We start from the raw sequence: 261684 nt of genomic DNA on the forward strand, positions 1-261684 counted from the left end.
TAGCTCAAGCGCCAGCGCGCTCGCTTGGCATGCGTGCGGCCCTGGTTCGATCCTCAGCACCACATACAAACAAAGATGTTGTGTCCGCCGAGAACTAAAAAATAAATATTAAAATTCTCTCTCTCTCTCTTAAAATAAAAATAAAGTATAAAGCAAAATGTATTTAGGTCTTAGTATTGATTTTTTTTTTTTAATTTATTTTTATTTTTTGTAGGGGGACTGGGGATTGAACTCAGGGACACTCAACACCAGTCCTATTTTGTATTTTATTGAGAGACGGGGTCTCGCTGAGTTGCTAAGTGCCTCACCCTTGCTGGGGCTGGCTTTGATCCTCCTGTCTCAAGCCTCCAGAGCCCCTGGGATTACAGGCATGCACTATCATGCCCAGCTTTAATATTGAAATATTTATGTTTCAAGTAAGTATATATATGATTGTGGTTTTTTTTTTTTTTTAATTCACTTTTTAGTGTAGTTGGATACAATACCTTTATTTTACTTATTTATTTTTATGTGATGCTGAGGATCGAACCCAGGGCCTCGCCCGTGCTAGGCGAGCCACAACCCCAGCCCATAAATGATTGTTTAAAATAAAAATTAGGGGCTGGGGTTGTAGCTCAGTGGTAAAGCGCTTGCCTTGCGTGTGTGAGGCACTGGGTTTGATCCTTAGCACCACAAAAAAAATAAAGATACTGTGTTTTCATCTATAACTAAATAAATATTTTTTTAAAAAAAATTAAAAATAAAATAAAAAATTAGGTATTGTGCACAAGTGAGAATACGTAACAATGAATCCCACCATTATGTACAACTATAATGTACCGATTTTTTTGAAATACTGGTAAAATATAAGTAAAAATTAGGGCTGGAGGGTGTAGCTCGGTGATAGAGCGCTTGCCTAGCTTGCACATGATCCTGCATCCCTTCCCAGAAAAAAAAAAAAAAATGAAAATAGGTTTTAAAATAAAAAATTAAATGCTATTTTAAATATGTAAGACCAAGTGTCACTTTAATAAATATCTGTTTAAATAAAGCTTAAAGCTATACTTGGAGACGTATAAAACATTCACACACACACACAGAAGGGTCGCCCTCTGGCCCTGCCCGGGCTCCAACACACCTCGCGCTCAGGCAGTGCCGTGGTCAGCCCGGCTGTTCGCGAGGACCCCACACAAGCAAGATGGCGGCGCCCTGGCGGCAGACGCGCAGCCTGTTTGGGATGTCGGTGACCCTGGGCCCGGGCTCCCGTAGCTACCGGGCGCCGCCGCCCCCGCGCCGCTCTTCGGGTCCCTGGTGGCCAGACCCAGAGCACCCGCTGACCCCGCGCTGGCAGCTGGGGCCGCGCTACGCAGCCAAACAATTCGCACGACATGGCGCTGCCTCTGGTGTAGCCCCCGGTTCACTGTGGCCGTCTCCAGAACAGCTGCGCGAGCTGGAGGCCGAGGAGCAAGAATGGTACCCAAGCTTGGCAACCATGCAGGAGTCGCTGCGGGTGAAGCAGTTGGCTGAGGAGCAGAAGCGTCAGGCCAGGTGCGTGTGTGCAGGAAGGCTCGGGGCTGCCCTCAGTGGCCCGCCGTTTGGTGGGTAAACTGGGCACGCTCGGTAGGGGGCGTGGACTTAAGCGCATGCTCAAGTAACAGCAAAACTCATCTGCAGATGTTTACTGAGCCTTACTATGTCAATGACCTGTCCTAGGCGCTAAGGACATAGCAGGGAACAAAACAGACAAGATAGTTTTAGATGGCAACAAAAGACCGTTAGGAAGATAAACAGGGTGGGTTGCATTCTAGAGGACGACTTCGGTTTTGGAAACCTGGGGTGCCTCTGAGAAGGTGATGTTTAAGCAGAGCCCTGGGTGATCAGGCAGTATGGAGCGATTTCAGGTAGAGAAGCAACTGGTGCAAAGGTCCTGAGATGGAATCGTGTTTTAAGGAATAGCCAGGAGCCCACTGTAGCTAGAAAAGAATGGGAAGTGAGGTTGTGACCTCAACTCCAGACCTGGAACCCAGAAGTCGGATTTGGAAGCCGATCTGAAGGATTAGATTTTAGGGAAGAATGGAGGTGCGATTGGGTGCATCTGGTTGATGCTACTTCCTGGGGGAGGGGCCTGGTCAAGTGTGTTCCTGGTGTTTAATCTTCTTGTCCTTCCAACAGCCTTAGAGGAGAACATCACTCATTTTAGAGATGAGGAAACAGGCTTGGGAAAGTTAGATGTCCAATCACATTGGCAGTCAATGGTGCAGCTAGGTCTCCAGTATCTCTGCCCCTCCCCCTAGATAACTCTGGCTCCGGAGTTAATTCTTCAGTTTCACTTTTCTAATTCTTGAAATGGGGCTATCATGGGTATCTACAAATTCACAGGACAGGATGGAAACGTCCAATGTTTCTTGCCTTCACTCCTGTGCCTTAGAATTGGACCTGGCATACAGTAGGTACTCAATGAAGTCTGGAATGGAGGAGTGAAGTTATCTATGGGAATGGCACTTGGATGGCTCAGTAGACAGCTCAATGAAATGTTGGGCTGACTTGGCATCAACCCCTGGGGATTTTTGGAGCTTGGCCCACCCTTGTGCTCAAGTTCACACGCAAGTTACACAGACCTTCATGTCTGTTTCTTCACTTGTCAAGTACTTTTCCCGACAGTTAATGGCAACGAATAGTCTTCTCATGTTTTTCATCACAGTGGAGTTGGGAGAGGCAGGTGGTGGGCAGAGGCCTGGTGTGTGGGGGGGTCTGCTCTGGCAGTGTCCCTGCCCTCATTGCCCTCCCTCCTTCCCCTGCAGGGAGCAGCACATTGCAGAATGCATGGCCAAGATGCCACAGATGATTGAGAACTGGCGACAGCAGCAGCGGGAACGCTGGGAGAAGGTGCAGGCAGACAAGGAGAGGAGGGCCCGACTGCAGGCTGAGGCCCAAGAGCGCCTGGGCTACCACGTGGACCCAAGAAGCACCCGCTTCCAGGAGCTGCTACAGGACCTAGAGAAGCAGCAGCGCAAGCGCCTCAAGGAAGAAAAACAAAGACAGAAGAAGGAGGCGAGAGCTGCTGCATTGGCTTCTGCTGCAGCAGCACAGGACACAGTAGCCTCTGGGGCCCCCAGCTCCTGAGCTGTCTTCCCAATAAAGCCTGCTGCCTGACAGATCCACCTCAAAAGGCTGTGTCCTCTCTCAAATTGCCTCCCTGGGTTCCCTGGTTTCTTCCCTGAAACCTGGGACTAGGGATTCCCACAACTGGCTCTGTTCATACTGGGATGATAGACCACTAACAGGGGGGCTTCAGAGGAAAAGAAAGGGAGACTTGATGGGCAAATAATGGAGGAGCAGATGGCAGCAGAGAAGAAGGCTTCTGTTTACCAACATTAATCTCCAGTAATTAGCCAATTACCAGGGGGGAAGTGCAGCCAAAACAGAGTGCCATGATGATGGTGGGGGGCAGGGAGAAGCAGCCATTCCAAGGCTGAGCTGGGGCCAGGGCCCAAGGCCTGGGAATGAGACAGCTTCAAGGGGGAGGAGACACTGGGGCCCCATCTGCAGGAGCTCACAGGCCCCTCTCCCCCTTGTTGGCATTTCTGCATCTCCTGTGCCCAGCTAGCTTCCAGACCCAGGCAAGCTGGCCTGGGAGGCCCCAGCAGGCAAGGACCATTGTTAGGGCTGGTTTTTAAAACTTTATTCACTTCAAAACCTTTATCAGAGACACGGTTCTGTTCTGAGGTTGGGGTGGCCTTGGCCTCCAGGGCTGTTAGCTCTTCTGCAGGCTGGAGGCCAAGGCCAGACTGGGAAGGGGGCCTCGGGCCTCTCGGGGCTCACCCCAGATGGAAAGATTTAGGCCACTCCAATGGAGGATCAAAGTTTGGGGCTCCAGCTTCCCCTCATCCTGGAAGAGGGAGGGGTGGGAGGGTCCTCAGGGGCGCTTCGGGGGATGGGGAAGCAAGCAGCCGCCTCTCCATCTGGCTGCAGGGAGCTGGGACAGAGGCCAAGAGGGGCCCATCTGTCGCCTCCTGGTCCTGCCAGCAACTTTTGAGCAGGCTGGGCAGAAAAGGAGGATGGGGGACAGCTGTCTGGCCTGGGTCTTCTTAGGATGGGAATGAGGGCCACTTTAGGAGGGTGGGAAGCTAGGCTTTGTTTTTTGGTTTTCTTTTTTTTTTTTTCAAGGTTTTTGATTTTTTTCCACTTCTTAAATAAACATGAATATATATATACTTTTTTCTTTTATAAAACTTTTGTGGAGGTGGGGTGGGGTGGCGACGGTGGGCGGCCTGGCCTCCCAGCATCACTCGTCATCAAAGTTCTGACTCAGGAGAAAGTTGGCAGCCAAGTTCTCGTTTTTTTCACATGCGAAGTAGGCCTGGATCACCAGACTCTCTGGGAAGCCCAGGGCCTTCAACTGTGGGAAGATGGGCAGGGGTGAGCAGGTATATGTGTGGGGGCTGCCCACCAGTGAGGTCACCCCCCAGCCAGGCCTCTTACCCTCTCTATAGCTTCCTTCTCCTGCGGCGTCACCTGGATATAGTTCATCTGTGGGGCCTCCTCGCCTATGGCACCCACCTCCCCCTCCACGTCTGAGATGTCTGCCAGCTCACCAGGGGGTTCATTCAACATCTGGATGAACTGCTCCTGGTGTCTGCTGATTTGCTGTAGAAGAGGGCGGAGGAGAGATGGTGATCCATGTCTCTTGTCCCTTCTCCCCAGGTTCCCAACACAGTTTTTGCTTTTCCACTCATTCAGCAAACACTCAGAGGTTGTCTATTTCTTCTAAACACAACATAATAGAAAGAAGCCCTCTCTGTCCTAGTGGGATGAGGTGCCCAGATGGAGAGAGGAGCTATAAGCAAGCAAATAAAAGACAAGACAACTGCAGACATGGGGCTAACTGAGCGAGCCAGGCAGGGTGGTACAAGCCCTTAATCCCAGCTACTTGGGAGACTAGGGCAGGAGGACTAAAGTATAAGGCCAGTGCCAGTGCAGTGGCACATACCTATAATCCCAGGAGGCTGAGGTAGGAGGATCACAAGTTCAAAGCCAGCCTTAGCAATTTAGCCAGGCCTAAGCAACTTATCGAGACCCTGTCTCTAATAAATAAAATACAAAAAGGGCTGGGGATGTGGCTCAGTGTTTGAGTATTCCCTGGGTTCATTCCTCAGTACCAAAAATAAGTAAATATTAAATAAAGTACAAGGCCAGTCTTCGCAACTTAGACCCTATCTCAAAATAAAAAAGGGCTGGGGATGTAGCTCAGTGGTTTTAAAAAAAAAAGTACCCTGAGTTCAATCCCGGTACTGACCAAAAAAAAAAAATAGCCACTGAGGGCCAGGTGGAAGGGGCCTGTGGTTTGTGGCATGGGAATAAGGGTCCCTCTAGATAGAAGAAGCAACAAGTACAAAAATCCTGAGGTATGAAAATTGGGCATGTCTCAGAAACATAATACCCACATGGCAAGAACAAGCAGACAAGAAAGGGAAGGGGGAAGAAGAAAAGGAAGGGGGAAGAAGCAAGACATGAGATCAGAGGAAGGCTGAGGCCAGGCACTTTATTTCAGTGCAATGGGAAGTCGTAGTGGTAACAGTTAAACAGGAAAAATGTGATCTAGGTAACTTTTTTTTTTTTTGCAGTGCTGAGAATCCAACCTAAGACCTAAAACATGCTAGGCAAGTGCTCTACCATTAAACTACAGCTCAGCCCCTATGTACATTTTAAATTTATCTCATCTGAGTATTAAGAATCTGGAGATTCTGATGCATCTCTACGTTTGTATATATCTAACAATTTCCGCATTTAGGAAAAAAGTGCTTTTTCAGGAATAGGGCTTTCAGTGAACAATGGATCAGAAGGACTATGTGGAAGTAAGAGGCTTTAAAGCTGGGAGTGGTGATCCTGATTCCCAGTGAATCAGGAGGCTGAGGCAGGAGGATCCCAAGCTTGAAGTCAGCCTCTGCAACTTAATAGCAAAACAGTATCTTAAAATGAAAAAATAAAAGGTGATGGGAATATAGCTTAGTGGTAGAGTACCTCTGATTCAATCTCTAGTACCTTAAAAAAAAAAGAAAAAGAAAAAGTAAAAGAGGCCTCAGAGGAGGCTGTCAAGGTGTCAGGTGGGCCAGACATGGTGGCACACGCCTGTAATCCCAGCGGCTCAGGAGGCTGAGGCAGGCGCATCACGAGTTCAAAGCCAGCCTCAGCAATGGCGAGGTACTAAGCAACTCAGTGAGACCCTTCTCTAAATAAAATACAAAATAGGGCTGGGGATGTGGCTCAGTGGTGGAGTGCAAGTTCAATTCCCAGTACACACACACACACACACACACACACACACACACACAAAGGGTTTCAGGGAGGAGATGAGGAAATGAGGCAGCCATAGAGGCAGGGGCTGGGCTAGATGGAGGAGTAGGGCTCATCCCCAGCAGATTCACAGAGCCAGGGACTTGGGCAACACAAGCACAGACAAGAAAGTCTGTTCTTGAATATCTGAAGTCTACAAAGCACTTTCATTGAGATGTGAAGTCAGTAATGGATGAAAGTAGTATTCAGGGAGATCTGGGTTTGTTATGTAGGCTGAAGGGTCACCACACAGTAAGACCCTAGGATGGTAACAGGAGGACTGAGCACAGATTAAGAACAGAGGGGAGAGGAAGAACCAGCATAAAGGACTAAGAAGTAGGGGGAGGAGCAATAGACTGTGTCCTGGGTCAGGAGAGGGAGATACTTCCCCAAGGACCCAAAAGAACTTGCTACATTCCTCCAGGCCAGAGACTGGGCCCAGGACCTGGACAAGCATCCTCCAGCTGCATGACCCCAAGCACACAAGCTGCTCTACACTTCTTCTGTCCTCTTTGGTAGGGTGAGGGGTGATATGGATGTACCCATACCTCAAAGAGTAGTCAGGAGAATTAAATGCAACTAGGTACCTCAACAGATCCCAGAGTAGGGGGTGGGGCCTATGCTTAGCTCTCTGCTTTCTACGGTAGAGAGCAACTCCTTCAAACGATAGGTTGTGGGACCCCCAGGAAAGGGGAAATGGTACCTGCTATAGCTCCCTCTGCCCCCGGGGGCCACACCTGCAAAAGTTGAGGGTTCTCCTGGCCCAGCTGCTGGAGCAGGGCAGGCAGCAATGCTGGGTTCTGCTGAATCACCTGCCTCATGTTCTGAAACTGGGGCTGGTCTCGCAGGAACTCCAGAGGGTTCTCTCCTGCTGACAGCAGAAAAGGGTGTAGTGAGATACCCACTCAGGGCTGGAAATGCGTGGATAGCCCACACCCCACATGCATACTTCCCAGTTCACTCACCTGCTTCTGTGGCTGGCTGCTCAGACACCTGGCTTTCCTGGACAGAACCATGTTCTGGCTCAGGGCTCCCCGGAATTCCCTGTCAGGGATCCAGTTTAGTTCTCATGCACAGACCCCTTTGCCTCCCTCCTGCATGCCCAGCCTAGCACCAAACAGGTGAGGCCTCAGCCCTGCCCTCCAGCAGCCCACCCACCACTCATGTCCAGCCTCCTGGGGGAAGTCTTCTGTGGTACAATCACTACCCAGAGGGGGCAGGATTGGGTTCCCCGACTACTGATAAAGGCAATGAGGCCCGTAGCTTCCCTTGAAGTGGGGGAGGGGGAGCACCTCACCGTGAGCAGATACTCCACAGCTCGGTGGGGGTTGTTGTAGCTGGCTCTCAAGGCAGCCACGACCCGTTCCCGCTCATAGCCCATGGACATGATCTCTGTCAACATCGTCTCATATTCAGAGCCGGTTACTGTGGAAGGAGCAGCAGGACCTGGGTCACCAAGGACAGGGAAAAGCATCTCCCAGGCCCTCCCAAGGCCCAGCAGATGGCTGGGGCACCCAGTTGCCTCTGCCCTGGGGACCACCCACCCACCTAGCGTGGACGCCGCGTCTTCCTCTCGCCCGCTGCTACCTGAAGAGGGAACAGAGCTGCAAATTCAAGAGAGAGAAATCGGACCCTGTCTTCTGGTGGCTCCCCCTCCCCCCAGGGGCACGGGATTCCGTGTGTGGCGCTGAAAAGTGCCTGGAGAATAGGGCCCAAGGCGGGGCTGCTGCCCCTGTCTTACCCTGACACAGACTCTGGGGACGTCGTGGGGGCTGACTCCTCCGATGGGCTCTTGTCCTCTCTGGTGGTAGGTGGGGGATGGGACATGCCTGAGGCGGGCGCTGGTGGGAAGGGTATGGAGGACTCTGGGACAGCAGTGGGTGAGACCTCTGGGGGTGCTGAGGTACCCTGACCAGCTTTGGCCTGCAGTAGCAAGAAAAGAAAAGGTGTCAGCAGCTGTATAAAGCCTTAACATCCCAGCCTATCTTTGCCCCGCCCTGTTCATGGCTAATCTCTCCTGGGCACACAGGCTCTTCACCAGCTCCCCAGCTAATCTACCCACCTTGGTCACCATGACAACCACAAAGTTCTTCTCATCAATGCGGTAGTCCCTGATGGGGACATCATCACTCAGGATTTTGCCAGCATAGATGAGTTTCTGTCCAGCCACTGGGAAAGCATCACGGCCCTTCTCAGCTTCTATCTTCTCCTTCAGCACCTTCACCTGCAAGGGAGAGGCGAACAGTCATTGCAAACCCTGAGATTCTCTCTTCCCTCTGGCTGAGGGAGAAGATGTAAGCCCTGACAGCAGAGAGGTTTCATACCCAAACATGCTAAGATTTGAATTCACTCAATCATCCATTTAACAGCACTTACTGAATACCTATTATGTGCCAGGTAGTATTTTAGACACTGAGGCTGTTTCAAACAAAACTCAACAGAAGTTCCTGCTTTCCCAGTGAGGACATTAAAGTAAGCAAAACATATTTCAGGTGACATAAAATATTCCACACTGCGAACATTCCGCAGTAACAGTGGTCAATACTCACTAAGGGGATTTTAAATTGTTAGAACTATTTGTAAATGTACATGTATTGTACTTTTTAAGCCTCATAAAGAATGTATGAAGTGGAAACCATGGGTCTCTTTACATTTGAGGAAACTGAGGCACAGAGAAATTAAGTAACTTTCCAAAAGTCAATATACTTGAGCTGATTAGGAAAAAAAAAAGTTTCTTTTACTACGAAAAATGGACAAGTGTTGAGGGTGTAGCAAAGCCTGGGTTCCATCCCAGCACCACCAAGAACAACTTCAATGTCTCTGTCTCTCTCACGTGGTAACGGTGCAAAATAGTGCCAAATACAGTCAGACACTCGTTTTTAAACAGAGTAAACGGCCAACAAACACGGACCACCGAACTGTTAAGAGACCATTTATTGTCATTATCATCAGTCGGCATCTTTTAGTCATTATTGACAGATCCTCTCGTCGATGACCCAAGGAGACACCTGCAAAGCTGGTAGCGCGGAGCGCCGGTCCCGGACAGCGCGGCGGGGCTGGGAACCCGAGCTCCTAGTTCCCGCCCCCCGCGAGGGCGCTGACACCGGAGCCAGGGCCTGGCAGGCACCGGGGGGTGGGGCCTAGCCCCAGACGGGCTCAGGGGCAGCGTCCGAGCCGCCGAGGGTCGGGACGAGGCACAGCTGGGGATCCGGGAAGTCCGACAGGCAGGGGCGGGGGTGGGCAAGAACGGCCCGCGCCGTCCTCTCCGCCCCTCCCGTTGGATCCCGGCCTCCCCGCCCCCACCCTATCCCCGGCACCCGTCGCTCCCGCCCCTGGGCTCCGGCCCGGCCCGCACCGTCTCGTCAGGCTCCATGCGGATCTTGAAGGTCTGCTGCTGCAGCGTTTTAAGAGTGATGGTGACGGCCATGGCGGGGCCCGAGCGACGCGGCGGCCCCGGAATCCTCACACAACATGCAACTCACGCCGCCGCCATCTTACTGCCCAGCCGCGCCAAGCGCCAAGCGCTTCCGGGGCAGGCGGTGCGCGCGCTGACCACCACTGCACGTGACCTGCGCGCGCCCCTCAGCCCTCTAGAGCATGCGCATCCGTTCTCATTTAGGCCAGGCATGCGCAGATTAAACTCTACCTTAAGGGATGGAAGTTTTTTTTTTTTGCTCAGTGCTCTCACCGGTCAAATGACTTCCTGAATGACGCCATGCCCGTTAACGGTGACGTCATGTGGCTGCAAAATGGCTCTCGTGCCCCCAGTTTCACCCCAAATGTTTCTTTGTTGATATTTAACTGTTTTAATGTACTTGTTATAACATTTCTTTTTTTTTTTTTTTTCGTTTTTTGGGGGATACTAGGGAATTCAACTCAGGGGTGATTTACCACGGAGCTGCATCTGCAGCCTTTTTAAAAAATTTTGAGACAGGGTCTTAAGTTGCTTAGGGCCTCACTAAGTTGCTGAGCCAGGCCTTGAACCTGTGATTCCCCCTGCCTCAGTCAGTTGAAATATTTGTATTTGTATTTCTTCCCTAAAAATCTTTGTTCACGCTGTCCACCCACAATAGCAGGAAGCTTCTAAAGCTCTAAAAATGAGGTACTCTATGTTGTAAGGTTCCCATAATCGCCAATAGAAAAAAAATTTATTTGTAAAGAGCCGCGTCAGACATTTTGTGCCCCAATTCACTAATTCTTTGAGGGATATCAGATTTTTTTTTTTTAAAGAGAATTTTTTAATATTTATTTTTCAGTTTTCGGCAGACACAACATCTTTGTTTGTATGTGGTGCTGAGGATGGAACCCAGGCAGCACGCATGCCAGGCGACCGCGCTACCGCTTGAGCCACATCCCCAGCCCCAAACATCAATCTTTTTTTTTTTTTTTTTGGTGGTACTGGGGTTCCCAGGGCCTTGTGCCATGTGAGGCAAGCACTCTACCAACTGAGCCCAGATATCAGATTTTTTGAATGACCTTGGTTTCCATTCCAGAGTCCAGTCTCTCCCACTCCTCCTCTGCCTACTACATTCATCCACCATCCTGTGACAGTGCTAAGTACTTGATGAAGGTGTCAGCTTTCAAGGCCTCCTCGTTGAAAACATAATGCTTCTCTTCATAAACTTTCCCTGGATACACCAATACTCTAGGATTCCCAAGAGGTTCTAGGAGGGACCAAAGGACCCCAAAGGGAATGGAAGCATGAGAGGCCAGTCCAAGAGCATGAAAAATGGCTGGGTCTTTAAGTGGTGGCCCACACCTGTAATCCCAGCAGCTTGGGAAGTTGAAGTAGGAGGATTGAGAATTAAAGCCAGCTCCCCAACTTAACAATACCCTTTCTCTAATAAAATACCAAAAGGGGCTGGGGAAGTGGCTCTATTATTAAGTACCTCTGGGGTTCAATTGCCAGTACCCCCCCCCAAAAAAAAGGCTGGGTTACTATTAGAGAATTAGGTGGAGGTGAGACTGGGGCTTGACCTCTCATTTAGTAGGTGGAGTATTAGGGGGTGGAGTTCAGCTGGAGACAGGGAGGCCAGAGGCTGTGGCAACATCCCAGTGTCATAATTGTCCCCTATTTCTGCCAGACCAAATATTCACCCAACCAAAGCACCAGGCAGCCACCACCTGGCACCTCACCCAAGTCTAACTCCTGCCACTTCCACTGGATTCTAAGTCTAGACTCCTCAACCAGTTGGTCAAGCTCAGATAAGGGCCAAGGAGACAACTACTTATGTACCATTCCTTCAGCAAGGAACCCAGATTCCTCCACCCACTGGAGTTGAAGCTAGGGCCTCATGGGTCCCAACAGAGGGTGGTGCAGACCCCCCCCCCCTTATCTCTTTTTTATCAACTCAATCTTGCTCCCTCCCATGGGGACATTCTTTCAGATCCCAACTTGGCCCTTAAGACTATGGGTCCTAGGGCAAGTTACATACCATGTCTGAACTGGTATGTAAATATGTTCAAAATTGCTCCATCACCCATCTTGTTGAGCAACAAATACATATAGCTCTGAAAATGTACCCTTTACAACATGAGGTCACATCCATGCTGTACCTGACTGACTTCTTGTCAACCCGGCACTAGAACCAACACTCACCGGTTTGGTGCAGGGTTAATGTGCAGTTTGAATAGTGGCAGTCCTTCTCCCATTGGTTTGGGAGATAGAGAGTACATGAGGGCTGGGGACATAGCTCAGTTGGTAGAGTGCTTACCTTTCATGCACAAGGCCCTGAGTTCAATCCCCAGCACCACAAAAAAAAAAAAAAAAAAAAAAAAAAAAAGAGAGTACATGAGTCCTGTCATCTTGTGGAACACTCAGTTCTTTGCAGCTGAAAAATGAGTCTTATTCAGAAGCTGCTCCCCCCCACCTTGAAAAAAAAGGCCAACCTAGGTTTCCTGAGTCCATCTCCATCCTCCCCCACAAGAAAAACACAGGGGGGAGACACAAAACTTAATTTAATAGAAATTTTGTTTGTAGTTCTTACATTCTCAGTGTGAGCCGAGCTGGAACCCACTGCCCCACCCAGAAGTGGCCCAGTCCTGGAGGCAGGGGAGAAAAAAGGGGGGGGGGGGGCAGGAAGAGCCCCAGTCTTCCTCAGTGCTGGGGAGCTGAAGATGCCACCCCTTTCTCCTGCCCCCCTCTGGTCTCCAGGAAGGAGAGCAGATGGAATCTCAAGCCTAGGGCTTCTCCACACCCTCACCCCCAGGGTTGGAGAGTAGTAGCTAAGGGACCAGGAACAAAGGGGACAGAAAAAGGGAAAGATGTTGATTGAGAAAATGAGAGGGGTGGTGAGGCCTGAAGGAGAATTGAAGACAAAAACACCAGTAAAAAAAAAAAAAAAAGGCGGGGGAAATAACCAAAATCCACCCCAAATCTGAACCCGCCTGGAAAAAAATGAAAGTTCTTGAGTCTCATAGAGACATTATTTGGCGTGGCCAGCTCTGCAGTGGGAGCGTCCAGGCCTCAGTCCAGCCCTGGAGGTGGCCGGTGTGGCCTCTACAGCTCATCCTTGGCCTGGCCAGTGGCATCTTCCTCCTCGTCTTCCTCTTTGTCCTCCTCATCCTCCTCGTCCTCATCTTTGTCCTCCTCATCCTCCTTGTCTTCTCCCTCCTCCTCTTCCTCCTTACGCTTCTTTTCCTCCTCTTCCTCTTGAAGCCTCTGCTCCTCATCCTGTTTGTCTTTCATCTGTTTTTCTGCATCCTGCATGGACAGATCATACCCCTCAGCACCTGATCCCTTGCCTGCTAGCCCTGCCTGCCCCCCAAATCAGAACAAGGACCCAGGCCCACCTTTGTGACACCCCATGTCTCATTGCCAAACTGTTCTGCATAGTCCTCATCGTTGGTGATGAGGAAGTTATCAAAGATGGTACCAGACTTGACCTGGAGAATGAATGGAAGAAGAGAGTCAGAAATGACACCCACAGTGTTCCACCTGTGTTTCTATAATCACTATACATTGTTACAATTTATACATTTATTGAAAAGGACTTGAAAATTGTTAATGGAGGAACACAAATTCAAAGCCAACCTCAGCAAAAGCAAGGCACTAAACAATTCAGTGAGACCCTGTTTCTAGATAAAATACAAAATAAGGCTGGAATCAGTGGTCAAATACTCTGATTTCATTCCATGGTACCCAGAAAATTTTAAAAACTTTGAAAAGATAAATAAATAAAAGACTGTGGGGGCCCACTGCCTGGATTCAAATCCCCATTCTGCCATTTTATGCATGTGACCTCAGGCTGCTGAATTCACTTTTCCGCACCTCAGTTTCTTCACTGGTTGAACTGGGGACTCACTCCCTTGTTCAGGAATTTTTTAGTGATCTAGTATGCCAGGAATTGTTCCAAGTAACTTTTTGTCAATTATTTTTTTCTTTTTGGCAGTGTTAGGGATGGAATCCATGCTTCATGCATGCTTGGCAACTGCTCTACCACTGAGCTGTGCCCGCCTCCCGGACCTCAGTGTTTTTTCTTTGCACTACTGGGGGATCAAACTCAAGGTCTAGCATGTCTTGCCCATGCTAGGCAAGCACTCTAACCACTCCAGCCCCTCCATTTTCCTCTCTGCAGTGCTACGAGGGAACCCAAGGCCCTGTGCACACTAGACAAGTGCTCTACCATCTGGCTACTCCTGCAGCTCCCCCAGCTAATTTTGTGTTGTCTATATTTTATAAAATGATTTACATTAGTACTTGATTAATACTTGGTACATAATAAACAGACCCTTAATGATGTTGTGAGGACTCCCTCAAGTCAGACCAGGAAATACTTCAGAAAATGTACCATTTCTAGGTCAGATTTGCCTGGCACTGAATCCTGTGCCTGTTGGTTTCCTTTAGGTCTCCATTTGAGGTCCTTTGTGTCTTACCTGCCAGAGATCTAGGCCCAGCACAGCAAAGTTATCATAAGCATAGATATTGGCATCAGGGGAGTATTCAGGGTTGTCAATTTCTGGGTGGATCCATATGCCCTTGTAATCTGGGTTGTCAATCTGGCGTGGCTTCCACTCACCCTGCAACAGAAGGGAATCAAAGTGAGCAGAGATGGGTGCATGACCCACTGTGACCTGTAGCTCTGCTCAGAGTCAGGTTGACCTTGCTTTTGTGTTTCTGTGGCACAGGGGATAGAACCCTGGCCTTGTACATGCTAGGCAAGAACTCTACCACTTAACTGTACCCGCAATCTCCAAACTCACCTTGTACTCAGGGTTCTGAATCACTGGTGGTTCCCACTCTCCATCCATTTCTTCATCCCAGTCCTCAGGCTTCTTAGCATCAGGGTCAGGGATGTGCTCAGGTTTGTCCCAGTCCTGGATGTACACAAGGAAGTCAGAGTGGACCCAAGTGTTCCCTACATGCTATGCAGTGGTGGTGGAAAGCCCCTGCCCAAACACCAACCTCAGGTTTGGAGTCTGTGGGGTCATCAATCTTGGCACGCTCATCCCAGTCTTCTGGCTTGGAAGCATCAGGATCCTTTATCTTCTTGGGAGGCAAGAAGTCCCAATCATCCTCCAAGGAGCCTGATTCCACGGGGCTGTTGTCAATTTTCACCTCGTAGGTGTTGTCGGGCCGTACAATCAGTGTGTAGAGGTGTGTGAATTCATCATCCTGAAGAGGATAGATGCTGAGTGGCCCCACCTACCAGGCTGGCCTCCTGCTTCCCAGACAAGTCACTAGCACCACCCCCAGGGACACACCCCCAGGCACACCTTGCACCGAATGTCCTTGTTGATCAGCATGTTCTTGCCCTTGTAATTGAAAATGACATGAACCTTCTTCGTGCCTGGGCCACAAATGTCTGGGCCTAGATGGGATTGAGTGAAAGTCACAGGCTGCCCCTTGCTGGACACACAAAAACAATTCTTAAACTCAAGACAAAAGATGTCAATGTAAGAGGCTGAAAAAATGAGGTTCAAATCCTGATTCTGCCATTAAGGGGCTATGGCAAGAGTCTTAAGTAAAACAAAAACAGAAGAGCAAAACTCTAAAATTCATTATCCTCATTTGTGAAATCAGGACATACCTAGATATGAGCATACAAATTTGTCTAGATCTGCAATCATAACACAGGAAGACACTACCTGTCACCTACCCCTTTAGCTATCCCAGACTCTCCCCACCCTGACCTCTAGCTACCCCTCCAAAGGAAAAAAAATTCCTGATTACTTAAGTGCTTTCTATGGTCTTATGAATTCTTCTGGGTTAGGAGGAATCCAAGAAGTTTCATTCATTCTCCACCTTCCAACTGAGAGGACAGTGGTCAGCACCGGGGTGGGGCCCCTCACCGAACATGATGTTGTATTCTGAATCTCCATGCATGTCTGTCTGGTCCAAATTATCAGGAAACAGCTTCACGTAGCCACCCCCACAATCAATGTTCTGCTCATGCTTCACAGTGAACTGCACCACCAGCGTCTGGCCCTTGTTGCTGAAAGGTTCGAATCTGGCCGACAGGGCATAAAAGCGGGCATCCTGGCTGGTCTGCAGCCCTGATATGGGATGGGAGTGTGATTACTGTTGAGCTCCAACCCGGGGAAACTAGACCTCCCATGACACAGACGACTCTCCCCAACCTTCCTTCCTCCACCTGCCCAACTCCTGGGGGATGCCCGGGTTGGGTGCGTACTGACTACAGCTTCCGCCAAAAAAAGTCCTCCTGGATCCCAGCACCCACTCCCTGGCTCTTACCTTTATCCTTCTCCTGGTCACCGTAGAACTTGCCGGAACTAAGGACGAATTTGCCAAAATCTGACTTGTGTTTGGATTCGATCCAGCGGTAGGTCCACTCGTCTAGGGGGTCAGAAGAGTAGATCAGTGCGGTAGTGCTGACCACCCCCACCAACACCTGCCTGAAGCCAAAAGCAGTTGGGGGGCAGGAAAGGAGATCCCTGCCTCTTCCCATCCCAACCTCCAGTTTGACAACTCTGGAGACTCAGAGATCCTGGGGCGAACCCTAACTCCCACCGCAGGAGGCCGCTGCATCTTCCACGTTCCCCAGGGACGCAGAAGAGGAATCGCCCGCGGCTATAGTCTCCAGGGACTTCTATGTTGGCCCTCTGAGCGGTAATTACAGGCGACAAGGCAGTTCTGGGCTGGGGGACAGGCCGCGTCGTCGAGGCGGCCTCGAGGACGGACCAGCCGTTACCTCCGTCCAGAAACTGCTCCTTGAAGTACACGGAGGGCGCGGCGGCGACCAGGCCGAGGAAGCCGAGCAGTATCGGCACAGGTAGCAGCATGGCGGGCCGAGGGGGCGGCGGCGCGCGGGCCCTTTAAAACGATCCTCCAGCAGCGGCTCTGCAGTACGGACGGACGCCGTCGCCGGCTGCGCGATTATATATCCGCCCGCCTCTCAAGTCAACCTGACTCTGCCTTTGGGCCCGCCCCCACACCTTGTCATTGGTCTACAACCACAACCGTCCCTTTTCATTTGACCCTTGTCGGGTCAGCATGTTAGGCTGTGCCTCGGAACGCAGGGATCCCAGATGGCCGATTTCTATTGGTTGCGCTACCGGCCAATGAGGGTTGACCACGCGTTGTGGGGGACGCCCACCGACGGGGTGGGGGCCGCTAGCCCCTGGAGCCGGGTCAGGTGACCAGGTCTCAGCCCAAACCCGGCCTCCCCCGCGCGCGTCGCTCCCATCTGGGCGTTTAAAGAACCCGCGCGAGCGTTGTTGCCGGGCGGGATGGGGATCCTGTCCCAGCTTCCTCCGTCCCCTCTCCTCTGCGTGGAGGGGTGGAAAGTGATTTCCTAGCCACTTTCTATCCTGTATTTGGGGAACCCCCCCGCCCGGACGCGATCTTTCCGCCCAGGTTGGTGCACGGGGCACCATAGTTCAAGGACTGGGGCTTCACTATATCCCGGTGTTACAGCCATGCGAGTAGCTGGGGAGGGTGCCAACTTTCTCCTACCCACTAGTGCTCTGGCAATCTGTCACACTGCTGCTGTGTGCCCTAGGGCAAGTCACTTAGCCTTTCTGAAATCATCAAAGCTCCTCAGAGACCAGGAGGGGCGACTCAGTTGCTCTCCCGCAGAAAAGCTTTCAGTGGTGTCCAGGTACAGAAAAGAGGAACCACAGAAGACTCAAATAAGTGACTCTGCAAACTGTGACTCCTGAGTTGGAGATAGGACTATTCTTCTAGTTGCTGGCTGTTTTACTTTCCTCTCAGTGGGTAAATGAAGGGGGTCTCTGGCTTGTGGTCTCCCACAAACGGCCAGGCTTTTGCAATTAAACGGCTATGGGCAGAGACAGGGGGTTCCGTTTAGGAAGAAGAAGGAAAGACACAGATGGTTATGGAGATAGAGCCCTAAGGAGATAAGCAGAACCCTTGGATCTAGAGTCTTCTTCTGAAGACGTGGCTGACACTAGTTCCTTCCCCACACACACACACTCTATGAGGAGGAAGGAGAGCTAGGGGTTTTCCAAACGTTGAGCAAATTGGTTCTGGACCTGGGTACGCTGGAGTGGACTGGGGGAAGGGTGACTCCTGGCAAAGGGTGGAGAGGGGTTGCTTCCTCACTAGTGCTGGGAAATCAGAAGGGGAGGAATAATGAGTTGAAGTTGGGGCTCTGCAGGTCCACACAGGCGTGGCCACTATTTAGAATTTTCCAACCTAGTCCCACGCCGGACGATGCCCAAGCCCACACTGACTGACCTTTTCACTTTCCCTCCTGTCCTGTGTCATGGATACATGAGCTTGGCGCTTTCTCCCTGAGCCCCCACCTGCAGCACCTGCAAAGCACACTTAAAAACTACTTGGTGTGTGATGGAAGAAAGGAAGGATTCTTGTAGAAATAAATAAACCAAACCTGGGAAAGTGCTTTGAAGCTGAGAAGAGAACTTTGAGGAAAGTGACCTGAATAGAGGAGCTCATCATAGGATCAGAATTGGGAACTATTAGTAATCACATATGATAGGTTCGACTAATTGTGATGTGAAATGAGTAAATGTGTTCAGTTTATAACAGTGCCTCAAAGGCCATGGTATTAGCTCAGTGGTGGAGTGCTTACCTAGCACTTGTGTGAGGCCCTGGATTCAATCCCCAGCACTGCCAAAAGAGAGGAAGAGTTCCGCAAGGCTGGAGATGTGTCTCAGTGGTACAGTGTCAGCTTAGCAAATGAGAGGCCCTGGGTTTGATTCCCAGCAGTGTCAATAAATAAATAAATTAATTAATTAAATAAAAGGTGCATGGTCTATACTTGATTTAGTATTAGCAAATATTATGTACATATGTGCATGATATATCATTTCTTATAGTAACCTGGGCTCACCAAGCATGGGGGCAGACGCCTGCAATTACAGTGGCTCAGGAGGCTGAGGCAGGAGGATCATGAGTTCAAAGCGAGGTGCTAAGCAACTCAGTGAGACCCTGTCTGTAAATAAAATATAAAATAAGGCTGGGGTTATGGCTCAGTGGTCAAGTGCCCCTGAGTTCACTCCCCAGTACAAAAAATAATAATAATTAAAAATTAAGGGCTGGGGTTGTGGCTTAGTGGTAGAGTGCTTGCCTAGCATGTGTGAGGCACTGGGTTTGATCCTCAGCACCACATAGAAATAAAGATATTGTGTCCACCAATATCTAAAAAATAAAATATTTTTAAAAATAATAATCTGGGCTCATAGAATCTCTGTCAAGAAAGAAAAAGTTGAAGCTCATAAAAATTAAACATGGGGCATGGGGTGAACCCAGGGGTACTTTACCAATGAGCTACACTCCCAGCTCTTTTAATTATTATTTAATTAAATTAATTGGTTAATCTGGCACTAAAGATTGAACCCAGGGGGTGCTTTACCACTAAACTACATCCCCAGTCCATTCTGTTTTTCATTTTGAGACAGGGTCTGGCTAATTGTCCAAACTGGCCTCAAACTTGCAATCCTCCTGCCTCAGCTTCTGGGGTAGCTGGGATTATAGGTGTGCATCACCATGCCTGGTTAAGATTAAAGTAGTTTGGGGGCTGGGGATGTGGCTCAAGTGGTAGCGTGCTCGCCTGGCATGTGTGCGGCCCGGGTTCGATCCTCAGCACCACATACAAACAAAGATGTTGTGTCTGACGAAAACTAAAAAGTAAATATAAAAAAAAAAAAAGATTAAGCATTTTGGTGATTAACTTAAGCGGCAGATGTTAGATTAGAAAATAACAGTGTTCCAGGGCTAGGAATGTAGCTCAGTGGTAAAGCATGCACTTAGGATATGCTTGTACCACAATAAAACAAAACTCCCCTCAAAAGTATTTCTTTTTCTTTATTCCTCTCTTTCTCCAACTTTTTTTAGATACGGGTCTTGCTATGTTGCCAAGGCTAGCTTCAGATTCATGAACTCAAGCAAGCCTCCTGCCTGAGCCTCCTGATTGCTGGGATCACAGGCTTGTGCTATCCCTGAGCTACCTGTATTTATGACATAGTTGTCACTGGTCACATATGACTATTGGTCATTTGAAATGTGGCTGATCCCAAATGAGATGTGCTGCATAAAATACACATCAGAGTTTGAAGAAAATATGAAAAAAAATTGTGCAAAATATTTCATTAGTAATCTGTATTGTAAGGGTTGAAAAAATAACCTGGACATAACAGGTCATGTAAATTCTCAAAGGGAATTCCACCAGTTTATTTCTTTCTAATATTTTCTTAGTTATCAACAGAACTTTATTTTATTTATTTATTTATATATGGTGCTGAGAATCAAACCCAGCGCCTTGCACATGCTAGGCAAGCACTCTACCACTGAGCTACAACCCCAGATGCCACTAGTTTCTTTTTTGAGGTTGCTCCTAGAAAATATTAAATTACATGTCTATTATTATTACTATTACTGTTAGTATTTTGCAGCACTAGGGATTGAGTCCAGGGCTTTGCACATGTTAAGCAAGCACTTTGCTACTAAGCTACATTACCAGCTCTTTTAAAAGTTTTTCTAACAGGTGTGGTGAGTGAACACCTCTAATCCAAGCAGTTTAGGAGACTGAGACAGGAGGATTGCAAGTTCAAAGCCAGCCTCAGCAATTTAATGAGGCCCTGAGCAATTTAGGCAAATCCCTGTCTCAAAATTAAAATAAATAAATAAAGGGCTGAGGATGTGGCTCAGTGGTTAAGCACCCCTGGGTGCAATCCCATTTTTTTTTTTTCACTGCCAGGAATGGAACCCAAAGCCTCATGCACACTACATTAGCTCTCTACCTCTAAGCTACCCCTCACCCCCAGCTCCTAAATTTCTTTTGAGACAAGGTAGCCCAGGCTTTGATAGAATTTGTGATTCTCTTGCTTTGGCCTCCACAGTAGCTGAAATTAGGACTATGCCACCACATCCAGCCACCATATTTTATTTCCATAGGAAGAAACTGATGTAGACGATGCTTCTCCTTTTTCTGCCTCTTCCTTTTTCCTTTTTTTCCTCCCCTGCTACTGGGGATTGAACCCAGGGACACTCTGTCCCTGAGATATATCCCCAGCCTTTTAAGTTTTTATTTTGAAACAGGGTCTTGCTAACTTGTCAAGGCTGACCTTGAACTTGCAATCCTTCTGCTTCGGCCTTCTGAGTACTAGGGTTAACATGGTGTACCACCATGCCCAGCATAAAACCATGCGTTATTGCCCTGACATTGATCTCCTGAGATCTGGAGGGTTCATTTCTGACCTCATTTCTAGCCATTCCCTATAGAAGCTTGGGCAAGTCATATCAGCCTCTGAGCCTCTGTATTCTCATCTGTGAAATGGAGAGAAAATTATATGGATATCTGCACCACAAAGTTTTTTTTGGAAAAAACGAAATAATACACCTGAAACACCCCTTATAGTTTAGCCTGCACCTTTATTGTCACTAGGTGGGTTCCTCTCCTCTCTACAAATAAGGATGGGCCACACCCAGCCTCCCTTTCAGAGGTTCAAAAGTAGCTGATACAAGCAATTTTACCATGTTGGGAGCCTGCTACCTTCTGCCCTCTGTAAGAGCAAGAGAGAATCCTAGAAGGGTAGAAGGGTTATGAGCCCATAGAGGGTGAAAAAAAGCTCAAGGTCATAGCCTACTGCTGGTGTGGTTGCATGAAATTCAAAACAAAACTGTTTCTAACCTTGAGGTCATCAGGTGCAGCTCACTGCTCGACCAATAGCCACTGGTCCAGCCACTATAGAGGTAGGAACCTAGTTCTTTCCACCCTTTGAGGCTCAGTTGCCACACTTTAAGATGGCGACGTCCAGAGTCTGTAATCTGGTTTTCCACACTCAAGATGGCGACACGCTCGGGGCGCCGGTTCCGGTTCCGGTTCCCCAGGCCGGGACTGAACACGCTGAGCGCTCTGGGAGCAGCCATGGCGGATGGTCCTGTGGCGGAGCTGCTGTTGCAGCGGCTGGAGGCGGCAGATGGCGGCCTGGACAGCGCGGAGGTCGCAACCCAGCTGGGCGTGGAGCACCAGGCGGTGGTGGGCGCGGTGAAGAGCCTGCAGGCTCTAGGCGAGGTGATTCAGTCCTGCGATGCGGGGCCTCCTTGCTTCTGCCCCTGTAGCGCCCTTGCCTGCAGAGTTCTCCTTCCAGGCCAGACTCCCTCAGCCTGGTTAGGAGTAATTAAAATGGGCCCATCCGGGTGTGCGCTGACCGGGAGTGTGGAACGAGTGAGCCTCGGGCACTGGTGAATGTGCCTCAAGCGATGAACGTCCTTTGGGGGAGGATCAGCATGCTGTCGGAGGTGGGGGCGTTGTACTACAGTGGACTAGGAAGACGAGGCAGCAGCGTTACAATCTACTAAGGAGGTGCCAAGTGACCGGAGTGATTGGGGAGGCACAGGGAACCCAGCGGTGAGGTCTTAGGAGAGCGGCCCGCCTGGTGGGTCCGTCACCGTGAATGAAAGCCGTGGCGTGTAAGGGACCCACTCTAGGGTATTGGGGAGGGCGTCGGGAGGCCGAGGCAGGTGTCAGAGGAGAATCAGCATGGCCAGAATTGCAACTCTTTACCTCACAGGGGTACTGGGGAGCCACAGAAGTAGTAGCTAGTCAGATGTGGGTGACGTCTACATTATCTTTGGGAAGGACTGACAGGGAAGGGCTAGAGGCGAAGGCAGAGGCTGGCATGATGTCTGGCTGTGGGGAGGCAGCTGGAAAGGGGGCCACAGAGGAAGATTCAGGCCAAAGAAGGGGGAGCATGGGCAAATTCCATCTTGGGCAAATGGAGGGCCCTGGAATCATGGGATGAGGATGCCAGGAGGCTCAGTGAGCCACCGAGGGGGCTGGATTCATTAGGCCAGGATCTAATGAATTTTATTTGTCAAAGCAGTTTCGTGCCCATCCTACTCTCAGCTTTACTTGTCTGATCCTCTCCGTAAACCGAGGATTATTTTCATTTTGCAGATAGGACAACTCATGCTCAGCATAGATAAGTAACTTGATGAGTGTCACTAGAAGGGTCTGGTGAACCTGGATTTGAAATGTAAGTGTTCAGACTGCAAAGCCTGAAGGCCTCAGTGCAGAGGAGAGTTCAAAGTCACAATGTGTGGGTGACAGTGCTTTGATCCATGTGAAATTGACAGTTTTGTAGGTTAAAGAGAGTTAAGTAATGACAGTTTAATGGGAACCAAATGACAATAATAATAATAATAGAGTTAACCTAACATGTTAGTCACCCAATATTCTTTCTGTGTACGAATTCACTTACTCCTCAAGACTCATCAAGGTCCCTTAAGGATGAGAAAAGTCACTCAGGGCTGCAGGTGTAGCTCAGTGGTAGAGTACTTGTCTAGCAAGCACTGAAGATGTGAGTTCCATTCCCTAGCACTGGGGGAAAAAAAAATTAGGGAGGTTAAGCAACTTGCCCAAGGTCACACAGCCACTGAAGAGCAGAACTGGGATTAAAAGAAAGGCAAACTAGAGCCTGTAGACCCTGTCCACTTGACCTTGTCTGTGTCTTTGTGACCTTGGACCTTTCCTCATCTTGGAGCCTCTGGTTTCTATTTGTAATGTGGACCTCCATTGCCCTTCTTTGGTACTCTAGGCACTGAAATACAAACACATAAATTAGAGTCAAATCTATTTACCTATGACCTTGAAGTATATCACAGTTTACAAAGTGATAGTAAACATATAGCCACACCCAGTGGTGTGTGCCTGTAGTCCCAGCTACTCAGGAGTTAAGGCTAGCATGGGGAGCCTAGTGACAATGTTCCTGTGTGGCATGTTGGGGGTACTGAGAGGGAGCTGTCCAGCCCACGCCCAGCCACGGGTGTGGTTCATGTAACACTGTCACTGTTACATGAGAGAAAAGGAGGCGGGGCAAAGGGAAATCCTCCCTGTGGGGTCTTTTGGCCAGAAAGTGGTACAGCTGGCGTGTCAAACAGCTTTAAAAGCTGTTCTTAAAATCTCAGGCCCAGTTCCTCTGAGAGGGCCACCTGGCTCTGAACCCATCCCTGCCTTCCTCTCTCCTGTCCCCATTTCTGTGCAGGTCATTGAGGCTGAGCTTCGCTCTACCAAGCGCTGGGAGCTTACTGATGAGGGTGAGGAAATTGCCCGGGAAGGCAGTCATGAGGCCCGGGTGTTTCACAGCATCCCCGCAGAGGGCCTGGCCCAGAGTGAGCTCATGGTAGGAGTCTGGGGAGCAGGACCTAGGGAGGTGAGGGGGTGACGGTCGCCTTTGTGCCATACTTACTGTAACCTAACTCCCCCAGCGCCTGCCCAGTGGCAAAGTGGGTTTCAGCAAGGCCATGTCCAACAAGTGGATCCGTGTGGACAAGAGTGCAGCGGAGGGGCCCCGTGTGTTCCGAGTGGTGAGTTCCTGCAGATGTGTGGGCAGGTGGCAGACAGTGGGCCCCTGGCCTTCACACCCCTTGCTGTGGCAGGTGGACAAGGTGGAGGACGAAGTGCAGCGACGACTCCAGTTGGTCCAGGGCGGGCAGGCTGAGGAGCTGGGTGAGAAGGAGAGGAGCGAGCTCAGGAAGAGGAAGCTGCTGACTGTAGTGTGAGTGGCGCCCCCCCCAGGCCAGGCCCCCACTTCCTGTGTGGCAGGTTGGGGGTACTGAGAGGGAGCTGTCCAGCCCACACCCAGCCATGGATGCTGCTGGGCTCACGCAACCCTCCTGCCAAGTGCTGTCTCCCAGTGGCCTTCCATGCAAGGTGTGCCACCACCTCCCTGCTTGTGTGTCATTAGCAATTGAACCCAGGGCGGTGTCCACCAGGCTACAGCCCCAGCTCTTTATTTTTTGAGATGGGGTTTCCCTAAATTGCCAGGCTGGCTTCACACTTGGAATCCTCCTGCTTCAGCCTCCTGAGTTGCTGGGATTAAAAGCATGTGTCACACATTCAGCTGCATGTGTCACCTTAAATAGGCAACCCTGACATCCTCCCTTCCCCACTGGAGTTTCACAAAAGCCCCTCACTGCTGGTATCCATGTCTCCTGCCCTGTCCCTCTCCTTCACAGTACTTAGCACTGCTTGAAGTGCAGGGGATGTGCCCCACAGCTCTGGGGGCCGGGGCAGGCTGGGAGTTCTGCTCTCAGTGGCCTAGAGAGCACACAGGAGCTGGGCTGAAGTCCAGGCTCTGCCACTCACCAGTAGTGTGACTCAGCCAAGGCATCCAGCCCTTACCAGCCTCAGTTCCCTTCTCACAGGATTGTGGGGTGGCATTAGTGGAGCAGAGCCTGCATGGGGAATAAACTCTTCCCAGCTGTATGCTTAGCACCTTGAATTGACCCTGACACACATTTGGGCTTTTTTTTTTTTTTTTTTGTATCAGGGATTGAACCTGGGGAGCACTTTACCACTTAGCTGTATCCCCAGCCCTTTTTATTTCTTATTTTGAGGCATGGTTTCACTAAGTTGCTTAGGGCCTTACTAAATTGCTGGGGCTGGCCTTGAATTTGCCATCCTCCTGTCTCAGCCTCCCAAATCACTGGGGTTCTAAGTGTGTACCACTGTGCCTGGTTCTTTATAAGTGTTTGTTGAATGAATATGTGAACAAACACAGGGATAGGTGGTAGCCACGTAAGAGTATTTCAGGTGGAAATAAATATCAGGAAGAACATGAAGCAGTCGTCCAGGTGGTATGGCACATATCTGTAATTTTAGCTACTCGGGAGGCTGAGGTAGATCTTTTTGAGTCTAGGGGTTCCAGACCAGCCTGGGCAACATAACAAGACCCTTTGTCGACATAGGTGTGGTGGTGCACATCTATAATTCCAGCTACTCAGGAGGCTGAAGCAGGAAGATTGCAAGTTCAAGAACAGCCTAGGCAGATTAGTGAGACCCTTTCTCAAAATAGAAAGGGCTGAGGGTGTAGCTCAGTGGTAGAGCCCCTTGTTCAAACACACACAAAACAAAGCCAAGTGACTTGGCAATGGTTTTAGAACTGGCTTCAGATGGAAGATCAAGGAGAACCTGTTGATGACAGTGGCCTCCCCTCCCCTTTGGCTGCAGGACCCTGAAGACTTACTGGGTGAGCAAGGGCAGTGCCTTCAGCACCAGAATCTCCAAGCAGGAGGCAGAACTGAGCCCGGAGATGATCTCCAGGTAGCAGTGGCTCCAGGGCTGGGGGCAGGTGGAAGCCAGGGAGAGGGGTGGGCCTCCCTCACCAGGCCTGTGCCCTCCGCATCCTCCACAGTGGTTCCTGGCGGGACCGGCCCTTCAAGTCCTACAACTTCGCTGCCCGTGGCGTGCTCCCTGACAGCGGTCACCTACATCCGCTGCTCAAGGTCCGCTCTCAGTTCCGACAGATCTTCCTGGAGATGGGGTGAGCACAGGGCTTGGGGCCGGGGGCGCAGCCACTAGGGGCAGGCAGGGCAGTCACCGCATTTCCCCGCAGGTTCACCGAGATGCCGACTGACAACTTCATTGAGAGCTCCTTTTGGAACTTCGACGCTCTCTTCCAGCCCCAGCAGCATCCAGCACGTGATCAGCATGACACCTTCTTCCTACGAGGTGCGTCAGCCCTGGGTGCCTGGCGGAAAGGACAGAGGAGGAGCCTGGCCTGGTTGGGATCTTTAGCCTGTGGCCGTCCCATTTTATAAAATGAGATTTGCCCTTCATGTGGCCAACAAAGCCCCTGGGAGCCTGTTCATCAATCTTTTGTGATGGCCTTGTTCCACTGACCCTAGTCTCTGCTCTTCCCTGATAGTGCCAGGCTGTGCCCACCTCAGGGCCTCTGCTCATACTGTAACATCCACTGAGACCTGTTTTGTCTGAGATCTTTAAGGCAACTCTCGGGTTGTGAGTATGGCTCAGTGGTACAGCACTTGCCTAGCCTGTGTAAGGACCTCAGTTCCATCCCCAGCACTGCATAAAAAATTAATAAACAAGGACATCCTGATATATCCCCCTTCCCTGCTCCACCCTATAGCCCTGAGTTTGTGTGTGTGTTGCTACGGGGACAACCCAGGGCTTTGCACACGCTAGGCAAGTGCTGTAGTCCTGGGCCACATCCCCAGCCACCAGCCCTAGTCTTCATTATAGTTTCCTTATTTCTTCTCTCCCCCTCCTCCCTCCCTTCCTTTTACACTGTCCTTGATGTCATCTAAAATTGAGTGACTTTCCACAATGGTGGATGTCTCCCCCACCAGATCAGACAAGGTCCTTGGGTACGCATTACCTGATCTGCAGCAGTGAAGTCACTGTCATCTTTGTTGTGGCACCCAAAACCTACTAAGCACTCATTATATACCAGTCACTGTTCTGATCTTCCACCAGCTACAGAAAAGTAGTACTGTTAGCCCTCTTTTATAATTGAAACTGAGGCACAGAGAGGGACCATCCTTGTCCTGGTCCACACAGCTTTTAAGAGCTGGAGTCAGTATTCATTGGGTCTCAGACTTTCCAAGAGCGAGCACCAAATTTGTGTCTCTGGAAGGGAATCTTAAGCATTTGCACAACTGGGGGCCGAGGTTGGCTCAGTGGTAGAAAACTTGCTTAGCATGTGCAAGGCCTTGGGTTCCGTCTTAAGCTGTGTGGTGAGGCAGGCGGTAAATGCCACAAGGAGTCGTGTGTGTTTGTGAGTGTGGCGGGCTGAGGAGGAAGGGGTGGTTGCCGTCAGGTTCAAGTCTGTTTAGCAAAGACTGGTGAGGGAGGGGCTGTGTTGGGAGTGAAAGCTCCAGGGAGAGGGAATGGCCCGTGCAAAGCTGGACTGTGCCTGGTGTGCCCACTGGGACGCCTGTGACTGGAGTTGGTGATCAAGCAGGAGTGTGAGCAGACAGGGCAGGGAGGCACTGGACAGGGCTGTGGGAAGACTTTCTCCAAGCAAGCGAGGAGCCACTGAGGGTCCTGGGAGAGAACTGTGGCAGGTCGAGCGTGCCAGGCACCCTCTGGCTGCTGCCACCACCACTGTGCACACCTGAAGCAGTGGCTCTGTGAGAATGTTCGTGGACCAACCAGATGGCACTCTGTCCTGCCAGATCCTGCCGAGGCCCTGCAGCTCCCAATGGACTACGTCCAGCGAGTCAAGCGGACCCACTCCCAGGGCGGCTACGGTTCACAGGGGTGAGGCAAGAGCAGGACCTCAGGGTTGCGGAGGGGAAGATGTTGGGGGCTTGACCACAGTGTGACTTTGCTCCTGAAGGTATAAGTACAACTGGAAGCTGGACGAGGCTCGGAAAAACCTGCTGCGCACACACACCACAGCGGCCAGTGCCCGGGCCCTGTACCGCCTCGCCCAGAAGGTGCGGCTCGGCAAGGGCCGGGGGCGGGCGGCTAGTGCCGCTGCTCTGTGGGCTTTCTGACCCCAGGCCCTATGGGCCTGGCTGTTGCCCCCAGAAACCCTTCACGCCGGCCAAGTACTTCTCCATTGACCGCGTGTTTCGCAACGAGACCCTGGATGCCACGCACCTGGCCGAGTTCCACCAGATCGAGGGCGTCGTTGCTGACCACGGCCTCACCCTGGGACACCTCATGGGTGTCCTGCGGGAGTTCTTCTCCAAGTTGGGTGAGCAGGCGACTGGCCCCGTGGTGCTGAGGGCACTGGGAGGGTGCTGGGGTCACCAGCCTGACTCCCACCCCCACAGGTCTCACCCAGCTGCGCTTTAAGCCCGCCTACAACCCTTACACTGAGCCCAGCATGGAGGTGTTCAGCTATCACCCAGGTACCCCTGGCTGAGCCAGGTCCCCCACACTGCCGAGCCCCCGGCCCACTTGCCCAACTCACTGCCAGGCCCAGCCAGCCACATGCTGCCCTGTCTTCTGTATCCCACACCCACAGGCCTGAAGAAGTGGGTGGAAGTGGGGAACTCTGGGATCTTCCGCCCTGAGATGCTGCTGCCCATGGGGCTCCCTGAGAATGTGTCGGTCATTGCCTGGGGCCTCTCCCTGGAGCGGTGAGTACTGTTTGGCTGCCTCAGGCAACTTCATGTGTTCTTTCCTGGGCAAGCTTGCGTGCCTGGCCCTGGGCTGTGAACGGAGAGCTCACAGCCCTGCCTCCTCTGAGCAGGGGAGTAAGGACGACTAGCAAGATAAATAAGTAAACTTAGTAAATGAAATGAGATCCATAAAACCAGAGTGTCCAAGGACAGCAAGTATTAGCAAGAACAAAGCAGAAGGGCTAAGGAGACTGTCGGGGACGGCTTTGTGGAGCACTTGGCCTGAGCAGGTTGGAGATAGAAGGGGTGAGCCAGGGGGATCTCTGGGAAGGTGTTCCACACAGGGGGTGGAGCCAGTGCAAAGGAGGAAGGGGGGAGAGGGGGAAGAGACGAAGGGAGGAGGCAATGTGCAGGACCTTGTGGGCCACAGAGAAGACGTTGGCTTTTACTTTGAAGAAGCTGAGAACCTTCAGAGAAGTTCTGAGCAGAGAGCATGACTTGACCTGGTTTTAAACTGTGACCCTTCCTCCCCAAGCCCAACGATGATCAAGTATGGCATCAACAATATCCGGGAGCTGGTGGGCCACAAGGTGAACCTGCAGATGGTATATGACAGTCCCCTGTGCCGCCTGGACACGGAACCAAAGACCCCACAGACCCAGGCTGCGTGACACAGGCTGCCCCAGGATCGCCCATCCTCCCTGGGTCCCTGCCGCCCAGCCTTTTTACATTCTTCATCAGTGACCCCCTTGTATTTATGAGGCCTCCGTGAGGCCAGTCCTCCTCCCACCTCTGCACCCATCCCAGAAGCAGGCCCCAAGGGGTGGGTGGCAGCTTCCTTCTGTTGGCCTTCTGTGGTCTGCTGATCTTATGAGGTGGGCCAGGGGAGCCCTGGAGCCCAGCTGCTGTTAATAAAGTGGGCACTTGCCCTCATCTGGTGCCTTTCTTTAGGGGCCCTGTGTGTTGCTCCATGGGGAGGACATGGGATAATGGGTCCCTGGATGTGGGTGGTGGAGATGAGTAGGGGGACCTGGGAGGCCCTGCCGGCTCCACCAAGCCTTCCTCTAGGTGAACGGAATAGAAACACCCTGTGCCGGGATGCCACTGGAGATCCAGAGGCCAAGCTCCCCGCCAGGCAAGGAGGCTGGTTCTCTGTGTGTGGTACAGGGGACTGAGCCCAGGGCCCACCACGTGCTAGGAAGCGCCCTACTGAGCTACAACCCAGCCTTTTTTAAAAAATTGAAATGGGGTCTTGCCGAGTTGCCCAGGCTGGCCTCAAACTTGTAATTCTCCTGTCTCAGGTTTTCAGGTAGCTGGGGTTATAGTATATGCCATGGCACTTAGCTGGAATTTTTTTTTTTTTTAAGGAAATAAAGTAGTTTTATGTTGAGCCAAATATGAGTGACCATGGCCTTTCTGGAAACGTGGATTAAAGTTACCCTGAAAGGCATGTTACTGCAGCAGAGGTTACAGCAGGCAGCTTTAATATTCACAAAACAAAAGAAAGTCATAAATTAACACGTTTACCAAATGCACTGGTGGGAGCCTCAGGAGCTGGGCTACTGCAAGGGGGAAATCTCTTCAGGTTTGAGGTGGGATCTAATAGCATCGGAGCTTTGGGGTTGGTGGAGGCTGGAGGTCTGCTCAACTCAGGGTGCCTTCCAAGAGGTTTACCTAATAGGACAACGTTGGGTCAGGTACAGAGGCTGGAGGTCAATGGCTACTGAAGGGATTAAGATGTGGACCCGCAAGTCCATCTGTCCAGTCAGCAGGGCCAGTGTGAAGCAGCTTCTCCACAGAACTTAGGTTCACAAAGAGGGGATTTCTTTGGCTTCTTTTACTTCATTTGCAAAATAAAGAACGCTGAATAAAATATCTGTGGTGGGATTTTAAGCTCTAAAGATCTAGAATTAATCAGTGGAGAGGTGGTAAGAAGAGCACAGTGGCCAAAATCAGACGGATAAAACGGCTCAAACACCTGCACCACCAATTACATTTTCCAACACCCAAACCAATCACGATTCTCTGTAAACCAACTGGTTGTTAAAGTATTCAACTCAGTTCTGAAACTAACTACCCATAATTAGCACAGGCCCCACAGGCCAAGGGCTCAATTGAGTAGGTCTGTCCCATCAGAGGCCAGTCTCAAGCCCGGGGGCTACTTGTACTTCTGACCTCGGGTTCCATCACCTCCTCGGGTTCAATAGTTTGATAGGATGCTCAGAGAACTCAGCATGCTTAGCTTACATTAATGACTCAGGGACAGACAAATGGAAGAGATGCATAGGGTGAGATGGGGCTGGGGGTGGTGACATGTAGCTTCCAAGTCTTCTCATGTACTCTTTGGTACCCTCCAGGTATCAAACTGGAAGTTCTCTGAACATAACTGTTCAGGAGTTTTGTTTGTTTTCAATACTGGGGACTAAATCCAGGGCCCCATAATACTAGGCAACCACTCTCACTAAGCTACCCCTCAGCTCTTTTTATTTCAAGACAGGGTCTTGCTAAATTGTGGAGGCTGGCCTTGAACTTGTGATCATCCTGCCTCAGCCTCTCAAGTTAAGAGAAGCTGGTTTTCAAGAGTTTTTAATAGAGCTTAATCTCCAGTCCTCTCCCATTCTGCCCCTTCAAGGAGGTCAGTGGGTGGGGCTGAAAGTTCCAGTCCTGGTTCACTAGGTCTTTCTGCCAACCAGCACAATCTAGACACCCCACCCTATGTCACCTTATTAGCATAACAGGATTATTTTAGGCAGGGAATGGGGAGATGCTAGGGATCAAACCCAGGGCTTTGCACATGCTTAACAGTAAGCCTTTGAGATTTTTCTGTGTCATCCTCAAATCTTCAAACCCCAGGCTGCAGGAAGTGCATTTTGTTCAACTTGTGGCTCTTTGCTGAATCTTTACTTTTTACCAGATGTTTTTCCCTGGAGCTTTTAAACAGCCTCATTTTAGCTTTGTATCACCCTGGTAATAGAATGAGGATAGATTCCGAGATTGAGTGGCACTTTTGTGATCACACTGCTGGTAAGAGTCCAGATTCAAACTCACCTCCAGAGTGTGGGCATCAAGATGTGTCCTAGTCAGGGTGTGGCTATGGACAGATGCTGAGGCAAAACAGGTGAACAATGTCATCAGATTCATGCTACATCCTCCCTGACATGGACATTGCAATATATCACTGGTGAGAAGCTCCATCTCTATTTTTATTTTGAGACAAGAATAAATTTCTGAGGCTGGCCTCAAACTTTCGATCCTTCTGCCTCAGCCTCCTGAGTAATTAGGATTATAAGTATGTACCACCTTGCTGGGCTCCTCAAACTCTATCCAACAAAACCTCAAAACCTCCCACAGATCTCTGGTTTCCTGTTGGAAGACCTCATGGCTGTTCCTTTACATCGACTGCTTTCATCTTACGACCTTTGCATACACCTGTTGGAACCTTTTGCTCATTTGTGTGTGTGCATGGGTGTGGTGCTGGGGATGAGTCCAGGGCTGTGCACATGTGAGGCAAGTGCTCTACCATTCAGCTACATCGCAACATATACCACCCCTTTTCTTGAGATGGGTTTTATTATGTCGTCCCACAGGCCCTCAATTTCTTAGCCTTAGCTTCCCCCAGTAGCTGGGACACAGGCATGTACCACCAAGCCCATTCCCATTTTTAAAACCATCTTACTGGGTTGCAAAAGTTCTTTGCAAATGCAGTTTACAAGTTCTTTCATAAACAAATATATCTGCAAATATTTTCTCCCCATCAGGCTTCCTGTACTAACTGTTGATTACTGCTGTTTCTGCTGTTATTAATAAGCGGCGCCACACTGTGGAGGCAAACCCCACATTGCTTTCAAGGAGCTTCTAGTTGAACTAATTTACAGTTGTAAATGTACAACTCAGTACTGGGATCTAAACCCAGGGGCGCTCTACTGCTGAGCTGCATCCCCATCCCTTTTTGAGACAGGGTCTCGTTAAGTTGCCCAAGCTGGCCTCGAACTTACCATCCTCCCGCCTGAGCCTCCGAGTAGCTGAGGTTACAGGTGTGCGCCACCAAACCCGGCTGCATAAACTTTCACACCGAGGATAATAGGGAGCCATGGTCATAACCAAGGGACGTCAAGGGCCGGAATTCTTTATTGGAAAGGTTTCTCCACATAGAATGGACGAAATGAGCCGTATAGAATGAACATCAAGCACACCGCTCCCCACAACCCGGGCTCCATGAGGCGCCCTGGAGCTTCCCGCATGCGCAGACCTAGGTGCTAAAAACAACCTTGCCCCGGGCGGCTCCAGCTGCGCGCGCAACTCCTGGACAGCTCAACCGCCACTTACCGCCACTTAACGGCCAGTCACACCGGCTGCGTGCGCAGGTTCCCGGTGGGGGCGGGGCCTGGAGGGTGAGCTTCAGCACGTGCGCTGGTGCCGGGGGCGAGGCCGGCGCGTGCGCAGAGAGCGGGAACCTAAAGGCGGGAAAAGGATGGAGCGACCAGAAGTAGGCAGAACTGTTTTCCTTCGCGCGGGCGGAGGGCGGACGGGCAAGGAACGGCCGCGATCCCGGGCTTCCCCAGCAGAACTGATCCCGGCCACTCCTTTCCTACCATCGGGGTCGCCTCTCGCCGGGCCCGGCGCCTATTCCCGACTGACCGGCCAGGCCCTGACTGACTGACGAAGGGACGGTGACTGACGTGCAGACAGCCTTGGCCAGGACAGACTTAGGCGCATGGCGCGCGGCAGCAGCAGGGTAGAAAGAGGCCCAGACACCCGTGCTCTGCCCCTGTTTCTTTTCTTCTGCTCCTTTTCCTACCTCTTCTCCTTCCTGGAAGGACTGGAGCCGACACACAAGCCATTTGGCAGCCCAGGCCCCACGGCACCCCTCCCAGAGCCTGTGCCCTCACCCCGGCCCCTCCAGGTCTCCCCGCCGGGTCCCCGGCCCCCCACGGCCCCCACCCCGCTGCTCCGTCCCCGCGGCACCCACCCGGCTCTGCCCGTCTCTTCCGCGGGTCCCCACCTCGCACACACGGAGGTGCCCAGGGTCGAGGCGGGGGACACGACGCCCAGACGCCCGCGGCCTCTCAGGCGCCGGCTGTGCCCGCAGGTGGACATGCCCCACGTAGAGTTCAAGGACCAGGAGCCGCAGGCGATGGGGGAGCACCAGCAAGGCCAGGAGCACGGCGAAGAGGAAGCTGGTGGAGGGTCAGCTAGGTGAGGAGACCCGCCCAGCGGTCCTTCGGGTCACCCGCTCCTTCCACAGGGTTCCTCCCGTGTTTGTCCTGGTGCTCTTGTTCCACCGGTGGAGGGGACATCCTCCATGTGCCAGGCACAGTTCTGGGAGCTGGGGACGCAGAATGAGCTGACCCCCTAGAGGAGGAGACAGAAAGTCCCCACTATGCATCCCTCTCCTGGGCATCCTCGGGTTTGTTCAGGATGCCCCCTCAGGTACCCAAAGCTGCATGTGCCCAAGTCCTTCGTGGAACGGTATGTTTGAGTAGAACCTACTCACACCTCCCTTGACTTTAGGTCATCTCTAGGGACTTATAATACCTAACGCAGGGACCCCCCTAGAGATAGTGCAGGTTTTGGTTCTAGACCACTGCAGTAACATGGATATTGCAATAGTCACACTAATTTTTTTATTTACAGTGCATATCAGTTAGATTTATATGACACTGTAGCCTAAAAAGTGTGCAATGACATCGTGGCAGAAAAAGATGACTTGTATACTTTAATTAAAAATACTTGGGGCTATAGCTCAGTGGTAGAGCCCTTGCCTCACTGTGAAGCACTGGATTCGACCCTCAGCACCACTTAAAAAAATAAATAGATATGGGCTGGGGATATAGCTCAGGTGGTAGAGTGCTTGACTCGCATGCAAAGAGTTCAATCCTCAGCACCACACACACACACACACACAAAAAAAAAAAAACTTAATCGTGCAAGGCACTGTGGCCCACGCCTGTAATCCCAGCGGCTTGAGAGGCTGAGGCAGGAGGATCACAAGTTAAAAGCCAGCCTAAGCAACTCATTGAAACCCTGTCTCTAAATAAAATTTGTTTATAAAGATGGGCTGGGGATGTGGCTCAGTGGTTGAGTGTCCCTGAGTTCAATCCCAGTACCTAAAAAAAAAAAACAGACACACAATTTCTTTGAGGCCCAATAAAGGGAAGTCCAATGAAATGATATTTGCCTATAGAATTTAAATGCTATGTAAATAGTTGTCATAGTGTATTGTTTAGGTAATAATAGCAAGGGAAAAGATCTACATATTCATCAGAGATGAATTTTAAATATTTTTACTTTTTTAAAAAAATTTTTTAAAGAGAGAGAGAGAAATTTTTAATATTTATTTTTCAGTTTTTCGGCGGACACAACATCTTTGTTTGTATGGGGTGCTGAGGATCGAACCCGGGTCATACACATGCCAGGCGAGCCCGCTACAGCTTGAGCCACATCCCCAGCCCTTTACTTTTTTTGATATTCAAAATATGTATAAAATTTTTTTGTGGTGCTAGGGATCAAACCCAGGGCTTTGTGCATGAGGCAAACACTCTACCAACTGAGCTTATTCCTGGCCCTCTTGTGCTATTTTGAATTTATTTCCTTTTTTGCCTGGTTTCTGTTCTTGTGACTAAAAGGCTCAGGGGTCACTCCAGTAAAACTGGGCTGACTGGGGCTGACAAAATAACCACAAAAGAGACACAAATATCTTTTTGTTTGGGGTCGCTGTGACGGCTCCTCTGACCTTAAGGGTCTGCAGGAAGAGAGACAGCAAGAGCAAGCGCTGACCCCTTTTATTGAGGAGAAATTATTTAAATGAGGCAAGGGGTCAAGTTTCAGGGGGCTGAGTCTATCTTCATGATGTCCACTGTCAGCAGGTTGACTGACACCTGGGTAGGCCACACCCAAGGGCACAGTAAGAGAAGGGGACACACACAAGGCACTTCCAAGGAAGATTCTATCCTAAACAGGGCAAGGGGTTATATTACAAAGGAACAGGTGAGCATAGCTTCATCCATGGGGCTGTAGCAAGACACACCCATGCACGAGACATGGACCCTCGCACCCAAGAAGGGTAGGGAAAGCTCTGTCACATTTCTGCGACTGAGTGCCTCAGCACCCAGCTGGGGAGTGTGACTCAGTCACATGTAAGGTTGGTCTCCCACACTTTTTCTTTTTATGGTACTGGGTATCAAAGCCAGGGCATTGTCACATATGCTAGGCAAGTGCTACATCCCCAGTCCCTATTCTGAATATTTTTAATCTGTGATTGTTTGAATCCATGGATGCAAACCTGTGGATATAGGAGGGCTTACTCTATCGCAGTCAGAGTATGAGGGGTAAATGGGGAGCCAGTGATGTGGCCAGTGTAGATCAGATGGTCAAGAAAGTTTTCATGGAGGAGGAGAAAAGTGAACCTTTGGGTAGGGAAGAAACTGCTCCAGGCAGAGAATAGTCACTGGAAAGGCACAGAAGGAGAACTGTGCTGGAGTAGCATGAATCAAGAGGGAAGTGGTCATATGCAGACTTCGGATGTTAACTGCCTATGTGATGGTTTAGAGTAGAGGAATGACACCCTGTGACTACAGCAGGAGTCAGTAGACTATTGATAGTAAAGTTTTTAAAAAATATATTTATTGTTTATTTTTTTGTGGTGCTAAGGATCCAACCCAGTGCCTCACACATGCTAGGCTCTGTCACTGAGCCCCAGCCCCAGCTCGATAGTAGAGTTTTACTGAAATATAACCATGCTTGTTCCTTTACTTGTTGTCTGTGGCTGCTTCCTGCAGAGTTGAGCTTTTCCAATAGAGACAGCATAGGCTATAAAGTTGAAATGATTTACTGTGTAGTCCTTTATAGCAGTTTGTCCTCTGTTGGACTAAAGTATTAAAAGGCTCCCTCTGGCTGCTGTGTAGAGAATAGATTGTGGAGGCAGGGGAACCCATGAGGAAGCAATTGGAATGATCTAGGTATAAGATGACTGTGACTTGGCCCTGAGTGGATCTATGGCAGTAGTATCAGATTCTGGATATATTTATAAGAAAACAGAACTGACAGAAATTGCTAATAGATGAGATGCGGGATGAGAGAAAGAGAAATGTCAGTGATGGCTAAAAAATGTTTTTTTCCTGCACTTTTATTAATTCATCACATATTTATTGAGGGCTGGGTTGTGGCTTATTGGTAGAGCACTTGCCTAGCATGTGTGAGGCACTGGGTTCGATTCTCAGCACCACAAATAAATAAATAAATAATAAAGGTCCATTGACAAGTAACATTTTTTAAAAAAAGTATTTATTGAAATACAATTTATCTGGCTTGGACAGACAGATACAGTTCTGTATGCTTGGAATATAAGAGTGAAAAAAATCAGAATTCCTACTCTCTTAGAAATTAGTTTCTTTCTCTTAGTAGTATGCATTTTTTTGTGTGTGTCTTGATAACTTATTTCTTTGTAGTGCTGAATAATATTCTCTTTCATGGATGTACCCTGGTTTGTCAATTCACCTATTGAAGGACAACTTGATTGCTTCCATATTTTAGCAATCATGAATAAAGCTTCTAAAAAGAACTAAACACTACCAGCTCAGCCCAGATTCGGCTCCCAGATCTTTTTTTTTTTTTTGGTGTGTGTGTGTGTGTGTGGTGCTGGGGATTGAACCCAGGGCCCCTGTGCATGTGAGGCAAGTACTCTACCAACTGAACTATATCCCCAGTCCCTAATTTTTTTATTTTTATTTATTTAATTTTTAGTTGTAGATAGACACAACACCTTTATTTTTATGTGGTTTTGAGGATTGAACCCAGCGCCTCACCTGTGCTAGGCAAGTGCTGTACCACTGAGGTACAACACCAGCCCCTGAAGTTTTCAATTTTAATGAAATACAATTTATCAGCTTTTTCTTTCATGGATTATGCTTTTGATGTTTTAGCTAAGAAGTCAACTTCAAACCCAAGGTCATCTAATCTGGAAATCCAAAACAGTCCAAATTCTGGAAAAAAAAATAATAAATAAATATTTATTTATTTAGCAGTGTTAGGAATGAAATTCAGGGCCTTGTATAGTCCTACTTGAAACTTTTTGAGTGTTATGTAGGCATTCCCAAAATTTTAGATTTTAGAGCATATGAAATTGGATTTTTAGATTAGGGATGCTCAATCTATAACAGCACTATTGAGATATAAGTCACATGCCATACAATTTACCTACTTGAAGTATACAATTTAATTGTTTTTAGTATATTCATAGAGCTATACAACCATAAGTTACCTTTAAAACATTTTTATTGTTCCAAAGAAATAAACCTCATATTCCTTAGCTTTAACCCTTAATCCCTGCACCTACCCCAGCCTGTAACTACTCATCTGCTTTCTGTGTCTGTAGAGTTGCCTGTTCTGGACATTTCATATAAACGGAATCATATATTTGTGGTCCTTTGTGACTGCCTTTTGGGGGCAGTGGTACTGGACACTGAATCCAGGACCTCAGTCATGTTAAGCAAGTGCTCTGCCACTCAGCTACATCCCCAGCTACATCTTCCAGCCCTGTATCTGTCTTGTTTGACTTAGCACACACCTGTAATCCCAGTAGCTTGGAAGGCTGAGATAGGAGGATGGAGAGTTCAAAGCCAGCCTCAGCAACGGTGAGGCACTAAGCAACTCAGTGAGACCCTGTCTCTAAATAAAATACAAAATAGGGCTGGGGATGTGGATCAGTGGTTGGGTGCCCCTGAGATCAATCCTGGTACCAAAAAAGAACCCAAAACTAAAGGACTTCATTTACCCCCCCCCCCCAAAGTATGAAGGATTGAACCCAGGGATTTCTACCACTGAGTACATCCCCAGTCCTTATTTTTACTTTATTTTAAAACAAAATATTTTGGGGGATGGATGTTTAAATTTCTTTTGAGTACACATATACAGCCAGCCTTCTGTATCCTCAAGTTCCATATTGGCAGTTCTGTGTCTTCAAATTCAATCACCAAGAATGGAGACTATTAGGGGAATAAATGTCATCTGTACTGAACAGGTACAGACATTTTTTCCTTATCATTTTTCTCTAAACAATACATCATAACAATTATTTTGCATTAGGTATTTCAGGTATTCTAGAGATTATTTCAAGCCTACTGGAGGATTTTGTAGGTTCTGTGCAAATACTATGCCATTTATAGAAAGGACTTGAGTGTACCCAGATTTGGTATCTGAGGGGTGTGGAACTAAGATACCGGATACCAAGGGATGAGGAGACCTGCTGGGTCAAAGAAGTGACATACTCAGGTTCCTGGTGTAAAAAAGCTGCTTTGTGGAGAGCTGGGAGCCGGTGTAAGTGGATGTGAGGAGATCGGGTTGGAGGCTCTGGCAGGGGTAGCATGTAACTGGGCAGAGGATAAGGCGAGAGGAAAGGGTTGAGTGAGGATGCCTCCGGCCACGTTGTGCTGCCACCAGCTCCAGCTGTCTTCCCAAGTTAGCATGTAGTGACTTCATGTTGGGAGCTTGAAATTGGCTATGGTGGCTGACAAACACTACAAATCAGATGGGCAAGGTGGTGCATGCCTGTAATCCCAGCAACTCAGGAGGCTGAGGCAGGAGGATGACAATTTTAAGGCCAGGCTGGGCAATCTAGTGAGACCCTGTCTCAAAAAATAAAAAGGGCTGGGGATGTGGCTCAATGGTAGAGTGGTAGCTGAGTCCAATCCTCAGTACCAGAAACAACAACAACAACTACAAATCAGGGTTCCCCTCCACCCACCCCCACAACCAGTCGCTCAGTGCATTACTTCTGCCTGCTTTCTGGCTTGTCATGGTTTCCCCGAAGGTACTGGCTTCTCTGAGGAGGCAAAAACAGAGTTCTGTGTTTCCCTTTGTTCATTGTTTGTTTTTGAGGTGTTTGAGGTGGCCAAGAACATCCACGTGAATGTATCCAGCCCAGGTAAGAAATGACGGTTGGATTATCTGGCCCAGAACTCAGGGTGGGGCAGGGGCTGGATGTGACGCTGTGGGAGTCATTGTTGCAGTGGCAGCTGTGGAATGAATGAGCTCACGGGAACAGGGTGAGAAGAGGCTCAGAACAGGGCCTGGAAGACTCCAAACAAAGCCAGCTTCCCCCATTCCTTGGTTGGAACGCAGACCACATGGTGGAATGCTTTCTAGGTGTGTGCTGTCAGAGACCAGAGAAAGGAAAGAAATGGTTGAAGTCATCTGTTTGTTAATCTTACCACAAATATGCATGTTAAGACCAAAATCTGTGTGGTGAAGAGATGCAGACAATTGCAAATCATTTAGAGACCTCAAGGAGCACACAAGAGCTTTGGGCCAGAAACCAGATGGATTAAAATCAATGCAGAGGCCAGTTAATAGATCCAGCAGCAGATACTCAGCAACATGATTAAAATGTTAACACATTTTGGGAGAGAAAAGAAGAGGGTGAGGAACTGGCTCATCAGCTTCGATTCAAACCTTCCCCCTTCCTGGCAAGTACCTCAGCAAAACATCGCTTTGCCCAAGCGCCAGAGATTCTGTTGTGTTCCTCCTTGAATGTTTGATTAGCTTGCCTCTCCTCCTGGGACTGCCGCCCGCGGTGGTCATAAGTGGCTGGCGGATTGTTTACTTGTATATCTGTTAGAGGCCACGGAGGGAGGGCCCCACCAGCGGGCGGCTCTGGCTCACACGCCTGCCAATCACAGCTTTACCTGGAGCGAACAGATGGTCTCTTCACTTAGACCCATTTCCTGGGCCCCCTGCCAGCCTGGGCCCTGCCTGGGAACTATGTCCTAATCCTCGAAGCCGAATTAGGGACTCCTTAGAAGGACAGACATAATAGATGAGCACAGCGATGTGTTTACAGCCCCTACCCCACCACCGACCCCTGAGCAGGCCATACACACCAGGCGTGCTGTGCTGGGCTCACTTCCATTCCCTGGCCTCTGTCCAGGGTTGGGCAGCAGAAGCAGGCCCAGGAACTGGGGAAGCCAGTGGAGAGGACACCGTGCATTTTGTTTATTAAAGCTAATTGGTGAATGCAGGCCCAGGGAAGCCTATGATTCATTAGCATCCTGATTAATATGCAGCTGCTGAGTATTAAGAAAAATGAAATAGAAAGGACTAAATCCCCAAAGGAGAGGTTGGAAAAATAAAGAAGCTCTCGGCAGACATCTGATGCAGGCCTTTGTCCCACACAAAATTTGAATTAGTTGAATTCAAGTGATTTTTCACCATTTGCAGAACTGCCATGAAAACCAGTTCCAGCTTCATCCCTTGAGCCTTAGAAAGGAGCATCTCGAAACTGTTAGCAGCTCAGGCAGGCGGTGAACAATTACAGAAAAAGAAACACCTGGCGGTATCATTGATTTTTAACCTGAGGTCCTTAAACTCTTGAGCAATCCAGGAGAGGTTGAGACAAGGCAAACTAGGGGTAAAAGGAGGCCTGCAAACAGGAATATCAGAACCACCTCTGTCAGTGGCTCATTCACTTAGGTATCCAGCAGACATTTAGGAAGGCTTTGGGGGACTGGAAAGCAGAGACGAGCAGGATGAAGGCTGTGCCCTCCAGCTGGTATGTGCACTAAGGGGGAACCAGTGTACCTAAGCTATGATAGCGTTGTGACCAAGAGCAGTGTAGTGCAGGAAGGGAAGTTCCAAATGTCACTTCTGTGTGAAGGAAGCAGAAAGGGAAAGTCATCCAGGAAAAGGGTGATGGATTTGGAGAAATTGTGGAAGGTTCCAGATTGCCAGAGATGTAGTGGGCAGCAGAAAACTGTAAGGCTGGAATGAGGGTGCAGGCCCAGATGCTGGAAAGCCTCATCCGCTGTGTGAAGGAATATAGACTTGACCTATGGCTGCTAGGAGACCACCTTAGGCTGTCAGGTAGGATTAGGAGATGGAATTGCAGTTGTGAAGGTCACTAGGGCTCAGATGAGAAATGATAGACATGGAACTGCAAAGGGTGATAAATTGGGGGGAGATTCGGGTGGTGGAAATGAGAGCATTTCAAGGATGTGGAGGAAGAGAGAAGCCAGACTCCAGGCAAAGTTGGAGTCTGAGATGCCTGGGGACAGCCCTGTGGAGAAGAAGCCTGTGGCAAGGTGTACATGTACATCATCAGGAGCTCAGGAGAGAGATATCAGCTGGGGATGGGCTGGGGGTGGTAAACTGGGTGGATCACCAAAGTGTGGCTGGTATTGAAAGCCATTCATTTATTCAACCCATTTATTATTCCTCCCATGAGATCCTGAAGACCTGAATGAGACATGGCCCAGCCCTCCAGGAGTCCAGCAAAGGCTGAGTGACACTATAGGCACTATGCACTTAAGTCAAGCCCAGGAGAACTTTATAGAGGAGCAAATCTTTGGTGGGAAAAGGGACTGCCCAGGCACACCAGGCTACAAGCCTACCTTTGGAGAATGACAGGCTGTTCACTGTGGAGGGGCGAGTGGGAGATGAGCTGGACAGGCTACAGGGAGGAGCCGTGCAGGCCTTATTACCCAGCAAGGGTTGGAACGGGGGTGTTCAAGAGGGCACAAAGGGAAGAGAGCAGAGGCCCAGGCAGGATCTGTTTCCACACAATGGGAATAGCAGGGAAATATTTCAGCTGCTGCCAAGAGGTTCAGGGTGTTGCCCAGGAAGGCAGCAGTACTGGAGGTCGCCGGGAAACCCAAGACCAGGTTCTCTTAAGTCCTCTGCTCCATTTTCATCCTGCAAAGCATGGCCATTCTTTTTTTTTTTTTGGCACTGAGAATTGAACCCAGGGGCACTTAACCACTGAGGTACATCCCCAGCCCTTTTTTGTATTTTATTTTTAGATAAATAATACAGGGGCTCGCTGAGTCGCTTAGGGCCTCACTAAGTTGCTGAGGCTGGCTTTGAACTCATGATCCTCCTATCTCAGCCTCCCAAGCCACTTGGATTACAGGTGTGTTCCACTGCCTGCCAGCTGTTCTCTTAAAAGCCATCCACTCTAATCTCCACTGAATCCAGATAACACAACATCAAAATGTTGAAATGCCTGTCCCGGCTCTGAATGAGTCTCTTTTGCTTACCCCTGGGAAAGAAAAGTAACTGTGGGCTCTAAGGTCAGGAACTCCTCAGTAAATTTTTGTCCCACTCCAAAATGTCTTTAAAAAATGCCTAGAAAGCAATGCTTTACTGTGTGTTTTTCTATAGCCAACTTTGCTATAGACTCTGTTGTCTTATTGGAAGCACTTTCCTAGCTCGGTGAATTCATTGGCAATTTTGTCTTGCCTTGAAGGAGGATGAGCTTGCGTTGTGTGAAGCCAGGGGAGGGAGAAATGGGGAGGGCCGGCTCCTTCATTCCTGCCAACAGACAATGGAGCACTGGGTGCTGGAAGCATGGATAGAAACAGGGCACAGTCCCCTGGGATTTACAGGCATGAGGAGTGACAAATAGAAGCAGCAATATAGATTTGCAGGGGGTCATGGATTTTTCTTTTTTTTTTTTTTGGTACTGGAGACTGAACCCAGGGGTACTTGACCAATGAGCTACATCCCCAGCCCTGTTTGTTTATTTATTTATTTATTGGGGATTAAACCCAGAGGTGCTTTAATTTGTTTATTTTGAGACAGGATCTCACTAAGTTGCTTAGGGCCTAATTTGCTGAGGCTGGCCTCAAATTTGTAATCCTCCTGCCTCAGCCTTCCAAGCTACATGCGCTACCACATGTAGCACATAGACAACTTTTAAGCAGGTCAAACATTGGGGTCTAGGTAGGTCTCAGAGGTCAAGTCAGGGAGCAAGTGCAAAGAAAAAGAGGCAAGATACAATCTGGCAAGGGACACATGAGGACAAAGTCACAGCCAAAGCCTGGGTCTAGGATTTGCATGCAAATAACCACCCAGGCTCTGGATCATCAAGGTTCCACAGTGTTGTATTCTGAGCTAAAATGTAGAATTTAGGCAGGCAGGAGACTGAAAGCCAAGAAAAAGTTTATGGAGAAAGCATCCAAAAATGAAGATATATTTTCCTAAGTGCAGATACTCTTCTATTTACAATGGGGTTATGTTGTAATAAGCCCATTGTAAATTGAAAATATTGTCAGTCCAAGGCCCTGGGTTCGATCCTCAGTACCACATAAAAAAAAAAAAAAAAAGTAAATAATAGCATTGTACCCAACTACACCTAAAAAATAAATATTTTTTTTAAAAAAGGATTGAGGGGGGGCTGGGGTTGTGGCTCAGTGGTAGAGCGCTCATCTAGCACGGCTGAGGCACTGGGTTCGATCCTCAGCACCACATAAAAATAAAGTAAAGGTTACTGTATCCACCTACAACTAAAAAATATATTTTTAAAAATGCATTGAGGGCTAGAGGCAGAGCTAGAGTTAATATTGGAGAGGCCCTGGGTTCCATCCCCAGCACCAAAAAAAAAAAAAAAGAAAAGAAAAGAAAGGAAAGGAAAAGAAGGAAATGCACAGAGTGCACCTAACCTGTGGAACATCCTAGCTTGGCAACATAGCGCATATAGAGTGCTGGTTGTTTCCCCTCGTGTTCTCTGCTGTCCTTGGCTGTAAGGTAACAATCATGAGTGGACCAACCCCAGAGTGGTGGTGAGGATGCAGAAAGACAAGGCATGTAGCTTAGTGTGGTGCCTGGCAGGTGGGAAGTGCTTAAGCTAAGGGCTTGGGATGTAGCTCAGTAGTAAAGCAGTCCTGGGGTTCAATCCCCAGTACCAAAAAAATAATAAGAAATTTGTACATACACACTTTGTGTGTGGGGGGTGGTGGGTGGCTCTGGGAATGGACTCCAGTGTCTCCCATCTGCTAGACAAGTGCTCTACCACTCAGCCACACCCCACCATAAATATAACTTCTATGTGTTGTGTGATACTGGAGATTGAACTCAGGAACATTCTACCACCTAACTACATCCCCAGCCCTTTCATTTATTTTATTTTGATTCAGGATCTCAATAAATTGCTGAAACAGGCCTCAAGCTTGTAATCCTCCTGCCTTGGACTTCTAAGCAGCTGGGATTACAGACATGCACCACAATGCCCAGACCTGCTACCAGGGATTGAATTCAGAGGTGCTTAACCACTGAATCACATCCCTAGCCCTTCTTATTTTTTTATTTTGAGTCAGGGTCTAGTGGAGTTGCTGAGGCTGGCTTTGAGTCACCAGGATTACAGGTGTGCACCACCAGGCCTGGCTTAATTATAACTTTTCTTGGTGGGGGGAGTTCTGGGGTTTGAACTTAGGGGCACTTGACCACAGAATCACATCCCCAAGTCTAATTTGTGTTTTATTTAGAGACAAGGTCTCCCTGAGTTGCTTAGCACCTCGCTTTTGCTGAGGCTGGCTTTGAACTTGAGATCCTCCTGTCTCAGCCTCCTGAGCTGCTGGGATCACAGGTGTGCATCACCTGCCCAGCTTAAAATGAAATTTTTTAAAAAGGGGCTGAGGACACAGCCAGTGATAGAACACTAGCTCTGCTTTCAATCCACACAGAACTGGGGGGCAGGGCAGTTGGTGTAATAAAACAACAGCAACAGATCCTGTCTTGGAACCTTGGACATACTTAGTTTGCACCTCTGGGTCTGTTTTCTCAATTATTAAATGGGATGCCAACTCCATTCTTCAGGGCATGAATGAAATAACTTAAGGAAATTGCCAGGAATGCCTTACAGGGTCAATAACTTTAGGGCTTTTCCCACTGTAGAGCTCATTCAGATAAGTCTGTCTTTTTTCCCTCCAGTTCTGAGGCTTCATGCATGCTAAGCTCACACTGTACCACTGAGCTACATCCCCAGACCAGATCAGCCACTCTTGGGAGAGAGTCTGGGTCTGATCTCAGTTTCCTGTACTACATGAAGTCAGGTTTCTGGCCCTTGTGTGTCTCTACCTCCAGTGCCAACCGCCAGCTGCCCGCGCTGGAAGGAAAGCCAGTACCCTACTTCTCCTCTCTGGAGTCAAGCATTGATATCCTGAAGAAAAGAGCCCAGGAACTGATCGAAAACATCAACGAGAGCAGGCAAAAGGATCATGCACTCATGACCAACTTCAGGGACAGCCTCAAGATCAAGGTGACAGACTTTCCATAATGGGACTGGGGGTGTTCCTCATATAAAAGGGGAGGGAAGGCACCTTAGCTGGGCTCTGTTACATTCTAGGTACTGTGCTAGGCAATTCACACACAGTATCTCATTCTACCATTACAACAATCAAGAGATGGGACCCATTTCAGACGAGAAAAGTAAAGTTTAAAAATAAATCATCTGAGCCGGGCGCAGTGGCGCACGCCTATAATCCCAGCATCTGGGAGGCTGAGACAGGAGGATCATGAGTTCAAAGCCAGCCTCAGCAATGGTGAGGTGCTAAGCAGCTCAGTAAGACGCTGTCTCTAAATGAAATGCAAAATAGGGCTGGGCATGTGACTCAGTGGTTGGTGCCCGAGTTCAATTCCTGATACCCTTAAAAAAAAAAAAAATACAAAATAGAGCTGGAGATGTGGCTCAGAGGCCAAATATGCCTGGGTTCAATCCCTGGTACCCCAATAAATAAGTGATTTGGGCTGGGGGTGTGGCTCAGTAGTAGAGCACCTACCTAGCATACATGAGGCCCTAGGCTTGATCCTCAGCACCATCAAATTAAAAAAAAAAATTTACTTTAAAAGAAAATAAAAGGCTTAGTTGGTAGAACTCTTACCTAGCATGCGCAAGACCCTGGGCTCAATCCCCAGCATCACCAAAAATAGAAAAGAAAAAGGAAAAATGATTTGCCCTAGTGAGGGAACCAGGTCCATCTGCCAAACCCAGCCTCTCATCTCACACAAATGTGAACAGCAGCAGGAGTAGGAACCGTTAATAGCTCATCATACCTGTGTGCTCTGGAAGTTGTCAGTGGTTTGTGACAGGACAGATGTTCCCCCAACACTCCTGGGGCTTATGTCTGACACAGCCTGATGTTATGCTCAGGTCTGACATTAATGGTTGTGCCTCTTAAGAATTACAGTAGGCAGAGTCCATGAACTTGCAGTGCTCCTGGGTCCCTTAGTCAGACCTTTTTATTTTCAAATTCCATCTAGTCATTCTTTGGTATCTACAGTAGGATTTATTCCAGGACCCCCAAAATATATCAAAATGTATGGATGTTCAAGTCTCTTATGTCAAATGGTGGAACAATTTTATAGAACCTGCACACATCCTCCTATTGACTTCACATCATCCCTAGATGACTGTTAATATTGAATACGATGTAAATGCCATGTAAAGAGTTGTTATACTCTAATGTTTAGGGAATAATGACAAGAAAAAGTCTGTACATGTTCAGTCAGATGTAATTGTTCAAATATTTTTAAATTTTTTTGTGGTTGTAGATGGAGAGAATGGCTTTATTTTATTTGTTTATTTTTATGCAATGCTGAGGATCGAACCCAGTGCCTCATGCATGCTAGGCAAGTGCTCTACCACTGAGCTATGGCCTCAGCCCCTTGTTCAAATATTTTTGATCCATGGGGTGAATCCCTGGATGTGGAACTAGCAGGTGTGAAGGGCTGACCGTACCTACTCTTGTTTGCAGTGGTAGAGATGGAACCCAAGGCTCCTGAGTGCTAGGCAAGTGCTCGACCACGAGCTGTTACCCCAGCTGTTACCTGTACTTTAGCATTTTGTTTTAAAAAATGAAAAATTTAATATGTAGGCAATTTTACTTCTATCACTGGAATTCTTTGTACCATTTTAATAAATTGCAGAATTCTAAAAGACCCACTTAGAACAGATGTATAGTATGCTGCTTGTTTGATTTTCCAAGAACACTTTTCTTTTAAAGGTCACCGATCTGACAGAGAAGTTAGAGGAGAGAATGTACCAGGTTTACAACCACCACAGCAGGATCATCCAGGAGAGGCTCCAAGAGTTCACCCAGAAAATGGCAAAGATCAGCAATCTGGAAACAGAGCTCAAAGAAGTCTGCCACACTGTAGAGTCCGTGTACAAAGACCTGTGCGTCCAGCCTGAGGTGGGAGTGACATCCTCACAGGGTGGGGCTGGGGGCTGTCCTGAGGAAGGGGACTTGTAATGGCTAAACTGGGAGTGAATGTGGACAGGAGTCCACTGCCCAGCCCTAACAACAGGGCCACACGCCCTACAGAACCCTGTGGCCCCCAAAACAGTGTGTCCAAGCTGAGAAACCAAACCACTGTCACTTCTCATCACTGTGTGGCTACAGAAAGGACAAAGTGTAATCCTGCCAGTCGGCAACTGTTCCCTCTACCCACAGCGCTGAGCCCTGCAGCATGGCATATGCCCTGGGGCCTAGGAAGTGCCTCATCCAAGTTTATTGATTACAGCAGATCCTAGACTCAGAAATGGGCCAGGCCACTCCAGTGCAAGGTCCCCGCCCTATTCCAACAATTCAAAGCCCCCAGCTTTGTTGCCCTCTCCCCTGAGAAACTCCCCAAACTTCTTTGCAGTGGTTACCAGTAGTTACCAGTAAACATGGCCGAACACTGTGGGGTCAGCTGTGCAGGCTCTTTATTCTCCTTTCCCTTGTTCTGCTCCAGTATCCAACATAAATAAGGCACTGCCCCGGGATGGGAGGGTAGGAAGGCACAGTGAGCCCCGAAGCACCCTCTTGGGGTCTGGGGTCTGCTCAGGGCAACTCGAGGTTGGTCTTGATGAAGTTGCTACAGAGTCATTCTCCTCCTCCTCCCTGCTCCACCCCATCAGGAGAAGCTTCTGTCTTAAGGTAAATGGAATCTGACCTCATCCACAGTTAAAAGTGAATCGAGAAACACTGAGAATCCCATCTTCTTTTTAAGAAACACTTCTGGATGATTTCCAAAGGGAAACTTTGATATTTAAAAATCAGTATGTCAGTAGTTCCCATCATACAAGTTGGGTCCATTTACCACCATCTACAGCACAGTGGTCCCAGGGTTCAGCCAAACATCTCTCCAGGAAGGGGCTTCAGAGCATCCAGGTCCTCCAATGAAGTGGGTTCACTTGCCAACTGTAAACGCCTGAATTCCTGTGATTGCTCTTCCAAGGATCAGAGCGTGAATGTCATGTGTACCTGGACGAGATTAGTAAAGAGTGGGCTTGGAGTCTTAGAACCTGTGACTTCCCTTTAAAGTTAGTCTTCATGTCCCCATAGGTCACAATTCCAGAAGAACAGACCTACAGAGATGATGAATGCTAACCACTGCTGGGAGATTCATTTACATCTTAGTGACAGCCACCAAGAGGCCATTGTTGGGCCATGCAGAGAAGATTGTTTTTCACAGTTCTGTAACATATTTTGGCCAAAACAATAAAAAGATAACCCAAGTTCCTTGTGCTAGATCCAGTAATGCAGCAAGTCTAGCCCTCGCTATGGGCCCAGCCTTAGTGCTCCCCACTCTTGGCAAATTCGCCCCACCCCACACGATGCCCCAGTTGATTAAACATTTGATTTTCAATCCAGCCATGCCTCCCATGACAGAGGCTGAGCCTTTTGGCTATGTGAAAATACGACGACTCTTTCCCATCCCCAGGAGGGACAGGAAAACAATATCAGAAAGCAGTCACTCGTCCAGGCTGATCCCCCAGCCTGAAGCTGTCCCTCCTAGAGTGGCCCACATGACCTTCCCCAGCTTTCAGCAGGCAGAGGCAGAGACTAGGCCTCCCTTTTTTTTTTTTTTTTCCTTCCTGTATTTTTTTTTAATTGGTTGTTCAAAACATTACAAAGCTCTTGATATATCATATTTCATACATTAGATTCAAGTGGGTTATGAACTCTCATTTTTACCCCGTATACAGATTGCAGAATCACATCGGTTACACATCCACGTTTTTACATATTGCCATACTAGTGACTGTTGTATTCTGCTATCTTTCCTATCCTCTACTATCCCCCCTCCTCTCCCCTCCCATCTTCTTTCTCTACCCCATCTACTGTAATTCATTTCTCTCCCTTGATTTTTTTTCCCTTTCCCCTCACATCCTCTTATATGTAATTTTGTATAATAATGAGGGTCTCCTTCCATTTCCATGCAATTTTCCTTCTCTCTCCCTTTCCCTCCCACCTCTCGTCCCTGTTTAATGTTAATCTTTTTCTCATGCTCTTCCTCCCTGCTGTTTTTAGTTGCTCTCCTTATATCAAAGAAGACATTTGGCATTTGTTTTTTAGGGATTGGCTAGCTTCACTTAGCATAATCTGCTCTAATGCCATCCATTTCCCTGCAAATTCCATGATTTTGTCATGTTTTAGTGCTGAGTAATACTCCATTGTGTATAAATGCCACATTTTTTAATCCATTCATCTATTGAAGGGCATCTAAGTTGGTTCCACAGTCTAGCAATTGTGAATTGTGCTGCTATGAACATCGATGTGGCAGTATCCCTATAGTACACTCTTTTAAGGTCTTCAGGGAATAGTCCAAGAAGGGCAATAGCTGGGTCTAGGCCTTCCTTTTACAGAGTCGAATCGCACTGTTGACTTCCCAAAGCCCACTTCTGACCCCTCCCTCTGCTGTGTAAGACCCTGTGCAGGTCCCTCTGCTTATCCTCAGGGTCATCCTCACACTGTGGGATCCCCCACCCTTGCTTGACAGAAACAATATGTGGGGCTGCAGGACCTCCCCTTGGTTCCTTAGTCTGGGGGTGCGTTGGGAAGACATTCATTCCCACACATGCCATCTCTTCTGTCTAAAAGCTTCTTGGCGTGGGGAACTCTATTTCTACATGGCTTGCAATGGACTGTGCTTTTTTTTCCATTTGTTTATTTATTGGTTCCGGGATTTAGTGTCTGCTGCAGTCCGGCTGCAGCAAAATAACCGGGGGGTGACGAACAACTTGTGTACGTTGATACAGCAGGAGTGGAAGCCGTTTATTGCAGGACAGGAGCAGTATTTATACATTCCACATAGCTTATCTAATTAGCATAAACTAGATACATCAGTCAACCAATCAGGAATCTCTACACTTAATGACTTGCTTTTGTTACTTCTCAACCACTCCCTCTGGCATTTTGCCAGGCACCATCCAGACTTGTTTACGAACTCTAACATTCCCCTGGCTAAATGCCAGGTGTTATTTTTGACTTGTTTACAGACTCTAACAAGTGTCCAGGGGCACTCAACTACTGAGCCACATCCCCAGCCCTTTTTGGTATTCTGTTTAGAGACAGGGCCTTGCTGAGTTGCTTAGCATCTCACTAAATTGCTAAGGCTGGCTTCGAACTTACGAGCCTCCTGCCTCAGCCTCTGGAGCTGCTGGGATTACAGGCATGCGCCGCCACACCCAGCCCCCCTTTTTTTTTCCTTTTCAATTATCTTTTCTTTACATCTGTCTTCCCACCGAGTCAGGAGTCCAGGACCCAGTGTGAGCAATATCCAATTGCAAGGTGCAAACATCACAGTCTACAAATGACTTTTCTTTATCTCTGAACATCAAGTAGGATGGTAATTCCTGTATGTTGCTTCACCCTCTCTCCCTTGCACCCCCAGCCCTCAGGGATTGCCCTCACTCTGGGGATGCCTGTGGAGGCTGTCCATCAGTCTGAGGAACACCCTTCTCCTTAGCACAATGGGAGAAAGGGCCAGAAGTCCACATAGGGCCTGCTGGGACCTCGATGCCATGCAGTGTGTGGCCACATGAGCAACTTTGGATGAGAGACAGAGGCCCGTGACTTGACCCCCGTCACACTGCCACTTGCTGATAGCTGGAGTAGGATGCAAACATTGTCCCAAGACACTGAGAAGGCCACTGTGACACCCCACCCCTGTCCCAGCCAAGGGTCCAGCCCCTACCTTCATAGGTGTTCACAGCCTCCAGGTTCATGGCATGCCGGATCACATGATACTCATCAGAAATCCCATTCCCCCCAAGCATGTCTCGGGCCTGGCGGGCAATGTCCAGGGCTTTCCCACAGTTATTCCTCTTCAGCAGGGAGACCATTTCCGGGGTGGCCCTGGAAGTGGCACATACATGTAACAAGCAACAGTTACAAAGAACTGATGCCCTGAGCAAACCCAGCCAGTGGGAGGGTGAACTCCCTAGTGTAGCCACCAAGCTCCCAATAAGGGACCAAGGCCATTCCTGGCCCAGTCCATGAAGGCCAAGAGAAAGAGAAGCATGGGTCCCTGGAACTATTAGGGAGGAAGGGCCTTCTTCCCAGGAGGGGCACAGAGTCCTCCCACCATAGCTGCCTCCCCCAATTTGAGGCCCCTACTTGTCCTGATCCTTTAAGCGGCCAAGCTGCAGGCAGGCATGGAGGCCCAGTGTGATCTCAGTGAGCATGTCTGCCAACTTCTTCTGAATTAGTTGATTCCTGGCCAATGGTACACCAAACTGGATCCTGAACAGGTAAGATCAGGTAAGGGCTGGAGGGATGCCCACTCCCTGGTCTCATCCCAAGGCCCCACTGTTCCAGGAAGCCCACCTGTCCCTGGAGCTCACCATGGCCCAGCTGTGGACTCAGCCCTTCACTGCGCAGAAGGAATTCACAGAGAAGGGCAGGAACTGGAGAATCACCACTGGGTACAAGATGGATCCCAAGACCCCTCACACCCCCAGGAATCTCACAGCATAAATGCCACACACACCTGTCTAGGGTGTACTGCCGGGCTGTGTGCAGACAGAACTCGGCGGCTCCCAGCACGCCCCACGTGATGCCATATCGGGCATTATTGAGGCAGCCGAAGGCACCCTGTAGGGTTGAGGGTGGTGGGGCTGAGGTGGTGGGTTAAGGGTGGTGGGTGCAGAACCAACTCTGAAGCAGGGGAAAACTCCCTCCCAGACACCCCAGACAGGGACCCAGCAGCCATTTAAATCACACAGGGCCCTGGCAGCAAAGCTCCGGTGCAGCAGGCCTGGCCCGGTGCCTGCCCACTCTGGATCTGCGCACTCCTACCCAGCCTGGGACCTGGATTCAGAGCTCAGACCTAGGAGGCTGGCATAGGGAGACTGAAAGATGACCATGACTACAAGGCTTAGGCTGGTGCAGGCCTGCAGGTGTCCTGGGCAGAACCAAGATAAGCAAGACGGTCAGCCAAAAAGGACATTATCACATTAGTGAGTCAGTTTGAGCCTCAGAATCACCACTCTATGCTCTATAAGCACAGGGACAGTGTGTGTGTTCAATCCTTGCCTGAGAAAGGTGAACCAGAAGGTGACCTGACACCAGTTTACCCAAGTGTCCACTACTCACCGCCAGGCCAGACACGTTGGGCAGCAGGTTCTCCTCTGGCACCTCCACACCATCCATGATGATCATGCCTGTGGCAGAAGCCCGCAGCGAGAACTTGCCTTCAATCTTGGGGGCTGAGAGGCCCCGCATCCCCTTCTCCAGAAGGAAGCCCCGAATGCGGTTGTCTTCACACCGAGCCCACACTACAAACAGGTCAGCCACAGGGGAGTTGGTAATCCTAGGGACAGGACAGTCAGTAAGAGGACTGGCTGCTGACCCCCTGCCCTATCCACCTGCCTGCCCAACACCCAGGCCTCTCACCAGGTCTTGGTCCCACTGAGAGTATAGCTCTTGTTAGATGGGTTATGGTGGGCCCTGGTCTCCATGCTGCCAGGGTCACTCCCATGGTTGGGCTCTGTGAGCCCAAAGCAGCCCAGAAGCTCCCCTTTGGCTGCAGGCACAAAACAGAGTCACAGGGCTGCTGAGACAACATTCACCCTCTCAAACAAAAATTACCAGTTTCCCCACTGAGCCAGGCTCCTTGACCAAGGTGGGTCAGGCCCTGCCTTGCCAGCACTCCCAGGCGGTAGAAGAAATGGTTCTCCCAGACCATCATCACAATGCCATGCTGGAGAATGGGCCCCAGGGAATCAGGAAGGAGCTGGTGAGTGTCCTGAAGGCACCGAGAAGTTACACAGGAGGAGAGTGTGAAGAAGATAGATCCTGGCAGAAGGAATGGGATGGGCAAAGGCCCAGGGGTACTTTTGAAGAATCCCAAGCAGCTGAGCCTGGCTGAGGAGGAGCAATTGAGAGAGTGGCCAGAAATTAGGTGGAAATGTGAGCAGAGGCCTGGTCATGCAGGGGGTCTCATGGACATGGTTAGAAAGTTAAGACTTTACACTGTGGTCTGGGATTTGGAACACAGAAAGCAAATCAGGAGACAAGACAGATCTAAGAGGAGATGGTCAAGACTGGTGAGTGATCTGGTATCCAAGTGATCCCAGAGCCTTTTCAGAGAGACTCAGGTGGTCAATGGTGCCATTTCTTTCTTTTGCTGTACTAGAAAATTAATCCAGGGCCTCCCACATGCTAGGCAAGCACTCTACCACTGAGCTATATCCCTAACCTTTTGATTTTTTACTTTTGAGACAGGGTCTCACTAAGTTGCCCATTGGCCTTGACCTTAGGCTCCTTCTGCCTCAGCCTCCCAGAATTATCAGGTGTGTGCCACCACAACCAGATGGTACAATCATTGAGATGGGAAAAGAGGTAGGCCACATTTCTGCATTCCAGATCACAGGGTCTGTCTTCCTTCCACCAGGCCCCACAGATAGCCGCCACTCACCCAACCGGGGCAGGTACTTCTGCCGCTGCTCCTCATTGCCATAGGCATAGATAGGTTGCATTACAAGGGAGGACTGGACGCTCATCATGGACCTGTAGCCGCTGTCTACCCGCTCCAACTCTCGGGCCAAGAGCCCATAGGCCACAGATGAGACCCCAGCACAGCCATACCCTGGAGGCATGAGGAAGATCAGGTAGGATAAGAAAGGCCAAATCCCAGTCCAGCCAGGACAAGGGACTTCTGGGACCCAAGAGAGAATGCTACATCTGGGCACCCAAGGAGGCAGGCAGGGAGCTGGCTGTAGTTGGGGGTTTACTCATCTCATCCCACAGCTGCTTTCGAAAGGAGGGATAACCAGTCCCATTTTAGATCAAGAAACTGTGGCTCATGGAAAGGAAGGACTATGGGACAAAGTGAGGTCTACAAAGTACAGAGAGAAATTTGTCCCTACCTTTGATGGTAGGTCCCAGAACACCCAGCTCCCCCATCTCATTGACGATCTCTCGATGAAAAACTGTGAAGGGACAGATGTCTGAGTTCAGACAGGTCCAGAGACAGAAGAGCCCAGATACTAGAGCAGGCAGAGCTGGTATAAATGGCAGAGGATAGAGTTTCAGTGAGGAAGGGATCACCACCGGACCACTAGGCACCTTCATTGCGATTGGCCAGCAGGATTCGAGGCATAAGACGCTCCTGGCAGTAGGTGCGGAAAGTGTCCCTGATGAGGATCTCATCTGCTGTCAGGTGCTCCTCCAGTAGCAGCGGGTCACGCCAGTCAAACTCAGGACGAGAGGCTGAGGTGGGTTGGGAGTTGATTCAGCCCAGCCCACCTCTTCACTGATCTTTAAGCAGCTCCCCTTCCCCTCTAACTCGCTCCTTGAGGATGTGGGCTGCAAACAGGACTAACAAAAGTGACCATTCTCCGATCCTGAAGGGACAGTGCACCCATAATCTTAGCGCCTTTGACCTTGAGCATGCCCCTGCCTCCCCTCCTGGGCAGCCCTCGGATTCAGGGGCAGAGTCCACCTGGGGCAGGCAGATAGCTGGACAGGGGCCGAAGAACAACTGTGTGACTAAAGATCCTTACATGTGGCCGGTTGACTCTGTGTCCTCCCTCCTTTCTCTGCAAACACACAACGTAAAAGTTACATAGGAAACGTTCCCGAATCCCCAATTCTTCCTTCCCCATCCCACCCGGACACTGACCAGTGTGCACAGCCGCCGAGCCCCAAGTGCGCAGGACGCGCAGGCGGGGCCAGCGGCTCAGCAACCGCAGGGAGACGCCCTTCAGGGCCATGAAATCAGCAAGGGGCGAGCGATGCAGAGATGGAAGAGCGGGGGCGAAAGGCTCCCACCAGCGAAGTTGGCCCCTAGCGCACCCAGTGCCGAAAAGCTCCCTGGAGGTCGCAAAGCAATTGACGAAAGCTTTTGACCTCAGCCGCAGGTGGGCGGAGCCGACACAGAACGGGTTTTCCCATTGGTTCCTCTTAGACACGGCTCCTCCGTGGCTCTGCCTTTTAAAGGGGCTACGGCCGCCCTCCGGGTGGAAGCAGGCGCGCCCAGGTCTAGGCAGGTTGGCCGTTTTAAGAAGCGGAACAGGGAAGGGGCGGAAGGCGAGTGCGCCAAGCCGATTGGCCAGTAGTATTCGTGTTCTTATTGGCCCCAGATGCAGGGGGCGTGTGAGGAGGGATCCTGGAGTTGAATAAATAAACTTAGGCACAAGGGGAGAAAGTCTTGGAACTCCCGTCGAGGGGAAGGTGGCCTGCGAGTGGGAGACCCTAGCCCAACTGTCTGCCAGTCTATCCCAGGAAACACGTGTAGCTACGTGTGGGAGATCTTGTGTGACTGTGCGTCTGCTGTGATTGTGCCTGAATGTGCCATCTGTATGAAGGTGGGACTGACTGTATGCATGTGGCGTTCTGAGGCTCGGGATGGTGCATTTGGATTCTGCCTTAGCGGCTGTGTGTATGGGATTGTGTTTCTCTGGAAATTTGTGTGATATTGTAACTGTGTGTTTCTGTGATTATTTCTGCATAGGTGTATATTCTGTGGAATTGATTGTGCTTTTCTCTTGTATGATTCTGCTTATGTTCTGTGGTTGTAATTGTGTGTAGGTATAATCCTATTAATAGTTGGCTTTACAAATACGTTTGTGTGCGCGCTCGTGCATATATATATATATATATATATATATATATATGCACATACTCAGCCCTTTATTTTTTAATTTTGAGAAAAGCTTTCATTAAGTTAATTAAGCATTGCTAAATTGCTGAAGCTGGCCTTCAACTTGTGATCCTCTAATCTCAGCCTCCTGAGTCACTGTGCCTGACCTGTGGACATGTGATTCTGAGATGACCAGAATCTGTATATGATTGTGTCAGAGTGATTGCGATAATGCTTGTGTCATGTCTTTATGTTTCTATGTCTCAGTTGACTGGGGGTTGTGTCCAGGTGTAAACTCTCTGTGACTGTGTCTGTCAGTGTAGTGTAGCTGAATGTCTTTGTGCTTTCTTGTCTGTGTACAAGCTTTTGCAGTGATATTCTGTGTGATTGTGTGTGTGAGACTCAGTGGTTTTCTTTTCAGGTGTGGCTGTTATCTTTGGGGTTTGTTTGTTTGGTGCTGGGGATTGAACCCACACCCTCATGAATGCTAAACACTTACTCTACCACTGAGCAACACCCCTGCCCTTATTTCTGTGATCATATGACTGCTATTTGTGTATTAGTCTGTGGTTGTGTATCTGTATGCATCTGTGTGATTTGATCTGCATGCCGTTTTGTGTGGTTATGTGCCCAAGTGTGATACATCTGTGCCTAAGTGAGCAGCTGCACTCATTAGATCTCTTTTGTTGTTGTTGTGCTATGGATTAAACCCAGGGCCGTGTGCATGCGAGTCAAGCACTCTACCAACTGAGCTATATCCACAGCCTACTAGGTCTCTTTAAGAAGCATTTGTGTGTCATGCATTTGAATCTGGGAATTGAGTGCCTGACCATGTCCTCTGTCTTACAGTTACAGAGGATCGAACCCAGTGCCTCACACGTGCTAGGCAAGCGCTCTACCACTGAGCCACAACCAAAGCCCTGGAAAAGTTTGATGGTTCCTCAAAAGTTAAAAATGACCCAGCCAGCCAAATTACATGCCTGTGCTAATGAATTTTACACTTTAAAATGGTTAATGTGATGTGTATTTCATCTCAGTGAAACAAACTGATTGTGACTTGCCTGTTTACCAACTGAAGAAAGCCCAGAAAGCAGGAGGGCCTTGCTCAGTGTCACAGTGGGCCTAACCAGGGCCCTTGCCAACCACATTGACACTCTAGAGAGTGATGTTATTTGGTGGGCCCTGCTTCTCACATCATCTCTGACTTAGTGTGGGATTGTGTCTGAATGTGATCATTGGCCTGCCTATCCCCAAGTGTCTGGGGCCTACGTCCCCCTGGACCCTCCCACCTTCTGGGCCCTGCTCACTCTTTTTTTTTTTTAGAATTTTTTATAATATTTATTTTTTAGTTTTTGGTGGACACAACACCTTTTTATTTTATTTTTATGTGGTTCTGAGGATCGAACCCAGCGCCCTGTGCATGCCAGGAGAGCGCATTACCGCTTGAGCCACATCCCCAGCCCCCTTCTCACTCTTAATATCCAAATAAAATGGTTCCAGTCCTTCTTCCCACACAGCAGGAAATCCATCACTACCCTGAAATGCCTGGGATTCCACACAGGTCTCCTGGTCACCTCCCTCCTCCTGTAGCTAGTGGCTTCTCTCCTCCTTTCCACCAAAGCCTCCTTCCCTGGTGCTGGTATGGGCGTTGGAGTTCTCTGATGCTTGTTAGGGGTTAAGGAGCGATGACAACATACATGCTGGAAAACCCAAGTTGAGATTCTAACCTGGCTGCTCTAGGAAATCTATCATTCCTCCTGGCCACACACTCCAAGGAACTTTGTTTCCCAACCAGATGTCACCTAACCCCTAGACCCCTGTCTTCTTGCCTCATCTTGAAGAGCCAAACATGTCTGTGTAGTGCCTTATCTTAAACAGAGATCTCTCCCCAAGAGAAACTTTGCCTTCCTCTCCAGGAAACCACTCCAGTTACAATCAGTTTGTTTCACTGAGATGAAATACACATCACATTAACCATTTTAAAGTGTAAAATTCATTAGCACAGGCATGTAATTTGGCTGGCTGGGTCATTTTTAACTTTTGAGGAACTATCAAACTTTTCCAGGGCTTCGGTTGTGGCTCAGTGGTAGAGCGCTTGCCTAGCACGTGTGAGGCACTGGGTTCGATCCTCAGCACCACAGAAAAATAAATGAAGTAACATAAATAAATAAATAAATAAACTTTTCCAGCTGGGTGAGGTGGCACATACTTGTAATCCTAGCTACCTGGGAGGCTGAGGCAGGAGCACTGCAAGTTCATGAAAGCCAGCCTCAAGAACTTAGCAAGACTGTCTCAAAAAATAAAAAGGGCTGGAGATGTAGTTCAGTGTGTGGGGCTTTGGGTTCAATCCCCCACCACAAAACAAAATAAGCAAAAAGCACCTGTTTTCCATAGTGGCTGTACCACCAACAGTGTGATTTCCCACGGTTCTGATTTCTCCACGTCCTCACCAACACTTCCATTTTGTTCTTATAATTCTCTTTATTATCTAGTTCACAGTGTTGGAGATTAAATCAGGGCCCTCTGCATGCTATGCATGCACTCTGGTCCTGAGCTGCACCTCCAGCTCTATTATATTTTGAGATGGCATCTGGCTGTGTTGCCGAGGTTGGTCTCCAAGCCCTGGGTTCAAGTGATCCTCCTGCTTCAGCCTCCAAGTACCTGGGACTACAGGTGTGCACCACTGTGCCTGGCTATTTTCCATTTTTTAAAAATTACAGCCATCCCAGTAGTTGTACCAACCCTCCTTTTTGCCTTTCCCTTCTACCCCAGGGTATGCAAAATTTAAAAATTTTTTTTTATTATTAGTGTATGTGTGTGTGTGTGTGTGTGTGTGTATATATATATATGTATAAATTTAGAGACAGGGTGTCACTAACTTGCTTAGCACCTTGCCATTGCTGAGTCTGGCTTTGAACTCACAATCCTCCTGTCTTAGCCTCCTGAGCCACTGGGCTTACAGGTGAATGCCACCGCGCCCAGCTCTTTTTTTTTGTCTTTTTTGTGTGATGTGTTTATGGCACACTATGACTGGTCTGTGGTGACACATCCGTGTCTGGGTGAAGCTGTGTTCTGTATTAGGATGTTTGATTCCATGTCCCTGTGATTGTCTGTGCTTGGCTGCTTGCGCCCCCTATGGTTGGGCAATGGTAACTCTAAATTTGTGGCTACATATTGTGTCTGGGGCAGGTAGTGTGCTATTTAAAGTGCAGGTTTTGGGGAGGATGTCTGTGATTTTATGATGTATGGTTGTGTGCATGACTCCATCGCTATGTTTGTGAACAGCTGTGTGCAGCCACGTTTTATTTTTTTGTGTCTGAGGCCACCTCTGTTTTAGGGGGTTGTTCGACGTCAATAGTTATAATAACAACATACCCAGGAATCTCCGTGTGTCTACTTGGTTGTGGCCAAACTGTATCAGTGGAATTGTGTAACTGGGATTTTTTTCAGCACCTGTCATTATGAATTCTGCATCTCAGGATTGTGTCTGTAAATATTGTGCAATGCTAAGCAATATAGTATCAACAATTGTTTGCATAGCATTTACAGTGCATTAAGTATTATAATTAATCTGGAGATGATTTAAAGTATTTAAAGGCTGTGAGAAGATTCTATACAAATAGTGCCATTTTGTATAAGGGACTTGAACATCTGTGAATTTTAAAATCTGGGAGGGGGGTCCTGAACCAATCCCCTGTGGATATGGAAAGATGACTGTATATGTACAGAAACCCTACTTTCTGTGTGGTTTCCTGGACTAAGAGATCAGGAACTTGTGTCACTATGTAATTGCATGGCTATGTGAGCTAGGAACTGTTTCTGGGGCGTGAGGTTGTGTGCCTGTCCAAGCTCCCCAGGCACCAGAGTGGAGGCCTCTCTTGCAGAACCTCAGTGTGGTTCATTCATCGAGCAGTGGCCAGGCCCAGAGCCAGGGTTTGGGTCTCCTGCTTGATCCAACATCCCATCCCTGCCCCCATCACCTTGAAACAACTGTAACTGCACCAGCCTCCCCTTCCCCATAGTTCCATGCAGTGCCCACTGAGAGTCAGTGGTAGGCAATGGTTGGCTGATTGGCAGGGGCTCCCTCCCACCACAGGGTTCAGACCCTGAGAGCTCACATCCCAGTCAGTATGAAACCAAGCTAGTTTGCAGACCCACCCTCCAGCCCTCCCCCTCACTGGGGACACAGCTCTGGGTGTTCTGGGCCCCCACCTGATAGCAACCTCCGACATCTGGTGTGTCTGATAATGCCTGGCAGGGAGTTCGTGCCAAGTCCCGCCATCAGCACGGTTGCTGCTGTTTATTGGGGAGGGGAAGGGCTGCAGAGTCCTACTTGGGGAACAAGGGGGTCCCAGAGCCCCTTCCCAGAATATGCATTCTGTCACTTGCCCTTTCTCCAGAAAGGTAAACTGAGAGCAGGCCTCCAAGCTTCTCCCTTTTTGAGAACTCAGTGCCTCTTTACCCAACACCTGCACCCTCAATCCCAGGACCCCCCCAACCACCGACATCTGACTTAGCTTTGAAAACAGAATCAGTCTTTCAGGCCCAGCCCCAAACAGTAGGAGGTGAGGTCCGTTCCCCTGAAACAGTGACCCCTGCCTTGTCTGTGCCTTATCAAGGGCTGCAGCCAATCAGCTGAGGGCTGAGAGGAGCCCTCCAAGGGGCCCAGAGAGCCTCAGAGCCCACGAGGCAGCCAAGGGAGAGGAGGCCTGAGGTGCAGGGTGAGCACCAGCCAGCCATGGCCACAGCTGAGACTGCCTTGCCCTCCATCAGCACGCTGACGACCCTGGGCCCCTTCCCGGACACCCAGGAGGACTTCCTTAAGGTGGGGTCAGGTGGGATCCAGGTGGGCTGTCCACAAGTCAGTGCTGTGGCCACAGGTTTTTTTTTTTTTTTGGGGGGGGGGCGCGGTTAGGCCTGCATTTTGCCTTGGTATTCTCCTCCATCCAGGTCTAGGGGGTTCTGAGGTTTGGGATGGGGCCTATTTCTGAAATGGAAAACTGAGGTGTGAGCTGAACCCCTTGCGTGTTTAGGCTCAGAAGGACAGACAATGTCCCCGATATCAATTGGAAAGAGTAAAGCTATCTGGGGTTTTTCCAGGCCTTGGGACTTAATCTTATTAGGAGATGGGGAAGGAGAGGGAGGATCTGGGGGGCAACTGAGTCAAGGCTGGGTTTCCCCAACTCAGCTTCCCATCCCCAGTTCTACCACCCTTCCCCCATCCTGAATATGGCTGCAGATAAAGGAAGTCTTATCTTCTCTCTCCAGACAGACCTATGGACCTCTGTCTTTGGAGCTGAAGGAGAGTTAGGGGGGTAGTTTGGGGTATGACAGTCAGACAAGTCCCCTTTCAGAAGCCTCTGGCCAGCCACTGTCCCTGGGTAAAGTACCCCGGTGTCTGCTCAAGTCTCAAGCTGTGTGCTCCCTCTCCAGTGGTGGCGTTCCGAGGAGGCACAGGACATGGGTCCGGGTCCCCCCGACCACACGGGGCCACCCCTTTACGTGGGCATGGAGTCGGAAGACCAGCCTAGGGAGAATGAGGACAATGAGAAGGACGCGGCCGCCGACTGGGACCTGAGTCTTTTGCTCACCAACTTTCCGGGCCCGGAGCCGGGCGGTGAGCCCCGGACCTGTGCTCTGACGTCCAGTGAGGGCCCCGGGGCGCAATTCCCACCGCCGCCTGAGACTCTGGGCCCGTATGCCGGCGGCTCGGAGTTTTCGGCTGGGCTCTTGGGCTCCGAGGAGCAGGCAGGCTGGATTCGCCCTGCCCAGGGGGCGACAGCTCCCAACCCCTTAGTGGCACCAGCCCTGGCCCCGGCCCCGGCCCCCGAGCCCAAGACACTGCAGCTGCAGCCAATGTACCCAGGGTCAGGTGCGGGCTCCTCGGGTAGCTACTTCCCGCGAACCGGGTTTTCAGTGCCCGCGGCTCCGGGCGCCCCCTACGGGCTGCTATCGGGGTATCCCGCGCTGTACCCAGCGCCGCAGTATCAAGGGCACTTCCAGTTCTTCCCCGGTCTCCCGGCGCCTTCGCCTGCCCCCGTCGCGACCCCATCCTATCTGAATTGCCTGGGACCCGGGACGGTGGGCACAGGACTCGGGGGCTCCGCAGGAGACTCAGGAGTAACTACAGACGTCGCTCCATCAAAGCGCGGTCGGCGCCCGTGGACGCACAAGAGGCAGGCTGCGCACACGTGCGCGCACCCGGGGTGCGGCAAGAGCTACACCAAGAGCTCCCACCTGAAGGCGCATTTGCGCACGCACACGGGTAAGGGGGCGGGGCCCGGGCGCGCGGCCGGGTTAGAACAGGATCCCAGAGCAGAGCCCCGCCGCAGAGCGAGAAATTAAGAAGGGCGCGGGGGCTAAAGGCGAAGTGCAGGCCGGAGGGCAGGTTCTGGACGGCAGAGGCAGGGCTAAAAGCCGAGTCACAGCAAGGGGCGGGGCCGAGTGAGCGGGGAGGAGATCTGGAACTTCCCGGGCAGAGCCAGAGAGCACAGCACCAACGCTGGAGGAGGACCGGGCAGAAAAAGGGCCTGGAAAATTGGGGGAGCGTTTCAGTACTGGGGGCCGACTCGTAAGAGCTGCGCCAGGGCTGGTCGGAGGGGCAGAAGTCCGGACGAGGGGTGCAGCTAGAGGAGGGGCTGTGGGGAGGGTTCAATCTGGAATGCCAGAGCCACTGAGGCCATGGCCAGTGTTTCGGGCACGTGTTTGCTTGGTGTTGAGGCTGAACCAGACGCGTAGGAGGCGTGGCTAGGACCCAGCAGGATAAGATGGGTATAATCAGTTTCAGGGTCGACTCACTGAGGAAAGGCCTCGACATCCAAGCAGGTCTAGAGCGTAAGAGGGGAGAGCTGGGAGACAAAAGGCATAAAAAGGGACTGGGAATGTGACTCAGTGGAATGCTTAAGGCCTTTGCTGCAATTCCCATCACCACCACCACCACCAACAAAAACAACAAAAAAAAAAAAAGAAGAAGAAGAAGAAGTTAGGTCCCAGGAGTGATAGACAAGGGTTAGGCCAAGTGTATACTGTCCCTCAAGCGCAGCGAGGAGATCATAACCACTGGACACAAGGCCTGGAACACGGAGGTGAATTTCAGGGTTCAGACACCAAGGTCAGGGGCGAGGTTACACAGCTGCTAAGGGCTCCCTGGTGCAAGAAAGGGCCTGGACTATTGGAGGCAGGACAGAAGGACAGGGTTGGGGCTGTCCTAGGACAGGGTACTAGGGCATAGGAAGTGAGGACAATGTTGTAGGGTGCAGGCTTGTTCCCAGGAAATGAGAGAGTGTGTGAGCCAATTGGAGGTATAGAGGAAGAAGAAGGGTGCATACACCGCAGGCCCCTGAAAATGAGTGTTCCTTTAGTATTATACCCTAGATACCTCACTTGCCCCACCCTAGTTCTGGCCCAGGCTGAGAAAAGGGATGTTACCTGATGCAGCAGACCCAGGGACACGGTGGGTCAGACAGTGGCACTCACAGCTTCCTTGCCCCTTAGGAGAGAAGCCATATGCCTGCTCGTGGGATGGCTGCGGCTGGAAGTTTGCACGCTCTGATGAGCTGACCCGCCACTTCCGGAAACACACAGGACTGCGTCCCTTCAGCTGCCAGTTCTGCCCGCGTGCTTTTTCACGCTCTGACCACCTAGCCTTGCACATGAAGCGCCACCTTTAAGCCCTGCCTGGTACTTGGATCTTGCCGGGAACTGGGGAATGTAAAAAGTGGATCCATGCAGGGTTGTTTTCCCAAGGACAGAGGACCCTTGTTTGGACTCCACAAATCCACGGAAAGATCAAGAACTGACACAGACAAACCTAAGGGAGTCTCCAACCAAAGGGAGCCACACAGAAATATCTAACAGTCACACAGACCCAGCGCAACAGACCATCAAATAAATGGGACTCAGACCAGCTTGCAGGAAGCCCTGGACAGCGGGAGGTGGGTGGTGTGAGGTTTCCCAGAGACCCAGGGCCTGCAAGGGAGCTTCATGCCAATACTCCTGAAGCTCCACATCAGTTGGGAATGGTTATGGGTCCTATAAAAATGCCCTTCCTATATAAAGCTTCCTCGTTGACCTGACTGGATTATGAGGGTTGGAAGTTGGAAGGAAGTTGTACCACCAGAGGTGATATGGGGTGGGGGGTACACGTCCTCATCTAAACTTCGATATCCCCTCACTAACGATGACCTGGGCCTTCCGGGCACTGCAGGGCTTTGTCATCCCCTTTCCACTTCTAAGACTAAGCGCCGTCCTGTATCCTGTCTTGAGCTCTGGGGACATTCACAACGACAGTGTCCCTCCATTTAAGAATCCTCAGACTGGCCCCAAAACTTCATCACGATCCAAGGTGACTCAGCTAGCTGGGGGAGGGAGGGGGAGCCTGAGAAAACATGCAGAATGAAAACAGAGAAGAAGGGGAGTATCAGTCCCCTTAAGAGAACATAGGTGACAAGAGCTGGGCCTAACTTACAAGGCAAGAAAGTGGGGGAAACCCAAACTTGTGCCTGATTCAGATGCGGAAGCTAGAGAGGGTTCCAAAAGAAGAGTGGTCTGAGATTAGCCTCCCAGAGAGAAACCGGGGCGAGACTCCCACAGACGCCCCATCAGAGGCCGGGCACCGGACCGCCCTGCCCTAAGGGGGCGTGGCGAGAGGCGGAGTCTGCGGCCGAGGCTGGCCCTGTGGAGGGCGGGCCTGCGGGGAGGCGCCGCCTGGAGGGGAGCCCCGCCCTTGCAGGGGATGGGAGGCTGCCTTTTCAAATCACTGCGTTGGTTCTCAGAGGCGGAGTCTCCACCCTGGAGATGTTTCCGCCCAGGTTTGGGGAAGTGAGGGCCTCTAGGAACTTGTGACCGGGTTCCCCCCTGTCTCAACCCAGATTCCTCAATTCCAGCCCCATGGCAGCGCTGAATAGGCTGCTGCTGGTCGCTCTGCTGTGGGTCCCTGCCGGGGCCCTGAGCTGCTATGGGGACTCGGGGCAGCCTGTGGACTGGTGAGCCAGCAGGCCACGGGGCTGGGCGGGGGCAAGATGCGGGAGAGCCACCGGGAGCCTCTGGCTTGCTGGGTGGTTCCATGAAGCGTGGAGCTTCTTCTCTTCCCCTTCTCCTTTTCTGTGCCTTCCCCAACCTCCAGGTTCGTTGTCTACAAGCTGCCAGCCCACAACCACCCTGGGGATGCGGTCTGGAGGGGAATGCGGTACAAATACTTGGACGAGAAATCAGGGGGCTGGCGCGACGGCGTGGGGTCCATTAACAGCTCCACAGGGGCCGTGGGCCGCAGCCTGCTGCCGCTGTATCGTGGCAACACTAGCCAGGTGAACGATGCTGTCCGAACTTGGGTGTGAGACTCTAGGAGAGGCCCCGCCTGGGGGGAACCTTTAGGTTACTCCTCTCTCCCCCATCCCAGCTGGCCTTCCTACTCTACAATGACCAGCCGCCTGACTCCAGCATAGTTCAGGACTCTTCCAGCCGCGGGCATACGAAAGGTGAGTCCTGGTCTGGGAGCTAAGGAGGGGCCCTGTTTCCTTATGCATTTTTCCCAAACTAACATTTGACCTCATGGAGGGTGGGTATCTGTTCCCTGCCTACACCCTCTCCAAGACCCCATGCAAAATGCAGATAATCTTGCCTGAGGGGGAATACTTTGAGCAGTCCCCTGATCCCTTTCTTCTGGTTTAGGCGTCCTGCTCCTGGACCAAGAAGGGGGCTTTTGGCTGGTTCACAGCGTGCCACGTTTCCCTCCACCCTCCTCCTCTGGTGCATACAGCTGGCCTCATAATGCTCAAACATATGGACAGACCCTCCTCTGTGTGTCTTTTCCCCTTTCCCAGTTCTCAGAGATTGGTGAGTAGAGTTAGCAAGGTAAGTCTAAATTCCCGGATCAAAAGTTGGAATGATCAGCCTCACATTCCCTTCTTCCTTGTCCTCCAGGCGGGCAACTGACCTACACTTACCCCCAGGTCTATGACCACAAGCTGGATAGTGTCATTGCCCGGAAACTCCCCATCCTGGAGAAAGTGGTCAATGGCTCCCATGTTACCCAAGAACCCTGGAACAGCAGTGTAACACTCGTGACACAGGCAGGGACTGCTTTCCAGAGCTTTGCCAAATCTGGAAAGTTTGGAGATGGTAAGCCTTGAGGCTGAGGGGTGGTGTGTTCTTTGTGGAAGGGCAATCTGGTGTAGCCACGGCTTAGAACAAGCCAAGATCAGGTTTCTTTGGCAGCCATAATCACATGAGAGGTAAACAACCATCAGGGTTCAGATTTTGATTTCTGGCTGTGTGATGTGTGATTTCATCTGAGCCTGTTTTCTTGTCTGGAAATGGGAACACCGATGCCTACCTTAAAGCATGGTTGTGAATGAAGTGATGCACATAAAGTCTTTGGTAAGGGCCATGAATGTTAATGTTGTCATTCTTACAGTTGATGAGAATTGACAATTGAGCCCAGAGACAGGGAGTGACCTAGGGAATCGCTAGCATTGGCCCTGCCCCTGGCCATGTCCTCTTTCTATTTTCTGCAGACTTGTATTCAGGCTGGTTGGCCGCAGCTCTTGGCAGCAACCTGCAGGTCCAGTTCTGGCCAAATTCTAGAGGCACCCTGCCCTCCAACTGTTCAGGGACCCAACACGTTCTGGATGTGACCCAGATAAGCTTCCCTGGACCAAGTGGACCAAGCTTCAGTGCCACAGAGGACCACTCCAAATGGTGTGTGGCCCCAGAAGGGCCCTGGGCCTGTGTGAGTGACATGAATAGGAACCTCCGAGAAAAATATCGGGGTGGAGGCACACTGTGTGCCCAGCTGCCTGCCCTCTGGAAGGCCTTCCAGCCCCTGGTGGAAAACTGTGATCCCTGTAGCTAATAGAGCAGGGTCAGCAGAACAAAGAACTAAGGCTTGGGCAGTTTGGACTTGAGTTTGAATCCCAGTTTAGCCCCCTCCTAATTGTGTGACCTCAATTATGTGCCTTAGTCTACAAACCTACAAAATGGAGATTGTAACACGTGCCACTCAGGATTGTTGAATAAAAGGAAATCCTTTGGATGATGCTATTGACTTTTTCTTCAGGTAGGCATTAGGACACAGATTAGACACCCCATCCTCTTCTCTTCCTAAGGGTCTGGATACAGCTGGTGCATAAGTGTGCTACTCAAAATTCACCTCCCCTTTCCATGGTAGCCAGGACTAGAGTTCCACCTCCAAATGGGCACAGGGGCATGGGGGCTGGCACGTGTGTCTCCCTTGCCAGGGGAGAAAGGGTGAGCCCCAGAGAGCTCACACAGCACAGACGCACTTTATTTATATGTGTACATATGTATAGGATGGCTGTACAGCACAGGACCAACGGCCTCCTTGGCTATGGACCCGGGGGTGCTGAGCTGGATGCCCCTTTTTTGGTCAGGCCTGCTGGAGGCACAGCTTCAACAGGGCACTGGGAAGTCAGCCCTACTTCAGGCTTGGTGCCTGGGACCAGGAGGGAAGTGGGTGGGGCTGGGGGCCCTGCACTGCTGGGCGCATTCTTCGTTGGAGCTAGCATGGGTGTCTGAGGGTCTGGGGAGAGCTTGGGGGAAGCCGGCTTGGAGCGAGTTCCGCTCAGCGTGGTCCGCTCCTCCACCACCTCCAGGACCCAGCGCTCCCGGCCCCTCGGGGCCTCCGGTGCAGAGGGCGCCTGGGAGGTGGGTTCCTGTAAGCCCTTGGAGTCCGTGCCTGGAGGCTGGGACGCCTCTGCTTTGACCCCCGGCCTCACTGGCTCTACCACAATGGGCACCAGGGGCGTGCCAGCCTCTCCTGAGCTACTTCGCCGGCCTGTCTCGTGTTCCTGCACAGGGCTCAGCGCCGCCTTGGCCACCGCCCTTGCCACCCCGCCCGCGCCGTCTTCCGTCTGAACACTCTGGTGCCGCGTGCAGCCCGGGTCCCGCTCCAGGGTCCGGCCCCCGGGGGTTGTAGCACGGGGAGGAGTGCAGGCTTCAGCCCCGCCAGGGGACTCCTTCTCCTTGCTGGATATCGGTGGCCTGGGAGCACCATCGGGAAGCAACGGGTCCGCGCCCAAGCTCAGGGGCGACTCCTGGCGGCCCAGGCGACGGACGGCGACTTGACGGGTCGCTCCAGGACCCTCGATGGGAGGCGTCTCACCATCGGACTCTGCTAGGCTATGCAGCGCCAGCTCGCCGTGGAAGTCCTTGCGGAAGTCTGGGTGGCCCACCTCAAGGCTGTGTTTGCGCAGTGCGCCCTTCTTGTCGGCGCCCAGCGAGGCCCCCAGCTTCTCGGCTGACTGCACGCGCTTGAGGAGCGGAGAGCGGGGAGGCTCGGCACTCTTGGGGCGCGGACGTACGACGGGCGGCGACGAGTGAAGTTTGGCTGGGAAGCTCTGTGTGGTATGCGAGCTGCCTACCGTGTGGCCAGGCAGCGGCGGCGGTGACGCCTGCGTGGGAGACGGCGTGTGCGCCAGTGGCGACAACGGGATGTTGCCGGCTGACTTGCATCGCGCAGAGCGGTACTGGCGATGGAGCTTCGGGGACAAGCCGTGCAATGTGCTGGGCCGGATGTGGTGTGAGGCCGACGACGCCGGCGAGTTGGGTGTGCTGGAGGCCGGCGAGCTGCTCTGGGATGAGGCGCCTGCGTGCCAGGGAGATGCAGCGCTCAGTGAGCAACGCCACCAGTGGCCACTGATAAGCCAGTGCCTCTCTCCCCCGACCCCACGCAGGTGCAAAACTTACCTAGGTAGGCGGAGTCAGGCGTGGAGCGGTAACTGTGTGTGGGAGAGCGCGCTGGCAGCCCATGTGTGGGCGAACCCGGAAGACTGTCGCTGGACGACAGTGAGCGGTTCAGCGACGACAGAGAGCGGCTAGTGTGCAGCAGGTTGGACTGCTTGGTGATCTTCCGAAAGAGGGAGCTGCGCTTCTTGCTGGGAGAAAGGGAGGGAAACACCCAACCTGGATCAAACTTCAGAGTCTTGGCCCCTCCCACTTCTGGGCTGCACAGCAGCCGCTGTAATCTCTCTGAGTTTCTAGTACTTCCTCTACAATCAAGGCAGAATTTCCCTGGTCTCAGTCCTGCCTGGCCACGCCCACTTTGGACCACGCCCGCTCTTTGTTGGCCACTCCCAGTCCAAGCTAGAAACACCAATCCAAACAAAACCAACCTCTTCTGGCTCCTCCCATATTCATAGCCCCACCCTCTCCTCCTACAACCCACCAATCAGGGTTAATTCACCTGATGCAGCCTAGTTTGGCTCCTCTCACTCAAATCCTCTCCTTAGTGTCCAGGCCAAATCCATTGATCAAAACAGCACTCTGGAGTCCTAAGGTGTAGTAGCTCAGTGGTAGAGCGCTTGCCTAGCATGTGAGGCCCTGGATTCGATCCCCAGTACCACAGAAAAACAAAAACACCACTTCTATCCCCACCCACCTCACCTAGTTCCTTCAATCTTTCTTTGTATTTATACGCTGGGACTGGAACCCAGGGCCTTGCAGAATGGGCAAGCGCTCTACCAACTGAGTCAAATTCCCAGCCCTTCGCTCCTTCAATCTATAAAGAAATCATGGTCATGCCCTCCATAAGATCAGGGAAGGACCACATATACCACCATAGTCCAGGAGATATATAGCCTAGTGTCACAGCTGTCTTGTTGTGTAAGTACATTCGTGGATGTTCACACAACAACGCAATCCCCTAAGGGAGCATTTATTAGAACGACTCCTGTCGTTTAGCCAACATAACTGTATTTCAGGTGGCTCAGTCTTGCCTGGTATGCTCGCTCCTGATAGAAATCTCTTAACCCAGCCTCTTTCTAAACACATCCAACAGAGCAGGACCATCTCCTGGACACACATGGCCACTTCTCCCTGCTCTCTCTGCTCCACATCTGAAGCACACCTGCCTACGACACATGCCTCTCACCCAACCTGGCACTGCCTCCCTTCCTGGGTTTCCCCACTTTCCCAGCCCCTCTTACATTGTTGGTCCCCTTGGCTCTAGTCACCTGCCCATGCACTTCCCTTTGCCTGTCCTCACCTGTGTCCCACCTCCTTAGCCCCTCCTATTGATCAAAGACTGGGCTATTTACAGCCCTGCCCACCTCTCCTGGCCCTCCTTGGCAGAGGGCCGCTTGTTCCTCCTGGCCATTTTGGCCTTGTAGCTGCTTCGCCTTGCGGGGCCAATTCGGATGGAGGTATTTTCAAAGGGTGTTGTGGTCACTGCCACCTTGTTGCCGCTCTAGGGGAGAAAGGGAAGGAATGATCTGCTGGAGAAGGCTCAGGTCTTCCTCACCCTCCACCCAGTGCAGGCCCTACCTTGCACTCACCTTAAGAATAAGCTCCACGACCTCAGGATGCACCATGCCATGCACAGGTTCCCCATTCACGTGGGTGATGAGGTCCCCGGCACAGAGGCCTGCCTCTTGGGCTGGGCCACCTTCCTCCACATGCTGGTGATAGGGAATCCCAAAAGGGCACGATTAACCGGAATAGTAATAAGAAAAGCTCCATAAGCTTATGTGCCAGACACCTGGCTCTACATGCACTATAGTCTTCATAACACTTTATGAAATAGTCATATTCTTCCCATTTTACAGATAAAGAAACTGAGGGTCAGAGAGGTAAGTTAAAGAGGGAGTCACGGGGGATTCTTATCCAGAGGCCTTCTCTCTCCCCTCTCCTCACCCTTGGAAGCAAATGTAACCCATAAGTGCTCACCCAAACAATATGGTGGACACTGTAGACATCTGAGTCACCCATGTAGACGCGGATGGCCCGCAGCGTGAAGCCATATTTTTTGCCTGATCGTTGAATGGTGATGGGGGAGCGGAGGCCACTGACAGCAGGTGAGTAGTCACGGCTGGGTGAGGAGTCCCGTGAGGATGGGTTGGAAGAGAGAGATCGTGGTGACATGGGACTAGCAAGGGGTGAGCTTCCATGTGGGTCCACTGCAAACATAGAACCAGGGTCACAGGTCATGGCCAATTACCTATAGCTCTCCCAGTATTTGCTCCTCCCTCCTCCCTGTCAAATCCCAGAGCTGACTGTCATTGGTCCATCATGGAGCCAATCACTGTGGACAAGGAAAATGCATTATTCTCATTGGCCTTTCCTGGCTCAAGTGGGAGTAGCTCCTCCCTGGATGGGTGGAACCCTCATCACCTGCAGGAATCATGACAGACAAGGCTGTGGCTGAAGCTGACTTGATGACTTTGCCGCCTGTTCGAGAAGGCCGCTTTTCTACCGCAGGGTCCCCTGATAGCTGTTGGTGCCGTGCCCGGCGTAGAACCAGGTCATTGGTGGCCCTAGGGCCTGATGGGTCCCCATCCTTCAAGGGTGTGCAGAGGTCACCTGGGCGTGCACGCTCAGCTGCAACATAGAACAGGGGGGTTAGAGATAGTCCAAGGCCAGGGACTTCTCACATGCTGTTCCCTGTGCCTGGAGTGCTCTTCCCACTTCTCTCCCCTGCTGGATCGTGGATTTAACCGAGGCGGATAACATATACAGTCAGCACAGCTCCTGATACAGAGAAGTCCTTGTTTCCGAGTCTGTCGCGTCAGTCCAAGCATAGTATCCGGTGTTCCTACTATTAATAAGCATTTCAGGATGGAGTATGAATAGTACTAGGCTCATTAAATGCTCAGTGTATCACCACTGGGGATTGGGGAAGGCAGCAGGAGAGGGGACTCACTGGCCTCAGGTTCCCCGGTGCTGGGAGTGCCTTCCCCTTGAGCCGCCTCTTTGGGGGCCCGCGCATCCAGCGAGCCTGGGAGGTCGGAGCCGGGCCGGGGAGGCCTGCGCAGCCGGGCCTCATCCTCATCCTCTTGGGGGGCGCTGAAGCGGCTGGGCTCCAGCAGTGCCGAGAATCGGCGACGCGCACCCAACGGAGGACTGGCCTCCCCCTCCAGGAAACTGGCCTCCGACGCAGAGAAGCGCTTGCTGCGCGGAGGGGTCGTGGTCAGCGGAGACACGCCCCTATGCCCCGCCCCCAAACCCATCCATACCCCTGCTCACATCTCCGGAGAGCCCCCTCTCCAGGTCTTCTCACGGAGGGTCAGGCCGCCCAGCCCCTCCCGCTTGCCGGCCACCTTCTCGTCCTTAGCTCCTGGCTCCCGCTTGCTGCCCCCTGCGGCTGCTACAGGGGTCTTGGGCTCATGCTGCGACAGCTGTTCCATACTGCTATACACCTGCAAGGTGGGTAAGTGGTGGCGGGTCTGCCATCGCTCACAAGCCAATCAGCTTCCTGACATAGATGCGCCCAAACCACACTTCTCTTCCCGAGGGTCCCTGCCCAATTCTCTCCATATCTGACAATTGGGGCTGGGGTTGTGGCTCAGTGGTAGAGCGCTTGCCTAGCATGTGTGAGGCCCTGGGGTTCGACTCTTAGCACCACATAAAAAAACCAAATAAATAAAATATATTGTATCTGTCTACAACTAAAAAAAAAAAAAAAAAAAAACTACTTAAAAAAAAATCCAACAATTCTTCAACTCAAGCCCCGCCCCACAAAGTTTAGGTCTGCCTAGTTCTAGGCCCCGCCAAAGACCTCAACCATCTGCTCTCTGTCCAGCCAATCTACCCAGGCCACTACCCATTTCGCGGCTATCCTCAACCAGGCGAGGGCACGGCATCCCTCCCCAAGTTTCTCCTCAAAGCTAGACCTTGCTCACCTTTGCCCCACCCTTCGGTCATCCTCATCCCAATCCTAACTGGACCAGTTCAATTTAACCCTGCCCCCACTGTGAACCTCATTCGCACCAACTGTCCTGGTTCTCTTCAGACTCCACTCAATGCCAACAAACCCCGGTACGCCCCGTCCTGACTACCCCAGGCCTCTCCAGTCGCTCACTCCCACCTGCTAAGTAACCTCCCAATACTCAGGCCTTGGGCGCCTGGGGCCCTGCTTCCCACGACCCCTCCGGGCCTCATCCACCTGTTTCCCCAACCCTAGTCCCGCAGCTGGTCTCGCCCTCACCCCCTCATCCAGCCCAGCCTTGACCCACCTTGCTGAAGCGCGGGGAGCAGGAGGAGAACTGGCGAATCTCTACGGGCTCCTCCTCCGTCGTGTCATCTTCGTCATAGGAGTTCACGTGGTGGTACCTATCGGAGCGGGCTGGGGACGGGGGTGACTGTGGATACCGGTCCATTCCTCAGAGTTCCACCCGGGTTCTTGCCGGGCCTCCAGGTGAGGCCACGCCCCTGCCACATTCTCGAAGGGGTTCAGGCTCCGCCCCCATCCTGGGTCCCTTCTCCTTTCTGAGAGGCACCACTCCACCCCAGAGAGGCCACACCCCCAGATCCCACTTAGAGCGCTCTGCCCCCTGGCACCCTTCAGAACAGCCCACGCCCCCTCCTTTTGATTCCTAGACCGACCCTCTGACCCCAGCCCAACCTCACAACTCACTCTCCCCGGACCGGACTCCACCCCTACCTGCAACCACAGTTCTCACTGGTTCTTGGGCTAGCCCCGCCCCACGACAGGCCACGCCCCTTCAGTGTTCCCATTGGCCACGCCGCCTCAACTTCAGATTTCTTATCGAGGTGTCTAGGTTTATCCCAGACCTTACTGAGGTCCTGTCTTGGGACCCATCCTCCACCCAGGCCCCATCTCCTGTTGCCACTCACTGTCGAAATAGCTGGTGTCATCTTCGGACTCCAGGTGGGGGATGAACTCAGCCTTCTGCCTCAGCAGCCCCGTCCAGTCCAGGTCTCGAAAGAAACTGTGTTGCTTCACCTCAAAGGCACCACCTGGGAGGCAAGGCGCTCCAGCAGCGGCTGCTGGCCAACCCAGCCCTTCACCCCATGTTCCACCCCAAGGCCACCCCAAGGCCACGATACAGCCGGGCCTGGCTTCCGGTGTCCTGTTCCTCAACAGGCCCTCAGGCCTCAGCTCTCCTGCACAGCAGACCCCTTACCTGCCCCAAGCCGGACCAAGGGGTTGGTCTGCAGGAGACTGGATATCAGGAGCTGGGCGTCTGTGGGCAGGGCCTCATCCCCCTCAGGCCACAGGATGTCATCTGCAAAGGTAATTGGAGCTGAGAGATCGCTTTGGGAGCCCACAGGCCCCCATCCTACCCATCTACTAGTGCCCCCACCTGCTCACTTAGGAGGCACATACCACTGATGACCTGTCCAAAGAGCTCTTCCGGTGTGTCCCCGAAGAAGGGCACGCAGCCCACCAGGAACTCGTAGAGAATGATCCCCATGGCCCACCAGTCCACTGGCTTGCCGTAGCCCTGACGCAGGATGACCTCGGGCGCGATGTACTCTGGGGTCCCACACACCTGGGGGCAGGCGGTCAGCCCGCTCCCTGGCCGCAGGAGTGGCCTCGAGGGAGAACTGTGCCTCCCACCAGGCCCTGGGCCCCTGAGGTCCTGCTGGGTCACTCCACCCTCGGTGACCCCCACGCCCGCCACACACCTGTTTGTCCAGGAATTCCCGGGCATCCTTCTCGATGTGGCCTTCATACAGGTTGGTGGTAAGGCTCATGAGCCCCATCTTGGAGAGTCCGAAATCCGTGAGCTTGATGTGACCCATGGAGGTGATGAGGAGACTGCAAACACACATGGGGGGCTCAGAGGTGGCTGTCCACTTCACCCCTAGCCTCCCAAGGGCCAGGGAGGAAGGGCTAGGTAAAGTCAAAGCTCACTTGTCCGGCTTGAGGTCGCGGTGCACGATGCCGTAGTTGTGCAAATACTCTAGCGCCAGCACGGTCTCCGCGAAGTACATGCGGGCCATCTCCACCGGAAGCGCCCCGATATTCTTCAGCAGGGTGGCACAGTCGCCACCTGTGGGGCAGAGAATGGATGTGGGTGAAAAGGCGGTACCCTGACCCAGATCCAAGGGCTAGACATGCACCACTGCATCCACGTTGTCCCACGATTCACTTTGCAGATAAGGAAACATGAACAACATTTCCAGCCCTTTTTATTTTAACTTTTGAGACAAGGTATCACTAAGTTGCCCAGGCAGACCTTGAACTTGTGATCCTCCAGCCTCAGCCTCCTGAGCAGCTGGGATTACAGGAGAGCGTGCCACTGTGCCCAGCTTCCCCCCCCCTTTTTTTTCCTTACAAGAGTTAGACTTCTCTCCAGGTGTATCACCTGGGTCAACTTGTAATGCGGGTTGTTCCAGGGAATAACCCTCAGAATTTTTGCTCTTTTTCTCACAAAGATTGCTAAACTCCTAAATGTAATCTGGGATCCTTGCTCCCCCAGGGCCTGCAAAGAGAGCAGAGCCAAGAAATGAAGAGATTCCTGTTGGAATGGTGAGAGAACCTACATATGGGCACTGAAGAAGGTGCTGTTGATTTTAGATCACATGAACTAGCTAGGAGTGGTGGCACATGCCTGTCATTCCAGCCACTTGGGAGGCTGAGACAGGATAATCACAAGTTTGAGACCAAAAAGAACGTCACCTGAGCCAAATATATTTTTTTCCTTCCTTCTTTTTTTTTTGCTTGAGTTAGATTTAGCTGGGCTTCAGACACTGACAAATGAGACTTTGAAGGCAGGGTCCAGGAATCTGTATTTGACCATTTGACCACAATCCCCCCCGCCCCCCCCCAAAAAAAAAAAAAAAAAAAAAAAAAAAATATATATATATATATATATATATATATATATATATATATATCTCCAAGGATCAAACCTGGGGCACTTAACCACTGAGTCACACCTCCAGATTTTTTAAAAAATATTTTAGAGATAGGGTCTCACTGAGTTACTTAGGGCCCTGCTAAGTTGCTAAAACTGGCTTTGAACTTGTGATCCTCCCGCCTCAGCCTCCTGAGCTGCTGAGATTACAGGAGTGCACCACTGTGCCCACCTCCAACTAATTCTAACACACAAATCTGCTGGGAATCACGGTGGGTTGATTTTAAATGATACTTTGGGCTGAGCCATGCTCAGAGGGCCCTGAGTACACACCCCTAGGTGTGCTCAAGCCACCAGAGATCCCCACTGCAACTGCTGCTCCACCTCCTCCTCCATGACCCGGGACTAGTGCAGCTGCCATTGCCCTGGTTTCCCTGCATCTGGCTGCCACTGAAGCCAAATAGGTGTTCTTAAAACATAAGTCAGACTAGGTGAACTCTGCTTAAAACCCTGCGGTGGCTTCCTTTGCATTTGGAACAAGATCCAATGCCGCTCCAGGTGCCAAGGCCCTGCATGCCCAGTGCACCCCGCTCCCCACCAGGCCCCGCTGGCTTCCTTGCTGCTCCTCCACACCCACACACTCTCTTTAGGAGACTTTGAGCCAAGAGATCACATTTCCTGGTGTAACCCAGACCTCAAGGAGACCCTGCCCACCCACATCTCCCTCACCTCCTTCAGCCTATGGTCCTCCTTCCATCCTCATCCAAAATTACCTTGTCTCCACAGACCAGAATGTGAGCTCCATGAGGGACAGGTGTGTTTGTCTGTTGTCCCTCTGTGCCACTAGTGTCTTTCTAGCACAGCATATGCCAGGAGGGGGACAATGAGGACACTTGTTGAGTAACTGGATGGTGGACTAAGGCTTGGAAGTGACAGAGCTCAGCCCTATGAGATGGAGTATTTGTCCTAATAAGCACACTGTGTATGTGATCCAGGGGTGGCGGGGTTCCTACTGGGGTGAATACATGTGAATGGATGAATACACAGATGAAAAAATAATATATATATTGATGATTGGATGAATGGATAAGTGGATTGATGGATGAACTGGTGGGTTAATGGAGGAAGCTGGCCAGCTAGACAGGATAGATAGATAAATAGTAGAGCTATGATAAGTGATTGGTATGGTAGACGATAAATAAGAGTATAATAAAGAAATTGATGACAGATGATAGTAGAGAGATAAATGATAGATATAATAGAGATATAGATATAATAGATATAGTATAGATAGATAAGATAATTGCCAGTGTAATGCAGAGATGGATGAAGAGATGGGCGCTGGAAGGGAAGTTTGGGTGAATAAATAAAAACATAAACAGTATATTGACAGATAGGTGATGAGTTAATAAATATATATACAGGTACAGATGGAATGATAGGCGGTGAGTGAGGCGGTGAATACACAGGTGGCTGAATGGAGGGCTGGATATATAAAAAGATGGATGGGTGAATAGTAAGCACAAAATCCAGAGCCTCATTACCCTATGGGCCTCAGTTAATAATGTATCCATATCGGTTCATCAATGGTAATAAATTTACCACATTCATACAAAAAGAAAGAATAGGCGGTCACAGGAGGAAGTAAAGGAGAAGTATGTGGGAATTCTGTACTTTCCAGTACATTTTCCTGTAAAACTAAAATTCTTCTCAAAAAGCAAAAAGTCTCAATTTAAATAAAGGTGGAATGAGTAAACAAAATTATGAGTGGTCAACAGATGGGTCGTAGAATAAGTGAATGCATGAAGGCCAGGTGGGGTGGCACACACCTGTGGTCCCAGCTACTCAGGAGCCTGAGGCAGGAGGATAATTTGAGCCCAGGTGTTCCTCCTGAGCAACACTGTGAGACCCCCATCTCAAATAAAATAAACCAATCAGTGAATAGGTGCATGGATGTAGGGGTAGAGAAATGGAATGTAAACGACTAAATGGAAGGATGGGCGGATGGGCAAAGGACACGGGGTGGCAGTATCTATATTGATGAAATAAAAAGCACATCGATAAACCAGTAGGTGATTGGACAAATAAATAAAGGTAATGAATGGACGGGTCATTGACAAGATGGATCAACAGGTGGACAGTGCGGTGACCGCGGGTCACACGCCCCCGGCAGCCCTCGCGAGCCCAGCAGCCCCGCAGGCAGCCACACCTTCCACGTATTCCATGACCATGCACAGGTGGCGCCGCGTCTCGAAGGAGCAGAACATGCCGACCACAAAGGGGTTCTCGGCGAAGGTGAGGATGTCGCGCTCCACAAAGGCCTGCTGGATCTGGTTGCGCAGGATCAAGTTCTGCTTATTGATCTTCTTCATGGCGAAGCGCTGCCGCGTGTCGCGGTGTCGCACCAGGTAGACAGCCCTGCAGGGGGAGAGAGCGAGGACCGGCCGTCACCTCCGAGACACCCGGCCTCCGCCACCCTTCCCCCGCCAGAGCCCCGGGTGGCTCACCCGTAGGCACCGTTGCTTATGAGCTTGATGGTATCGAAGTCACTCTCCCCGGGCGGTTTCTTGGCTTTGCTGCTGCTGCGGCCCTGCAGGGGAAAGCAGGAGGTCACCTTTGCCACCATCCTGACAGTGGGACTCCTTGTCATTACTGTTTTACAAATCGGGAAACTGGGGCACAGAGCGGGCAGGTGGGTCTGTCATACAAGTGCCACAGTGAAGAATTAACCCAAGACTGGCTCTGGAGATGTGTCTGCAACTTCTTCCCTTAGGAAGAGCAGAACACCTGCAGAATTGGTTTAATAAGCCTGTAAGGGCTGGGCATCAGACTAGCAGTCAGAGACAAGGGTTGTGCAGGATCAAGTTCTGCTTATTGATCCCAGAATCAAGATCAAGAAGCTTAGGGATGGAAGGGGAGAATAGGCAAGGGATGGGAGGTAGAGTTAGAGAGCTTATAAGCTTAGGAAGGTTGCTCAACCTCTCTAAAATGGCAGAAAGGCAAATTCCAACTACCCCAGCAATGATACCACCACTCCATAGCTAGCAGATGAGATTGGGGGGGGGGGGGGCGGGGGGAAACAAACAAACAAACAAAAAACAGAACCAAAGATTAACAAACTACAGATCAACATCCACAGATCAACAGAACTTTTATATCTCCATGTTGGGAGTGTAAATTAGCACAATGAGGCTGGGGGTGTTGCTCAGTGGTAGAGCACATGCTTAGCATGCCTGAGGCCCTGGGTTCCACCCCCAGCATTACCAAAAGTAAATAACTCTTGGCCAAGGTGGTGCCTGCCAATTTGAGAAGCTGAGGCAGAGGGATCAAAAGTTTAATTTAGTGAGATGCTGTCTCAAAATAAAAAAAATAAAAAGGGCTAGGGATATAGCTCAGGGGTAGAGTCCCACTGGGTTCAGGCCTCAGTAAACACCCCCAAAAAAGTACAGCTCCCCTGGAAGGTACTCTGGTGTATATGAGAATTACAAATACTTGGTCTCGGGCTGGGGTTGTAGCTCAGTGGTAGAGCGCTTGCCTAGCATGTGCAAGGCCCTGGGTTCAATCCTCAGCACCACATAAAGATAAATAAATAAAATGAAGATATTGTGTCTAATTACAACTAAAAAATAAATGTTTAAAAAAAAAAATACTTGGTCTCCGATGCAGCAACTTCACTTCGGAGTTTGTGCTACAGATGCTTATGCACATGTAAAAAACTGCTCATGGGGGCTGAGGATGTGGCTCAAGCGGTAGCGCGCTCGCCTGGCATGCGTGCGGCCCGGGTTCGATCCTCAGCACCACATACAAACAAAGATGTTGTGTCCGCCGAGAACTAAAAAATAAAAAAAAAAAAAAAAAAAACTGCTCATGGGTCATGTGTAGCTAAAAAAAAAAAAAAAAAACCTGCTCATGGCCAGGCGCCGTGGTGCATGCCTGTCATCCCAGCGGCTCGGAGGCTGAGGCAGGAGGATCACGGGTTCAAAGCTAGCCTCAGCAAAAGCGAGGCACTAAGCAACTCAATGAGACCCTGACTCTAAAAAAAATACAAACTAGGGCTGGGGATGTGGCTCAGAGGTTGCATGCCTGAGTTCAATCCCTGGCACACACACACCTGCCTCCCAAAAAAAGCACATGTACTATCATGCTCATTGCAAGGCTGGAAATAATGCCTATGTTCATCTATAGGAAACTGGTTTAATAAACCTGTAAGGGCTGGGCCTGGTGGTAGAGGCCCGAAATCTCAGGCTAAGGCATGAGGATTGCAAGTTTAAGGCCAGAGTGGTAAATTTAGAGCCTGTGTCAAAATAAAGGGCAAGGGTGTAGCCTCAGGGGTAGAGCTCTTGCCTAGCATGTGTGAGGTCCTGGGTTCAATCCCTGGTATCACCACCAAAAAATATATATGTATCTTGTATGATTCTAATGATGTAGTCTAAAAATATCTGACTCAAAACTGACAGAATTACATGGAGAAGTTGCTCAAAACAAGGATTTAGGGGCTGGGGATGTGGCTCAAGTGGTAGCGCACTTGCCTAGCATGCGGGAGGCACTGGGTTCGATTCTCAGCACCATATAGAAACAAAATAAAGATACTGTGTTCACCTAAAACTAAAAAATAAATATTAAAAAAAACAAGGATTTAACATATATTTCAGAAGCAGCAGGTGAATCAGGCAAAAAAAAAAAAAAAAGAAAGAAAAGAATAGGGAAGCCAGGTGCAGTGGCACATGCCTATAATCCAGGCACTCTGAAGGCCAAGGCAGGAGGATCCCAAGTTGAAGGCCAACTTGGGCAACTTAAAAAGACCTTTCCCAAAATAAAATAAAGGCGAGTTGGGCGTGTTGCTCAGTGGTAGAGTGCTTGTCTAGCACATGCGTGACCCTGGGTTCCATCCCCAGTATTGCAAAAGCCAACCAAACCGGAACTTCTGCCAATGCTGTGGTGGAACAGGTGGCGCTATGTGGAGGCTTGCCCCTCAGCCATTTATGCTCCTGATCTGCAGTATGGGCAGTTTTCACCACGCCAAGGTGCCACTCACACGAGGAGCTAGTCAATTTTGAATGAAGAGTTACCATAGGAGCGAGCAATTTCACCCTTAGGTATGTGTCCAAAAGAACTGAAATCAGTAGTTCAAATGAATACTTGTGTCTACATATTCATGGTAGCACTACCTACAACAGCCAAAGGTGAAAATCCAATGTCCTGTGAGATTGTAATGTGTGTGTGTGTGTGTGTGTGTGTGTGTTTTGTTCTTTTGTTTGTTGGTTTGTCCTGGGCTTGAACCCAGGGGTGCTTACCCACTGAGCCACATACCCAGTCCTTTTTACTAAGCAAAATAAACAAACAGACAAAAAAAAAAAAGACAGGGTCCTGAGAACCTTCAGATGGCTGAAATGTGAGGTTCTGGAGAGTAGTGCCCCTAAAAAGGACATGGAAACTCAACTCAAGTGACCCTTTCCACATACCTCCTCCTGTTATCTCTCCATTTGTATCCTTTATAATAAACTGGCAAACAGTGAGGATTTTCCTGAGGTCTCTGAGCCACTCAAGCAAATTAATCAAACCCAAGGAAGGTGTCTAGGAACCCTGATTGACGGCCTGTCAGTCAGAAGCACAGAGAAAACCACCTGGAACTGGCGGCAGGTGTCTAAAATGGGCCAGGGGACCATCAGCACCGAGCTTCCAACCCCTAGGATCTGATCTCTCTCCGCGCAGACAATGTCAGGACTGAGTTAGTGACAGGACACCCAGCTGGCGTCCCTTGCTGCAGAATGGTTGCTTGATGGTGAAGAGAAACCCCTGCACCTTTAGGTCACAGGAGTCACCCGTGTCAATTGTGGTGTAAGCGTAGGGAAATAAGCCAGGTGTGCTGGGGCACGCCTGTCATCCCAGCAGCTTGGGAGGCTGAGGCAGGAGGATCGAAAGTTCAAAGCCAGTCTCAGCAACTTAGCAAGTCCCTAAGCAACTTAGCAAGCCCTGGTCTCAAAAAAAAAAAAAAAAAAATTAAAAAGAAGGGCTGGGGATGTGGCTTAGTGGTTAAGCACCCCTAAATTTAATCCCTGAAACAAAAAATAAAATAAAATTTAAATCCTGAAACATTATGCTAAGTGAAATAAGTCAGACACAAAAGGCCACGGAATGAATTATTCCATTCCTATGAAATATCCAGAATGGGCAAATCCATAGATTTAGAAAGTGTATCAGCGGTTGCCAGAGCTGGAGGAAGACAAGAATGAAGGCTGACTGCTTAATGGGTGTGATGCTTCTTTCTGAGGTTATAAGAAAGTTCTGGAACTAGACAGATGTAATGGCTTACAAAATTATAAATGTACTAACTGCCACTGAATCCTCCATTCTAAAGTGGTTGGGGATGCAGTTCAGTAACATGCATGAGGCCCTGGGTTCCAACCCCAGCACCACCAAAAAATTAAAAAAATAAAAATAAACAAAATGGAAAAAATGGTGCATTTTGCTAGGCATAGGGGCGGCGGCCGAGTTCCCAGCCACACAGGAGGCTGGGGCGTGGGGGCAGGAAGATGGCTGCAGCCCAGGAATCAGGGTCAGCCTGGGCAGCACTGTGAAACCCTGTCTCAGAAAGAAAAAGGTAAATTTTATGCTAGGTGTATTTTACGTGATAAAAGGCCCATGGGGAGGGCGGTTGTGGCTCAGGGGTAGAGCGCTGGCCTAGCTGGCCTGTGCGAGGCCCTGGGTTGGGTCCTCAGCACCACATAAAAACAAATAAACAAATAAAGGCATTGTGTCCAGCTGCAACTAAAAAAAAAAAAAGAGGCCCATGGGGCAGGGGCGTGGTTCAGGGACAGAGCACTGGCCCAGCGCTCCCCTGGCCCTGGGTTCCATCCCCAGGACTTCCTCTGGCCAAAATAAAATAAAATAAAAATTATTTTTTAAAGAAAAGAAAAAGGGCAAAAAGCTCATGGAGGAAGAGCTATCTCAATGCCATCCTACAGGTGGGGAAACTGAGGCTCGCGGTGTGTGAGGGACGTGGTCCCACGAGACCCCAGAGGTCCAGCCAGTCGCAGGCAGAGAACGGGCAGGGAGCCCGGGGCAGGCGGGGGCCTACCTCGGAGAGCTCGTCCTGCTCTGGGGTGTTGGAGCCCCCGCTGTCCTGCTCCTCCAGGTGGACCACGTCTAGGGACAAGGGAGAGTGAGCCTGGGCGACCGGAGGCCAGGCCTGCTTAGCCACCGCGCCCCGGGCCTCCCGCCGGCACCTGGGAAGGGGTCGCGGGTGAGGCCCAGCTGGCGGATGATGTAGCGGGGGATGTCCGTCTTGACGAGGTGGCCCTCCTTGGCGTGTCCCTCGGCTGCCTCCAGCAGATGGTAGAACTCCTCTGGGTTGAATTCCTGGGGAAGAACAGGGTGGGCTCGCGGTGGCTTCCTAGAGTCCCCACCCCAGCAGCGCCCCCGTCCCCACCGGCCAGCCCCCTCACCAGGCACTCCAGCAGCCGGGCAGGGCGCGAGATGATAATGAGCAATTTCTTCACCAGCTGAGTGACAAAGGCCACCTCCAAGCTCTCGGAGCGTTCATAGGCCTGAGGTGGGGGACAGAAGGGATTGGGACTCACTCACAGGCACCCTGCTTCAGCCAGGTGCCTCTCCCAGCCCCACAGGGTGAGAAAACTGAGGCCCAGGCTACACAGTAAAAATGATGATAATAATTATGATAACAATAATATTAATGATTATAGAAAGCACTGCCCTAAAACCTTGACTCATTCATCTTCGGAACAGTCCTATAGCTGAGTGTGGTGGTACATGCCTGTACGGTTACTCAGGAGGCTGAGGAAGGAGAATCAAAAGTTTGAGGCCAACCTCAGCAATTTAAAGAGATCCTGTCTTAAAATAAAAAATAAAGAAGGGACTGGAGGTACAGTTCAGTGGTAGACCATGTACTTAGCATGCACCCCCAGTACCAGGGTGGGAAAGAATGTGTAAACTCCCTTTTTTATAGAAGCACTGAGGAACAGAGTCGTTAAGTAGTGGGGCAAAAACTGCACAGCAAGTTAGTGATGAGCTGAATGTGAACCTAGACGGTCCAGAATTTGTGCTCTCAAATCCTGTGGACATAGTGGCAGCAGATGGATTGAACCTCAGTTCTGACACCTAAGTGGGTAATGACATCAATGTGCTGCCCTTCAGGACTGAAATTTCCCAGACTGTCTTCCCACCTCGGACCTGTTCCCTCTGCTCAGCACACATTCCCTCTATCTCTTCTTACAGCTGCCACTTATTATTCTTGTCCCAATTTCAATCTCACATCCCCAGGGAGGCCTCCCTGACACTTCGTCCAGCTGTTCCCTTCTGTTCCATTCATAGCCCTATGCGTCAGGTGACATCATCACATTGCTTGATCTGTTTATTTCTTGTGCATCTCCAGCACCAGGATTTCGGCGGGGGAGGGGGTGGAATGTTTATCTACTGTGTTTCCAAAGCTCCAGCACACAGTATGGGTGTTCAGCAAATGCTATCCGTGATCATCGCCGGGGCATTATTTAACCGACACACTGATTAAGTATCTACTGTGTGCTGAGCATTTGAGTCAAGACCTGAAGGAGGTGAGGAAGGTTAAATTCCCGCATCCCGCATCAGACCTAGGGTGGGACCACGTCCTTTTCTTCTACTCCGGAATCCTCAGCTCCTCACCAGCGCCTGGCAGGTGGTAGGGGCTCCCTGAATGGGGCGGGGCATCGGGCCTGATCTGAGTTCAGAGCCTGAGATGGTGGGGCCGGCCTCCGCGCACACTCACGTCCTGCAGCAGCTTCTCCAGGTTCTCCTGCAATTCATAGAAGTAGACGGTAGTGATAAGACCATCGCGGGACTTGGTCAGGCAGTCCCGGGCCAACTCGATGATCTGGTGGTGGATGAAGCTGAGCACACCGTCGGCCAGCGGCAGCACGCTGTCAGGTTCGTAGGCGCGGGCAAAGTCGCGCAGCTTTTCTTCCATCTGCGCGGTGGCCTGCGGGAGGGACCAAGACAGGGCGGAGGTCCCAGTGCCAGGCAAAGCCCTGAGGCTGTCGCCGCTGAGACTGTGCTGTGCGCGCAGGCCACCAGGGGGCGCGCGGAGCCAAGGCGAGCGAGCAAGTGCCCCCGCGGGCCCGCCTCCCCTTGGCCTCCCAGTGCCCGGTCTCACCTTGGGGAACCGCTCCTTATAGACATGGTTCATCATCACGATTTCGTTATCGTAGGAGGAGGGGGAGCGGCCGGGGCTGTGGGGAGAGAAGCCCCATTCTGTTTATCCCCCTGCCTCCGAGCCAGTCCTAGATCCACTTTATTTTTACTGTATTTTAAATATTTTTTGGAACTGGGGATTGAACCCAGGGGCACTCTACACTAAGCCACATCCCCAGCCTTTTTAAAAAATATTTTACTTTGCGACAGGGTCTCGCTGAATTGCTGAGGCTGGCCTCGAACTTGCGATCCTTCTGTCTCAGCCTACCAACTCGCTGGGATGACAAACATGCACCACCGCGCCCAGCCCTAGGTCCACTTTATTTTCTGGGGACCTGGGTCCCTCAATGCACAAGTCCCCAGACCGCCAGCTTGGAAGGGGGGGGTGCCTTCCTACCTGAGGCTCCGCGATCGGGGTCGCACGGCCGGGGAGCGGCGGCCCCCATCCTCGTCGGTGATGCTCTCAGTGCTGCCGAAGTGTTTGGACAGGAAGTGGAGCTCGTCCACGGTGGGCTGGTAGGGGAGCTGGTGCAGGCGCTCCTGGGAGGAGCAGGAGGACTAGGGGGAAGGGTGGGGTCGGGATCAGCCACTGGAGCAACCACAGTGGGCTGAGATGAGACACTAGACAAGGCCAGGTTCACGCCATAGATCCTGACCCTGGCCTTATGGTTTATGATCCTTAGATCCCAGGGACCTGGTTGGGACTCCTGGCAACAGTCAGGTGAACAGAGACAGATGAGGCCACTGGCAGAGACATGGACATGGCTCCCACCTGAGTCCTCCCCTCTAGATCACAAGATCCTGCCCCATCTGGCCCTGTTTCCGGTCACTGCCCCCTCCCACTCTCCCCCTTGCTTGCTCTGCTCCTGCCATACTGACCATACTGACCTCCTTGATCCTTAAGCAAGCCAGGCAGGCTCTTGCTTCAGGGACTCTGCACTGGCTGTCGCAACGTCTGGAACATAGCTGCTCAACTCACACCTTCCCCTCCACATCTTTGCCTTAATGCCGTCCTATCCCGTTTTTACTGCTTTATCCCCTGACATCCCCTTATTATTTACTTGTTACTGCTGTCTATTCCTCAAGAACAGGGGTTTGGCCCTATTTGGTCCCTGGTGGACAAGGCCTGGCATCAACTGGGACAGACCCACAATCACCAGTGGGGACACACAAGGACATCCATATGATTTGGCCTGCATTCAGAATAGGCTTTTTTATTTTTTTATTTTATTTTTAGTTGTAGATAGACACAATATCTTTATGTATTTTTGAACCTGGTGCCTCATACATGTGAGGCAAGTGTTCTACCACTGAGCTTCAGCCCCAGCCCTCAGAATAGGCTTTTTAAATTTCACATCACCCACTGCCTGCTTAAAACTCCTCATATCTAGCAGGGTGTAGTGGTACCTGCCTGTAATTCCAGATACCTGGGAGGCTGAGGCAGGAGGATTGCAAGTTAAAGGCCAGCCTCAGCAATTTAGTGAGACCCTAAGCAATTTAGCAAGACCCTGTCTCAAAAAAAAAAAAAAAAAAAAATTTAAGGGTTAGGGAAATAGCTCAATTGTAGAGCAGGCCCTGTGTTCAATCCCTAGTGTCAGGGGGAAAAAAAAAAACTCATCCACATCTATTTTTAAAAAATAGGGGCTGGGTATGTCACTCAGTGGTAGAGAACATGCTTAGCACATTCCATGGAACCCATGTTCCTGGGTTCCGTCTCCAATTCCACACATATAACAAAGGCATACTATCTGTGAACTACTAAGTGACAATTTTAGGTTGTTCAAACTGAAATTTTACTACAACTTAATATGAAGCAATATAGTTGTTCTAGAGTTTCTCCATTGGATTTAGAATAAAATCCACCTCCGTGTTCTGGTCCCAGAAAGATTGAGGTCACTGCCTGCATCACCTCTTTCTCCCTCTCCAACCCAGCGCTCCACACAAGGCTACTTTCAACTTTCCAAATACAGCAAGTTTTCTGTGGCCTCTGGGGTCAGCACAAGCTGTCCCCCTTCCTGGAACAAACTTCTCCCTCTCTTCCACCTGCCAAACTCAAGCTGACACTTTGTCTTGGCTTCAATGCCACCTCTTCCAGGAAGTCTTCCATGAAGCTCCCCCAAGCTGAGTCACATGCCCCCCCCACCAAATGACAGTCACATGATCTTTGTCTGCTCAACAGCATACCAGAGACAGAAGTAGGAAAGGGGGCAGATGGAGAGGATTTTGAGGGATTGGGAGTGGGGACTAGCAAATGGGTTCAGGGCAAAACCTGTGGCCTGGCTGTGGCTGGCTGCAGGCACCTGGGCAAGTGGCTTAACACTGAGAGTTTGAGCCTCACCATCTACAAATGAGTTGGAGCTGAGTAGAACTCCCAGGAAGGTGCGCCGGGGCAGAGACCAGGGCTTTCATGGTGGGGACTGCAACTCTAATAGATGGACAAGTGGACACCCGTGACGAACAGAAAGTGCAGCCTGGGTGCTGGCCTGGGTGCTGGCCTGGGCAGCAGGCTACAGGTGGAAGGGCCCCTCACCCCGCAGCCACCGCACCACCACACTCACCGAGACGGTGGAGCTGGGCGTGTTGGTGCCATAGCCAGATGAAGGGAGCGAGGCCAGTGACCAGCGACGTCCATCCGCCCTGGAACCCAACCGAGGTGCTCAGAGGCCACCAGGCCCCATAGGTCCCCCATTCCTTGAGGAGTGGGAGAAGCCACTAGCTATGGCCAGGGCAGGGGTGTGGGACTCTAACTGGACTCTGTGACTACTGACAGCCCTCGGAGTTAAGGGAGCCGCGAGGTGGTCTTCTGGCCATGCAACTGCATCTTCTCAGAAGCTCCCGTCTCCTCTGTCCCTCCTCGTGATCCTCCCTTGCTCGGTTTTATCCCCACACCAAACAAGCCCGCCAGGGGGGACACCAGGCAGACTGGAAAAGCCCACCTAAGGAAGTCAAGCTCCAGGATCTCAGAAGTCCGCCTCTAGGGAAGCTCCTCCCTGAGAGGCAGAGCCTCTACCTTGTCAGAGGAGAAGGCCCTCCCCCCACACAGCCTCACTCCCAAGCCTCACACTCTCTGAACATGCACAGGGACTCCCACCACACCCTCAAGTGTTAGTGTGACTAGTGTGGTCAAGTTCATGGACTTACAGTCAGTCATTCTTACTTCACACACACACACACACACACACACACATATGCACACAAGTGCACACACACATGGTCCTCAGCACACTCCTCACTACATTCATCATCCTACATATGGACCCAAATACACATGCAAGCACAGACATTCACTCATATACACTTGCAGAGACCCAAGACACACTCACACATCAGCTCACACATACTGTACATTTGCACATTCATGCAGAAGCACATCTAAGACTGTCTTAGTGCAACACATTTAAACTCACACAGCCGCATGCTCACACACACACAGATGCACGTTTCCATAGATACATGCAGGCGGCGTGTGCTCCTCACATCTATGTGCTTGCTCACACACGCATTCACACTCCCAGTTCATATACTCTCCTGGAGACACTCGGGGGGTGCACCTCCACACAGTCACACACACAAGTTCACACACACAGATGCACATACCCAGGGAGGCATGTGTGGGCCCATGTGTCCTCACACACACACTTACACACAGCCACATAGACGGCACAGTCAATGGACACACACACTCCCATATTCCTTCCTCCCCACATGCCCTGGCTCAGCCCACCCACCATCCAGATGAGCATAGCAGGACAATCCTACAGCTTGGTCCTGGCTCCCTATTGCCTTCACTTAAGTTCCATCCCCCCCCGCCCCCCCCCCGTCCTCCAGGGAGTTGTCCTCTGTCCCCACCATTCCTGTGACACCTGCCCCAGACTTCATCAGTTTTTGCAATACTCCCCGTTCTCTGCCCACCCCACTCAATACTAAAAGCAGAAAGGTGTCATTCACCTCGAATGTGTAACTCCTAGCACATGCTGGTGTTCAGACACGGGTTTTTTAGAATGAATAAAATTCAAAGAAAATGAGACCCGCCCCGACTGCTGGTGACTCCCCAAAACTTTCTCCAAAAAAGATGACCTTCTCAACCTCCCCCAAAGGCCCCCAGAAAATTAATTTAAGGTTGCAACACAGGCCCTCAGAAAATCTCCCAGGGAAACCTGAGTCCTCGCGTTGGGACCTGGAGAAATGGCCGGCCATAGCCACCCTCCCCCACCTCAGAGACCAACTCCCTCCATGGGCATCACGCAGTCTGCGCTTGCGCACCTGGTCTCAGCTACCCTGTCCTGTTGCTATGGAAACAACCGGCCAGGAGCCGGGCTGGGGAGGAGACCCTGGGCCCAGAGCGCGCACGCGCTCTCATGCTGAAGCAAAGAAGGCCCGGCACCCTTTCCCATTCAGGATCAGCGATTGGCCCCGCCCTTTAATAGACCCCGCCCCTCAGTCTGGGCGCTCCTTTCCGCTGGGACCTTGGGGCACTCCACTGGTCCCCTCAAGCCTCAGATCGGGTAAATTAGGAGGAGAACAGATGGCGACGCAGACGGTGGGTGGAAAGGGCCCTGACAGGGTTCTGGGACCCTCAAGGGAGGGACTCACCTTCGGGAGGAGGCAAATGAGAAATGGGCGGGGGTATTGGGAGAGAAGTTGCGGGGACTGTCCAGGGGGCTGCTACCTGTTGTGGAAAGAGAGGATGTTTTTGGCTTGAGGTGTGGGGCAATTCCCATCCGGCCATCTAATAACCAAAGAGGGTTGCAAACAGCAGCCCATCTCCTTTAGTCTAGTCCCACCATGTATGGTAGGCCACGCCCCTTTGGTTGTGGCCCCGCCTCTCCAAACATTTTTAGGTGGAAGGTTTAGTTTTAGTTTTAACCTTCATCTGAGATGACCCCGCCCTTTAGCTATGGCTCCGCCTTTCATCTCTACCCGCTTTCCAATCCAGCTTCTCCTGAGCCTCTGCCCACCCATGCTTTTCACTCCACCGACTGACCACACCATTACAAGATAGCCCTGCCCCTTGTTCAATCCGAGTCCTCCTCTTTCCAGACAGCCCCTGCCTGCGGTATGGCCATGCCCCCAAAACTAGGTCTCCTATAATCTGGTCCACCACACCCATCAAAACTGCATCACTTGTCTCACCCAAGTGGCCCGGCAGTGGGGAGTGGGGTCGAGGCAGCGTAGGTGAAGTGCTGGTCAAGATGAGGCTTTTCCGGTTACTGGTGCGGCAGCTGTGGGGAAGGTGGGGGTGGGGGGCAGGACAGAATGCAACCCACTGAGTTCCTGCCCATCCAGACACCCTCCCATCTCAGATCCTCACTTCTCTCCCATCCAGGTGTGTTTGAAGATGCCCCTGGAGGACTTCTTGGAAGAGGAGGCAATGGAGGCCTCTGCAGTACCGTGTGTGGCAGGGGAAGCACGTGAAACCTACTTGAGACACTCCCAATGTAGATTATGTGTGGCCCTCTGGAACCCAGTGTCAATTACAATGTGACAGTCATGGTGATACCACTGATGATCCTGGGTGTGTGTCCTTGGCTCTGTGCTTGACATTCAAGTGTGTATCCATGTGTGGCATCCACTGTATGAGTTCAACATTGTGTGACATTGTGTGCATCCAAGAGTGACATCATGTGTAACCCAATTGTGCTTTGAAGGTCTATGTGAGACAGTATGAACTTGACTTGTCCAGGACTATGTGTTCTGTACAATGCATGATGAATGAGTTCATGTGTTTAAGATTTGGTGGAGCATTCTGAATCTTTGCAAGATACTGGCCTGTGTCTGTGTGTCACATTCACCATGTCTGGCATCTTCTGTGTGTCAGTTTAACATCTTGTGACACTGGGCATGTCCAAGCATGTCATCATGTATGACATTCCCTGATGAGTCTTGTGTGTGATAAAGCATGGTTTTGTGTGTTTCTCTGTCTCTGCAAGATTCCCTGTGTTTGTCCTGATATCAGTGTGACACAGCAAATGACATGACCGGGGATGATATCTTGTGTTTTGACATCGTTAGGTGCATGAATGTGTCATCACCACACATGTATCTGTGTGCATCTTGGATAGCAAGACTGTGTTTGTTAATGGCGATGCTTGTGACACACATTTTACTAGGGATACTTGATGTTGTATCTGTGGATTTACGAGTCTATGTGTGACACCACTGATGTCCCGTTTGTGCATGGCTTTGACCTGTGGCTGATGCATGCCTGGTTGTATGGCTGGGTATGTGTGGCACCTCCCGGCATATCTGGGCCACTAGGGCTGTTGTGTGTGTATGTGTGTGTGACATCATGTCCTGAGTGACGCTGTGTCACTATATTCAATGTGAGGCTATATTGGGGGGATCTGAGCTATGATACAAGACCCCCTTTTCTTCTGCCTTTCAAGACACCAGCTCCTGAAGAGGGAGCCCCCAGCCCCTCCACCCCCTCCACCCTCAGCCGCAGTGACTGAGCACATTAGCACGTCCAGGAGCACGCGGTATGGGAATGGGGGGAGGCCAGGCTGCGGCTATTGTTCTGAGGGTGCCAAGCCCCCCACCCTCCCCTTCTTTCCCAACACCCACCAGGCTGGCAAAGCCCGTAGCACCAGAAGACAAAGGCTCTGCAACCCCCACCCGGCCAACCCCTCCCCCTGCGGCCATCTATCCAGTTTGCAGTCCCCCTGCTCGGAACCCGCACCGCCCAAATTGAATCCCATCCCGGCGGGAAGGCGAAGCGCGGACACCTCTGGCGCAGCTGGACCGGGAGCAGCATACCGGGCCCCGCCCTGCTGCAGCAGCCTAAGGGGCGGCTTTACGCGGAGGGCCGGGACAAGGTCTGGGGGTTCGGGGGTCTACCTCTTGGTGCGGCGGAACATACTGCCGCCGGGGAAGGAGGGCATCGAGAAATTGGAAAGCGCGGTCCAGAGAGAGTCAGACATGACCCGGCGGCGGCGACATGGTGGCAGGTGCGGCAGCAGCAGCGACGGCGGCGCGGGGAGCGAGCGCGTGGGGCGGAGGCTGGAGCCGCAGCGGCCAGGGGAGGGCGGGGGAGGGGAGGGCCCTGCGGCTGCAGCCGGTCGGGAGGGGGCGCTGCTGTGTGTCCGCGCGCCCCGCCCCGCCTGCGCGCGCGCCTGGCGCCCCCACCCGGGCCGAAGAAAGGGCAGCCAGAACAGTGCGTCTCTTTCCAAGGCTCACCTGCTGCTTTTCCGGGGCAGGGGCAAATCCTTCTGGAAAGGAAAGGGGCAAAAAGATGGAGGTCAGCGTGGACCTGTAGCCACTACTCACAAAGCCACTGAGCAAGCCCAAGGAACAGAAGTAACGTGGAATGGTCTCGTCAGCATCTTCACCTTCATCCTTGGCCATGCATTGAGGAGAGTGTCCCAGGGTGACTTTTCTCCTGATCCCCAAGGACCAACACAGGGTCAAGTACACAGAAGGGCCCTATATAGGGCTGCTGGGTTGGCATCTCAGTGCATGTTTGTGCAAGTGAAGCAGAAGTCTTTATTCGAAAAATACTTTGCAAGCACTTACAGCACTAGCTAGGTGTGAGAGACAGCGGTGAATGGGAAAAAAAAATCTGTCCTTTAAGGGTAGCATTTAGAGGGACAAGCAGACACCAAATAAGATTAATGTTAAAGCAAAATAAATAACTTTAGACAACGTGTTATGAATAGAACTAGACAAAGTAATATAATGTAATATAATGGACATGACTTGAAGGGAGCACATGGCCAGAGGGGGTATCTCCGGAGAGATAACTTTTGGTCTGAAATATAAGAGCCAGCCATAGGGGGATCAGCAGAGAGAGAATAGTAGGTGGTGGGAGCTGCAAGGGCAAAGGCCTGAAGGCAGGAATGAGCTTAGCATGCTCCAGAGTGAGATGCTGAATGAATGAATGACGCCTCTGCAGTGAGAGTCACAGAAGTGGGGGTGGTAGATAGTTAGGGTGGCTCAAAACAGACTTGAAATGAGAATCTGGTGGTGGCCAAGGGATCCTTTTTGATGACAATGGTAGTCATTGCTGGCTATTAACTTTATGTATCCACATTCGAAGAAGTTCTTTTTTCTATTTTTCTAGCACTTAGGAAATCACTGCAGATATCGGAAGTTACAGAGTCCCTGAACTTTTTAAGGACAGCCATGGGGATAAGGAACTTCAGTTTCCGACCAGTTCTGTATCCAAAGGTTGAGATGGAGTGATTTGGGTTGGGTAGGGCTGCAGGTGGAAAGATTTGGGTGAGAGTTTCAAAGGGTCTTTTGAGCTGAAGATGTAGCTCAGTTGTAGAGCACATGCCCGTGAAGGAGGTCCTGGGTTCTATACCCAGCTCAGGGCTGGGGAGGAGGTGTTGAAAAAGTGTTTGAGTGGGCTGGGGATGTGGCTCAAGCCGTAGCGCTCGCCTGGCATGCCTGCGGCCCGGGTTCGATCCTCAGCACCACATACAAACAAAGATGTTGTGTCCGCCGAAACTGAAAAATATATATTAAAATTCTCAAAAAAAAATGTTTGAGGGGACTTCAGGGGGAGGGGGATGTATGTTCTAGACCCTTTTGAGGATTTCTGAAAAAAAGAAAACCTGAGTCCAAAAATACGTTTTGCCTTTTATGACCTTGGCATGTGGTCTACATTGTCCCCAAGAGTTTCTTCTGTCAGATGACACAGGTGCCTGTGCCTAGCATGGTGACTAGCACATATTATGTACTCAATAAAAATTCAATCAAAAAAACAGGAGTTATGGATAGACATGCTGCATGACAGAGAATTAGTCAGAGGGTCTTCCCACTCCCATGAACTAAGGACAGATTTTTGCATGGGGTCAAAGGTCAGCCTTGCTATCCCCAGCCATGAATGACTAGAAATCCAGACCCGGTTTTCCCTCTGCCTTTTCACGATCGGCTTGAATGACTCGCTGCCTAGACCTGGGGGACTAAAGCTGCTGGTCCTGCAATGGCCCAGGCAAAATCAAGACCTGGATTTTCTGGCCACGGAGCTCAGGGACAGACCTGGTTAACTTGATCTTGGGAGATAAGCCCCTGGGAGATCTTTACCACCCGAAAAAGTCCTCAAACCCAGCCTCATCTGCTAGCGCCCGCAAACATTCTAGAGCCAAAGAAAGGGCAAACTGGAGCTGCGGAATTCAGATCTTTGTCGTCAATGAAGACAGAGTTGCAAAGTCGCTCTGCGGAGCGGATGCTGCTTCTCCCTAAGATTAATGAATGGATGGCGCTATGGACGAGGGAGGCATTCGAACTCGCGAAGCTGTTCGTAAGTCTGATCCCAACGCACTCAGCAGACCCTTGGGCGCTCAGCGGTGGTGGGACATCCTAAGAAGGTGCACCCGTGAGTGTGAGTGTATCCAGGCACCGAAATAGTTAACTCTACCAGATAGAATAAGGAGGGGGCAGCCTTCCAGCTAGGGTCGCCAGACCAAGTGCACGTGTGGGTTGGGTGGGTGGGTGAGTGGAAGGATGCAGGGCTGGGGGAGGGGTCTTGCGCGGGAAACAGAAGTCCCGCGTGGCGCTGAGCCAATGGAAGTCAGAGCCGGCTCGGAGGGCGGGGACATATCACATGCAGGCCCCGCCCCTTCCCTCCCTTTTCCGAGGGACCCGACGGCGCCGACCCAGCTTCGCTGCTGCAGCACTTGATCTAACTTTGCCGCAGCTCCCTCCCTTTTCTCAGAACCTATTTTCCTAACCTAGCCCTGGAAGGAGGATGGAACCCGTGAGGAGGATTTTTGAGAGGCCTAGGCTCCAGATCTGGCCATATGAGCTCACTTTGAAAGCAAATCAACTTTCCAACCTGTCTGGCTTCACTATCACCCAGACACCTGGGAAGTTCTTTCTGCCTTCTAATCTTCACTTTTCCTGCCACATTGACCGATCAGCTCCCTTAGGTCTCCGACCTTGGGAATGATGGACAACTCCCAGGTGAAGACTTCAATCTTCCCCTTGTTTCCCTAAGGTCCAGGCTGAAGATGGAACTTGAGTCTGGGCCATACTTGGCTTTATCTAAATTCAAGAGTAGCAATCGTGAAGCTGATCTCCAAGAAGGCTCAGAAGGGCCAGACCCCAGGGTTTTGCCTTGGAGCAAATTTAAGGAACCACACTCACATCAAACCTCCCTATTAACTCCTCAGAAGCACAAGCCCAAGACAAGAGCAGAGGATCCTTCTCAGCTTCAGAATCCCTACCTACATTTGAAGTGGGAGCTCCTGACATCTGGATTTGCCCCCGCCATCCCTTCACTCCACAACCCTCAGTGTCCCACTCCGTGCAGTGGACCCACGCCTCCTGCGCCTGCGCAGCCTGGAGACCAGCATCCTCTAAGGCTGCAAGGAGCTAAAAATCGCTCCCGCCCACCTACAAGCTGGGCTGGACTTGAGGATCTCGGTCGTGGGGAGGGGTGTTGTAGTGGAGGGTGGTGGAATGAAGAGTGGGGATGCTGCCTAGGTGCCGGTCCAATTAGGGCAGTAGGAAGAATCCTGGTGGCCACATAGGTCCATTGAGGGTGTGGGTCCCACGCCTCCGAAAAGGCTCCTGAGGTGGTGAGGGGCGAGGCCACCTCACAAACATGTTTACGGCTGCTGCAGCGCCGGTGGCCCCGAGGGGCGCGAGCCCTGGGGCAATAACTTTGCAAGGAGCCCCCACACCCCCAGACTGGCTAGACTCCAGGAGGATGACTTCGACCCCATGCCCCTCCCCCGCCCGCGGTCCAGGTGCCCCTCCGGCCGGCCTCGAGGGGGAGCGCTAGGCTTCACCCCTTCCATCAGCTCCCAGGATCTCCGGGCGGCGCCTGAGGGGCGGGTCCCCAGGGCAGCGGGACGCGCGGCCACCGCGTTCCCTGCTGGTAGCTTCCCGAGGCGGTGGGAGGGGGTGCCCGATCAACCCAGGCGCAAGTTCTCCTACCTGACCCCGCCCCAGGGCGCCGACCCCTTCCCCTCGACCCCGGCCCGGGCTGCCGCGTACCTGCAGCCTCCGGCGGCGGATCAGGCCCGAATCGTCCATGGCGGCGGCGGCGGCTTCGGCCCCGGGGAGGGAGGAGGGAGGCGGCGGCGGCGGCGGGAGGAGGGAGGAGGGAGGGAGAAGCCGCGGGGACCGCGGCGGCGGCGGTGGCTGAGGGGGGGTGGCGGGGGCGGAGCGAAGTGGGGCGGGCCCGCGCCGTCACTGCGTCTGGGCGCCCGAGCCTGGCCTTGGCCACCGCTGCCCGCGTTGGGAGGAGGAAGGGGCGGAGGGGGAGGTGGAGCCTCCAGATGTCCCCAAGGGAGCCTTGCTACCGAAAGACCCCCATAGAGACACTCCAAGAGAGAGACATTCTCATGCAGGGAACACCCCAAGGGAGGCATTCTCTCTGAGATGTATTTCCTCTGCGGACATCCCCCGCCCCCCGAGATTCCCACGGGGAGTTAGTGTCTGCGGGGATGCCCTCTCCAATCAAGAACAGTCCCTCACCCTGAAAATCAATCCTAAGAGAGCTGTTGTCTGAAAGGTGATGCTTCATCTCAAAGCGCATCCCTTCCCAAAGAGGATCCCATGGGTGACATCATGTGGGAACTCTGGGGAGGATATCCCCAATGACAGCCCCCTGAAAGCCATATTCTCTATGGGAAATTGTCCCTATCCATGAGATACTCACATCCAAGAAATTCACATCCAAGAAATACATTCTTACAGAGTGACATTTTCACTAAGGAGACTCATCCTTGCGGGAGATGTCCCCCCAAAAAAGGGGCACATATACCCCTTTCCCCGCCTCTCCCAGGCAGACCTTCCTCATGGACCCTGCGGTGTCTCTAGCGTCCCTTCCCTCACGGTCAGGATTAAGGAGTCAGGCCAGGTCGGGCTATATTTATAAGAGCGATTATCTAGTACTTGGGGAGGGGGACTGTTGAGGAGATTTTCACTCCCGTCCCCCGGTGTCCACACAGCTGAGGCCAAAAAGGCCATGCTTACTGGGGCTGGAGAGGAGAGTGTCTAAATCCTCCCCACTCCAGATTTTGGCAGTGGACACAGACTGGAGAATGGCTTCCCGAGTGTCAACCTGTAACTGGTCCCAAGGTCCTGGAGGGTACGGCCGTCGGGCGAGAGCGACCCCTGCCGGACAACGGGGATGACAGCGAAGTCTGGGTCTGGGTGTTTCCCCGGAGCTTGTCTCCTCATCTCCGAGCTTTGACCTGCATTATCTGTCTCTACCTCTCGGTTAGTCGGCATGTTTGTGCAGCCATCTCTCCGAGTTCGAGTTCATTGCTTGCATCTGTCTTTGTCTGTGGCCTGGACTTTGCTCCCGTCCGCGTCCGCAGGAGCTCTCCGTGGTGCTGGTCTCACGCGCATTCCTGTCCGCGGTGCTGAAATCCGAGCTCAGAGTGGGGAACTGAGGTCAGGGAGGAGGAAGGGGTGTGGAGGGTCTGGCAGGAGGCACAGCCCGAAGAGTGGATAGATCTGGCCCACAAATAGCTCCGTCCACCTTGAAATTAGCCAGGGAAGGCTAGGTCCTGCAGGTCTTGGTTGATGAGGCCTCCATGACATCATCAAATGAGACTCGTGGTGTCTACTGAAACTCTACTCAACACTTGAGTGTTGAACACCTACTGTGTGTCAGACAGTATTTTTGAATCTGGGAATATAGATGAAAAAACTTTGCCTTACTCTGAGGTGAGAGGGAGACAGATTTGTAACTGTGGTCATTGCTCACAGAAATACACACATGCACCCTGCAAACACACAGGAGCACAAACATACAAACACACACCCAACAAACAGACCCACACACAACACACATAGACACACATGCACATACTACAAACACACTCAGCTAATACAGACACATGTGAATATACTCTGCAAACACATAACACACCTATAAATATTCTCAGCACACACACACACACACACACACACACACAAAAGTACCTATTCCCATGCACTCTGCACACATACACAGACCTATACATTCTGCACACACAGAAACACATACTCAGTTAACACAGACTCATATAAAAAATATGTACACATTTGCAAACATGCACTCAGCAGACACAGATGCACACAAACATACACACATAAACTCACACTCTGCAAACATACAAACATTCTTGGGAAACAGATATACACACACTCATCAAATGCAAGCAACACATTCAAGTTCACTCACACGATTCCAAAACTAAGGGATACCCAGTGCACAAACTTTCATCCAACAGACAGACACATTATTCTCCTAACATAACACACACATACATACACACACACGTGTGCATGCGCGTTACAGGGCTATATTCCCCGTCTGACTCTCCCATTAAGATATTAACTCTAGGAAGGCTGAGATTTTCATTTTGTGTTCACTGCTGCATCCCCAGGACATACCATACAGTAAGTGCTCAATAAAGGTTTGTCATTGGGTGCAATGGTGCAAACCTGCAGTCCCAGCTACTCAGGAGGCTGAGACATAAGAATCACATTTGAGGTCAGCCTCAGCAACTTAGCAAGACCCTGTCTCAAGATTTTATTGAGATTTAAGGGCTGGGAATGTAGCTCAGCAATAGAGCACTTGCCTAGCATGTGTGAGGGCATGAGTTGAATTCTCAGCACTGAAAAAAAAATTTTAAGTGTTGGGGATTTAGCTCAGGGGTAGGTCACCCTGGGTTCATCTCCAGCACCAGCAAAATAAATAAATGAATAAATGGGTGAATTGAGAGAATGTTCCCAAGGAATGCACATTTACAGAAACTGCAGGAGCATACACAAGCACACACACACACATTTTCAGATACAGACACACACTCTGTTCAGTATGACAACACTCCCTTGTTCATGTATGGCCAAAGTTCATGGTCGGCAACCTTTCTTCACTAATTTACCCACAACACTTTCCCAGGGACACCTCCCTCTACACCCTCTACATTCTTTCTCCTACATTTGCTATGACGCTTATCCTCAACGGCACATGCTTGACTTGAGACATACACAAACCTCCTTACCCAGATTCTGAACACACACACACTCAACCACAAGACACACAAATACACACCCACGCAATACACACAATTGAGGCTTACAGGTGCACTGAACATACACAGTCCGCACGAACGCACTCTCATCTCTCTCACACACAGACACTGTCCCAAACATATAGATACAGAGCTTATGTCACAAACTCAACATAAGGGCAGAGCATGGGTACATACATACATTCGTCGGGTCCAGGGCTTTCAGCGAGAGTGGGGGCGGGACTGTGGGAGGTCCTGCCCCTGTGCAAGCCACGCCCCTTTCAGCAGTCACTGGTTTCTGGACTTGATCCTGAGGTGTCTCAGCAACCCCTAGATCCCAGTCTTGCTGCTAACAGGTGAGGGGCAGGGTGGCAGGGAGACAGGAAGGGACTAGACTTGTGTCCACTTGGCCTAAGCTTTCCCTGCGTTGGAGTTTGGGGACTCTAGCGGCAGAACCCCAGCCTTGCCACAGATAAGCTTGGTGCCAAAGGCCCGGCCCTGGGCAGCAGCACCTAAGCTGATTGTGAGCCGAGGGAAGGTGACCGTGAGAAGGGCCAGCGGAAGGGCAGGAGGAGGCTGAACAGAAGAGAAGGAAGAATGACTGGGCAGGAGAGGGCTGGAAGGGCTGGGGGTGTCCTCTTGGCTCGGAGGAAAGTGGGGGTGGCTGAGGGTCAACAGGATGGCAGATATGCTGGATGCATTTTAAGCTGGTGGGGAGGTGGCACCTGGCCCTGAAGGGATGGAAGGGGTATGAGTCTGATGGAAGGGACTTCTGGGTCAGAAACAGGACCTGACCCCCCACCAGCCCCTCTCAGTATTTGAAGGTCCTTCCTGGATCATTACCCAGCCTCCTTTATAGCTGCCCATCCCCCATGTTGCCTGGCACTGCTTCCTGGGTGTGCATCTGAGGGTGCTAGGTCCTAGAAAGTGATGGCCAAACTCACCCCTTCACCTCAACTGATTCTTCTCTCAGGTGGACATGGCCTGCAGGAGCCACATCCAGCCCAGTGACCTGGCCTGCACCATGCAACTGGCCCTGGCATGGATCATATTGGGGGCTTGTGGAGGGAGCCACCAATTCCAAGCTAGGTCCCAGGGACACCTTGGGCTTGCATCGAATCTGGGCACAAACCAAGTGCAACTGGCAGGTGAGAACCTCAAACCATGCCTAATCCCCAACACCCAGGAGCCCCCTCTCCACCAGGGCAATGCCAGAATTTTCTTATGAGAAGAGCGTAGGGTGACTTTGAGGGTGCCAGCTGGTGTTAGTGATGAAGAATGGTGGTTAAGAGAACAGACTCTAGGTGTTAGACCGCCTGGGTTCAAATCCCAAATCTGCCAGTTCATGGCTGTGTGACCCTGGTCACTTCAGTTAACCTCTCTGGGCTTCACATGGACCACTAAAATGGGAGAGGGTGTCAGATCTACAGAACTACCTTATAGAAGTGATGTGAAGGTTAAGCATGTGAGCATTTGTATCACTTTAGGCATATGACAAATAATAAACTGATTATTGTAAGTGATATATGATCATTTCTACTTGAAGCTTCATTTACATCCCAAGAGAAGTTATCTTTTTTAAAAATTTATTTTTAGTATTTATTTTTTATTTGTAGTTGAACACAATACCTTTATTTTATTTATTTATTTTTATGTGGTGCTAAGGATCGAACCCAGTGCCTCACACGTGCAGGCGAGCGGTCTTAGAACTGCTGAGCCACAACCCCAGCCCCCGCCCCCAGAAGAGTTATCTTTACTTGAGTTCCTTCCTTCTTTCCTTCCTTCCCTCTCTTTCTTTCTTTACCAGGGATTGAACTCAGGGCACTCAACCACTGAGCCACATTCCCAGCCCTATTTTGTATTTTATATAGACAGGATTTCACCGAGTTGCATAGCGCTTCGCCATTGCTGAGGCTGGCTTTGAACTCGCGATCCTCCTGCCTCAGCCTTCTGAGCCGCTGGGATTACAGGCGTCCACCACGGTCTCCGCCTACTTAAATTTTGTGTTTAGGAGAAGTGATGCAATCGTGGTCTTCTGTGTTTAGGGGATCTTCAGGCCTCAGGTCCCCAACCTTACATGATGATCCAAGACCCTGACTCACAGGCGTTCCCGCTGCCGGAACCTTGTTGTCCTTCAGAGATGGACACCCCAGAGACATCAGGCCCTGGGATCTTCCCACCGCGCTGCGGGACGCCGAGCTCCGGGTGAGTGCCGCGCCCCCTAGCGTTTCCTCGTGAACTCTGCCTAGAAGCCCCTGCCTGGGGCCAGATCCCACCCCTCTTCCGCCGCGCGCATCCTGCCCCATCCCTTCCTGTCTCTCCCAATGTCCAGATGCGAATCCTTCCTGGGACACCTCCAACGCGCGCTCCGCGATCGCTTCCACCTGCTGCTGTTGGGGGTACGCCGGGCGCCGCCGCTCTGCGAGGAGCTCTGCCAGAACTGGTAGGAGAGGCGGGGCATTGGGGGCGTGGCCTATTGTTTGGGCGGGATGTAGGACCAGGTTGGTGTGTCTTGGGTTTGGAGAGGCATGACGCGCCCCTAACTGGACCAAAGTCTAAAGGATGAGGCCTAGTGCTTAGAGTCAGGCAGAAAGAGGCTAAGCCTGTGGCTTCTCTGGTTTTTAAGATGGCTATGGGTCATGGCCTCTGATGGACCTGGAGTTTTTTAGGGGCAGTACCTCCTGATTGAAAAGGATGGGAACTAGAGGGGCTGGCTGGAGCAGAGGGTCTGAGGTCTGCAGAGATGAAGGCAGTTACAACATGGCTCTGAGTATGTGCACAAAAAGTTGATAAACTATGGGACCAGGCGGTTGGGGATGTAGCTCAGGGGCAGAGCGCCTACTTAGCAATGGCAGGTTCCTGGGTTCAATCCCCAGTATAGCTAAATAAATAAAGGAGGTTCATTAGAAAAATAAATAATAAAGGAAGGAAGGCAGTCTGGGAAGGGGGGGGGGATGAGGCGTTAGGGGCGTGGTCCAAAGAGGCAGGGTCTGGATCTGAGCGAGGTGCTTGGATAGGCCGAGGCTTGGAGCGCGCAACATTACTAGCTGCGGCTGCGAAGCCTTGACCCACCTTCTCTGCACACATCGCCTCCAGGTTCGCCACCTGCGAAGCTGATATTACTTGTGGTCGGACTTGGCTGTGGCCCTCAGAAAGGAGAAGCTGCGAGGGTCGCTGCCGCACTTACGGGCAGGTGAGCGAGAGGCAGAGGGCCAGAGGGAGTCTGCGGTCCTACCTTAATATGCTTAGATCCTGGAGTCCGGACTGGCCTTTGCAAGGACCCTGCTCCCACCCTTCCCCCTTTTCAGCCTCCCCTCCATACTGGGATGTGCCCATGGCCTCCCAAGAGCCCAGACTCTGGGCTGGCCAGCAGTCCGCCCTGGAGGAGTCAGAGACCCACTTACCCACTCCAAGGTCCCCACGTACCCCAGCCTCAAGGAAACGTCCAGATCGTCCTTCCCCAAAGTCTCGCCTCTGACCACACCGCCCCCAGCAGATCTGGACTCTGCTCACTCAAGCGCCCACGCCACTTTCTTCCTAGACTTTTGCTGACGGAGTGGATCTTTGTCGCTCGGTTCTGGGTCACATCCTGCCGGTGGCAGCTCCTGGCTCCCGTCATTGCCTCAACATCTCCATCTCATTATTGCCGCGTCCTAGACCCGGACGTTGGGCCCGAGAAACTATCTCCCAGCGCTCCCGCCGCCGTCGCACCGGGATCCTGGACGCTGGGGGCAGCGGGAGTGGCAGTGGAAGCGGCAGCGGCCCCTAGCGGGCGCCCGGTCTTCAAAAAAAGAGGCGTCCCTTCCCTAGGCAAGGCCCCCTCCCTGCCTTCTAATACCCAGAGTCCTGTCCCTCCTTCCCTAGGGCTCCCAGAAGGGTCCCCCTTCAGGTTTTCCGAGAAACGAAACGACCCAACTCCAACTAATTTTACCCTCTCCTTCTGAAATAAAGCTTCCCGCTAGAGCACGTGGTACGGCTCCTTCTTGGGGAAACAGAGAATTGCCTCAAAGTGACAGGATTTTTGTTTTTTGTACTGGGGATTGAATTCAGGGACAATTAACCACTAAGCCACACCCCCAGCCCCCGCCTCTTTTTTGTGTTTTGTTTAGACAGCGTCTCTCTGAGTTGCTGAGGGCCTTGCTAACTTGCTGAGGCTGGCTTTGAACTAGGATCCTCCTGCCTCGGCCTTCTTAGCTGTTGGGATTACAGGCGTGTGCCACCGCTCCTGGCATGTGTCCAAATTCTAATCCTCAGGACCTACAGCTAGCAGCTGATTGACACTAGAGTGTAACTGACAACAGCCTCTATCCTGGATTGCTGTTACAACTCTGAATACCCAAGTGTCACGGATGGGCATAGGAGGGCACAAGGGGAGCTGACAAGGACAGAGGTGTGCCTTCCACTGTGTGCTGCCAGGCCTGCCAAGAAGCCCCCTGACATTTATGGACAAGAAGGATTCATGGTCTTCCCTTCTGAGCAAGCCGACAACACAGTGTCTGGCAATCCCCTCCTCCATATCCCAGCTCCTGCCTAGGGAAAGGAACTAGACACAGGTTGGGATTTCTGCAGTGAACATCACTCCTGCCCCAGGATTGAACCCAGGGGTGCTTAACCACAGAGCCCCAGCCCCACCCTTTTTAAATTTTCTTAGTTGTAGATGAACACAATACCTTTATTTTTATGTGTACTGAGGATCAAACCCAATACCTCATCTGTGCTAGTCGAGCACTACCACTGAGCCACATCCCCAGCCCTTTTATTTTTGAGAAAAGTTCTCATTAAGTTGCTGAGGGTATTGCTAAATTGCTGAGGCTGGCCTCCATCTTGTGATCCTCCTGCCTCCCAAATCCTTGGGATTATAGGCATGCACCACTGTGCCCAGTTGGTGCTGCATTTTTTTCTCCCTTGGCAGTGCCGTCCATCTGTTTCTACCAACATCACCACACAGTTGAGTGAGGTACTGGGCGCCAATGTCGGAGGTCACTAGGTGAGAGGAAGTTTTCAGCTGTACCTGCAGTCCCCTTCAAGAAACATCCTTATGCAGAAACACACTTACACAGCACAGGACTTTTGGTCCTGGTAATCAAAGAAAGGGTCCTGTGTGTGCTGGGCAGGCTCTCTACCACTGCTACCCCCCAGTCCCAGGGCAGGGCTATATTTTAAAAATCAAATCAGTCCAATACTATCCAAAAGGCAGCAGCTGCATCGGGCTGCTGAAGTCACTCCCATACCTCTGGCCCCAAGGACAACCCCTCCATTTGCTTATCCTTCAACAACTTTAATCCTCCTTGATGAGGGGAGGCAGGCCTGGGGAGGAAGGAGGCACCTCCTACAGGGCAGTGGCTGGTTCCAGGCCCCGCTCCTGGAAGTATCTGTGGGGGGCACGGGGGCGGGCTCGGGAGCCTTTGTTGAAGTAGGCGGTGATCCTCTCAGGTCCTTCCAGGTCCTGTGCTGGGGAGTCCTCCCTGTGGAGAGAGGAGTGACATGACCACTTCCGGGATGGGGCCTGGCCCTCCCATCCCCCTCCTATAGCATCCACAGCACCCACCACAACACATCTGCAGCCTCCTTTTCCAGGATGGTCTGGGCTGTGCTCCAACTGAACCGAACGAACTGGGGGAAGCCAAACACGGGTTCCACTTGTTTCTTCAACCATGCTTTTGTCTTGGGATCTGGGGGTGGGACAGGCAATGACAGCAGTCCCCAAGTCTCAAGGTAACACCCAAGCTCCAGGTCCACTCACCTTTGACTTCCTCCTGAGTGCTTGGGGCATTTTGTGCCTCAGGCCCTTTGCACAGGCAGGTCCTTCCCTCCCATTCTGTGCCTGGCTGAGCAGTGCTCAAGGTGCAACTTGAGACTGCCTCTGAGATAGCCTCTGACCCCCAAGGACAACAATGTAACACCCATTCTCTCCACAGGCAGGAGCTCAGTGAGGCCTTGAGATGTTTGACTTACTGCTGTATCCCCAGGGCTCAGTCCTGCACGGCAAGTACCAGGCACCCTGACTTCTAATCACCTGAGGGGGCTCTGCTCCCCACCCAGCTTCAAAAGGACTGGAGCTATCCTTGAACCCAACCACCAAACCTTCACTATATCTTTCTGTTTGCACTGCAGGGATAAAAGCCCTGCCCGTGGATGCCGGGCAAGTGCTCTACCTGAGCTACGACCAGCTCCGCCACTGAATCCTCACACCTGCCCTTGATGCCTGCATGAGGTTTGCAGGAAGGTGAGTATGAGACTGCCTTCATTGTATAATGAGGACATGGAGCCTCGTGGTGGAGAGACAGCACAGATTACAGATTTAAACTGAGGCCACAGGATGGAGCCAGGACCCCCATTCCTGCCTTCTTCCCCTTAACAAGCAGATACCTTTGGTCTCAGCCCCTGCCCTTTTTTTTTGGGGGGGGGGAGGTAGTGGCAGGTACTAGGGATTGAACCCGGGGGCACTTAACCACTGAACCACATCGCTAGCGCCCCCTTTTTTGAGACAGGGTCTTGCAAAGTTGCTTAGGGCCTCGCTAAGTTGTTGAGGTTGGCTTGAACTTTCGATCTTCCTGCCTCACTCTCCCAAGTCCCTGGGATCATAGGTGTGCGTCACCAACGCCCAGCTCAGTCTCTCACTCTCTGGGGCTCCAGACAGCAAAATGAGGGAGGGGAGGAGAGCGCCTATGAGCTGGAATCCAGCTGCCACTCACTGGCCATGAGGCCCTGATCAGACATACAGTGTCTGGGGTTCAGACTCTTCTGCTATGGAGCGGAGCGGCCAGAACGATTTAGAAACCTTCAGCAGTGTGCTCGATGTAGCTACGTCAGTGTTACCACCACAGTGGGGGTCTCAGGGCAGCTGCAGAGCAGGCCTGACTGCCATCTGCTCACCATTAGGGTAGCCGGAGCCATAATCAGCATCCAGGTCCTGCAGGTCCTCCACAAACTGCCAGTTCTTCACTGCCTGGTCTCGAGCCACCTGCAGGCAGGACAGAAACTTGGAATCTCCTTCCCCCAGGGGAGCCAAGGCTGGTCCCTCCCAGAGAGATGCCAGAAATCATCCACGGTCAGTGGGGGGCTGACCTTGGCACAGATGCTGGCAGCGCTGACCACAGGGTAGAGGGCATCTGCTTTGGCCTTGACTGTCACGTCAATTCCAGGAAAGCGCTGCTGCAACCGCTCCTGGTATGTCTCCGGCAGCCCCACTGTGTCCACAAACACCTATCATGGTGACAGAAATGTTCTCATTCAACAAACAGCTGGAAAAAGAACTGTGCAAAGGATCCAACCTCTCAGCCATTGTACTTGCTGTTTTCAATTCCCACAATCATTTTCTTTTTTTTTCCTCAGGGAGCTGGGAATGGAACCTCGGTCCTAACACATGCCAGGAAAGTGCTCTACCACTGAGCCCTTTTCCCAGACTGACATTGACTTTTATTAAATGTAAAAAGTATTTTGTTGGTGCTAGGGATGCAGTTCAGTGGAAGAGTGCTTGCCTGGAATGCACAAAGACCTGGGTTCCATCCTCAGCACCCCCTCCCCCCACACACACACACAAAAGGCTTTGCCTGATCATGCTGCAGACACTGCACACTTATTAAGCACCTAGTGCATGCCAGATGCTGTCGTACATAATAAGGACATGGCAGCAAACAAACTACAGAAAAATCTCAGCCTTTGTTGGGTGAAAATCTTGGTGAGGGCAAAGACAAAAACCAGGGTAAGTACAGAACAGGAAAAAGTTTAAAGCGGTTATAATTTTAAATACTGACAAGGAAGATCTAAAGTGGTGATATTTGAATAGAGACTTGAAGGAAGTAAGGAAATAAACCATGTGGAGATCTGGGAAAGAGTGTTCCAGGAGGAGGAAAGAGCCAGTGCAAAGGCCCTGAGGTTGAACCATGTGGATGTTGCTGAACAACTGATTGGAGGCTCCATGGTTGAAGCATAGAAGTGAGGTCAAGGAGCTGATGGTTCAAGTGGTGCCTCTATGGAAATTATCATTTTCAGAAATCATATTTACTTTTTGTGTACCAGCTGACCATCTGTTTCTCCAGATTAAGCCTTGAAACCCTAAGTATAGCATCACCCACCAGCTCTGCATTCAGGGTTGGGGCCTCAGCCACTTCCTCAGCAAAGTCTGCCTGCTACATTTCCTGTATCAGAGTTATTTCCCCTGGTAATTCTCACAAAGCCTACCGTCTTTGACTCAGAGCAATTGATGCAATGCTGACTTATGTTTTTCTCTGATAATTTAATCTCATTCTCCCCCACTTGACTCAATTTTCCTGATTTAATTTCCACTGTGATCATAAAATTAAATGTCATGATTTACATTTCACAAAGACAACAGTCTGCTGTGTGGGGAACAGATTGGAGAGGAAGGGGATGAAGGTGGGGGAATCAGGGAGGAAGCAGGGCAGATTTCCAGGTTGCAGAGGGTACACTGGGCTAGGACAGAGGCTGTGGGAAGATCGACAGACGTGGGACTTGTTCTAGACCTTTAGAATAGGGGTTCAGATTAGACAGCAATGGAGCACACATTTAGGTCAGGAACAGGAGTGGGGATTCAGTGGCAGCAATGAATATGCCTGAGGCACTCCTGATGATCTTTTTTTTTTTTTAAAGAGAGAGAGAGAGAATTTTTTTTAATATTTATTTTTTAGTTTTCGGCAGACACAACATCTTTGTATGTGGTGCTGAGGATCGAACCCGGGCAGCATGCATGCCAGGCGAGCATGCTACCGCTTGAGCCACATCCCCAGCCCAACTCCTGATGATCTGATGTTGAATCTGTCCACTGCACTTTCTTTTTTCTTAAAACAATTATAATCTTTTTATTTTCTTGATGTTGGGGATTGAACTCAAGGCCCTGCACATACTAAGGACATACTCTTACCACTGAGCTCCACCCCCAGGCCACACTGCACTTCATAACCTCCATTTCATCCAAAGATGATTAAATAGAGGCAACCCAACAATCAGCTCACCTGGGTGACTCTCACACCCTGGTCCAATGCATACTGTATTAGTCCAGCAGCTGTATCGTGGGACAGGGCGTTCAGGTTGTATTTGACCCTGCAGTGGTGGGTAGAGCTCAGTTAAACCCATTCCAGCCACAGGGCCCACCTAGGCCATGCTGGCCTACCCCTCCACCCCAGCCCCTCTGAAGCACCCCTCACCGCCCAAGCATGCTGGTAGAGATGAGGTTTGGAGATAGCACGTCCAGAGCCCAGCCCACAAAGTCCCCGTTCTCCTCCATTTTGGCAAAGAGCCTGTCCCGATCGCTCTCCGACATGGTCTTTGAGTCTGGGAGGAGAGTTGGAGAAAAGGGGGGCAGCTTGTTTTCCCAATTCCTGCTCTTCCCCTAGATTTCTCACCTGCTCCCCCCACCCGGCACATGCCCAGGAACCCCATCCTCAGAAGTGTATTTCAGGCTCACCTGCCACTTTCATAGCCTCCAGATCTGCCAGGCGGGTCAAGGGACAATAACAGATGGCGTAGACCATGGGCCCTGGGGAGGAGAAATGTCAAGATTTCTGGGAACAAGGGTCCAACTAGTGAGTCCGTGTCAGCCACCAACTCTCTTCCATCACCACTGCTTTGTTCAGTGCCACCACCGATGCCATGGTCATCCCACTATAACTCATGGTCATCACGCTTCCCCAGGTCGGATGCAATCCCGACTCAGGTTCCAGGGCGACTGTCTTTCCCTTACTACGCCCCTCCCCTTCCCTGGCCCTAGGGACGCACCAAGCACAGGGCCCCGACCCGCTTCATCGACGCCGAGAACGCATGACTCCTTGCGGCACACGGCGGGCACTGGCGAGCTCAGGCGACAGCGGCCTGTATTGTCTTTCTCCAACTCGCTGAAATCCATACCCCCTCAGCGGCCGCCGCCAGCTGCAAGAAGGAGCGCCGCAGGCGCTGGCCTTGGCGCGCGATTGCCTTGAGCTCCACAGCAGCGCTGGATCCTGACCAATCAGCGCGCGGGACACGCCCCCGACGCTCCCGCCGGCGCGGACGTTTACGCATGCAGCGCCGACGCCACTGCCGTGCGGCCTCCTGGGAATTGTAGTCCCCACGGGAGGCAACGGAGGGCGTGCTTTGCACAGGGTCACTTTCCGAGCTCCGCCCCGGGGTCTCTCGTGCCTTGCTCGTGGACGCTGCTGAAAAAAGAGGAAAATAAAGGGGAAACTGAGGCGCAGCTCAGTTTGACTCTGTTTTGGGGCAAAGAAGGCCAAATATCATGCCCAGTCCGTTGCTCTCCGCACCACTGGGCCCCGGTCCTTGGCGGCCCTTATTCTCGTGGTTCCTGCCCTCATATACGCATTCTGAAAACTGTGTTTTCTGCACTATGTATTCCCATTGTTTCTGGGTCAGGCCTTCCAAGTTGGAGTCCCTAAACTCCCACTTTCGGCCGTTAACTTGTATCCCCCCTGCTACCAGGATCTCTGCCTCCTACTCTAATTAGGGCCAAGCCTCCCCTACTCCTAATGGAGATCCACAACCCAGCAGATTCCTGCTTATAGAGTCTCAGGCCTCCTCAACCCATAACCCCCCTTTCTTCTGCTCTCCCCTCCCAGGCCCCTCTGCCACTCCTGCCGCACCTCTCCTTCTATCCCTTGGACTCTGTAGGGTTCATGTCCTCTGCCTGTGGGTTTCTGCTCATCGGAACCATGCGCCTCTATCAATTTCCTAGTTCCCCCATCTCCCCTATCCCTCCAGTGCATACCACCTTTTTGTTTTCTTCCTGGACATCAGGGAAGGCTCTTTTTTGTTTTTTGTTGTAGATGGACACAATTACCTTTATTTTATTATTTATCTTTATGTGGTGCTGAGGATTAGACCCAGGGCCTCACACATTGCTAGGCAAGAACTCAACCACTGAGCCACATCCCCAGCCCTATTCCTATTATGTATTTTCTTTAGAGGCAGGGTCTCACTGAGTTGTTTAGTGCCTCGCTTTGGCTGAGGTTGGCTTTGAACTCCCAATCCTCCTGCCTCAGCCTTCCAAGTTGCTGGGATTACTGGGTGCACCACCCCACCTGAAGGCTCTTGACTCAGAGGTCTTGACTCAGCTCGCCCCTCCCCTACTGGCCTCAAGACTCAGATTTAGGGCCCCAGTTATCTCCTTCCTCTTACTAGCCTCACACCCTCTACAAACACCTCCCTTCCTCTTTCCCTCCCCTCCTTTGGGACCCATGGCCTTGCCAGTTGCTTCTGCCCCTGCCTGCCTCCTCTATGCCAGTCTCTCACCTGGGTTCAGGGCCTCCAGTTGCAGTCGATTGGCTTGCAGGATGGACAATCCCTTTGCCTGCAGGGCCTCGTCTGGACCAGGTTCTCTCGATCCATGAACACCATGGGATCTGGAGCTGTGCCCAGCACCTCACGGCTGCGTTCTTGTTTGCCCAGGTTGCAGAAACAGTGCCACTTTCCCCAGGGGCCTAGGATCGAATCCTCCAAGACTAAAGATAGAGATGAAGACTCAGGTAGGGGTGCCTCCAGGAAGGCACAAAGATAATTATACTAACAAACAATGGCTCATATTTGCTAGGCAGTTTGCCAGGCTCTGCCTGTATGCCTTTTAGTCTTCCCATTAGTCCCAGGTGAGAAAACTGAGACCTAGAGATTCATTCTCCCAAGGTCACACATCTGGTGAGCCCAGAGGGTCTGCAAACTGACATCTCTAAACTGTGCCAGCTTGCCCAGTGGGAGTATAGACACCCTTGGTGCCTGCCATCCTAAGTTGAGAAGTTGACTCTTGTCCTCAGAGGCTTGATCATAGGCCTATCTAACAGGCACAATGCCACCTTACCAGCAGGGCTGACAGGTGGTAAATTAAATGACATAATTGACATAATGAAGGTACTTAAAGCCCCTGATGAAGAACCAAAATAATTATCATGATCACTTTGAAAGAAGCTATAAATAGTGGGGCAGTGGAACATGCCAGCAATCTCAGCCACTCAGAAGGCTGAGACAGGAAAATTGCAAGTTTGAGGCCAGCCTCAACAACTTAGCCAGGCCCTAAGCAATTTAGCAAAACCCTGTCTCAAAATAAAAAGGCTGTGGATGTATGGATGTAGCTCAGTGGTAAAGCATCCCTGGGTTCAATCCTGTCCTTCCCCACAACCAAAAAAAAAGGAAAAAGGAGATATGTAACTTTTTGTGTGGGGGCGGTGGAGTGCTGGGGATGGAACACAGGGTCTTAGGGTCTGAGATACCCTCTAAACCACAACTTATTAAGATGTCCTTTACAACATTGTTTTGGCATGCTAGGCAAGTCTTCCGTGCTGAACTAAGGCCCACACTCCTACAACAGTCTTTACTATTTTTTTTTCTGTGCCACTATGAAGCAGGCCTTACCCCAACTCCCAGCTCTCAGAGCTTGACACTCATGCCCTAGCTTGCCCCGTCTCTGCCACATCACATTCCCCCTTTCCTTTCCTCCAATAGGCTTTTTAGCCTTGGCACTGTCTGTTCCCTTTGCCTGAGACACTGTCTCCCCAAATCTGTGCTTTTCTTTATCATTCTGGCTGCGTTGGTTGCCAATTTTTTTTTTCTGTATTCCCAAATGTACCTGTCCCCTTCTTCCACCGTCTTTGCCCTTCCTAGCACCTATCCATGAGTTCATGGATGTGTCCGTCTTCATGTTTGTTGCCTATCTAGGCCTGATCTTCCTGTGAATTGCTTTCAGGCAGTGTTCACTTCACTTTACAGATAAGAAAACTGGGCCTTGGAGAAAAGTAACCAGCCCCAGGGGAGCTGGCAGTGCGGAGCTAGGCGAAGATTTGAAAGCCATGGAGGAGGAGAGTCTGTTTGCAGCCAACTGGAGAAGTAGGGTCATGGGGCATTGTCATACCCGCCGCCTGCGATTACCCTTTTGATGTTGCTGCCGCAGCAGCTCCCAGGTGTCACCTTCTCCCTTGTCGCCGAAGTATTGGTAGTCGGGGGAAAGCTGGACAGCTGTTGTCCGCGCCAGGAGCATCAGAGGCAACAGCACCAAGGCCGGCTGGCGCCGGGCCATGCTGGACGCCAACCGTCTCCAGCGCGTTCTGGGACCCAGCCACGCGACTAGTTCGCGGCTCACGCACTACCCCACAGGCTAGCGCAGTGGTGGCGGCGGGCTACCGAACTGTCCCCTTCACCGCGCAGGCGCAAGGCCCAGCCGCGCCGCTCCCCCTCCCTTGCCGGCGCAGCGGACCTGACCGCTCGGCTCGCCAGCCCCGCCCCAGCCCTGCGCGTCACGGTTCGGGCGGTGCATAAGAGACTCCGCGGCCCAGGGCACACTTGGCTTTGAGAACTCGAGTCGGTGCATCTGTTCTTCAGCGTGTCCGTCTCTTGCACACGCAGGTATGGACACTTGGTGTACATCTGAATGGGGGTGAGCCCCCTTCCTGAGTTCTGGCCCTATCAGGACCTCCCTGCTGGCCGCCTTTGTTTTCCATCCGCCATAGTGGCTGCCTTTGTCCTTGCGAGGGAAACTGAGGCCCCAGCCTTGGAGTACGGGCCCGATAGCCGGGCTCCCCACACCCTGCCCCAGAGGTTCTCGATATCTCCTCTGGACTGGGGCTTGCGCCACTGCGCTCAGGCTCACTCACTGGTGGGGCCTAGGGACAGTGGCCCTGCCACTTTTATTCTGCTTAAGGGGGCGGGTCTCCGGCAGCCTCCCGGCCTTGTAGAACCGGCAGCGGGGAGGGTGAGTATGAGCGCCGCGGCCTCCTCTGCTCTGTCTCCGTAACTGGGCCCAGCACGCAGCGTGACCTTGGAAAGGGAGGACAAAGGGTCTTCCCTTGTGCACTGATCAGCGCGGGTCTTGGCTTTCAGTCATGGCCTCTGGAAACGCGCACATTGGAAAGCCCGCCCCTGACTTCACAGCCACCGCGGTGGTGGATGGTGCCTTCAAGGAGGTCAAGCTCTCTGACTACAGAGGTGAGACGGCCTGGCGGGGGTCCAGGTGGGGGCGGGGCCCACGGATCAGAGAGGCTAGGTCCTAATTTCTCATCTGTTTCCCTCCACCCCAGGGAAGTACGTGGTCCTCTTTTTCTACCCACTGGACTTCACTTTTGTGTGCCCCACGGAGATCATCGCTTTCAGCGAACATGCTGAGGACTTCCGCAAGCTGGGCTGCGAGGTGCTGGGTGTCTCTGTCGACTCTCAGTTCACCCACTTGGCTTGGTAGGAGCAGGGACCAGGGAGGGAGGATGCAGCTAAGCTCACACAGTAGAGCCAAGCCTGTGGCCTCCCTTTCCTCATCTAGAAAAGAATGGAAATGATGACTCCTAAGTCCTTAAGGATGGATGATGACAGTAATTAACATTTGGCAGCTAGATGCATGGCCCGTGAAGTTGCAGATGCTTTATCTCTCTTAGTTCTCAGAAGACAGGCTGTATTGTCCTATTTCATGAAGGTGGAAACTCCAGTTCACCAAGTGAAGGGCTGGGCCCCAGGACACAGACCAAGAGGAGGATGGGGACTCTGACATTAGCTCTCTACTGCTACTGCTCCAGCCATATGAAGCCACTTGGCTGGACATGGCAGGATTCTTGTCCCAGCTATGGGGATACAGCCCCTACACCTCCAGGGTGGGGTGGGTGGGGCTTGCAGGACCTGCTCTAAGGCCCCTTATCTGTGGTTTCCAGCACTCCCACTCCAACCCTTATCACTCCCAGGCTCATAGGGTGAGGACCCTGCTTTGTCAGACATCCTGAGGTCCCAACCCGGTCTCCCCTATCTCCAGGATCAACACCCCGCGGAAGGAGGGAGGCTTGGGCCCCCTGAACATCCCCCTGCTTGCTGACGTGACCAGAAGCTTGTCCCATAATTATGGCGTGCTGAAAAGCGATGAGGGCATTGCCTACAGGTATGGAGGGGATGCACAATCCACTTCTGGGAGCCCTGTCCCCAGGATGACCAGACCACCAGCCCTGTCCCCAGGATAACCAGGCAGTGGGATGGTTTTCCCTTCCCTGGCCCTCAAAGTGGGAGCTCCCAGCTCCTTATCATGAACCATCATGTCCTCAGGGGCCTCTTCATCATTGATGGCAAGGGAGTCCTTCGCCAGATCACTGTTAATGATTTGCCTGTGGGTCGCTCTGTGGATGAGGCTTTGCGGCTGGTCCAGGCCTTCCAATACACAGATGAGCATGGGGAAGGTGAGTGGATACACACATTCATGTTCACGCATGAATATGACCTTAGCTCCACTGTCAATCACTCGGACACTCACTGCCTGCCCCTGCACCTGTGTGGAATGGATGTTAGGGCCCTAAAGAAAATTCAGCTCAGGGTCTTGTCTGCAGGAAGTTTCCATCCTGGAAGTGGGTAAGGTCAGGTGAAATGCTCCAATACAAGAGCAGGCAGCTAGGTGGAAGCCTGTAATCCCAGGGGTTCAGTAGGCTGAGGCAGGAGGATTGAAAGTTCAAGGCCAGCTTCAGCAACTTAGCAAGGTCCTAAAAAATTTAGTTAGACCCTGTCTCTAAATAAAATATAAAAAGGGTTGGGGATGTGGTTCAGTGGTTAAATTGAACCCCTGGATTCAATCCCTGTTACAAAAAAAAGAAGAAGAAGAAGAAGAAAGAAAGAAAAAAAGACCAGGCAGCTGGGAGGAGGTGATAGAGATCTATAAAAGTCATTTGAGCAGGCATGTTCCAAGTCAGGCTTGAATAATATTATTTGCATTAAAGATTAGAGTACCTTACCCTCACCCCCTTGTGGTGTTAGGGATGGAACCTAGGCCCTTGCACATGCTAGGCAAAGATGAGCCACACCCCAGCCTGATCAGAGTATCTTGTTTTGTTTTTTGGTGCTGGGGATCGAGCCCAGGGCCTTGTGCATGCAAGGCAAGCACTCTACCAACTGAGCTATATCCCCAGACCCAGAGTATCTTCTTATGTGGAAGAGAAACCCAACTCCAGGTTCCCCAAGTCCATTAGGGCCAAGGGAGAAAGTGGATTAAAGGGGCCAAAAAAAAAAAAAAAAAGTGAAGGCTAGAACAGGAAAATGTCAGCTAGAAGATACTGCAGCTGAGCTTGAGGGGGCTTCTCTTAATATGCACATTCTTGGGTCTGGACCACTTGGTTCTAGCTTTGTCTTCTGCAATCCAGGATTTGGCATGCCCTCTGTTCGTCCCCTGAGCTTGATTATGGGGCTTTAGTCTCATGTGTGCATCCCTGTATCTTTCCACAGTTTGCCCCGCTGGCTGGAAGCCTGGCAGTGACACAATCAAGCCCAACGTGGATGACAGCAAGGAATATTTTTCCAAGCACAACTAGGCTGACAAACAGGCAGTGAGCCTGTGTCCTTGGATTCCATCTGTGCCCCTACCTGGGTCTCTGTGCTGACCCAAGAAAGGCAGGACCTGCCCCTTCCAAACTCCATGGTAGGGGGAGGGCTGGTAAACTAGGCCAAGGCTTTCCACTTTCTCATCCCCTACATGGGATCTGGTTAATAGTGACCCCTTTCTATCCAACTGGGTACAGGTATATAGGTGACCAATAAAGCGTTAGGAACAGATATGACTCTGTGTTGGTGTGTTTTATCAGGCTGGGTACTTGCGCCCTGGAAAACCGACCCTGTGTTTACTAATTTTCACCACAAGGTGGCGGCCTTACTTCATGCACTGCTGACTCCTTGCCTGAGAAGTTTCCAAAGGGCAGCGGAGGATGCTTGGTGCCCCTAGGAGGGGGGATAGGTTTCAGAACACCCTACATCCTGACAAGTGGCCATGCATTTCAGCATCTATACCATACCATCGGCCAGTCTGGGTTCAATGTCATTTAACAGTTGTGCTCTTCCCTGGGAAGGAAGACTACCAGCCCAGATGACTGTGCAAGTCAAAAGTATGTGAAGTTCTAAGCACCAGGCTCTACTTAAGGCCCAGTTAACAGTTACTAGAACTGGAAGGATCCCTGTTAAATCCAGTCTTATGGGGGAAGAAGGTGGGAACCCAGTCCTGAAAGCAGAACCAGCAGTGGGAGCCTGAGTTCCATTCCCAGTCCCAAGGAAGGGCTGTTGGTATACCCCTGCTGTGGGAGGGTGAGCATTACTTTAGGAGGCAGACTAATTAGAAGTAAGGCAGTGTTCCCAGGGGGTGCAGTTTTGATGATGCATGTATTTAAGCTAGTGGCTTTGTCACTCTGAGCCCCCATTTCTTTCCAAAGAACAAGGCTAATATGCTCATTTAATCTATATACCCCTATTAATACTGCTACTCAGGCAGTATTAAGGGTCACTCATCTTCCTTGGAGTTTTTTCTACTTTTTTTTTCTTGTGTGTGTGTGTGTGTGTGTGTGTGTGTGTGTGGTGTTGTTTTTTAGTGGTGATGGGACTGGAACCCTGGGCTTCTCTCATTCCTGTGCAAGTGCTCTACCACTGAGCCACACACCCCCTCCTGTATTTATTTATACATGGATTAACGAAAGTGTCTGTTCTGCCAGCCCCACCGCAATGACCTGGTTTCTTCTCTGCTCTTGAGGGTTCCAACTTCCAGGCCAGCCAGACCCTACCGGGGCACTCCAGCAGTTCCCGCCTCCTCCCTGGTCCCAGCTGTAGAACAGGGGGCATGGCATAAGGGTGGTGGTGGCGCCCAGAGGCCCAAGTAGCCGCCCTGGCAGGACCGGACCTGGCAGTCGCCTCGCTCTGGCACCCGGGAGGGGAAACTGGCAGGCGGGCGCCGCCCTTCCTGGCGGGAGTTGTGGGGGGACGGCGTCGGCAACCGCGCAGAGGCAGCGGCAATCCTTCGCCCGGGTCAGATCAGACAGGGGGCGTGGGCGCGGCGGGGCCCAGGCGCCAGCCCGTTGAGGGAGGCTCGGAGGTGGCTCCTAGAGTCCAGGAGAGAGCAGCCCGCCCACCGCGGGCGCTCTGGACCCAGGCCTGGGGTTTTCCGGGCCCAGGCAGCCGCCCGCCCGGGAAAATCCCGGCCCCCTTCCCGGCGCCGCGGCCCTGCCGGGCAGAGCGGGGGAGGGGATTCCCGGAATCTGCCCAGAGACCGCGGTAGCGTCACTGGGCAGAATCGGCCCATATATGGGCAGCGCTTCCGCTGCGTCAGCGGGGAAAGCCCCGGTGCGAGCGGCTGGGCGGGGCCACGCCTGCGCACCTCGCATCCCGCCCCGAGCGACTTGCCCGTGTGCTGTGCTTCTTGGCGGTCCCTCACCCGTACCTTCCAACTCCGGAGAAAGGGGACCTGGAGAGGGTTGGACGCCCAAGCTGGGAACTTAAAATGCCTGGACAAAAAAGGGGGATACACACAAAAGCGAGCCACAATCAGCAGTGGGGTGGGATAGCCCAGTACTCTCCTCCCTCCACCCGCCCGGCTTGGGAGAAATAAAGACAACAGAAATTAATAAAGAACCGTTTTTTTTTTTTTTTACTTAAATAGATTCAATAAAAAGAACAAAACACACACACACACACCTTAAAATAAATTCTTTAAAGATCAAGTGCGTGTTTCTTTTCCACAGTACGGTGCAGAGGGGGGAGTGCAGGGGGCGAAGGTCCCCTCCCTAGTGTCCCCGCGGGCTTGAGTACCGGGCGGCGGGGCCAGCTCCGCCGCAATCGCCCCCTCTCTCCCCTCCCTGTTAAATACACAAATATATTATATTCAATATGAATCGAGTCTGTTTCCAACAGAAAAAAAAATACAAAAAAAAAAAAAAAAAAAAAAAAACGTGGAAGGGGTCCTGTAAACGATGAGGTGGAAGGACTGGGCGCAAAGCCGGCGGGCCGGAGTCCAGTGTGGTTTGCGGCATCCCCGGCCTCGGGGCGGGTGCCCACCGCCTGCCCCCTCTCTCCCAGTGGGAGGCGTGCACCCAGCCGTCCAGGCTGGGGGGTGTCCGTACGGGGGTGGGTGATGCGCTCAGAAGGCGTGTCCCTTGACCCCGAGCAGCAGCTGGCAGCCGTTGCTGACGTGGGTCATGACCTTCTGTTTGAGCTGCGCTACTTGCTCCCGGAGAAGGCCGGCTGTACTCGACAGGCCCGCATTCTCGGCCTTGAGTGTCTTCACCTTGTCCTCTAGGCGCGCGATGCGCTCCAGCTTCCGCTTCCGGCACTTGGTGGCCGCCAGCCGGTTCCGCAGCCGCTTGCGCTCCACTTTGATGCGCTCCTGGTCTTCCATGTTGATGGGGGACACTGGCGGTGTGGCGTCGCGGCTGCGCGCCTCCGGCACGGTCTGCGGTTCCTCCTTGAAGGTGGAGGCGCCGCGACCCAAGCCCAGCTGCGCGGGGTGGCCACCAGCAAAGGGCGGTGCGTGTGGGAGGTAGCTGATGGTGGCCGTCGGGTATGAGCTCCCGGTCCCGACTGTGGCCCCGGCGCCTCCGGAGGATGCAGAGGCTGGGGAGTAGCTGCTGAGGTTGGTGTAGACAGGAGGTGGCTCCTGGCCAGCATAGACGCCCCCGGGCCCGGCCGGGGGGCCACCGCTGGCGCCCAGAGACACGTTGGGAGGTGTCACGTGGTTCATCTTGTGCAGGTCGTCCAGGGCTTTGACAAAGCCGTCGGCGAAACCCTCTTGCTCTTCGGTGACGCCGCCCCCTGTGCCCCCTGCACCTCCGCCGCTGCCACCCCCGCGGGGGTAAAAGTATTGTCCCGGGGGTGTGGGCGTCGTCGTGATCACGCCGTTGCTGTTGGGGACGATCAGGCGCTCCAGCTCTGAGGAGGCGAGCTTCAGAGATGCGCCGGTGTCCGAGCCCTGGCCGGAAAAGTAGCTGCCCGCACCACTGCCCTCAGGGCCGGGGCCCCGTGCCCCGGGCGCTTTGAGGCCCCTGTAGGGGTCCGCCAGATTGAGCGCTAGGCTCGGTTTCAGGAGTTTGTAGTCGTGTAGAGAGAGGCCGCCCGGGGCCCGACCGTATCCCGCCGCTGCGTAAGAGTCGTCGTGGTAGAAAGGCTGTTCCATTTTAGTGCACATCCGGGCGGCCCAGGCGGTCTGGGGAGGGTCCCTGCGGGGCCGCCCCGGGCCTCGCTCTGGCGGGTGCCGAGCTGTCCGCGGCAGTGGCCGGACTGGGTGTCTGGTCGCGCGTCGTGAGGGGCTGGCACCGACCAGGAGCAGCCAGCTGGCAGCCTTGAGCGAAAGCTCTGTCCTGCTTCCCGAGCCCCTCTCACCCTCTCTGGCGCGCTGGATTTCTCGGCTTCGCTTCCCCCAGCTCCCCGCTCCCTGCTGGCTCCGAGGCTGCCTGGCTGCGCTCAAGGTCCCAGCCGCTGAGTCGGAGCCACAAGCCTTTATACCGCGCTTGTCAGCTGCGGAAGTGCGTTCCCATTGGCCGACGCCAGAGCCGGGCCCCCGCGCCCCCCTCTGGAGCGTGGGGAAGGGGAGGAGGCGGCTCGCGTCACTGTCAGGAAGCGCGTGTCCTTGTAAACAGCGGCCACGGGCCGGGTAGCTCGGCGGGGTTGCAGGGGGGAGGGGCTCGAGGGACCACGGGGTACGCGTGGAAGGAGGCTTTGAAAATCCTAGGCACAAGCGGGAGGGACTTGCGAGGAGGTTGACGATTCCCTTGGAGTTTACCAGGGCCGATTTAAGGACCTGGTACATAGGGGCTGGGGAGGGGGTCCCAAGCTGGACATCGAAGGGTCTGAGGGACTCCGAGTAGCTGAGAGGTTTTAGGATTGCCAATACACTTCCCCAGAAAGTAGGGAAGGGAGGTTAAACCCGATAAAGTCAGGAGGGGTGAGGAGACTCCTGATCCAGAAATTAACTGAGGGTCCCAGGCAAAAAGGGGTTGAGGGACTGGAATATTCACGGGAGGGAAGAGGGGAGAGATCACAGGGGGCAGAGCTGCAGGATCTATTATGCAAGAAATGAGTAGGGTTTCTTTCTTTGCTTCTTTTTTTCTGTGTGTGTCAGTGTCTGTGTGTGTGTGTGTGTGTGTGTGTGTGTGTATCCCTCAGGGATTAAACCCGGGGGCACTTAACTCCTGAGCCATATTCCCAGCCCTTTTTATTTTTTACTTTGAGACAGGGTCTCAGTAAGTTGCTCAGAGCCTCTAAATTGCTGAGGCTGGCCTCTAACTTGAGATCCTCCTGCCTCAGCCTCTCCAGCATCCACCACTGTTCCCGGCATATGAATAGGGGTTCCTGAGTCCATGGAAGAGTCTGAGGATTCCCACATAAGTGGAAAGGAGAAGGAATTGGGGGAATCTAGGTAGCAGACAGTGAGCAAGAATCCTAGGGTACAATGAGATGTAAAAATATGTGGGATAGAAGAGGGGGACATGTTTGTCAAAGGTGTGATCTTCTGCAAAGCCCTAATGAAATACAGTTAGAAGGCTCTAGGCACATCTTAGGAGCTAAGTGGACAATGACATGCCACAAGAGGGGGCTTTGAGGATCCTGGAGAAGGATCTTGCATCTTGCATGACTGGAGTTCTCCCTTGTGGGTGACTGTTTGGCACCTGTATACTCTGTCCCCCATCCCAAAAGCCCTCCCCTAGTGACACGGGACTTGCCCGACACCCTGTCAGCTCCTGGAGCCTAGACCCAGCCGGACGGCCGGGGTGCGGTCGCCCAACCCGACTCCCTTCCTTAGAAACAGGCTGGGGAAAGAGCGCCGAGGCAGGAAGTGTGGCAACAGCCCCGGGGGAAGGAGCCCGGCCCAGTCTCCGTCACTGGGATCCTACGGGACCTTGTGCCCCGCCCTGGGTCCGGCTGCATTCTGCTCTTGGCAAGAGGAACCTGGGCATGCGACCCCCGTGGAGGCCTGGGTGAGCAGAAGTAGCCCAGCCACAGAGGCCTCGCCATCCTTTCCCCCCCTTCAGTATAATGGTTCCGCCCGCGGCTCCTGCAGACCACCGCTAAGGCAGGCAGCGTGGGGACTGTTCCATTGGCCCTCTGGAGGGGGTTGCAGCCGGCCTGGTCGCCAAGGCAACAGGCCAGAGTCGGCGGGCGGGACTGAGGGCGGGGCGACCCCCGGAGTTTCTCCCCGACACCCAAATTAGGGAATAGGAAGGGGTGTGACCAGCGCTGTCCTGGGGCCCCAAGCCAGGAGCCAGGAGCCCTGGTAGCTGCCAGGTCCCAGGGCGCGCCCGGCCCCCGGACGGCTAGTCCCGACCAGCCCCGGCCTCCGCCCCCGAGGCCCCCACGGCGGCCCGGCCCGGCCCCGCCCCGCCCAGCCGTTCTGGGATTGCGTGCTGCCAGGCCCGGCCCGGCCCGACCCAGCCTGGCAGGTCTCCGCCTGCCCCAGGGCCTGGGTCGGACTTCGCCCCCGGCCCGACAGGGCGCGGAGGGGGCGGGCTGATGCCTCCAGGCGTCCCAGGCGCCTGGGCTGGCTGGCACCGTGGCTGTGCGGCTGTCTCCTCCCTCGAGCAGGGTGCCCTTCCCTTTGCCAGGAGGTTCGGACCCCTTTCTTCTCATACCCCTAGGGGTTGGATACCCCTCTCTCCTTCAGGTGGGCCAGGACCCACTTTAGTCTGGAGGTCTCTTCTACCATCCAGAATATCTAGAGGAAGGCTCTCTCCTTCGCCAGGCTGTCTCCCTCATCTGAGGGCTCCCTTCCCACCAGTCCAAGTACACCAAAATCCAAGGGGAGAAGATGAGAGAACCCACAGCCTCTTCCCCTGGAGGGCAGAGTGGAGGTTTAGATAGGCTTCTAGTTAGACTTAAGGTGGGACTTCCAAGCAGTAACCCACAAGAACAAGAAGTGAGAGACCAAATCTCTCCCTCTTTCTCAACCTCCTGGGCCTCTGTTTTGTGGGAGGATGGAAGCTTTTTTAGGGTAGAGAGAGGCTGAGAACAAGGGCTAAATTGCCTTTATGGAGCAGGCTCAGAGCTCACCAAGCATGGTGGAGAGAAGGAAAATGAAAGATGAAAGAAAAACCGAGCTATGAGAGGACGGGGGAAGTCCAGTGGAGCAGTGGCACTTGGGAGGAAGATCCCAGAAGAGGCTGGGGAGGGTCCCTGTGACCCCTAAGTGCCCCCTCCCATCTTCCCCTCGCTTGAGTGGCTCCCCTCCCCCGCCCCAGGCTCAAGGGAGATTCCAGAGGCCGCTGAGTCTGGCAGGCAGGCTGCCAGGCCTGTGTCTCCTGCCCATGCTAATAACTGCAGCTGACATCTGGCCTGGCCCGCAGGGAAGTGCGGGCAGCGTTGGGGGGCTGGGCAGGGCAGGCTGGAGGGCAGCACCTTGGGAAGCCAATATGCAGGTTCCACTGTCTAGGAGTCCACAGTGAGTCATTAGTGGCCAGAGCTGAGGCTGGCCATGCCAGAGGGGAGCTCTGGAGAGAGGCCAGGCAGTCCCAAAGAGGACTGAGAGGAGGACAAGGACCTAAAAGCAAGAATGGGTGTACAGGGCAGAGGGCCAGGACAGGGAGAGATGCCCAGAGAGACACATGGAGGCTGAGGTAGTGTCATGCAGACAGACAGACTCAGAGACACTTAAGACAGGCAGACAGACTAAGAAATAGTAATTATTATTTTAATAGGTAACACTTATATGGCTCTGACCATGGGCCAGACACTGTTCTAAGTGGCTTTCATAAAGTAAGTCACTGACTGCTTCCAACAGCCCAGCAAAATGTTTGCTCTTTGTATCCCCATTTAACAGATGAGAAACGGAGGTGCAGGAGATCGAGGAACTCATCTGACGTTCCATAGCTAGAAGTGCTTTCTGCCTCTGGAGCATTAGCAATTATATTGTGGATGATCACAACCAGACAGGCGTCTGTGCAGTGCCAAGCGCGTGCCAAATTCTGCGGGTCCTTTTGCACAGGGTCTTCTTTACATGGGGGAGAAATGGAGCTGGCTACAGGATGAGGGGACGTGGTGTTTGCGGGCAAGCCACCATGTTGAAGTGGGGTCGCGCCATGCACTCTATATGGGTGTTTGAGCAGGGGGTGGGGAAAGGGCCAGCAAGGGAGGGCGGGGGCCCAGCCAAGCTGGTACAGCCGGTTCCAGGCCCCTGCCAGTCTCACCCTTGTGGCCTGGGCACCACCCCCTCACGCCGCCCCGCTGGCGCCAGGCCTGCCTGGTGAGGAGGGTGTGAGGATAGCCCCCTCCCCCGCCTGGCCTGGGTGCTGAGATTGGCAGCTGGGTACTGCCCAGGCTCTAGGCTTCAGACCAGCACCTGGCTGAGCAGTCCCTGCCCAGGCTTCCCCCATATCCCTGGGGCCTGGGGGACCGGGTAAGGAGGAAGTTCACCCACCCCCACCCACGGGTCTCTCTGGGGCTTTTGGTCTTGGCACGGAGGGACTTCTCCTTCTTATAAATAGTTTGATGACCCTCCTCCTCCCTGGCTCCACTGACCAGCCCCTGGCAGGGCCCTCACCAGGAAACTGGGCTGGGGGCTGCCCATGAGTCAGCCAGTGGGCAGGCCAGGACGAGAACCCACAAGTCACAGCACCCAGCCTCCCGCGTCCCTGCCCCTGGGTGTGGACAGGCGCCTGGGCCAGAAGAAGCTGAGAATCGATCCCAGAGGCCCTTCCCCAGGAACCCCTAGCCTGCCAGCCACTCCTCCCCAACCCCTGTGGTTTTGGGGGTCCCTCACCCCCTCTCCCAGAGAGGAAGCTGCTGGGTTTCTTGGAAGCCGGCTCTTTCTTCACACTGACTCAGCTGGGCATAGGGGGAGTTTCCCACAGTGCTGTTGGTGAAGCTTGGGGGGCCTGAGCATCACTGGGATCCCAGGTGTCCCCTTTAATGGGAGATGTAATGAGAAGACACCCACACACCGCAGGGTCTGAGGCTGTGCGCTGGGCCTCCAGGGGAAGTGGAGAGCAGCAGGGAGGGAGGGAAGTGGGGGTGATATTTGGGGAGAGGAAGTGCCAGGATCTCTGGGGGCAGAGCCTAGCACCCCATAGAACCTCAGCAAAGTGGGGGGGTGAGTGTCTGAGTGGCTTGGGAGTACGCCTGTGGCTGGCCTGTCGGGGCGTGCGGGAATGTGTGAGGCCTGTTTCATGGGCTTGTGTCTGTGGGTTGGCCCAGCCCTGCAGGGGGTGTGGGGCCTGTCTGTGTGGGGCTCTGGGCTGCCTGGCGTGGAAGGCAGGTGGGGGGGGGGAATGTGTGCGCACACCTGCACCGTGGAATGGGCTGCTCATGGCTGGCCTGTGTGCACAGCTATATAGGCTGTTTGGGAGTTCATAACCCATCATGCCTGTTGTGCTTGTGTGTGTGTGGTCTGTGGCTGATCTGTGTGTGTGTGAGAGAGAGAGGGACCCAGAGAAAAAAGAGGTCTGTGGCTGCTTTGTGTGTTCTGTGGTTGGTCGTGTATATGTGTGTGTGTGTGTGTGTGTGTGAGAGAGAGAGAGAGAGAAGTTTATGCTTGGCTGATGTGTGTGTATGTAGATTGTAACTAGTTTGTGTATGTGTATGGTTTGTGGCTGGTGTGTGTGTGTGTGTGTGTGTGTGTGTGCACGCGCTAGCCCACAGGGTGTCTCTGAGCCTGTGTGTTTATGACTACCCAACTGTGGCCATCCATGCCTCTCTGTGCTGGGTAAGACCGTCTGGCCAGACCATGTCTACGAATGTGTCAATCTTTCTGCCCACATCTACCCACTCTGCCAGTGGGTTCAAAGTGTTCCTGGCAAGGTTCATGTCTGTAAGGCCTCATCTCCCCTCAAGTGTGTGTGCCATAGCTGTGGTGATGGGTGCCTAAGGCACTTGGCCATGGTATGTAGGTGACTGCTCTATCCACCTATCCAGGGGTGTGTGTTTGTCTCTCTAGCCTCTGGGTATCTGCTCTAGTTGGGGCATCGAGTGTGTGTGTGTGTGTGTCTGTCCTCTGGTGTCAGGACCTGACAGTGCACATGGATATCTACACATCTCTTGTGTGGCTCTCAGGGTGCCTGTAATGAGTGATGGTACCTTCTCTCTGAGCCTATCAACACTCGCGTGTTTTCCGCGTGTGTCTAATGCACAGTTAACTGTGCATTTGTCTCGCCCATGGGCAGAGCTGGTTTATCCATGCCATGCATACCCTGCCTATATGTTTTTGACCTGTTGATGCCTTTGCCTGTTTGACAGTGTGTATAGATTTTTTTTTTTAAGTGTTAGGAATGGAACTGAGGACATTGCTCATGCTAAACGCACACTCTACCACTGAGCTACATCCCTACAACCTGAGCCCCTCTGTCTTGCTTTTGAGTCAGCTGTCAGTGTGTATGTCAGCCATTTCTGGTTCTCTTGCCCAGATCTACATCTGACCCTGTGTGTCCCTGGCTGGCAGTCTCTCAGTGGGATTTGTGCATCTGGCTCTCTGGGGTAACTGTGTGTGTACATTCCTGCAGCGCCACCCCCCTGCCCCTCGCCCCCAGTCTAGCCACCCTGGGCCATGTTTACTCTGCCCCCAGCTGATGTCTGCCCTGCCCTGGGAGGGGCTGACCCTCCTGTCTGTCCAGCCAGCAGTCCACAGGATGTTCCCGAGACGCTGTCTCCATCCGACATCCCCTCCCTCTGGCCACCCGCGGGTCAGGACCCAGGCGTCCAGGGCAGCGGGGGTGGGGCTGCCGCGTGGGGGGGTCCCTGTCAGGGCACGGGAATGAGGGTGGGGGGCAGGGCAGCGACGGGCCCAACAGGTTCCGCCTCATTCCTGCTCCGCCTCTCACTTCCTGGGTGCCCGCCTGGGGCAGGGGGTGGACAGAATGAACCCCGTGGCCTCAGAGCGCCTGGGTGGGGCATGGAGCACTGGCTTCTGCGGGCACCCGGACATTCAGGGTTGAGGCAGGAGGAGCCCCTTCACTATCCCTGTGCCCAGTTCTGGATGCAAAGCGTCCCATCTATTATTCATCTAATCCTCACAACAACTCAATGAGCCAGTCATAATCACCTCCCAGTTCAGATGGGGAAACTAAGGTTCAGACAGCATGAGGGCCGAAACACGGCTGGAGCCCCCTCTGAATGCTGCTACCCGAGACCCCCAGCCAGCTCACCAACCGCCATCCCCCTCCTCTCTAAAAATGGTACATGTAGGGTGGAGTACAAACCCTGCCCCGTGAGGCCGGCTCCAGGGGGCACCGCTTGCTCTGAGTCAAAATGGGCCCCTGGATGAAATGAATAAGAAAACGGCTTTAACCGTTTCATCGCCACGACAGGCTCTGCCAAAACTTCCTGTGGGCTGTGTGTGCGCGGGTGCGCGTGTGTGGTGGGGGTGCTGGAGCTGGGTTCCCTGAGGCCTGGGGTGGGGTTGGGAAAGCGCCCTAGTGACCTTGGTAAGGGCCAGCTAAAGGGACTCAGCAGCCGCCTCGCCTCGCGGCTTCTCTCTGGAAGGGGAGCCCCTCCCCCGGAGCTCAAGGTCCCCAGAACTCAGTTCTCAGTGCCGGCTGCCTGGAGGGGGTCCCAAAGTCCCCAGCCCCCTCCCAGGGGCCTGAGTCACACGCGGGGAAAGCCGCGAGGGGTGAGTCACAGGGGCTAAGAAGAGGGAGCGAGGTCGGTTGCGGCCAAGGGACCCCCGGGCTGGCTTGAGTCACGCACACCCAGACCTCGCTGACCCCCACCCCCTTCTCCGGAGACCGGGAACGGGAAGCTCATTGTCACTGGACTCGGGAGCTGGAGGAAGACAGGAAGTGAGGAGGAAGCACGCGCCGGGCTGCGCGGGAAGCTCTGGTTTCCATGACAACTGGGGGGGTCTCAACTCCACTGAGGGGTTCTCCCCCAGCAGGGACTGCCCCCCACCATGTGCTGGGGAAGCCCCGGTGCGCTGGGTCGAGGGGCCGCAGGTTTCAGGTCGGGCAGGAAGGGGTTAACGGCAGCCCCCTCCGGGTTTCACCCGCGCCCCAAAGTCTCCAGTCTCCGGCAGGGCGGTGCTGCGCCCCGCGCGCCCCCGCGCCCAGCCCCCGCCTCCGCCCCCGCGCGCGCTCGCACGCACGCACGCACGCAGCAGGGCCAGCCTTCGTCCCCGCTCTTGCACGCACGACCGCGTCGGGCTCCACGCACGCAGCGACCCCTGTCGTGTTTCACGTCACGCACGACGCACGCGCCCCCGCAGCGCGGGGAGGGGCCCTCACAGCCCAGAGTCTTGGGACGCGACGCCCCTGCGCCTATCATCGCCTCCACTGGGGCTACTGTCTGGTGTGATTTTGACACCCCACTTCTCCTGCTCCCCCCCCCCGCCACACACACAAGGTCACAAACAACTCTGACCCGCAGTGTCACACAGACACAGGATACACCTGCCACACGCTGGCCAAATCCCTCCTAAGTTACGCCAGCCTTGCAGCAAACAGGGACAGGGTCACAACACAGTCACAGACCCACACGGAGAGGAGAGGCAGAGTCACACAGGCACATGGGTCACAAATGGCTTGTGATAGGGACACAGGTATTTACATTTGCAGACACTGATAATGCTGCACCATTGAAGCAAAGTAGAACACCGATACCGTCTTGGACATCCGGGGCTTAGATTGTCATACAACTACCCCTCTTGTATGAAGACTGTGGCAGCAGAGACACATGGTAGAGACAAACATAGGACGGTCATGCCATTGTCACAAGATGCACAAAGTAGGTTACAGTGGCAGAGATAAAGCCACAAGGCCACACACATACTCAGATTGTCCAAGTGGTGTGGACAAACCAGGACACATGACCGGGTTACACTATCACAGAAGACACATGATTAAGACAAACACAAAGTAGGACATGGTCACAGGCACACAACCTAAGGCCATATTGAGGCACTGATTGTTACACACTTCTCACACAAAGAATGACAAGGAACTGGCTGTGGTGACACTCCTGTAATCCCTGCTACTCAGGAGGCTGAGGCAGGAGGATTAAAATTCAAAGCCAGCCTGGACAATTTACATTTATTTTATTTATTTATTTTTACTTGGTGCTGAGAATCGAACCCAGTGCCTCACATGTGCTCTCTTCCACTGAACCACAACCCCAGCCCCCAGCTTGGACAATTTAGCAAGACCCTGTTTCAAAAAAATAAAGCTATTAGGGACATAGCTCAGCTTAGTGGTAAAGTGCCCCTGAGTTAAAAAAAAAAAAAAAAAGGATTGGGGATGAAGCTCAGAAGCAGAATCCTCTTGAATTCAATCCCCAGTACCAAGAAAGAAAGAAAGACTGGATGGATGGATGGATACTGAAAAATGACACCCTAGAGAAGCAAGTAGTAAGTACGAATACATAACAGATGAAGACAGAATAAGACAGCCACTCAGACACAGGCCATACACAGATACACTTGGTGCATCACCCCAAACCTGGATGTTATACACAGACAAAGATGTTAGTCACTCCCCCAATCCCTGACAGCCTCCCCCACCATCAGATCACACATAGATACCCAGCTGCCCAAACTCCAGGGCCTCAAAACACAAGTGGACGCAGATGCCGATACACACTCAATCACAGATCCACCACCTCACATCTACCAAAACAACGCATGTCCCATGGATTCAGCACCGAGATGGGGGAGGGGCGGGATAGGAGTTGCTGGCAGGATGTCAGTATCTGGGGTGTAGGGGGCCTGCCAGAGTCCCTCAGGGTAATGGCGCATGGGGTCCATCCAGTGGCTCTGGTCAGTCACTGGGGAGGAGTCGTGGGGTCCTGTCCTCCAGTTGTGGAACTCAGGGTCCTCAAACCAGCCTGATGACTGGGTCCCTGCCCAGATGTGCAGGCTGGAGGGGGCGGGCCAGGGTCCAGCTGTGGCCGCAGGGAGGGGCTGAGTCACTGGCTTCCCAGCAGTACAACCCAGGCTGGGCCCAGCTGTTCCTGGAAACAGGCAGGAGAGGGTGGGGTCCCCAATCCAGCTGGGGGCTGCTGACCCAGACCTCCATACTGGGGCTCAGTCCCTCCAAATAAAGGCCTCCAGACCACTCCTCCAAACTTTGGAGCCTCCCTATACCTAAAACAGGTTTGCATCCCTCCTCCTAGTATGGGGTACCTGTCTGAAATGAAGGGTTTGTGCCTTTTGTAGAAGATACCCAGATCCCTTCCCAGCACGGGCCCCCTTTGTTGCAAAACAAGGATTGCTGGTTTTCCCACTAACATGTGCACTCCCTTCTTTCCCCCCAAATGTGGGACTCCCTGCTGACCCAAATAGAAGGTTGTGACTCCTTCCCCAAATGGACAGCAGGGACCTTTCCTTTAATCTTGGCTCCCTAGACATTTGGGATGCCCATAACATCCAAACTAACATTAGAATAATTTAAGCCAATTCCCCTAAATATTTGGATTCCCATATTTTCCCTAAACATCAAAATCCCGTGACCCACCCCCCCCCACCCCAAATGTTTACAGGTCTGGCAGGTCCAGCCCTCCATTCTTTTAACAGCCCTGATTCCTGACTCACCTCCCATTGCTACCTGGGGGCAGGGTGATTTGTTTCCCCCTTTGGGCAGCACCCTTTCCTCTGTTAGGTGCAGGACCGGGAACCAGCAGCAGCTATTCTCACGCCCGCCCGCCTAAGGCAGTCTTATGGAAGCGCCAGCCCTAGACCCCTTCCCCTCTACCCTCCTCCACCTGGCTCCCAGAGGCTGGAGTCGGGAAAACAAGGAGGGGGTTGTGGGGGTGTGGAGCAGCCTCCAAGACTCTGGCGTGCGTGCGGCTGCGCATCTGAGTGGGCTGCAACCGGGTGTTTAGGGCTATAGGGACTGTGTTCATGTGATGGGCGGGGGACTGTTGTCACCCTGCCCACCCGCTCTAGGACAAGGTCACTGGTTCCAGACTCTCTGCGTGGATGGGAACAGCGCCCCTCCCCTTCGATCTGGACCCGCCCCCAATGCAGAGCCCGCCCCTCCCTCTGGGTACAGCTAATAACCTCTAATTACTGCACATTACCCCACCCGCCTGCAAGGGAGTGGCCCCCGGGGTCAAAGGGCGCCGGCTGGTGTTTTACCCTCTTCCTTCAAGGCTGGGTCCACCTAGAGCCACTATTTCCTCGTCTGCAAAACCGGGAATTAAAACAACACTTGACACGTAGGGTAGTGGATTTAAATCAGCGCAGATACTATATACAGTAAGCACTCCATAAGTGGCGATTTGCGAGTTTATTGTTAACTATAATTGTTATGCCTCTGAGCTCTCTCGGTCGCCCCAGCTGGGTCTCCGAGTGGGCGCACCCCCTCCCCAGTAGGCAGCGTTCTTGCGATCTGCGCGCCCCCTGATGGGCGGAAGGGGACAGGCAACTTCAGCCTGGTCCTAGGATCTGAAGCAGGGGGTTATCTAAGGGCTTGTAAGACTCAGGGGAATCTCAGTATAGGACTGATTCAGGCTGGGTAAATGTGACTGTGCACTACCCAGGACCTGTGTCTGACAGACCCTTCCTACTCTCGACTTATAGGACCACTCCCTTATCTCCCTGTCCACCCTTGGGGCAGGGCTTCTGAGTCACGTCCACTAGGAAGACCCCAACTCCAAGTTCATTGGATGTATTATGACTCGCGCCTGCCCACACAGATAAAGCCTCTGATCATAAGATGGTTGGAAGAATTTCTTTCAGCTGGGCACAGTGGCGCATGCCTGTAATCCCAGTGGCTCAGGAGGCTGAGCCAGGAGGATGGCAAATTCAAAGCCAGCCTCAGCAATTTAGCAAAGCCTTAAGCAATTTAGGAAGACCTTGTCTCAAAATAAGAAAGGGCTGGCTATACGGGGTAAAAATGGAAAAAAAAAAAAAAGAAAAAGAAAGGGCTGGGGATGGCTAAGCACCGCTGGGTTCAATGCCTGGTGCCAAAAAAAAAAAAAATTCTGTCAGCTGCAAGAAAAGAAGGAAATACATTTGTATAACAGGATGGGGCAGCTCCATCTCAGAAAGATGGAGAGGCCCTTTACAATCCCAAAAGTGGGGGAGTAGGGGAGGTGGCTATCCACTCAATGCTCACTCCTGGGCCACACTGACCTCTAGCGGTAGAATAGGCATCAGAAAACTGCCCGGATCCAATATGGCGGAGACGCAGGCAAGAGCTGGCGTCTGGAAGAGATCATGTGCTCGGGGCGGGGCCTGTGCCAAGGGGGCGGGGCGGGGCGGCGCTCTAGGCAGAGCGGGAGGTCAGGGCTGCGGGCGCTCGCTGGTGGCGGACCCGGAGGCGGCTGTGGCGCCGGGGCTCGGTGGCCAGGGTGGATTTCGATCCGGAGCCATGAGCGTGGACAAGGCCAAGCTATGCGGGTCTCTGCTCACCTGGGTAGGTCGAGGGGCGGGGCTGGGGACAGGTGTGCGCCCGCTCCCCTAGCCCGGGATCCCTGGCCCTGCCTCGGTCCGCCCCTCGGTCCTGGGGCTGGAAGGAGGAAGGGGTCGCCGGCCTAGCAGGCCGTTGGACTCTAGTCTGAGCACCCGTCCCTGTCACGTGGCAGGCCTGCGTGGAAAGAACAGGTGAGGCCCCGCCCCTCTGTGCCTGGTTCACGTGGGGTGAGGGGGTACAGGTGGGCTGGCCTGATCACGTGGTGCCTGTGAGAACCAGGTGACTCGTAGTACCGCCCTGACCTGGTCGCTTGGACTTTGTTAGGCAGAGGTAAAGTGAGGCCACGCCCCCTTCGGTCTCAGGTGTGCAGAAGCCACTCCCCTTCAGAGCTAGCTTGGTGTAGCAACAGGCCAGTGCCTGCTCAATCTTGTAAGATGTCTCTTGGCCAGAAACAGTCTGCTAAAGAGGAGTGGCTCGGTGGTCTCAGGCCTTGAATCCCCGCGTTGCCCTTTCATTTCCGCCTCAGTTGCAGACGTTCCAAGTTCCACCCCCCTGTGCCAGCCCCGAGGACCTGAGCAGCGGCCTTGCTGTAGCCCACGTGCTGAACCAGATGTGAGTGGGGCTGAGGGGGAGGATCCCAAAAGGGTTCCCCAGCCAGCTCATTCCACCTTCTCCCCTCCCCTCCCCCCAGAGACCCCTCCTGGTTCAACGAAACATGGCTCCAGGACATCTCAGAGGACCCAGGTCCCAACTGGAGGCTGAAGGTGACAGGTGGACTCATGACTAGGGGACAGAATGGTGAAGAGATGGTCAGGGAAATTCTAGTCAAACACACATCCTGGGTGGTGGACGTAAAGCCCTGTCCAGAAAGAGGGACAGATGTCTGGTGATCAGCCAACTGTTTGCTCTTGAGTACCCATGTGTTGGGCATTCAGCAAGGAATAACAGATGAAAGCACAGCCCTGAGTCTAGTGATGTGGACAGACAACACATACACCAACATAAAAATTTACTTCCAAGAGCATTAGATTCATGAAGACAATAAAAGTAGAGCTCTGGAGGCACTCAGGAGCTTTGCACTACTGTTACCTGTGCCTGCAACCCCAGGCTGAGGCACAAGGATGGCACATTCAAGGCCAGCCTCATCAGCTTTGCAAAACTCTGAAGATGTGGGGATGGAGCTCAGTGGTAGAGTGCCCCTGGCTGCTTCCCGCACAAAAACAAAAACTTCCCCTGGATGCATCACCTAGCATGAGAAAGGCTTCCATTCCCAAACGGAAGATGAGAGGTGACTGGTGCAGTCATCCAGGTGAGAGATGACAGTGAAAGGTGGTGAGAAGTGATTGGATTTTGGAAACACATGAACAAAGATGGGCAGGTGGACACAATGGGCAGATAACCAGACGGTCACCTCTAAGGAAGAGGATATTTGTAAATGGGCCCAAATAGGATGAGATGAGCAGGGAATGAGTAGTGAAGTGGAGAAAAGAAAATGGGGACAGATTCAGGGTGGGGGGGGCTGTTGAGCCCCTGAACATAGCTTCTTGGCCCTCCCCAGGTCAGCAATCTGCAGAAGATCTTACAGAGCCTGGTGGAATACTCCCAGGATGTGAGTAACTGTAAAGGGATTTAGGAGGTTTGGAGAAGGGGGAGGGTCTGTGAGTCCCCGATACTCCTCCTTCCCTCTTGCACTCAGGTTCTGGGACACCCTGTGTCAGAACAGCACCTCCCAGATGTGAGCCTCATTGGCGAGTTCTCTGACCCCAAGGAGCTCGGGAAATTGCTTCAGTTGGTGCTGGGCTGTGCTATCAGCTGCGAGAAAAAGCAGGGTATGGGGAGGGTTAGAGGGGGAGCTAGGGGATCCCTGGGGGTATGGCTCTGAGGAAAGGCTCTTTCCTCCTCACCTCACCCCTGGGTCTCAGTCACCCCCACCTTGATTCCCAGAGCACATCCAGAGAATCATGACGCTGGAGGAATCGGTTCAACACATAGTGATGGAGGCCATCCAGGAGGTGGGTGGGGTGGCCCATGTGATGACTGAGGAGTGTCAGGGGAGGGAGCGTTTCCAGGGCAGAGGCAACTGGACACAGGCACTGCCCTGGTAAGGCTCTGCCTGGAAGTCAGCTGGCCAGACATCTCTGTCTTATGTTTCTGCCAGCACCTACCAGCTCTAAATCACAATCTCGCAGGCTCAGTAGAGCTCGCTTCCCTCAGTGCCAGAGGCAGGAGGGCAGTCTCTGGCTGGAGTGACTGGGCAGAACTGGTTGTGGGGACAGGAGAATGGAGATGGTCTAAGGCCGTCTTCAGAGAGCTTCGCTCCTCACAGTGCTTTCCCCCATCTCCAGCTTATGACCAAAGACACCCAAGAGTCCCTGTCACAGGAGACATATGGCAACTTTGATACACAGGTGAGGGTGGGAAACCTTGATAAAGATCCAAACCCCTTTACTGGTTCTCAGGGCTGCCTAAGGTGGAGGGGCTTGTCCCTAAGTGTATAAACCACCCCCATTCATTGGGAGTTTAGGCTTTTCCTTTGGCAGGTCCCCAGGGCTCCAAAATCAACTTTCTCCTAGTCCCCTGGTCCACTAGAACTCTTATATCTCATAACTAAAACACTCAGGGTCATCCCAGGTGAACTGGGCTGCATGAAATAACCACACAGAGAAATACCTTTTTCTTTGGGTCCTTTGACGGCTCGGCTCCTCCAACCTTAGGGGTCCACAGAAGGAGAGCAGGAGCGCGTGCTGAACCCTTTTATTGGGGAGGAGCCATTCAAATGAGGCAAGGGGTCAGGTTTCAGGGGGTTGAGTCTAGCTTTGTGATGTCTGCTGTCAGCAGGTTGACTATGACATCTAGGAAGGCCACACCCATCTCATGAGCTGTGTGGGATCATGGCAGAGCAAGGAAGAAAACCCGCCCAAACAGAGGGGCAGCGTCCGTTCAGTCCACCCTGTGTGCTCAATGCCCACAGTTCACACATGCAGCCCATGGCTGGCTGGCCACAGCTCCACATTCTCATCACTCAAGGCTAAGGGGCACTCAGTTCCTATGTGGCAGCTCCCAACACCTTGGCCCCTTCTCTCTGCCTCTACCAGTCCCAGCCTTATCCCCCTTCTCCTGGGACCCCAAGTTCTTCACCCCCAATCTTTGCTGATATCAGTCCCGCAGGTACTATTTCCTGAGTGAGGACGCCGAGGAGGGGGATGAGCTCCGGCAGCACTGTCTGGACCTGGAGCGACAGGTGGGCTGAGCTGGGGGGGCCCAGGGGGCAGGGTCACCTGTGTGGCCCCTAAGCTCCAGCTTACCCTGGCTTGCCTGCAGTTGGTGCTCCTGTCAGAGGTGAAGCAGAGCTTGGTGCAGGAGAATGCCACCCTGCGGGAGCGGGTGGGCCGGTCACAAGCCGAGGTCACTCCGGGTGTTACTGCTAAGAAGCTGCTGCTGTTGCAGTCCCAGCTGGAACAGCTGCAGGAAGAGAACTTCAGGTACAGCAGTGGGGGTCAGGGCCAGGTGGGCCCCGGAGTGGAGTACCAGGACAGCCCTCACATGCCCCTTCTCTTCCGCTGCCACCCCCAGGCTGGAGAGCAGCAGGGAGGATGAGCGCCTGCGCTGTGCAGAGCTGCAGCGGGAGGTTACTGAGCTCCAGCAGCGCAACCAGGCCCTGACCAGCCTGGCCCAAGAGGCACAGGCCCTGAAGGACGAGATGGATGAGCTGCGGTGAGTGGTGGGTCCCCAGGGCTGCTTACCACACACCTCCAGCGTTGCCACTTTTGTAACCCCCAAATGCCCACTGTACCCCCAGAAAGCACCCCAGACTCCACTCTCTCACCCTGAATTCCCCAGGCCCGCTGTCCTGAACCCCCCACCACATCGCCACGACCTCAGTGGACCTCCTGGATCCCCAGTGTCTGTTTGTCCCTCATGCTTCCCAGCTCCTATGGCATTGTCAACAAACACCCCCACAACGGGATGTTTCTAGACCCCCTCGGGCGCCCCAGGACTCTACCACTGCAGCCCTTGTTGTCCTACTGTGCTTTCCATAACCCCAAAGGGCTCTCTCTGGCACTCCTGCAATGCTGAAGTACCCTGTAGACCGCTACTGCACTCCTGAGAACCCCACAGTACTCTTGCCCCAGAGCTCCCCATGACCCCCAGGTTGTCCTTGGGGTTTCCTCATTCCCTTCTAGGTCCCTATCACTTCCTGTCACCCCACCACCCTTCTGTGCCTCCACAGGATCACCCCTGAGGATCCCCTGATTATGACCCTGGCTAATCATTACCCTGGCAGATCCCTGATACCCACTTCCATGACCCCTTCACCTGGGACCCATGTTCTGCAGGCTGGCACCCCCGCCCTGAGGGCCCCGCATTCCTGCTGATCCCCGACTGCTCCTCTCCCTGTCTCCTCCACACAGTCAGTCCTCGGAGCGCGCAGGGCAGCTGGAGGCCACGCTGAACAGCTGTCGGCGGCGCCTGGGTGAGCTGAGGGAGCTGCGGAGGCAGGTGCGGCAGCTGGAGGAGTGCAACGCGGGCCACGCGGAGCGCACGAGGCAGCTGGAAGACGAGCTGCGCCGGGCTGGCTCCCTGCGCGCACAGCTCGAGGCGCAGCGGCGGCAGGTGAGAGCTGGGGGAGCTGGGCGTGCAGAGCTTGTGGACCCTCAGCGCGTCTCCAAGGCCCCCCACGCGCACAGTCTTATGTGTGGACCAGATCCCCTGTCTGGGTTTACAAGCTTAAGCTCCAGCCCCTCCAGGTTCTTGGCTGGGTCCCTCTGGCCCCGCCCCTTCACCCGGCATTCAGTCGCTGCCCTCCTTTCACCGCAGCAGGCAACTCTCCTTTCTGTCCAGGTGCAGGAACTTCAGAGCCAGCGGCAGGAGGAGGCCATGAAGGCTGAGAAATGGCTATTTGAGTGCCGAAACCTGGAGGAAAAGTATGAGTCGGTGACAAAGGAGAAGGAGGTGAGGCTGAGGTCCCGGGTCCAAGTTCCTCCCTGCAAATCCCCAAATAGCCCACTTTCTAGGAGATTAAGCCTGCCTCATGTGGCGTCTTGCATCCTGTCCCTGCAGCGGCTGTTGGCAGAGAGGGACTCCCTGCGGGAGGCCAACGAGGAGCTGCGCTGTGCCCAGCTGCAGCCTCGGGGTTTGACTCAAGCTGGTGAGCTGAAGACCCATGGGGTTTCCGGGGAGGGGTGTCCTGGGGTGAACTGAGCCGCCAAAGATGATCCTTGAAGCCCGCCTCGGTGGCCCACACCATTAGAGTGGCTGAGACTGGAGGATTGCAAGTTCAAAGCCAGCCTCAGCAAAAGTGGGGTGCTAAGCAACTCAGTGAGGCCCTGTCTCTAAATAAAATGCAAAATAGGGCTGGGGATGTGACTCAGTAGTCAAATGCCCCTGAGTTCAATCCCTGGTACACCCCCCCCAAAAAAAAAAAAAAGATGATACTTGAAAAGAGGCCCTTAGAGCCAGGGACTGCGGGTGAACAGAGACCTGAACACTTTTCTCCCATTCTCCAGACCCCTCATTGGATCCCACCCCACTGGGCCTGGAAAACTTAGCTGCGGAGATCCTGCCTGCAGAGCTCAGGTATCCTTGGTCACTCAGAACTCTGGTTCCCATCCCTTGGGCCAGGGTTCGCCCTCAGCCCCGCCCCCTGCACTAGCCTTGGTTGCTTGGTGTGGGTTTCCAGGTCCTAGTCGGCCTCCAGATTCGGCTCTTACCTGGTCCAGGACTCTGGCCTTCTTCAAGATCTATCCTCAGCACACAAATTAGGTCCCAAACTTCTATTCCACATACAAAATCCCACATCCTAGCCTTGCTGACTTTGATCTGTGTCCCCAGGGCCCAGTCTTCATTGGATCCTCTGCTAGGTTCAGCCCCTGTGCCTTGATTGGATTAACTCTTTCACAGCAGCTCTTCCCGTTCCTGCAACCAGATCTAACCCTCTCCTGTACCCCCACCCCTGCCTGGTTCACCCTCTGGACGAGTTTACAGCTGTGCAGCACTTAGGTCTCACTTAGCGCTCTGCTCCCCCACGCTCAGTCCCCAACGCCTTGCAGGATCTTCAATGCTTTTAATTCAAGGCTCCATCCTGCTCCTGCCTCCACCCGCCAGTTCCCCTCCTGGGCTGACTCGCAGCCTGAGCAGGCCTGCGGGAAGACTGGTCCCCAACCCTGTTCACTCCTCCTGGGTCTGCAGGGAGACACTCTTGAGGCTTCAGCTGGAGAACAAGAGGCTGTGTCAGCAGGAGGCGGCCGACCGGGAGCGGCAGGAGGAGCTGCAGCGCCACCTGGAGGAGGCCAACCGCGCACGCCATGGGCTGGAGACACAGCACAGGTGAGGGCCAGGGGGAGGAGGGCCTCGCGCTCAGAGCAGGACTGAGCTCACACAGCACTGAGCGGCCCCCCACCCTGCAGGCTGAACCAGCAGCAGCTGTCGGAGCTGCGGGCCCAGGTGGAGGACCTGCAGAAGGCCCTCCAGGAGCAGGGGGGCAAGACCGAGGACGTGAGTGCCCACTTCCTCCCTGCCTGGTCCTTCCTCATGCCTCCCAGTAATCCTCCTCTCTCTCTCTCTCTCTCCCCTGCTGTCCGATGCCTGGTGTAGGCTATTGTGAGTACCCCCTCCCTCAACTCGGGAAAGGGTTCACCCCTCTGGGACCTCAGGACTCACCTCTTGCTGCTTCTCTCCCCCAGCCCACCCTGCTGAAGAGAAAGCTGGAGGAACACCTGTGAGTGGTGGCTGGAAAGGCACGGGCTAAAGTTGGGGGGGTGCATGCTGCGTCAGATGGGGAGTTGCTTGTGAGGGGAGCGTTCGCTGACCAGATCCATGCGGCTCTGGTCAACTATGGTCTTATCTACCCAGCAGAGGAGCATGGACTGTTTTGGGGACATAGTGGGCAGCCGCAAAGGGGTTTTCAGCCAGGTCATGTGATAAGTGATAATTGCTTTTTTTTTTTTTTTTTTAAATAAAAGAAGCAAATTTGGTGGGGTGAGGAAATGCTTCTGGGGATTGAACTCAGGGTCTCTTGAGTGCTAATGTTCTATGGCTGAGCCATGTCCCATCCCCTAGAAAAAAGTGTGGGTTCCCCCCCTTTTTTTGTTTTTTAAATTTTTTATTTTTTTAGTTGTTGATGCGCCTTTGTTTTACTCATTTATATGTGGTGCTGAGAATCGAATCAAGTGCCTCACACATTCGAGGCAAGCCCTCTGCCACTGAGCCACGACCCCAGCCCTTTTCCCCCAATTAAAAAAAATTAGTTTATTGCATCACCCTGTTGGGAAGAATCATATTAGAAGGACAGCAAATTAGCAGCAGCCCAGAAACAAGTGTTTCTTGTAGTCCATAATCTCTGTGCCCCCACCCACCCGCTGGCACAGAATCTCTTTTAGAAAGGTCCCTGGCTGCTGGCTGAAAAATGGAACTGAAGGGTTGAGACAAGAAGAGGTTGGAAAAGGATGATGGTGGCCAGAGCAGCTTGGGGACTGTAGGATGAGGAGAGGTGGACAGAGAGGCCACCACTAAGGATGTGGAGGGTCACAGCCCTGATGGCTGAGGAGATGGAGGGGCCAGGGCTTGCAGTTCCCATACGTGGTGGGGAGCAGGCAGGGAGGTCTTAGCAGCCTGTCCCTTTGGCTGATGAGAAGAGCCGCCGGCACAGGCACAGCTCACAGCTGGAGCGCTTGCCTGGCGTGTGTGAGGCTCTGGGTTCGAGCCTCAGCACACATATAAGTTAATAAATAAATGGAGGTATTGTGTCCGTGTACAGCTGCAGTAATAAGAAAGGAAAAGCAGGTAACTCAGAGGTGAGCCCCGTCCCTCCCTCCCTCCCGCAGGCAGAAGCTGCGCGAGGCGGATCTGGAGCTGCAGCGGAAGAGAGAGTACCTCGAGGAGCTGGAGACACCCACCGACAACAGCAGTAAGGGGGCTCCGCCGCGGGGCCGGGGGCGCCTGGAGCCCAGCATGGAGCTGAGTGGCTGCCTGTCCTCCCAGCAGCCCGTCGCATTGAAGAGCTGCAGGACAGCCTGCAGAAGAAGGACGCGGACTTGCGGGCCATGGAGGAGCGGTACCGCCGCTACGTGGACAAGGCCCGCACGGTGAGGTCGCCAGGAGCCCCTCCGTCCTCAGGCCTGGCCTCCCATTGCCTGTGCCTCCTACAGACTCACCCTCTGTCAGCCCTCCGGGTCTTTGCCCGGCCTTCTGCCCTGGTCATAGCCCACCATGTCACAGCATGCTTTCCCGCTGCTGCGGGCTGTCACATTTAATGTACCCCAATGTGGCAGAGGAGCCTGTGAAGCCAAGGTCACCTGACTGATTCCCCCAACTTCTAGGTCATACAGACCCTGGAACCCAAGCAGCGGCCACCTGGGGAAGGAACCCCAGAACTCCACACCCTGAGGACACAGCTCCGGGAGCGGGATGTCCGCATCCGGCACCTGGAGGTTGGTGTCCTTGTCCCTTGGTGCAGCCCCTGGCACACCCAGACCCCTAACTCTTGCCTCCTTGCAGATGGATTTCGAGAAGAATCGAAGTCAGCGGGAACAGGAAGAGAAGCTGCTCATCAGCGCCTGGTATAACATGGTGAGTGTACCGACTCTGCGGCTAGAGAACTGGGGGCCCCTTGGAGTTTACCTGAGCCCAGCTCGCCACCCCTCCTTCCTTTAGGGCATGGCCTTGCAGCAGCGAGCTGGGGAGGAGCGGGCGCCTGCCCATGCCCAGTCATTCCTGGCACAGCAGCGGCTGGCCACCAATGGTCGCCGTGGACCCCTGGGACGCCTGGCATCTCTGAACCTGCGCCCTACTGACAAGCACTGACAGACCTCAGCACCCACCCACCCGCCTGCCTGGGGCTTCGCCCACCGTGGATGCCTCCAGCTCACCAGCCTCAGCCAGCTGCTTAGGAGCCTCAGGGCCATGACCACTGCCCTTTGCTCCCCAGATTGGGGGAGGGCGAGGTCAGGTGGCAGGTACAGGCCTGTTCTTTTCATCAATGTGATTCTTAGCCTTGATTCTCTCTCTGGAGTTAATGTGCTGCCTGAGGAGAGCCTGATTTTATAGAAGAAGAAGAATAAACACATTAAATCTGCTGTGGCTGGCCTCTGGGCATCATTGCAAGGGACAGAAGGTTGGCCAGTGACTCAGAACCATTGTGGGTTTTTTTTCTTTTTTTCTGTACTGGGGATGGAACCCAGGGCCTTGTACATGCTAGGTAAGCGCTCTTCCACTGAGCTACATCCCCAGACTTTTTTTTTGTGTGTGTGTGTGTGTGTGTGTGTGTGTTTTTGGTTCTGGGAATTTAACCCAATGACACTTTGCCACTGAGCTACATCTCTAGTCCTTTTTATTTTTTCAGGCAGGGTCTTGCTGATTTGCTGAGGGTGTCGCTAAATTGGTGAGGCCGGCCTCAAATTTCCTGCCTCAAACTCTGGAGTCGCTGGGATTACAGGCATGGACTATGGTGCCTGGCCATACTCAGGCCTTTTTTTTTTTTTCCTTTTTAAATATTTATTTTTTAGTTGCAGTTGGACATAATACTTTTATTTCACTTATTTATCTTTATGTGGAGCTGAGGCTCGAACCTAGGGTCTCGCATGTGCGAGGCGAGCACTCTACTGCTGAGCCACAGCCCCAGCCCCCACACTCAGGCCTTTTAGTTTTTCATTTTGAGATGAATTCTAAGTTGCCCAGGCTGGTGTCACATTTGCCATCTTCCTACCTCACTCTGCCAATTGGTAGGATCACAGTCTTGCACTTACTGAAGTGAGAATGACCAATCAGTGAGAACTACGTGGGTGTCTGTGTGTGTGTGGATTTTGAAGAAGCTTCAGACAAAAATACCTGCTCTCAGCAGCGCACACCTGTAATCCCAGCTGCTCGTGAGGCTAAGGCAGGAGGATTGTGAGTTCAAAGCCAGCCTCAACACTTAAGAAGGCTCTAAGCAACTCAGTGAGACCCCGTCTCTAAATAAAATACAAAATAGGACTGGGGATGTGGCTCAGTGGTCAGGTGCCCTTGAGTTCAATCCCCGGTAACCACCCCCCCCCCAAAAAAAAAAAAAAAGTCCACTCTCATTGGATGGAACGTTCCCAGTGAAGGGAGATAGATAACAAGCAGGTAAGATCAAAGTTGGATGTAAGAAGAGCTACACAGAACCAGGCACAGTGGCAGACACCTGTAGTCCCAGCTATTTTGGAGGCTATGGCAGGAATATCACAAATTAGAAGCCTGCCTGGGCAATTTAGCAAGTCCTGACTAAAATTAAAAAATAAAAAGGGTTGGGGCCGGGCACAGTGGTGCACACTGGTAATCCCAGCCACCCTAGGGGTTGAGGCAGGAAGATCACAAGTTCAAAGCCAGACTCAAAAATTTAGTGAGGCCCTAAGCAAAGCGGACAAGAATGACAGGAGTGTGAGAAATGGACTTGGGAGATGGCATGTCTTTTTTGTTGTTTTTTGGTGGTACCAAGATTGAACCCTGGGGTGCTCTACCAATGAGACACATCCCCAGTCCTCTTTATATGTATATATATAAATTTTTTAAGTTTTTTTTTTTTTAAATTCTTGAGACAGGGTCTCACTAAATTGCTGAGGGCCTTGCTAAGTTGCTGACGCTGGCTTCCTGAGTCAATGGGATGACAGGTGTGCACCATCACGCCCAGCTGAGATGGCAATTTTGAATAAGAGGGTAGGATCAGAGGCCTCTCTAAGGAAGTAAGGTAATTGAAGTAGAAACCCGAGGGGGAGGGGTCATGTCGGTATCTGGGGGAGATTCATCCAGGCAGAGAGACGGAAACGTCTGTCCAAAGGTCTTGAGTTGAACCCTTGCTTAGGCTGGAGGGACAGTGAGGAGGCTGGTGTGGCTGGAATGGAAGGATTGAGCAGGAAGATGGGAATGGATGAGGGAAGGGAGAGTGCTTGGGGCCTGCGGGCTCCAGGGGATCCATCAGCTCTTGTTCCTAGTGAGCTGGGAGCCATGGAGGATTCTAAGCACAGGAAGGATGTGGCCCTTTGGCGGCTCTTGTGGGAGAAACAAACCGGGAAGGCAGGTCTAGAGTCGCAAAACCAGGCCAGAGGTCGCTAATCCAGGTGAGTATGTGGATGACCCTGGGACTCTGGCCAGGATGGGGACCCTGGGGGAGTGAGAAATGATTGGCTTCTGGACATAGTAAAGGTACAGTTGATGAAGTTTGCTGCTGGGTTGATGTAGATAGAGGCAAATGAGAGAACAGAGGGTCCTGAATGACTTTAGGTTTTGGCCTTATCACTTGGAAAGACAGAGTTGACACACACAAACAAGGTGGGACAGGTTGGGGAGCTTTGGATCATGTTACCTTCAAAGCGTGAGATCTTCACATGCAGAAGTCAAGGAGGCAGCTGGTTCTCTGAGTCTAAAGTCAGGGATATGATCCTGGCTAGACTTCTAAATTCAGGAGGGACTGGCAAATGATATAAGTGAAAAACAGGAACCAAGTGCAGTTGTGTACACCTGTGCTTCCAGGATTGTGAGTTCAATGCCAGTCTCAGCAACTTGGGCCCTAAACTCTTTTTTAAAAAGAGTTGGGATATCTCAGTGGTGAAGCACCCCTGAAGTACTGCAAAAAGCAAACAACCTGGAAGAATGCTCAAACCTTAGTGTAATGTCTAGTAAGAGAAGTCACATGAACAGTTTGAGTACAAAAAAAAAAAAAAAAACACCCATAGTTTATTAAGCACCTACTATGCCCCAAATGCTTTAAAAGCATCATTTCATTTTCAGGACAACTCCATGAAGTAGGCACTCACAGCTTCATGGAAAGGAAAGAGCATAGGCAGGACACTGATGGAGACCACTGGGGCAGTAGGGTTGGGAAGTAGAGCTGGGGTGGGGAGCATTTCTGTTCAAAAGCTGGGAAAATCCCTGGCCACTAGCACAGTGCCAGACCCCCATGTGGAGCACCTGGCCACCTAGTGAAAAGTGGGCTGGCCTACTTTCTATAGGCCCCCAGGCTTATGCAGCCCTGGACTGCTGCTTCATGCTTGTTCCCTGTCATTAGGGGTCCTAGCCCCGGGGTCTCAGGCCAGATTCTCTTCCTCTTCACCGATAGGGCTGGGCAGCCAGGGCGGGGCCGGTCCCCTGGGTCCAGGGATGGGCACGGTGGTGAAAGGCTCTGCAGCAGGTCCAGGAATGGGGGCAAGTGGCTCAGGACACACGGGGGGCTCGGGCTCTGGTTCCCGCAAGCCGGGGTCGAGCAGCGGGTCCCCGCAGCTGCACTCCGTGGCTGAGCCATCGGGGACGCCGGTGCATGCACAGCTGGAGGCTTCTGACACGCAGCTGTTCTTTCGACGCAGCAGGGACAGGCGCCGGCCCAGCAAGCCTCCTCCGGCGCCCGCCAGACGCTGCAGGAAGTCTCCCTGGGCCTCCCCCAGCGGGCCGTCTGCGCCGTCCAGCCTCTGGAACTGCATGTCCTCCTTGGCCAACCTGCGGACCGGACCGACAGTGGGTGGGTGCTGCAGCCTCGCCCCTCCATTTCTTCCTTTTTTCCCCCCGTGCTGGGATAGAATCCAGGGTCTCCCGCAGGCTAGGCGAGATCCTCAGCCCTCACCCTCTATCTGATTGGTGAGTGAGATAGAGACCCAAGGAATTCCCTGGCTCCACCCACTCCTTTGTGTCACTTATCCTCAAAGACTTTCAGCCCCTTACTCCAGAGCCTGGCCTGATCCTCTGGCTCTGCTCACAGATATCAAAGCCTCATCCATGGCGCTGTCCTATCTTGGGTACCACCTCTAGTACAGACCTCAGCCCTGAGATCCGCCCCAATCAGTGGCCCAGTCCTAGACCTTGACCCCTCCCCATCCCCAACTCAACCTCTGTCCTCATTACAGTTGATCTTAGCTCCAAATTTTCAGACTTCAGTCCTTGGCCCTGTCCTTGGCCCCTATAGACCCTTCAATCATCCACAGAGCCATAAGCTCCACCCAGTGTCCCCCCAGTGGTCTTGTCCCTAATGGTCCAGTCCACCCAGTCCAGTCCTGGCTCACGTGATGTCAAAGGTGGAGCCCTGGAAGGAGGGCTGCTGCAGCAGGAAGGCTGTGGCCGCCGTGTAGGGGGCGCGAGCCTCTGTGGCGTCCCAGTACAGGTCCTTCTCCAGCACAGCCAGGTCATCATACATTTCATCTACAGCCAGCATTGATACCTGAGGGTGCAGATACAGAGGTCGGGGTGGGGTGGAGCCCTCAGGACCAGCGGGACCATGGTGAGCAGAGAACCAGGGGTGGTCAGGGAGAGGCCCCAGCAAGTCTTGGTGGGGAAGGGGCCAGGGCCAGGGCGGCTGGGAGGGCTGGTTGTGGATGATGGCCCTGTGGAGCCTCACCTGGAAGTTGCGGTCAATCAGAAAGTTGGTCTCAAAGTCATCGTCATCTTCTCCAAAGGGGTTAATGAGCTGCTCTGCTACCTGAGTGGGGAGGAAGGAGGTAGGTGGAACCTTGAGGACCTTGTCCCCACCTTCAGGCCAGCACCAGGGCCCCACTCACCTTGAGCCAGCCCACATAGAAGAAGAACTGCAGTAAGGTGAAGATGGGAAAGCACAAGTCCAGGCTGTGGTCTTTGTAGCCCTGCACAGGGTCCAGGAACTGGCGGCCAATGAGGCAAGCCAGGAAGTAGCTGTAGACTGCAATGGTCACCACCTGTGGGTGCGTGGGCGGGGGGAATGCCCCAGGTCAGTGTTTCCCCCATCTCAGGGGGTTATTGAGAGACCAGGCTAAACTGGTCATGATGGTGCAACTCCAGAGATAGGGAGAAGGATGGAAAGTTGGAGGCCAGCTACAGCAGCTTAGCAAGGCCCTAAGGAAGTTAGTGAGACCCTGTCTCAAAATAAAAAAATTAGGTTGGGTGCGGCGGCGCAAGCCTGTAATTCCAGCAGCTTCGGAGCCTGAGACAGGAGTATCAACAAGTTCAAAGGCATCCTCAGCAAAAGTGAGGTGCTAAGCAACTCAGTGAGATCCCGTCTCTAAATAAAATACAAAATAGGGCTGGGGATGTGGCTCAGTGGTTGAGTGCCCCTGAGTTCAATCCCTGATACTCCCCCTCCCCCCGAAAAAAATAAAAAGAGCTGGAGGGCTAGGGTTGTGGCTCAGAGGCAGAGCGCTTGCCTAACTCCTGTGAGGCACTGATTTCGATCCTTAGCACCACATACAAAAATAAGCAAATAAAATAAAGTCATGCTGTCCATTTACAACTACAAAAAGGTGGGGGGCTGGGAATGTGGCTTAGTGGTAAAGCGCCCCTGTATTCAACCCTCCCCCAGCAAAAAAAAAAAAAGACTAATCAAAGATCACATGCCCTTGTGATGGAGTTTTAGCTGGCCCTTACTCTCCCCCAAGACTAACACATCAGGGACCCTGACACCAAGTATAAAGGGAGGGAGGCAGAGTGGGGTTACCTGGGTGTAGACCAGAGGTATGCTAATCCAGTCGTAGTGAAAGAGCATCCCACACTTGCCCCGAAAGACATTCAACTCCTGGGGGTGGAGACAGTCATGAAAGAGTCAGAATTGTGGGCTCATAAGTTTGGGTCCCTGAGAGGGAGGCCGGGGGTCTCCTCCTAGGAAGTGGGAGTGTGTTTCTGAGAGCTCCAGGGAGAATATTTGGTGGTGAGTGTACAACTGGAGTGCACCTGGTATTTGCCCCATGGAAATAAGGCGCACCTGGTGGGGCCTGACAGGTGAGGGTCTTTGGAATCTGCCTTTGCGGGAGGTGCGTGGCAGGCCGCGGTGGACGCCGCACAGGGTGCACTCTCCCTGCTGGTCTATATTAATGACTTCCTAGTAGGCCCACCTCGAGCAGCAGCTTAAGGGCGCTGTTGTCGCGGATGCGGCCCTCTCGCCGGGCCTGTGCCGCCAAGTTGGAGAACCACACGCAGGGCACCCAGTACTTGTTGTAGGACGAATTCAGGTTCTCAAACTTCTTGCGCTCTTCGCGGGTCATAAATCCTGGGTGGCGAGGTCCGGGGTTACTGGCCCCGCCCCCCGTCCTGGCCCCGCCCCCGCCCGCCTAGTTTAAGGCCTGAGACTCACCCGCTTCCACCACGTGGTCTATGGTGGGGAAGCGCTTGAAGACAGCGGTGCTGACCGAGCGCAGGATGAGCACCGCGGAGAGACCTGCGTAGCGCATAAGTGTGCGACGGTAGAGGCGGCCTCGATCGTCGCGCCCGTGCACTGTGCCCGCCACCACGCACATGAGCGCGTCAGGTAGCGGCATGCAAAGGTACTGGTTCCACCAGCGGTGCACCACTAGCGTCACGTAGAAACCTGGGGGCGAGCGGGGGATGGAGGCTCAGCAACCACACCAGGAGTTTAGGAAGAGAAGGGTTTGCATCAGGAACACCTGCCCCGCTGGTCACCCTGAACATGTGGGGCCATTTGGGCTGAGAACCTGAGGATCCAGCCCTGAGGTCAGAGAGGTTAGAGCAAGTTGGGTCACCCTGGCTACTTGGGTGTTACTTGGGATTGGGGATTGGGATCCCAGTATGGGGGTGGAGACCAAGCGCCCATGTTATTGTTATACTAGTCACAGGAAGCCACTGAGGTGGGGCCATGGGAACTTGAAACACCCAGGGGGGAAGTTGGGTTTTGGAGATATAGTGTACATCCTGGACACCTGGGCAGGCTTGTCACAATGGCCACAGGAGCCCCTGAGCCGGAGCTACTGAAAGAGTTTGGCACTGGGTCTACATCAGGGAACTCTGAGCAGGATGGGTACCCCACCCAAGTAGGGAGAGGGAGGCTGGGTCACATGAGATCTCTGGGGGTTGGGGGCCAAGACTTTCAGAAATGCACTCCCCACTGACTTGAAAGAATGGAGTCATCTAGGGGCCCTGGGGTTCAAGATGTTTGTGGGGAGCACTAGCAATCTCATGCAGAACAGGTGAGAGTCCTTGGGTGGCCCACAATAAGCCTATGGGTAAGACGGAGCTCCCATGGGAGCATCTCAGGGGATAATGACCAGGTGATAGCCAAGGTTTCAGGTTGTGAGGCCACTCCCGCATTCTTCATGGTATAAAACCAGGAGTGGGGACCCGTGGAGATTGGATTTGAAGGGGGAGCCTCAGGGGCAGGACTAGGGTTCTCCAAAGAGTAAGAATGGGAATGGGTTTCTTAGGGACATGGGAATGGGGCATTCAGGGGCGCGAGCGCACCGAGCACGAAGGAGACTGGAATGAGGCTGGCATACTGGTCGCAGTAAATGACAAGCTTCTCAAAGTAGCGCTTCTGCTCTTCCGCCAGCACAAAGCTGCAGGGTAGGGGGTACGGGTCACCGGTGAGTCGCCTTCCCAGGGGCTTATCTCTTGCCACGCCTTTTTCCCTCCCCTAAACACCCTATCCAGGCCAGTGGGCTGCACCTGCAGGCACCCCCCGTCCCCGCCACCTCACCGGTAGGCGGCGCTCAACGCCATGTAGAGTCCGAGGAAACACAGCAGTTCACGCCACAGGAGTTTGTAAATGCTCCCACGCCACAGCAGCAGCAGTTGCGAGAAGCCACCGAAGCGGGCGTTCGCCACTCGGGCTGTGTAGGTGACAGTCATCCCGGCGCCCGTCCCTTTGCGTCAAAGAAGAAGGGGCTCTACTGGATGTGATACTGTGGTCCGAGTAAGAGGGGCTGGGAAGGAGCCAGGTTGGGGGCTTCAAGCCAGGGCAGAGAGGTGCCAGCTCAGAAAGCCGCACAGTCCCCACCCCACACTGGCTGTCTGCCCCAGGACCCCTCCACCCCCTGGGTTCTGGCCCTTCCCGGGTGCCCTGCTCCCAGCGCTGCTTCATCCTCCCTTACCCCAGCCCCAGTCTACCTCTCCAACCCCTTCCCTGGACTCCTGGTCCCTGCTTCTTGAGCCGACTTCCCCCAGCCCTCCCCGCCCAGGTCCTAGACCTTTGAGTCCACACAGCTCCTGAACGCCCTCCACCCAGGCCCACCTCCTTCACTGAACGCCCTCTACAGCCTTCCCTCTGCCCTGAGTCCCCAGCGCCTCCTGTTTCTAAATTCTTGGGGCTTGGACACTCCCTTTCCCTCCCTAGTCCCCCACTCTGGCTCCCTCTCTCCACTCCCCAGCTCTTGCCCGGGCCCATTCTCCCCCTGCACTTCCCCTGAAGCCCTCTGAATCCTCCTCCCTAAGACTTCAAGGTCCCCATATTCTGTCAGTCAGCCCCCAGCCTCACAGTGACCCCTCTCCAGTCACACTGCCCGCCATGTCCATTTCCCCTTGGATGGCCCTGGCTGTGCCCCTCCCCCTTTTCCTCCAGGGGCCACCTTAATCTCTCCTCCTCTATTACCTGCAGCTTTTCAAGCCTTCCACTCCCCACCCCTAGGTAACCTGGCCCAAAGCACACCTGTCCCCAAGGCCCCTTATTCCCCCAGGCCTGGGCCCTTCTCACCTGTGCTGAGAGTGACTGGTGCAGGGACACTCAGGGACAGAGACTGAATGGGCGGGTGGCTTCAGTGTTGGGTGGGGCTAGACCCTGGGAGGGAGGGGGCTGGGGAGTGGGCGTGGGCAGCCCCTCCCTAAGCCATCCCCCTGGGGTGAGCTACAGTCTCAGAACTTTGTTTGGAGAAGTCTGCCAGTTTGTTTCCTAGGGCAAGGGGAGAAATCTGTCCTGTCCTTCCTTGCTCCTCCCCGACCTGCTCCCAGGCAAGTCCAAGTCATCTGGAAGCTGGAGCTGGGGGAGGGGGCCGCAATTGTCTCCATCCCAGACACATGCACATTGCTGAATGAGGCTGGTTCACATCAGATACCTCCAATAACACTGCCACAAAGATATACATAGAAGCACACATTCAGCTTCCATTAACAGCCTCACACAACCACCGGACATATCCTGGAGGGCAGTGTGGCAGTACATACTGCCATAAAGCCTTCCAGAGTCACACATGGCACACCTAGCTCTATCCAGGCAGATGGATCCTGGACACACCAGGCTCTGAGCTCACAGACACACAAGGTGCTCTCAACAGCTTCAGAGGACCGGCAGAGAAGGGATTCAGGGGGCTGCATTGCCTCGTGATGGCACAATGTATAGACAGGCGAGTACACAGAACCAGACAGGGGCAGACCCCGCCCCTCCAGGACGCTTTTCATACACAGGCTATGGCTGCAGAGGTCTTCATCCCCATCTCCCCTGGACAAAAATCACACACTGAATGTGGGGACACCTCCCTTCAATACAGTGGCACATAGACCCAGGACAGAGGGGCGTCCCTCAGGTCCCTGAGATTTGCCAGTGTGGCAGAGATATAATCACACAACAGCAATTGTGGAAGAGCAGTTCCACCGATTATAAGCCCCCAGGAACCACTCACCTGGATTTGTACATTAATATATTAAAGCAAGCTCCTCCCCAGTGCTTCCTGGCTGTGGTGTGTGCACACATACCCATACACACTCGGGTCTCAGACACTCAACATTGGCATGAACACACAAACTTGGGTACATAGATCCTTGTTCCCCATATTTGGCAAGGATTTGGGACAGATGTTCCCTCTTTACAGGCACACCTACAAAGGGGGCATTCCCAGTCTGGCACAAACTGCACCCCCCACTCCATCCCCCGACCTGGAGAACATCTGCATGCAGACCAGTGAGGGAGGGGCACAGGCTCAGAGTCCTGGCAGGGGGGCAGACACTTGAGAGGGGGCGGAGGCAGGAAACCCTCAAGTCCACGGTGCCCTAGGAGCTCGGATGGCTATGCGCAGCACCACCCGGAGGCCCAGCCAGCCAGGACATGGTGTTCCCAGACTGGCAGATGTCTGCCCCGCCCGGGGTAATTAGGAGCCAACCGGCTTAGGCTGGCCACCCTCGGACCCGAATCTCCGCTGTCCAGCTGCCGGACAGCCTATAAACAGGAGCCAGGGGGCAGCTGGGGTGACTGGGGCGGCACCCCAGCTGCCAGACCTGGGGAGGGAACAGGGTCACCAGGACGTCCTTCCGCTAACTGCAGCTAGACCTTCCTTGCTCATCCCCTCTTCCCCAGCTCATGTCCCCATCCACTCCTGACTGCAGGACCTCTGGGGGCGGGAAGCAAACTGCCTAGCACGCTGCTGCTTCACCTGCTTGGTAATTGTAACACCAATAACAAGCAGCTCTCCTTGGCAGGTCCCTGCCTGCGAAGGGAAATGCCTGCGTATTTCATCTCTGAATCTACGCGCTGGAGTATACGCAATAGCTGCTGCACCTGCCACTCCCACTTTCTAGGTAGGGAAACTGAGGCTCAAATGACACAGCTCTTTCATGGAAGAGCTGGGATGGGAACCAGGCAGTGTGACCAGAAGCCTGGGGTCTTTACCACCACCTGCACCCCCTTTTGTTTATGTACACCACCCCAACGTGTCCACACCTGCTTGCACACACCCTGTGAAGCTGAGTGGGGGACACGTCTAGGCTCGTGGCTGGGTTCCCTTACACACACACCCTGGCACGCCCAGACCCTGGGTGTGTACACCCTGAACACTGCTTCCTGACTCTGTACCCCTAGTCCCAGCTCCGGTTTGGATCTTGCAAACACTCAAGGTCAGGCCCTGTCCTGAGCTTTCAAATGTGGATGACAATGGCTGTGGTGGCACCAGCAGAAGAATGAAGAGCGGGGGCCGAGGGGGTCCTTTTGGGGTGCCTTCCAGGTCACCGGGCAATCTGGTTAATCTGTGCCATGGTTCAAAGAGTGGCTATACTGAGGTCCCCACTTCAAGGATGAGGAGACCAAGCTAAAACAGCAGGAAGCCCAAGCTGCAGGCCAAGCCCTGTGCAGATGGGATCAGCTTTCAGGGACCCAGCCTGAGTGCTCTGCCATCCTGTCCCTTGTCAGTCCCACTGTTGTGGCCCTTTGCTGGGAGGGGCTGATGCCATCCCATGGAGGCAGGAATGGGGGGTGGGTGGAGATTTTTAATCCCCAGTCTGGCAGGCCCAGCCTCTGCCCAGGGTGCCCACTAATTCCCAAACCAAACAGCAGGCAGCACTGGGCCCGCTGCCTGCTTAATCTGCTCCCACCAGCCTGTGGCTGCCCAAAGGACTTCTGGGTTCCCACACTTTTTTTACCCCTTTGGTACCAGGGATTGAACCCAGGGCACCCTGCCACTGAGCTAAATCCCCAGCCCTTTTTATTTTTTAAGACAGGGCCTCCTTACCTTGCTTAGGGGCTTGCTAAATTGCTGAGGCTGGCCTCCAACCAGGGATTGTCCTGCCTCAGCCTCTCACGTCACCAGGACTACAGTCATGCACCACCCCTCCCAGCTAGACCCCACCTTCTTGAGCTTCCAAGGAAGTGGGCAAAGGCCCATCTGTCTCTTCCATTCCAGGCATCAGTCTCCTAAGCTATGCAGAATCAGAACAAGGCATCCCTTATCCAAGACACCCTTTTTCCAAAATTGCCATGATGAACGTGCATCTCTATTAAATCTCTGTTGTGAACTTGCCCTCTACATGTGCCACTTTGCACAGTGCACAAACTGTGCAAATGTCCATGGAGGTGCTCACCCCCAGCCACACCTCCCGATACCAACAAACGCAGTGGTTTAAGATTATTTTATTGAGGAGCGAGAGGCAGGGAGAGGTGGGGGGCAACTACAGCTCCCCCAAGCCCCACCAGGGGGAACAGACCCTCTCTCTGTCTCCTACCCCCCAAGTGGCTCCCCCTGTACTCTGGGGGACTTTGTGCAAACTCTGCCCCAGGGGGGGAGTAGGTAGGGTGAAGGGTGGGTATGAAATGGCAGCAGCTGGGGATGGTGGTGGTGCTACTGGGCACTGGGGGGCTTGTAGGGCTCCAGAAGGAGGGCAGAAAAGGTGTTGACCTTGTCTGCCCCCCGCACCTCATGCGGTAACAGCGGCAGCTTCACGATGTGGAAGTCTTCATACAGGTCCTCCATCTGCAGCCAGGGCAGAGGGCAGAAAGCAGAGATCAGGGGACAGGAGGACAAGGACAGAGAGTGGGTCTGGTGGGCAGAGGCTTCACGGTGTCGTAAGTGGGAGTGGTGCCAGTGAGGCCACTGGACTAGACTTCCTGCTCCCAGGGTCACCGCTACCCAGGTCAGGTCAGCCACAGTCCTTCAGGGACAGTATGATCTGCAGTGGGGACGGAGGGGGGGATGGAGGGGAGGAGGAAGGGCAGAGGTGTCTCTGCTGGCCCAGGGCTGGGTGGGCAGGCACACCTGGTCCAGGTACTTGGCCTGGATCTTGTGGCGGGCCTCACACATCTTGCAGGGCTTCTCGGGGTCCGGGAAGACAAGCTGGTTGACAATGATATTGTGGGTGTCAATCTTGCACTTGGCTAACTCCTGGATAAGTCGCTCTGTCTCGTATAGGGACAGGAACTCAGCAATGCACACGCAGATGAAGGTCGTCTGTTCCTGTGGGGCAAGAGAAGACAGTGAAGGGTGGGTTCCAGTCCTGTCCCCACCCCCAAGGAGCCTCTTGCCACCTGCTGGACCAGGACTCACAGGGTCCTTGAACTGTTCACTGACGGAGCGAATGACGGGCAGGGTCTCCTCCAGCTTGGAGGCCAGCTGGTCTGCGTTCATGTCGCCCAGGCCTAGCATGTTGCACATCTGTGGGGAGGAGGGACAGGCTCACTGCCTGCCGGGGTTGGGAACTCTCTAGATTCCTGGTAACCCCTGGTGGTATGAGGTATGAGCCCTGGAGCAGACTCCAGGGGTTAGTCAAATCTCAGCTCTGCCATTTTGGTGGGAATCATGGTCAAAGGCCTGGACCTCCTGGGGCCTCAGTTTCCCCATCTGTAAGCCTCTGAGAGCCCTTGTGAGGTGAGCTGGGACGTGTAATTTTCTCAGAACAGTGCTGGGCACATAGTAGGTGCGCAGTAACTGTTACTATCTGAGGCTAGGGGATCATGTGTGCACCACGGAGGTAGAGCTGGAGGTGTTCAGAGAGTCCTGGTAATAACCACGGGGCCACTCTCAGAACCTCCACTTGACAGACAAGGAAGGTGGTGCCCAGACAGGTGAGCCGCCATGCTTGAGTGGAGCCGGGCTGCACAGGGAGTGCAGAGGGGGTGGGGGTGGGCCATCTGGCTCTGGACGGACTTCCAGGCTCTGTCACCACTTGGTGGATGGAGCCAGGGAGAGATTCCTGCCTGCAGGATGGGGGAGACGATCCCTCCTCCCCCACAGTGAAGACAGTTTCACCCAGTGAGAAATATGAACAGAGAGGGGGAGAAAGGGTGTTTGTGGGGGCACATCTGGGGAACTGGGGGCCCACTCCCACTCGGGTGCCTGGATACCCGGGGCCCCGCCTGCCTGTGAGATGAAGGGGCTGATCTGGTTCTTGATCTGCATGAGGCGGCCCAGGCCCCGCTCAACGATGGTGGGGAAGTTGAGTAGCCTGAGCGTGTGGCCCGTGGGTGCCGTGTCAAACACCACCACCGAGAAGTTCATGCCCTTCACCAGCCTGAGGGGAGACAGGGGTCAAGCCTGCTGCGGCCTCTCTTCCAGGGGCAGCCCCCACCCCAGCCAGCTGGACCTGACCTCATGACCTCAGCGTAGCTCATGGCCTCATCGATGCCTGGGAAGGCGCTCATGGCCTCCTGCATCATCTTCTTGCCCATGCTCAGCATGTTGTCCTCCTCAAAGAACTCATCGGGCAGCTCCGCCACGCCCAAGCTGGGGTCGATCTCCTGGGGGCCGAGGGGACGAGACTCAGGCTGCTGTGACTTCTGGGAGCCTTCCCACCTGGGCACAGGCCAGAGGGAGCCAGTGCAGGGCTCGGACCACAAGCCCTTCCTTAGGTCACAGACTTCCCTTGGGGACTTATGGTCTGGCACTGTTGCAGTCAAACCTTCATAAACCAGTGGAGAACTGCAAACTGGGACCAGGCCTGTAAAAGGACGCTGAAACCCACCACGGGGCATTGACATGGCTGTTTCCCACCTGGAACTTGGCTCCCCATGATTCTCCCATGACAGGCCCTGACCTCTTCCAGATCTTTCCTCTGCTGCAAGTCTTTCTTGAACACCCTATTTAGCAGGGAGGCCTAGCACCCTCTCTGCCCTGCTTTCCTCTCTCCCTAACACCAGCCCCTTCTCACACCCCAGAAGGCTTTAGTCATGTTTGCCTGCTGTCTCCTCAACCAGAACTCCCAGCCCCATGAGGGGCTGGGGGTTCCTGTCTTGCTCACTTGCTGTGTCCCCAGCAATAAGAACAGTTCTAGGCACAAAAAGGTCCTCAACATGTATGTGGAATCCTTGAATGGATGACTAGGCCGGGGGTTCCTGGCAGCCTGGGTTCCATGCTTCCCTAGCTTCCTCCTGGGTCAACTCTTCTTGGTGGCTTCATGGTGAAGCCCCCAAGTTGCCCTCAGGGTTATCTCTCTGTGGGGAGCTTGTACTCTCCCAGTACACTTGCCAAGTCAAACTCTTGATGCGTTATTTCTAGTGAGAGGGTTACCTCTGACTTCCACATTCCATTGTTGGACTTGAACATCCTTTACTTCAGCCTCAGATACTCTAAGAGTCACTGTGTCCCTGTCCCCTGTACACTGTCAGTGTCCCTCTTGGTCAGCACTCTTACCCAGCCCAGGCTCCAGAGGTTGCTTCCCTCTTCCCTCTGTGGCTGACGAAACCCCTGCTCTGCTGCTTCTTAGCTATCTGTGTTGTGCACCTGAGGGCCTGAGCACACCTGACCAGTAATTCCTGATCACAGAATTCCAATGGGCCCTCTTCCTGCTCTCACAAGTGTATATGTGGCGTCTTGTCCCTCCTCAAACTGCTTTGTCCTACTCACTGCTGAGGCCCTCATCTCAGAGGCGTGAAAGAGAAGTTACTGGCTGCCGGCACCATCGGTTTCTTCTGTTCCCTGCTGCGTTCCTGACTCTGGCAGAGCCTAAGTTCTGGATGGTGTGCAAGATGAGACTCATTCTGCCTGAGGATCACTGTCTTCCAGAATCACTTGTTCCTCCCTGTGGGCACATTCCCAGCAGCAAACAAACATGTTCTACAACTGCTTTTCTCAAAACAGCCCTTGTTAACAGGAGGAGTAGCACTACTTCTGGGATTTGTAGTCCCTGCTACTGAGGACGCTTAGGCAGAAGGACTGCTTGAATCCAAGACTTCAAGGCCAGCTTAAGTAAAATAGCAAGATCTTATCTCAAGCCTGCTGTGGCCTCTCTTCCAGGGGCAGCCCCCACCCCAGCCAGCTGGACCTGACCTCATGACCTCAGCGTAGCTCACAGCCTCATGGATACCTGGGAAGGCGCCCATGGTGATCACATGTCTGTGATCCCAGTGGCTTGGGAGGCTGAAGCAGGAAGGACAGAGAGTTCAAAGCCAGCCTCAGCAAAGGTGAGGCGCTTAGCAACTCAGTGAGACTCTCTCTCAATAAAATACAAAATAGGGCTGGGGATGTGGCTCAGTGGTCAAATGTAGTAACCTCTCCCCAGCACCCCACCACCACCAAGATCCTATCTCCAAAACAACAACAACAAAAAAAACTACCCTGGGACAACAACTTTTAAATCAATGCTAACCCTCCTCAAGCTTCAGGTTCATACATTTAAACTACTGTTATGGTATCCCCACGTAAGTAGGCACCTCAGATTCACTGTGGACAAATCAAAATTCTCCCCCATTCTCCCTGTACTGGGAATTGAACCCAGGGGCACTCTATCACTGAGCTACATCCTAGCCCTTTATTTTTGTATTTTGAGATTGGGTCTTGCTAAATTGCCCAGGTTGGCCTTGAACTTGCGATCCTCCTGCCTCAGTCTCTCAGTTACTAGGATTACAGGCATGTGCCAACACTTGCACCAAAAAATCAAAACAATTAGATCCCAGGGTCCCTCCTAAATCTGCTCTTCTCCAAGTTTTTCCTATCTCAGCTACTCAGGAAGAAAAAATAAATGATATACTGGATTCAATTTTTCTCCTCTCCAGTTAAAACCAAGCAATCTCTCTGCTTTACTTCCAAAATGTATCCAAAATCTAACACTCATCCCCCAACATCCTGTCCCCATGTGAGACCTGGCCACTATCTCGGCACTTACCTGCTTATATCCCCAGTCCCCTTGTTAGTTTACCTGCTTCCACCTTTGACTTATGATCCAATTTCCATAGGACAGCCTCAGAGAACTTTTCAAAACATAAATTTGCCTATGACAGTGCTCTGCTTAAAATGAACAGCTTCCTGCAGAGTGCTGCAGTGCATGCCTCCTTCACATGCCTATAATCCTAGTAACTTGGAAGGCTAAGGCAGGAGAAACCAAGTTTGTGGTCATCTCAGCAAATCAGCAAGACCCAGTTTCAAAATAAATAAAATGGACTACAGATGCAGTTCACGGGCAAAGTGCCCCAGGGTTCAATCACCAGTACCAATAAATGAGTTAAATGAAACAAACAGCTTCCTAAGAAATTTAGAATCAAAGTCAAACTGCTCATAGTGGCTGCAGAGTCCTATGCCAACTTCCGACTCCTCTTTCCCTTGCTTGTGCTTACTTAGCTCCAATCACTCTTGCCTTTTTCCTGCTCCTCAAACATGTCTTCCTCTTCCTCTGTAGGTATGTTGAGGAAGGGGTAAAACTGGAGAGATAAAATACAGAATGAGCAGAACATGGAGTCTGCTAGTGGGTGCATCTAAGAAAGGAAAGGACTGAAAGGTCTCTTCCATAGGTTAGGAGCTGAGCCCTGCTTCACTTACCATAGCAAAGAGGTTGTCATAGCCTTTGACCTTGGTAGGCACCTTGGAAAACTTCTGGTCAAAAGCATCTGAGATGTTGTGGGCTGGGTCTGTGGAGATGATCAGAACACTCTCACGCCCCTTGGATAGCTGGACCGCTAGGCTGCAGCTGCACAAAGGAAAAGTCAAAAAGTGGGGAGGGAGGCATGGGGCCCTGCTCCCTGTGCCTGCAAGGGTCTGAGATACAAAGACCTAGATCAGAAGGGTCTTGAGAGATTATTGATCACTGCGGGATCAAATCTTAATGCCTGCAGAAGTGCTCTCTCTGACCTCACCTACTGACTACTCCAGCTGAACTAGAGTGGTAAGTTTCAGCTGACTGAGTCTGGTTTGGTACCTGTTCCTTTGCTGGGCACAGAGTGGCATGATCCAGCTGTCCAGTCGGCATAGTTTGCTTCTGTGCCTCCTCCCTAAACTCTAAGGTGAGAGATCCATTGCACTCCCCGGTAAGGATGGATGGTTCAGTCCACTTGTCCAGGATAATGTGCCCCAAGGACCCATCACCCTTTCACAGCTGATTGATACAATCTGATCTTGTACCCTTTCCTCACTCTTCAGCAGACCAGGATAGCTTGCCCTGGTGCCCTTCCCTCTACACTGAGCTCACTTAGGTACGGTACAGCTGACTGGGATATCTAAGTGCCCCTCCGCCTCGCCATGCGCTGGATACACTGAAGTTCGGCACTTGAGCCCCAACAGGGATAGCGTAACTTACAAAGTGCCAGGCCACCATTCAGGTGGAACCTTTCATTCACTGCAAGTGAGTACAACCCAGAAGACCCCGACCCAGCCCCCTACGCCGGCTCGGGTGGAAAAGCCGGTTCCGGGCCTCCCCTTCGGTCAGTGGTACATCCCACCCGCCTTCCCGAGCCCCCACCGTAGCCTCCTTACCTGCAGGTGGTCTTGCCTACGCCACCCTTGCCCCCGACGAAGATCCACTTAAGGCTGCGCTGCTCGATGATGTTGCTAAGCGTGGGCTCCAGCGGCTCCACATCAGGTGCATCCTCGAACTCCTCTGCTTCAACCCCCCACCCGGCCACCCCCGCCGCCATCTTGGAACCGGCTCACGTGATCAATCGGGGCGCACCATGCAAAGCGACTACAGGGAAAAATTGTCTACCGCATTCCTGTCGCGGGCAGGAGTCTGAATTAACTTCCTCATGGGATGACTTTTGTGTGATAATAGAAGCTATTGTTTTACGCTTTTAGAGCTCACCTTGTCGGCCTCTTGTCTATATTTTTCCAAGGTCTCCTCCTGCCCAATGAACACATTGGTACGGTCCAGTCCACTCCCCTTCACTGATTGGACCCTAAGTCTTTCAGCCTCCTTTCATTGGTTACATATTTTCTTACTTCCACCAGTCACACTCACGACGTGGTAGCCGCCAACCTCTCCTTAGCAACCAGCCAAACACCCTGTCCAAGCGTTTTCAGTGAAGTTAGACCTGAGGTCCGTCCTAGCTCCATTCTATAGGCTCAATTTCGTGTCGATCATTTTCCCCCTGTTCTCCAAGTTGGGCTCCAACATCCCCTCAGGTCCGCCCTCTGGTGTGTCTGTTATTCAATTGGCTGTGAACTACCTGGCTTCTGCCTCAAACCGGTCATGGACAAATATAGGTGGATGGACACGACAGGTCCCTGAGCCGAATGGGTTAGCTGGAAAACAACTCCAGTTGTTTCTTCAGATCCGTGTCTAATACGCCCTGAATCCTCGTGCTGGGCAAGAACCATATCTGCAACCGCGCTCCTTGTTGTAGAAGGGATTTTGACTCCGGAAAATCTTCCCGCACTTGGCTCTCTGTTTGAGGGGAGACTCCAAATTCAGCAAATTCCCTCTTTGAACCCCTGCCCTGGGGCAGGAATACAAGCAGGGCTTCAGGCCCTTGGCGGCGACCCCAGTCCAGAACACTTTTACCCTTAGAAGGGTACTCCAATCTAGAAACATCCTCCTTTCATTTGATTACTCCTGCCCATAAAAAAAAAAATAACCTTATTCTTACATAAGGACCCCAACTCCATGCCAACTGTATTCTATTCCCAGATAATGAGAGTCATTCCAGAGGCAAGTGTCCAACTCAGAGACACCCCTACTTCCTAGATCTCGGTATGAAACCAAGTTCCTATGTGACAGCTGAGCATGTGCTCAAATGGGACCTCCAAACAGGGTCTTTTTACTCACAAAGACTATCCGTGGTAGCAGAAGAGAATTCTAGCCATGAAAAGCTAATGCGTTCCCCCCAATCCCTAGCGGGAACCCCACTTCGGAAAACAGTCACAGCCCCAGTGTCAGACGATGGTCCCATTCCCCAGAAGCCTCTGTGTGCAGAACGCCAACCAAGTACCGCTATTTTATAAAGACACCCTGGGCCGGCGCCTCCAGGTTGCCTACCGGGTCAGGTCATACCCTCTTTCGCTCCGCCCCAGGCCCCGCCCCAGAACCCGCCCCCTCTGCGGACGCCTGAGGACCCGGACCGCTCGTCCCGGCATGCATTGTTCCTAACGAAGCAAGTCGGGCGCCAAGCGCGGGGCCGAAGCGGCCTTCCCGGAGTCCTTTGCGCGGCACCTGGCGACAAAATGGCTGCCCGAGGGAGACGGGCGGAGCCTCCGGGCCGGGAGGCGCCAGGCCCCGCGGGCGGCGGCGGGAGCCGATGGGCTGAGTCGGGGCCAGGGACGTCACCCGAGAGCGGGGACGATGAGGTGTCGGGCGCCGGTTCGAGCCCGGTGTCGGGCGGCGTGAACTTGTTCGCCAACGACGGCAGCTTCCTGGAGCTGTTCAAGCGGAAGATGGAGGAGGAGCAGCGGCAGCGGCAGGAGGAGCCGCCCCCGGGCCCGCCGCGACCCGACCAGCCGGCTACCGCAGCTGCGGGCCCTGGGGATCCGAAGAGGAAGGGCGGCCCGGGCCCCACACTCAGCTTCGTAAGGAGCCGCGGGGGTGGGGGCGGGCGCCAGGGCCTGCCTTGGCCGGGGAAACGGGGCCCGAGGATGGGAACCAGTATCCAGATCCACCCTGCGCCCCGAGGAGGGGGCCATCCGGGTCACCCGCCGAGGACGTGGGGGCGGGCTTGGGGACCCCCAGATCCTATTCCGCGGAAACCAGGAACCGCGAATTCAATTGGAAGCCGCACACTGGGGTTAGGGAAATCTGGATGCCAGGATTTCCGTTGGAGTGGTACCGGGACTTTGGATACTGGAACCACTCCCAGCTGTGGGGAAGGGGGGAAAATTCAAGTCCCGCTTCTGAGCTGGGTGCCTTAGACTCAGACTGCTGACCGCGTTCTTAGACTGCTTGACTTTTCTGGATCTCATTCAACCAGTGTCCATTTATTGAGCATCTTACCTTATGTTGGGCATTGTGCTACGTGCTGGGGATGCAGTGGAGAGCTGCTGGGCTGGCCTGCCCTCTTTGTCTAGTGCGAAAATGGACATTATCACATCTTCTGATGTGGTGAGGGTTCCATGAGGTGATCCTGGAAAAGTGGTTATCACAGGTTGTCTTATAGGAAGGACTAACCCAGTGGTTCTCAGTTGAGGATGATTTCTCTCACTCCCACATTTGACAAAGTCTGGAGACATATTTGGTTGTTAAAACTGGGGAGGAGGTGCTAGTGACATCTATGGGTAGAGGCCAAGGATGCTGCTTGACATCCTACAATGCATAGAACAGTCCCCCTCACCGCCAATAAAGAATGATCCAGCTCAAAATGTCATAGTGACAAGTTGAGAAACTATGTGGTAAGTAAATGGAACATATATTGATCGTCAACTCTGAGTTTGCTTTGCTTCTGGTGTTGAGATCAAAGCCTGTAGTGTGAAGGAAAAATTATTGATTTGAGATTAGGAGGATGGGGTCAGGTCTTGGATCCACCTGTGTGGTTTTAGTACATGATCTAATCTGTCCAAACCTCAGTTTCTTCGTCTATTAAAAATGGGTGTAAGGGCTGGGCGTGGTGGTACATGCCTGTAATCCCAGTGATTCAGGAGGATGAATTCAAGCTATCCTCAGCAATTTAGCAAGATCTAAGTAACTTAGACCCTGTCTCAAAATAAAATATGAAAAGGGCTGGGAATGTGTTGCAATGGTTAAGCATCCCAGTACCTGGGCTCAATTTCTGGTCCAAAAAAAAAAAAAAAAAAAAAAAAAATGAGATGGCTGGGGATGTAGCCTGGTGGTAAAGCACTTACCCAGCACGTAGGAGGTCCTGGGTTTAATCCCCAGCACTAAAAGGAGGTGGGAGAGAAAAAGGGACTTGAGAATAGTCCTAGTAGCACCTAATGCCTGGTTGAGGGTTGGTGGGACTGGATAAGGTTGCTGAAACCTGTTGCAGACCCTGGAGCTCTGAAAGGCTCTAGGCAAGGGGAGAAGGCAGGACACTAAGGTGTGAGTCCATAGTGAGACTTATCTTTGAGAAGGGGGAAGGTGTCAGGCCCTGGATTGTTGTGACAACTGTGGAGGCTGAGTACCCCTCCATGAATGGGAGCAGCAATGGTTGTCACTGCCTTTGACATTCATTTCTTGAAGGCCATCATAGCCACACCCTCAAAGACTAGGTGCAGGGGAGTCAGTGTTGCTTGGTGGTTAAGAATGCTCTTCTCCAGTGGCTTAGATGCACCTGAACCTGAATCCACTTCCACAGTTTGTCACCAGCACAAGCTCTCCTCAAGGACTGTTTCCTCATCTGTGAAATGGGGAAAGATGTAACCGTCATTCATCTTAGGGTAATTGTGAATATGGAAGGAGATAAAACATTCATAGCACTCTGCACAGGGCTTGGCATACAGTAAGTGCTCAATAAAGGGAGCTGTTGCTGCCTATGTGGTCCCTGCCACAGGAGGATGAGGCCTCTCCCATAGAGAGTAAGGACAGAGTTGGTCCCCACCGAGGTGGGCACTCCTTGGGCTCCCTGGGAGGGCAGCCCGGGGCCCAGGACTGCCTGGGCATCGTGGGCCCAGGGCAGGCGCTGAGTCGCGTGTGCTCCTCTCTGATTGCTGCGCAGGTCGGCCGGCTGGTGGAGCTAGGCGCGGCGTCGGGACAGGCCACCTGGCCGGGCTAGGAAGGTGTAGTGGGCCTCAGCACCGCCAAAGGCGGGCCCGGCTCCTGTAACCCTTGCAGTCTTCTGTCCCTTCACCCAGGTGGGCAAACGCAGAGGCGGGAACAAACTAGCCCTCAAGACGGGAATAGTAGCCAAGAAGCAGAAGACGGAGGATGAGGTGAGCAGGCTGCGGGGGCTTCCCTCCTTGCCTTTGCCTTCCAGCCTGTGTGCTGGTCAAACCCTGTCCCACATCCTGCCTTGGATGGGTATGCCTGGTGGAGTAGGAGGGCTTTTAACAAAGGCCCCTGATAACTTGACTTCACATATCTTTGCCTCAAAGCCAGGGAATGCCTTCTGGGTGATAGGGGCTGGGGGGTCACCGTCTCAGGACAGTCCTGACCCTGTTTCCTGGCTTGCGGGTCTGCCCCTGCCAACCCCCTCTTGTCTTCCACCTCCGCCCCCACAGGTATTAACAAGTAAAGGTGATGCATGGGCCAAGTACATGGCAGAAGTGAAAAAGTACAAAGCCCACCAGTGCGGTGACGATGATAAGACTCGGCCCCTAGTGAAATGACCCTTCCCCGCGTGCCCACGGCCTGGGACTCTCTGCGATGTACATAACTATTTAATGCAGCGGCAGCGGCGGCAGCCTTCCCCGAGGACTGGTACACAGAAGGAAATCGAGGTGCTCCCGCAGCCGCGGAGGATTCTCCAGGACTCTTTTTTTACCTTGAGCACTTGCCTCCTGAGACTTAATAGAACAGTGGTTTACTGTCCCCTTTCTTCCTGCTCCTTGCTCTCTCTGGCTCTCTCCCTCTTTTAGCCTCCTTCTCCCTCCCCTTAGCCATCACTTCTGGGAAGTAAAGAACTTGACTTAGTGCCGGAGCCCTGTGCTTGGTCTGTCTTCTTTGCGCTCGTGAAACTAAACGCCAGCGGGGCGCCCCCCCTCCCCATCAAGAAGCAGCACACCTGCTAAAGCTCAATGAAGGAGGGCTGTGGGGAGGTCTGGAGACAGGGGCACATCCCCTCCTCTTGGCTTAGACTCACCTCAAGACCCATCGGTCCTCCCCTCTGACCTTAGGTCCAGCCTCTTTATAGTCCTATTTTGACTGTGACAATGGGTGTAGTTAAGGGGTAGAGTGAGTGTCTATCACATGCAAAGGCCCTGGCAGCGCACACATACACATATAAATCGCCCATTTTGACTGGGCCGAAGTTACGTTGTGCATTCAGCAGATAATTCCTGAGTACCTATTCTAATCCAGGGCAGTTGCAGGTACCCAGGACCACAGCAATGAGCAGCAGGCCACTTCTCTTTGCACTTGTAGATAGAAAAAAGAACAAAAAGGGGAAGCCCTTTGGGTGGTGACTGCAAACAAGGATAGAGTAGAGGTTTGGGGGAGATGTCTATTTTTACTGACATTTGATCAGAATCCTGAGGGAGGTGAGGAAGGGTGTCCCAGGTAACCGGATCAATTAGCATAAAGACAGATCTGAGAATGGCTGACCCTGAATTGGGGACCTGAGGAAAGACTGGCAGCAGCTGAGGTGCTGGGAAAGCATGGAAGTGATGCCCCATCTGACTGCTCAGATTCTGCCCAGTGGTTTATGGGGTAGAGAGTGTTCACTCATGTAACAAATCCAAGCATTTGATTTCATGAAGATATAGCTACGCAAACATAAAATACCTTGTCCTTGTGGCTCTGACATTGAGTTGGGGAAGGGAACACACGAGAAATGAGTACACAGAACACATAAAATGGTTATACCTTCTACACAGGAAGGTCCCAAAGGAGAGTGGAAGAAGTGGGAATTTTAAGAGTTAGTTATGGATGACCCTCCTGAGATGACATTTTGTTCTAAATCCTGAAGGATGTAGGACAGGCAGGATGGTTCTTGGAAGATTCTAGGCAGAAGAAACAGCAGGTACCAAGACCCTTAGCTGAAACTGCCTGGCTTGACAAAGACACCACAAACAGGCTTTGGAGCAGGACACCTTCCCCTCTCCCTGCTAACACAGTACTTGTCTGGTTTATTTTCCATGAGGGCTCAAAGGTCCTCTGGGGAAGCTGAGATGGCCCAGGTGTGACTTTGGCCTGGGGGATGGCACTGGGGTGGTGGGAAGATACAGGAAGCTAATGGAGGCTTTCCTACCACCTCCTCCCCAGAAGCCAACAGCAGCCACTGGATCTTTAAAAAGAAACACAACGGGAGAAGTAGGTCGCCCCTGCAGCAGCTCAGCCTCTATTCTGGAACATCAAGAGACAGGAGGATCTGAAAGTCCAAGCACCTCCCTGCACAGCACTATCCCCAACCTGGGAAAAGTGAAGGGGGAGGAGAATCAAGTTCAGGTTTTGGTGAGTCACACAGCTCTGCCTTCAATCTATTTTAGTGCCTGTTGGCTGTGTGCTTTTGGGTAAATCACTTAGCCTTTCTGTGGTTCAGATCATCTATTTTTATACATAAAAGGGTAAAAATATAGAAGCATCTCTAAAATCAAGTTCTAAAAGTAAAGTAAGAACCTGAGCTGAGGGTGTAGCTTAGTAGTCGAGAACTTTCTTGGCATGCACAATACCCTGGGTTCAATCTCCAGGACCACATTCACATTGTTAACTAACCCTGACATTGTTTGAAACTGCTATTGCTTCTCTGATGAAGAAGCTGGGCTATGTTTTGTTTTTGTTTTTGTTTTGTGCTAGGAATGAAACCCACAGCCTGCTGCATGCTAGGCTAGTGTTGAGCTACATCTTGAGAAATGGTTTTTTTTTTTTTTTTTAAATGCTGACCTTGGGCTGGGGATGTGGCACAGTGCTTGTGTAGCATGTATGAGGCCCTGAGTTTGATCCCCAATACCATGAACAACAACTGACATTGTTGGGTGTGGTGGTGCATGCCTGTAATCCCAGGGTCTTGGGAAGCTGGGGCAGAAGGATCACAAGTTCAAGGCCAGCTGGGGCAATTTTGTGGGGTGGGGATGGTGCACACCTGTCCTCTCAAACGCTCAGAGGCTGAAGCAGGTGGATGGTAAATTCAAAGCCAGCCTCAGCAACTTAGAGAGGCCTTAAGCAACTTAGACCTGTCTCAAAATAAAATATAAAAAGGGCTGGGGATATGACTCAGTGAGCACCCCTGGGGTTTAATCACTGGTACCACTGTAGTTCAGTGGCAGAACACTCCTGAGTTTCATCCCCAGTAAAACAAAAACAAACAAAAACCCTCCAACCTTTAACTTGAAGTAAGTTTGATGAGATGCTCAGGAAAGAGGATGTTGTAAGCTGAGCTCCTGTTTGTCTCCCATCTCAGATTCACGATTGGGAATCAACACCCCGAGTTTCTTTTTATACAGAGGGCTTCTATTTGAATTGAAAAGTTTACCACTCATAGGGCTGCAGGGAGAACTGCATGAGAAAACATTTGCAAAATGCTTGACAGGTAGTAGGTGCTTAAGAAGTAGGGGGAAGAGCCAGGCATGGTGGCACTTGCCTTGAACCCAGCCTGGGCAACATAGTGACACCCCTGGAAATGGAAAGTGGGGTCAGCCTGTGGTACACCCCTGTAATTACAGCCATTCTGGAGGCTGGGGGCAGGAGGGTCCACAAGTACCAGGCTAGTCTCTGCAAATTAATGTGGCTCTCAGTAACTTAGACCCTGTCTCAAAAAAAAAAAAAAAAAAGGCTGTAGCTCAGTGGGAAAAGCGACCTTGGCTTCAATTCCCATTAAAAGTAAATAAATAATAATAAAAACATAAAGTGGGGAAATATGTCCTGATTCAGCTTTCCAATTTTCAATCTGGGGACCACAGAGAGCCAACCATGTGGACCTATTTACCAAGGGCCACTCTGTTCTGCCCATACTCCCTTATTTACACAGGACTGCTGGAAACTTGCCATATTAAAAGGAGGGGTTGAACATTAACAAATTGTCTCTTGCATCCCAAGCTTCCTCTCCATTTGACTCTTATCTGGGACAGTGCCCTACCTTGATCAGAAAGCTCCCATAATTCGCACACTTCGTTGCATCACCCCAACCAATCCCCAGCCTCAAATTTCATTCTCAACATCCATCTCAGTGGGATTCCAGACTCCGCCCTACAGACCTCCCAAAAGCCCCCTACCGCCGGACTTTTGAGTCTTACCTAGCGCATTAAAGGCTGCTCTGGCGCTTGGCACCATGGGATTTGTAGTTCTAGGGCTCGCAGACTGGGACTTTGCACATGCGTTGTTGGTGGCTTCCGCACGTATCTCCAGACCTGTTTCTTCCCAGTTGAACTGGCTACGGTGTGTATCCTTGCTTCTCCTTTCTCTTTAGGGAGTTTTCCTTCGCTCTCGGAGCGAAATTAGGCGTAAGCTGGCGCTCCCCTAGCCAGGAAGGCCATAATACTTGCTTTTCATGAATGAACAGAGCTGGGATGAAGTAGGGGAAGTAGGCTAACTACTGTCGCTTCAGGTTGGGGCAAACATTGATCTGTGTCTCTCCTGAAAGTCAGATAGTCTGTCAGGGAAGGGCTAGTCCTTTGGGATTAGAGCCTTGGTTCATCCGGTAAATATTGGTTTAGGGAGTGGTCGAATACAGCATACAGCCAAAGAATGGCCTTGAGCCTCACGGGGTAAAAAAAACACGCTTTAAAAGAACAGTTTATGGCTTGCCAGGTAATGCTTAACTTGGACTATCTCTAATGGAGCAAACTATTCTTATACACATTTGACGGATGGGGAAAACTGAAGCCCCGAGTGGCAGGAGGTCGCCCATCTTGATATCCGCAGGGCCAGGAGGGGAAGGAAACCTGACAGCTTCCAGGGTCTCCAGCTCTTTGCAACGCTTTGCTCTCAGGAGGAAAAACAGTGCCCTGCCGTCTTCAGATGGAGCATGGATCACGAAGATTTCTTCTTCATGACCCTGCTCTTGCCTAAATTTCTTGGGCAAGGGATTTCATCTCCTTCATCTTCAGGTAGGGAAAAGAATTAGGCCTCCTGTTGTACTTATTTTACTAATTTTATTTTATTTAAAAATTTATATCTTTTTTTGTCTCCTTGTAAAAATTGTCACACAGTATTGAAAATAAATAGCGCAAAATGGGGCGGCGGCCTCTGTAGGAACTCGGCGCGTGTCAGGCTCTTTTTCTTTGTCTCTGGAGTAAAAAGTTCACTCCAGACTCAGTCCCCTTTTTTTTTTTTTTTCCACATGAAGGGTACTCCCTCTGGATGGGGGGCGGAGAAAGAGGAACAATTAAGTTTTCAGGGAGATGATAAGGGCGCAGTTGACTCCCGACCGAAGGGTTCCGGGTTCATCATGCTAAAGTCTACATACACTACCAATTCCTGGCTCCTGCAAAGGGCGGCAGGCAGAAGGGTGTGAGATGCTGAGAAAACGAGACGCTCGGAAGACTAATTGGCCAGAGAGGCTTAGAGGCGGCAATCTTCCGTCACGTGACCTGGCCTTGGCCTGGCCAGGGTCTCCCTAGTGCTCGGTCACGTGTGGTGGCTGTGCATTCCGATTGGTGTGCCCCGACCAGTTTGAACGGAGTACGGAAGCCGCAACGGTTCATCTACGACCGCGTTTTTTTTATTCCTTCTCTTTGGCTCCCTCCTTCCGCGCGAGTCTCAGGAGAAGCCGCAGCACTAGGCGCCGCTGCTGCCGCTCAGGGCCCGGTAAGTGGGCCTCACTCAAAGCTGGACCCGCTTGGCTCTGGCTTGCGTTCACCCCCGCCGGGCTCTGGGCCTGCGCTGCGCGTGGCCCGGGCGTCGGGGCCGCGCCCGACCGGGAAAGGCCGGGAACCCGGTTGGGCCCGATCGTCTGGGCAGGGAGAACGGGCCGGGAGGGGGAGGGGGAAACCGAGTTGAGCTTTGGGGGTGGGGCCTCGGAGCCGGGCCAGGTTGGGGTTCCGCGAGAAAGCGGGCCAGTGGGGCGGCTGGGGTCGGGCTGGAGGGGATCTCATTGGGGAAGCGTCTGGGGGCTGCTTAGGGCCTGATTGGGGGACGTCGTGAGGATCGGGTGTGTGTGGGGGCCTGTTTCGGCGGGGCTTGGTGGGTCTGATTGAGGGAGGCCGTGTTGAAAGTTGGGGGGGCTTGTTGAGTTTGGTAGGGAGGGCCGTCAGTCTTAGGCCTAGAGGGCTGTGCTGGGTGTGACTGAGAGGCGTCACTGGGATCCGTTGAGGGGAATGCTCCGAGGGGAGTTCGGTCAGGCCTAATAGGGGGGAGCTGCAGGGGTTTTCCGACTTGAACTGGTGGGGGGCTTGGTGAAACTTGATTGGGGGAGGCAGCAGAGATCCGTCAGCAGGGCTTACTGCTGACTGGGGCAGAGGGTGGGAGGGAGAGAAGCTTGGCCAGACCTGATTGGGGCTGGCGACGGGGACGGGTGCAGGGGGCTTCTGTCGCGGGTTGGGCGAGCTTGGCTGGCTCTCATTCGGAGGCAGCGGAGACCTATCTCAGCATTGCTTCGGGCCTGATTAAGGGGAACCACTGGAACGGGTCTGGCTTGTCCAGAAAAGGGGGCGTCTGGCATCTGCTGAGCTTGAAGTACCGGATTAGAGGAGGCGGCAGGAATCTTCAGCAGGATCGGAGCACTTTGGACGGTGCACCTGGGGAAGCTCAGGGATCAGACCGGGCAGGAGGCAGCCGGGATCTGGCCGAGCTTGCGGGCCTGGTTTCGGGAGGAGAATCTTCAGGGACTGTGCTTGCACCGGGGACACCACGGGGGCCGGAGCACTATCACGGTCTGGGGCGGGGCCCCTGGATGTGGAAGCGTCTGGGTCCTCGCCCAGCGGCTGCGAGGGAGGCGGAAGCCTTAGGTCCCGCAGCCGGGGGCGGCAGCGGCATGGGTCACCGTGGGAAGAGGGCTCCACCTTGGGTCCGATGAGGATCCGCCGGGCCCCGCCGCCGCCTCCCATAGCCCGCTTTCATATTCCCCCACCCGCGCTCCCAACCCCGCGACTGCGCGGCCGAGGATGGCGCAGCTGGCGGGGACCCCGCACTTGGGCGGGTGTGGATCGGCGGCCTCCGCCTGTCCGCCGAGGGCGCTCCCGTCGTCATGCGTCTGCCCCTGCCTCAGGGGCTCAACCCGGGTCTCACACCGAGACCCAGAGACCCAGCGCTGACCCAGGCCCCTACCCCTGCAGCTCGCCTTGCGCCATGGACTGGCAGCCAGACGAGCAGGGCCTGCAGCAGGTCCTGCAGCTGCTCAAAGACTCGCAGTCGCCGAACACGGCCACTCAGCGCATCGTACAGGATGTATCCTTCCTTCCTTCCGGGGCTGGGGGAACCTGGCAGATGTCTGCAGTTTCTGAAGGCCAGAGAAGGAGGGGCCCATTTCCTGACACCCCTCTCCCTGCCCCCTGCATTTTCTGATGTGCAAAAAGAGCATGGCTTGGACAGAGAAGCAAGGACTGAGTGCCTCTGTTCCATTCCCAGAGCTCAGGGATTGTTATAGAAAATAATGAAAATACCTAATGTTCTTCAAGCACTTAATTATTAAAGTAGTTGCTGTTATGTCCATCTTGTGGACAGGGATGTTGAGGCTTAAGAGAGGCAAAAGAACTTCCCAGGGTCAAAGCTCACAACCAGTGGGGAGCCAGGATGGGAAGTTCAGCCTTTTCAGATTTGATTTCAGCCTGTCCTGCCAGAATGGGAAGATAAGTCTTTAAAACATTAAGAAGTTTCACGTGAAAATTTGGTTTTTTGTTTTTTGTTTTTTCCTTTTTGCCATGCTGGAGCTCTTGAACCCAGGGCCTTGTGCAGGGAGTGTTCTGCCACTTAGCCATACCTCCAAGACCCCCGCCCCCCTTTTAAAGCAGGCAACATTGGATGCTAAGGAGCAGAGCTGAGTAATAGCTGCCTCCCTTGTCAGATCGGGATTCTCTAGCCCTCTCCTGTTCTGCCAGGGTCTTTAGGAGTGGCTGGGGAGCTGAGGGTCTTTAGGAGTGGCTGGGGAGCTGGGGCATCCACTCTGGTCCATGTGTGTGTTTGATAGCCTGAAATGCTCTGAGCTGCTCTGGGCACAGGGGTTGATGAGTGGGATCCCAGGGGCTGGTGGCCTGGTCCCCTCAGTCACTTATGTCCTCAGCTGTGTGGCAGTGAGGGGGCTCTGCCTAGGGAAGGCCCCTGTCTCCCAAGACCCTTAACAGCCTGGCAGAAACTCAAACAACTCAACCAGTTTCCTGACTTCAACAACTACCTTATCTTTGTCCTGACCAGACTCAAATCAGAAGGTATGCTGTATGTGCCCCTCCATGTGAGCCACACCCCACCTTACCCTCATGGCTCCCTGAACCTCAGCCTCTCCCCACAGATGAGCCCACCCGTTCTCTCAGTGGACTCATTCTTAAGAACAACGTGAAGGCACATTACCAGAGCTTCCCACCCCCTGTGGCTGACTTCATCAAACAGGAGTGTCTTAACAACATTGGTGACGCCTCCTCGCTCATCCGAGCCACCATCGGTGAGAAGGGGCAGTGGGGGCTCTGGGTCAGAAGCTGCTCAGCGTGTTCAGGGTGCTGTTCACTGAATGCTCTGGCGTCCTATGTGGCTGTACTGTTACCACTGCTATTTGACAGGTGAGGAGATGGAGGCACTGAGATGATAAGGGACTTGCTTGGTAAGTAGCAGAACTGGGAAACAAGCCCAGGCAGTGCAGGTCCATGTTCTGGAACCATTCCCTCTGGAAACGGCCAGCCGTTCTTGTTTTGGAGATAAGTGACTTAGTATTCAGAATTTTGTGCTAAGCGCTTCGGATCTAGCTTCCCTGCCCTTGTGGAGACAGCTATTAGCTGACTTTCACCAGTCGTGGTTCAGATGCAACATGAATTAGTTAATATTGGCCCTTCCTGATGCCTGGCAGATTGCCTCAGGAAGTTAAAGAGGGCTGGGTAGGAACTAATTGGAGCCCTATTCCCTTAAGGCTTTTCACTACTGATAAATACATTTGTTCCTCTAAGAAGGTGTTTTGTGGGCTGGGGTGTAGCTCAGTAGTTGAGCACAGGCAAGCTCACATGAGGCCCTGGGCTCCATCCCAAGGACTGCAGAGCTAAAGAAAATTTATAGGACTATTTCAAAGGAAAAGACAGATTTACTTATGCTAAAGGGAAGAAAATCTTCAAAATAAATGCAACAATAACAAGAAAATAGTACTAGCTATGTGGGCCTGTCAGAAGTGCTGCTCTCATGGCTTCCTGCTTCTACAGAAGTAGCTCTAACCTCAGCTCCCGCTCTGAGCTAAGCAGAAGGATCTGGACTTCCTAAGCTCATTCTAGGTACGAGGCTCTGCTCTCAGTACTGTTGGTCCTCCAGATCCACAGGTTCCATATCTGCATATTCAACCAACTGTGATTCGAAAATGTTTGGGGAAAAAAAATTGCACCTGTACTGAATATGAACAGACATTTTTTTCCTGTCTTTATTCTCTAAACAATACAGTATTGCAACTATGTACCTAGCATTGGTATTCTGTTAGATATTTAAAGTGTATGGGAGAATGTACTAAGTATCTTTTTATGAGTGCTGGTGATTGAACCCAGGGGCACTTTAGTACTGAGCTACATCCCCAGTCCTTTTTATTTTGAGACAGGGTCTTGCAGAGTTACCAAGCTTGACCTTGAACTTGAGATCCAACTGCCTCAGCCTCCCAAATAGCTGGGATTATAGGTGTGTGCCTGGCTGTGTACAAAGTATTATATCCAAATATTACACCATTTTCTATAAGGGACTTGATTTTGGTGTCCCTGAGATGTCCTGGAACCATTTCCCCATAGGATGACTACAACTAAATCATTGATGATTCCTAGTAGTCTTAGGAGGCTGGTGGCTGTCTTTTTGTTTGTTTGCTTTTTGTTTTTGTTTTTTTCATGGTACTGGGGATTGAGCCCAGGGCCTCAAAATACTTGGACAAGCCCTCTATCCCTGAGGTACACCCCTAGCCCTTTTTATTTTATTTTGAGACAGGGTCTTGCTGAGTTGCCCAGGCTGGCCTTGAACTTGGGATCCTCCTGCGGCAGCCTCCTGAGTAGCTGGAATTACAGGCGTGCTCTACTGCACCCGGCTCAGGCTGATGCTGATGCTGATGTTCTTTATTTCCATCGAGGGCAAAGAATGGAGGCACAGAGAGGTTAGGTGATGTGGTCAAGGTCACACTGCCAGATGGGGAACTGGGACTGCATCATGGGCTGCCATCAGTGTCCCTTATGAACCCACCTTTCTCAATTCATGAGTCCAGCAGTGAGCCTTCTGCCCTTGGGAGACACTGCCATCTTGTGGCATTAAACGCTCATCTTCCTTGACAGCAACGGTATTCAGCTCGACACCAGGACCCCTCCACTGCTCTCAGGGCCCTGTAGTTGCTGCTATTTGCTCTTCGATTTCTGACAGGCAGTAGAGCCCTCCCTGTGGCCACAAGGCCTTGCATGACTTGTTACTGTCATCTCTGTCCTCACCTCTTCCCATACTTTCCCCATTGCTCTCTGTTCTGATCCCTTCTGTGAGCCCATTAGGCCATAACTCTCCTGGGACCTTTGCCTGTCCCTCTTCCTGGGATGCTTTCCCCCAGGTACCAGGAGGCCTTCTTCCTGACCCACTTCACCTCCCTCAGCTTGTGACTCACACGTCACCACCTCGAAGCTGAGCGTGGTGGCACACACTTGTAATCCCAGCTTCTCGGGAATCTGAGGCAGGAGAATCACAAGTTTGAGGCCAGCCTGGGCACCTTCCTTGTCTCAAACTAAAAGGGACTAGGGATGAAGAGTGCCCTGGGTTCAATCCTCAGTATTGAAAAATAAATAAATAAATAAATGAAACCCGCCTCAGTGAGGCCTGCTCTGACCACCCAGTTGCTCCCCTCCCTTTCAGCCCTTGTATGTGGTTTCCCAGTATTTTACTGGGAAAAAATGTGGTGGAGCCATGGAGGGCTTCTGTGGGATAGTTTAGGGAAAGCCAGTGAATGAGTGCCTGGTGGCTAGGGGAGGGGACCCTGCAGGCCCTCACCCAGCCTGAGGCCGCCTCCTTTTCCCTCTGTCCAGGTATCCTCATCACCACCATTGCTTCCAAGGGGGAGCTGCAGATGTGGCCTGAGCTGCTGCCCCAGCTGTGCAACCTGCTCAACTCCGAGGATTACAACACCTGTGAGGTAGGTGGAGTTGTGGCCAGCCCAACCAGAGACCTAGGCCTAGCCTGCGACCCACACTCATATCTCTATTCCTCTCCTCTCCTCTCCACCAGGGAGCATTTGGAGCCCTGCAAAAGATCTGTGAAGACTCCTCTGAGCTCCTGGATAGTGATGCTCTCAACAGGCCCCTGAACATCATGATCCCTAAGTTTCTGCAATTCTTTAAGCACTGCAGTCCCAAGATCCGGTGGGCGTGGCTCCCCAGGGCATCCGAGGGTCTTGGAGTGTGTGGGCTGGCCAGACCCGGGTGACCCACATCTTTGCACCCTGCTAGGTCCCATGCCATTGCCTGTGTGAACCAGTTCATCATGGACCGGGCTCAGGCGCTGATGGACAACATTGACACCTTCATTGAGGTGCGCTGCTGGGCAGGGGTTGGGCAGGAAGAGGCCCGAGGTCTCGAGGCAGCTGACCCCACCCTTCCCTGCAGCACCTGTTTGCCCTGGCTGTGGATGATGACCCTGAGGTGCGGAAGAATGTGTGCCGTGCCCTGGTGATGCTTCTAGAAGTGCGGATTGATAGGCTCATCCCCCACATGCACAGCATTATCCAGGTGTGCATGGCCAAGGCCAGTGCAGATGGGCAGGTGGGCAGCTGGCATGGGGACTGGGGAGCCACCTGCAGTTGGGCTAGGTCTCAGCTTCTCCCCCACTTGCTCCAGTACATGCTGCAGAGGACCCAGGACCACGACGAGAATGTGGCCCTCGAGGCTTGTGAGTTCTGGCTGACGCTGGCCGAGCAGCCCATCTGCAAGGAAGTCCTCGCCTCCCATCTGGTCCAGTGAGTGTTGTTGCTCCCACCCTGTCACACTCTAGCCTCCACCCCTTGCTGTACCTGTGCCTTCCCTTCTGGTCAGTCACCTCCTGAGCTTGTCCCAGTTCACGTCCTCTGTGTGTATTTACTTTCAATCCTATATAAGACTGTAGCTTTAAGGACTTAAAAAAATTAGATTGATAAGACAAAAAATGAGCCTGGATCCTGGATCCAGGTGTCTGTCGGAAGGCATCTCTCCGGTCTCAAATCTGATCTTTCTGCATTGGGCTTTATCCTCAGGCATGACCTCAGGGATTGTTGTGGTTTTCTATATCTTTTCAGCTTAGGAAATTCTTTTAAGTAGTATCTTTAACAAAAGTCTTAGAGCTGACCCTTTTTGTTTGTTTAGTTTTCTTAGTTCTGGGGATTGAACCCAGGGGCTCTCTGCCACTGTACATCCCCAGCCCTTTTTACTTTTTCACTGGAGGCAGGGTCTGGCTGCGTTGCTCAGGCTGACCTGGAACTTGCCATCTTTCTGCCTCAGCCTCCTCCCCAGGGTTGCAGGTGTGTGCCACTGTCTGGCTAATGAGCTTAACCCTGAATCACTTTGTTGATATGGGGAGGCTGTGGGGCTGGGCCGAGAGGGGTGGCTTCTGGGGAGTGATGTGACACCCTTGGGGAATAGGATGAGAAGGTTCTAGAAGAGTCTGCAAGTCCAACTCCAGTTGAGGGGACCATTCACTCTGCCTTTCACTTTCCCAGTGTGGCCTGGACTCAACCATCTTAGGGAGGTGCCCAGGGCCTGAGTCACATGACCATACCTTATCACATGATAAGGACCAGGTACTCTTGTAAGATTTTCAGTGTGTTTAGGGGTCTGGAATGGCCCTGGGTGGCCAGATCCAAGCCAAAGCTTTCCTGTGGAGCCAAGGAGGTATCACCTAACCATGGTGGCTGAAACTAGGTTGGGATAATTCCCCACATGGAAATGAATGGCTGCAGGATGCACAAGTATCTGCATGCTTGGCAATGTCTGCCCCTTGATAGATGCTGTTGCCCACACCTCTGCCGCCTCCTGCCCAGGCTGTACACCCCCGATGAGGGCCCCTGCACTATGACAAACATCCTCTCTTCTGACAGGTTGATCCCCATCCTGGTCAATGGAATGAAGTACTCAGAAATTGACATCATCCTGCTCAAGGTCTGGCTGGGTCTGTTGGCTGCTGAGCGTGGGTTGTAGGGCAGAGGCGTTGGCTGGGTTTCCCCTATGGTGCTGAGTGGTCTGCTGGCCTTGTCCCCAGGGGGACGTGGAGGAGGATGAGGCAGTCCCTGACAGCGAGCAAGACATCAAGCCACGCTTCCACAAATCACGAACAGTGACACTGCCCCATGAGGCCGAGCGACCTGATGGTTCTGAGGATGCAGAGGATGATGACGACGATGATGCTTTGTCCGACTGGAATCTGAGTGCGTGGCTCGGCCGGCCCTGGGGGTGAGGTGGCAGGCCCTGGGATCCCTTTCTGAAGGTGACAAGATGCTGGTGCAGGCAGATCATGAAGAACTTACCATGATCTCTCACTGGGGAGACTGACCTCCCCCCCCCCCCCCCCAGTCAAGCAGGGCCAGCCTCCCGCACATTGAGTATTCCTCATCCCATCCCCCAATTGTCCGCCCTCAGGGAAGTGCTCAGCGGCTGCACTGGATGTCCTCGCCAATGTCTTTCGGGAGGAGCTGCTGCCTCACCTCCTCCCACTGCTCAAGGGCCTCCTGTTCCACCCTGAGTGGGTGGTCAAAGAGTCAGGCATCCTGGTGCTGGGTGCCATCGCTGAGGGTGAGTCCTCTGTCCACCCTCATCCTGGGTGTGCCCCCTGGCTTGTCCGTACTTCCTGCACACTGGCCAGAGTCTGGGACTGGATACAGCACTGACAAGGCCTGCTCAGCACTCTTCAGACCCCTCTAGAGTCCCAGTCATCCCCTTGGCCCGTGGGCCCACAAGGAATCTCCAAAACCCTAACATGCATTCTCTCCGGCAGGCAGGTCAGCGATGTTGTAAGTGTAATTGCAGCAGCTGCAGCTGTGACAGCAAGTACCTCTGCAGCCCTTCTCTCACAGTAGGGCCACCCAGGCCGGGTCCCCATCAATGAACTTGCCCAGTTACCACCATCTGCTGAAGTGCGTGCCAGAACCCCAAGTTCATAGATGGGGAAAATGAGGGTCACAGAGGTGACCATACCACCATTTCCCTGCTGTCACCCAGGTGCATCAGAATGTCACACCTGATCCTGGCTGCTAGACTATCCTGACAAAAATGGAAGGGCTCAGTGGTGGACACAAAGCATGGCAGTCTGATGCAGGTGTCATGTGTGACCACTTCAGCAAACAGAACTGTCCTAAACATTTCAAACATGGGAGCAGGAACTCTCAAGCTAGAGAGCTTTTAAATTTTTTCTGAGGAGGGCAAGTGTTAGGAGCTCAGTGTTAGGGCACTTGCCTGGCATATAAGAGGCCTGGGGTTCCAACCCCAGCACCAAAAAAATATTTTTATTTTTTTCCTAAGAAAAGGTTTCTGGGCACTGCATCCCGTGTTAATAGGATTTGTCTTTTTCGAAAAAATGTAGTTGTATGTTAGGTGCATTTCATGTTGATGGGGAAGACAAAACTAGAGGAGGTGGTGCCGGGCTGGTAAGAACAAATCTTATGTGTTTGATAATTGGGGGGATAAGTTATTCTTAGTGTTCTGTTGAGGTAAGAAAGTGGTGCTCTACCTGGTATGGTGGCACACCTTATAATCCCAGCAACTCGGGAGGCTAAGGCAAGAGGATCACTAGTTCAAGGCTAGTCTCAGCAACTCCGAATGAATAGGAGACATTATTACATGTATGATTGCACAACCGGTGTGACTGCATTGTGTACCACCAGAGGACTGAGAAGTTGTGCTCTATTTGTGTACAATGTGTCAAGACACATTTTACATGTAGAACTAATTAAAACAAATTTTTTAAAATTAAAAAAGGGGGGTGCCTGTGGCTTAGCGGTAGCACATTTGCCTGACATGTGTGAGGCACTGGGTTTAATTCTCAGGACTGCATATAAATAAATTTAAAAAAAAATAAAGGTCCATCAACTAAAAAAAAAATATGAAAGGTGAGAATGAATGAATGTAAGATTACTTTGAAAGCCAAATCACTAAATAAATAAAGAAAAAATAAATAAATAGGGCTGGGGTTGTGGCTCAGTGATGGAGCGCTTACCTAGCATGTGTGAGGCACTGGATTCGAACCTCAGCACCACTTTAAAAAATGAATAAAATAAAGGTATTGGGTCCATCTAGAACTATAGATAGATAGATAGGTAGGTAGATAAAACTGCTGGGGATGTAGCGCAGTAATAGAGCTCCCCTGGGTTCGATGCTACATATACACTAACTATGATCCTCATGTCTTTTTTGTGGTATGGGAATTGAACCCAGGTACATTCCCCCTGAGCTATATTCCCCCAGCCCTTTATTATTTGAGACAGGGTCTCCTAAATTGCTGTGGCTGGCCTCCAACATGTGAGCCTCTGGCTTCATTCAAGTAGCTGAGATTATAGGCATCACGGTGTGCAGCTGATGCTTATGTTTGTTTTGTTTGTTTGTTTTTGGTACCAGGGATTGAACCTAGGAATACTCCAACACTGAGCCATATCCCCAGACCCTTTTTTTTTTTTTTTTTTGATGTCTTATTTAGAGACAGGGTCTCACTGAGTTGCTTAGGGCCTCTCTTAAATTGCTAAGGCTGGCTTTGAATCCATATTCCTCCTGCCTCAGTTTCCCAAGCCAGTGGGATTACAGGTATGCACTATCACATCCAGCTGATGTTCATGATTTTAAGAAAAGAGAAGGTGTGAGAGTATAGCTAAGTGATAGAGTACTTTCCTAGCACACTTGCCTAGTATGGTTTCCATTCCCATTATCAGAAAAAATTAGGGAAGATGAAGAGTAAAAGAAAATGCATAAACATCTAAGAATGGTTTCTTTCATGTGAGAAGTACTTCCCATCCGTCTGGATCATTGGGCTGCCCCATAGAGCTGATGAGTTCAGCGGTCCTATGGATCTTGAATTGATAGGTGACTGGATAACACGTCCCCCAGATGCCATATACCTGCTCTGTCTCCCATCCTGCCCTTGCGTTTCTTGGACTCTGTGAAATGACTCTGGGCCATTTATGAACCTTAGAGCCTCAGTTTCCTCACCTGTCAGGTGGGGCTCATTCCTTCTTTCTATAAGGGTTGGTATGCCTGGGCCTAGCTGTGCTCAATCAAACCATCCCCTTTTGTCCCCTGGTCCCTGTAGGCTGCATGCAGGGCATGGTGCCCTACCTGCCTGAGCTGATCCCACACCTCATCCAGTGCCTATCAGACAAGAAGGCCCTGGTCCGCTCCATCGCCTGCTGGACGTTGAGCCGCTATGCCCACTGGGTGGTCAGCCAGCCCCCAGACATGCACCTCAAGCCTCTGATGACGGAGCTGCTCAAGCGCATCCTGGATGGCAACAAGAGGGTGCAGGAAGCGGCCTGCAGGTGATCTTTAACCCCTGAGCTTGCAGCAACCCCCTCTTGGTCTCTTTGCTTTCTGGGAAGTGATGACACCTGTGACCGCTGACCTGGCCCTGATTTCTCTTGTATTCGTACTGGCTGATCCTATGTGCACCCTTCCCAACTGCATGACGAGTACCACCTGCCAGGGTCCACTAAGCCCTCCACCCTGACCCCCTCCACCAGTGCCTTCGCTACCCTGGAGGAGGAGGCCTGCACAGAGCTGGTACCCTACCTCAGCTACATCCTGGACACCCTTGTCTTTGCCTTTGGCAAGTACCAGCACAAGAACCTGCTCATTCTCTACGATGCCATCGGCACTCTGGCTGATTCTGTGGGCCACCATCTCAACCAGCCGGTGAGATCCCAGAGCAGCCCCCTACTCTCCATCCTGGTGCCCTTTGGCATCTGGTGACCTGGCGGCGACCCTGTGTCACACGCCAGGGATGTGGCCATGACCGCAACAGGCAGACAGACCCACCTGGTCCCCGCCCTCGCACTGCTCCCAGTCTAGGGGGGAGACAGACAGTTTTGAGATAGCATGGTAAGTGCTGTGCTGGGGAGTGCAGGGGCCTGTGGGAACCAGAGGTGCCGATCCAGGCTTCTGGGTGGGGGCAAGGGTTGAGGGGATAATGCTCTGGACAAACAGATGAGAACAAGAAGGGCCTCTGGCTGCATGGTGAGGCCTTGCAGAGCCCCGTGAGCCACGGCAAGGAGTCCAGGTCTCATCATTCAGGTGACAGCCTTCTTTAAGTCACCCCCACCCAACCCAGGGACCCCAACTTCCCACTCCCCCTCCAGGAGTATATCCAGAAACTGATGCCCCCACTGATCCAGAAATGGAACGAGCTCAAGGATGAGGACAAGGACCTCTTCCCCCTGCTGGAGGTGAGTGGCTCAGGTCCCCTCCCCTAGGACCACTATCTCCTGCCTGAGTTCACCTCACCTCCTCTTCCCTGCCAGTGCCTGTCATCGGTGGCCACCGCTCTGCAAAGCGGCTTCTTGCCCTACTGTGAGCCTGTCTACCAACGTTGTGTCACCCTGGTGCAGAAGACACTGGCCCAGGCCATGGTGAGCATCCTCTAACCACTTACCCCCCACCCATTAGCACTGCTGCTGCTGCCCAGGCCCCAGCCTGTTCCTCTCACCCACCTCCCCACCCCCACCTGTATCCAGATGTACACCCAGCACCCTGAACAATATGAGGCCCCAGACAAGGACTTCATGATTGTGGCACTGGACCTGCTCAGTGGGCTGGCCGAGGGCCTGGGTGGCCACGTGGAGCAGCTGGTGGCCCGAAGCAACATCATGACATTGCTCTTCCAATGCATGCAGGTGGGTGATGCCCCAAGCAGGCCACACCCCATCCCTGCTATCCCCAAGGGGTGGCAGGGAAGCAGTCCTTTACCTGGCCAGTGACAACATTCAGTAGCCCATGTGGGCTTCCCTGGGGGACTCGGCCATAAGTTGTGCCACAGAACATCAGAGAAAGAGGGCCTTTAAAAAAGGCTCTGAGCCAGGCATGGTGGTGTATGTCTGTAATCCCAGTAACATGGGAAGCTGAGGCAAGAGCACTGTAGGTTCCAGTCCAGCCTGGGTAACTTAGCAAGACCCTATCTCAAAATAAAAGGGCCAGGATATAGCTAGGTGATATAGCATCCATGGTTTAATCCCTAGTCCCACTAAAAAAGAAAAAATGGCAAACAGGGGTGGGGGCATAGCTCTGGTAGAGTGCAGCTGGGTTCAATTTTCAGTACCGAGGAAAAAAGAATTGAAAGCACACATCCTGCCCCGCACACACACCCAAGAACATTCTTGGTATTTCTAGATGACATCTACAAAGATGTCAGTGATATGCAAATAGTTGGTTAAATTGAACTGTTTAAGAAAGGATGTCAAGGAAAACATTCTGTGTGTTTAGTCCACTTGGATTTTTTTTGTTGTGGTGGTGGTGCTGGGGATGGAACCTAGGGCCTCAAGCATGTTAGGCAAGTGCTCTACTATTGGGCCATATCGACACTCTGAAAGGGGACAAGAGCATGGGACTAGTGCTAGGCGCAGCAGCACACACCTATAATCCCAGCAGCTCAGAATGCTGAGATAGGAGGATGGTGAGTTCAAAGCCAGCCTCAGCAAAAGCGAGCTGTTAAGCAACTCGGTGAGACCCTGTCTCCAAATAAAATAAATCCCCAGTAGCCCCCCACCAAAAAAAAAAAAAGAGCAGGAGATTAGAGTGGTTAAGGGATAGCATTGAGCAATGGCACATTCCCGTCACCCCAGCTATTCAGGAGGCTGAGGCAGAAGGATTATAAGTGAGGTTTTGTTGTTGTTGTTGTTGTTTTGTGGATCTTGGGGATTGATCCAGGGTGCTGTACCACTGAGCCACATCCCCAGCCCTTTTATTTTGAGAGGATCTCACTAAATTGCTTAGGGTCTCAACTAAATTGCTGACAGTTTAGTATCTCTAAATAAAAATGGCTAGAGGTAGAGCTCAATGGGAAACTCCCCTTATTCCCATCTCCAGTATTAAATAAAATAAGGAAAAGTCAGTGTTCAGGGCCAGGATGTACTATACTGTCCCTTCTCCTGCCCCAGGACTCAATGCCTGAGGTCCGGCAGAGCTCCTTTGCCCTCCTGGGAGACCTCACCAAAGCCTGCTTCATCCATGTCAAGCCCTGTATTGGTAAGTCACTGCCCTCAACCTGTGACCCCAGCCCTGGCCTCAAGTGATGGAGACACACTGTGGGAGAACCGTGACCATACTGGGATGTGTTCGTACTGTCTGATGGGCTTGCCCAGCTAGTTGCAGGAGCTTACCGTGGCTGGCCTTCCTTCTCAGCACTCCTGTTTCTCTCCACCAGCTGAGTTCATGCCCATCCTGGGCACCAACCTGAACCCTGAATTCATCTCTGTCTGCAACAATGCCACCTGGGCCATCGGGGAGATCTGCATGCAGATGGGTGAGTGCCCTGAAAGAGGGCAGGCTGGCCATGTCTCCTCATGGAACTGCTCTGGGTTTCCCTTGAGGGTGGAGCCAAGTGGCTGAAAAATCATTTGTGATTTGCTTTCCGAAAAGGGCGGGACAGGAGGGCTGTTTGTATTGGACTGTGTTATGTAGTTGCTGAAAGCCCTATTGGATTGGTTGGGTGACTTTGGCCTCTTTTCCTGAAGGAGTACTGGGTGGTGTGATGTCATCATGGAATTCAGTGGTGACCGCAGGGGAGCCTCTGGTGTTTGGAGGATGTGGGTCTGTCTCTGGTTGACCATGATTCTGAGCTGAGGAGCAGCAAGAGAAGAGCCTTTGTGCCCTCAGCAGTTGTGGTTGGCCAGTCTAGGGATGGAACTGGGGTCAGTGAGGTAGAGGGGCCATACCTCTGATTGGGTCAGAGTGGGTGGAGTAGGCTGTGCAGGTTTCGATTGGCTGCTTCCCTAGGGGCAGAGATGCAGCCCTATGTGCAGATGGTCCTCAGCAATCTGGTGGAGATAATCAACAGGCCCAACACACCCAAGACACTGCTGGAAAACACAGGTGGGTGCCAGGCCTGGGCCACTGCCCCTTGCCTTCCTCTTTGAGGTGGGGTTCTGCACTGGGAAGGGAGCCATTGAAAGTCTTGGGACTGTTCTGGTATTGAGAAAGGGGTTCTGGGAGAAGCCCAAGAAAAATGCTGGCCTCAGGGAGACCTTGGAAGAGATCCAGGCTGGGCCATGCTTAGGGGCCCAGGCTGGCTGCAGGAGCCGTTTCCTTGGGGCCCATGGGGCGGGGCTCGGTGCCTCGTACCAGAGGCCCCGCCACGTACCGTCCCGGGGCCACTCGGGGTTGCAGGTCGCCTGACGAGTCCCTCTGCCATTCCAGCCATCACCATTGGCCGCCTGGGCTACGTGTGCCCACAGGAGGTGGCACCCATGCTGCAGCAGTTCATCCGGCCTTGGTGTGTGCCCTCCTGGGTGGGGCCTGGGCAGTGGGGTGGGTGGGACAGGCAGGCCTGACCACTTCCCTTGGCTGTGCCCCCGCCCTAGCTTACCCCCGACAGATGCATGACCCAGAGCTACCCACTGAGGCCCTGCTACCCTGTCCCCCATTGTTGTACATTCAGCGCCAGTCCCCACCTCTGACCCGCTGCCCACCTTCCTGCAGGTGCACATCCCTCAGGAACATCAGGGACAACGAGGAGAAGGACTCTGCCTTCCGGGGCATCTGCATGATGATTGGTGTCAACCCCGGGGGTGTTGTGCAGGTCGGGCAGCTGGGCTCTGAGGGCAGGGTGGGAGCTGGCTCGGGCGGTCCCTCACATGGGATCCGTCACGTTTCAGGACTTTATTTTCTTCTGCGACGCTGTAGCCTCCTGGGTGAGCCCGAAGGATGACCTTAGGGACATGTTTTATAAGGTGAGGCTCCAGCTCAGCCCTGATTCTTTCCTGGGAGAGGGTGGAAGCAATCTCTGGCCATAGGGGGACAAAGCCAAGTTTGGCTGTGCCCTAACCCTAACCCTAACCCTTCACCCCTACCTCACCACAGATCCTCCATGGCTTCAAAGACCAAGTTGGGGAGGAAAACTGGCAGCAATTCTCGGAGCAGTTCCCGCCACTGCTCAAGGAGAGGCTGGCAGCCTTCTATGGGGTCTAGGCTCATGTGGAGACTGTCAGGTGAGTGAGTGGGTCTTGCCACCCAGGGCTGACTGGCCAAACCCACGCAGGGCCCTGACCCTCCCTTTCCCCTGCAGGTTTCTGTCTGCCTCATCGTCTGAGGGATTGCTGGGGAGCACGCTGCGTCCAGAAGTCGCTGTGCCCTGTTCCAGGGGGGTTAGGGAGGAGTGAGCGGGACCCAAATCCAGACGCCTTCCCAGTCCGTCCAACCGTCCACTTGCCCCACTAGGCCTATGTGGCCGGCGCTTGGGCAGGTGGGTGGGGCCTCCACGCTCATCCTACAAACAGGGAGGGGGGTGGGACTTCTTGGCAGGCAAGAGCCCCCAGGCTCTTCTAATGGGGTCATCTCAGGCAGCCCACCTGGGCCAGCCACATGGGAGGGAGGAATCAACACAGCCGACTGAATCCGGCTTTGGATGAGGCGAGGGGATCGCAGGAGGGGAGGGGGGTCCTTGTAGAGACGCGTACACACACATGGCCACACGCATGTGCAGGCACCGCAGCCAGCCAGGCTGGGCCAGCCGCCCCACCATTTCCCCGACTGCATGGAGACAGTAGAATTAGTGAACCCCTGAGTTAAGCCGTACGGCCTTCCGTGTAACCTGCATCTAGAGTATAAGAAGCTTCCGCTGTTTTGCCGGAATCGGCGGTGATTGGGGAGGGCTGGGGGGGTTGGGGGAGCCTCAGCCGGGATGGGGGGAGGAAGATGGCCACTTTGAGGCCGCCCCGTCAGCACGCACACGCTTTGGACCTGCTCCATACACTTCCCTGCCAGCTTCGTGGCAGCCTCAGCCAATGTGTCCCCATCCTAGTCCCATCCCAGCCAGCAGAGTGGGGACCACCAGAGTGGCCAGAGCTGGTCTGAACTCGCCATTTGGCTCCCTGTGCTCCAGTGGTATTTGTGCTCCCAGCACTGGCCTGGGGCGTTTCTTTCCTGAGGAGCTGGGACAGAGCTGCTAGTACCTAGCCCTGTGTCTCTTGCGGGAAGGAGCTTCAAGGGCAGGCTGGTTCTCTGCATTCCTGAGAACCCCCTGAAGTGAGTGGGGGTCTTTAACTGGTGATGATATTGGACAGAGGTTTATGCAAGAAGTAACCCCAGAGCTTGGAGCAAGGGAAGGTGGAATGCCCCTGGCCCCCACTTTGTCCCTCTGGGACTTCCTGCTCATCACAGTGCCCAATGGGCTTAGACCCCCACCAGACTGGGACAGCACTTCTATAGAGAACCTTCTCAGATTGGTTGAGGGTGCAGTCAAGGTGGGCGGGGGCTCCCCTGGAGAAGGGGGTACAGTTATTTCTGAGTTGGCTGGGAAACTGGGCCCTGCAGACCCCTTCACTTCATTTTTTTTTTTTCTTTCCTGCTTTCTACTATTTTGGGGGGGGGGCTTGTGTTTTGGGGTTTGACTGGAGTCCTATATCCTATGGCCTGTTCCATCTATCCCTCCAAGGCCCTGGATCCTACCCTGGCCAGGTGTCTTATCAGATAGGGTCAGGCCCTACCTCTATTCCAAGGGGTACTTAGTGCACATTCCATAGTTGAGCTGTTCCTGCCCCCACCCCTACCCCACCAAAACTTGAGCAGGTCTCTGGAAGCCATTTGTAAAAAAAAAAAAAAAGAAAAAGAAAAAAAAGAAAAGAAAAAACTTTTTAATACCATTTAGTTTTCTGCTAATTCCACTTTGGAGCATCCTCCACTGAGTCTTGCGGTATATGGATGGATTGGCTGTCTGATGGAATTGGTAACCCCCTTTCCATCAAAGATGGGGGGCTCTAACCACCTTCAGGGAAGGGGAGCCTGGTTCTTCTACTTTTTCTTTTCTTCTTTTTTTTTTTTTTTTAAGAAAGCTATTTAATTTTTTAATTTATTTTTGGTTGGTTTTTGCACAATGAAGTTTCAGCTTCTCAACTTTATTCCCTGTCTAGGGCTGTGGACCCAGATTGGCCTTGATCCACAGTCCCTCTCCCCTTGCCCCGAGTCCCTCCTCACCCTCTTTTCCCTGCAGGCTCCCAGGTCTGTCCATTTGTTACCGTGCTGTGCTGGGGATTGGCGCCAAGGTGGCGTGAGATTCCACTTGTGTAGAACTTTGTTGAGTAAAGATCAGTTTCTTGTGAAACCTTTGTTCTCTAGTTTCTTGTGTCCTTGGCTTTGGTAGTGGAGGCCTGGGGTGCTTTAGAAATGGGAACAGAACTACAGTCAGGAAGTAATTGAGGGACCCAAAAAGTAAGAATTTTTTGTTGTTTTCAGTACAGAGGGTGCTTATCACTGAATCACATCCCCAGGACTCCCACACGGTCTTTTAAAATTAAAACACATTTCAGGGCAGGTTCTCATTAAATTGCTCAGGGCCTCATCAAGTTGCTGAGGCTGCCTTTGAACTCATGATCCTCCTGCCTCAGCCTCTGCCTCCCGAGTTACTGGGATTACAGGTATGCACCACCATCCCTGGCTTAAGCGTTAACTTGAAACCTCAACCCTGTTTTATTCCTTATAAGATATAAGGATGAATGTGGAAAGGGAAAGCCTTGCTTAGGGTCTCACTAAATTCCTGAGGCTCTCCTTGATCTTGCAATCCTCCTGCCTCAGCATCCAGAGTTGCTGGGATTACAATTCTTGTCTGTAGACAAGCGGTGCACATTTGCAATCACAGCTAATTAGGAGGCTGAGGTGGGAGGATTCCAAGTTAAAGGCCAGCCTGGGCAATACAGCAGAACTCTGTTTCAAAAACAAAAATCTCCAACAGGGCTTTGCTGGCCCAGCGCACTCGGTGGCCCTGGAGCGCCAAAATGTTTCCTGGCTCCTTAGGTGTCACTCTTTAGGGCTGGGGTTGTGGCTCAGTGATAAATCGCTTGCTTATCACGTGTGAGGCACGGATTCCATCCTAAGCACCAATAAAAATAAAGAAAAAGGTATTGTGTCCATCTACAATTTTAAAAAAAAGTCATATACAAAATGAAGTCGCCTTCATAGCCCACAGGGTGCTGCTAGGCAGCCTCTTGGAACTTCCTATTCCTCAGCGACCGCCTCGGGGCTGGAGGTGGAACCTAGGGTCTCCCACACGCTACGCCAGTGCTCTAAATGCTCAGCCCACGGTTTTGGTTTTGGTTTTTTGGTGTGTGAGTGTGCTGCTGGAGATGAGCCCAGCGCTTCGCGCCTGCCAGGCCGATGCTCTACCACGGAGCGGTATCCTCTGCAGGCTCGTCCCGGCACCCGGCCTGTGGTACTGGGGCAAGCGAAAAAGCTGCGGCGCGGCGACGACCTTCAGGACAAAACTGGCTCCGCAAGGTACAACAGAGGTGCTCGTTTTAAAACGCGGTACCGTGAGTCTGGGTTTTCCAGTTCAAGGCCGACGCTTTCAGAGACCGGGTCTAGGGCCTCGGCCGGTTTCCCAGCGAGCCGCTCGGTTCCGGCCGGCAACGTCATCAGACAGCGCCGGAAGTGTCCCCACGCTACCTAGGAGACAGGACGCGGAGCCTGGCGCTGACAGGGCTCTGCGGGCCGCGCCTACCGGTCGCCATGGAGCTTCCCCCAGGGCCGTTCGACAATCCCCGCGCTTGGGACGATGACTTGGAGCCGGAGCCAGAGCCGGAGCCCGAGCCCGACCCCGACGCCCAGGCCGAGGCTTACGTGGCCCGCGTACTCAGCCCGCCGAAACCCGGGCTGGCTGCCCCACGCGCCCCGCTGCTGTCCACGCCCGCCGCGTCCCCCGGCGCCCTGGAGCCAAAGGCGGCGTCCAAGAGCCCGACTGCGGGTACGCCGGGCCTGCTGAGCCTTCCCCCGGAGCTGCTGCTCGAGATCTGCGCCTACCTGGATGCGCGCCTGGTGCTCTTTGTCCTGCCGCGCGTGTGCCACACGCTGCGCGACCTCGTGCGTGACCATGTCACCTGGAGGCTACGCGCGCAGCGCCGCGTACGCGCGCCGTACCCGGTGGTAGAAGGTGCGCGCACCTGGGGGTCAGGGACGCCCTCCCAGGTCAGGCTTGGGGTGCGGGGGAAAGGGACCTGGGTTGATGTGGACACAGCTCTTGGAACAGGCTTCACGGCGTTTTGGCCCTGGCTGGAGCCTGAGGTAGTTTCTGACGGTGCCTCAGTCCCTGATCTTTGGGTGGACCATGAGGCAGACACGTGGGTTCCTGAGACCTCTGGAACCGGGGTCCCTGAACTCACTATTAAGGATTCTGAGGCTTGGGGTATGCTGGTACTAAGGCCCTGGTTCGGAGTAACCCGAGCTGTGCTTGGACTGAGAGTAAGCCTGGAATTCTCAGGCTGAGGTGGCAATTGGTGATGCCAAACCCCTTGAGCCCTAGAGACTTAACCCTGGAGGACAGAGGCAGGGGTTCCCAGTCTAGAGCCTGCAACACGCCTAGGGCTTAGGGGCTGGGATCCTTGATAACAGCAATCACAGATCTTCAAGTCCTGGGTCTAGTCTGTCATCTTAGGCAGGGGCTGATGGTCACTCCTCCGGCCCTTAAGTTCATTAGTCCTTGAGGAAGAAGAGAGCCTGGGGATCTTGAATTGATATAGTTGATCTTTTTTTTAAAAAAAAAAACTTTATTTATTTTAGTTTTTGATGGACCTTTAGTTTTTATCTATATGCCATGCTATAGAACACAGTGCCTCACACATTCGAGGCAAGTGCTCTACCACTGAGCCACAACTCAGCCCCGATTTAGTTGATCTTGATATTGGATCATCAAGCCCTTGAGCCAACATGAGTAACAAGCTGGATGGTTGATGACCCTCACTTGCAAGCTTTGATTTTGCAGGCGCTTTTGGATCAGCAGTTCTCAAGGTGTTTCCATCTGACCCATTGAATCTCTGTACTTGGTACCTGGATTCTATGTTTTTGTCTCCTGTCCTGGGGATGGAACCAAGGACCTCATTCATGCTGAGCAAGCACTTTACCACTGAACTACCAGCCCCACCCCCCTTGGATTCTGCATCTTACAAACTCCCAGCTTCATGCATAGTAGTTGGAGAAACACTTCCCTGGGTCTGATTCAGGTGGCTGAAAATTTGTCATGAGTTCCCAGCCTGAGGATTGAGGGGCTGAGGCCAGATCTCAGCCAGGGGTGAGACAGGACCTTAACTTCCTGAGGTTGCTGTCCCCCAGGGTTGAGTTATAAGGGTAGGCCTGGAAAAGTAGTCTTGAGGTCCCAAGTTCCGTAAGGTCCTAGACCTGCCTGAGAGGTGGGTATGTAGGTGGGCCCAGAATTGAAGCTTGGCTTATTTGGGGTAGGTGAGAGGTTCAGGTGGGATTCTGTTCAAGTCTGGTGTAGGTTGTGATCCCTGGAAACCAGGGGTGGGCTCTGCCAGCTGGTGCCCACTGGGGAACCTGCTCATGGTGCCCCACAGAGGAGGACTTTGACTGGCCGGCAGCCTGCATTGAGCTGGAGCAGCACCTGGCCCACTGGGCAGAGGATGGGCGCCGGGCTGAGTACTTCTGCTTGGCTGATGGGCACTTTGCTTCCATTGACACTGTGCTGCTGCTCCAGGTGAGGTGGGCTCGGTGGGGGGGGCGGGCAGGGGTGGATCAGAATGGCTCCAACAACATCAACTTGCTCCCCTCCTAGGGTGGGACACTCTGTCTGTCGGGTTCCCGAGATCGCAATGTCAACCTGTGGGACCTGCGGCAGCTGGGGGCAGAGCCCAGTCAAGTTCTGGTCAAAGCCTTGGGCACTCAGCAGAATAGCACCCACAAGGTGAGGGGACAGGAGGAAGACACATGAGGCCTGGGTTGGGTGCTGTGGTTAAGGGCCTGGGTTTTAATGCTGGACTCTGTAACATTGAATCTCATTCTGCTATTGTTGGTGTGACTTTGGGTGAGATGTGTGATACTCTGGGTCTCAGTTTCCACTTCTGTCCAGCGGGTCAGTTAGTAGGATGATGAATGGAGATGAATTATGCATTAATATGAAAATGCATGAACCTCAGGATTTGCACACAATAGGTGCTCAGAAGAGGTCAGATAGTGGGCATGATGGCACAGGTCTGTTTTCCCAGCAACTCGGGAGGCTGAGGAAGGAAGATCACAAGTTCAAGGCCAGCTGCAGCAATTTAGCAAGGCCATTTCTCAAAATATAAAAAGGGCTGGGATATAGCTCAGTGGTAAAGTGCCTCTGGGTTAAATCCCCAGCACAAACAAAACAAAACAAAAACAAACAAACAAACAAAAAAAACAGATTCAGGTAAATCTCAAAAGGTAAAGTATGGGGCAGTGTGAGGCTTCCCTTTGGGATCAGCCAGCCTCAGCAAGACTGTCCTTTCCTGAGAAGTGACTGAGGGGTGGGGCCACTACCCGTCATCCAGGCCCACAGTTGACAGACTGGGGGCTGGATTCGCATTCCTTCTGCTACACCCTGTCTATGTGACCTTGAATGAGAGACTCAACCTTTCTGTGTCCCATTTTCATCATTTATAAAACAGGGTGCGAGCCAGGTGCAGCGGTGGACACTCAGGGAGCTGAGGCAGATGGACCATAAATTTGAGACCAGCCTTAGCAACTTAGGAAACCCTGATGGAAAATAAAAAATAAAGAGGGCTGGGCTGGAGGCCGGTGGTAGAACACCCCTGGGCTCAATCCTCAGTACCGCCCAAACCAACCAACCCACCCAACCACAAAGCAGGGCACATTACAGTGCTTTCCTCAGAGGGTTTGGTGAGAGTAAGCCATTCAGTTTCCAGCACTCTGGGTGTGAATGTGACTGGGGGTGTGACCCATCCTTGTCTCTAATGTCAAACAGACCCCCACACCCAAACCGAGTTCTCATCCAGGATGGACGTACTCTGGCTCCTCTCTCCCTCCTCTGATCCTGACTTTGTCATCTGTGAGATGGGATAATCACATGGAAGCAGACCTGCCCTAGCATCTGTCAAAATGGGTGTTAGGGAGGAAAAACTGTGTGGCTCTGAGTGAATCTGTTGATCTCTCTGAGCCTCATCTGCAGAAGCAGAAAGGTGCCACCCAGCTTGTCCCCTGGGCTGTGGGCAGGAGCAGGTCCTGAGCTCACTAGATGGGGAGCCATGGGTGACTGCTGTGCCTGGTCCCGCAGGGCTGGGTGTGGTCGCTGGCCTCTCAGGACCACCGCGTGTGCTCCGGCTCCTGGGACAGCACTGTGAAGCTGTGGGACATGGCAGCTGATGGGCAGCAGTTCGGCGAGATAAAGTGTGAGGGGGCCTGGGCAGGGGGCCTGGGTGGGTAGAGCCATGCCAGGTCGCCTCCCCAGCCCTGTGGTCTTTGTGTCCCCAGGGGCAGGGCAGCAGTGCTGTGCCTTTCCTACCGGCCTGACGTCCTGGTGGCTGGCACCTACGACAAGAAGGTGACCATCTACGACCCCAGAGGTGGGCTGGGAGTTCTGGAGCCCAGGTGGGGAAAGCAGGGCCACCTGGGGTCTCCAGAGTCATATTGGGAAAGGAACACTCTGGCCTCAGCCTAGCTGGGGTGATAGTCACCTAACAAGGTGCTAACTCCTGAGAGTGGTCAGGGTCCTGTGAAGGCACCACAAGCAATTGGGACAGGGGACGCAGAGGAAGCCTGGCCAGTCCCCAGAGTTGGGTCAGATCCTGGTTTCCCCTGTCTCCTAGCTGTGTGACTCCAGGCACTTTCCCCTCCTGTAACATCCAAGTCATGAGCTGAGAGTGTCGGGCAGTGGTGAAGCATCTCCTGCTAGCATGCAAGGGGCCCTGGCACCACCACACAACCCCCACTTCATAACCCTCCAGCCCATGGGGTAAAGGAATGGGATGGCATTGGTGGAGCCAAGCACAGTGTCCCACCTAGAATCCCAGTGACTCAGGAGGATTGAAAGTTGGAGGCCAGCCTCAGCAACTCAGTAAGACCCCATCTCAAAAATAAATAAATAAATGAAAAAGGCTGGGGATGCAGCTTAGTGGTAGAACTGTCCAGTAAAACACGCACACGCACACGCACACAAACGAACATTGGTGAGTTAAATAAGTTTACATAAAAGCACCTAGAACAAGCCCACGCAAGTCTTTTCTATGGTTCTATGGTTTATTTATTTATTCATCCTTATTTTGTGAAATCCAAGGGCCAGTGAGCACTCTGTCCAGGCAGAGGTGGAACGGGGGACCAGGGTGGGACAAGATGCTCCTCTCTGAGCTGAGAGGAGCTGGTGGGGTTGGAGGAGGAGGTGGCTTAGGAGTCGGGGCCGGGCAGGGGCCTGGGCTCCTGGACTCGGCTAGAGAGAGGAGAGAGATGGGCAGCTGTGGACAGTGCCAAGCCAACTGAGGACTTTGCCAGGGGTGGTGGCCCAGGGTGTTCAGATAAGTCTGGGGTCCCTGAGGTGCTCTGATGTGCCCCCTCCTCCCCGGCCTGTGCCACCAGCCGGCCCTGCCCAGCTGCAGAGCCGGCGGCTACACTCCAGCGCCGTCCTGGCGCTGGTGGCCGACGACAGACACATCGTCTCCAGCAGCGAGGACCACACCCTCGTGGTGTTCGACCGCCGGGCCAACAGTGTCCTCCAGCGGCTGCAGGTGGGCAGGCCCTCCGGGGGTCCCAGAGCAAGGGGCTTTGGCCCGCCCCGCTGAGCTGCCCTCTTCCGCCCGTCCCTCCCGCAGCTGGACTCCTACCTGCTATGCATGTCCTACCAGGAGCCCCAGCTCTGGACGGGCGACAACGGGGGCCTGCTGCACGTCTTTGCCAGCTGTGACGGCTGCTTCCAGCTTGTCCGGGTCTGCAAGGGCACTTCCCTGCCCATCGTCCCCCTGGGCTGCTTCCTACCCTAGCCCCCAATGCCACGGTGGGAGGCCTGGCCTTGAGGAGACCTTGCCTGAGTGTCACTCGTCCCACCTGCCCCCTGCAGTCCTTCGACGTGGGCCACAGGTCTCAGATCACAGGGATCAAACACTCGCTGGGAGCCTTGTATACCACGTCCACCGACAAGACCTTCCGGGTGAGGAGAGTGCTCACCCCACGGTCCCCATGGGCCAGAAATACACCTGTTGACCTGTTTTCCGTTGCCCTTCACAGGTGCACGTGCCTACAGACCCTCCAAGGACCATTTGTACCCGAAACCACCACAATGTACTAAATGGGGTAAGGACCTGCCCCGTGCACCCTGTCCAGCCTTCCCGAAGGGCCATCTGTTGACTCCTCTGTCCCCTGTCCTCCCAGATCTGCGCTGAGGGTGACGTGGTGGTGGCTGCCTCGGGGGGCCTGTCGTTGGAGGTCTGGAGGTTTCAGGCCTGAGCAAGTGGACGCCATGTATGTTGTGTACTGCCGGCCGCAGGCTGAGCCCTGGCCTCTGTTCTTGGGGGACTTGCCCCCATTGGTGCTGACTCTGCCCCTGCTCCTCAGGCCCCTGATACACAGAGTCCCAGCCCCGGCCAGGGCTGGGCCCCTTGTCTGGAGAAGTGATGTTGTGTTCTGGCCTGCCAAGGGGGCTGCTCCCCCCTCAGGTCCTGGTTTGGTCATGATCTGGACGCCATGCTCTGTGTCAAGAGCAAAAGAAAATAAACCTGATGACCTGTGCAGATGCTCTGGCCTGGGCTCTGTGCTCCGTGAAGCCGAGGCACATCCCTGCCTCGGCTGGGATCCTGTGGGTGGCATGTGACAATGGCCCACCAGGGCTGGGGTGCACACGGGGGCCACTGCTGAGCGTGTGCGTGCATGCAGGTGTGTGCACGAGGGAATCCTGAGGTGGATGATGGCACCTCTGTGTGTGGCCATTGTGGCGTGTGGATGGTGATTGGAACCCAGGTGTGTGTGTATGTGGCGGGAGCAGGCATCTGCTGGGGCCGTCCCTAGGAGCCAGGAGCTGTAGGGGTGTGTCTGCTGCTGTGCCCATAACTCTAGAGGTGGTGGGGGAGGGAGGTGGGTCAGTTGTGTGCCTGTCCCTGCAAGCCCGCTGTCCCCTGGCCCCCCGTCTCAGCCCAGCCAAGCTGTGCCCCAAGAAGCAATCACTTCATGTTTATTGAGGCTCCCTGGGTTGCCAGGGCTGTGGGGTGGAATTATGGGGTCACAGGATGGCACAGGGCTTCTTCTCCTTGAAGGGGTTGGTGGCAGCTGGAATGCCCACGAGGAAGGGGTCACTCTTGGCCTGCTCCGTGCAGAACTGTAGTAGGTCAGTGGCTGCCTTGGATACCTGCAGACCGACCCTGTCAGCCAGACTGGGCATCTGCTGCTCCCCCGCCCGCCCAGGTGTGCCCCCTCCCCTGCCCCCTCGGCTGCCCCAATCCTCACCTTCACACGGTCGATGCCTGCCTCCATCCTTAGTTGCTCCACCGCCCGGCGGGCCTGTCCAATGTCACTGCCAATGGCCACCTTGCTGGACATCTGAGGGAGGGTAAGCAGGCTATGAGCAGTTGGCCTAAGCCCAGACCCCAAACCTAGGGCCACCTGAGGGACCCTGCCCCTCCTCCTGTTGCCCCTGGAGATGATGAGGCGGCTCTTCCACCTGTGGGCTCAGGGAGCTCTGCTGAGGGCTCCTGAAGGTGCCCGGCTGCTGGCTGTGTGCAGCCACCTCTGCCTGGCTCCCCTCCCTGCACCCGCCTGGTCTCCCCTCCCAGGTCCCCTCCCTCCCCACCCCTGCAGAGACTTTGAAGCCAGGATTCAGTGAAATGTCACCAGCGGCAGCAGCTGCCTTAGCAGAGGGGTTCCTGCCCCAGGAGGCCCAGCTGCTCCATAGTGTCACGTGTCGCAGTGGGCATCCCCAGGGGCTGAGAAGCTTTGTGGGGCATTGAGGAGCCCAGGCCTCTCTGAACTGCTGGATTCCCTGCTGGCTGTTGCCACCCAGCCTCTTGACAGCTTCTGCCACCCAAATGGCACGCAGTATTCCGGGCTCCGTCTCCACCGCCTGATCTCACCCAAGATAGGACTCCACTCGATAATGAGGCCTCTCTCCCCATCCCTGCCCCCTCTTCCCTGAGCTCCAGACCTGGGGCCCCCATCCTTCCTCAGCACATCACACTGCTCTGTCACTCAGAAATCAAATAATCTCTTTTTTTCTTTCTTTTCCCCTCCCTTCCTTCCTTCCTCTTTCTTTTGCCCTAGGTTTGAACCCAGGTACCTGTACCACTGAGCATTTAGTTTTTTGAGTCAGTAAGTTGCCAGACTGGACTTGAACCTTTTTTTTTTTTGTTTTTTGAGTATAAATATGAAGATTTTATTTTTGAACTTTCTTGTATTTCATTGGTCTATATATCTATATATTTATGTCAATACTACTTTTTTAAAATATGTATTTATATACTTATTTATTTTTTGGCCGACACAACATCTTTGTATGTGGTGCTGAGGATCGAACCTGGGCCGCCCGCATGCCAGGCGAGCGTGCTACCGCTTGAGCCACATCCCCAGCCCTGTCAATGCTACTTTTATTTATTTTAGTTTTAAATCTTTTTGAAAATTTTGATTTGTTATATATGACAACAGAATGCATTCAATCCATATTACATATATAGACCACAATTTTTCACCTCTGGTTGTGCTCAAAGTAGAGTCACATCCTTTGTGTCTTCATATATGAACTTGGGGTAATGATGACATCACATTCCAGTCTTTCCTACCCCATGCCCCCTCCCTTCCCCTTTGCCTTGAACTTTTTTAAAAAAAACTTTTGTAGTTGTGGATGGACAGCTGAGGATCGAACCCAGTGCCTCACACATGCTAGGCAAGGGCTCTGCCACTGAGCCACAGCCCAGCCCTGGCCTTGAAGTTAGTGATCCTCCTGCCTCAGTCTCCTGAGTAGCTGGGATGACAGATGTTTGCCACCACACCCTGCTCTTATTCACCTCTAACCTCACTTGGCAAAACAGGACCCTGAATCATGTTCCCCAAGACCTTCTGTCCTCTAGTCAAGTTCACTACTGTCCCCAACCGCTCAGCCCAGATTTCCAACATCTCCATCCCTCTTTCTCTGATCCTGACCCAACTAACCCTATCTCAGGTGCCATAAGATCAGCTTCAAATTAGGTTTTCTCTCTGGTCTCTTCCACCCTTCACACCACCTGGACCACGGCGGTCACCCAAGCCCTGGTCACAGCTTCCCCTCTGTCCTGGCCTCTCCCCTGACTGTTTTTCTAAAGGCAGTCAGTGTGATGTGTAGAACAAAAATAAAAAAACCTCTCCCACGGACAAAGCTCACTCTCCTGGCCACAGTCCAGGGCGCCGCCGCCTGCCCCTCTGCAGTTTCCTTCTTTTTTTTTTTTTCTTTTGAGACAGGATCTTGTTATGCTGCCCAGGCTGGTCCCAAACTCCTGGCTCAAGTGATCCTCCTGCCTCAGTCTCCTGAGTAGATAGGACATGCAGGCAGGTGACACCATGCCTGGCTCCCAAGTTACTGGTCATCAGCCCCCCTCCCTTACCCCTCAGGGAGCACCATGATGCCCTGTGTTAGTCTGCTCCAACTGCCGGGACAAAATATCATGAGTAGTGGCTTAAATAGCATTTTCCCATAGGCTGGAGGCTGAATGTCAGAGATCAGAGTGCTGGCAGGGCTGGTCTCCCCTGAGACTTGTCTTCTTGGTTTATAGAGGGTCACCTTCTCGCTGCGTCCTCACGTGGTTTTTCGTCTACACGCACATTCCTTGTGTCTTTTTGTGTGTCCATATTTCCTTTTATAAGGACACCAGATTGCATTAGCACCTACATAATGACCTCATTTTAACTTTATTACTCTTTAAAGACCTGCTCTGGGGGCTGCAGTTGTGGCTCAGAGGTAGAGCACTTGCCTAGCATATGAGAGGCACTGGGTTCGATTCTCAGCACCACATAAAAATAAGTAAATAATCCCAGCGGCTCAGGAGGCTGAGGCAAGAGGATTGCGAGTTTGAAGCCCGCTTTAGCAACAGCAAGGCCTTATGCAACTCAGTGAGACCCTGTTTCTAAATAAAATACAAAATAGGGCTGGGGATGTGGCTCAGTGGTCGAGTGCCCCCGAGTTCAATCCCCAGTCCAAAAAAATTAATAAAATAAATAAATTAATTAATTAAAGGTATTGTGTCAATGTACAACTAAAAACAAAAGACCTTCCCCAAATACCATCTCATTCTGAGATACTGGGAGTAAAGACTACATGTATTTTATGGGGACAAAGGTCAACTATTAACATTTTTTTTTTTTTTGATGCTGGGTGGAACTTAGGGCCTTGTGAATGTTCAGAATGTGCTCTACCACTCAGCTGCTTCCTCCGTCTTTGCTGAGACTCTGTGTACCCAGCACCAGGCATAAGCAAGAACAAGCACCCTCCCCATTCTTGTTCCTGGGAGATGATGGCACAGCCACTGTGAAAGAGATGACATTTGGGGCTGGGGACGTGGCTCAAGTGGTAGTGCGCTCGCCTGGCATGCGTGCCGCCCAGGTTCGATCTCAGCACCACATACAAACAAAGATGTTGTATAACTAAAAAATAAATATTAAAAAATTATCGCTCTCTCTTTAAAAAAAAAAGAGATGACATTTGAAAGAGAACATGAAATAAAATCAAGGGAAGGTGCGGGGGGAAGCCTCAGGGATGACTAGAAAAAACTATGACCTTTCATTTTTACAGATATTGTTAAAGAAAAAAGTAGGGGGGGTGCCCACAACAGAAACCTTGGGCTTAAAAAAAACCTTAGTCTGATTATGGTAATTTGAATGAAGGATTCATATTCTTACAGAAGAGAAATAAAATATAGGTTTCTCTAGAGAACTACTTAACGAATGCTTGGGGAGGGTACTATTTCCAAGACTCAAAATGATTCTGGGAGGGAGTCACAGTGCCAGGTATAGGGTGATGGGACAATGATCACTGCCAAAGGCCTTGGAGAAAATCTATTACCACACAATGCAGGTAAAAGAAAATGGGACAACAAAAGGTCATCAAGGTGCCAGCCAACATTCTTGGACCGAGCATTCATCATGTTAAGTCCAAAAGACATGGGGTACAGGTGCCGGGCAACGTCAGCCAGTGGCACAGCCTGCAGTGATTCCCCAAAGTCACGGTGCTCCCGTGGAGTGAAGCCATCATTTTTTTGTTTGTTTCCTCTGTGGTTACGACAGTCAATCTTCATGAGCCACAATGAGGTGCCTACATAGCACAAGGGGCTTGCAAGAAGCCAAGTTCCTTCAGGAACTTGTGAAAGGCTTAATCCCAGCGCTGCCGATACTCCAGTCTTACCAGACCCCAGCACACATGTGTCAAATTCAGCCACAATCACTTGGCCTTCCTGATGTTCCTCTTCACCAATACCATAAGAGACTGATGGGGCACTGGCGGGGCAAGTAGAGCCATACCACGATATCCTTCCTTGTCGGAAGGAGCTGACCTGTACTGAGGGGATAGTCCAGGCAGCTCTTGAAGTTCAGCTGGGAGTTTGTTCTCTGAACATTTGGTCTCTTGGAGGCACAGGATATCTGGGGCTTCTTCCTTTACCCAATCTAAATTCGAGATCATGGATTTGACACCCATTTCATAGGTAGAGGTTGGCAGACATGCTGATGGGTGTGGGGTGTGACGGAATGGGCAGTATCCAACTCAACCCCAGGCTCAAGTATAGCTTAGTGGTAGAGTGCATGCTTAGCATGCAAAAGGCCCTGAGTCTGACACTCAGCAAGGCAACAGAAAAACACTACAAAATATCCACTTTTGGATTAATATTATTATTTTTAAATATTTATTTTTTAGGTGTAGATGGATACAATGCCTTTATTTTATTTACTTATTTTTATGTGGTGCTGAGGATCGAACCCAGGACCTCACCCTTTCTAGGCAAGCGCTGTACCACTGAGCTACAACCCCCACCCCCCTGCCCCCCCCATTGGATTATTTTTCAATTAAATGTTTTTTGAGATGGGATTTTTCTTTTTTTTAGCACCAAGGATTAAACCCAGGGATGCTTAATCTCTGAGCCATATCCTCAGCCCTTGTTGTATTTTGAGAAAGGGTCTTGCTGAATTACTTAGGGCCTTGCTAAATTACCGAGGCTGGCTTTGAACTCACAATCCTCCTGCCTCAGCCTCCGGATCACCTGGGATTACAGGCATGGGCCATGGTGCCCAGTTGAGATGGGATCTTGCTATGCTACATAACCTGGCCCCAACTCCTGGAGCTCAAGTGGCCTTCTCACCTCAACATTCTGAGCAGCTGGGACTTCAGGCATGAGCCACCACATCCAGCTCTTATTTTTTATTTATTTAATTAATTTTAATATCTTTGTGCTGGGATTGAATTTAGGACCTTTCTACCATTGAGCCACACCCCAAGTCAACTCTCCAGTTTTTAGCCTAATAAGGGAGTGGAGAGTGGGATCATTTTTTGAGATGCAGAAGGATCAGGATTACTTGGAGAGAAAATTGAGAGCCAGGTGAGTATGTCAAGGAGGAAGCTATGTTCATACAATAAAGTATGCTCATTTCCAGCCTCATCGCCTTCTTACTGCCTGTTCCCTCTTCCAGTGTGTGTGTGGAGGGGAGGAGAATGGCCTCCATTCAGATCTTCATAGGAGGTCTCTCTTGGTCTTCTTAAATGTCACCTCTTTGACATCTTTCCCTAATCATCTGTCCCTCCAATTAAGGATACCAACCTCTTCATTCATTCCCACCCAGAGGCTCTCGAATCACTGCTGAATTCCTCAACAGCACTTACTGAAAGAAAAATAACCGAAAGGAGGATCAGACCTCAAGGAATAAGCAAGCTTTCTTTATTAAGCAGCGGAATGGCATATTTTCAGGGGAGAAACTGGCGGTTGATTACGGGGTGGGGTGTGGTCTCTGATTTTTACAGTGTTTAAGTGAGATCTGGATCATAATAAGGGAGACTGGAATCATTGCAGAGTACGATGGTTGGGTAGTCAGGGAAAACAGTTGTGCAAGTTCAAAGCCCAAATCAGGGAAACAGTTACGAAAGTTCGAAATTGTTGCTGGGAAAGGGTGAAAGTCCAGAGCCCAGGCCCCACTGTTTGCCTTCTCCTCCCACCTCCTGGGTCACACTGTCCTCCTGTCTCCCTGGGGGTTGTTATTTTCCATATCCTTCACTTACTCCTCTTGGCTTCTATCCACCTCCACCTTACCCCAGTCTGACTGTGGGCTCCAGAAGGGCAGGCTCCACATCTTGTTCACCTCTAAATCTTCAGCTCCCAGCACAACGCCCTACATACAGCATGAGGAAAGAAGGGGTCCCCTGTTGCCTCTCTGCATGGCTAGAAGGATGTAGGAGAGACAGACTTATCAAGGGTCTCACCGTCTCTCTAGGGAAGAGATGTCTGCCCCGGATGCGAAAGGAGACCCCCATCCAGTGGGAAGATGGGGATGGCAGTGCGCGTGTAGTCTAAGGGCCCAGGAGTCACTGCCCCATCTTCGGAGAGGCTCCAACTGTGACTCCGTCTTAGAAGCCACCCCCTCGTCCCTAGGGAACAAGAACGAATGGGCAAGCACAGTACAAAGCGGTAGGTCTCCAGCAGGCAGCAAGGCCTGGAATGAAAATTTTCTATGAAGCTGTAAACAAGTCAAAAAGATTAAGTCCTGGCTTTTGTATTACGGATAACAAGAGCAAATATGGCCGCGCCCGGCCCCGCAAGAGTCACACAGGGTCACGTGACAAGCAACTTCCGGCCCCCGCGCGTTACTTCCTGCGCTCTGGCTCTGACGTGCGTGCGCGGGCTTAACGCGTTTAGAGGCCGCCGTAGCCCCGGCCGAGGGCGACTCTGAGCTGGAAACCGGACCGCAGGAGCATGGAGGGTTCCCCGGAGGGGGAGGCGCCCGCTGCGGCGCTGGCCGCGGTGCTAAAGCACAGCTCGGCGTTGCCGCCCGAGAGCTCCCAGGTCCGGGGCTACGACTTCAACCGCGGCGTGGATTACCACGCACTTCTGGAGGCCTTTAGCACCACCGGCTTTCAGGCAACCAACTTTGGGCGCGCGGTGCAGCAAGTCAACGCCATGGTGAGACCCAGGGAAGCACTTCCGGGGCTGGGAGACGCCTGGCGTGTAGTAGAACCAATGCAGCGTTTGGGGGGCGGGACTTCCTGTGGGACCGAAGACCCGCGCCCTTCGTTGACACCGCCCAGTAGCTGGAGGGAGCGGGGCTTACAGTGGGCGGGGGTTCTCGTGCTGGGAAGGGGACTTTACGTTCACTGCTGTAACTAGCTCCCGCTATCAGGAGCGGGTAGTACCTGATTCTAGGGGATTTAAGGCGTTCTGGAATGGGCGGAGTCTGGGGCAATACAGTGCATTTAGAGGATGGGATTGGAGGAGGAGACTAAGTCAGGGCGGGGCTTGAACTTGGAATTGCTTTCCCAGCCGGGAAAGAAACTGGACTGGAAAAGATACTGATTCCTGAAAAGGTGCAAAACCTTAACGTGTGCCCAGATATCCGAACTGGGAAAGGGGCAGGATCTAAGCAAGAGACATTTCCTGGTTTCTGGTAGAAATGATCCTTTATCTCTGAGTGGAGGGGCCAGGAGGTAGAACCTGTCTGAAAACCCACTTAGGGTCCTTGTGATGGGGTTTGGGGCCAGATGCTAACTCGACCTGGCCCTTACCACAGATCGAGAAGAAGCTGGAGCCGCTATCACAGGATGAAGACCAGCATGCAGACCTGACCCAAAGCCGCCGCCCACTCACTGGCTGCACCATTTTTCTGGGCTATACATCTAACCTCATCAGTTCAGGCATCCGTGAGACCATTCGCTACCTTGTGCAGCATAATATGGTGGGGATCTGATAGGGTTGTGACCTTGGTCTGTCTGGTCAGTGAGTAATAAAATTGACAGGTTAAATGAGATGAGGAGATATGGGTTAGTTTTAAGAAGAGTGCTCCCTCTGGGCATCTTGGCTCACACCTATAATCCCAGCTACTGGGGAGGCTGAGGCAAGTTCAAGTACAGCCTTAGCAATCAGGTGAAATACTGTCTCAAAATAAAAAATAAAAAGGCTGAGGATGCAGCTTAGAGGAAGAGCATTGGGTTCAATCTCAGTATCACAGAGTAAAAAAGAAGAGCTCCCCACAAAAGGTCAATGAATGAGGGCTGATGTTAGGGGTCCTGCCAGGACTAAGGCCAACCTCGCTGTCCTATGGCTGCAGGTAGATGTGTTAGTGACCACTGCAGGAGGTGTGGAGGAGGATCTCATCAAGTGTCTGGCACCCACGTATCTGGGCGAGTTCAGCCTCAAAGGGAAGGAGCTCCGGGAGAATGGAATCAACAGGTGGGGGCCCTGAGTGGTGATGGGCAAGTGAACTGGGCTGAGGGGACTGGGGACTGATGCCTACATTCCTCCCATTCCCAGGATTGGGAACCTGCTGGTGCCCAATGACAACTACTGCAAATTTGAGGACTGGCTGATGCCCATTCTGGACCAGATGGTGCTGGAGCAGAACACAGAGGTGGGGCTGGAGAAACTTGGGGGGACCAGCATGGTGAAATCAGGGATTAATGCTAACAACCCCTCCCTCCTAGGGTGTGAAGTGGACACCTTCCAAGATGATTGCTCGGCTTGGCAAGGAGATCAACAACCCAGAGTCAGTGTATTACTGGGCCCAGAAGGTGAGGGTCTGGGTGGGGGCAAAGTCACCAGACTTCAAAGACACCTGGGGAGTCACTACTGTTATGATCAGGATTCCCATTCTTAGATGAGGAACCTCAAACACAGATAGGTTAGGTAATTTGTTTGAAATCACACAGCTATTGAATGGAGCTTTGGATTTCTTAGGTGTGCTCTTAGTTCATCTGGGAACAGTTTGTGGCAGTGCTCAGCAAATCCCTAGGGCCTGGCCCCAGGGACTACACTCCCTAGAGACTGTGGAGTCCAAGAATCTGAAAAGTAATAAGAGCTACTACTAACTAAGCTCCAGTCTCCTTAAGTGTCACAGTTGGTCTTCTCACATCTTCCTCTTCGTCTGCAAGTGGTGTTGGTATCCATATTTCATAGTTGAGGAAATAGGCCCAGAGAAGTTAAACAGACTGTTCCCAGCCAGGCAGACTACGTAGATGCACCTAGAATGGGGATCAGGGTGCCCCCACTGAGCTGCAGTTACTGACCTTCCCTGTCTTCCCTCAGAACCATATTCCTGTGCTCAGCCCAGCATTGACAGATGGCTCACTGGGTGACATGATCTTCTTCCATTCCTACAAGAATCCTGGCCTAGTCCTGGACATCATTGAGGGTGAGGCACTGGAACCCTCTAGGTGGGGGGAGAAGGTGTACCCAGTCCAAAGCCTGACCATGCCCTTTCCTCAGACCTACGGCTCATCAACACGCAGGCCATCTTTGCCAAGCGCTCTGGAATGATCATCCTGGGTGGAGGCGTGGTGAAGCACCACATTGCCAATGCCAACCTCATGGTAAGAGGGTGTGGTCCCTTTTGAGTGGATATAGTCCCTGGTGGGGGTGCCACTCAAGCCTCAGCCACATCCTGGGCTAGACAGGCCATGATTCCTGCCCTCTGGGGACAGATGTTCCAGAGCAAGTGACATGCACAGCAAGTGGCAGTAATGCTAAAGAAGAAGACAGGCTAGTGTGATGTCATGGGGCACGCCTATGATGCCAGCTATAGGGGAGGATCACTTGAGTCCAGGAGCTCAAGATCAGCCTGGGCAGCATAACAAGACCCCTTTTATTTATTTTTGGTACTAGGGATTGAACCCAGGGGCCTTAAACACTGAGCCACGCCCTCAGTCCTTTTTTTTTTTTTTTTGAGACAGTCTCAATAAGTTGCTGAGGTTGGCCTTGATTTTCCTGCCTCAGCCTCCCCAATGATTGGGATTACACAGGTGTGTGCCACCACCCAGGCTCCATTTTCTTTCTCTCCTTTTTTTTTTAAATAGTTTTTAGATGTTGATGGACCTTTATTTTATTCATTTATTTATATGCAGTGCTGAGACTTGAACCCAGTGCCTCACACATGCCCTCTGCCACTGAGTCACAACCCCAACCCCCAGGATTTTCTTGTCATGAGAAAGCATGAGAAGAGAAAGGGGTGCCATTTAGTAAAGGGTGTTGGAGTTGGACAGTGATCCACTCCTATAATCTGTAATCCCATCTTAGGGAGGCCAGGGCACAAAGATCACAGGTTCAAGACCAGCCTGGGCAGTCTAGCAAGACCCTGTGTCAAGGTTGGTATTGTAGCTCAGTGGTGGAGTGCTTGCCTAACGTGTGAGGCACGGGTTTGATTCTCAGTATCACACTGGGGAAAAAAAGACACTATTTCAAAATGAAAAGGGCTGGGGATATAGCTCAGTTGGTAGAGCGCTTGCCTCGCATGCATGAAGCCCTGGGTTCAATCCCCAGCACCACACCACCCACACACACACACACACACGAATGAGAGAGAGAGAGAACGGGGCGGGGGCTGAGATGTAGCTCAGTGATAGAATGACCCTGGGTTCAGTCCCCAGTATGGAGCAGGGTCGGGGGATGTGGCAAGAGTGTTGGAGAGAGGCTTCTGGGAACTGACCTGAGCAGAAGTTTTGGGAGGTGCCTCCCACAAGCCTCATAGTTATCTCCAGGAAGAGTTCCTGGCAGAGAAGACAGCCAGCTCCCTTCAAAGGCCCTGAGGTGGCTAAAGTGGTCAGGGAACAGCCAGGAGGGCCATAGAGGAGGAGGAGGAGAAGGAGGAAGAATGGTGTGGGCCTTGGCAGTTAGTGAGGTAGGAGGATGTGATTGGTGATTCGGGTGCCCTCTGATGGCTTTAGGGGAACAGATGGTGCCTGAGTCATGAACTGTCCAGAACCCTGCAGGGGCAGGACTAGGATGGTGGAGCTCCTCTGCAGATAAAGTTGGTGGTAACTACTGCTGAGCAGATGGGGAAGGTTGTTGATACACGTTCAATCTTTCGTTTTGTTTTGAAATGGGGCCTGACTCATTGCCCAGTTGACCTGGAACTCAGGCTCAAGGAATCTTCCCACCTCCGGCTCCTGAGTAGCTGGGACTGTAGGTACGTCACCACACCTGGCTCAGGTACACATTATCAGAAATGACTGGGCTTAGGCCCCAGAAGGAGAAGCCAGTGGGTGGCCACCTATTCCCACTACGTAGCCCTAGGATCTCACGGGCAGGATGTCCTGCCTCAGAGAACCAACTCATCCATTGTGGGCCTAACATGGGTTGCTGCCTTTGGAAACAAGGAAAAGTCGGTAGTTAACAGCATGGAATTTCTAGAGAAATCATTTCAAGATTTCATAAAGAGGGCTGGAGCTGTGGCTCAGCAGTAGTGCACTTACCTGGCATGTTTGAGGCTCTGAGTTAGATTCTCAGCACCGCATATATAAGTAACTTAAAGGTCTATCAACAACTAAAAGAATATTAAAAAAAAAAAAGATTTTCATAAAGAATAAGAACCACATGGATTTCTTTGAGGGGGCCAGAACTGGCCTGAGTTTAAGGGAAAGGATAACGTGTGCCCGACCTGTAACTAGCACCAAGAAGGCCAAGTGGCAGAAGGTGTTATATGAGTGGTGGCCCTTCCCTGATAACTATGTGGACCGTTGGTTCCTGGAAGAGCTTTGGAAAAACATTTATGCCCAGAAATGCCAACACTGGGCTGTGGTATTCAAGTCCAAGTGTGGTGATACAACAGCTGTGCAGCGTGTGTCTCTGTGCTCAGCTGGTGTATATAGATGAGGGTCTTCTGGTCCCCACTGGCTTTTTAGAACTGGCCTGGCATCTTCATTGATGGTTATGTTTTGTTCAACCCCCATCAATGAAGGTGAAGGGCGGAAGAAGAGCCGGGAGACCCATGGGCTATCCGAGTGCCCTGGTCTTCATTGCTTTCACCTACAGTTTCTCACCAGTGCGGAAGACCCTGACAGAGTCCATTAGTACTGACACCATCTGTGCCTTGTCAGTCTTCATGCTGTTGGGCCACCTCATTTTTGACTGGGGCCAAACCTGCCAATTGTATCCAGAACACTGTCCTCGAACATGGCCCTCTTTGCTTCTCTCTGGCCTCACATCTTCCCTGGTCCCTGCATATCTTCATCATGGTGATGAAGTTGCCATCCAGATTTTTGCACTGTGGCCCATGCTACAGAAGAAACCAATGGTGGGGGTCACACTGCTTTTTGCGTTTTCAGCCTGCTGTCCTTTAGTGTGAGGGAGCCAGTCTTTGCTTTTTTGCTGGTTTCCGTCTCTCATCTCTGCCCTTTCTACCTCATTTGCTGGCCACTTTTTCAAGAAAATACCCATGGGCCTTGGGATGAAGCTGAAATCAAAGATGGCTGTTCCAGGTTCCTCAGCCAAGTTAGGGTAGCATGGCTTCCTAACTAGCATAACCGAGGGCAGAGCCATTCTGGAAGCAGCAGGCTGGTGTGGATGAGAACAGAGGTCAGAAGGAACCAAAGGCTTGGGTGGTGAGTGCTTACCTGTTCTGTCATTTTATGATGAAAAAGTTTTCTGGTGCCCTCTTGAACGGTTGCCTTTCATCTGTTATTCACTATAACAGACGAAGTGATGTGGTGGCTACAAAAGTAGTGACATCCCTCCAAAAAAAAAGGAAAAAGAAAGAAAGAAATGATTGGGCCCCAAAGAGTTTCAGTTTGGGGATATTTTTCCTCTTTTGGGAGATCTGCATATACATGAGATATCTTGGGGAAGATACTCAAGTCTAAAGATGAAATTCATTGATATTTTGTATACACACAGCTTGAAGCTTCCCTAGAACAAAGAACTTTTGAGGGCTTCCTTTGGCTGACCCAGCCCTCAGTCTCTTTGGCTAATGTCCTGCTTCTTCGACTGCCTGTCTGATGACCGGCTGACCAGGCCCACCCTGCCCTTCCCTACAGCGCAATGGGGCTGACTATGCTGTCTACATCAACACGGCCCAGGAGTTTGATGGTTCAGATTCGGGTGCCCGGCCGGATGAGGCTGTCTCTTGGGGCAAGATCCGGATGGATGCACAGCCAGTCAAGGTAGAGGCTGGCTGGGTGGAGTGCAGGGTCTCCTGGGCTGTGGCCATGGGTTTGAGGCTCACCTAGGTCCCCTCTACAGGTCTATGCTGACGCCTCCCTGGTCTTCCCCCTGCTTGTGGCTGAAACCTTTGCCAAGAAGGCAGGTGCTTTCACGGCTGAGAAGAATGAGGACTGAGTGGATGCAGCCCCTGAAGGCCTCACCCCTCCTCTATTTATTAATTTGCAGACTCTGCCCCTCTCCCACTCCTTGGCCTGCAGCATCTCTAGAATAAAGAGTGCCTGGCAGCCGTTTGCAGTTGTCTTGGTTCTTGGATCTGGTGGCAGTCCCAGGCCTAGCCTGCTCCACCTTCCGCCTCATAGGCCTCTTCTCGCCAGCACTGGATTCTGCCCGCCATGGCGGTCAGCAGGCAGGGCTCTGTGGGATGGAAGGCCAGTGACTGCACAACACCGGGACCCACAGGTAGGGCCAGCGCCAGGGAACCCTGTGGAGGGAACGGTAGGGAGCAGGTTATCGGGGGTCTGGTTGTCCCGCTCCCCAAGATCCAGGCTAAAGCTTTCAATCACCAATCCATAGACATTTGGCCCCTGGCCTTTAATGGCCTCAACACCTCACTCCTTTTACCAGCAGGTCTTGGCTCTGCCTCTAGACCATGTCGTGATCACTGATTTTGCCTGCCTGGTGGCCTCCTGGCTTTTCTTCCTCTGACTGGACTCTGCCCTAGAGTTCCTAAAGGCTAGACACATCCAGGACAGGCCCTGGAGTTAAAACCATGCTCAGAGGCAGCTCAAGTTTCCTGAACTACAGCCTGATCTCATTCAGGGTCAGACGCTGCTGTTGGCTCTCCATCCAGGGGCCAGTCCAGCAGCTCTGCTCGGCACTCCCATCCCTATCTGACCTGGATTCTGCTGCTGACACATTTCCCGAAGTCTGCCTTCCTGGCCTGGTGTGTGCCCGCCTCTGAGCCTGAGCACGTGCTATTCCCTTTGCCTGGAATGTCCTTCTTGCCCCATCCTCACTCCTCCCAGCTCCAAGGCCTAATATTCTTTTTCAGGCATGGGCGTGACTGAGGGTAGCACAGGGCTGGGGCAGAGCAGTGCCCTGGCATGGAGCAGGGTGAGGGAGGCTCACCTCCACCAGGTCCCAGAAGAACACCTTCCCATCCTCGGAGCAGCTGACCACATGAGTGTCACGCTCGCTCAGGCAGCAGTCCAGCTTGTACTGCTTGTTCTGATGGCCTGTGTACCTGGGGGTGAGTGGGATCAGAGGGGCTTGCTCCTCTGATCAAGGGGTGGGGTGGGGGGAAGGCCCATGACCGTGGACACTCACTCGCCCAGCAGCTCGCCGGTGTCTTTGTCCAGAAGCCGCAGGGTAGAATCCAGGCTAGACACCAGCAAGCACTGCCCATCCCGGCTGAAGCAGGCACAGGTGATGGGGCCTGGGGGAGAATGGGCAGGCCGCTGAGGCTGCAGTGCTCCTGACTGGCCCACTGTTGTCCCTGCCTGTCCCCAGTGCCACAAAACTCACTGCCCACGTAGTCCGAGAAGAGCTGCCCCATCCTCAGGTCGTAACGCCTCACGCGGCCGTCCACAGATCTGGAGAAGCGGGTAGAGCCAGCTGAAGCACAGGCTGGGGCCGGGGGCTCTGTGGCAACCTCAGTGGCCCTGTGTCTTCCCAGCTGGCCAGACCCTGACAGGCAAGGCTAGGTTTACAGTTCCTGGACACAAATGAGATTCTGAACCAAACGGCTTTCCTTTTTTTCTTTTCTTTCCTGTGATATAGGATATTCCTTGAACCTGGGGGTTCTTTACCATGAAATACATCTCTAGTCCCCACAACCTTTGTTTTCTGAGACAGGGTCTTGCCAAGTTGCCCAGGTTGGCCTTGAACTTGGGATCCTTCTGCCTTGGCCTCTGGAGTTGTAGCTGGGACTACAAGTATGCACCATTGTGCCTGCTGAGGCAATGGCTCTATGGCTCAGGCCCAGGACTAACTGGTCCCATTCCATCTGTTTCCAAGATCCACAGCCCCCTTTTTCAAGCCCATGGAGCCCCTCAGGACCACCCTTTCCCCATGCTCTCCAGATCACCCTCCAGCAGCCCTCCTTATCCACAGGCCCACACCCATGGACTCAAATAACTGAAGATGAAAAGTATTTTGACTTGGGGTTAGGGAGGCAGCTCAGTGTTCGAATGCTTGAGCATGTGCACACCCTGGGTTCAATCCTCTGTACTGCAAAAAAGCAAAAGGGATTCTGTGGTCTTTTTTCCCTGTCATTGTTCCCTAACAATACAGTATAACAACTGTTTGCATAGTGTTTATCTCAGGTATTACAAGTCATCCAGAGATAATACAGGAGGATGTGAGTGGGTTCTACGCAAATACTATGCTATCCTCTAGAAGGGATTTGAGCATCCTTGAATCGATTGAACCCAGAAGTACTCTACCACTGAGCTACATCACAGCCCTTTTTATTTAAGGGAGGCTCTCACTAAGTTGCTAAGGGCCTAAGTTGCTGAGGCTGGCCTTGAACTGGCTGGCCTTGGAGTTACTGGGATTACAGGTGTGTGCCCATGCCCAGCAAGCATCCCTGGATTCTCATATCCACTATAAAATCGGTGTCCTGCAGATACTGAAAGATGGCTCTGGTCTCAGAACCTGACCCTTTTCTTCCCCCTCCAGCATCATCTCCTTGGCTGCTCTGGCCTCCCTGTACCAGTCCTCAAGTGTCTATGATAAAATTCTTTTGAAAGTACAGGTGCTGGGGCTAGGGATATAGCTCTGCTTGTAGAGTGCTTGCCTCACATGCATAGGCCCTGGGGCTGGGGCTGGGGCTGAGCAGTAGAGCGCCTGCCTCGCAGGTGTGAGGCACTGGGTTCAATCCTCAGCACCACATATAAATAAACAAACAAAATAAAGATATTGTGTCCATGTATAACTAATATATATATCTCTCACACACACACACACACACACACTCAGTATGAGTCATCTGAGTAGTTCCTCCTGATGGCCCTGTGAGGAACTGCCTCTTTCCCTTTCCTACTGAGGAAAGAGGTTAGTTCCTTCTCAAACCACTCAGGCTGAGTATATAATATGTATGTATGTGTATGTGTACATATATGTGTATATATGTATATATATGTGTGTACATATATATATATCTATATATACACATACATACATACACTCAAACTACACTGAGTATATATGTACACACACACACACAGAAAGAAACCTGGCCTTCCCTTGCTCAGAAAAGTAAATGTTCAGATTCTTCCTAAGGCGCTTAGACCCTCTGCAGGTGGTTCTGACCACTTCCTGGTTTCATCTCTGTCCTCATTCCTCCATGGTCTCGGGCATCACGCTGCCTTCAGTCTGGTCAAGTGCTTCTCAATGCACTTGTTCTTTTTTTTTTTTTTTCCTTGTATCAGGGATTGAACCAGGAGTGCTTAACCACTGAACCATACCCCAACCCTTTTTATTTCTTATCTTGAGACAGGGTCTCCCTAAGTTGCGTAGGACCTCTCTAAGTTAATGATGCTGGCATTGAACACAATCCTCCTGCCTCAGCCTCCCTAGCAGCTGGGTGTGTGCCACCAGCCCACCAGTGTACTTGCTCTTGCTCCAGTTCTCCACTGGGTGGCCCCTCAGCTTCCAAGTCTCGGCCTTTCCAGGGCCTTCTCCACACCTCCCACCCATGATCTAAAGGGCCCCCAAGTTGGTTTCTCCTGCTACCCCATCCTTTCCCTTGACCCTCACCACCCCTAATTTAATTATATTAGGTCTATTTATTTCTCCACTGGTTGTCCATTTGTCCTGCTAGAAGGAGCTCCTATGGGGCAGGGGCCAGGTCTGGCTGGTTCATGGCTGTGACCCCAGCATCCGATTCCAAGCCTGCTATGAAGCCTGGAAACCTGAATGAAGGGATGTGTTAAGGCTGGGTGTGGCAAAAATGACATCCAGGTGGGGCTGGGACCACATGGCACTTGGCTGCCTGAGCGTGGTTTGAGAAGAAACTAATCTCCTTCCTCAATAGGAAAGGGAAAGAGGCAGCTCCTCACAGGGCCATCAGAAGAAACTACTCAGATGACTCAGTTAACATACACACCAAGTGATTCCGGGGCCAGGCCCTGTATGGAGGCCAGGGGCACAGCCCGGGCCAAGCCATATGCACTTTCTGCCATGGTGAAGCCAGCACTGCCCAAGGGAGATACAGAAAGGCCTCCTGGAGTAGGTAACATCCAAACTGGGATTTGTATAGGGGTTGAACCCAGGGTCTCAAACATCGTAGGCAAGGGCTCGACCACTGAGCTCCATTCCAAGGCCTTTGTTAAATTTTAGTTTGAGCCATAATTCCAGTGATTCAACAGGCTGAGGCAGGAGGATTGCAGATTCAAGGCCAGCCTCAGCAACTTAGTGAGGCCCTGTCTCAAAATAGAAAATGAAAGGGGCTAGGGGTGTGGCTCAGTGGTTGAGTTCCCCAGGGTTCAATCCCTGGTATATATATGTAAACAAATAAATGGAAGAAAGTAAGTTTGAGGCCTGAACCCTCATCCACTTAGACCCTGTCTCAAAATAAAAAATAAGAGGCTGAGGTTGTGGCTCACTGGTAGAGCACTTCCCTGGCATGTGTGAGGTACTGGGTTTGACTGTCAGCACCACATATAAATAAATGAATAAAATAAAGATCCATAAAAATTTTAAAAAGGGCTGGTGATGAAGCTCAGTGGCAAACATTCCTGGGTTAGATCCCTAGTACCAAACACAAATAAATAAATAAATGGATTTAAAAGGTTTTAGTTTTGAGCCAGGTGTAGCCTATAACCCCAGCAACCTGAAAGGCTGAGGCAGGAGGATCATAAGTTTGACGACAGCCTTAACAACTCAGTAAGGCCCCAAGGAATTTAGCAAGATCCTATCTTAAAAAGATTCTGGGTATGTGGTGGCTCCATGATTACACATCCCTGGGTTCAATCCCTAGCACTCCCACCCCCAGTCAAAGAACATAATAAAGTTAAATAAATGAATTATTTATAAAATTTTAGTTTTGAGACAGTCTCACTAAGTTGCCCAGGCTAACTTTAGGCTTGGAATCCTCCTGCCTCAGTCTTCCAAGTAGCTAGGATTATAAGCCTATCCCACTAGGTCAGCTTGTAAGAGACCTTTGTTTTGGACTAAGTTCCTACACTGGGCCCAGCTGACAAGGCTGGAAAATCAAAATGGAGTCACACAGGCTAAAGTTCCACATCACCAAACTAAAACTATTATCATTTGACTTTCTGAAAAATCAGGAGAAGATAGCCAAATTTCCCCAAACAGGCCAGTTTAAATTGATAAGTGTCCTCTGCCTTAATCCTTATATAAAGAAAATAATCTGATGTTAATTATTTTTTCAATGATATGTTTGCCCATCAGAAAGTAACCTTACCTTCTTTTTTTATTTTTTGATGTTTGCCATTTGGACCTTGTACAGTATTCTACCATTGAGCTATAGCCCCAGCCCCAGAAAGTAACTTTATTTATTTATTTATTTTTCAGTACTGGGGATCAAAATTAGGGCCTTGAACATGTCAGCACTCTATCACAAGCTATGGCCTCAGTATTATAAAGTGACTTTGAGATGACTAATCTGCTTTTTGGTCTTTGCTTCTGCTTTCTTCAGCCACTCTCTGTGTATAAACCAACCTCTTCTACAGCACTTATTCTGTTTTACAGAATGAAGTACTACCCAATTCTAGAGTAAAAATAAAACAATTAAGATCTGGGCTAGGGGTGTAGCTAAGTAGTGGAGCACTTGCCTAGCATGATTACAGGTCTGTGGGTTTGAGCTTAGAACCACAACAAAAGATCTTTCAGCTAACTGGGCAGGTATACCTGTAGTCTCAGTTACTTGGGAGGCTGAAATAGGAAGATTCCTTGATCCTAAGAGGGTCAGACTGGGCAATGTAGTGAGAAACCATCTCTCTCTCTCTTTCTCTTTTTTTAAATGTTTTTTAATTATTAATGGACCTTTATTTTATTTATTTGCTGAGTATCGAACCAGTGCCTCATGCATGCTAGGCAAGTGCGCTACCACTGAGCCACAACCCCAGTCCCAAGAAACCATCTCTTTAAGGGAAGGAAACAAACCTTAAAATTGTAATTTTTGTCCTAGGACAAAGAGAACAGCTTCTGGGTCTGTATTCCCCCCCACGCACATTTTTTTTTTTATTGGTGCATTGTTATTGTACATAATGATAAGATTTGTTATTACATATTCATATATGTACACAGTATGGGACTGTTTCAGCCCAAATCCTTCATGTGGTAGCAATGGCTCTCCCTAGGGTGGGGCAGTCCTACATGGAATTGAAAAAAATAATTGTGTCCTGCAACAAAGCTACCCTGTGCGAGTAGGCCTTTCCCCTATTTCTCCATTTTGTTCACTGCTGTATGGCCACTAAGGAAGTATCTAGTATGCAGTAAGTGCTCAAATACACTGAGTAAGTAGTGGAGACAGTCCAAGCAGAGGAAGAACAAGTGAAAATGTCCTGAGGTGGGAGCATGACTGGCATTTTTAACAGAAATGAAGCCCAAGGATGAATAAAAGTTGAGGGATCAGCAATGGACACACTGGGCAGGGCCTTGTGCATGCTAATAAAGAGAGCAGTGTTTTTTGCTTTTTTGCATTGATGGGGATGGAACCCACTGAACAACACTTCCCAGTTCTAAGAGCAGATTTTAATCTAAGTGTAGAGGCAGCTAGGATCTCAGTGACACTGGGAGAGGGGTAAGGTCCTAGATCTACTTACCCTGCAAGAACCTCATGATCTGACACCTTCACACTAGATATGCCATCCCTCGCCTCATCCAGTGTCTGCACTGGCTCAGGCCTCCGTGAACGACAGTCCCAGCATCGGATACTGGAATCGATAGAGCCTGGGAATCCAGCATAAAGGTGAGATTAGATGTGGAGCTGTAAGCACTGTCCACTGCCCACCGAGGTTCCAGACTCACCAGACAGTATGAGTGTAGCTTCTTCATTAAACTGCACTGTGTTCACCTTCTAAGAAACAGGAATTGCTACTCAGGAGGATTGGGATAATGACAGGATTCTCAGTGTCGGTTAAAGCAAGGGCACATGGTAGAAGTGGAGAGATGAAAGGTTCTGGGCAAATGGCAGGACAGAGCTTGGGGACTAACTGACCATAGGGGAGAGACTCTAGTGGGCAGATGTTCTTGGCATCACCCACGTGCTAACGGTCCCCTCCATCATGCACGCTCTAATGAGGGTCTCGAAGCTTGAACTTACCCCCGCGTGGCCCCGGAATTTGCGCACGACCTGCCCGGATGCCACATCCCATAGCACCACGGCTTTGTCCCCGCCGCCGGAGCAGAGATTGCTATTGTCAAAGGAACTGGGGTGCAGGAGAGAAGGTCAACGTCGATTTCCAATCCCGGCCTCAGCGCTCCCATCCCGGCTGGTCCCTGGCTCACCCGGCCGCATCCAGCACCTCGTAGCCGTGGCCGCTGTAGGTACGGAGTAGCGTCCCCCGCAGTGGGTTCCAGAGCTTCAGGGTCTTGTCGCTGCCGCACGTCAGGCAGTAATTGCCATCCACTGGGGAACAAGAGGAGGGGGTTCTGGGCCGCTGGCCTCAGGAGGCGGGAGGACCCGAATGAAGATGAGGGCGCTCACCGTTAAATCTCACGGCTCGTACTGCCCCTTGCTCGCAGTCCAGCGTCTTCAACCGTTTCTGCGGCAGCTCCGGGCCCCGAGGCTTTGGCTCAGGGAAAGCCATAGTCTCGGACCCCTTCCTCACCGCCTAGCATCACTCAGTCGGCAACGGGGATTTGGAGGCTTTGGGTGTAACCTTATTATTGTTCCCCATTCCTTTCACTTCCGGGTTCAAATTTTCAGTATTTTGGTGACAGTATTGGGAATACTAAAACCCATTTTCAGTTTTTTTCCTCCTCCTCATTTTCAGGGGCTTTTTTGTTGTTTTTTCATGCTCTCATTCTCCGTCCTCTGACTGCAGGTAGTCCTGGCCTCCGCGGTTAGGAACCGAACCGCGAGGGCTGCGCGCGTTACTCTAAAAACCACCATTCCCACGCCGGAAGCTGCAACTCCCGCGGCGGAAGAGGCGCGACTTGATCTTCAACTCGCTATGTCCACGAACAATATGTCGGACCCACGGAGGCCAAACAAAGTGCTGAGGTGGGGACTCCAGCGTCATGGCAATAGGGCTTAGGTTGTGGGTTCAGGTCGGGGCCTAAGAAGGTGCTTGTTCATTACAGGGACGTGACTTGAGCGCCCCTGACTCTTGGGCCTCTTGCAGGTACAAGCCCCCGCCGAGCGAGTGTAATCCAGCCTTGGACGACCCGACACCGGACTACATGAACCTGCTAGGCATGATCTTCAGCATGTGCGGCCTCATGCTTAAGGTGGGCGGAGCTGTGTTTCCGTGGGAGTAGCTCCGCCAGAGAATGAGGTCTGGGGGCGGGTTCGGAATGAAGAGGGGCGTCTGACTGCTGCGGAGGGGGCGTGGCCTGAAAGTTGCCTTGGGCGGGGTTGATGTAGCCCACACTGGGGAAAGCTCGGGCCTGGGGCAGAATTGGGGAGGGGTGGGTTTGAGAATGGAGCCTGGCTTTGAAGCAACTTGGAAGGAACTGATGGAAAAATGACAGGTGGGGAATCTCTAAGGCTAGTCTTCTTGAGTCTACGGGGATATGATATGGCCTCAGAGATGCATGCCAGGTCGTAGCACCAGAAACCTATGGGGTGGGACTAAGGGACTCCTGAGGGGCAAGATCCAAGCTGTGCAAAGGAAAATCATTGGTGCCTGAGGATGTCATTTGTAGGGATTCTTGGCATGCTTCTCACCCAGCTAACCACAACCCACCTACCTTTCCCCAGCTGAAGTGGTGTGCTTGGGTCGCTGTCTACTGCTCCTTCATCAGCTTTGCCAACTCCCGGAGCTCTGAGGACACTAAGCAGATGATGAGTAGCTTCATGTGAGGCTTGGCGTAGAGAGGGAGGGACTCCTGCATTAGGGGAGGGGGGGACCCATGCCTATCATCTGGGACTGACTCTTCTTGCCTATCTCAGGCTGTCCATCTCTGCCGTGGTGATGTCATATCTGCAGAATCCTCAGCCCATGACACCCCCCTGGTGATGTCAGCGTAGAGGGGTCTCATCTGGACCCTCTCTATTCACCTTCTCCCTGGCCTGGCCTTTGGCTACTCAACCTTCTGCACTCAGCTGCTGACTTGGACTTCCCTGAGTGAGGTGCTCTCAGGGTCCCCAGTTGGACAGAGGAAACTTGGCCCTTTCCCTTGGGTCCCACTTCTGCTGGGGCACTGAGGGGGAAAAACAGGCCTATACTTCCTGTCTCCCCTACCCTGCCTGCTACTGGGGGAGATGCTGTTCATGTTTCTAGGTGTGTTCACTCATTTTCTTGTTGAAACTGTTAATAAAAGTTTCTCACTCTGGCTGTCCTCTGTAAACTGTCTCTTATGTTCACAAAGCTGAGAAAAAGACTTCAGCTCCTCCACTCAGGCCTCTGTGGAACCCCAGTCTGGAGCCTTTTGGTAGTTCAAACCCTCCTTTCACAAACTTCACGACTTAAGTCAAGTGCCAGGTGACCCTTGTCCTCTGGCAACTCAGCTGATGGCCCTGCTGACCTGTGCAATCTGTGCTTTGGTTTTCTTAGACCAGGACTAGAGTAATGTCTGCAAACTGGATGGACTGATAGCAACTGGAAAGGGCATAAAAGACTCAGGGTCCTGTACCACCTGTAAGGCCCTCCCACCTTACTGGAGGGTCTAGAGATCCATTCCAAAGACTGGGTGCCTGTCATCCCCAACATTCCAAGGACGGGTTGTTTACCCGATGACTCTAAACTACAGGACAGAACAAGACCTTCATCAACCCTTCTAGCCAAGCTAGGTGCCTACAGGACTCCAGTCCTGAAAGCAGCTCCTAGTATCCCACGCACACGTTCCACCCCCTAGGAAAACCTGGAGTCCGTGGGAAAACCTGAGAACTTTGCTGCCGCGGGGACTCAGGCGTTCCAGATCCCCAAGGCGAGATGTTAAAGGCGCCTCCGGCCAAAACAGCGCCCAGAGGATGGGACACAACCTGCGCTTTCCCTTGATCTTGGCAATTCCAGATGTTCCTAGGGCTGCAAGATCAATCCTGTGACAGGGAAGGCCCCGCCCTAGACGAGTCCGCGCCGATTGGCCAGGCCGGTTCTAGGGGCGGAGAGCTCTTCTTGTGTTGGCGGCTTCCGGGAAGCCCCCAGGAGACCGCGGCGGTGGCAGAGCTATGGGTCGCCGCGCGCCGGCTTCGTGGGTCTGCGCTGGCGGCTGCCAGGACGCCGCCGAGCCCTCCCCCTGGATGAACTCCCGCGCTCTGCGTGCGCCACTCCTGCCTGTCTTTCTCTTTTTGCTGCTGCTGGCGGCTCCGGGCGCTAGAGCCGCCGGATACGAGGTGAGCCGGGCTCTCAGCGGAAATGTACAGTAGCCAGAGAAGCCCCGAGTACTGTCCCGAGATGTAGGTTACTTTGATCTGTAGGTGCCTAGTGAATAGCTGTTGATACAACACTGTGGCCCGAGAGGCTGTCTGCACGCGTCTGAGAACGGGGCTGCATCGGACTGCACGCCCGCCCTCGCTTGCTCGAGTTGTGCGTGCACTTAACTGTGGAGGGGCAGCGAGCGGGTGGGAAGCAGCTGGCTGACAGTGAGACTCTGGAGTTAGCCTGTCTGGAGTTCCAGTCTGGACTGCCCACTTCCTGGCTGCCTCCTTAGGCAAGTCCCCTTCCCATTATATGCTTCAGTGCCCTCGCCTGAAAACCAGGTGTGATATTTATTGCTCCACTTCCCACAGTGGCGCAAACATAGCTACTACTGTGAATATTTCCTCGGGGTGTGAATGAGGGCTGCCTTGTAGGGTTGTGCAAAGGGTGGGAGTTGTATCTGTGAGCAACTCTGTGTTCTACCCTGGAGGACCAGGCCTCCTGCATAGTCAGGATAAGGTAACAGCCTCTCTACCTCTCTGAGCCACTCTGAGATCAGGATTTATCTTGTGCTTCCCACATCCCCCTTCCCTACTTCCCAGCCTACCACTTAACCCGGGAGTTATTGACAGGCTGTGTGTGTGTGTGTGTGTGTGTGTGTGTGTGTGTGTTTGGGGTCCCTGCGCAGACATGCCCGAGAGTGAAGCCAAACAAGCTCAATGTACACCTGGTGGCCCACACACATGACGACGTGGGCTGGCTCAAGACCGTGGACCAGTATTTCTATGGCAGTAAGTAGAGATTGGGGTTTGGCCCCTGTGACTCCCATGGCTCCTTTAATTCCCTCTGATACCTGGACTTTGCGGTGGGACAATTCATAGCCTTGGCTCCTGTGTCAAGGAATGTCCCTCTGACTCTGCTGGCCCTCCTTGGCCTGTGTATCCACAGTCCACAATGACATCCAGCACGCGGGTGTGCAGTACATCCTAGACTCGGTGATATCCGCTCTCCAGGCGGATCCCAACCGTCGCTTCATCTATGTGGAAATTGCTTTCTTCTCTCGTTGGTGGCACCAACAGACAAATGCAACACAGGAAGTCGTGAGGAATCTGGTGCGTCAGGGTAAGCCTACCCTAGGGAAGTGAAAAGAGGAAGCTTAGCCCAATTTGTTTTTGAAAACCTGGTTTCTGAGATTTTATCATGCTTGGTGCGAGCTGTGGGTCATGTGGTCTCGAATCCCTTAACTTGGAGAACTCTTTTTCTTTTGGTCGTACTGGAGCATTCTACTACTGAGCTATATCCCCAGCCCTTTTTTTAAATCTTAAGGTAGGGTCTCCTTGAGTTGCCCAGGCTGGCTTGCAACTTTTGACCCTCCTGCCTTAGCCTCTGGAGTAGCTGGGAACATGGGATGCTACCATGCCAGCCTAATTGGAGAATTCCTGGGCATCCTGCAAGGCCCCACCTCCAATGGCTCTGAAAAGCCTGCCATGTCAGGTGGGGGTAGTACACATCTGTAATCCCAGCCACTTGGGAGGCTGAGGCAGAAGGATGGTAAGTTGGAGGCCAACCTCAGATACTTAGTGAGATCCCGTCTTAAAATTAATAAAAAGGACTAGGGATGTGGCTCAGTGGTAAAGTACCTCTGAGTTCAATCTCCAGTACCCTCCAAAAATTTTTTTAAAGGGGGCTAGGGCTGGGTGGGGGAGGGAAGCCTGGCATGCAAGGGCCCTCTTTACCAAATCTGGCTCACTGGCCAGGAAGTGCCCCTTCTTTTCCTTTGAGGCTGGAGTGTGCAGGCAGGTCTTCCAATTCCAGGATCACCCACCCAGCCCTACACCTAACAGCTCCAGTCTTGACTCTCTTTGCACAGGGCGCCTGGAGTTTGTCAACGGTGGCTGGGTGATGAACGATGAGGCCACCACATACTACGGGGCCATCGTGGACCAGATGACACTTGGGCTTCGCTTTCTAAAAGATACTTTCGGCAATGACGGGCGTCCCCATGTGGCCTGGCACATCGACCCCTTTGGCCACTCTCGGGAACAGGCCTCCTTGTTTGCCCAGGTGCTGTACAGACCTCTCTTGGACCCCTCTCCACAGGCATCATGTCCTCTGGAAGTGACTGAAGCCCCACTCTTTCCTTGTGATCTCAAGTGAACCAGACCTTGCCTGCTGGGACCTCCCTTACTCCCGCCCCTTGGGTGAACTTGATACTTTTTTTTTTCTCTTTTTGGTGCTGGGGATTGAACCCAGGACCTCACACATGCTAGACAAGTGCTCTACCACTGAGTTATAGCCCTAAGCCCATCCTGGGTGAACTGGAATCTGGTGTCCCTTTACGGTTCTGGCCTTGCTTTAAGTTCAGTTTCATTACCTGTGTGCTGACCATCCATCCTCAGGCTGCAGGAAGAGGAAGGCCTCCTTTTGGCTTTGACAGAACTGGGGAGGGGGAAGTGAGTCTGGCTTAGACCTGTCCCCTCCCTTCTGCCTGTTTTTTTTTTTTTTTTTTTTAGAAAAAGGAAAAACAGAGCTGGGGATGTGGCTCAAGTGGTAGTGTGCTCGCCTAGCATGCGTGAGGCACTAGGTTCGATTCTCAGCACCACATAAAAACAAAATAAAGATATTGTGTCCACCTACAACTAAAAAATAAATATTTGAAAAAAAAAGAAGTTTTATTGCAATATATCGTATTTTATATAGTTGTAGGTTGTCACGATACCTTTTTAAAATAATTTTTAAAAAATATTTATTTCTTTAGTTTTAGGTGGACACATTTATGTGGTGCTTAGACTCAAACCTAGTGCCTCACGCACGCTAGGCGAGCGCGCTACCACTTGAGCCATATTCCCAGCCCTAAAAAATTTTTTAATAAGTATTCTTTTTAGTTGTAATTGACACAATACCTTTATTTTATTTATTTATTTTTATGTGGTGCTGAGGATCGAATCCAGGGCCTTGCACGTACTAGGCAAGCACTCTACCACTGAGCCACAACGCCAGCCTCACAATAACTTTATTTAATTTATTTTTTTATGTGGTGCCAGGGATCAGACCCAGTGCCTCACACATGCTAGGCAAGCGCTCTACCACTGAGCCACAGCCGTTTTATTGCTTCAATAGCGAAGGAGAAACACTGGGGACTCCTATCCCAGAGGCTGTGATTCCACCCAACAGCAGGAACTAGGGGCTTTTTTTGGTGGGGGGCACTGGGGATTGAACTCAGGGGCACTCAACCATTGAGCCACACCCCCAGCCCTATTTTGTATTTTATTTAGAGACAGGGTTTCACTGAGTTACTTAGCGCCTTGCCATTGCTGAGGCTGGCTTTGAACTCGCAATCCTCCTTTCTGAGCCTCCCAAATACTGGGATTACAGGCATGTGCCACCGCACCCAGTGGACTAGGGGTCTTAAAGAGGTGATTCAAAGGCTGCATTTCTGTCTTTTCTGGTGGAACTGTAATTCACTTGTTAATTTGGGAGCTAGTCATTTCTGAGATCTTCTGGTACCATCCCAAGGTCTGGATGGCTTCATTCCTATAGTGGGTGTGTGCTCAGGTGGGGAAGCCTGTGGTGTATTCTGACCCTTCCCAAGCTTGGAGATAAACTGGAGGCCTCCTTAGTTTCTGTTCCTCTTCCTTTGTACTTATGTCCTGACCAGTCCTTCCCCAGCCGAGCAGCGCTTGTGGGTGAGAGGCCTCTGCCTGCTTATTCACACCGTCTCCTCTGCTCCACCTCCAGATGGGCTTCGATGGCTTCTTCTTGGGGCGCATTGATTATGAAGATAAACAGATCCGGGCTGAAAGAAGGGAGATGGAGCAGATGTGGAGGGGCAGCACCAGCCTGAAGCCTCCCACTGCTGACCTCTTCACTGGTGAGGAGGGGAAGTGGGGGCAGGGCCCTGCTCAGAAGGGCCCTGGGCCTGATTCAGTGATGGACAGTCTTAAAATCCCTAACCATTTGGAAACAAGCTGTCTGTATTTTCCTTTTGCAATGGGCCTTGCAAATCCTGAAGCCCATTCTGGGTGGCACATGGCAGGCTTGGACCCCAGGGCAGTTCTGGGGCACTGGGCACCCTCTGAGCCTGGTGTGGCCTACAGGTGTACTCCCCAACAATTACAACCCACCGGAAAAACTATGCTGGGATATGTTGTGTACCGACAGTCCTGTGGTAGAGGATCCCCGCAGCCCTGAATACAATGCCAAGAGCCTGGTCGATTACTTCCTGAAGCTGGCCACTAGCCAGGTAATCCAGAGGTCCAGAACCTGCATGACCAGTATGTACCATGCACTGAGCCTTTTCCCTGGCTCAGGGGGATACCCATGGGTAAAAGGAGAAGATGCACTGAATGTTGTTATTCCATTCACCATCACCGCGTCCTTCCTCTCAGATTTATGTTCAGCCTTCATTAGAAGCACGCAAGAGATAGCATCACAGTGCTGTGGGCCCTTGTCTGTGTAGTGGGCCCAAGAAAACTGTTAGACAATCAGTGTCTCTTTATATCTGTCCCTATGTTCCATGTACCACATTTTTTTTGGGGGGGTACCAGGGATTGAACCCAATGGTGCTTTACCACTGAGGCACATCCCCAGCCCTTTTCTCTATTTTATTTAGAGAAAGGGTCTTGCTGAGTTGCTTAGGGCCTTGCTAAGTGTGTGAGGCTGGCTTTGAACTAGCAATCCTCCTGCCTCAGCCTCCTAAGCTGCTAGGATTACAGGAGTGCGCCACCCTGCCCAGCTATACCACGTATATTCTTGGCTGCATATATACCAAGGCACGGCTAGCCACAGGGATTTCTAGGACATCCTGGCCTGAGGACTCCCCTCTTTCCTGCAGGGCCAGCAGTACCGCACCAACCATACCATGATGACCATGGGCTCAGACTTCCAGTATGAGAACGCCAACCTGTGGTTCAAGAACCTTGACAAGCTCATCCAGCTGGTCAATGCTCAGGTCAGTGTGGCCACCCTGTGGCAGCTGTGGACAGGCATGTATTAATCTGCTATCACTATAACAAGTGCCTGAAATAATCCAATTATAAGAAGAAAAGGATTAGCCAGGCATGGTGGGACACACCTGTAATCCAAGTTACTCTGGAGGCTGGGTCAGAAGGATCACAAGTTCAAGGTCAGTCTGGCAACTTAGTGAGACCCTGTCTCAAAATGAAATAAAAAGGGCTGGGGCTGGGGATATGCTTGTCTAATGTGTATGAGGCCCTGGGCTCAGTCCCTGTGAGAGAGGGAGAAGGGCTATTTTGCTGTAATTTTGGAGGTTGCAGTCCACACTCAGTTGGCCCGGTTGCTTTTGGGCCTGTGGTCAGGCAGCACATCATGCAGGAGCAAGTGACAGAGTGAAGCTACTCACCTCATGGCCAGGGAGTGAGACAGAGTAAGAAGAAGGAGCTAGGGTCCCACTGATCCCTTCGAGGGCATACCCCAGTCACCTCAAGACCTCCCATAGGTTTCCACCTCTTCAAGTTTTCATCATCTCCCAGAGCACCACGCTGGAAACCAGGCCCTGAACACATGTGCTTGGGGGGCATTGCAGATCCAAACTGTAGCTACGTGCGTGCTTGTATCCCTTTGGCTTAGCTCATGTTTATAGAGTGTTCTTATTTTTCAGTTGCTACTGAAAGAAATTACCACAAGCTGAGCTGCTCCAAACATACATGGTCATGCAGTCCTTGGGCCAGAGTCTGGCAGCAGCCCCAAGAATCGAGGTCTTGGCAGAGTTTAGGAGAAAGGTGTTGCTCCTTCTAGAGGCTTCCTCTATTTCTTGCTCATGCTGCTGCCTCCTCCTCCAAAGCCACACGGCTTGCCTCCGCTCTGCTCCACACCACGTCTCTCTCAGTGTCACCTCTTCTGCATCCCTCTTCCAGGTTCCCTCCTTCCTTCCTTTTTTTTTTTTTTTTCAACCAGGGATTGAACCCAGGGGCACGTAACCACTGAGCCACATCCCCAGAACACACCCGCCCCCCCGCTTTTTTTTTTTAATTTTAGACACAGGGTCTCACTGAGGGCCTTGGTAAGTTGGTGAGGCTGACTTTGAACTCCCAATCCTCCTGTCTCAGCCTCCTGAACCGCTGGGGTGCCACCATGCCTGGCTTCCATCTTCCTTTAAAAAATATATTTATATATAATTTGTAAATACATATTTACGTATTTTTATTATATTTATTTTTATATATTTATTATATTTTTATTTAGACACTGTAGATGGACAGAATGCCTTTATTTATTTTTATGTGGTCCTGAGGATTGAACCCAGTGCCTCACACGTGCTAAGCAAGAGCTCTACCACTAAGCTATCCCCTTCCTCTTCCAGTCTTAAAGATCCTTGTGATTATGTTGGGCCTCCCAGCTAATCCAGGATAATCTATGTTAAGGTCATCTGGTTAACACCCTTAATTCCATTCCTTATTCCCCTTTTACTAAATCACCCATGATAGTCACAGGTACTGGGATCAGGATGTAGACATCTTTGGGTTGTCATTATTCTGGCCAACACAGATATATTGATGTGTCCCTGTAAGTGGCCAGTGCTGTGTGCACAAGCAATCATTCTTTCCCATCAGCAGATAAATTTGTCTCCTTTCTTCTGAGAAGCCCCTTCCCATCAATCCTGTTCTCACCACTTGGGCAGTCACTGCATTGTTATCTCCTAGTCACCCCTGCACTATTGTTTCACCAAAACAGCTCTCAGGAACCATTGAGGGTCTTCCAGAAGACATATATCAGCCCTCCCCATGCTCCTGGTTCCCACAGAGCCTACACTACCTTGACCACTTCCTCCTGCAAATACCATGTCCCTGGCCTGCCATGAGGTCATGCTCTTTTACCACTGACTGCTCCTCTGCTGACTTCACTTTACAAACTCTGGATATGAAGTTCCTGGGTTCAAACCTGGCTTTGCCATTTGCTGTTCTGTAACTTTGAGAAATATACTTAAATAATCAGTACCCTGGTTTTCTCATTATGTCCTATGAAATGGACCTAGGTGGCCCCCACTTCATCAGGGTGCTAAAGAGAGTTTAATGAATTCATTTGCACGAATCAGTATATCAGTGCCTGGCACACAAAGCATCTTAGTGGATGCTGATGATTCAGAGTGCTAGAGATGGGACCAGGGCTTCCAGCATGCTAGGCAAGCTCTACTATTGAGCTACACTGCATCCCTAGCTGTTTATTATTATCTTTCTAACTGAAAACCTTCTGTTCCTCCTTTAAGACACAGCTGAAATATCCAAAAAGCCCTCGCCACACTTCAGTTACAGCCTTTCCTCTTTGTGCTTAAAGCAGCTCCCATTAACACCTGTGATTCCACATCCAGGTGGATCGTAGCCAAGTAGCCATCTCCATTCAACATCTTTCTCCTTTACTTGCCGTGAATTCCGTAATGGTGGAGTCTGGCTTCTCTGATTTTAGATTCAGCCTGCAGTTCTGAGCATATTGAAGAACTGGGTGGTTATTTGCTGAGTGAAAAATAGTATATGTGCCAGGTGCAGTGGCACACACCTGTAATCCCAGCTGCTTTGCAGGCTGAAGCAGGAGGATGGCAGATTCAAAGCCAGCCTCAGCAACTTAGTGAGACCCTAAACGATTTAGCAAGAACCTCTCTCAAAAAATAAAAAGTGCTGGGAATGTGGCTCAGTCATTAAACACCCCTGGGTTTCATTCCTGGTACAAAAAAAAAAAAAAAAAACAGTATGCATAGGTGTGTCTACATTCTACATGTAAGCACATGCAGTTCATGGTTCCATGTCCATAGGTTTAACTACTTTAATATTTGGGGAAAAACTTGCATCTGTACTGAACATGTACATTTTCTTTTCAGTTCCCCCAAACAATACAGTATAACAACTATACACAACAGAGCATTTACATTGTATCATGCATTACAAATCATCTAGAGGGGATTTAAAGTATAGGTGAGGATGTACATAGTTTATATGCAAGTACTATACAATTTTATATAAAGGTCTTTAGCATCCAAGGAATTGGTATCCAGGGGGAGAGTCCTGGAACCAGTTCCTAGAGGAAACCAGGAGAGGCCTGTATGTGTATGTGTGCACGATTAAAGGAATGCATTTCCATGTAAGTCCCTTCATTCACTCAAATGCTGACTGAGCACCTACTGTGAATACTGGGAACACAGCATGAGCAGAACAACCATCCTTTTCCTCAATTGGCAGAGGTGGCATGACACACCTGTTGCCCCAGCTGCTTGGGAAGCTGAGGTGGGGAAGTTTAGTAAGATTTCAGGTTTATTCTTGTCAAGATTCCTGAAACTCAGGAAAGGTTAACATTAGGCCTCAACCCAACTTTCTTTTTTCTCGTGGAGCTGAGGATTGAACCTAGGACCTTGTGCAAGTGAAGCAAGCACTCTACTAACTGAGCTATATCCCCAGCCCCTCAACCCAAATTTGTTTTCGTACTTGACCATTGGTGGTTTGTACTCACAACGTGTATTCAGAGGCCAAAATCTACTGGATGCATGAATGTGCACACCTGTGGGCCCCTGGAAGATGCGGACTTCCAAGGGCTCACACACGCCTTCCCCAGCAGCAGGCAAACGGGAGCGGGATCCATGTTCTCTACTCCACCCCTGCTTGTTACCTCTGGGAGCTGCACAAGGCCAACCTCACCTGGTATTTAGTGGGACTGGGGAGCTTGCGGGGCGAGGCCGGGTTGTTGGCATGTTCCGTGGGTTTTGACGCTGACTCAATTGCTCTTCCGCCCCAGGTCGGTGAAAAAGGACGACTTCTTCCCTTATGCTGACGGCCCGCACATGTTCTGGACTGGCTTTTATACCAGCAGGCCGGCGCTCAAACGCTTCGAGCGCCTCAGTTACAAATTCCTGCAGGTGAATGGGTGCTGGGCTCGATGGGGCAAAACTCAGGGAGGCCCAGGGCCCCAACACACCCCTTTCTCCCCAGGTGTGCAACCAGCTGGAGGCGCTGGCGGGTCCTGCGGCCAGCCAAGGACCCTATGGCTCGGGAGACTGTGCGCCTCTGAGTAGGTGTCGGCAGACGAGGGGAGGGGCTCGCGGCTTCAGTTAGAAACCACCTCAGGCTACCTCCTAAACCTGCCCTGACCCGACCTTTCGCGTCCCCTTGGGGGAGGGGCCGGATTCCGCGGAGACCCCACCCATTTACCGTCTGTACGCAGATGAGGCGATGGCGGTGCTCCAGCACCACGACGCAGTCACCGGCACCGCTAGGCAACTCGTGGCCGAAGATTATGCGCGTCAGCTGTCAGAAGGCTGGGGTCCCAGCGAGGTGCGTGGGGCGGGGCCTTGGAGAATGGGTGGAGCCGAGAGGAGTTCATTGGTCAGATCTTGAGGAGGCGGGGCCTCGGCGCGAGGGACGGAGGCGGCAGGGGCCGGTGGAGATCCCGGTGAGATGACGGAGTCCTTTGCGCCCTTTCTTAGATTCTCCTGAGCAATGCGTTGGCGCGGCTCAGCGGCTCCAAGAAGACCTTCACGTTCTGCCGCGACCTCAACATCAGCATCTGCCCGCTCAGCCAGAAGTCAGCGAGTGTGAGCCCCGGCAGGAGGGGCAGGCCTGGGAAGCGGGTCCCGTGGGTGGGACCCTAGCACGCGAAATCCCACAGATGGGCGAAGAAAAGGCGGGTGTTGGGCTGAGGCGCTCCTTAAGATATGGTTGCGTAGTTTTGTTGTTGTTGTTGTTGTTGTTGTTGTCTGTTGGAGGACCGTCCTTGGGTGAGATTGCTTGGCGTCCAATGAAGCTAGGGCAGGACAGGGACTATGGCACCGCAAGGGAGTGGCTCGTCCTGAAAGACCATGCATGGCCTCACTGGGACCCTGCCCCATCCGGTAGATGAATTTGGAGAAAGCCTGCTGTGATCCATTTCTTCTCTGACCCTTTCCCCCTAGTTCCAGGTCATTCTTTATAACCCCCTGGGGCGGAAGGTGGATCATATGGTGCGGCTGCCAGTCAGCAAGAGCAGTTTCCTCGTGAAGGATCCCAGTGGCCAGACTGTGCCCAATAGTGTGAGCTCATTTAATGGGTATTAACTCCTCGGTCCTTGCTGTCTTCTCATGGACACTCCCCATGAGCCTCTCTTCCTCTTCTGCTTATCTTCCCCCTCTGTCCCTTAATATTGTCCCCCACCCCTTGGAAACAACTCCCTCCCATAAGGGCTTCCCCTTTCTAGTATCCACCCAGGAAATTTTCTTCCTGTTCACAGATAGTCCTTTTATCCCAGAAGCTCTCTCCCTTGAGCTTATTTCTCACCTAGACTCTCCTCCCCACCTTCGGGATCTCTTCCCCTACTTCCTCCCTCATTTCTCCAAGACCCCCACAGTCTTCACCCTCCTGGTGGATTCTTTTTTCCTCCTTAGGAATCTTTGCAATGCCCCCTACCTCCATGCTGGGGATGGACTCCGGATGGCATGCATGTTAAGCACAGCTCTAACACTGAGCCATACCCCAACCTCTGCAACTTTTTTGGGGGAATATGACACCCTACTCTCCCAACACCTAGATTTCTTCTCCCCATCCCAGAACTCTTTCCTTTCCTTGCGTTTGATGCCTCTCCTATGATTGGCTCTCTAGGTGTATTTACAGCTCTTCACTAAGTCTCCCTCCTCCCTTACCCAGGTGGTGGTGGTTCCCAGTGCTGAGCCTCAGGAGCACTACCCAGAGCTGGTTTTCTCTGCATCAGTGCCTGCCCTGGGCTTCAGCATCTACTCAGTAACCAAGATTTCTCACCGGAAGCCCTTGATCCCTCTTCCAAATTCCATTTCCCGGAAGTTCAGGTCCCGGTTCCGTGTCTTAGCAATTGAAAATGAGGTGAGACCCTGTTTGAATTCCTTTCACTGCCCCTGTGACAAATTGAAATGTCAAGGTGAGCTGCCGGGTGAGCATCCTTTATTTAGCATCACCACTTCTGGTTGTGTCCTTGAGTGAGTAACATCCATCGGAGCCTCAGTGTCCTCTTATGGAGCTATTGTGAGGATCCAGTGGGATTGTGGGTGGTACTTGTTAGGTATATCACAACTGATGGTCGATGGGGGCTTGCAATTTTAGAGGAGGGGTGGCAAAGAAGGTGACATTTAAATTGAGACCTAGGCTGGAGTTGTAGCTTGGGGTAGAATTCTTGCCTAGCATTCACCGTACTCTGGCTTCAGTCCCCAGCACTGAAAATAAGTAAACACCTGAGGAAGGGAGTCATGTGGCTATCTGGGGGAAGAGGAATTCAGGCAGGCAGAAGAACATAGCAGACACAAAGCCCTCAGATTGTGAGGGCCTTAAGAATGGAGAGGAAGAGTTTGGCTCTTACTCTGAAGGGGCCATGGGCAGGACAAGGGTGCCTTAAGACTGTCATGAGGGGCTGGGGAGCTAGCTCAGTTGGTAGAGTGCTTGCCTCGCATGCACAAGGTTTTGGGTTCAATCCCCATCACCACACACACACACACACACACACACTGTCATGAGTGGCCAGTCAGGAGTGCAGATTCCTGTAATCCTACTTGCTCAAAAGGCTGAGGCAAGAGGATCAAAAGTTCAAGTCCAGGCTGAGCAATTTAGCAAAAACCTATCTCAAAACAAAAACCAAAAATGACTTGGGGCTGGGCGTGGCACATGTCTGTAATCCTAGCAGCTCAGGAGGGGAGACAGGAGGGTCACAAGTTCAAAGCCAGCTTCAGCAATTTGGCAAGGCCCTAAGCAATACAGTGAGACCCTGTCTCCAAATAAAATGCAAAAACAGGATGGGATGTGGCTCAGTAGTTAAACACCCCTGGGTTCAATCCCTGGTACCAAATAAATAAATGACTTGGAATATGGCTCAGTGGTACAGTAGTTGCCTAGCATGTGCAAAAGCCTGGGTACAATCCTCAGTACTTGGGGGAAACCTATTTTATGATGATGTTGCTATAAAAGATAAATACAATCTAGGCAAGTCTCATTATGATACATTTATTATTATTCTATCCACATTTTCTTCTGCTCCTAAAAGAAATAGAAACATTTCTGTGGGCCCCTAAGTGTCTCATGGGTCCTGGCATGGTGGCTCTGTGTTAGATATACACATGGGCCCTTGTCTGGAGCAGATGAGGGCTATTATTAGATTTAGGGTTTCACAGGTACCTCTAGCTATGCAAGCATGAACAGATTATGGGGAATGAACATAGAAGAAAGGGGACCTCTAGAGGCCAGCTGCATTAGTCCTGAGAGGCCTCGGAGTGGGGAGCGGCTTGATTGAGAGCAAGATTGATGGGAAGAGCTAGTAGGGTTTGCCAAGAGGGTCAAGTGCAAAGTGGGTGGAAGTCAAGATGACTCCAGGTTTTGTCCTGAGCCCTGGGAAAGATGGAGCTGCCATTGCTGAAGTGATGGTCACCCTCTGTCCACCCTTTACTGCCTAGTACATTCGGGCCACATTCAACCCTGACACAGGGTTCTTGACAGAGATCAGGAACAAGGACAAGAATCTCCTGTTACCTGTGAACCAGTCCTTCTTCTGGTGAGAGAGGATCATCAGGGCTGAGTGGGGGTGTAGAGCAGAGGCCCTTTATGTGACTCTCACTTGCTTTGGTCCCAGGTATGGTGCCAGTTCAGGTGATCTGGAAAGCTGGCAGACCTCTGGGGCCTACATCTTCAGACCTGAAGGACGGAAACCATATCCTGTGAGCCACTATGCTCAGATCCGCCTGGTGAAGGTCATGAATAAGGAGTGGGAAGCTGGGGATTGGGGTGGGGGGGTGTGGAACCTGAGAGGGTGATGTGCCAAGTGTAGGGTGAGGGTGGGGGGAGGATTTGCATCTCCTTTAGAAGGGGGCTAAGACCTGAGGGTGCTTCTGTAGGGCTGATATTTATGGCTGCTTCTACAATTCTCTCCCAAAACGTTCACATCTACTGTGGGAGGCAGGATTATACTTAGCTTTGGAAACTGGAGGTGAATAGGGAGAGTTAAGGGCAGGTGCAAGAGTCACCGAGGTCTGTGGTATAATTTTATATCTTGGGGCTGGGAATGTAGCTCAGTGGTAGAGTGCTTGCTTTGCATGTACAAGGACCTAGGTTCGATCCCCAGCACCACAAAATAAAAATGTTTATATCTGGAGTGGATATTTGAGAATCCACACTTGTGCTGGGCACAGTGCTGCACACCTATAATCCCAGGGACTTGGGAGGCTGAGGCAGGAAGGTGAAAAGTTCAAAGCCAGCCCCAGCAACTTAGCGAGGCCCTAAGCAATTTAGAAAGACCCTGTCTCAAAGTAAAAAAGAGAATTCACATTATATAGTGCTCTCACTTAGGGTGGACATCTGAGGTTGTGTCTGGCTGAGAACAGTGGTTTCCTAGGACATTTCACTGATGTTTTTTCTTAGGGAAAGATAATGGCAAGGTTCATATTTTACATGAATTCCCCTTGAGGTTAACATTGGCATTCCTGGGTCATGTATTGGGACACAAGTTGGACTGTTCCAACAGAGCTACTCCAATTAACTGTATCTACAAGATAGAAGTTCTTTCCTTCTAACAGAAAGTTTGGCTGGGCCATCTAGGGAAGGTGGGACGGTTCCAGAGTCACCTGCCTGTCTTGTTGCTCTAACATTCTTAGTATTCAGCTTCCACCTCAGATCTAAGATGGCTGCTCAAGATCTAGCCATGGCATCTGCATTTGAGGCAGTGGGAAAGGGAAAGGGGCAAGGAACATTGTTCATACAGCTTTGATCATTTTCCACGGGGCAGACCATGATCATGTAGCTACAGACAGTCTCACAGAAGACTCAACAAGACAGTCTGTATTTCAGACAGCCATATGCCAAATTAGAATCCTGTTCTAAGGAGGAAAGACAGGGTAATGGTAGGCAACAAGCATGTATGCCACACTCCAGAATTAGGTGGCAGTGACTGAGGGAAAGTGTGGGTGTTACACCTAGACAGGAGAGAGGTGTGTGGGAATCCCAGCCCCAGGCAGCCAGATGTTTGAGGGCTCACCTCTGCCTGGTATGGGCTGACGTCTGTCCTGCACACCATGTGCCTACAGACACCTTTGGTGCAGGAGCTACATCAGAATTTTTCAGCCTGGTGTTCCCAGGTGGTTCGCCTGTACCAGGGACAGCGTCACCTGGAGCTGGAGTGGACAGTGGGGCCAATACCTGTGGGGTAAGTGGCACAGGCTGGGATCCTGGTGGGGAAGCAAGAGCAAAGTGGAATTTAGGCAAGGCCCCCAACCTTGTCATCCCTTTGGGTACAGTGAAGGCTGGGGAAAGGAGGTCATCAGTCGCTTTGACACACCGCTGAAGACAAATGGGCTCTTCTACACAGACAGCAATGGCCGGGAGATACTGCAGAGAAAGTAAGGGGGCTGAGGTGTGTGTGGGCCCACGGGCAGTGGGGGTCATTTGCATGTGGGAGGGAGGGGATGAAGGGGGAGTGAGGAGCAGGGGAACCAGACTCCAAGCTTGACCAAGTCACATCCCACCCCAGGCGGGATTATCGGCCCACCTGGGAACTGGACCTGAGGGAGCCTGTGGCCGGAAACTACTATCCTGTCAACACTCGGATTTACATCAAGGTACCCCTCCCCACCCTGCAGAGTGGGACCCCTCATTCCCAGTGTCTCCCATATACCTGCAGGCGGGGGAGGGGGCTGGTTCACAGCACGACCCCTCATTCTCACCCTCCCCCCCTCTAGGATAGGAATATGCAGCTGACAGTGCTCACTGACCGCTCCCAGGGGGGCAGCAGCTTGGGAAATGGCTCACTGGAGCTCATGGTGAGTTGAGTCCCAGCCCCATCCAAGCCAGGCTCCTCCCCGGACCACCATGGCCTTTTCTGTCCCAGGTCTCTGCTGTGTCCTCCACTAAGCTGAGAACTCTATTTCTTTAAAAAAAAATTTTTTTTTTTTTTTAGTTGCAGTTGGACACAATACCTTTATTTTTTATTTATTTTTATGTGGTACTGAGGATCCACCCAGCGCCTCGAATGTGCTGGGCGAGCGGTCTACCGCTCAGCCCCAGCCCGGAGAACTCTTATTTATGTGTGCGACTTTTCCTCCAGTCCCTAAGGAGCCCTCCCCTCCCCCCAACACCCCCCACCAACCCCATCCCCCCCCTCCACCCCCCCCCCCCCGCCCCCGCCAGACCCTGACCTGCCCTATTTAGGCTGCCCTATCATTCTGGTCCCCTTACCAGACCCTGACCATCGTTACCCATTCCCCCCCCCCCCTTTTTTTTTTGTCTTGAAATTCCTGAGCCCTTTACCCCATTTCTGGCCCAGAGATGCTTGTTAGACCTTACCCTTTCCTGGCCACTCTCCCCGCCAGGTGCACCGAAGGCTGGTGAAAGATGACGGTCGTGGGTTACTGGAGCCACTGACAGAGAAGGGGTCCGGACTGGTGGCACGAGGGCGCCACCTCGTGCTGCTGGACAGGGTGGGTGAGGCGGCCGCTGGGCACCGGCTGCTGGCGGAGAAAGAGGTCCTAGCTCCGCAGGTGGTGTTAGCCCCAGATGGCGGAGCCCTCTACCACCCCCAGGCCACCCCACGCATGCAGGTGAGGGGCGGCACGCAGGTGAGGGGCGGCGGGAAGGGCAGAAAGGACAGGAATACAACCTGTGGGGAGTGGAGTAGGGTACAGGTTTTCCTGGGCAAAGCCTGGTCCCCATTAGCCCTGGGGAGGCTTAGCCCCTGCCGCCCCGCCCCCATCCCAGTACCCAGCCACCCCTACCCGGGAGAGAACTACCTCACGCCCCTTCACTGCCTCCTCACCTTGATCCTACCTGGACTCCCTTGAGCCCCGCCTTCCCGCCTGCTCAACAACCCCCAGCCTCTGTCCCTCTAAGCCAGTCCCATGTCTCCATGGCTTGCGCAGCTCCCCAACGATGTCCAGCCTTGGCCTTGATCACTTCTGCCTCTTCTGGGCTTGGATCTTCATGGCCACCCCCCTGCCCGAAAACCTGGGCCCACCCCATTCCCTCTTTGGCTCAGCTCTTAGCCTTCACAAACCTGCAGTTTCCTTTTAGTTGAGCCCCTCCCCTCTGGATAAACCCCGCCCCCTACAGCCTAGTGTGTTTTCCTGGCCGGGCAGAGCCCCGCCCCTCTCGGTCCGAGACCCTTCCCTCCCAGACTCAGCCCGCCCCGCTACCGCAGTTCTCCGGACTGCGCCGAGAGCTGCCGCCCTCAGTGCACCTGCTCACGCTGGCCCGCTGGGGCCTCAACAAGCTGCTGCTGCGCTTTGAACATCAGTTCACGGTGTGGGAGGATTCAGGCCGCAACCTGAGCGCCCCTGTGACCTTGGACTTGCGGGTAAGGAAGGCAGAGGTGGGAAGGAGAGAGGCAAGAGAGAGGGGCAGAGGCAGAACTCGGCTTTGCCCAGCATTCAGCATGTCCTACCCACTCCCCGCAGGATCTGTTCTCCAGCTTCACCATTACCCACGTGCAGGAGACCACGCTGGCGGCCAACCAGCCCCGTGCCAGTGCTTCGAGGCTCCAGTGGACACTAAAGGATGGTGAGGACCTGCTTTGGGTCCTGCCTGGGGTCAGCAGCTGGGGTGGTGCATGAGACGTGGGAATGTTGGCCAGGACCTACTACAGAGCCTGAGGGCCTGGGACAGCACCAGAGGCAGGCTAGGTCTTAAGGGTCACAAGTGGGTCCCACACACTAGCAATGCGACTTGAAGTTTAGAGGTGTTTAGTCCCGAGAACAAGATTTGAGAGTCTCCATCAGTGTCTAGGTCTGGAAGGGTCAGCTTAAGGATTCGAGGACCTCAGGATGGTATTCCAGCAGGGGAAAATGGTTCAAGGGTCAGGGCATACGGTCCTGGGGACAAACTTGGGGGTGGCTAGGCCCAGGGGAGGGGATACTGGGTGAGACAGAGGACATCTGGGCCCCTTACAACTCCTTCCCCACCCCTCCACAGGTCCCACTCCCCACCCTGCACCATTCACACTGGACCCATCCTCCATCACCCTACAGCCCATGGAAATCCGCACCTTTGTGGCCTTAGTCCAATGGAAGGGCGGCTGGACCCTCTAGGAGGGCCCCTTCAGTACCTGAACCCCAGCTCTGGGGGAGGGGGCAGACTCCCTTCTCATTCTGCTGCTGCCACCTACAACTGCCATTAAAATGCCACTACTTCCTGGTGCAGTGGTGCACGCCTGCACCAGTAGCTCAGGAGTCTGAGTCAGGAGGATGGCAAGTTCAAATCTAGCCTCAGCAACTTGGCAAGGCCCTAAGCAACTTAGTGACACCCTGTTTCAAAATAAAAAGTTTTTTTAAAAAAAATGGGCAAGGGATGTGGCTCAGTGATTAAGCACCCCTGGGTTCAATCTGATACAACATAATAAAATATGCCATTATTAAGATTTTTTATGTATTTATTAGACATCTGTATAATTTTTAATGGACTATATGCTCATATATTTTGTCCATTTTTAAAATGGGTTATTAGTTTTCTGAGTTATAATAACAGCTCTTTATATATCCTACAAACAAGTCCTTTGTCAGACATGGAACTTAAAAATATGTTTTCCCAAACTGTAACTTGCTTTTTCACTTTGTTAGCATTATCTTTTATTGTTGGTGGGGTTCTTTGGGTTTTTGCCATTACTAAGATTTAAGAGGGTTGTCTTATGATTGTGTTGCTTTATTTTGGGGAAGGGGCAGAGAATGCATGACCCAGAATGATGAGCAAATCCTAGCTCAGCCCTGAACTGAGGTGGAGGTCATTTACCTGTCTGACTCCCCATACTGGACTCTACTGTTCTCACCCCCCCCCACCACCACCACTGCTCCTTCCCCCACCTCCTGCACTGATCCTTTTTGCACTGAAGTGCTGGCACAGCAGGCCTGTGCTGGACATGGGCTCAGAGAAGCAGATACACTTCTCCAGACTGGTCTCGGGGGAGATGGATCTTCAGAGCAAGGAATCTGGGAGGACATAGAACAGGTGATGGAACTAGAGGCTAGTCCTAAGTTAAGGCCCTGACATGTAGCTGGATGCAGACAGGCAAATATTCTGGTGCTCTCAAGAGTTCTTGGTTCTGAAACACAGGAAGATGCCCGGATTAAGTGTCCCCCTCACCCCCCAGCTGAAACAAAGTGACTTGCCCTCCAGTTGCCCCACCCTTGGGCAAATCCACTAATCCACTGATAGGCCTGGATGTCCCCTCTGGCCTCCATGAGCTATCTGCAGGTCATGTGAAGACCTGTGTTTGGATATGCCACTCAGCCACTTGTAAAGTCACCCTCCTGGGGCCCAAGAGATGAGGGAGGAGGATGAGATTCCTGTGTGAAATTCCTAGTTGCTGGAAGTCATCTCCCTCTAGAAGGACCACTGGGCCATGGTCCTGCATAGAGACCAGTCTTTGCAAGCACCGGCTGCAAATGTTCCTTAGTTCTCCTCCAATGACAGGGTCTGGCCCAGGGTGGACACAGAAGCAGGGGAGGGAAGGACCATTTTGGCTTTGTAATGTTCCCAATACCCCTCCACTGGGCCTGTTTGGCAGAGGCCAGCTCAAGATGTGAGGGTGGGTTGCATTCTGCCATGGCTTCAGAGGGGTTCAGGTCACTTTTTTTCTAATTCTCTCTCTTCAGGAAAGGCCAGGTCAGGTCAGCTAGTACAGTCCAAGGAGGATCCCTGTACTCATCTCCCATGTCAGGTCTGGTACTGAAGGTAGACCCCCAAACAATTTTTTCTTTTTCCCTTTTATGATATTGGGGATTGAATCCAGGGCCTCACACATGCTAGGCAAACACCTTACTACTGAGCCCTGCACCCCCAACACCTTTTACATTTTTTTTTTAGAATACTTTTTAGGGGCTGGGATGTGGCTCAAGCGGTAGCGCGCTCGCCTGGCATGCATGCGGCCTGGGTTCGATCCTCAGCACCACATACAAACAAAGATGTTGTGTCTGCCGAAAACTAAAAATAAATAAGTAAATATTTTTAAAAATTCTCTCTCCCTCTCTCTCTCACACTCTCTTTAAAAAAAAAAAAAAAAAAGAACACTTTTTAGTTGTAGATGGACATAACATCTATTTTTGTTGTTGTTGTTGTTAAATATGGTGCTAAAGATCGAACCCAGTGCCTCACAAGTGCTAGGCAAGTGCTCAACCACTGAGCTCCAGCCCCAGCCCCACATTTTATTTTGAGACAGGGTCTCACCAAGTTATCCAGGTGCTTTGAACTTCAGACACACACCTGGGGTTACAGGTGTGTGGCACTGAGTCTGGCCAGTCTGCCTTTTCCTCATTCTCTCAGCACCTTCCACCTTTGGTGGCCACTTCGGGGACCATGAAGCAGAGAGGAATCTTCACCAGACACTGAATCTGCTGGCACCTTAACCATTGACTTCCCAACCTCTAGAACTGTGAGCAATGCCTTCCTGTCACTTAGAAACTACCCAATCTAAGGTGTTTTGATATAGCAGCTAGAATGGATTAAGACAGTCACCTTCTAAAGATTAGACAGTCATCCCTCCCAAGAGATGCAAGGAGGGATCCCTAGTCTAGTTGTCACACTGCATGGGGTTGGGGTTTTAGGTGTGCCTCCCATAACTTTTTCTTTTTTTTTGGGGGGGGGGGTGGGCCAGGGATTGAACCCAGGGCGCTTAACTACTGAGCCACACCCGCAGTCCTTTTCCTTTTTATTTTGGGACAGGGTCTAACTAAATTACTTAGGGCTTCACTAAATTGCTGATGCTGGTTTTGAACTTGTGATCCCCTGCCTCAGCCTCCCCAGCCACTGGAACTATAGGTGGGTGCTACTGTGCTCAGTACTCTGCTGGTTCTTTCTTTCCATTTTCTTTAGCTTGAAGCTGTGAGTTAAAGTTGTCTCTTTCCTTCCTCCATTCTCTGGCCTGTAACTTAATTAAGAACATCCCAGAATTGTTTTTTTTCTTTTTGACAACACTGAGGATGGACTCAGCCTCACACATTTCTATTGTGAAACGGAGTGTCACCAAGTTGCCCAGGCTGGCCTCAGACTTGGGATCCTCCTTGTGGTCTCCAGAGGTGCTGAATATAATAGATGTTCTCTACTCCACCCGGCTTCCTTTCTACTTTGAGAAGATCTCACTTGGCCTCAATCTTGTGATCCTCCTGCCTTAACTTTGCAAAGCACTGGGATTGCAGGTTTGGGCTACTGTTTTTTAGCTCTTATTTTTTTCTTTTTTTGGTACTGGGGATTGAACCCGGAAGCACTTACCACTGCACTACATCCCCAAACCTTTTTTTTTTTTTTTAATTTAGAGACAGGGTCTTACTAAGTTGCTTAAGGCCTCAAACTTGTGATCCTCCTGCCTCAGCCTCTTGAGTTGCTGGGATTACAGGTGTGCACCACTGTGCCCAGCTCTTAGTAGCTTTCAAACAATAGAAATTTATCATCTTACCTTTCTGGAACCCAGAAGTCCAAGCTCAGGGTATGGGAAGGGTTGGTTCCCTCCCGGGACCTGTCAGGAGAATCCCTTTCTTACCTTTCACCTATTGTATGGTGGTTATCTAGTCACCTTTGGTATTCCTTGGCTTGTAGCAGCATGAAACTGGTCTCTCCTTCATCTTCACGTGGTGCTCTTTGTGTGCCAGTCTGTGTCCCCAACCCTGCTCTCTTTACTTCCTTTGGTACTGGGGTTAGAACCCAGGGGCAGCTTTACCACCGAACTATATTCCCAGCCTTCAAGTATGTTTTTATTAATATTTATTTTTTAGTTGTAATTGGACACAATACCTTTATTTCACGTATTTATGTGGTGCTGGGGATCGAACCCAGGGTCTCACACATGCAATGCGAGCGCTCTACCACTGAGCCACAACCCCAGCCCTCAAATATGGTTTAAAAGAAATTGTCATGAATAAAAAAGGTGCTTCTAATACCCCTGGGAACTCTGTGCCAGGAACCTGAGACAAAGACTGAGTATTTATTTCCTATTGCCAAAGACAAAGTCAAGGACTGGGGTTGTGGCTCAGTGGTAGAGAGCTTGCCTAGCTTGTGTGAGGCACTGGATTTGATCCTCAGCACCACACAAAAATGAAATAAAGATATTGTGTGTCCACCTACAACTAAAAAATAAATATTAAAAAAAAAAAAGTCAAGAGCTGTTGTAGCTCAGTGGTACAGCACTTGCCCAGCATGCTCAAGGGCCTGGGTTGGATCTGCAGCACCAACACACACACAAATCACAACACGTTTTAAATTGAATTGTCTTTCATTGCCAGGCAACAGTGGCTGACCAGTGGATATTTGAAAAAATATATATTTTTAGTTGTAGATGGACACAATACCTTTATTTTATTTGTTATGTGGTGCTCAGGATCGAACCCAGTGCCTCACACGTGCTAGGCAAGCACTCTACCACTGAGCCACAGCCTCAGTCCAGACCACTGCATTTTGTAAGATGGAAACAAGGAAGCAAGAGCAGGAAAAGATACAACAACTGATGGGTGAGCATCAGAGGACTTATTTGTAAGGTTAAAGCAAAGGGGACTTCCTTATTACACTGACTCAGTTCGACCAAGATTACGGATGTGTGCCACCACAGCTGGTTTAAAAATATTTTGACTCATGGTTACACATTTTGCATTTTCTGACCCATCAACACGAATGACCTTGCATCTAGCTTCCTCGATCACTTTCATTCACAGGACAGTTCCACAGTGGGAATTTCATGACTGAAAGGTATCTGTTGGAATCGTGGACGTTCCCCAAGTCATGTTCACTGGGCTTCTATCTATGGTGCACCCTCACGTGTTTGTTCAAGGATGTGGACAAAGCAAAAGCTCTTCCACATTGCTTACATGCAAAAAGTTTCTCTCCACTGTGAGTTCTTTCGTGTCTTTGAAAGGAACTGCGAAGACTAAAGGCTTTGCCACATTCTTCACATTTATAGGGTTTCTCTCCAGTGTGCATGCGCATGTGCCCTTGAAAGCTTGTGGGATAAATGAAGGCTTTCCCACACTGCTTGCATTCATAGGGCCTCTCTCCTGTGTGAGTTCTCTCGTGTATCTGAACGTAACTAGAACAACTGAAGGCTTTTCCACATTGCTTACACTCATAAGGCTTCTCTCCAGTGTGGGTTCTCTCGTGCGTCCGAAACGCACTGAGAAAGATGAACGCCTTCCCACATTCCCTGCACTTGTAAGGTCCATCGCCAGTGTGCGTTATCGTGTGTCTTCGAAAGTTTTCGAGAGAAATGAAAGCTTTGGCACATTCTTTACATTCGAAGGGTTTTTCTCCAGTGTGATTTCGTTCGTGGATCTGCAAATCTAGAGGATAATTGAAGGTTTTTCTACACGTTTTACATTCATAGGGTTTTTCTCCAGTGTGAGTCCTTTCATGTATCCGACAGTAACTGAGGCGACTGAAGGCTTTCCCACATTCTTTGCATTTATAGGGTTTCTCACCAGTGTGCACCCTCATGTGTACTCGAAAGGCTGGGCGCGCACTGAAGGCTTTCCCACATTCCTTACACTTGTAGGGTTTTTCCCCAGTGTGAGTTCTTTCATGAATCTGAACGGAAGTGGAACATCTGAAGGCTTTCCCACACTGTTGACACTTGTAGGGTTTCTCCCCGGTGTGGATTCTTTCATGTACTCGTAAAAAACTGGGACGAATGAATGCCTTCCCACATTCCTTACATTTGTAAGGTCTGTTGCCATTGTGTGTTATCATGTGTGTTTGAACAGTTGTTCGGGAAATGAAGGCTTTCCCGCATTCCTTACACTTATAGGGTTTCTCCCCAGTGTGGGTCCTTTCATGTATTTGAATAGAACTGGGACAGCTGAAGGCCTTCCCGCATTTCTTACATTCATAGGGCTTCTCCCCAGTGTGAATCCTTTCATGAATTCGAAGAGAACTAGGAGATCTGAGAGTTTTGCCACAGTGCTTACACTGATAGGGTTTCTCTCCAAAATGCGTCCGTTCATGTGTCTGAAAGGGCTGGTGATATATAAAGGTTTTTCCACACTGTTTACACTTATAGGGGTTTTCTCCAGTGTGGGTCCTTTCATGTCTTTGAAAGGATTTGAGATAACTGAAGGTGATCCCACACTCCTTGCATTTGTAAGGCTTGTCTCCATACTTACATCCATAGAATTCGTGTCCAGGGTGAGATCTGATGTGCCTCGTAAGGGATGAATGAAGCATGAAGACTTTTCCACACACGTTACATTCATACGGTTTTACTCCAGAAGTTTTCTTGGTCACGCTGACATTTGGAATCTGGCTGACAGTTTCTCCAGACTGACCACCTTTACTTTCACAGAGTCTCTGCACCATATGACTTCTGAGAAACATTAGAAGCACATTAATAATGACTGCTCATCATTATTTTACATTAGAATTACATTTTTATTATTTCCAGAAACACCTGTAGTTTTTCTGCCCTGTCTGAACTTTTTTTTTTTTTTGGCACTGGGGATTGAACTCAGGGGCACTCAACTACTGAGCCGCATCCCCAGCCCTATTTTGTATTTTATTTAGAGACAGGGTCTCACAGAGTTGCTCAGTGCCTTGCTTTTGCTGAGGCTGGCTTTGAACTCGTAATTCTCCTGTCTCAGCCTCCCAAGTGGTTGGGGTTACAGGCATGTGCCACTGCGCCCGGCAATCTGAACTTTTTCAAGTGATGGGATTGAAACTTGGACCTCGTGCATTTTAGGCAGGCACTCTCTCTGAGCTACACCCCCGAGTCCTGTCTGAACTGTTTGAAAGTGGGTAGACAACGGACTGAGGATGTGGCTCAGTGATAGAATGCTTGACTGGAATATGTAAGGCCCTGAGTCTGATTTCCAGACATACACACACACATGCACACAAAGTGAATATACTCAATTCTCTGCAATAAGCTTCTCTACAGCTATTATCAAAACAGCAATATTCATATACATGGTTTCTTAACACTATTTCCAAGTAAGATATTTTTCAAACATTAACCATCCATGTCATTTAAGAAAACATTTTTGGGCTAGGTACAGAGTTACATACCTGTAATCCCAGCTTCCTGGGAAGCTGAGGTAGGAGGGTCTCAAGTTCAAGGACAGCCTGGGCAACTTAGTGAGACCCTGTCTCAAAATAAAAAAGTGGGGCTGGGCACAATGACACACGCCTGTGATCCCAGCTACTCCACGGGCTGAGGCAGAAGGATCACATTTAAGGCTAGTCTTGGCAAGTCTGAGGTCAGCCTGGGCAACTTAGCGAGATCTTGTCTCAAAATAAGAAATAATAAGAGCTAGGGGTTAAGGGAGATTTAGCTCAGTGACAGAGTAGCTCAGTACCACACAAAAACAAAACAACAACAACAAAAGGTCTGGGATGTAGCTTTGTGGTAGAGAGTCCCTGACTTAAATGCCCAGCACTACAAAAGAAAAAAATTTTTTTTTTTCTTTTGGTGAAAACATCTAAGAAAAGGGCCGGGATTGTAGCTCAGCGGTAGAGCACTTGCTTAGCACCCTCAGCACACATAAAAATAAATAAAATAAAAATATTGTGTCCAAATACAAAATAAAAGAAAGAAAGAAAGAAAATGTCTAAGAAAAAAATCAATTTGAGGCTGAATTTGTTTGCTTGCTTTAAAAAAAAAAATCATACTAAAGTATCATACCTACTGGGGCTCTTTCTCTGGTATGTACAACTCACCTTAGATTTCTCCCTGGGATTTTGAACTCATCTTTGATCTTCCAGTCTTCCCATGTATTTCCTAAAATATGGATCCAGAAAAATCGTTCTAAGTTATCAGAAATTATAGCAAATGTTAGGTCCCTAAGCCAAAGTAACTCCACTTTGAAACTCAGCACCTGCTCACCCAGGCATGACCTTCCCATTAGGCCCATCCCCAAAGACTCCCTAACCACAGCGTCACATAACAATCACAGGACCAGAGGGTTATGTGTAACCTCCCCATCTTAGTTGACTACAGTTAGCAAGTTTTCCCAGCAGGCTGCTGCGCCTGGCAGAAGGGCAGCCTGGCCGATATTCTCTGTCAATAAACCTTTGCTTGAACTCAGAGCTGTGTCCCTTGTGGATATCTGTGCCAGCCACCCTGAGGTTCTGGTGCTGAAACCCAGGAGGGGTCCACGGTCATTGCCTGCTGGCTCTCCCATCATGGGATCTGAGCTACCTTGACCATGCCTGCTCCTGCCTGGCCAGTATCCACCCCAGGGAGTTTCTGCCTCTTGCCTTCTGGCTTCTGGCCCATCACAGAACTTGACTCTTGACAGCATTCCCTCTCTACTGGCCTTGAGTTCTCAGAACCTCTCTAGGGTGCCCCTGAGCATGCCCTCCCTCTCCCTCCTTCTCTCTTCCCCTCCCAGTGCTGAGTCAGGGTCTCCCTTGGCTTCTGCCACAGGCCTGTCAAGGACCCTGACGACCCTCACCAATGGTCTGCTTCTATGTGGGAAATCAGAAAGGTTGTGGGGACTTTCTCGGGCTCCTGAGAACTCTCAGCCAAGGGATCTGCCCAACCCAAGATTCCCTGCAACTCCCACCTGTCTCCTCAAAAACCTTTGGTCTCGTTTTGTATTGTAACACAATCTGGCCCCAATATAAGTTAGATAATGACTCCTCTTGGCTGAGAATGGGACTTTCAATCCCACCGTATACAGGACTTATGCAACTTCTGTCACCGCGGGGGCAAGTGGACAGAGATTCCCTTCTCTTTCACCCCTCTCTGGGTCAGTCCTGCTCCCTGCACAGGTCCTCCTTGCTCTCTCTCCCTTAACCCTTTCCCCTCCCAAACCTAGCGATTTTTTTTTTGAGCGGGGAGTGGGGGGGGGTACTGGCGATTGAATTCAGGGCACTGAGCCACATCCCCAGCCCTGTTTTGTATTTTATTTAGAGACAGGGTCTCACTGAGTGCTTCGTGCCTCACTGTTGCTGAGGGTGGCTTTGAACTCGCGATCCTCCTGCCTCAGCCTCCCAGGATGCTGGGATTACAGGCGTGAGCCACCACACCTGGCTGTAATTTTCCCTCTTTTGACCCACAGGATCACTCTTCCCTTCCTCTACCTCCACCCTGTGCTTCTCTATTGCCTTCCCCAGCCACACCTTCAGCACCCACTGGACCCGTCTTCCCTGTCCCACTCGTCCTTCATCTCCCTTCCCTTTCTCTGGATCTCAACACCACACCTCCTCCTCGGGCCTCTCCTTCTTCTTTCTCCCCTCCTCATACCTGCTTTCCTGGGCCCCACCTTCGGCCTCAGCAGCCCCCCTCCCGTCACTACGGGAGGTAGCTGGAGCCCAGAGCATTGTTCGCTCACTGAGAAACATCTAGGTTCCTGTAGTATAGACCCCGGATTTCTACACTAAAGAATTCCAGTATGTAGTCCTATGATCTGATACGGCATGACATCGATATCATCCTCTCTTCTACCCCCTCCTGGAGGAGAGGCAGAGGATTTGAGCCCCCACCCAAGCGCATGCAGATAATTTTGATAAGCTTAAGAAATTACTCAAGAACCTAGTGAGAATCCAGCCCAATTTCTCTCCCACCCTACAGAAGCTCTTCAACGCTACACTAAAGTAGACCCATAATCCCCAAGTGGTGCTATCACCCCAGTGACTCATTTTATTTCCCAATCTGCCCCAGACATTCAAAAAAAAATTAACAGGTTAGAGAGAGGAAGGCCCCCAAATGCCCCAATTAACCATTCTTTTTTTTTTCCTAATTTTTATTCCTTATAAGCTACCAGCATATGGTATTTTTTAATCTTTGTTTATTTATTTTTATGTGGTGCCGAGGATCAACCCCAGTGCCTCACATATGTGAGGGAAGCGCTCTGCCACTGAGCCACCACCCCAGCCCCCAATCAACCATTCTTAAAGCTGCCTTTAAGGTTTTAATTATAGAGAAGAGCAACAAAAAATAGATAAAAAGAGATAAAGCCAAATTTCAACTTCTGGCACAGGCCCCGCAAGACAAACCCAAGGGTGTAGTTTCCAACAAAGGACACTACAGGGCACCTCCTGGACCTTGTCTGGGAAGGACACTGTGCCCATGTGTGCCCTAATCTCCAACCACCATCTGGCCCTTGCCCTAAACTCAAAAGGGACGGACACTGGGGAGTCGACCGTCCTTCCAACAGTGAGGTGAGGGGCCAAATCCTCCCTCTTCATTCTCCCTAACTAACCTCATAGGGCTGGCCTCTCAAGACTGAAGGTGCCCAGGACTCTCCGCCCCGATGACCATCACCCACCATCACCCACCGGGAGCCTAGGGTAACTGCCACTGTTGAAGGTAGGCCAATCTCTTTCCTCATTGATACGTGAGAAACTTTCTCAACTTTGCCCCAATTTGGGGGGACCAACTCAGTGTTTCAAACCTCTATCGTCAACCCACGCAGGACAACTCCTCCAACATGCAGCACTGAGGGGACGCCTCCTGCCCAGTCCTTTTGACTGTTTTTTTTTATGGGGGGGGGTGCCACTGAGGATTGAACTCGGGGGCAATCGACCACTGAGCCACATCCCCAGCCTTATTTTGTATCTTATTGAGGGACAGGGTCTCACGGAGTTGCTTAGTGCCTCGCTAAATTGCCGAGCCTGGCTTTGAACTCACTATCCTCCTGCCTCAGCCTTCAGGTCTTCCTGCCTTAGCCTCCCTAGCTGCTGGGATTACAGGCGTGAGCCACCACACCCAGACATTCCTTTTTAATTGAACCTCATCGCCCCACTCCCTTAATGGGAAGAAATCTCTCAAAATTTCAAGCCTCCTTCACCTTTCATTTCCCCAATATGGAATCTACCCCGGTGGCCACAGATCTCTCTCTCTCCTCTTCTTGCCAATCCATTCCCCATACAGACACCACATTGCTTCTTTCTTTGGCCCCGAGTAGCCCACACCTGCTCACGTTTCTCAACACAACCTTACAACTCCTCGACAATTCTAACCCTCCTATACTTCAGCTGGCGGGCTCTGCGTCCCACGGCTCACGGACAGCAAACCCTGTCCCTCTCCGTGGACTTCCAATCCAACCTCTCTCTTCACCACTCCTCAAGTAATTCCCCTGAACTGCTTTATTCCCATGTCTCCTACTTTGGGCACCCTCCCCCACCCTATGTCTCTATCCACCATGCCACCTAAGGGTTCCCTGGGCAACACAACTAACAATGTCACCTCAGAGCCAGCCTGGCACCTTCTTCCTCTGCAGATGTCCCATTCTTCGCTGCCTGACACCCCCTATTCCCACCTTCTGCCTCCCTGTCCTCCTCACGCCCCATATAACCAGATACTCTGAGGGGGAGGTTGAACTGACCCTCTCCTCCCGCTCCTGGACTCCACTTCAATGTCCCAGATGCAAAAGACCAATCCTTGCGCCAGTCCTCATTGGATCGGGCATATTGGCAGCACTGGCACGGGGTAGCAGGAATTGGTACAGCCACTGTCTTTACTGTAAACTCTCCCAAGAACTGAAGGAGGACTTTGAGCAGGTGGCAGACTCCCTGGGGTCTCTTCAAATCCAAGGGACCTCCTCAGCCAACGTAGGTCTCCAAAATAGGAGAGCCACTGACTTACTAACGGCAGGGAAGGGAGGCGCTTGGGTCTTTTTAGGAGAGGAATGCTGTTACTCCACCTACGAATCTGAATAATCCCAGGAAAAACAGCGGAGCTCTGGGGGAGCGTCGAGAAACACCCCTGGGAGCAATAGCAGTCACCTCCCTGGGACCTTTTGGGTCAGACTCTCCCCTGGCTGCTCCCGTTGATGGGACCTCTCCTTACATTCATCGTAGAGCTCTTAATAGGACCTTGTCTGATAAAATGCCTGAATTTTTTTTTTTTTTTACAAGATTGAGCAAAGACTAATCAGACTGTAAATCAGCTCGTTATGAGCCCATTTTGAAAATCAGCACCTGCCCACCCAGGCATGACCTTCCCATTAAGCCCACCCCCAAAGAGTCCCTAAGTATGGAAACCACAGCAAAGGTGCCAAATAATCATCACAGGACCAGATGGGTTGTTTTTAACTCCTAACCAAGGGAAAGGATGATGTCACCCTTACCGACAGAGGCCAGGTTCCTGAAGGTTTCCTGCATCACATCTCTGTAGAGTTTCTTCTGCGAAGGATCCAGCAGAGCCCACTCCTCCTGGGTGAAGTTCACAGTCACGTCCTCAAAGACCACCGAGTCCTACAACATCCCACACACATGCACAGATAAGGAGTGAGATTTCCAGGGCTGGAGGCCTGAACTCAAATTCCTAAATTCACACACAATTCAAAACATTTATTTATTTATTTATTTTGCCTTGGTCATCAGTTTGTCTCTGTCCACACTTCTGTAAGTCAAGAGCGCCTGGAACAATGGACTTACAGCTACATTTTATTATGGTCACTGCCAAGTCCTACAGGTTCCTAATGGAAATGTCTAGTTGAGCTTGAAAGAAGCTGGGAGTGGTGGTGCATGCCTGTCATCCCAGTGACTCAAGAGACTTAGGCCGGAGATTTCAAGTTCAAGGCCAGCCTCAGCAACTTAGGGAGATGCTGTCTCAATATAAAAGACAAAAAGGGCTGGACATGTGGCTCAGTGGTTGAGTGCCTCTGGGTTCAACATCCAGTACAAAAATGGGAGGGGGAAACTTGGAAAAATGAGAGAAACCCTTTTCATCGATTTCTTTTGTATGTGTGAGAAATTTTTTCATCTCATTTCTTTTTTTTAAATATTTATTTCTTTATTTTTAGGTATAAATGGACACAATACAATGCCTTTATTCTTATGTGGTGCTGAGAATCGAACCCGGGGCCTGCTCGTGCTAGGCGAGCGCTCTACCACTGAGCCACAACCCCAGCCCTCATCTCATTTCTTTTTTTTTAATATTTATTTTTTTAGTTTTCGGCGGACACAACATCTTTGTTTGTATGTGGTGCTGAGGATCGAACCCGGGCCGCACTACCGCTTGAGCCACATCCCCAGTCCCCTTTATTTAATTTATTTATTTTTATGTGGTGCTGAGGATCGAACACAGGCCCTCGCATGTTCTAGGTGAGTGCTCCGCCGCTGAGCCACAACCCTGGTCCCAACCCTTTTTATTTTTTATTTTGCGAAAGGGTCTTGCTAAGTTGCTGAGACTGGCTTTGAACTTGCGATCCTCCTGCCTCAGCCTCCTGAGTTGCTGAGTTGATGGTTGTAAGAGAACTCATGTAGAAAAGGAGAAAGAGTCAACTGATACATTTCCCTTTTCCTATAGATTTCAACTTGACCATAATCCAGCAGTTTTTTTTTTTCCAGAGAATTTGCTGTGCATTTGCGCTGGGAGACTAAAATAAAAATAAGAGTAGCACTTTTCACGAAGCACAAAATAAACATAAAACCCCAACAGCATAACCATGAGCACAGATGAGTGAGTGAGTGGCCTAGGGCTCAGGTAGTAGCACGTTCAAAACATACGGAGGCAAAGAAACTACTGAGACCTTGTTAAACATAACTACAGGTAGCTCCATGGTAGAGTGGCCGCCCAGCGTTCACGAGGCCCTGGGTTCCACCCCAGCACGGTGGCTTCTCCCCTCAGGAGTCTACCCTCCGGTGCTTCTCTAGGGAAGGCGTCTGAACACACCGTGCACCTGTCTGAAGGCTACTCCCAGCCTCTGGCCTTTTGTGGAAGCTGCTCATTCCAGAAGAGCCCACGTGCCACAGCATACAGCGGCTTAGACCACGTCTGTAAAAGCCTGTGCTGCCACAGAAGCATGGAAAGAACCCAGAGGGTGCCGTGGGAGCTGAGAGGCCCAACAGTGTCTTCCCAGGAGTCGTGGAGTGAGCAGCCCTCCGGACACCAGATAATTACAGGAATTTAATCAAGATGCTGGGCGCAGAGAATATCATGCTAAGTGAAACAAGCCCATCACAAAAAACCAAGGTCGAATGCTTTCACTGATATGTGGAAGCTAAGGTGGGGGGGGGAGTTCAGTAGATCAGACAAAGGAGAAGGGAAGGAAGGAGGGGGGACAGGAATAGAAAGTAGAATAAAAAAATACATAATTTTCCTGTATATGAAATTACCTACGTGAACTCCACCATAGTGCTACCCAGAAGAAAGGGGTCCTAATTAGAATAAGATATATTCTATGCTTGTATAATTTTATCAAAATGGACTCGTCGAAGCGGAGCGTGCTGGTGCATGCCTGTAATCCCAACGGCTCGGGAGGCTGAGAGTTCAAGGCCAGCCTCAGCAACTTAGCGAGACCCTAAGCAACTCAGTGAGACCCTGTCCCTAAATGAAATACAAAATAGGGCTGGGGATGTGGCTCAGTGGCCGAGTGCCCCTGAGTTCATTCCCTGGTACCAAAAAAAAAAAAAAAAAAAAAAGGACTAATCATGTATAACTAAGAAGAACCAATAAAATAAAATTTAAAAAAAGATTCTGGGTATAGTGCCACACACCCATAATGCCTGGGAAGCTGAGGCAGGAGTATTGCAAGTTCAAAGCCAGCCTCAGCAATGCAAAAGGCCCCTAAGCAACTCAGACCCTGTTTCAAAATAAAAAAAGTAAAAATTACTGGGATGTAGCTCTGTAGTAAAGCACTCCCTGGGTTCAATTTCCAGTACCAAAAAGAAAAGGAACAGTGGAACAGTAGGAATAATCACCTCTTCATGATTTTTTTTTTTTTTTTTTTTGATACTGCAGATTGAACTCAGGTGTACTCGACCACGGAGCCACAACCCCAGCCCTATTCTGTATTTTATTTAGAGACAGGGTCTCACTGAGTTACTTAGCACCTCTCATTTGCTGAGGCTGGCTTTGAACTCACAATCCTCCTGTCTCAGCATCCCTAGCTGCTGGGATTACAGAAGTATGCCACCGTGCCTGGTGGGGGTGAAATAGTTTTTAATAATAATTCTTTATATATATATATATATATATATATATATATATATATATATATAGTAGTTTAGATGGATACAATACCTTTATTTTATTTTATTTATTTACCTTCATGTGGTGCTGAGGATCAAACCCAAGGCCTCACACATGCTAGGCAAGCTCTCTACCACTGAGCTACAATCCCAGCCCAATAATAATTCTTAATCTTTCAAGGTCCTGTTTAACTTCCATGGGGCCATGATAACTAATTAACTAGGGCATAAGGCAGGAGTGACCACATTTTGTCAAACCAATTTATAAGTGTCAAAGACTTTAGGAGCCTGGGAGTACGGAGCAATAAGTCCCTTAGGTTGATCCCCAACACTGCAAAAAACAGAAACAAAAACAAAACAAAAAAAACAAGAAAAGAAAAAGCCTAACTAAAAATTAAAAATGAACTTCTCAGTGCTGGGTCTGTAGCTCAGTGAGAGAGCACTTGTCTAGCAAGTGTGAGGCATTGGGTTTGATCCTCAGCACATGCATGTGATCCCAGCTATTCCAGAGGCTGAGGCAGGAGGATTGCAAGTTGGAGGCCTGTGTGGGCAACCTAGCAAGACCCTGTCTCAAAATTTAAAAAAATAATAAAAAGGGCTGGGGATGTAGCTTAGTGGTAAGAGTGCCCCTGGGTCCTAAGTTCAATCCCTGGGTCCAGAAACAAACAAAGGTCCCTCAAAACTGGGTTGTAGGCCTATAGTCCAAGTCACTTGGGAGGCTAAGGAAGGAAGATTGCTTGAGCCCAAGAGTTCAAGGCCAGGCTTCCATAACAAAGAGACACCCTGTCTCATCTTTCTTCTTTTTCTTTTTTTTTTTAGGGGCACTGGGGACGGAACCAGAGCCTTATGCATGCTAGGTAAGTGCTCTACCACTGAGCTACATCCCCAGCCCAAGACCCCATCTCAAAGTAAACAAAATTTAAAAACCGCTAAACCTGAGAGAGGGCTTCATCCTCCCCTCACTCCCCAACTGCATGGGCCTGTGGATTCTCAGCTTTCCAGGGTTCAGCCACTTTTCTCAGCACAAAGGGCTCCTTTGTGTGATGGGCTGTGAACAGGCTAAGACTTGTAGGGAGGCTCCCAAATAGACACACTGGCCTTCCATTAAGCTGGAAGTTCGGCTTTAGCTTGGAGTAACTGACCTTGGGGCCTCTGCTCCCTGATCACATAGTTTTGAACCACTACTGACAATTTATTTATTTATTTTTGGTACTGGGGACTGAACTCAGAGGTACTTCCCCACTGAGCCACAACCCTACTTCTTTAAAAGAATTTTTTTTTTCTTTTTTGGTGGTGCTAGGGATTGTACCCAGGCCCTTCTGCATGCTAGGCAAGCACTCTATATCCCCAGCCCCTCCTTTTTTACATTTTTGAGACAGGGTCTTGCTAAATTGGTTAGGGCCTCACTAAATTGTTGAGGCTGGCCTTGAATTTGCAATCCTCCTGTCTCAGTATCCGGAGTTGCTGTGATTACAACTATGCACCACTGTGCCCCCTGCACTACTGACAACTTTAAATGACAAAAACACAAATGTTTAAGAATCTGGTAAAATTACTCAAATCTAGTGTTCACATGTAAAGAAAGCAAGAAAAATGTAAGACACTTTTGTAACCCACAAGTATTACTTTCAGAAAATGAAGATGTAAGTTAATGATTTCCACAGCAAGAAATGGTTTGCTAAACTATCAATCATACTTGAACACAGCTAGGTGTTGGGGCTGGGGGTGTAGCTGAATACCTGCTTGGCATGTGGGAGGCCCTAGGTTCCCCAGGACCCAATAAATATATGAATAAAATAAAATAACAGATCTCAGGGACTTACGTGCTAAGAGGCGAAACAAATGGAAACAAGAATTTTTTAAATAAATACAAAGTTATATTGAAATATTTTACTTTATTGTATTCCCCCCCCCCCCTCCCAGTTCTGGGCATTAAACCCTGGCCTTGCACATTAGGCAAGTGCTCTGCCTGAGTTACATCCTGGGCCCAGGGAATATTTTATTTTTCATATTCCCTTTCTAGTCTCTTTGGAATATTGTAGACTATCTCTTAAACTTTAGTTACTGAATACATTTTACATCTATTTAAAAATGACTGGTGCACGCCTGGGCTTGGGAGGCTGAGGCAGGAGGATTGCAAGTTCAAAGACAGCTTTGGCAATTTATTTATTTATTTTTTTATGTGGTGCTGAAGATTGAATCCACAGCCTCGCACGCCTAGGTGAGCGCTCTACCATTGAGCCACAACCTCAGCCCCAGCCTCAGCAATTTAGCAAGAAGCTAAGCAACTCAGTGAGACGCTGTCTCAAAATAAAGTCCAAAAATTGGGCTGGGGATGTGGCTCAGTGGTCGAATGCCCCTGTGTTCAATCCCCAGTACCAAAAATAAAAACCCGGTACTCAAATAAGAGAATAAATATGTCCATGGTTGCAAGGCCAGGGAATGCTTGAAAGGACACATCACCAGGATTTTGCCAAGAGCCACCTCAATCCAAAGGAATCCCCCTAGGATGGCTGTGTCCAGGAAACATACTACCAGAGACACATGGATTCTGTACAAGTGGTTCCAGATGGTTATTCTCTGCTCTCCTTTCATGTGACATGTCCACAAACTAGACATGAGTTTTTGAAGAAGCGCAATCCACAGCTCTGTGGGGGGGAAAACGTTATTAAAATGCTGCGTGGGTTTGAAACGCACCACGGAGGATCAACGGGGATAGACGATGCATTGCGTTGGGGATCGGAAGGCGACATCTGGAAATGCGGGGAAGGATCTGGAAATTTAAGGACTTAATGTCAGCCCTAGACAGAGCCAGGTTAGGGCAGCAGACTAAATCCGAGCCAGCGCTGCCCACATCTTCGGAAGACTCGGTGGGAAGCTGACACTCGGGGGAGAGAGGAGGCTCGGACCCCGCCCCTGCTCCTCCCGCGCGCGCCGCACACGCGAGTCAAGGTCCCCGCGACCCTGGCGGGCGCCACACAATCGCGGAGCCGCCCAGGGAGGGGCGCGCGGGGCGGGGCGGGAGGGACACAGGGTCGCCGCTGCCCACCCCGCCCCACCCTGCGGCCGTAGGGACAGAGGGCGGACTCGGCCGCCAGCGCGGACCCGGCCGGGCAGTCCCCCGCCCCAGGGCCCGGCCCCACACTTACCATCTCCCGGCCTGGCGGTCGCGGCATCCTACCCTCGCCGCCCGCCGGGGCCGCCCACGCCTCCGCACCGCCACCCGAGCGCTCCGCGGCGGCGAGGCACGCGCGGTGGACTGCGGCGGAAGCGCACGGCGACACCAAGGCGCCTTGCGTAGCGTGGCCACACCCTCCTTCCCGGAGGCGCCCTCTTTGCCTGATTGACAGTAGGGGAGGTCACCTAGCTGAGTGGTCCCCCACGGGGTCTGTTGGGGACCTCTTCCCTCCTGCCCTTTTAACCTTAAAGCGGAATTGTTCACCCCGAGGGCGGGACGCTGGGATCTTCCCGCAGCTGCTGGAGCGCGGGGACAGAGGTGTGCCCAGGAAAGCCCAGGCCTAGTCCCCCTCCAGGTGTTGGGATCCCTTGAGGAGCCACCCACTGGGGAGCAAGTACAGAACTAGAGGGTCACCCAGGTCTGCTACAGAGAGCCAGGTCAGATCAAGGAGGCCAACATGAGTGAGTCTGGGAAGTTGGAGGCTGCCCCCTGAGGAACTGAATGCCTTCAGAGCCCTCCTCCACCCTATCTAGATCACCTGCCCCTGCTCCAACCTGTTGCTAAGGTAACCAGGCTGCTCCATCCTGCCTTGCCCCCTTCAGCCCACCTGTTTCTCACCTTTGGCCAACCCACTGGTACCGCTGGTCCTGCTTCCCCACAGGGTGAAGTTGGAACATTAGAGAAGCACGTAGAGGCAAGCATACAAAGCAGGGTTTGTTTTAAAAGGGGTAGCATAGATTTCTCCCTGGAGGGAGAAGGGGGCCAAAGAAGCGAGATGTTCTGCCCTTTTTAGATGTCCTAGGCTTCCTTTGTTCTCCTGCCTTTTCCTCCTTATCTAGGTTGCCCCCTTTTAAATAAACCCTGCTTTATATGCTTGCCTTGGCTGCTTCTCTAATGTTATACTTCAACATGTGGGGAAGCAGAACTAGTCACCGGTAACTAGCAGTATCTCAGGGACACTTCGTAAAGCAATCACACCATGAGAAATGTTCAATAAATCCCCCAAGTATAGGGGCTGGGGATATGACTCAGTTGTTACCTTGCATGCACAAGACAAGGCACCCTGGGTTCAATCCCCAGCACCACAAAAACAAACAACAACAACAAAAACACCTCAGGTGTACATTTTACATGGGAAGAAAGCTTACTTTGGAGCAGTTTATTTTTGCCACACTGGGGACTGACCCCAGAGACTCCTACATGTCAGGGAAGTGCCATGTTAGATTGAGAGTGATCTGTTGTAGTGGCACCCGCTTTCTCCACAGAAAAGTCTTAACTGGGCTTCTCCAGAAATCTTCACCATGGCTGATTTTAGGAATGTCAGCAAAAGAGTCTCTACAAAAGATTTCAATGTAGATAAACTTTCTATGTTCATGTCGCCCTGTTTTACTTGGCCACTGGCCGGGAAGATGCCAGCACTCCAGGTGCTGGACACCCCCTTACTAGTTTTTCACAAACGCATCCAGTATAGTAGTTTGTAGAAATGTGCAAACAAGGCCTCTGGCCTTGAGCTGGGCTTCACAGAGATGTCTGTGTTTTTTAAGATAAGTCACAATTGGGCTCCATGGTAACAGCTGTCAGGGGGAGGAAAGAAAGGGGAGAAGAAGCTCTCCCCATCTCAGGTGTTGTCCTTGAAGAGTTAACTTGCTCAGAACAGTGAAAGAAAAAGCTGCTTTTCTGTGAACTTCTGCAGACTGTGAACTTCTGAGCCCCTCCCCTTACACGCTGGGTATAAAACTCTGAAACTGCCTGAGCTCGGGGTTCAGGGGATTGATTGATCACAGCAAAAGCTGTGCCCCGTGAACCTGGCTAAAGCCAAATAAAACTGTTTCCTGCTATCTTCGGTGCCTTGCCTAGGCACCCTCATTTGTCTCTACAACACTGTGAGCTGATTTATTTATTTAGTTAGTTAGTTAGCACCAGGGACTGAACCCAGGGGTGTTTAGCCCCTGAGCCAAATTCCCAGCCCTTTTTGCACTTTATTTAGAAACGTGGTCTCGCTAAATTGCTGAGGCTGTCTTTGAACTTGCAATCCTCCTGCCTCAGCCTTCTGAACTGCTGGGAATACAGGTGTGTGCCATCATGCTAGGCTTGAAACTCTTGAGATTTACAGACTTTTTTTTTTTTTTTTTTTGGGTACTGGGGATTGAACTCAGGGGCATTCAACAACTAAACCACATCCCCAGAACTATGTTGTATTTTATTTAGAGACAGGGTCTCACTAAGTTGCTTAGTGCCTCCCCATTGCTGAGGCGGGCTTTGAACTCCCCCAGTCTCAGGCTCCCCAACCACTGGGATTACAGGCATGTGCCATGGCACCCCGCAAGATTCTACAGACATTTGACCTTGGGCTGAATAGAACATCATGATTGTGCAGAGCTTGAATGTTACAGGTGGAAAGCAACTTATCTTGGGAGATCATAGACCTTTTAGAAAAATAAGTTTTTTTGTTTTGTTTTGAATACTATTTATTGAATGCAGGCCTAACACATACTAGGCAAGCACTCTGTCACTGAACCTTTTATTTTGAGACAGTGTTTTGTTAAGTTGCCCAAGCTTTCTGGTTACTGGTGACAAGTTCTGCTCCCCATCACATGTTGAAGTGTAACATTAAAGAAGCATGCTGAGGGCTGGGGATGTGGCTCAAGCGGTAGCGTGCTCGCCTGGCATGTGTGTGGCCAGGGTTCGATCCTCAGCACCACATACAAACAAAGATGTTGTGTCCGCCGAAAACTAAAAATGTTAAAACTCTTTCTCTCAAAAAAAAAAAAAAAATAAAGAAGCATGCTGAGGCAGGGTTTATTTAAAAAGGGGTAACATAGTTCTTACTCTCTTACTCTCCCCTCTCTCTCCTCTCTCTCTCCCCCCTCTCCTCCTCTCCTCTCTCTCTCCCTCTCTTCTCTCTCTCCCCCCTCCTCTCTCTCTTCCCTCTCTTCCTCTCTCTCTCCCTCTCTTCTCTCTCTCCCCTCTCTTTCTCTCTTCCCTCTCTTCCTCTCTCTCCCTCTCTTCCTCTCTCTCTCTCTCTCTCTTCTCTCCCCCCCCCCTTCCCTTCTGCTACTGGCCGCTACAGTCCTGCTAATAAGATCTCGGGCAGGTAAACAGTTGTTTTGGCTTGTTGAGTTTCCGGAGCTTTGCCACCGTTCCTAACATTGGTGCTGAAACCCTGGACGGGGATCCCCGTCACTCAAGGCAGAACCCCGTTCCCAAACTCCGAGCCCAACCGTTCCTGTCGTGGTCCACTCCTCTGATCACCTGCCTGACATCCACCACCAGCCTGCAGGTTGCTCCTCCTCAGGGATTACCAGCTACTTGCCAATGAGCCGGACGACATGCACATCCAGTCATCCCAAGAAACCTCCACCGAGTGCTGAAAGATGAAGATACCGAATGACAACTCCACCAAAGGGCCATCTCTACCCCACCATGCCAAAAAAATAAGCCCCTGGCTTTCAGCTTTATATATCTGCCTTCTCCTGGGCATTGGCCTTTTCTACCAGCCTACAGACTGGACGACATGCCAGAAATTAATGCTGTTTCTTTTCATAGCTGCAGGGCACATTCATGGACTTCTCCCCGGAGGAAATCCATGCCTTCAGTGCATGGATATGGGGCCTCCTGGCCCTCCTTCTCCAACCAACTGACCTCCCTCCCTCCCTCCCTCTAAACGATGCCCCTACTCAGCAGGAAGTAGCCTGATGGAGTACAATGCCCCCAAACCAAAACAAAAAAGGGAGGAATGTTGGTAAAGATGGTGCCCGGAGCGCTCCTCTTCCGGGAGCTCAGGTCCATGACGCACTGAATGGTGCACCAACCGTCACCTCCAATCACTGTGGATGGCGCGAACTTTGAATGGCACACCTCCAATCCCTGAAGGGGCTCGAACTCTCGGCCCATGAAGAAGTAGCAGCCCACTTGCCTTGCTCTTCCTCACCCCACGTTTAGCCCATAAATATCAACACCCTGTTCATGCTCGCTCTCTTACTCTCCCCTCTCTCTCTCTCCCCCCTCTCTTCTCTCTCTTCCTCTCTCTCTCCCTCTCTTCTCTTCTCTTCTCTCTCTCTCTCTCTCTCTCTCTCCCCCCGCCCCCACCTTCTCTTCTGCGACTGGCCACTACGGTCCTGCTAATAAGATCTTGGACAGGTAAATACTTAAAAAATTAAATTAAATTTAAAAAATAAAAAGGGGTAACAGAGACTTCTTCCAGGAGGGAGAAGAGGGCCATTGCTGGTATCCTGGTATCCCAGGAAGTGAGGGGTTTTGCCTTTTTTATATATCTTAGGCTTCCTTTTCTCTCCTGCTCTCTTCCCCCTATCTCTCTCTTTCCTGCCTACCGACTAGGCCCAGGAGATGCTCAGTGGGCTAACCAAAAGGCGAGAAGCAGATGAGCTAGAGGGGCCAAGTTGGAGTGATCTGGGCAGGAAGGGGGCATAATTAACAACTCCCTGTAGGGAGGGACAATCTCTGGGTAGGGTTACCTTAGCAACAGGTTGGAGCTGGGGCAGGTTATCTTAGAAGGGTGGAGGAAGGGGTCAGAAGGCATTAACATTTCAATCCCTCTCCAACTTCCAGGACTCACTCAAATTGGCCTTCTAGATTGGCGCTGACTCAATTTCCCTAACTATACCAACTGCCTCTTTTAATTCTGGCTTCAGTAGAGGTGAAAGGCTCACACCACCAAGCCCAGCTCTGTTCTCTTATTTTAGACACCAGTCACAAGTCTGGGCCTCCAGAACTTCCGACTGATTGGCTATGAATTGGGGTTCCCACAACTCTCTGTAGGCTTTATTAACTTGGTAGAGCAACATATAGAACTTAGACTCTTAATGTTTGCAGGTTTTTTAAAAGACACTATTTTTTTTCTTTGGCAGTGCTGGGACTGAACCCAGGGCTTTGCACATGAAAAGCAGAGTTCTCCCACCGAACTAGATCCCCAGATATGGAGGTCCACACAAGTCAGTGCCTAAAATGTTTCTGAAGTTGAACTAAGAAGAACTTTCAAGAATGTGTGTGTGTGTGTGTGTTGGGGGGCATCAAGCAGGAGGAAACTGGCCGTCCACTTCCCTTACTCCAATCTTTAGGTGGGGATCAAAGCAGGATAATCTTGGTTGTGAAGTAAGGCCAGGTACTCAAGAGATGGAGGAACCAGACCTGATTATAAAACGAAAGAACAAGAACATGGTGATGAAGAACCAAGGCCGCCCACCCCCTCCCTACCTGCTGTTCACAGTCCCCAGCCATTCCTGCTATTTTGCCTGCCCCTCTCCAAGTAGTCACCACCAAACAATATTGGCTCCCTGGTGTCCATCAAGAAATAAGGGAGGACTGGGGCTATGGCTCAGTGGTAGAGCACTTGCCTAGCATGTGTGAGGCCGTGGGTTCGATCCTTAGCACCACACATGAATAAACAAATAAAGTGAAAAACTCATTGGCAATTAAAAAAAAAAAAGATAAGTGAGGGGGCTGGGGATATAGCTCAGTTGGTAGAGTGCTAACCTTGCAGACATAAGGCCCTGGATTCAATCCCTAACACCAAAAAAAAAAAAAAAAAAAAGGAGAGAGAGAGATGAGGAAGGGCTAGGGTTGTTACTCAGTGGTAGAGTTCTTGCTTGGTGTGTGTAAGGCACTGGATTTGATTCTAAGCACCACATATAAACAAATATATAAAATAAAGGTATTGTGTCCATCTACAACTAAAAAAATATTTTACATAAAAGAGAGAGAGAAGAGAATTGTGGGTATAGCTCAGTGGTCCAGTGCTTGCCTAGCATGCACAAGGCCCTGGGTTTGATCCCCAGCAAAAAAAAAAAAAAGAAAAATTAAAACCCCAAATTAAAAAAAGAGAGTGATAAGGGAGACCATCCATGAATTGGCTAAATAAACATTTCAGGGTGGCTGTTGAAGACATCCATGAGAGACACATGAAACTCTGAGTTCAAGCAAAGGTTTATTGACAGAGAATATCGGCCAGACTGCCTTCTGCCAGGCGCAGCAGCCTGGGGGGGGGGGGACTTCTTAACTATAGTCAAGTACAAGGAAGTGGTTAAAAACTAACCCTCTGGTCCTGTGATTGTTATTTGGCACCTTTGCTGTGGTTTTGGTAGTTAGGGAGTCTTTGGGGGTGGGCCTAATGGGAAGGTCATGCCTGGGTGAGCAGGTGCTGATATTCAAAATGGAATTACTTTGGCCTAAGGATCTAACAAAACATAAATCACCCAACCTACTACAGTCCTTCCAACTCCCCTGTGTGGCTGGTAAGAAAGCAGGATGAACTTGGAGCATGGGAGTGGAACAGGAATCAAACAAGGTGACCCCTCCACCTGATGGGGCCATTCCCTGAAGGGTCACAGTTTTAGAAGTGCTTGGCTCTCACTTGGTAACATATCATTGTGTATTAGACCTCGATAGTGACTTTTTTTTAGCATAGATACAGCCCTTGAGAGTCAAGAACCATTGCCTTCAGGAAGGAAGCAAGTGGTTTACAGTGTCAGCTCAAGGGTGTCTCCAGAGCTCCCCCATGTGTCATGGTATAGTAGTGCAAGATTTAGAAACCGGGTCCCAACCTCTGCTGGTAAAAAATATTCCACTGTATTGATGATATACTTTTGACTTCTGAATCTTTTTCAGCCCTCACTGAGGCAGCAAAGTGCAGGGTCCTGGCTTATTGGTGTAATCCTGGGTGTTGTAGGATTTGTCTGATCAAGTAAGACAAAGGTTGTACCTCAGGCTGTAACAGATGAAACTCAGGCATTTCCACTTCCTGACATGGCAAAACAAGTACATGAGGGGCTGAGGCTGGGGCTCAATGATAAAATGCTTGCCTAGCATGTGCGAGGCACTGGGTTCCGTCCTCAATACCACATAAAAATAAATAAATAAAATAAAGGTATTGTGTCCAACTACAACTAAAAAATATTTAAAAAAATAAGTACACAAAATTTTTGGACTACTGGGTTGTTGGAGGGCTCTCATCCCTCATCTGGTCCCTATATAATTTGTGGGGGAGAGGCTGGGGATGTGGCTCAAGCGGTAGTGCACTCGCCTGGCATGCGTGCGGCCCGGGTTCGATCCTCAGCACCACATACAAACAAAGATGTTGTGTACGCCAAAAACTGAAAAATAAATATTGAAATTCTCAAAAAAAAAAAATAATAATAATTTGTGGGGGACACAGTATGGGGCTGTACCAACTGGCACACTCAGGCCAAACGTGGTAAAATGGGCCCAAGCACTTGGGATACTAAACACATTGAGACCTGCTGAGCTTATCATGGTGTGTGAGGATGGCCTTAGGCCTGAGCCTAAGCAACTCCATTTTAAAAACTCCAGTTTGAAACCTGCAGTCTCACTAGGCAGCCTAATGGAGCCCTCCATTATGGCCCTCAGACACAAACAAGTCACTTCCCCCCACCCTGAGAAATTCAGAGTGAAGCCTCTGGCAGGCTATCCTCCCCTGATTTGAGGGAAAGGTAAAAAGATCAGGGTGGGGACCACCAGACCAGATGTTTTAACCCCAGGGTAAATGATGTCACTAAGAAATATGGTGGTAGCTGATGAGGATTGAAAGGGGAGTCAAAGGCCCCCAAATTTAGTATAAATAATAGAGCAAATGAACAGATATTCAGCCAGCTGATATTGATGCACACAAGCTGGAGAGCCTGATGAGGACCTGGGCGGACATCCCATCACTTGTCATTATTTGCTGATCCTCTGCATCTTCCTCACCGTTCTCAAACTCTACAGCCACATCTTGACCCGGGTGAGAGCCACAACTTTCCCTAGGACCACCTCCTCAGCCAGCCATCAGCTCCACCCCAGGAGAAACCTGCCTTGGTTCAGGACCTGATCACCATGGTCTGAGTGAGTGTGCATCTGTGGGACTTAAAGCCTAAGGCTTGAGACTTCTGATCTGACACTTGTACTTAGCATGCAGAGGAAATGTCTGTCATGAGCCTGTCATGATTAAGTGTGTTTGCAGTGCTTAGAATTAATTAATCTAGAATTTTTTAAAATATTTAATTATTTATTTATTTGGCGGACACAACATCTTTGTTTGTATGTGGTGCTGAGGATCAAACCCGGGCCGCATGCATGCCAGGCGAGCGCGCTACCGCTTGAGCCATATCCCCAGCCCCTAATCTAGAATTGTTTGCTGTGAATTGATTCTGTCTATTGCAGTGCCTAACATTAAGGATTGTCCTTTTCTTGATTAAGAACCTATAGAGTGAAATTGTATTGAGTGATTTGAGTGAATAAAGCATTGAAAAGGGCAGAAGCATGTGGACATTCTTTATTTCCCCCCCTCGACTGCATAAGTTGCACCTCTTGCCTATCTCAACACCATGCCAATCCAGATGGCTTTGGATAGATTTGGGCTTATGGCAGCAAATCAAATAAGACCCCCAAATTGGATTTTGGTCACAGTATGGCAAAGGGTAGGAAACACATCCATGTGTTAAGCCCACATTTATGCTGTCCTTCTTGCCACAGAGCCCACCACCAGGGAGGACCAGTGTCAAGGTCATGACCAGCTGCCCCATCAGTAGATGGCTGCAACAGATGGCCAGGGCCTGTGATTTGGGTAGCTCAAATGGCAAGCACTACGAGATGGGATAGATGCCTCCAATAGCAAGACAGAGACAATACTTCACCTCTCAACTTCGGACTTCAACAGTTCCTGGGACTGTTCACATTTATAGCAGAAAAGGAGCAGCTGCCAGAAGATATGGCTTTACTTCCTTCCCCTGGAGAAGGCCAGCCTCCAGCAGCTCAGTCAGCCAGGTACACAGATAAAGCAGCAAAAGAAATCCCCAGAGTGGACAGCTGAGATGACCATCCAGCCACGAAGACTCTGTGGATTGATGAAGGACAAGGACGCAGCAGCCAGTGGGCTGGAGTGCCGGGTTTCTGTTCTCCCGACTAAAAGGCTCAGGGGTCACTCTAGTTAAACTGGGCTAACTAGGCTGCACGAAATAGCCACACAAGAGACACAAATACCTTTTTCCTTGCGGTTGCTGTGACAGCTTCTCTGACCTTAAGGGTCCGCAGAAGAGAGAGAGTGAGAGCACTCACGCGCTGACCCCTTTTATTGAGGAGAAGCTGTTCAAATGAGGCAAGGGGTCAGGTTTCAGGGGGCTGAGTCTACCTTCATGATATCCACTGTCAGCAGGTTGACTGACACCTGGGTAGGTGCTGCGTCCGGCCAAGGGAGCCGAGTCCGGCGAGGGACGACGAGGTTAAAAGACACACAGGACACCAAGGTTCTTCATCCAGGAGTCAATAATAATCTTTATTGCTAATACACCTTTTTTTATACCCCAAGCAGCAGAAGTGGAAAACTACCCAAAAGCAGGAGGGAGGGGGGAGAAATTTAGTTTCAACATCTATTATTGTCAGGTACCGAAACCTCCCTTAACAATAAGTCCATCAGACCAGAAAAGGTCAAGGCATTCCCGTGGGATACATATGTCTCAGACGGACAAGCAGGAACAGAAAAACCGCAAGTTCGCCATGGCCTTGTGAGCTGGCCACACTGGCATGCAGAACAAACTAGTGGAGGTAGGGCTCCAGGGGCCAGGGTGGACCTGCTGCCAACAAGTCCCCCTCTTTTGTTTTTTGCATGCCAGTGGGAATCAAGTAGCCCCTGTCTTAGGTCGTTCACAGCCCTTGTGATGCTTACCCGTCTCTGGGAAGGCCCTGATTCCCTGTCTTAGGTCGCATAGCAAGCGTGAAAGTTGCCCGTCACTTGGTACTACAAGATCAGCTCAAGGTGTTATGACCTATCAAGACATTATTGCGGTGAACGCTTAACCGTCTCCACCTACGGGACCCACGACCGTCACCACCGAATGGCAGATGTGATTGGACCGAGAGATTAGACAGCAAAGATCCTAGTACAGGAAGGCAAAAGGGAGAGGTATGCATAGAGAAAAGATATGGCAGGAGTTCTTCTTTTAAGGAGGACACTCATCTTTGGATCGGTCTGAAGTATATCTCAGAGAGGCGATCATCCATCTTCAAGCGTTGATAGTGAACCTGTATCGGCTTAGAGGCTAAGATATTAATTTGATCCTTAATGAATTGTACTATCTTATTTACAATGCAGGGTCCTACTGCCACTACTAGAAGGAGGCCTAACAATGGTCCCAATAAGGGAAGAAGATAAGGCAAAAATCCATTAAGTCCAGTCCAGAGAGGGTTCTCAAATAATTCCCTCCTCCTTTTTTCTAGGTCTTCTTGGAGTTGTTTAATTTTTGTGCGAACTATTCCAGATTTGTTAGCATAAAAATAGCACCTCTCCCCAAGGGCTAAACAAATTCCCCCTTGATTGGCAGTAAGCAAGTTTAAATCCAGCCTGTTCTGAAGAACTACTTCTGCTAGAGAGTCTATCTGGTCTTGTAAGTCTTTAATGGTTCCCGATAGGGTTTGCACATCATCTATAAGCTGTTGAGATAGGCGGCGGTAAGAATGTATAGCCGTACCCAATCCCGCCGTGCCTGTGACCATAGCAGCGGTTATTCCAAGGCCAACAAGGAGTGGTAAGGCCTGCATAGCTCTCTTGTGTCTTCTAACTAAGATGTCTAGGCTAGGAATAGGTAGGGGTTCATCTCCTGAGATAATTGTGATATCAG

At 51.8% G+C, this 261684-nt stretch overlaps 26 protein-coding genes, 1 long non-coding RNA gene, 2 other non-coding genes and 1 pseudogene across 48 annotated transcripts; 16 read left to right on the top strand and 14 right to left on the bottom strand.

Moving 5' to 3' along the window:
* The first annotated feature begins 1159 nt into the window (after positions 1 to 1159).
* Positions 1160 to 3148, top strand: Gadd45gip1 (GADD45G interacting protein 1). Its single transcript, XM_027955162.2, has 2 exons — positions 1160 to 1527; positions 2781 to 3148. The coding sequence occupies exons 1-2, from the start codon at positions 1178 to 1180 to the stop codon at positions 3100 to 3102; spliced, it is 672 nt and encodes a 223-aa protein (XP_027810963.1). The 5' UTR covers positions 1160 to 1177; the 3' UTR covers positions 3103 to 3148.
* A 1041-nt stretch (positions 3149 to 4189) lies between these two features.
* Rad23a (RAD23 homolog A, nucleotide excision repair protein) lies at positions 4190 to 9844 on the bottom strand. Of its 3 annotated transcripts, none has more exons than XM_027955161.2 (9): positions 9668 to 9844; positions 8375 to 8536; positions 8054 to 8235; positions 7861 to 7916; positions 7610 to 7737; positions 7278 to 7356; positions 7050 to 7183; positions 4527 to 4626; positions 4190 to 4378 (listed from the first exon to the last, which is right to left on the bottom strand). In XM_027955161.2, exons 1-9 carry the CDS (start codon positions 9737 to 9739, stop codon positions 4323 to 4325), a joined length of 969 nt encoding a protein of 322 aa, XP_027810962.1. In that variant the 5' UTR covers positions 9740 to 9844; the 3' UTR covers positions 4190 to 4322. The 3 variants fall into 3 exon arrangements, with proteins under 3 accessions (XP_027810962.1, XP_027810960.1, XP_027810961.1); XM_027955159.2 differs by having other exon boundaries at positions 4462 to 4626; positions 9668 to 9843; XM_027955160.2 differs by having other exon boundaries at positions 4462 to 4626; positions 7050 to 7180; positions 9668 to 9842.
* Positions 9845 to 12253: 2409 nt separating this feature from the next.
* On the bottom strand, positions 12254 to 16630 carry Calr (calreticulin). The gene is made up of 9 exons (XM_027955189.3): positions 16464 to 16630; positions 16007 to 16108; positions 15604 to 15807; positions 15028 to 15122; positions 14717 to 14926; positions 14515 to 14628; positions 14188 to 14331; positions 13105 to 13197; positions 12254 to 13015 (listed from the first exon to the last, which is right to left on the bottom strand). Exons 1-9 carry the CDS (start codon positions 16552 to 16554, stop codon positions 12812 to 12814), a joined length of 1257 nt encoding a protein of 418 aa, XP_027810990.2. The 5' UTR covers positions 16555 to 16630; the 3' UTR covers positions 12254 to 12811.
* A 4822-nt stretch (positions 16631 to 21452) lies between these two features.
* Farsa (phenylalanyl-tRNA synthetase subunit alpha) lies at positions 21453 to 29506 on the top strand. The gene is made up of 13 exons (XM_027955246.3): positions 21453 to 21770; positions 23743 to 23880; positions 23966 to 24064; positions 24137 to 24255; positions 25710 to 25802; positions 25894 to 26022; positions 26095 to 26210; positions 27677 to 27761; positions 27841 to 27940; positions 28035 to 28203; positions 28283 to 28360; positions 28477 to 28591; positions 29109 to 29506. Exons 1-13 carry the CDS (start codon positions 21543 to 21545, stop codon positions 29242 to 29244), a joined length of 1605 nt encoding a protein of 534 aa, XP_027811047.1. The 5' UTR covers positions 21453 to 21542; the 3' UTR covers positions 29245 to 29506.
* Positions 29507 to 45526: 16020 nt separating this feature from the next.
* On the top strand, positions 45527 to 48777 carry Syce2 (synaptonemal complex central element protein 2). Its single transcript, XM_027955061.3, has 3 exons — positions 45527 to 45599; positions 47344 to 47532; positions 48670 to 48777. Exons 1-3 carry the CDS (start codon positions 45567 to 45569, stop codon positions 48712 to 48714), a joined length of 267 nt encoding a protein of 88 aa, XP_027810862.2. The 5' UTR covers positions 45527 to 45566; the 3' UTR covers positions 48715 to 48777.
* On the bottom strand, positions 48031 to 55480 carry Gcdh (glutaryl-CoA dehydrogenase). The gene is made up of 11 exons (XM_027955210.2): positions 55235 to 55480; positions 55116 to 55151; positions 54679 to 54822; positions 54480 to 54542; positions 54029 to 54199; positions 53005 to 53134; positions 52705 to 52921; positions 52100 to 52203; positions 51727 to 51852; positions 51305 to 51465; positions 48031 to 48588 (listed from the first exon to the last, which is right to left on the bottom strand). The coding sequence occupies exons 1-11, from the start codon at positions 55323 to 55325 to the stop codon at positions 48515 to 48517; spliced, it is 1317 nt and encodes a 438-aa protein (XP_027811011.2). The 5' UTR covers positions 55326 to 55480; the 3' UTR covers positions 48031 to 48514.
* A 5360-nt stretch (positions 55481 to 60840) lies between these two features.
* On the top strand, positions 60841 to 64269 carry Klf1 (KLF transcription factor 1). 2 transcript variants are annotated; one of them, XM_027955354.3, is made up of 3 exons: positions 60841 to 61019; positions 61628 to 62459; positions 63689 to 64269. In XM_027955354.3, the coding sequence occupies exons 1-3, from the start codon at positions 60933 to 60935 to the stop codon at positions 63862 to 63864; spliced, it is 1095 nt and encodes a 364-aa protein (XP_027811155.2). In that variant the 5' UTR covers positions 60841 to 60932; the 3' UTR covers positions 63865 to 64269. The 2 variants fall into 2 exon arrangements, 1 of the variants encoding a protein (XP_027811155.2); XR_011704671.1 differs by lacking the exon at positions 61628 to 62459 and having other exon boundaries at positions 60931 to 61019; positions 63689 to 63779.
* Positions 64270 to 64963: 694 nt separating this feature from the next.
* Positions 64964 to 67229, top strand: Dnase2 (deoxyribonuclease 2, lysosomal). Its single transcript, XM_027955171.3, has 6 exons — positions 64964 to 65178; positions 65319 to 65499; positions 65592 to 65670; positions 65864 to 66028; positions 66116 to 66313; positions 66709 to 67229. The coding sequence occupies exons 1-6, from the start codon at positions 65084 to 65086 to the stop codon at positions 67044 to 67046; spliced, it is 1056 nt and encodes a 351-aa protein (XP_027810972.2). The 5' UTR covers positions 64964 to 65083; the 3' UTR covers positions 67047 to 67229.
* Positions 67230 to 67457: 228 nt separating this feature from the next.
* On the bottom strand, positions 67458 to 91865 carry Mast1 (microtubule associated serine/threonine kinase 1). The gene is made up of 26 exons (XM_027955169.3): positions 91774 to 91865; positions 90070 to 90158; positions 89530 to 89605; positions 87495 to 87573; positions 85334 to 85494; positions 84899 to 84974; positions 84515 to 84724; positions 83199 to 83300; positions 82980 to 83112; positions 82832 to 82899; positions 78261 to 78343; positions 77963 to 78171; positions 74808 to 74946; positions 74579 to 74711; positions 74277 to 74442; positions 74074 to 74175; positions 73784 to 73906; positions 73162 to 73271; positions 72173 to 72345; positions 71850 to 72097; positions 71321 to 71527; positions 70877 to 71106; positions 70486 to 70608; positions 70261 to 70397; positions 68900 to 69087; positions 67458 to 68798 (listed from the first exon to the last, which is right to left on the bottom strand). Exons 1-26 carry the CDS (start codon positions 91854 to 91856, stop codon positions 67540 to 67542), a joined length of 4707 nt encoding a protein of 1568 aa, XP_027810970.2. The 5' UTR covers positions 91857 to 91865; the 3' UTR covers positions 67458 to 67539.
* A 3212-nt stretch (positions 91866 to 95077) lies between these two features.
* Rtbdn (retbindin) lies at positions 95078 to 102666 on the top strand. Of its 2 annotated transcripts, XM_027955173.2 has the most exons (6): positions 95078 to 95120; positions 99863 to 100046; positions 101019 to 101102; positions 101230 to 101340; positions 101994 to 102090; positions 102439 to 102666. In XM_027955173.2, the coding sequence occupies exons 2-6, from the start codon at positions 99877 to 99879 to the stop codon at positions 102664 to 102666; spliced, it is 690 nt and encodes a 229-aa protein (XP_027810974.1). In that variant the 5' UTR covers positions 95078 to 95120; positions 99863 to 99876. The 2 variants fall into 2 exon arrangements, with proteins under 2 accessions (XP_027810974.1, XP_027810973.1); XM_027955172.2 differs by lacking the exon at positions 95078 to 95120 and having other exon boundaries at positions 99877 to 100045; positions 101036 to 101102.
* Positions 102667 to 104154: 1488 nt separating this feature from the next.
* Rnaseh2a (ribonuclease H2 subunit A) lies at positions 104155 to 108855 on the bottom strand. Its single transcript, XM_027955082.3, has 8 exons — positions 108636 to 108855; positions 108325 to 108396; positions 108065 to 108191; positions 107873 to 107960; positions 105966 to 106103; positions 105774 to 105861; positions 104446 to 104569; positions 104155 to 104362 (listed from the first exon to the last, which is right to left on the bottom strand). The coding sequence occupies exons 1-8, from the start codon at positions 108760 to 108762 to the stop codon at positions 104227 to 104229; spliced, it is 900 nt and encodes a 299-aa protein (XP_027810883.1). The 5' UTR covers positions 108763 to 108855; the 3' UTR covers positions 104155 to 104226.
* A 101-nt stretch (positions 108856 to 108956) lies between these two features.
* Positions 108957 to 112130, bottom strand: Thsd8 (thrombospondin type 1 domain containing 8). Its single transcript, XM_027955060.2, has 3 exons — positions 111765 to 112130; positions 110142 to 110350; positions 108957 to 109051 (listed from the first exon to the last, which is right to left on the bottom strand). Exons 1-2 carry the CDS (start codon positions 111910 to 111912, stop codon positions 110148 to 110150), a joined length of 351 nt encoding a protein of 116 aa, XP_027810861.1. The 5' UTR covers positions 111913 to 112130; the 3' UTR covers positions 108957 to 109051; positions 110142 to 110147.
* Positions 112129 to 115400, top strand: Prdx2 (peroxiredoxin 2). The gene is made up of 6 exons (XM_027955084.3): positions 112129 to 112238; positions 112713 to 112817; positions 112910 to 113063; positions 113626 to 113748; positions 113910 to 114040; positions 115074 to 115400. The coding sequence occupies exons 2-6, from the start codon at positions 112715 to 112717 to the stop codon at positions 115157 to 115159; spliced, it is 597 nt and encodes a 198-aa protein (XP_027810885.1). The 5' UTR covers positions 112129 to 112238; positions 112713 to 112714; the 3' UTR covers positions 115160 to 115400.
* Positions 115401 to 117225: 1825 nt separating this feature from the next.
* On the bottom strand, positions 117226 to 119078 carry Junb (JunB proto-oncogene, AP-1 transcription factor subunit). The gene has a single exon (XM_027955081.2). It carries the CDS (start codon positions 118783 to 118785, stop codon positions 117742 to 117744), a length of 1044 nt encoding a protein of 347 aa, XP_027810882.1. The 5' UTR covers positions 118786 to 119078; the 3' UTR covers positions 117226 to 117741.
* A 1431-nt stretch (positions 119079 to 120509) lies between these two features.
* On the top strand, positions 120510 to 139998 carry Hook2 (hook microtubule tethering protein 2). 3 transcript variants are annotated; one of them, XM_071602229.1, is made up of 22 exons: positions 120510 to 120574; positions 131451 to 131536; positions 131616 to 131688; positions 132483 to 132533; positions 132621 to 132753; positions 132869 to 132936; positions 133270 to 133332; positions 134085 to 134165; positions 134246 to 134406; positions 134498 to 134638; positions 135337 to 135538; positions 135767 to 135877; positions 135986 to 136073; positions 136432 to 136501; positions 137114 to 137251; positions 137332 to 137419; positions 137608 to 137642; positions 138748 to 138830; positions 138905 to 139008; positions 139243 to 139353; positions 139421 to 139492; positions 139577 to 139998. In XM_071602229.1, exons 6-22 carry the CDS (start codon positions 132886 to 132888, stop codon positions 139724 to 139726), a joined length of 1749 nt encoding a protein of 582 aa, XP_071458330.1. In that variant the 5' UTR covers positions 120510 to 120574; positions 131451 to 131536; positions 131616 to 131688; positions 132483 to 132533; positions 132621 to 132753; positions 132869 to 132885; the 3' UTR covers positions 139727 to 139998. The 3 variants fall into 3 exon arrangements, with proteins under 3 accessions (XP_071458330.1, XP_027811026.2, XP_027811027.2); XM_027955225.3 differs by lacking the exon at positions 120510 to 120574 and adding an exon at positions 130776 to 130927; XM_027955226.2 differs by lacking the exon at positions 120510 to 120574 and adding an exon at positions 130776 to 130927 and having other exon boundaries at positions 138908 to 139008.
* Positions 139999 to 142600: 2602 nt separating this feature from the next.
* Positions 142601 to 147728, bottom strand: Best2 (bestrophin 2). The gene is made up of 9 exons (XM_027955288.2): positions 147318 to 147728; positions 147083 to 147177; positions 145962 to 146195; positions 145723 to 145877; positions 145329 to 145406; positions 144421 to 144573; positions 144261 to 144341; positions 143929 to 144083; positions 142601 to 143368 (listed from the first exon to the last, which is right to left on the bottom strand). The coding sequence occupies exons 1-9, from the start codon at positions 147467 to 147469 to the stop codon at positions 142963 to 142965; spliced, it is 1509 nt and encodes a 502-aa protein (XP_027811089.2). The 5' UTR covers positions 147470 to 147728; the 3' UTR covers positions 142601 to 142962.
* A 3704-nt stretch (positions 147729 to 151432) lies between these two features.
* Positions 151433 to 157673, bottom strand: Get3 (guided entry of tail-anchored proteins factor 3, ATPase). Its single transcript, XM_027955273.3, has 7 exons — positions 157492 to 157673; positions 156562 to 156709; positions 153400 to 153548; positions 153172 to 153322; positions 152359 to 152466; positions 152071 to 152268; positions 151433 to 151788 (listed from the first exon to the last, which is right to left on the bottom strand). The coding sequence occupies exons 1-7, from the start codon at positions 157650 to 157652 to the stop codon at positions 151657 to 151659; spliced, it is 1047 nt and encodes a 348-aa protein (XP_027811074.1). The 5' UTR covers positions 157653 to 157673; the 3' UTR covers positions 151433 to 151656.
* Positions 157674 to 159099: 1426 nt separating this feature from the next.
* Positions 159100 to 162515, top strand: Trir (telomerase RNA component interacting RNase). Of its 2 annotated transcripts, XM_027955185.3 has the most exons (3): positions 159123 to 159516; positions 161731 to 161808; positions 162097 to 162515. In XM_027955185.3, exons 1-3 carry the CDS (start codon positions 159175 to 159177, stop codon positions 162202 to 162204), a joined length of 528 nt encoding a protein of 175 aa, XP_027810986.1. In that variant the 5' UTR covers positions 159123 to 159174; the 3' UTR covers positions 162205 to 162515. The 2 variants fall into 2 exon arrangements, with proteins under 2 accessions (XP_027810987.1, XP_027810986.1); XM_027955186.3 differs by lacking the exon at positions 162097 to 162515 and having other exon boundaries at positions 159100 to 159493; positions 161731 to 161807.
* A 3346-nt stretch (positions 162516 to 165861) lies between these two features.
* Tnpo2 (transportin 2) lies at positions 165862 to 184861 on the top strand. 8 transcript variants are annotated; one of them, XM_027955109.2, is made up of 26 exons: positions 165862 to 165907; positions 166394 to 166578; positions 168745 to 168856; positions 169758 to 169833; positions 169914 to 170063; positions 172633 to 172739; positions 172832 to 172965; positions 173053 to 173134; positions 173209 to 173331; positions 173440 to 173558; positions 174672 to 174732; positions 174833 to 174998; positions 175210 to 175362; positions 177866 to 178091; positions 178293 to 178464; positions 178908 to 178994; positions 179070 to 179177; positions 179283 to 179441; positions 180702 to 180789; positions 180968 to 181066; positions 181540 to 181635; positions 181930 to 182035; positions 182242 to 182341; positions 182418 to 182492; positions 182623 to 182750; positions 182828 to 184861. In XM_027955109.2, exons 3-25 carry the CDS (start codon positions 168758 to 168760, stop codon positions 182728 to 182730), a joined length of 2694 nt encoding a protein of 897 aa, XP_027810910.1. In that variant the 5' UTR covers positions 165862 to 165907; positions 166394 to 166578; positions 168745 to 168757; the 3' UTR covers positions 182731 to 182750; positions 182828 to 184861. The 8 variants fall into 8 exon arrangements, with proteins under 8 accessions (XP_027810910.1, XP_071458363.1, XP_027810913.1 ...); XM_071602262.1 differs by having other exon boundaries at positions 165864 to 165907; positions 166461 to 166578; XM_027955108.2 differs by lacking the exons at positions 165862 to 165907; positions 166394 to 166578 and adding an exon at positions 167171 to 167278.
* On the top strand, positions 178145 to 178214 carry LOC114107915 (small nucleolar RNA SNORD41). Its single transcript, XR_003585378.1, has one exon. It is a non-coding gene; the product is annotated as a small nucleolar RNA SNORD41 (small nucleolar RNA).
* Positions 180825 to 180898, top strand: LOC139702968 (small nucleolar RNA ZL2). Its single transcript, XR_011705527.1, has one exon. It is a non-coding gene; the product is annotated as a small nucleolar RNA ZL2 (small nucleolar RNA).
* On the bottom strand, positions 184556 to 186131 carry LOC139702089 (uncharacterized). Its single transcript, XR_011704684.1, has 2 exons — positions 186065 to 186131; positions 184556 to 184915 (listed from the first exon to the last, which is right to left on the bottom strand). It is a non-coding gene; the product is annotated as an uncharacterized lncRNA (long non-coding RNA).
* Positions 186132 to 186169: 38 nt separating this feature from the next.
* Fbxw9 (F-box and WD repeat domain containing 9) lies at positions 186170 to 192239 on the top strand. Its single transcript, XM_027955353.2, has 10 exons — positions 186170 to 186682; positions 188100 to 188239; positions 188318 to 188446; positions 189797 to 189909; positions 189994 to 190085; positions 191092 to 191240; positions 191325 to 191438; positions 191570 to 191659; positions 191737 to 191802; positions 191881 to 192239. The coding sequence occupies exons 1-10, from the start codon at positions 186262 to 186264 to the stop codon at positions 191953 to 191955; spliced, it is 1389 nt and encodes a 462-aa protein (XP_027811154.1). The 5' UTR covers positions 186170 to 186261; the 3' UTR covers positions 191956 to 192239.
* Positions 192240 to 192659: 420 nt separating this feature from the next.
* Gng14 (G protein subunit gamma 14) lies at positions 192660 to 199651 on the bottom strand. Its single transcript, XM_071602333.1, has 5 exons — positions 199549 to 199651; positions 198725 to 199090; positions 198270 to 198330; positions 192949 to 193041; positions 192660 to 192850 (listed from the first exon to the last, which is right to left on the bottom strand). Exons 3-5 carry the CDS (start codon positions 198279 to 198281, stop codon positions 192725 to 192727), a joined length of 231 nt encoding a protein of 76 aa, XP_071458434.1. The 5' UTR covers positions 198282 to 198330; positions 198725 to 199090; positions 199549 to 199651; the 3' UTR covers positions 192660 to 192724.
* LOC114107691 (DNA repair nuclease/redox regulator APEX1-like) lies at positions 196459 to 197435 on the bottom strand (annotated as a pseudogene).
* Dhps (deoxyhypusine synthase) lies at positions 199304 to 205876 on the top strand. 5 transcript variants are annotated; one of them, XR_003585374.2, is made up of 9 exons: positions 199304 to 199622; positions 200227 to 200391; positions 200764 to 200885; positions 200967 to 201063; positions 201137 to 201223; positions 201738 to 201843; positions 201918 to 202021; positions 204853 to 205027; positions 205460 to 205548. XR_003585374.2 is itself a non-coding variant. In XM_071602313.1 (9 exons), exons 1-9 carry the CDS (start codon positions 199416 to 199418, stop codon positions 205855 to 205857), a joined length of 1149 nt encoding a protein of 382 aa, XP_071458414.1. In that variant the 5' UTR covers positions 199304 to 199415; the 3' UTR covers positions 205858 to 205876. The 5 variants fall into 5 exon arrangements, 4 of the variants coding, with proteins under 4 accessions (XP_071458414.1, XP_027811170.1, XP_027811169.1 ...); XM_071602313.1 differs by lacking the exon at positions 204853 to 205027 and adding an exon at positions 205665 to 205876 and having other exon boundaries at positions 205518 to 205585; XM_027955368.3 differs by lacking the exon at positions 204853 to 205027 and adding an exon at positions 205665 to 205876 and having other exon boundaries at positions 199307 to 199622; positions 205460 to 205585.
* Positions 205742 to 213571, bottom strand: Wdr83 (WD repeat domain 83). Its single transcript, XM_027955371.3, has 9 exons — positions 213262 to 213571; positions 213063 to 213183; positions 212878 to 212983; positions 212583 to 212631; positions 212378 to 212504; positions 207111 to 207178; positions 206913 to 207021; positions 206715 to 206829; positions 205742 to 206067 (listed from the first exon to the last, which is right to left on the bottom strand). Exons 1-9 carry the CDS (start codon positions 213362 to 213364, stop codon positions 205918 to 205920), a joined length of 948 nt encoding a protein of 315 aa, XP_027811172.1. The 5' UTR covers positions 213365 to 213571; the 3' UTR covers positions 205742 to 205917.
* A 101-nt stretch (positions 213572 to 213672) lies between these two features.
* Positions 213673 to 215054, top strand: Wdr83os (WD repeat domain 83 opposite strand). Its single transcript, XM_027955373.3, has 4 exons — positions 213673 to 213780; positions 213902 to 214007; positions 214480 to 214577; positions 214672 to 215054. The coding sequence occupies exons 1-4, from the start codon at positions 213731 to 213733 to the stop codon at positions 214736 to 214738; spliced, it is 321 nt and encodes a 106-aa protein (XP_027811174.1). The 5' UTR covers positions 213673 to 213730; the 3' UTR covers positions 214739 to 215054.
* Positions 215055 to 215853: 799 nt separating this feature from the next.
* Man2b1 (mannosidase alpha class 2B member 1) lies at positions 215854 to 233407 on the top strand. Its single transcript, XM_027955396.3, has 24 exons — positions 215854 to 216054; positions 216768 to 216870; positions 217028 to 217201; positions 217950 to 218143; positions 219818 to 219950; positions 220177 to 220322; positions 220914 to 221030; positions 224642 to 224724; positions 224819 to 224939; positions 225013 to 225091; positions 225245 to 225354; positions 225507 to 225614; positions 225972 to 226088; positions 226699 to 226890; positions 228465 to 228562; positions 228641 to 228758; positions 230088 to 230206; positions 230298 to 230399; positions 230531 to 230618; positions 230739 to 230819; positions 231369 to 231596; positions 232193 to 232348; positions 232449 to 232551; positions 232963 to 233407. The coding sequence occupies exons 1-24, from the start codon at positions 215890 to 215892 to the stop codon at positions 233076 to 233078; spliced, it is 3051 nt and encodes a 1016-aa protein (XP_027811197.2). The 5' UTR covers positions 215854 to 215889; the 3' UTR covers positions 233079 to 233407.
* Positions 233408 to 236722: 3315 nt separating this feature from the next.
* Positions 236723 to 251119, bottom strand: LOC114107865 (zinc finger protein 791-like). Of its 2 annotated transcripts, XM_071602353.1 has the most exons (5): positions 251028 to 251119; positions 245031 to 245157; positions 240673 to 240733; positions 239124 to 239323; positions 236723 to 238304 (listed from the first exon to the last, which is right to left on the bottom strand). In XM_071602353.1, exons 1-5 carry the CDS (start codon positions 251052 to 251054, stop codon positions 237766 to 237768), a joined length of 954 nt encoding a protein of 317 aa, XP_071458454.1. In that variant the 5' UTR covers positions 251055 to 251119; the 3' UTR covers positions 236723 to 237765. The 2 variants fall into 2 exon arrangements, with proteins under 2 accessions (XP_071458454.1, XP_027811134.2); XM_027955333.3 differs by having other exon boundaries at positions 236723 to 239323.
* Between the last annotated feature and the right edge of the window lie 10565 nt (positions 251120 to 261684).

The sequence above is a fragment of the Marmota flaviventris genome, chromosome 1, assembly GCF_047511675.1.
Source record: "Marmota flaviventris isolate mMarFla1 chromosome 1, mMarFla1.hap1, whole genome shotgun sequence".
In the NCBI taxonomy this organism is placed as follows: Eukaryota; Metazoa; Chordata; class Mammalia; order Rodentia; family Sciuridae; genus Marmota; species Marmota flaviventris.

Excerpts from the sequence above, each read along its gene's own strand:
- Gng14 (XM_071602333.1), bottom strand. Across the intron at positions 192,851-192,948 it reads CAGGCATCGACCGTGTGAAG|GTATCCAAGGCAGCCACTGA; the intron begins GTGAGGATTGGG and ends GTCGGTCTGCAG.
- Tnpo2 (XM_027955109.2), top strand. The coding sequence starts at position 168,758 with ATGGACTGGCAGCCAGACGAGCAGGGCCTGCAGCAGGTCCTGCAGCTG. Across the intron at positions 172,740-172,831 it reads AGGATTACAACACCTGTGAG|GGAGCATTTGGAGCCCTGCA; the intron begins GTAGGTGGAGTT and ends CCTCTCCACCAG. Across the intron at positions 178,465-178,907 it reads GCCACCATCTCAACCAGCCG|GAGTATATCCAGAAACTGAT; the intron begins GTGAGATCCCAG and ends CTCCCCCTCCAG.
- Man2b1 (XM_027955396.3), top strand. The coding sequence starts at position 215,890 with ATGGGTCGCCGCGCGCCGGCTTCGTGGGTCTGCGCTGGCGGCTGCCAG. Across the intron at positions 225,615-225,971 it reads TCAGCCAGAAGTCAGCGAGT|TTCCAGGTCATTCTTTATAA; the intron begins GTGAGCCCCGGC and ends CTTTCCCCCTAG. Across the intron at positions 232,552-232,962 it reads CCAGTGGACACTAAAGGATG|GTCCCACTCCCCACCCTGCA; the intron begins GTGAGGACCTGC and ends ACCCCTCCACAG.
- Wdr83 (XM_027955371.3), bottom strand. The coding sequence starts at position 213,364 with ATGGCTTTCCCTGAGCCAAAGCCTCGGGGCCCGGAGCTGCCGCAGAAA. Across the intron at positions 213,184-213,261 it reads ACGAGCCGTGAGATTTAACG|TGGATGGCAATTACTGCCTG; the intron begins GTGAGCGCCCTC and ends CTTGTTCCCCAG. Across the intron at positions 207,022-207,110 it reads CTTCTCGGACTACGTGGGCA|GCCCCATCACCTGTGCCTGC; the intron begins GTGAGTTTTGTG and ends ATTCTCCCCCAG.
- Get3 (XM_027955273.3), bottom strand. The coding sequence starts at position 157,652 with ATGGCGGCGGGGGTGGCCGGGTGGGGGGTTGAAGCAGAGGAGTTCGAG. Across the intron at positions 156,710-157,491 it reads GTAGGCAAGACCACCTGCAG|CTGCAGCCTAGCGGTCCAGC; the intron begins GTAAGGAGGCTA and ends TCCTTTGTGCAG. Across the intron at positions 152,269-152,358 it reads GTGAACAGTTCAAGGACCCT|GAACAGACGACCTTCATCTG; the intron begins GTGAGTCCTGGT and ends CTTGCCCCACAG.
- Farsa (XM_027955246.3), top strand. The coding sequence starts at position 21,543 with ATGGCGACACGCTCGGGGCGCCGGTTCCGGTTCCGGTTCCCCAGGCCG. Across the intron at positions 24,256-25,709 it reads AGGAAGCTGCTGACTGTAGT|GACCCTGAAGACTTACTGGG; the intron begins GTGAGTGGCGCC and ends CTTTGGCTGCAG. Across the intron at positions 28,204-28,282 it reads GGAGTTCTTCTCCAAGTTGG|GTCTCACCCAGCTGCGCTTT; the intron begins GTGAGCAGGCGA and ends CCACCCCCACAG.
- Rnaseh2a (XM_027955082.3), bottom strand. The coding sequence starts at position 108,762 with ATGGATTTCAGCGAGTTGGAGAAAGACAATACAGGCCGCTGTCGCCTG. Across the intron at positions 108,192-108,324 it reads GGAGGCTATGAAAGTGGCAG|ACTCAAAGACCATGTCGGAG; the intron begins GTGAGCCTGAAA and ends CTCTCCTCCCAG. Across the intron at positions 106,104-107,872 it reads AGGGTGTGAGAGTCACCCAG|GTGTTTGTGGACACAGTGGG; the intron begins GTGAGCTGATTG and ends TCACCATGATAG.
- Trir (XM_027955185.3), top strand. The coding sequence starts at position 159,175 with ATGGCTGCCCGAGGGAGACGGGCGGAGCCTCCGGGCCGGGAGGCGCCA. Across the intron at positions 159,517-161,730 it reads CGGGCCCCACACTCAGCTTC|GTGGGCAAACGCAGAGGCGG; the intron begins GTAAGGAGCCGC and ends CCCTTCACCCAG. Across the intron at positions 161,809-162,096 it reads AGCAGAAGACGGAGGATGAG|GTATTAACAAGTAAAGGTGA; the intron begins GTGAGCAGGCTG and ends CCGCCCCCACAG.
- Mast1 (XM_027955169.3), bottom strand. The coding sequence starts at position 91,856 with ATGTCTGACTCTCTCTGGACCGCGCTTTCCAATTTCTCGATGCCCTCC. Across the intron at positions 90,159-91,773 it reads ATGTTCCGCCGCACCAAGAG|CTGCCGCACCAGTAACCGGA; the intron begins GTAGACCCCCGA and ends CCTTCCCCACAG. Across the intron at positions 82,900-82,979 it reads CACCCGCGACCCCTTCCCAG|ACGTGGTCCACCTGGAGGAG; the intron begins GTGCCGGCGGGA and ends CCTTGTCCCTAG.
- Thsd8 (XM_027955060.2), bottom strand. The coding sequence starts at position 111,912 with ATGGCCCGGCGCCAGCCGGCCTTGGTGCTGTTGCCTCTGATGCTCCTG. Across the intron at positions 110,351-111,764 it reads GCGGCAGCAACATCAAAAGG|TCTTGGAGGATTCGATCCTA; the intron begins GTAATCGCAGGC and ends CTCTATCTTTAG.
- Best2 (XM_027955288.2), bottom strand. The coding sequence starts at position 147,469 with ATGACTGTCACCTACACAGCCCGAGTGGCGAACGCCCGCTTCGGTGGC. Across the intron at positions 147,178-147,317 it reads GCGTTGAGCGCCGCCTACCG|CTTTGTGCTGGCGGAAGAGC; the intron begins GTGAGGTGGCGG and ends CCTACCCTGCAG. Across the intron at positions 145,407-145,722 it reads CCCTTAAGCTGCTGCTCGAG|GAGTTGAATGTCTTTCGGGG; the intron begins GTGGGCCTACTA and ends CTCCACCCCCAG.
- Wdr83os (XM_027955373.3), top strand. The coding sequence starts at position 213,731 with ATGTCCACGAACAATATGTCGGACCCACGGAGGCCAAACAAAGTGCTG. Across the intron at positions 213,781-213,901 it reads AGGCCAAACAAAGTGCTGAG|GTACAAGCCCCCGCCGAGCG; the intron begins GTGGGGACTCCA and ends GGCCTCTTGCAG. Across the intron at positions 214,008-214,479 it reads TGTGCGGCCTCATGCTTAAG|CTGAAGTGGTGTGCTTGGGT; the intron begins GTGGGCGGAGCT and ends ACCTTTCCCCAG.
- Dnase2 (XM_027955171.3), top strand. The coding sequence starts at position 65,084 with ATGGCAGCGCTGAATAGGCTGCTGCTGGTCGCTCTGCTGTGGGTCCCT. Across the intron at positions 65,671-65,863 it reads CAGCCGCGGGCATACGAAAG|GCGTCCTGCTCCTGGACCAA; the intron begins GTGAGTCCTGGT and ends CTTCTGGTTTAG. Across the intron at positions 66,029-66,115 it reads TTCCCAGTTCTCAGAGATTG|GCGGGCAACTGACCTACACT; the intron begins GTGAGTAGAGTT and ends CTTGTCCTCCAG.
- LOC114107865 (XM_027955333.3), bottom strand. The coding sequence starts at position 251,054 with ATGCCGCGACCGCCAGGCCGGGAGATG. Across the intron at positions 240,734-245,030 it reads CAGGAACCTGGCCTCTGTCG|GAAATACATGGGAAGACTGG; the intron begins GTAAGGGTGACA and ends TCCATATTTTAG. Across the intron at positions 239,324-240,672 it reads ATCCCAGGGAGAAATCTAAG|AAGTCATATGGTGCAGAGAC; the intron begins GTGAGTTGTACA and ends AATGTTTCTCAG.
- Rad23a (XM_027955159.2), bottom strand. The coding sequence starts at position 9,739 with ATGGCCGTCACCATCACTCTTAAAACGCTGCAGCAGCAGACCTTCAAG. Across the intron at positions 8,236-8,374 it reads TGGTTGTCATGGTGACCAAG|GCCAAAGCTGGTCAGGGTAC; the intron begins GTGGGTAGATTA and ends TTGCTACTGCAG. Across the intron at positions 7,184-7,277 it reads GCAGCCAGCCACAGAAGCAG|CAGGAGAGAACCCTCTGGAG; the intron begins GTGAGTGAACTG and ends TTCTGCTGTCAG.
- Junb (XM_027955081.2), bottom strand. The coding sequence starts at position 118,785 with ATGTGCACTAAAATGGAACAGCCTTTCTACCACGACGACTCTTACGCA.
- Hook2 (XM_027955225.3), top strand. The coding sequence starts at position 130,883 with ATGAGCGTGGACAAGGCCAAGCTATGCGGGTCTCTGCTCACCTGG. Across the intron at positions 134,166-134,245 it reads GTCTGGACCTGGAGCGACAG|TTGGTGCTCCTGTCAGAGGT; the intron begins GTGGGCTGAGCT and ends GCTTGCCTGCAG. Across the intron at positions 135,539-135,766 it reads TCGAGGCGCAGCGGCGGCAG|GTGCAGGAACTTCAGAGCCA; the intron begins GTGAGAGCTGGG and ends CTTTCTGTCCAG.
- Syce2 (XM_027955061.3), top strand. The coding sequence starts at position 45,567 with ATGACCAACTTCAGGGACAGCCTCAAGATCAAG. Across the intron at positions 45,600-47,343 it reads GGGACAGCCTCAAGATCAAG|GTCACCGATCTGACAGAGAA; the intron begins GTGACAGACTTT and ends TTTCTTTTAAAG. Across the intron at positions 47,533-48,669 it reads ACCTGTGCGTCCAGCCTGAG|GTCACAATTCCAGAAGAACA; the intron begins GTGGGAGTGACA and ends ATGTCCCCATAG.
- Fbxw9 (XM_027955353.2), top strand. The coding sequence starts at position 186,262 with ATGGAGCTTCCCCCAGGGCCGTTCGACAATCCCCGCGCTTGGGACGAT. Across the intron at positions 188,240-188,317 it reads ACACTGTGCTGCTGCTCCAG|GGTGGGACACTCTGTCTGTC; the intron begins GTGAGGTGGGCT and ends CTCCCCTCCTAG. Across the intron at positions 191,439-191,569 it reads GCTGCTTCCAGCTTGTCCGG|TCCTTCGACGTGGGCCACAG; the intron begins GTCTGCAAGGGC and ends TGCCCCCTGCAG.
- Dhps (XM_071602313.1), top strand. The coding sequence starts at position 199,416 with ATGGAGGGTTCCCCGGAGGGGGAGGCGCCCGCTGCGGCGCTGGCCGCG. Across the intron at positions 201,064-201,136 it reads TGCTGGAGCAGAACACAGAG|GGTGTGAAGTGGACACCTTC; the intron begins GTGGGGCTGGAG and ends CCTCCCTCCTAG. Across the intron at positions 205,586-205,664 it reads TGGATGCACAGCCAGTCAAG|GTCTATGCTGACGCCTCCCT; the intron begins GTAGAGGCTGGC and ends TCCCCTCTACAG.
- Gadd45gip1 (XM_027955162.2), top strand. The coding sequence starts at position 1,178 with ATGGCGGCGCCCTGGCGGCAGACGCGCAGCCTGTTTGGGATGTCGGTG. Across the intron at positions 1,528-2,780 it reads GAGCAGAAGCGTCAGGCCAG|GGAGCAGCACATTGCAGAAT; the intron begins GTGCGTGTGTGC and ends CTTCCCCTGCAG.
- Prdx2 (XM_027955084.3), top strand. The coding sequence starts at position 112,715 with ATGGCCTCTGGAAACGCGCACATTGGAAAGCCCGCCCCTGACTTCACA. Across the intron at positions 112,818-112,909 it reads CAAGCTCTCTGACTACAGAG|GGAAGTACGTGGTCCTCTTT; the intron begins GTGAGACGGCCT and ends CCTCCACCCCAG. Across the intron at positions 114,041-115,073 it reads CACAGATGAGCATGGGGAAG|TTTGCCCCGCTGGCTGGAAG; the intron begins GTGAGTGGATAC and ends ATCTTTCCACAG.
- Calr (XM_027955189.3), bottom strand. The coding sequence starts at position 16,554 with ATGCTGCTACCTGTGCCGATACTGCTCGGCTTCCTCGGCCTGGTCGCC. Across the intron at positions 16,109-16,463 it reads GGAGCAGTTTCTGGACGGAG|ACGAGTGGACCTACCGCTGG; the intron begins GTAACGGCTGGT and ends CTGACCCCCTAG. Across the intron at positions 14,332-14,514 it reads TTCAGAACCCTGAGTACAAG|GGTGAGTGGAAGCCACGCCA; the intron begins GTGAGTTTGGAG and ends CTTCTGTTGCAG.
- Rtbdn (XM_027955173.2), top strand. The coding sequence starts at position 99,877 with ATGGCCTGCAGGAGCCACATCCAGCCCAGTGACCTGGCCTGCACCATG. Across the intron at positions 101,103-101,229 it reads TGCGGGACGCCGAGCTCCGG|ATGCGAATCCTTCCTGGGAC; the intron begins GTGAGTGCCGCG and ends CCCAATGTCCAG. Across the intron at positions 101,341-101,993 it reads GAGGAGCTCTGCCAGAACTG|GTTCGCCACCTGCGAAGCTG; the intron begins GTAGGAGAGGCG and ends CATCGCCTCCAG.
- Klf1 (XM_027955354.3), top strand. The coding sequence starts at position 60,933 with ATGGCCACAGCTGAGACTGCCTTGCCCTCCATCAGCACGCTGACGACC. Across the intron at positions 61,020-61,627 it reads CCCAGGAGGACTTCCTTAAG|TGGTGGCGTTCCGAGGAGGC; the intron begins GTGGGGTCAGGT and ends CTCCCTCTCCAG. Across the intron at positions 62,460-63,688 it reads GCATTTGCGCACGCACACGG|GAGAGAAGCCATATGCCTGC; the intron begins GTAAGGGGGCGG and ends CTTGCCCCTTAG.
- Gcdh (XM_027955210.2), bottom strand. The coding sequence starts at position 55,325 with ATGGCCCTGAAGGGCGTCTCCCTGCGGTTGCTGAGCCGCTGGCCCCGC. Across the intron at positions 54,543-54,678 it reads GCTGGCCAATCGCAATGAAG|TTTTTCATCGAGAGATCGTC; the intron begins GTGCCTAGTGGT and ends GTCCCTTCACAG. Across the intron at positions 53,135-54,028 it reads GAAGTACCTGCCCCGGTTGG|CCAAAGGGGAGCTTCTGGGC; the intron begins GTGAGTGGCGGC and ends TTGTGCCTGCAG.